Genomic DNA, 279,029 nt, shown 5'->3' with positions numbered 1-279,029 from the left:
AAAAAAAAAAAAAAAAAGTCTAAAGAGGGGGTAAAATGCTTCATTCATTCATTCAACAGTGATTTATATGATTACTATGTATATGGGACGCTCAGACAAAATCTCTGCTTTCAAGAAATTTGCATTTCAGAGTGGAGGACAGTCACATAAAGGTAAGTATAACACAAAGTGAAACATGAATTAGAGCTAATATTTACTGGGTGCTTACTAAGTGCCAGTCACTGTTATAAGTTCATGTTTTACTCACTCAATCCTCCCAAAAGTTTATGAGTTAGGTACCATTATTATCCACATTTCTCATATATCCACAGATGAGGAAACCAAGGCACGATGATTAATTCGCTCAAGTTTTCATAACTAGCAAGTGGCAGAGGCAGGATTAATACCCAGTGCCACAGGCCCCATTTTAGCACAAGGCTCTAGTATCTCTGATAATAAGGCCACACAGGGCCCTGAAATGAGACATCCAACTTATCCTGGGGTTCATGGTGGTTCGAGGAGGTTTCCTGAAGGACTAGAAATTAGCCAGGCAGAGAATGTGTGTGGGGAAGGCTGGTCATTCCAGGACGGGGTATGGTGTGGAGGCGATCAAGTCCTGGCAGGGCTTGGGCCCTGTAAGGAGGCTGCAGAAGCAAGCCAGGCCCAGCCTCGGAAAGAGTTTGGTTCCTATCCTAGAGGTAACTGGAGAGTTTAAGCAGAGGACTGAGTTGGCCACTCAGATATTTAGAAAGATCGTTCTGACAGCTGGGTGGATAGGAGGGGGGAGGAGGCTCTGAGTAATTCAGACTGGAAAAGGGCTGGGACAGAGGATAGGAGAGAAGAGAAATGTCGGAGGTGGAGTTTTCCAGATGGTGGTGATTTGGGGGGTGTTTTGTAAGAAGGAAGGGGCCCTGGTGGCGCAGTGGTTAAGCGTTTGTCTGCTAACTGAAATGTCGGTGGTCGGAACCCACCAGCAGCACGCGGATGAGAGACGTGGCAGTCGCCTACCGTAAAGATTATAGACTTGTAAATCCTATGAGGCAGTTCTGTTCTGACCTATAGGGTCGCTATGATTCGGAATCGACTCTCCCGCAATGGGTATGGTAAAAAGGAAAGGGGGCGCAATCTTGGAGGACACTCAGTTGCAAGCCCTAATTCAGGGGCGCGAGGGTAATCTGATCAAGTCAATTTTGGATGCGCACCCAGATTTTCTGGCGCCTGGTCCCGTGTGCTTTCATTTCTTCGCTCTCCCAACGACGATGCCAGCTGGAGGCCACCGGGGAACAGGCCTTTCCCGGCGCTCAAGGGAAGTGAGCGCCCCTCGGGCGGTGGCAGCGACGTGCAGTGCGCTATCCCGGGCACCAGAGGGCGCCCCCGAGCATGTTCGGGCCGCTCTGGCCCAGCTCGTTTCGGTGGCCGCGGAAGGTGACGTGGACACGGAAGTGGTAGTCGTCGCGGCTGCACCGGTGGGAGCGGGGCGCGGGACTCGGTGTGCGGTCGGCGGGCGGACGGGCTGCGGCGGCCTCGCACTGGCAGCGGCGGAGGTCGCAGGCGTTGTCGGTTGGGTGCGAGTTCGCTGAACAGACGAGCGGCTTCTCAGCCCCTTTTTCTTGCCGGTTAGAGTCCCGGAGCGGGGCCCGCTTAGCCGGCGTCACAATGACCAAGGCCAGTAGCAAGGGCGGGAGCCTCCGCGACAAGCTGGACGGCAACGAGCTAGACCTGAGCCTCAACAACCTCAACGAGGTCCCCGTCAAGGAGCTGGTCAGTACAGCCCCGCGAGTCCCGGGCGCCCACGCGCGCCTGGCGTTGGCCCCTGGGTGGGCCTCGTCCCTTCCCTTCCCATATTTTCCGCGTCTTTAAAACGAAGAGGGTGGTACTAGGTCCCCGGGAAGGCCGCGTCTGTCCCCAGTGTTCTAGTCGGGATGTACACGTGTCACTTTGGCGCAGTTCCAGGAGGGGGAGGGTTTGTCTGTCCAGCACTGGGCTTTTTACGGACCAGGAGCGAGTCTAACCCCATTTGGGGGGCTCCCACAGCACCCAGCTGTGTGCCCGGCCCACGGTAGGTTCCTCTGGAGCGGTTGCTAGATGTATTCGAGAATGAATGACCAAACAAATGAATGAATCGGTCTAGCAAGTAGGCCTCCTGGTACACTCGGGTGTGGCCCAGGACTGATCTTTTCTAGGAAGTCGGCAATCCCTGCTGGCTGCCCCATCCTTGAGCGGCGTCCCTTGAAGAGTGCAGATGTCACTGCTTGGTTGGCAAGGTCTCATCCAAACTGCTGAAATTGGCGGGAATCCTCCGAGGCTGCCGCTGCCCACCCCTACATCCAGCCTCACCCCACCCCTAGGAAACAGACCTGGAGTCCCAGGAATATTATACAACTGGGTCGATGCCAAAGTGAAGCCAAATCCCACATCCCCTGCCCTCTGCTCCCCGCCCTTGGATGACCCAGACTTTTCTCACTGCAATTGGATTTGTCTTCTGCACTTGGCTCAGTCTCCCCTCTACCGTGGCAGTGTTTTATGGTGTTTAGAAAGGGATTCCTGAGTTCAAATCCCAGCAGCATTGCTTAATAGCTGAGTGCCCTTGGCAAGCCTGTTGACCTTTACACCTAGGTTTCCTCCTTTATAAAATATGTGGGTAGTGTTTCCTGACTTACAGGGATGTTGTGAGGCTTGACTAAGATTGTACATATAATATGCTTGGCAGGTAGTGAATGCTGGTGCACATAGCTATCAGTATGGTGCTTCTCCCATGGTAACATGTCAAACTTGAAGTGATCAACTTCATTCTTGGCACTTTCTGACACTTGGAAAGTCCAGCTTGGCCTAGAGTCCTTAACTGAATGTTTGTCTCCTTCCCACTCCAGGAGAACGGCCACCCTTGTGTCAGCCTGGCCCTAGGATGGCTGTCTAAAACCTTGGGAAGTCCAGGCAGATGGACGGAGCAGCATTGCCCCTAGGGAGAAAGAAGTTCCGTTTTGCTGAGCCTCCCCAGCCCTGAGCACCACAGGGAGAAGGAGATGGGCCGTGAGGGCCTCATTTTCACTTTGGCACTCGCTCATTTAGTCGTTCATACAGTCATGATTCAGCCAGCACATGTATGGAGTGCCTGCTCTGAGGAAAGCCCTGAACTGGGGGACGTGGGAGTTGTAAAGCTGTAATGTAGGCAGTCCCTGCCGTGAAACCTAATAAGGGGGATGGTCCACACATACAGAATATTAAGTATGAAGTGGTAGGGGCTACTAGAGAAAATGTTTAAAGTGCTGGGGAGAATTTCTAAGAATCTAAGTTCCTTTCTTCCATGTTCCACAGCCTAAACCCCTGTCTGTCGCATCGTTCCCTAGATAGTTGTTGACTGACTCATTTCCCCCCTCTCCTATCCCCAGGAACATTATACAGTACTTTAGTGGCATCCTTTTTCTTTTTTTTATAAAAGGCCTTTCTTAATCTCGGGAACTTTCTCAGAAAAATGCTTCATTGGCAAATGTCGCTTAATCATTCCAGGTGTTAGTTTGACCTGTTTTTCTCATTATCTTTCCTAGGCTGCTCTCCCAAAGGCCACCATTCTGGATCTGTCCTGCAATAAACTCACTACTCTACCGGTAAGATTGGCAAGCAACTGTGACTCCTTCTGGAGCCCTGGGTGCTGCCTTTTCCTATTTGGGGTTTGTGTCAGAAGGCTTACATTCTGGGTAGGTTGTTCCTAAATCCAAGTGGAGGTGGGGTGAGGGGATTGGTCTCAGTGGGAAGAGTAGAGTGGGATCCCGCAGTGAGACACTGTGCCACAGAAAACCCAAGTCAATGGGATGCTAGCTGAGTCACTACTTGGGGTCATGCTATTTCTGCCTTATTTTATTCCTTTGAAAAATATATTACCTCCTTATTACATCGAGGGGACTAGAGATCATTTTGTACGTTGCTCTGCATTTCAGAGAGAAAGCTGTTAGTGAACAGTTTCATTATGCATCTTTTGAAGAGGAACAGGAAGGAATGTGTTTTTTTGGAACTACCTGGTCATTATCCTCCCAAGGAAGGACTTGAATTACTTGAGATTTGCTACTTTTTTCTTTGGCACACTCAGTTTCTGGCCAAATCCTTTTGATTTTGCTTGTATAGCTTCTCCCAGCTCTCCTTTTGCTCCACCTGCGTTGGTCTGGATTCATTCAGCCCCTCAGCCTCTCCTGGGTAGTGGCCAGTCTCTCCTCCACAGCAGTGCTCTGTCACCGTCACGCCCAAAGTGGGCCGTCAGTGTGGCCTTTCCCCTGGCTACTCTGGCCACCTCACTCCTTGCATGTACTCTGGGGTTGCTTCCTCCCAGGCTCTGGTGAAGGGACTGAGTCTCAGAAGTTGGCAGTTTCTTTACTGGCTCATTAGTCCACTCCCTTCTCAGTATCCTCCCGGGCCTCACTCACTGTTGATCATCAAGGACTGCTTCTGCCATTCAAAAAGTGTCTGAAATCCCACTTCTTCAAGGGAATATTTTGTATGTAATTAAAGGAGAGCGGTTCCCAGCCTCATGCCTGGTGTGCACCTTGCCAGGGGGCCATCCCCCCCCCACCAGCTGTGCGTCTCCATCTAAGTCTGTCCCTTGTCCGCGCCTCCCGTCTAACTCTGCAGTGCAGATCTGCTGGCGTTTGCAGGTCCCCAGGGAGCGTGAACAGTGCCTCATTAGCTGAGAGTGTACCATCACCTGCAGATGGGAACTTAGCAGAGGTTTAATGACAAGGGGGGTGTTTTGGTCTATGCCAACAAGAGCCAGGATATGGGTGGGATGGGCCCCAGGGCATTCAGTCAGTCAGTCAGTCAGAGAACATGCACTGAGCGCCTGTGCTGAGTACTGTGCTAGGTGCTGTGGATAACAAAGAAGACTGGGGACCCAAGGTGTGCCTGGTCTCTAGGAGAATGGAACCCACAGTATGTTTGGACAGATCCTTTGAAAGGTGACCACAGGGTGCTGTGGGACGTCAAAATGGGTCCCTAATCCCTAATCACTCCACTAAAAATGTAGAGGGTGGGTTGGTGGGAGAACAGAGGAGGAAGGAACAAGCACTAGTGCGTACTCTAGGCCACCGTGCTAGGCCCTTTTACATACAGCATCTTGTCAGTTACCACCAGGTGTGGACACTTGTATATGTTGAGTCATTCATTCAAGTGGCTGGTAAGAGGCAGAGTGAGGACTTAGGGGCCTCTGACTTGAAGGCTTCTGGGCTGTTCTACCAAAGTCAGCCCAAGGCTTAGGTGTTCTCTTTTTGGATCCTAGTCAGAGTTCTGTGGTCTCACACACCTAGTGAAGTTGGACCTGAGTAAAAACAAGCTGCAGCAGCTACCAGCAGACTTTGGCCGGCTGGTCAACCTCCAGCACCTGGATCTTCTCAACAACAGGCTGGTCACCCTGCCTGTCAGCTTTGCTCAGCTCAAGGTAACAATTCATGAACCAATGGTTCATGGCCAGGTGTGGCAAAGGGCTTAGGAACTGACGGGGCGTGGCTGTGAGAAAGGCTGCAGAAATACCACCTTGTTTGCAGTGCCCCAGGTGGTTATTCCCTGCAGCCGGAATACAGATGGGCTTTCTTCTTCCTCATTTTGTTCCACCCTGAGGGCTTGTATCTGTGAAGTCGGGCTTAACCAGCCTCTGTGCCCATCTCTTTAGAGCCTGAAGTGGCTGGACCTGAAGGATAACCCCCTGGATCCTGCCCTGGCCAAAGTGGCAGGTGATTGCCTGGATGAGAAGCAGTGCAAGCAGTGTGCAAACAAGGTAAGCCCAACACTCGCGGGTGTCTCCTTCACACGGTCCCCAGGGCCATCCTCTCCCTCGGCTTGTTTTTCCCTCCCAGGACACCTGTGACTGTGTGTTGATTAAAGCACTACAGTCTCAGTGAAAAATGTCCACTGTGAGCATGTCGAGTAAAGAGACCTTTGTTTCTGCATTTACTTCACAAGTTCTAGAACAACAGCCTTCTGCTCTATTGCAGGATCTTGCATGATCCAACACTGTACTGTGTTGACTGCTGTTTTAATGAGACAAGAGGGTTAGGAGCTGAGGCATTTCCGAGTCACAGTTAATGCAGGAATTTTGATAATAAAGCTGATCAGATTTATAGTTAATAGCTGTAAACAGACACATCCTGGGCAGATCCGACATGGGAGTGAGGCACTAAGGTCAGCATGGGAGGCACACATTGGCAGTGGCCAGCTACCCTGAAGATGTCTTAGATCTCTCAGGAGGAACATTACAGTACTGTACCCATCTCTCACTCCAACTGCAGTCATTCTCCCTCCATCTTTGGGATAGATTGCTGCTGCTTCAGCTGAGCACCAGATGACTTACTGGCTTTGTTTAGAGAGCATGTTGAACAAAATGGACTTTAAATGCTAGAATTAATGTAATGTAAGTGTGTATATGATGGCTTTCTACTATGAACGCCAAGAGTAGTGGCTTTCTTACCATTAGCTCAGGGCTTCTTCCGCCAAGTAGCTGAGGCGGCAGTCTAGCCTTAACTGGGAATGGTACAAGTAGTCAGTGAAACCCTGTTTTGAAAACTTGGTGCTTTAGAAGCGATGTCTATGCCGAAGATTAAATAGCTACCGTCGATCACTTTTCCTTTGTCCTACACATTTACATGCATCACTTAATAATCCTCATAAGCCTGGAAAGTAGGTATTACTCCCATTTCCCTGACGTGAGAAGCCCTTAGCATGCACATACCTTTCATTCACTCACTCATTCCTTCATTCAGCAAGTAATATGCTGAACCATAGGAAATTGCTGATACTCCAGTTTTTGACCTACAAAAATACTTTTTTGGATGCAATGCCTTTTGTACTTGAACCTGTCTTCCAGACAACGTTCCTGACAGCACTGTGCATTGTAATGTGGAACCAAAGCCATGGTCCCTGGCACCGAAGCCCCAAAGCCTTAGCTGTTTTCTCAGCCAGTCTTTAGGCATTTTAAAGGGTGGTTTAGGCCAGTCAGAATGAGATCGCTTGGGCCTAGGAGTTGTTTAGGTCTCACCAGCTCTGACCTCGTGGCCAAGTGCATTAGGCATAGTAACTGATTACCTTGGTGCACAGCAGAGCACTTTCTAAAAACAATTTGTAGTTCAACGGTATTCATCAAGTGCCTGTGTGCTGTGCACTGGATTGGGTCGATAAAAATCTACCCTTGAGGAGTTCATAGTTGAGGATAGTTTTCTCCCATTTCTGAAATGCCTGTGTTTTTAGGTAGTTAACTCCTGATGGTGGCAACTGTAGCAACAAGGTAAAAATGGACATTTCTTAAACACCCTAGCTCTTTAGCCAGCTACACACCCACTAAAACTAACTGAGTGGTTGTTGCGTATTTAATTTTAAAAAGTTCATAGTGAGACAGGGACTTTGCGTTGGGCTGCCTCCTGCCATCGTGCTTAACCTTCCTTCTGATCCTGCCACCCCTTGTTGAGTAGCTGTTTTTGTAGTAAGCTTGCCACCCTTCAGAGAGGTGCCAGCAGGTCAAGGCATACATAGGCTACTCAGGATAGAGCTCCTCGTGGCTGCAAACCAGGCTTTTGAGGGGAGCTGCTTTGCTGTCCTAAGTTAGACTTGTTCAGGTTCTCTTTTTAATTCCATAAAGAAGATAAAAAAATAGAGAACATATAATGCCAAGGATTATGTAAAAGTTATATTATTTAATTTTCACACCAGACCACAGCAGTATATCTTATCTCCATTTTCCAGGCGAGGGACCAGCTCAGAAAGATCAGATAACTTGCCAAGGTCACACACATGTTACAGTCAGGATTCTGTTGGGCTTCAGGCTTATACTCTGTCCCGTACAGCCGAGGAAAAAAGAGGCGTGCCCCTAACCATATCCATAGTGAGATCTTTATGGCTGTTTTAGTCAGAAATCCTCATGACTAAGCTGACAAGGACTTGGGGGCTTGGGGTGCCGAGTGCATTTGTGCAGTGTTTGGACCAAATGGCTCTTTCCCTCCTTTCTCTCTGCATGTATCATAGGCCCAGCTGGAGTTAAAAGCAGCTTAGTGTAGTGGAGCAAGCTCTGATCTAGGGACTTCGAAGCCCTGCCTTTGGGTCTTAGCACTGCTACTTTCTAGGCATGTGAAATGGACAAATCACCCTAACAGAGTCTTGGTATTCTTCCTTTTGAAATGAGAAAATCTGTCCAGTCATTCATCAAGCATGTTTTAAGTGCTTCCAATTAGCTAAACTATGAGCTTAGTCACTTGGGATACCTGCCCTTAAGGAATTTAGTCTTATGACTGAGACAGGTTAGTTGGGAGCAGGGGCCCTAAGGTATCCAAAGGAGGGGAGGTCAGAAAAGTACCTCGGAGGAAGTGCTCTCTGCCTGTCAGAAGGAGCTGCTGACAGGATTATATGAAAAAATGTGTGTAGGAGCGATTGTAAATGGTGGAACAATTCACAGTTGGCATTGTTTCCCAGACTTTCTTCTGACAGCTTTAGTGAACTGGGCTCCTGTGACTCTTCTCCGATAATGTTGGCCCAGCAAGTTAGGACACAAAGGTAGGGTTAACTCCATTAGCTCTGCATTGCCAAAGGGGCCTGTTTTCTAGCAAAGACTCCCCTGAGCAAACGTCAGCTGGGACAACTACTAGGCCGCATTTGAGTTATGATGATATGCACTTAGGACCGTCCGTGGTTGTTTTTTAACGTTTATCGTTAGTAATATATACTTCGTACAGTGTTGTAGTATGTAATTTGCTGATGCTATCATTCTCATGCCAACCCCCAAAGACAATAATGATCAGATTTATAAAGATACTGATAATAAAAGGCAATGATAATGCAAACTAAAAAAAGAGGTACCCGACTTACATGAGAACCGACTTAGGACAGAGTCATTGGAACAGAACTCTGCGTTAAGTCAGGGACTACCTGTTCTTTGAGTCCTTCAGAACCTTCCTCCCCCTTCGCAGGTGTTACAGCATATGAAGGCGGTACAGGCTGACCAGGAGCGCGAGAGGCAGCGGCGGCTGGAGGTTGAACGAGGTAGGTGGCCAACCCTCTTCTAGTCACCTTACAGGCTTTTCACCCAGCCAGCTGATCCTGATGCTTCAGGGGCTAGAATCTATAGAAGAGACTTGAAGAGCGCTGGGAAGCAGTGTGGTAGCAGACGTGCCGTCCTTCTCTGATGGACTGCTGCCTCTAGGCCTGGCTTGTATGCTGACCTCCAGTCATACCAGCTGCTTGGCTCTCATCTCCAGATGTTCATAAACCAAACCAAACTCGTTGCCATCAAGTTGGTTCCAATTCATAGCAACCCTAAAGGACCGAGTAGAACTACCCCACGGGTTTCCACGGCTGTAAATCTTTACAGAAGCAGACTGCCACATCTTTCTCCCATGGAGTGGCTGATGGGTTTGAACTGCTGACCCTCCGGTTAGCAATTGAGCACTTAACCACTGTGCCAACAGGGTTCCCTGGAAAGTTCATAGGCATCTCAAATTTAACATGGCCCCAACAGTTCCCTATACCCCTTCAGCACCCCCCACCTCAGTGTTCCCTCATAATAGGAAATCACCATCCATACAGGTATTCAAGCCTGAAATCTGAAAGGTGTTCAGTTCCTTTCTTCTGTTCCCATATCCAGTCTGTCAGCAAGTCCTCTATCTGAGCATTTCCACCTCCACTGGCACCGCTGTAGCTAAGCCTTCCTCCTGTGGACGAGTGTGGTGTCTCTAACATGATGTCCTGTCTCCACACACATCCATTCTCCACACAGTAGCTGGGAAGAACTTTTTAAAAACTTAAATAAATGATGATGCTGTTTGCTTAAAACACTAATAGCTTCCCACTGAACTTGGGATGAAATTTAAACTCAGTAACATGGCAGGCAAGTCTCCGTATGAGCTAAGGCTGCCTGCTTCTCTGGACTTGTTCCATGAATAAGGGAAACAGTGCCATAAACTTTAGCCACAGGAGTCTCTCTGCTGTTCCTTACACACACCAAGCAGTCTTGCTTTAGGGGCTTTGGTTCCAAGGTTTCTTGTCTCCTCAGATCTTCACTTGGCCGGCTTCTTGTAATCCCACGTTTCTTCTCAAATATCAGATTAACCTCAACCCTTTTGAAACTGTCCAGATTAGAATTATCAACCTGCCATCCTCCATCATATCCTCTCTTACTTTCACTTTGGCACATATCAACTGTCTTCTGTATTTGTTCACCCGTTTATCATCTGTCTCTCTCTAGAAAGTAAATGACTTAAGAGTAGTTTACCTAGCTTCTTCACTGCTGTATCTCAAACACTGAGAGCAATGCCTGGCACACAGTAGGCAGCCCACTGTCTGGTTGGCTGGCTTCTCAGCCCTCTCACTGTACAGTACTGAGTCAGGCAGTCCCTGAGGTCACAACACCTGAGCTACGAATGTCCTGTACACGTACATGGCTGCTGTGGCAAAAGACGCTACGCGTACTCTGAGCACGGCTGCTTTCACTTCTCGAGCACACGTGCTCTCTAGAAGCTGGGTGTAGTGTGTCCTTGGTATTCTTGGTGCTCAGCTGGAACTTGGCTCATGTTTATATAGGGACGCAGTGGAAAGCTACAGTACTCATACTTCGACTATTTAACTACCTTACGACTTGAATAGGCTTTTAAGCCCTAAAAGGACATCTAACCACCGTTTGTGGCATTCTGGCTTTGGAAAAATGTATTTCAGACTTGCAAATAACTAATGTGGAGATGCATTTTAAGAACCCAGTAATTTTTAAGTTGGGTACTACATGTAAGCATACGTGAGCTATTAAGTAAATTTCAATGTGCTACATATATTCCTGAGTGGAAATCTAGAGATTACTTTCTGACAAACTTGGTCTCACCTTTTCGGTGAAACGTGTAGAAAAACATTTCCATTCTCTCTACCCCGAAACTTCAGTGTGTGCTTTCTCTTCTTACTTGCTTGCCCTTGTCATGCCACATTCATTCTTAAGCTTGGGAAGCCAGGAATCCCATAGACTCAACACTTCCATTGTTTCTTCATATCTGAGTTCTACAAGGCTGTCAGTTGCCATGCCTTATGATTATTATCTGATTCTAGAGGAGCACTAGACTTACCAGCCCTGCCTTAGCCCCCGCTTGTTGTAGGTACTCTGATAGCTCCACTGCTGGAGCAGGAGCCCATTAGTAGGAATCCAGTCAGCAAACTCTGAGAGCAGCTTATTGTGTTTTAGGGAGGGCTTACTTCCTGGAGAGCAGAAAGACAGCTTCTTTCCTTTTAATTTTTCTTATGTGACCCATGGCGTAAGGGAAAAGAAGGCTGAATCCATTCTTTCAATCACTTGGGGAAGCAAACTGGAGGGTGTGTGGGAGAGAAGTCATTTCGGGTGTGTTTTGGTGTAGAGGTGGAGAAGAAGCGTGAAGCGAAGCAGCGAGCCAAGGAAGCTCAGGAACGGGAATTGCGGAAGCGGGAGAAGGCAGAAGAGAAGGAGCGTCGGAGAAAGGAGTACGATGCCCTCAAAGCTGCCAAGCGGGAGCAGGAGAAGAAACCTAAGAAGGAAACAAATCAGGCCCCGAGTAAGTTTTCTGATAAGCATTCCAGCAGCAATACAGTCAAGAGACTTACATTTTCAGGCATAGATGAGTAAACTTGCAAGCCTTAGTCAAAATAGGCTCTTAAAGCTTGGGAATAGCCTGGGAGGGTTTGAAGACCAGGCCCTGGGAGTTTGGGCACTGGAGATGGGGACTCCTAAGGAGCAAGTGGCTGACTGGTTTGTCCCAAGGCCAGACTTGTGTGCAGGTGTCCTGTCAGATGTGGCTCCGAGCAGTCCCAGAAGAGTGGCCACACTGTTTCTAAGGGTTAGGTTCTAAAATCACTGAGGAAGGCAGAGATCCCATGTGGTCAGATTACCCTTAACGTCCCTCACGCCAAGGATGGAGTGCACCGTGTGGGTTTTCAGTCTATGGAACAGTCTCTCGCTAAGGCTAGTGCCGCCTGTGGTTTTTTTTTGTGTTGGAACAAATCTATCTGCCTGAACACCAGAAGACTCACTTGGCTGCGTTTAAGAAACCATGTTGTATGAAAAACACAGTTTATGTCCAGTTATGAATATGTCCAGCTGGGTTTGCTTAAATCAAGTGCACGTAGTGATGTGGCTCCCTGTACAAGGGAGGATCGTATGCCCTCCGTGTCAAAAGGGACCGCTGAGGAGAGGCACCCGAAAGGGAAGGAGCTCTGCACAGAGGGTGGAGGCCTGAGTCCCCGGCCCTCCTCGCGCTTACCTCCACCAAGCTGCCTAACTTCACCTCCTTTTTGTTGCCTGTGTAAAGTGAGGACGTAGGTATGCCCACTTGAGGGTAGTGGTAAGGATTACATGAGAAAATCTTACGTGACAAGACCATGCAGTTCTTGGCATTGTGGACACTCAGGCAGGCTTTTAACATTTTTGCCTAAAAATCTCAAAATCAATTTTTCCTAATTTCAAACGTAATATATGTTCATTACAGAGAATTCTGAAGTTACGTAAGAAGGCTTATGTATTTCAGGAAACGGCAATCACCTGTAATTCCCCACTCCCAGCCATAATCACCTTTTTACAGGCATATTATAGTGACGTTCACAATAACATCCATACGGCTCGAGCCCATTTCTCCAAATTGGCAGCCTGATGCCTCCTGATAGGCCTCTCCCCTGTGCCCTGGAGAGGCCTGGATCGTCACTATGATAAGAGAGGAGAACTTGGGGGCCCTGGGGACTGTGTGGAGGAGCCCCAGTTTAGGATGTCCTCCCTTGGGATCTGAGGGAGAAGGTTTTTGTGTTTCAGCCTCAGGATAGCCAAGTTTTTAAGAGAGCAAGTATTCTTACAACAGATTCCTTTCAGGGCTTGGGAGTCTTGTTTGAGAAGAGGGGCGTAAGTGGATGTGCACCAAGGAGACTAGCACAGGTGAACATAATGCAGGTCTCCTCAAACAGACCTTTTTATGTCTCTGGCTTTGTCCCTCCAGAATCAAAGTCTGGCTCCCGCCCCCGCAAGCCACCACCCCGGAAACACACTCGGTCCTGGGCTGTGCTGAAGCTGCTGCTGCTGCTGCTGCTGTTCTGTGTGGCAGGCGGGCTGGTGGCCTGTCGGGTCACAGAGTTGCAGCAGCAGCCCCTCTGCACCAGCGTGAACGCCATATACGACAGCGCGCTCCAGGGTCTGCGCCGCCACGAGATCCTCCAGTGGGTCCTCCAGACCGATTCTCAGCAGTGAGCTTGACCTCGACACTTGCTGCCTCCCCAGCCTTGGAGCTTGGATTCCTATGGAATTGGGTTCTGCTGGACACAACCTCTTTTTAGCGTCAGACCTACCTGCCATCATCAAATGGCTGCCGACTGGTACTTGAGACCTCCTCTTTGTAGGACTTCTTTATTCCTTAGTCAGGGTTCCCTGCTGGAATAAGGAAAAATGGGAGGTTGGGGGAGTTACCTGCATGCCTAAAGGAATAGGCCTGGGGGTGGGGAGAGGAAAAACATAGCCTTTTCTAGTTATACAAAGCTGTGTAAAGGCAAGGTTCGTTTCTACTAAATGGTCAGCTGTCACTACATTTATACTTTTGTATGTCACAAACCCTTTCTTTCGCCCCACGTTGGGTACCTGGGCAGGTCAGGAGGCAATGCGTTACTGGGGACCAGGGGGCGTCATCATACTCAGAGCAAATCTGGCCTAAATTGGGGGGAAGGCCTGTGTGCCTGTTAAGGACCTCAGACATTTCTTAGGCATTTAGTGACCTCACAAAATCCCAGGCTGTGAAAGGGACTTCAAGACCATCCAGTCCAAAGTGACACTTTCAGGCAGGGAAACTGACTTGCCTACAGTCTCACAGCTACTTTGAGGCAGAACTGGTTTCTCACTCCAGTACCCTCTTATTCCTTGCCTTCATTTTTGCCTCCTTTATAACAACCTGAGAGAAGAGAACTCATCAGAATTGTGTCTCAGCCAAAGTCTGGAATCTTTCATGGTACACATCCGTGACTCACAAATAGAAATCTCATAGCCGTGAGGGTCTTGGGCAGCTCCTGTGGAGTCTTGCCACAATTTACGAGGCTTCCATAAAACAGGAATTTTAGAGCATTAACTCCCTGATTGCCAGTAACAAGGAGGCAGGTCCTTGCAAAGCCACATTGTCTATGACATCTCTATTAGTTGGTGTGACTAAATACCTCAGAGGCAGCCTAAAAACCCTGCTTCACAGGGACTGAGAATTGTCTGATTCTAGACGTATAACTATACCTACTCTATGAAGGGAAACAAGTGGCATCCTGGAGCTTAAAAGCGGGACGTTACTGTAACGACTAGCACAAACAAGGGCTGGGCTGACCAGTCTCTGCCAGATTAGGCATTTTCTTGCTCTGTGACCTCCTTTGCCTCTTCTTTTTCACAACAGCTGGATGAAGGGATCAGAAATGACCATGTCATGGTGCTCATTCACTGAAAGTTCCTGACCACCAACTACTTGCCTCTCCTAGAGAGAGCAGGCCCCTGTTACAGTTCACAGAGAAGGCAGGTCCAGCTTCTTAGCCCTAGTGGCCCGTTTGGGTAGGACTGCTACTCATGATTGTCCTGATACCAGAAGAACCAACTTTGTTCTTTTCTCTCCCAAGGATTGCTCTGCTGCCTAGGCCCATGCCTTACCAGAATCACTACACATTCCTTTAGTCTTTCTCCAAGCTCCAGAGCCATTGGTACAAATGCTTTATTGAAACTAAACCACATAGGACTAAGATAATACAGAAGTCGGCATAGTTACAATCCTGCTCCTTTGCTGGTTGAGGCAGCTCAGTGGGTGAGAGGAGGGCTGTGGTACACCCAGCCTAGTCAAGCCAACCCACAGACGTCAGTTCACAACTTCTAGATTTGATGCTGAGGTTCTTTTTGATTTCTACAACTATTAAATGTGTCTGAGCGCTCTGTCTTTGTTCCTCTGTGTTCTCACGGCTGGCTGGGGCATGGATAGGGGTGCTTCCTCATGGCTGTTGATTTTTGCTAGGAGAGGAACATTAAATGCTAGCAGGGGTAAATGCAAACATCCAGTTGGTCCCAAGCTGACGGACTTTCATGGATGGTTACTCCCAGGAAGGACTGCTGTGGGCCTGATCTAGGCTTGTGCTCCTGGAGGTGCTTCTGGCCTGCATTCAGTCATGTAGTTCTGGGTGGGTGAGGTGGAAATCTCCAGCTTTTCGTCCTTGTCCCTGAGGGCAGCAATCAGTCTGCACTGTCTAAAAGGAGATTTGGCTGCAAAGTTGTCATCTGGAGGTAGATACGCCTGGAGACCTCTGGTCCAACACGGCGGGAGGTGGATGTCACACCTACCCCGCGGCGAACCTGTATATCTGCAAGCAAATTCTGGCGTTCTTGCTCCGAAAGACACCGCCGGTAAGCCTGAAATTGTAAATGACCTCTTAGTGCCACACCACCCATGGTCAAACCTCATCCATGTGCAAGGAGGGCAGTAAGCAAAGGTTGGAGGGATAAGAGCCTGCCCTCCCTCCCTGGGTCAGCGCTAACAACTCTCTATCTCGGCAGACCCACCGCTGCTGCCTGACAGGGCATTCCTGGGCCCTCAGCAATGCTGTCTGTGACAACAGGGCTGAAGAATACCATGGGGCACTGGCGGTGACCTCTAGGGCAGCCAGCATACCTGAGCCAGGAGCTGGGGGGATGGATAGGCATTCACAATAGCACTGGCCATTTCCAGGCCGACTCGGTTCAGCTGCTGAATCTGTCTCCTCCAGACCAGGGCGAGGCCCCTGCCAGAGCAGTCGACCTTCACCCCTCCAGCCCAGTCACTCTCCAGGCAGAAGGAAAAACCAGTTTGATCTCGGAGCTTCCTGCAGACAGCAGACATGGGCAGCTATGAGTCACTCGTCACTCTCCTGCACCCATACCCTCAACTAGGAAAAGCCCTCCCTGACTTACCTAGAGTGAGGCAGATACAATGTTATATCTGACCTTTTATTGCCTCTGACAATTTGAGTACTCAGCTTGTTCCAAAGTACAATGCTAGTTGCTGATTGCCTTAAAAACCACATCTAGTCCTTTTCACTAGAAAAGAAGGTACTACAAAGCTCAGATTCTCTTGTTTGTGTTAAAATTGGGTTGTACTGACCAGAGAGACAGTGTGCTACAGGATTAAGCACAAGGGACTCGCACCAGACAGTCTGGAGTCTAGCTCTGGTTGTATCTTGCTGGAAACGTAGACAAGTCAATCTCTTCAGGTCTCAGTTCCTCAAGAATAAAATGAGGGAGTTGGATGGCATTCTCTCTGAGATGCCTTATTTTTAGTTGATTATGAACATTCTTTGAACTAAAAGGGCTAAAAATATGTTTTACTAGGGCTTATTACACTGTGATCTGACCTGTAAAGAATCCTGGTAACTTGGCTAATGGTAACCCAGTACCAGCCTGTAGAACACAGACTTACAGCTAATGGAAAATACTTAAAAAGGGATCGGGCTTTGGGCATTAAGGGGCTCTTCCCAAGAATTCCCAGCATGAGGTCAGCTTCTTCTGCCCCAAGCTTGACAGACCATGGGCGGACCACAGAGTTTAGAGGAAACGGACGTTTTCTCTGGCTTTCAGAACCACTGTAAAGGGCAAGGCCCAGCACTGGAGGCTGGACTTGCTCCCAGCACTCACTTGAAGGGTGCCTCGGCCACAGCCTTTGTGAATGCGCACGCAAAGTCGGCCAGCTCTTTCCAGCTCTGCAGAATTCCAACCTGGGCTTCTGTGTATAACTGCAGCTCCACCAATGCCTAGAAATCCAAAAGTAGGAATGGACTGAACAGTGGGGAGATGTTTCAATCACTGTTCACTGAGGCCACACCCCAGCCCCTTGGCTCCCTAACTGGCCCCTCTCTTGTACTCACTACCGAGGCAGAAAGTGTTCAACAGGCATTTCATTCTTCATCAGTAGCAAATCTGGTCAGATGACCAGTGGGTGTGCAGCTGGGCTCAGGCAACAGGAAGTTCTTACCTCTTCCAAGTCTACCCTGGTCACCAGAGGCATGGGCCCTGTGTTAGCCTCTGGCTGTCTCTGTTTCTTCTTCACCTTGGCCTGTTCTCTATTTGTCCCTCCCTGTTTCCTTCTCCGTGGAGGATTCTGAGCACTGCAGCAGGGGAGGAGATCAAAGAGAGACAGCAGTCCTGTCCTTAACTCAAGCAGAAGAGGAGTGAGGAGACTGGACCAGAGCATTCTACAGGGCTTGTCAGGCATGCTATCTTGTAGAATGACCCTGACCTGGGTCAGTGACCTGGCCCTGTTGGTCTATGAGCTGCCCCTTTTAACACTGAAGTCTCAAGAACAAACCCATACCTGAAGCACTTCTTTTGATCCACAATCACCAGGGACAGGGCTTTCCCTGTGGTCTTTGCAGCGATGTCTGTTACAAAGTTCCGAAGTGCCTCCTTCCCCTTCTTGGTGCTGTCCAGACCTCCCTGCATGAAGGGCAGAAACTGCATTAATACTTGCTACCTTGGAAGAGTCAGCCTTGGTTCCATGCCTCAGCCCCCACCCCTCTGGGCCTGCCCACCTGCTTTAAGTTGTTGATCATGGACACAACCGCTTCTGCCAGGAGCAGCACCAAGACCATTGGTTCCTCTGCCCAGTCCTCCCCTCCATCCTGCCAAAGGACCCGGAACACAGCAGAGGGGGTAGGTCAGCAGGTGCTGGGGATCTGTGAGTGACCCAGACCTAGATGAACGAGCTCACCCCCGTCAGCCCAGCCCACCATCCGTTATCCTTTTTCTTCTAGAACGAAGTCACGGTGGCAATAAATAACCTTTGGTCCTGCCCCTCCCCAGCCGTCAATTGTTCAGCCTTGGTGTACTGCATCTAATGGTGCTGAGTAAGAAAAGGAGATCAGCATGTTGAAATGTCCTAAGAATTGCCATTTTTTCTACACATTTTGAATAGGGATTGAAGTAAAAGCAAGCTCTTTCAAAGGATTTGGTACAAATAAGTAACCCTGGATTTGAAGGTTTTTGTGTGACAAAGACGAGAAACTTCAGTCTATGAGAGCACCTTCTCGTCACCATAGATACGGCATAATCAATCCTAAACCAGTGGAGCATTATGGAGTAATTCAGGAGCAGGGCTTTCTCAAAGTTTTCTGATTGGGTTCCTGTAAGCAAAAGCCAAGAACCATGACACAGCAAAAGTTAACGGTGAGAGAAGCCCTGGGTTCAGCCATTACAGTAAGCTGTGATGCTGAGTAAGGTTTTTAACTTCTCTCAGTTTCCCCACCTGTGTTGTGGGGCTAAGCATTGCTGCCACACCTACCTTACAGGACCACCATGACTGAAACACAACAGAAAACATGGAAGTGCCTTGAAAGGATTAGCTACCATGTGAACACAAAGGTTTGCTAATGCCTTCAAATTGAAAAGTGGAATGAGAAAGGCATGAAATCCAAGAGAGGAAAGGCTCTTCACATTTCATGTATAGACTCTTGAAAATGAGGGGTGGAGGATGCTGGATTCACAGAGGAGAGGAGTCAAAGGCACAGGAGCTGTAGTAACCTGGGGAGTGAGGGTAGGGGAAGGAGCACTTATTGTGTGCCTAATATGTGCTCAGTGCTGGGTTATCTCATTTAGTCCCCAAAACAGAGGGCACTGAAAGGGATGCAACAAGTTTCCTCATTTATACATGAGGCAACTGAGGCTCAAAGAGATGAAATAACTTGCTCAGGGTCATAGCTGAGAATCAGAGCTGAAGCTGAGATTGAAATGCAAGCCCAGCCAATCCCAAAGCCCAGTTAGAGAAATGGGGGTCCTGTGCAGATTACCTTCCCTTTGGCCACCCACCCGCTGGCTTCCAGGTGAGTGGCCAGTGAGGAGTCCCAGTAGGAGGTGGGAGGGACCAAGAGTGAATCAGGGTATCTTCTTCCCTGGCTTCCTCTCCATGGGATGGCCTAGGGTTTGCTACACCCTTCTACTGGAGGTTGAAGCTTCTCTTAAGGAATAACGACTCCCTCCCTTCACCACTTCAAGCTTCGGGATGGCAACAGTTATGCTGTGATTATCAACCAAGGGTGATTCCCCCCTCAAAGGATATTTGGCAATATCTGGACACATCTTTGATTGTCAGGACAGGGAGGGATGCTACTGGCATGTAGCGGTCAGAAGCCAGGGATGCTGCTAAACATCCTGCCAAGCAAGGTCAGCATGGTCTGAAATGTCAGCAGTACCAGAGGTTGATAAGCCCTGAGCTATGCCGTTATCACCCTGAGGCACCGCACTGTCCCTCGTTTCCTTGTACCCTGCCTATACCCTGGAAAACAGTCCCTTTATTAAATCCTCCTCAAATTATCCTAAGGTGAGTGTGCCATCTGTTTTCCTCCTGGGGCCTGACTGATAACATAGCCTTCAAAAGGAAAACCACACTTACCCTGGCACTCGCAGGGGAGGAGAGATGTAAGCCGGAAAACACCTACCTCAGACAGCCTAGCCCTTCTCCAGGTGATGCTGCAAGGCACAGCCTGGGCCTCAATCACGCAGCTGCACTCCATGGACTGCAGTGCCCCGAGGAGCTGGCCCCCGCCTTCCATCTGTAAGAGCACTGCAACAGATGGGACAGGGGCTGTCAGTGGATGGCCCGGAAAGCAGAAACTCAGCACAGGGTGAGGTAAGAGGCGAGGAGGACCTGGATCCAGGACAGCAACGATGTGCTTTAAGCATTCCTCTGGCCTCTGGGCTTTCAGCCTGTTTGCCTGCAAGGCCTTCTTCTTCCTCTCCTGTTGCCTCAGGGTGCTTTCCTTCTGGTTCACTTGTCCCTGATGCCCGTCTTTTGCCCGGGCCTTCTGACTGTGCCTGGTTCTTTTCTGAGGCATGGGGACCTCAGAATATGTTGTTACTGTCGAGCTGTTGTCCTGGACAGGGCAGGTAGATTGGTAGGCTGGAAGCTGACGGGATGGGTTGTCTAAGATAGGATCCTTGTTATTTGAAGCGCTCCTCTCTGAGGTATCATGGAGGGGAACACCAGGGATCTCTGGAAAGGGCTGTTTTTTCCAGTCACATAATGCTCCTTCATTATTGTGGTGATCTAAGACACTTTTAACTGGGGAACTAGAGTCCTCAGGGCTTGGCTGCTGCTTGCGGGTCAAAAATTTACACTTGAGCCTCTCAGCCAGGGGAATAAATTCCTCCTCACCCTCACTTCCACTGCTTAGCACCCTGACTGGCTCTGTTTGTGTGACAGTTTCCCATGTGTCCGAGACAGGTGGTAGATCTTTCATCCCTGGTGATGGAGGGCAGGAGGCCTTAGAATCTGAGGCATTAATCACTACAATCTTCCCCTCCCTCTGAGGCTGCCATCTCTTTGAGGAAGATGGTTTCGTTTTCAGAAAGGCAAATACTGGCAACTCCTCAGAATCACTCTCACTGGAATCCACTAAGAGTGATGTTTTCCCTAGAGCCATCGCTATGTGCTGTCAAGGTAATTACCTTAAAAAAAAAAAAAAAAAAAGAGATGAGACAAACTGTGGCATTCAATTTGATCCACTAAATGTGTTCTATGGCCAAGCCTTATGGAAATAAATCTGAGATACAGAGAAACAGAGAAATAGGATGTGGCCCCAACACATTTCAATCTGGAACTCAGAACAGCTATGTCTGTAGTCTGACAGGCCTTGTTATGTGCTGTCAAGTCAATCCTGACTCATGGCGACCCTTTGTGTCAGAGCAGCACTGCCCCACTGGGTCTTCTAGGCTGTAATCTTTTGGGAGTAGATCACCAGGTCTTTGCTCCTGCAGAGTGGCTGAGGGGTTTGAACTGCAGGCATTTCAGTTAGCAGCCGAGCACTTGGGCTCCTTAGTCTAACAGGAACCCTCCTCAAATCCCTTCTAGGACAAGGAGTGGGTATAAACAAAGTGGAGGTTACAATTACAAAATTTTAACGGAGGTACTAACAAGACTCAACACCACCCCCTTGTTGATTTCTGCATTTGAGATGGAGATACCAAGAGTCATTTTTTTCTTTTTAGTTGAGATAAAATTCACATACCATAAAATTCATCCTTTTAAAGTGTAGACTTCAGTGCTTTTTAGTATATTCACAAGGCTGTGCAACCATCACCACTATCTAATTCCAGAACATTTTCATCACCCCAAAAAGAAACCCTATGCCCATTAGCAGTTACTCCCCATTCCTCCCTTCCTCCAGCCCCTGGTAACCACTATTTTCGGTCTCTGTGGATTTGCCTGTTCTGGGCATTTCACATAAAGTGGAATCATATAATATATGGTCTTCTGGGACTAGCTACTTTCGCTTAGCATGATGTTTTCAAGGTTCATTCATGTCGGAGCCTGTATCAGTACTTCATTGTTTTTATGGTTGAATAATATTCCATTGTGTGGGTATACTACATTTTGTTTATCCTTTCACCAGTTGATGGACATTTGGCTTGTTTCCATTTTTTGGCTATTATGAGTAATGTTGCTATGAGTATTTGTGTACAAGTTTTTGTGTGGGCATGTTTTCTTGGGTATATGCCTAGCAGTGGAATTGCTGGGTTCTATGCAAGAGTTGGAAACCCCGGTGGCGTAGTGGTTAAGAGGTACAGCTGCTAACCAATATGTAAGCAGTTCAAATCCACCAGGCGCTCCTTGGAAACTACAGGGCAGTTCTACTTTGTCCTATAGGGTCGTTAGGAATCGGAGTTGACTGGACGGCAACAGTTTTTTTGGAGGGGGGTTTATGCAAGAGTCAGGAGTCTTGGTGGCACAATGGTTAAACGTTCTGCTGCTGACCCAGAAATCTGTGATTCGAACCCACCAGCTGTGGGATAAAAGACCTGTAAAGATTACAGCCTTGGAAACCCTATGGGGCAGTTCTACTCTGTCCTACAGGGTCGTTATGAGTGGGAATCAACTTGAAGGCACACGACATGCAAGTCATCTTGTAAACATTTACTAATACTATAGATGTGACCCCAGGTGAGCCATGTAACTTAATGAGCCGATTTCTTTTTCAGTAAAATCGGGAAAATAATATCTACTGCATAAGGTTACGACAATTAAATGAAACAACTCATCTACAGCGCTTAGTATAGTATCTGGCACACAGCAACTGCTCCATAAAGTAACCTAAATGACGAAGGAAGAAGCCTCATCTGTGCCCTCGCTGGGCCTCGGTTCACTCCTGCAAAACGAAGGAGTAGGGCAAGAGGGCACCTGCCGGGCACGCTCCGCGCCTCGTGCCAGCACCAGGCCGCAGGCGTCCGCAAGTATCATCCACATGCCCTGCAGGGACCCCTGACCGCCCTGTCACAAAGCCTTCCGTTACGGGGCCCAGTAAGGAAGCCCTGGCCAGGCCAGCGTAACACTGAGCGCTCACCTGCAACTCTTGGCGCTACCCGTTCCAGTGCGGCGCAGGACCCGGAAGTAATTCTCCTGGTAGCGGAAGCAGAAGTTTTGAGATCGGAAGCTTGTGTACAGCAAACATGGCGTTGGCGGTGGCGGCGCTGAGGGCGCGGACAGCTGGTAACGGATGCTGCAGGGGCGGTGTGCAGCCCGAGCCAGGAGGCCGGCGGGTGGGGGGGTGGAGGCCATTCCCCGCGGAGGACTCTGGCCGCGCCGGGTAGTGTGCCAGGCGCAGTGCCTTGAGCGCGAGGCTTGAGGGTCGGCTATCGCAGATCACGTGACACCGCTAGGGGCCGGTACGGGGGGGTATCAAGGAACACGTGACCTTGTGTCTCTTTTGGTGCATGCATTGCTTCCCTGGCGCTTGGTGACAAGCGTCTCTGGGTCTGTGTGGATCCTTTTATCTATCAAATAGGCTAATAATACACTGTAGCTCAAAAAGGAAATGCATTCATTCAACAGATTGAGGGCTTCTGTTGTTGGGGATCCGAACAGAACGTGAAGACAAGGTCCCTAAGCCTTGCACAGTTTTTTCTAGTGAGTGAGCCAATAAATAAGTAAATAAATAAAATTGTTGTAAATCGTGACAAGTGAAAGAAACAAAAAAATGAAAGTGTGTATCTTTTGAGATTGGGTGGTCAGGGAAGTTCTCTAAGGAGGTAATGTTTAAGTTAAGACCTAAAGGATGACAGGAGGCCTGGGTCTGTATAGCATGAGAGCCAGGAGAGTGACTTAATCCAGTTTTACATTTTGAGAATCAAATATCGGTATTGTGTGGAATTAAAGGGGATAGGAGTGGAGATGAGGAAACCAGATGGGAAACTTGTAGTAGCTCTAGAGATGATTTAGCCAAGATGGAAGAAAAATTAAAAACCCAAACCCAGTACAGGGGAGTCGATGCGGACTCATAGTGATCCTGTAGGTTGGAGTAGAGCTGTCCCATAGCATTCCCAAGGAACGGCTGGTGGATTCAAAGCGCAGACCTTTTGGTTAGCACCTGGGCCCTTACCCACTGTGCCACAGTGAACTCAGAGGGAAATGGATGTATTTGAGATCCGTTTTGAAGGTAGAATCAACAGAGCTTGCTCCTGAACTGGATATGGGAAGTGAGCAAAGAGATGGAATTTGCAGTGATTTTGTTTCCACTTGAGTAACTGGGTAGATGGTGGCACCATTTACTTTGAGGAGGATGGGGAGTAGGGTAAAGGTTTGTGAATGAGCTCATGTAGGTAAATCATAAGCCCGGTTTCTGAGTTTAGTAAGTGAGTGAATGAACGAATTAATAGGTGTTTAAAGGTAAGTAGGAAACCCTGGTGGCTAGTGGTTAAGTGCTATGGCTGCTAATCAAAAGGATGGCAGTTTGAATCCACCAGGCCCTCCTTAGAAACTCTGTGGGGCAGTTCTAACCTGTGCTATAGGGTCACTATGAGTTGGAATTGACTCGACAGCAGCGGGTTTTTGTTAAAGGTAAGTAGGCCCCAGTGCTGGGCGTTCAGCAAGTTTTCATTTATGGTCCTTTGCCCCAACTGAAAATGCTGCCGATGTAGTGGTTAAGTGTTAGGGCTGCTTACTAAAGGTCTGAAGTTCGAATCCGCCAGGCGCTCCTTGGAAGCTCTATGGGGCAGTTTGACCGTGTCATATAGAGTGGCTATGAGTCGGAATCAACTTGAAGCAGTGGGTTTGGTTTTTTGGCTTTGGTTTGCCCCAACTAGTCTCTGGTCCTGATTATGTTGTGTCTGGAGAACTGAAGGCAGGGACTGCCAGCCCTGCACTTGTCATACAGAAAGGGGTCCCATCTTGGTTAGTATGAATTTAAGTTCATTTTCCTTTTTAAAATAAATGCCATTGAGCACTTTGGAATGAGTATGGAGATATCATATTAACAAGGGCAGGCTGTTGGTTTTCTCAGTGGGACTTCTGTTTGATGGGCTTTGGGAAGAAACAGTCCAGCTTTCTGAAAATGACCAGGAGCCTGTGGGAGCTGCCCTCAGACAAGTTCCCCATTTTGTTTACAAGTACCTGGTATGTTGGTGTGCAGTGGATGGTGGATAGCTTAAAAAGGAGCCCACAATGAGTGAGGCCAAAGTAGCAGCCTCTTTCTGGGTGTCCTGCTGCTGGGCTCTGTGGTCTGGTCTTGAGGGCATAATGGTGAGTAAGGCTGAAGCAGGCTGCTCTGTGGTGTTCTCTTGCTGGCTTCTGCTATTTTTGTGGTGTTTATTTCATCTGTGCAGAACTGAATGCGTCAGGACCCAGGGCACATGGTGTTTATTTAATTTTTTCCATTTATATTTCAGTACCCCCCACACATACTTTACGCAGTGCTTATACCATAAGGAATGAGTTGTCCCCTTGGAGAAGGCCAGGGACTTCTAGACACTCCCTGAAAGTCAACACACTCAAGTGGCATTTCTGCTCCCCCGTCACATCTCCCTTACCTCCCCTCCCACCGCCTCCCCTTTCACCTCTCAGCTTAGTAAATAGCCCATTGAGGCCAAGAAAGAGCCTGATTGAGAGCCTGTCTGTCTGAACAATGTTTCTGCTACCTCTCTGTAGTTACAGCTCTGTTGAGCCCCCCTCAGGCTACAGCTCTTGCTGTCAGATATGCTTCCAAGAAGACAGGTGGAAGCTCTAAAAACCTTGGTGGAAAGTCATCTGGCAGACGCTATGGCATCAAGAAGATGGAAGGTGAGAGTATGTCTTGGCTTTTGTTTCCCAGCTGCACCTACCCTGCTGCTCCTGATGTTTCTTAGAAGAGCAGAGAGACCATGCAAGTGCCTGGGCCTGTACTCTCAGTTTAGCCCACCAGAGCGGAGCGTTTGTCTTTGGAGTAAAGGGGCAGATGAGACCTGAGGAGGAGTAGGGGGCCTTCGGGAGGGGTGGGTAGGTATGAACCTTGGCTTTGTGACTAGAGAAAAGGGGGTTGGAGGACAGGGGGTTGCTTGTGTTGGACCATGTGGAAGTTGTTTCTGGTCGGGGGTGGTATGCTGCATTTGAGCCAGGAAGGTGAGAACTGTCGTGTTTTCTTAGCAGTGTGTTGTGCTGTCCCAGTAACTGGGGACCAAGTCAGTGCACTTGTGGACTTTTCTTCCAGGTCACTATGTTCATGCTGGCAACATCCTGGCGACTCAGCGCCAGTTCCGCTGGCACCCAGGAGCCCACGTGAGTTGCTCTACGGTCTCCTTTTTTTTTTTTCTTTTCTAAGACTTCTCTGCCCTGAAGCATAATAATAACAGTGGCACTTGTTAGGCTCTTACCAAATGCCGGGCATTGTGCTGAGCCCTTTGTCTACATTATCTCATTTCATTCTTGCCCCATTTTTGTGAGATGTAGGTATCATCTCCCTTTACCCATGAGATGTCTGAGGCACAGCTGGATCTGCAGCAGTGTTTTGCTTGGTTAGTAGAGAGTAGGCTTAGTATAGAGTTCAGCTGGTTCTCCTTTCTAACCCCCAGTTCTTGGCAGTCAGGAGATGGCTAGTGATTTAAGATTATTTTTTGAATTATGAGAAACTAATTTCAATTTATTTATTTTTCCTTATTTCTAAGAATTCCTTCTTTGCATAAACTTGTTATTAGATGGTTTAAAGATAGCTTGAATTTAATAAAATATAATTTAGTGTGTGTGCACCAGAAATTTGGCCCACACTAGGGAGGGATTTCAGGTTCAGCATGTTGGGATTACTTTATGAAGCAGGTAAGTTCTTTGTTAAGACAGAACTCTGTTCTTTACATTATTTGAAATGCTAGTTTAGTTTCCTTTGTAATGAATTTGCCTACTCCCTTTTTTAGTGATTTTAGTAGGTTACAGAAAGGCTGGTTATAACCTGTAATTATTTCAAAGATGCTAAATTTTTGGTGAATTCAATGTAAATATAATAGCTTTATTTTCTAGAACTTGAGATATTGGAGTTAACTTCCTGGACTTGCTAAAATAACAACAATAATAAAATTAATGTTTTTGGAGCAAGATAGTATTCTAAGCTCTTTGTGATTATTAAATCATTTAATCCTGAAGGTGACCCTATTAAGTAGTTAATATTATCTCCATTTTGCAGATGAAAAGTCTAAGACATAGTGAAGTGAAGTAACTTGTCCAAGATCACGCAGTGATAATAGTAGGTCTGGGATTTGAATCAGACATCCTAGTTCTAGGACCAGAGAGTAGTGCGGACGGCCTAGGTAAAAATAGCATATCTCAAGTTCTAAGAAAAATAAAGCTAAAATACACACAGTTTAAAAAAAAACTATATATACACGTGGAGAGCCCTGGTGGCACAGTGGTTGAGAGCTACGGCTGCTAATCAAACAGGTTGGTAGTTCGAATCCACTAGTCGCTCCTTGGAAACCCTATGGGGCAGTTCTACTCTGTCCTATAGGGTCACTATGAGTTGGAATCCACTCAATGGCAATGGGTTTTATATATACATGCTCAGTTTATATATGTACACACACAGTTATTTAATCTCTCTACCTCATCTTATCTGTAAAATGGGATTGGAAATAGTACCTACCTTATGAGGTGAGAATTAAATCAGTTAACGTACATAAAAGTGCTTGGAACAGTGTTTACACATGTGAGTACCATATAAGTATTAAAATGTAAAAAATAACATTTTAATACTTACATAGTACATTAGCTAATATTAAATAAACCCTGGTGGCATTGCGGTTAAGAGTTCAGCTGCTAACCAAAAGGTCAGCCGTTCAAATCCACCAGGTGCTCCTTGGAACCTCTATGGAGCAGCTCTGTCCTATAGGGTTGCTATGAGTCAGAATCGACTTGACGGCCGTGGATTTGGTTTTAGTTCAGTAATATTATTGTTTATTAGCATATGCATTATTCATATGGCTTTGGTCTGTACTGTCCATTCAGACTAAACTTTATATATCGATACGTAGATCAGAATGTATACCAGACTAGTGTTTAATATGACGACTCCAGTAATGAGTGAAAACAGGCTCCCAGAGGCAGTAATTTGGGGCATCTTCTTGGGCCTATGTTGGGATCCTGGGTGTCTTGTGCTCAGCTGCAAAGACATGGCTCAGCCTCTCAGTTCTCTGGGACTAAGCAGCCACCAGGATTGACTGTTGGAGTTTTCTTTTCTCTTCTCTGTCATGGAATCAGTAAAGAAGCTAAAAGCAAAGAAGTGCTTTTAGCAGTAAAGGGAACCCAAGGTGGAGCTTTTGGAACCCTCCCCTTTGGCCCCAGAGCCTAGACCCTTGGGGAAGTCTGCCCAGAAGCCCTGGGATGGACCATCTGGCTGGCTGTCCAGCTGACCTGGTCTGTCTGTTGCAGGTGGGGCTGGGGAAGAAGAAATGCCTGTATGCCTTGGAAGAGGGGGTAGTCCGCTACACTAAGGAGGTCTACGTGCCCAGTCCCAGCAATGCAGAAGCCGTGGATCTGGTCACCAAGCTGCCCAAGGGTGCTGTGCTCTATAAGACTTTTGTCCACGTGGTTCCCACGAAGCCTGAGGGCACTTTCAAACTGGTAGCTATGCTTTGAGCTCCTGGTTGAGGCTGTTGGACAGAGACTGGATCCCAGGTACCAGGAGAGGGCGGTACCAGAAGAAGTCAAGGCTTGGGGATGACAACAAGGCCTCCCAGGGAAGAGCTCTGCTTGATGGTGACTCTGCAGGAGACTCTGTGAAGTGACTGGCTGGGAAACCCTTTGGGAGACCTAAGCTGAAGCCAGAAATAAAGTTAGTTGGAGTCATGAGTTTGTGCTATTTGGGGACACCTGGATGGAGCTGCTCACTGATGTGTTGGTCCTTACCCATGTTCTCTAGTGCATGTCAGGGGAGAAGCTCGAAGCGGGAAAGCAGGCCTGTCAGAGCGAGGGAGTAAGAGGGGGCTTTCTTTGGAGGAGGTGATTGTTTTGGCACCATTCCCCAGGGGGGAAGGAGGAAGAGCTTGTGCTGGAGGATGTGCTGCTACTTCCCCTCCTAGACCACACACAAGTCCAGGGGCCCAGCCCTGGGAAGACTGGGTGGGAGGAGGCCTGAAAAGGAAGTGACGGTCATGTTCCTCTCCTGGAGCCATATTCAGAGGAAGCTGGGCTGCAGCCCTGGAGATGGCCATATGGCAGACCCCTCCCTGCCTCTGGGAGTCCGGGGCAGGGAATAAGCCTGTAGAATGCAGGAGACCTTCCTGAGAGGCTTAGGCTCTATCTACTTTTGAAAACAGGTCCCTCTAAAGACGAGGCAGAATGGGTGACAAATGGGCTTCTTTCTACCCACTCAGAGAGACAAAGACACCACAGCCACATTTTCTCTGGTTCTTGATTTATCTCAAACCATCAACAGCAGCAAAGAATCTGGCTTTAAGAATACTCAGTAGGGGCCTAGAATGGGTTGGGGTCAGGCTTTCATTGTCAACTCAACCCAGGACCTTTAGAGGCTTGGCTTCAGAGCGGAAGGGCCAAGAGGAAGTCTCAGCTGGGGAGATAAGGTTGTGACTGGCCATTGGAGGTAGGCAATGTTGGTTGCAGCCTGAGAGAGGGGCTTTTGGAGTCCAGTGGGTTCCTTTCAAGGACTCTGATCTGCCATGGGTGCAGACACCCCAGGGATTGAGGGCGGAGAAGTCTCCCAATCCTGGAGGTCTGCTTTGAACTTTTCGCCATGTTCTCTCAGGGCATGACGCCAGATTACCCATCTGCAGATCTTTGACAAAGGTGACTGGGAGTTTGTTGAGGTTCCGTTTGCCGTCGTTCGAGTGGGGTCACAGGTACCAAGGCCCAGCTGGGCTGATCCTTAGGCAGAGGGAGACTCCACAGGCTCAGCATTGTCCTTGCCAGCCCCCTGGAGGTGTGGGAATAGGCAAGATGGAAATGGTGGTTCCCTTCTACACAGTGGTGTTGCCTTGAGCAGGGCAGGTGGCTGCTTCCTGGGTTGGGTAAGTTGAGCCATGGATGGACGGTGGTGCAGGCAGTGACCTTAGGGTCTCTTCATTGCTTGGTGGCAGCTGGGGGGGTGGGAGAACAAAGGCATTAGCCATTCCTTTGCCCTCCCCCATACACACATGCCCTTTATTTGGACTGCTGCTCTCTGTCTCCTGTCTTTCCTGGAAACAGATTGAGTCCTAGAGCTGTTGGCTCCATGGTACTTCTCTGTGGGGGCCCATCCTGAGCTGTAGGGCAGGCCTCCTCCTTAGGTTGGGCTTTGCCATCCTTCCCTCCATCCAAATAGATGAAGTGGATTGATGGAGACCTCCAGCCAAATTTGGGGGTGGTCCATCAGTGGCCTTTCCTTGACCTGACTCCAGAGGCTCTAATCGGACGCCGTGTGTAAAAGAGTGAAAGAACTCAGTTCTCCAGGGCACATCAAGTCACCTCTCGGCAGGCCCAGAGTCCAGAGCGCTGTATGATCAGCTTGTGAATCTGCTGCTGCTGGGCCTTCTTCCGAACGCGCTCATAGATGGGCAGGTCAGCTGGCTGCCACAGGGGCAGTTGGTAGCTGCTGGGCAGCCCCACAGAGAATACCTCGCAGCCCCGGGGATAGCCCTGTGACCAAAAAACACTAAGGAAGCCAGACAGGCATGTGCAGCCATTATCCAGCTTCCATTTCGATCCTCTCCACAAGAATGAGCCTAAGATCCGAGTACCACACTCCCTTCTCTCCTCCAGGAGGCCTCTCTAGGCCTCTTTGCATCCTTCCCCCTCCCCTGCATTGTGTTTACATAACCCTCCTAACCACATAAGGCCCCCTTGGCTGGCTCCAGGACCTCTGCACCCACTTCTTCCGCCATTTCCAGGTGGCAGCCCTAACTAAGGGTCTTCTCACCTGTATTCCCTGGGACTCTCATCTCCTTTCCACTGGCTGGACCTCAGTGGGGGACACCATGGTGCTGAAGTAGGGAGGGGGGCCATCCTAGGGATCGTGAAGAATGACTCAAGGTGAAGCTCAGGACTTAGGGTCAGCAAGCAAGAAAGCAGAGACCAAACCTTTGTTGTCGCCCCCGCCCCATCCCTTTAATCCTCTCTGCCTAGTCCAAGACACAAAGCTCAGAGCCTCAGCATTTCTGAAATTCACAGCATTTCTGAAATTCACTCGGCTGTAAAGAGATTCCACTCCTTTCTGGCTACTAGCTCATTCTCTCAGGATCCAGCAGCCAGCTCTGATGACCTTTGTGGGGAGAGTCAGAGAAAGCCTCCTCCTCCTGTCCCTACCCCTTCATCCCTGGTCTGGTGCCCAGAGCTGGGGGCCAGAGCCTAGAGAGGCTGCAGCTCAGAAGGTTGTTTTTGCTTTCTGTACCCCAACTCCATGTGGTGCCCAGTCCCTGGGGAGAGAACTGACAGTAGTGGAGTTGCCACCTCCCCCTCCCACAGAAGTGGGGCTCTTCCCCTGAGAGCTGGGGAGAGGGAGGGCCTCCAGCTGCTTGGAGAGCTGGGAAAAGACCATTGTCTTCACTGAGCTCCCCAACACAACAGTCCAGTTTTACAGTGGTCAGGGGCGGGGCTGGCCAGGATGTCATTAACCCTTTTCACACTGCTGCCATGGCCCCAAGGGAATCCAGGCTGGAAAATATGGAGTCCAGAGGCCCCGTCCACAGGGAACAATTCCTTCTCCTTGGCCAGAAAGCAGGTGTCTTTTTGGCAGGATTGGGGGGGTGGGGGACAGGGGAGCATGAGGCAAGGGATGTGTGAGGAAGGGAGGGGTGCTTACATATTGACCGGGGCTCTGGGAGAAATGGCAGGAGCGGAGGAGCTGGCAGCACTGGGGTCCCGCTGGTACAGCAGCAGCAGCAGCAGGACAGCCATGATGAACACCAGGGGCGACACTACCCTCCCCGCAAAGGCACAATCAGGGCTGCAGCCTGGACCTGCATGCACAGGCGCCTCTCTCCTCCCTAGACTGAATTCTGTTCCAAGAGTTGGTGGAGGAATGACCTGGCTGGGTCTAGTATCAGCTTGGCAAGCAGGGGAGACTGAGGTACAGGCAGCAGCAGGCTGAGCCCTGGGCTCTCTTCTTACTGCTGCATTAACTCTCTGTGGCAGATTTGTGAGGGAGAACAGAGGACCCTTATTCCATTCCTCCCGTCAGCCTAGGGAAGGAGTGATGTGTGGAAGGGAGATTTTACAGAGAAAGAAACTTAGGGAAGGGAAAAGACTTGTGGCGGGGGCACACCCCCCCTGGAAACAGTGGTTCTAGGAAGGCAGGAGAGGACCCAAGGGCCTGGTGCCCATCATACTCCTGCCATCATGGACTGTGGCATCAGAGAACTCAGCACCGACAGGGAAGGGACCTCAGGGGTCACAGGCCAACCACACAGCATTCTTCCTCAGGGCTCAGGGAGGGATGTTGCTCTAGGTGACCCTGTAGATGAGAGGCTGGGCTTCTGGCCTATGGTGAGGGGCCAAGGGTGCTTCTGCCCCAACCCTGGGACTCCACAGTAGGTACTCACCAGTGGCCACAACTATGCCTAGGAGGTGGTTGTCCATGGTGATGTCTGTATGCGAACAGCAGCAGCAGGGGGGGGTGCCAAGAAAGGGCATTGGCCTTGAGGAGCAACAGGGCCACAGGACTGGCCCCTTCTTGGGGGTCACACCTCAACCCAGGAACCGTGACCCAGAGGGGTAACTTCATTCAGAGCCAGGCAAATCTGTGAGCAGCTCTCAGCCTCTGCTGCCCCTGCTTGTTTTGGTCAATACTCAGCCATGACCTCAAGTCCCATAGATGGCCCTTCTCACTGCATGGGTTGCAGCCACCCGAGGGTCCGTCTACGACTTTCAGGAGAAGGGGTTGGTGGGATCAGGCTTGACTTCTGCTGAGCCTTAAGCACAGCCAGGAGAGCTCTAACTTGCCCAGGTCTCTGCACTTCTCCGTCCCAAATCCCTCTTGCCCGACTCTGCCCACCTTCACTTCCCATTGGCCCAGGTAACTGGGTTCAGGGAGCCAATTGGCTGTCCTCTGACCTTGGCTCCCACCTCTAATGGAGCGGTGGGGTCCATGGTTGCCCTGGAAACTGGGCACCCGGGCCACAAAATACAATAGCCTCTGTGCCCAGGCTCTCTCTCCCTCTCTCCAAAAGGATTATTGTGGGGGCCCCAGGGGCCCAGCCTGCCTGTGAAGGCCCCCCACCAGCTCTACCCCCATGTCCTGCTGGGCCCTGCCTGAATCCTGATCTTGACCCCAGGGGCCCAGCCAGGGAAGGATTTCAAAGAAGCCTCAAAAAACCTAAACCCTCAGGCTGCGCTAACTCTACAAAAAGATGGGGGTGGGGAACACTGCTGGGAACGCAGGCAGAGAAACGTCCTGAAGCTGCACTCCCACTTGCCTCAAGGACCTGAAGAGGGGAGAGGGCGGGCGAGGGCCCCCCCCGCCCCCCTGCACCCTCAAAACCTGCCCTCTGAACCTGTCAGAAGTGGAGCCGGCCCGCAGTGCTTCTGACTCAGTGGGACCAGACTTGCGGCCAGAGCAGCGGGGGTCAGCTGGAATTCAGCAGTTCTGAGCCTGCCCGCAAATTAGAATCACCCGGGGAGGTTTGGAAACAGACCAAGGCTGGGCTGCCTCTCAGACCAGTTCAATCAGAACCCTCAGTCAGGATCATGATCCACTGGCTAATAAGAATGTGAAGGCAAAATGATCACAGCAGTTAACAGTAATGAGTAACCAGGGCCTAGCTTAATATGCTAGGGAGTGGGAGCGGATGAACAGGGTACACATTCCACCTAAGTTCAAAAAACTCTTTAAAAATGTGCTAGCCTTACACAGCCTAGCTGTAGACTGGGTTCAGCCCACAGGCTGGTCTGTGATCCCTTGATCACAAAGCCTACATGTTCTAATGTTTACCGTCTGTGCCTGATTCGGGGTCCTGGTGGAGCAGTGGTTAAGCACTTGGCTGCTATCAAAAAGGTCAGCAGTTTGAATTCCACCAGCTGCTCCGTAGAAACCCTATGGGGCGGTTCTACTCTGTCCTAGAGGGTCACTATGAGTCGGAATCGACTCAATGGCAACAGGTTACAGTGCCTAACATGCTGAACCCAGTAATTGTTTTATTGACCTAAGAGTTGATGTATAAAAAAAAAAATTCTATAAAACCAGAGAACTTCAGACATTTCCTCAAATGTTGTGTGCCGTCGAGTTGATTCCAACTCATGGAGACCTTGTATGACAGAGTAGATCTGCTCCACAGGATTTCCCAGACTGTTGTAATCTTTACGGTAGCAGATCCAAGATTCTCCCATAGAGCAGCTGGGTGGGTGGGTTCGAACTGCTGACATTCAGTTAGCAGTTGAGCACTTAACCAGTGTGCCACCTGGGCTCTTTTTCCTCAAATGGGAACCAGAAAATAATCATCTTAGTCCCAGGACCCCAAAACCATTTCCTTTGAATTCTTGCTGTTAACCCCTTCCCGGCTACGTGCCCAGCCAGGCCCCTGTGAAAACAGAATGTGGTGAGTTGGGCTCCAGAGTCTACCTGCCTGGGTCTGAAGCACGCTTCCATCACCTACTCGCTAGACTTTGGGCTCAAGTCACTTCGCAGCTCTAAGCCTCAGCTTCCTGATCTGCTGAAGGAGAACAAAAGCACCCTGAAGGGCTGTAAGGGTTAAGAGAGATTCCAAGGGCACAGAAGGGCAGCGAAGTGGCTGGCGCCAGGAGAGCAGTCAAAAACCAAATGAAAACACCCAACCCTGTTATTGGTGGTCAGGGGTGCCCCCTCCTGGCAACTAGGAGAACTGGCCATGCGGCAGCCTGGGCAGGATGAGTCCCTTGTCCCACAAGCTGAGCTGAGCAGACTGGGTGATTTTAATGGTCTCAGGAAACCTTCGCCCTCACCCCGCGTTAAGGTATGCATGACTGATACAGAGCCCTTGCTGACACTCGGAGAGCCGGAGGGGGAGAAGGGCTCAGGAAAGAGAAGGAGCCTGGGCAAACCTTTCCAACATACCCTCCCAGGTCCTAGGGCCGTGGCCAGGGACCCAAGCCCCTGCTGCTTCCCATCCCTAATGGACAAGCCCCGATGGTAACCACCAGGCTGTGGCTGGGGGCACCTCAGCTCTTGAGGATGCCCCCTAAGTCAGGGCTGGGCAGGAACTGAGAGCAGGGAGAGCTGAGATCACAGGCTGGGGTGGCCCTGGCCCTGGCGACATTGGAGGCAGAGAAGCTGGCATTGGCCCCGGCCTGGTGGCAGAGAGCCAGTGCTGGGCTAGGGCTCTAAAGAACTGCGCTTGAGCCTCGGCTTTCCTGCTGGCCTGCTGGGTGGCAACAAGGATGTCTCCTAGCCTCTGTGGTACCATTTACTCCTCAGAAAGTGGGAGCTAGGTTAGATGAGTCCTTGGGCCCCTTCTGGTTCTTGGATAAATTCTAAACTATGTTCCCACTCAGCAGGAATGAGACCTCCACCTTATCCTGGCCGCCAAAGTCCCAGCTTCTAAGACTTCTAAGAGAAGGCCCAACAGTGATGGCGCCCCAACACCCGGGAGGGAAAACACAGAAGCTCAGCTTAGAGAGATAGAGATATATTTCTTCTGTTGCATATTTCAGACTTCACACTGAGCTTCAGGCACAATTCTCCTCCAGGTTCTTCTGAGACCCCTGACAGAGTGGTCTTCCCAGCTGCTCCCAAGGACTCACCCCACCAGGCTGGGAGCCCAGGCCCTGCTTGCAGTTCTAGGGCACCTGGGAGACTCCGCCTCTCCCTCAGTAGGGCCTGGTGTCCTGCCTTTCCCATCAAGGGGCAGTGTACACTGGAAAGCCCTAGAGCCAGCCCCACCCACTCCTCTAGGGTCCCCTGGCTGTGCGAGGAGGGGCTGTCCCGCCAGAGTCCAGCTCTGCAGAGCTCCCTAGTAACACCTGGGCTCCCAGCCTGGCAGGGCACTTGGCGAACCTGCTGCGTCTCCACCGTGAATACCACAGGCCCAGGCTGGGGGAGGGGACTCTGGAGACCGAGGAGGCCCAGCCCCATCCAGAGCAACAGCAGATGGGCTCATCAGGCCCCTGCTCCCCAGAGCCATGGCCCACTTCCTGGGCTGCTCAGAGCCCTATTGCACATCTTTTATTTCCAGTTCCTCCCCCCACCACCCATTTTCTTTTTTAAATAAAAAAATACAAACTAGAAGAGGAAGTGAGGAAGTGCCAGGCGTGGAATGCTGCAGCCCTTCTCCCCACGATCTCGCCAATCCTCTGGTCCTAGCAGAGCCATCGGCAGTAGTTAAGTACTGCGTCCGCCTTCCCTGCGGTACTGCGGGCTCCTGATGGCTGGAATGGGTGCTACCTGGGCTTGGTTCTTGCCTGTGGGAGGGAACATCCCTCCATTGTCTGTAAGGTGCAATTCCCCGGGTCCTCCGGGCGCTGGCTGGGGCCCTGCTACCTGAGTCGTCCGTCTGCTTTGATGGGCCCCAGCTCTGATTTGGGGTCGGGGGACAGAGAGCTCCAGCTGGTCAGTCTGCAGGGCTCCAGGGAGGGGCATATGGAGGGGCCCATGGCACACAGTCCAGCCACAGACCAGAAGCCACTCAGTTCCCCATCTGTCCAGGCTTCCAGTGCGGGGCCTGTGAGCTGTGCATGCCGCCGCGCGGCCTCCTCCGCAGGCTCTGGCTGGGGCAGGTTCAGGATGCTGCTCAGGCCCTGGAAACTCTGCTCCATGTACTCATTGTGGGGCGGGCCGGCGTGCAGCCAGCTGGCATCATCTAGGGGTGCAGAGCAGGCAGTGAGCATGCCCTGCCCAGCATGCGGGCCAGAGCCCCAGGCCAGGCCTGGGGACCACCCACTCCTGTCCCAACCCTACCACTGAATCCCATCTTGCTGAGTGATCCCGGGCTACTCCACAGAGCTTCCTGTGCCTTTGTTTTATAAAACCAAGACTATGATCCCTGAGCACCTAACCTCAGGATTAAATAAATCGGTGGGTTCAAGGCACTTTAGAAAATAAGGTCTCTTTCCTATAACGGACTGGTTGTCACCCATGCTTCTTCTCACCCATCTCCAGGGGCTCATCAGAAGCCTCATACCTGGCTCTCCAGCTCTGGGGTCCCGTCTGCTTCACCAGCCTTCTCTTCCACAAGTACCCCACTCCAACCCTGGCACCCTCCACCCCTGACTCCAGCCTGCCTCACCCTCTGTACCTCTCATGTATCAGACTCCTCCCATTTTGTTCCCTCAGCTCAGAATACCCTCCTCTGTCTATAAAAACCTGCTCAGTTCTTAAGGCTCAGCTCGGCTACCTGCCTGCTGTAGAGCTTGCCTCCGTTCTTCCCCCGTCTGGCACCTTCACTACTGTGTTGACTGAGTTCCAGGGGAATGCCCTGGATTGCCCCAAGCTGTGCCCGGTTGGAGTGACATGAATTGAGTCATACCACTAGCACCCCTGTCCTCTGGGCTACGCTTGCTCTGAACCAGTCTCTGTGAGAGGGTGCAGTGTGGGGAAGGAACAGCTATATGTTGAGCACCTACTGTGTACCAGCTACTAATACACTCCCAGGGGTTGTATCGGGCCCCCATTGCGGGAACCTGCCCGGCCTAACTATACCTCTGCTCAGAGTCTGCTCCTTCAGCCTCAGCCAAGTGGGTGGAGGGCCACGTGACCTACCCACCCAGCCAACTGGTGGACTGAGATGGCCAATCAGATTTGTCCTCCCAGGAATGAGGCACTTGGGAGCCGAGGCACTTGGGAGCCAAGGCCCAGCCCTGGTCAGCTCTGTTGCACGGAGAGGCCACGTATCGCGAAGCAGACAAAGTCCAAGAGGCAGAGCCTGAGGCCCATAGGCAGAGGCCAGGATGAGGGACGAGAGGGCCCAGGGACAGAGGGGGCACCTCTGGTTCCCAGTGCGACCTGTAGTCCTGCCCCTGGCTCTGGAAGAGAGGCTTGCAGTCTTCCAGAAATGTCTCCTTTTTCACTGGAGCTAGCTGAGTAGGTTTGTGTTACACGTACTCTGGTGATCTCTGATAGTGTTACTCCTACTTTATGAGTGATGAGACTGAGGCTCAGGAAGGCCAAGTGATTTGCCAAGGATAACACTCTTGTTAAATGGCAGAGCTATGTTCCAAACCTGGGTCTGCCTGACTCCAAGGTTTCCCCTTCTACCACACCATAGTGCTGGGCCCTGGGATGTGAGGGGACAGAAGGTCACAGGCCCTAGCCTTCCCTCTCTCTCCAACAGGGATGGGGGTCACCTGCCTAGCAAATTCTATTCTGTCTCGCTTCTGGGCATCATTTGGGAACTAGGTTGGTACCTTTCCTGAGAGGTAGTTTGCGGTTGAAGGTCAAAGGCAGCACGAGGAAGTGGGTCTCGCCCAGGGGCTCCCAGAACTGAAGCAGTCGGACGGTCCAGGCTCCTGGCCGCAGAGGCCGGCTCAGTGGGGGCTTGTACTGTGTGACCTCGGTCTCCATGTCTACCGTGATGTCATAAGACGTGGCTACCACATAGGTCGGGTCAATCCAGACCACGGTGGCTGTGAGGTTGGGGCCCCGGGCCCAGCGCTGTATGGCCACAGGCTCGTCCAGTGGCCCTATCAACCCCCCAAAGTTCCGGAACAGACGTTCTTTGGGGTCCCACTCGGTGCCAACCTGTAGGGAGGGAGGCAGCTGGGCAGGAGCCTGGGAAAAGTCCTCTCTATTCTGGTGTTGCCTCTAACTCACTGTGTGAGCTCAGGCCAGTCATTGTGTCTTTCTGGGTCTCAGTTTCCCCATCTGAAAAATGAAGGGGTCAGACTAGGAGAGCTCTAAGGTCTCCGCCTATTCTGATCTGCCCTGCAATGGTGGGGACCCTAAGGTCGAGAGGAGGTTTTCAGCTCTGCCAGAGACCATCCCCACATGAAGCTAAAGCCTCCAAGGAGCAGGACAAGGAGACCCTCAGAGTTTAACCTGATGGCCCAACCAGAATGTTCCAAGTCCCTCCAGAAGAAAATCCCTGTGGTTGAGAAGACAGGGCTTGCATTGTAGTGGTACCGACAATGCCCTCTACCCATACCAGCCATACTGGGAAAGCAAGGGTCTGTGAACCCACCCCATAAAGGCATAGCCAAGTCCTTACTGCTCCCTCCCGTGGTTTCTGTCCCTCTCTTCCCGCTACCCTGAGTCCTACTGGGGGTCAGGAAAAATCAAGGGGGAGGACCTGTCCCACCTCCAAACTCTGGAGCCGGCTCGCTTGGTCACTGCGCCCCACCAGCTTCAGCAACCCCTGGGGCATCAGCCACATCTCAAGTGTCTCTGCCAGCCCCTGGGCTGAGGGCTGCACCGCCTGCGTCACCAGGTAGCCCTGGAAATGGTCGTCATAGAAATACAGGTGCACACTGGACGGCAAGCCCCTGGGCTCAAACCTAAGAAGGTTCCAGCAGGGAGAAAGGGAGATGCCATCAGCATACCTAACTTGGCCTGGAGAACCAGGGAGGGGTTCTGGGGAGTCCCACCCCAGGTACTTCCTTTGCCCTAAATCTCATACCCACAGCATCTATCTGCCTGGGTCAAGCTTTTTTTAAGTTTGCGTTTTTCCCTGCCTCAGACAGGAGAATCCCTGTGGGCAGAGGCTGTCTCTTTCTGATTGGTCCCCCACATAGGGCCCCATAGCCTGAGGTATCAGAAGGGGGTCTCACCTGCAGAGTGTGGTGGCTGGAGGAGGTGCAGCGGTGGCAGCATGGCGCAGGCTGAGGCGGGCAAAGGCAGTGTAGGCGGTGAGCATGATGTCACTGAGCCCACTGGGGCCATCAGCCACATCATACGTGTTCTCCCAGTAGGCCTTGAGGGCTGGCGTGCCTGGGGGGTAGCTGCCATACAGGTGAAAATCTAGGATTTCCAGAACCTCCTGGTTCACAGTCGACTCAAACTTCCGGGCGAAGAAGGTGGGTCTAGAGACTTGCTGGAGTGAAAGAGGGTGAAGTCTTGCTGGAGTCTGGAGGGTGAAGGGGTCTGGAGATCCAGAAAGCATGGCGAGGAGGGTGACCCAGCTTCCGGGCCCCTCCCAGGACTGCCTAGAGATGAGGACTGGGCACCCCACTAGGGCTTTTCCTGCTGCCACGGTAGCTCACTGCCCAGGGCTATGGGCTGCTCGAGGTGAAGCCCCCCAGGTTCTCTGACTGGCCCGCCCTGGATCCTTTCCAACCCCGGGAAAGCTCATGGGGGAAGCTCACAGGGAAAGCTTGGGGTGAAGCGCTAGCAAGAGGCAGCCTCCCAGGCCATGGGGTAGGCACCTGCAGCCGCAGGAAGTCCGAGGGCTTGAAGTCGTTGGGGGAGCAGCCGCACCAGTCCACGATGTGCTTGTATTGGCACTTGCAGCCCAGCTTGCGATTCCAGTTTGTGACCCGCAGGTTGTTATCTATGAGGCTTTCGCAGGCCGGGCTGTTTTCCAGCACCGTGTGGAAGAAGGACTGCAGGCAGCCAGGGGAGGGTGAAGGGTAAGCTGTGGGCACCTCAGCAGGCACCCGCCCTAGCCTCCAGGCGTTCCTGCAGTCACCCACCTCAGCTGGGAGCAGTGTATACATGTAGAACTGGCGGAGCTGGGCTACCAGCGGGTCGTCCGTGTACACCACGTACTCCACAAAGTTGCGTGTCAGCACGAACCAGTCGGAGCCACCGTCCACCACAATGCCCGCTGGAATCTGCCGCTCACCCAGGCGCCACATATGTGAGTCACACTCGTGGAAAAGTCGGTCCAGGCCCTGTTTTTTGATGAACCTGTGGATGGCAGACAGGTCATGGCTGAAGGTCCCACAGGGTGAGGTCCAAGCTCTCTCATTGTGCCCAGGCATCACCACTCCTACGTCTGCGGTTGGTTGGAGCTCTACAACCCCGGGCCAGGGACAGGCGAGCTCCACCGAGCAGAAAGGGTTGTGACAAAACCCCAAGGCCAAGGCCTCCCCTATTCCCATCTCCACCCTCACCTAGAGTTGTCCCGGCCGTGCGACTTGAGGAAATTCTTGTCCCGGTTCTTGGACAGGAAAGCCACCAGCTCCTCATTGGTCCTGGAGAGGGTATGGTGGGCGGGGTGGGCAGCAGTGTGACGGGGAGGCGCTCAGACACATCGCAGAGCAGACTCTGTCCAGCACCCCTTCCCTTTGCCCCGTGGTCCCTTCCTTTCTCACTGAGAGCTGTCCTGGCCACGTGTCTCATGTTCAGCTGATGGTCAGGGGTGGTGGTGGGCACCTGAGGCCCCAACGAAAGCTAACCCCATTCTTCCTCCACCCTTGCTGTCTGATCCTGCACCCCCAGGGCCTCTTCCCCATCTCTTGTTGATGTCTATCCTCAGATCAGGGGGTCCTGGTGGTACAGTGGTTATGTGCTTGGTTGCTAATTGCAAGGTCAGCAGTTTGAATCCACCAGCGACTCCATGGGAGAACAGACCTGGCAATCAGCTCCGGTAAAGACTACAGCCTAGGAAACACTATGGAGCAGTTCTGTTCTGTTCTCATAGGGTTACTATGAGTCAGAATGACTCGATGGCACACAACACTCTCAGGGCATCCTTTACCAACCCTTCCCCTAAAGCCTGGTTGGGGCCAAGGGGGCCCTGTCTAGGCTGTGTGATCCCAAAATGAGGTATGGGAGACGTGAAGGAGTCCATCAGGGCCCTCCAAACCCAAGGTCCTCTCCATCCGAGGCCCTAGGCCCAAGTGACGGTCTCCTCCTATCCTGAGTGGTCAAGCACTGGCCCCTCACCTGGTTGGGTAATCGGTGGCACTGAGGTTGATGAAGAAGTCCCAGGCCCAGCCAGGGACCTCCAGAAGGTCTCGCATGCTCCTCAGGTACATCCTCAGCAGGCTGGCCCCGCCCCAAATGGTGACCATGCGCCAGGGCGTCACCTGCACGTTGTCATACTGCCGGGCCAGCTCTACCACCTCGCGGTGCAGGTAGTTGGAACGCTGGCGGGGAGGAAGGGGCCGCTCAGCAGCTGTGCCTGGACCCCCAGCATCGCAGTCCCCCTGACCCAGAGTACAGGTAATGTGCAATGAAGGCGGCACGGGGCAAGGCTCCAGCTCCTAACCCGCTGTGTGACCTTGTGCCAGCTCCTCTCCTACTCTGGGCCTCAGTTTCCCTATCTGCAAAATAAGGAGGCTGCCTGAGCCAGGTCAAAGGCCCTGTCTGTCTGTGACCTTCTGGGCCTCCACTCTGTTCACCTCAGGTCACTTGGCTTCCACCCTGCCACAGTACCTTGTCCACGTGGATATAGAAGAAGTGCTGCTTATGGTACACCGCCTTGAGGAGCCTCTTCAGCTGACGGATAGCACGGCCGTGAACCACCAGCATGTAGGCGATGCGCACTGGAGGGCTGTCCACGGGCCGCTGGGCCTGGATCTCATCCCACTGGATGCCAGGGCTCATCTTCCCTGAGAGCAGAGAACAGGTCACAGGGTGGGTTACATGGGAAGAAGGGCTGCCTGCCTCCTAAGAAAGGAAGAGCCCCAACCTAGAGCCTGACACTCCCAGGGCACAGCTTCACCTCTGCCACTCAGCACACTTAGTGTAAACTTGGGGAGGGGGTGGGCCTCTCTGGGCCGCTTCTTCCTGTGAGAATCCCTCCCATGTGTCTCCTGGGGCTCCACCTCTCCACCCCACGCCTAGGAAGGACCCGACCTCCGTGTTCCTCACCAGCCAGCTGGCAGTGCCGGGGCACAGCCTTGGGCATGAGGTTCCCGGCCTGGTGCAGGCACACCACGTTGGCGATCTCCTGCTGGCACTGTTTGGTGCTGGCCCGGGCCAGTGCAGACAGCGCATCCTTGCCTGTGATCTCACACTTGGGGGTGAAGCTGTTGTCTGTGGGCTGGGGGGCGCCCTCCACACTCCCTGTGTCTCCGTGTGGTGGGAAGCCAGCTGCCCCCACCAGTGCTTCCCCAGCTGCTGCCCCGCTCAAGTTCTGGCGGCCTGGGGCCTCTGGGGGTGGGGCAGGTGGGACTCGCCGGCTGGCTCTGTGCCGGCTGGTTACTGCCCGCACAACCTTGGCTACTGGCACACCCGGGCTCTCAGCACGGCCCCGCCAGCGCCCATGCCTTCGGCCCGCGCTGCCCCGCCGCCCTGCCGAACTGTCTGTGTCTTTGGAGCCCTCGCCAGGGTCGAGCGGCCGTGGCTTCCTCTGCCTTCCTTTCTGTAAAAGACAGACAGACACAGACCACTGGAGCAGTCACTCGCCTCCTGCTCCTTTAACTCCATCTTGGCCGAGGGCACCCTCACCTTTAGAAGCCTCCGCCCTCCTTTACCTGGAAGTTCTGTTCACCTGAACACTGCACAAACAGCGCTTCTACTGGGAAGACACTCTGACCAGCTGGTCCAGGCAGGGCCAGCCCCCGCATTGTGCCACCAGATCTCCACATCCCCCTTTACCTCACAAATCACAAGGCACTTCTTTTCTTGCGTTGGACTCCGAAACCACTTTCTTTTTCAGCAGATATTAAAGTGAGCCCCAGCCCCCCAGTCCTATTCTTCTGCCCCCCTTCCCTGCCTGACTGAATTCATCCTTCAAGATCCAGCTCCAAAGCCCGTCTGTTCCACTAGCAGACAGTGAGTTCCTCAAAGGCAGCCTATGTCAGTTCCACCTGCCCTGTGCCCAGCAGAGTACCTGGCACACAGGGGGCCTCTGGCTGCTGTCTGGAAGGGACGGAGGACAAAAGGTCCTGTGTGAATGCTGCAGACTGCAGACTCGAGTCACCAGGGCCCCAAGCCTAGCTCTGCCCTTACCAGCAGTTATCAACAATTACTGTTATCTGAGCTTATTTCCTCAGCTGTAAAATACAGTAGGGAAGAGTGAGTATAAAAAGAGCTAAAGCATGAGATAATGCAGCTAGAAAGAGCTGTCTAAACCAGCTGTCTGTCACTCCTCTCTGCCACTCCAAACTTGAAGGCCACGTCCCTAAGTCCTCTTCTAACTTGACCTTTCAGCAGGACCGCTGTACTGGATCACTTCCTCACTTGGCTTCCAGGATACCATGCTCTCCTGGCTTTCCCCTATCTTCAAGGCCACTCCTTAACAGTCTCCTCAGATGATTCTTTATCTTCCAAGTCTACCCTTGGGCCTTTCACAGTCCTACTTCTTTACTCCCTACGTGATCTCATTCATTTCCTTGGTTTTAAGCTCCATCTACATGCTTTTCACTCCCAAATTTATCTCTGGCCTGGATTGCTTCCTTGATCCTACTCATCTGTCTGCCTCCTGGACATCTGCTTTGGGAGTCTGATTGACCTCTCAACCCTGCAAAGGCCTGAAGTAACAACTCCAAAAGTAAACTCCTGCTCTCCTCCCCAAAGGGCTCCTGCTTCAGTCTTTCCCATCTCAGGCAAGGACAACTCCATCCTTGAACTTGGTCAGGCCAGAAACTTTTGGGCATCATCTTTGACCCTTCTCTTCCTCTCATACCCCACATCCAATCCATCAGCGAATCCTGTTGGTACTGCCTTCAAAATACCCCCATCACCACCACCCTTGTCTGGGATTCCCTGCTCTCCTTGGTCCTAATCTTGTTCCCCTTTGGCCTGTTCTCATAACTGTAACATTGTTCCTGTGAGCACTTATATCCCACCTCACCACTCCTCTGCTTGAAAATGCCAATGGCTTCCCATCTTAGGATAAAAGCCAAAGTCCTTTCACTAGCCTGCAAAGGCTAAGTGAGCTGTGTCCTTCTGACCCCTATCACCACCCCTCTCCTCTCTGACTTCATCTCCTAACTCTACTTCAGCCGCAACGGCCTTCTCAGTGTCCCTCATCCCACCTGCCACACTCCTGACTCAGGCCTTTGCAGGCGCTACTCCCTGTGCCTGGAAGGTCTCCCCACAGATCATTCCTTACCTCCTTCAATTCTTTGCTCGGGTGGCGTCTTCTCCGAAGGCCCACCCTGACCACTGGATTTGGAACTCCAGCCCTCCTCCATCTCCTGCTTCATTTTCCCCACAGCACGTATCACCTTATAACATCCTATCATTTATCGTTCATATTGTATTACTGTGTGCATCTCTCCTTGCAAGAATGTAAGCTCCATGAGGATGTAATCCCAGAGCCCAGGAGAGTATCTGGCAACAGTAAACACTCAATATTTGTTGAAGGAATGAATGATGAACATAAAGCTCTTGGCACAGGCTCAGCATTCAATAAACGCTGTTATCCTTATTACTATTACTGCATAAAAAAAAAAGTTGTTTTTTTTTTTTTTTTTCCTGCATAGGGAGTAGGAAATAGTCAAATGTTAAGTCAGGAAAGGGGTCCAAGGCCCTCAGATGTCTTGGGCTCCACTGGGTTGGGTTCTGCCTTTCCCTCACCTTCAGGGTCCTCCCCACCCCTCTCCAAACATGATAAGAACCTCATGCTGTCAGGCCAACAGCCACCTTTGGGCCAGGGCCCCACCCCTACACCCTAGCACCAATGTCCTCTATGTCCAGAAGCCCTACAGCTTCCTTATCTTTTGAAAAGTGCCCAAAAAGAGCTGGGGTATCCACCTTCATCTGAGAAGAGATGCCTTCTATACCCACACTGGGGAGAGCACCCTGGGCTGGGCAGCCCCCAGGAAAGGCTAATACAGCCCCGCTGAGCTGAGTTTGCATTCACCTGGCAACATCTGACCCGGCCACACAGCAGGCAGAGAAAGACAGTCCCAGGCCTACATGGATAGAGATGGTAGAAGAGCTGTGGGCTCTTTGGGGTGGAAGCAAGGATCAGCAAGTCAGGAAGCTGGTCAGGAGGGCAGAGTGCGGGGCATAGGGCCAGGCTGGCTGCGGTGGGGGACAGGATGTGGGAGGAGACAAGCATGTTGGTGCTCTGCCCTGCAGCAGGGAGTTGGCTGACCCTGAGAAGGACAATCCCAGAGGAGGCTGGGGGACCAGGAGGCAGCAGTGGGGAGTCAAGAGGGTCCCACCCCACCCCTCCCAGGCCTCAGTCCATATGGGCATCAGCAGGCCCCCATGGTTGTGCCCCTAGAAAGGCTGCCACCAGTAGTCCCTCAGGTCAAGGTTCCCTCTGATTCCTGAGGGTGGGGACTTGCCTCTGAGGCCCACCAAGGAGGCATTTAAAGTTCTCTGCCATTCTTGGCTCCGCAGCTCCCCTTCAGAATCCTCCTTTGAGCCACAGAGACTGAACACAAAAACATTACCTAAACCCCACCTTCTCTGGCCTTCTCAGACTGCGATTAAAACAAGTGGTGAGACAGCGCTGGTAAAAGCTTTGAAAACTATAAAGTGGCTCTCTGGATGGTAATGATCATTCCCCGGCATCCACTCTAGGCCCTCTACAGACGGGCAGAGTGTGCATCTTAAACACACATCTGATCACGTCGCTGCTAAAAACCCTTCGCTGCCTCGCACCACACACAGAATAATGAACCCAAGCCCCTTACCATGTATTTTGACCAGCCGTGCAGGATCTGCCCTAGACTACTTTAAGCTTATTTACCATACCCTCCTTTCCACTCCTCAAAGGAACCCAGCTAAGCCCATTCTCCTCAAGGCTTTTTGCTGGAACGCTCTGGCCCACCTCTTCCCAAGGCTGGCTGGCTTCTTCAGCTCACATGCCACTTCCTGGGAGAAGCCTTCCCTGACCACCTGATCTAAACTCCCTCCACCCTGTTCTTCTAGCAGAGCAGCCCCCATTCTCAATTTGGAATTATATATTTGAGGTTCCTTTTCACTGTCTATCTCTCCCTGTAGACTATCAGCTCCATGAGGGCAGGGACCACATTTATTGTCTACTTCTGTATCCCCGCTGTTAGCATAGTGCCTTGTATAAAGCAGGACTTAATAAATATTTGTTGAATGAATGAGTGAATGAATGAATGAATGAATCTCTATTATCTCTAGTCCCACTGGGCAATGATGGTGATGAGTCAGAATAACAGGTGTCATTTACTGAGGGCTTAGAATGTGCCAGGACCCCGGTGTGTGCTTCATAGTAATCTTTACAATCACCCAATGAGAGAGGTGCTATTCTTATCCTCGTCTGTAAGATGGGACACTGAAGACAGAGATTTGCCAGTGGTAACACAACTACTTAGGAGCAAGAGCTGGGATGGGATGCTGGAGCAGGCAGTCCAACTTTCACACTTACCTTCCTAATGTTAAGCGCCTGGCCACCCCAAGGTCTGCTGAGGTGGGTCCAACTACCGACAACTGCCTACATTGCATAACCTTTAGGTCATCCGGGGTCTCTTCCCACTGCAGTTCAGGAGTTCCCCTATCGCTTTCAGTCTAGGAAGCCAGAGGAGGGGTGGGGCAGAATCCTAAACACTCCACTGCCCCAGTGCTCCACCCCAGGCTGGACAATCTCTCAGCCCATCCAGCCCCACGAAGTTCAGGGCCAATTGTGTCTAAGAAACCTCTCAATGACGTGCCCCTTCCCAGAGTGGTCGCCAGCCTCTGCTCACATCATAGTCCAGGGCCAGAAGGCTCCCTGACTGCTCAGCAGACCATTCCATCTTAGGACATCCCTCCCATCTGCCAAAACAGTCTTCTTCTAAAAAACTATTTTTTTTTTTTTTTTTAATGAGCCCCAAATGATCTCCTCCTCCTTGCCGGTCCACAAAGAACCACCCCGCTCCCTTGGGATGTCAGAGCCAGCCTCCTCCGCCCCACCCTCAGCCTGCCCTGCAAAAGGCCAAGCACCCTCAGCTCCTTTTGAGTTATGGTCTTACATGACTGTTCCCACTTTCCTCACAATCCCAGCCTCTCGGTTCTCCCAAAAATAGGTGGGTCAGTTCTTCTCCTTGTCTCCATACCAGGCCTTCCACACTGCTGAGAAGCATGAAGGGGAAGTGGACATTGGGTTCTCTTGGCCTTTGCCCTACCAGGCAGAGAAGCCCAAGAGGACAGGCAAGCAGAGCCTCTGGAGGCTCAGAACCAAGAGGGAAGCCTGTCCCTGTGACACAGGGAACCGCTTTGGGCCACAGCTTGGAGCCCTGGTTTGACCTATTCTCCCTGCCCTTCCAGATGGGTCCAGACCCTACTAGACCCTTCCTGCCCACACTCAAGGAGGACGGGTCTGAACCTCCAGCTGAAACCACCATAGGCAAGAGTGAGGGAGGCCCTTCCCGCAGGGACTTTGGGGACGGAGCAGGATGGGGGTTGCACCCTCCAAGATGCTGGGCCTGGGGCTCTGCTAACCCTGCTGCCGCTGTGCCCATTCCCTTAGAGCCAGAGAGCCCCCTCTCAAATCCCTAATGTCCTGAGGCCAACTCACCAGCTTACCTCCTGTCACGTCCTCTTCTGAAGACCCACCTAGGTTCTTCAGACCCCTCTGGCTGAGGAAGCCACGCCTCGGGGACACTCCAGTTCTCTCCCTCATCGGTCACTCCCTGTTCCCTCAGTTCCTGGCACACACTTTGCCCCGGGCCCGAGTTCCACCCCCGGGTTCCACTTTCCCACCGGCCGCTGCTTCTCAGGTACAGCTGGTCCCTCAGCCCTGCTCTACCGCCCACAGCGCACACCCCCACCCCCTCCCAACTTCAGAAAGTTTGGCCCGGGTCTCCCCGCCCGGGAGCAGGCTCGGGCCCAGCCCCACTCCCCACGCCTGACCTTCACCGCTCCCGGAGCCAGAGACTCTCCCTGGACACGCTCCTCCCGCCTCCGCCCCCAGCCTGCCCTCGGCCCGGGCCTCCGGGTCATGCACCGCCCCTGCGGACAAGCCCCAGGCCCGCCGCTGGCTGGGGCGCCAGAGCCCCGATGCCCCGCTGCAGGCAGCCGCCCGCGCCCCGCACGCACGCGCCCGTGCCCCACGCCCCCGGCCGGGGCCGCCCGCAGCCCCGCCAGGACCCCGCGCGCCCCCGCGCCCGGCCTGCCCGCCTGCCCGCCCGGCCGACGGCGCACCTCGCCCGGCTCGTCCTCCTCCAGGCCGCTGAAGCTCCACACCACTAGGCCCTGCAGCAGCAGGATGGCCAACGCAGTGGCGATCGCTAGCTTGTAGCGCCGCACCAGCTTCTGCACCCGCGCGCTCGCCACCATCTTCCTGCCCGGGACGCGGGGCGCGCGCCCAGCCCTGCAACCCGGCCGCGGGCGCGCGCACGGTCGCGGGGCCGAGCCAGCACACCCCCCCCGCCCGGTCCGGAGAGGCTGGCCGGGCGCGCGCCGGGGCGGGGCCGGGGGCGGGGCCAGCGGGGCCAACGCCACGCCCCGAAGGCCAGGGTGGACCTTGGGCCTCAGAGCCGCCTGCAGGGGCCGCAGGTGGGCGTGGGGCGGAGAGCGTCCGGGGCAGTGTCCTTCTGGCCTCGGTCGGTGCCCCACCTTTCACCTCCTCTTGGACAACAAACCCCTTGTGCCAGGTTGCGGAGAAGTCTGCGGCCCGACCTCTCGCTCGCTGCCTGGGCTCGCGGGGATTCGGCCTCGCGCGGATAAACTCTAGACCCGAGGGTGCCTTAGAGCCCCCAGAAGAGCCGAGTTGGAATAGATTGTACAGGTGCCAGAGGCCTCTGCTTAAAAACTCTGGAAACCTCACCTACGGGGCAAAGTTTAACCCCCCCTTGACTGGCATCCGAGGCCCTCACGAAGCCTTATCGCCTCTCCCCTCTCGCTCTCATCCTAAGCATCCTCAGGCCTGTACTGGGGCAGTGGGTCTCAAACTCAAGCGTATGTCAGAATCACCTCCAGAACTTGCTAAAACCAATTGCTGGGCTCCACCCCCAGAATTATTGCTTGGGTAGATCCGACGAGGCCTGAGAATGACAATTTTCGTTGATGCTGCTGGTCGGGGGACCACACTAGACTTTTGCATACGCTGCTCTCTCTGCCAGGTCTTAGCAACAGCCTTCTCCTGCCTCCTGTCAATCGCGTCCTCCCCTGTGCTTCCCCAGCACTGTAAAATCAGCCCTGATCACACAGCCCGTCGTGATTTTTCTGGGATCATACCTTATTCACCTTTGAATCCTTGACCCGGCCCTTGACACCCTGCAATGTGCAGTAAAAGCCGGGGCCCTGATGGTGCAAACGGCTAAGCTCTCGGCTGCCGAGAGGTTGGTGGTTCAAATCCACCCTGCGGCTCCTCGGGAGAAAAGACCTGGCGATCTGTTTCTGTAAAGATTACAGCCTAGAAAATCCTATGGGGCAGTGTCATATGGGGTCGCTATGAGTTGAAATCTACTTAGATGGTACGCAGCAACAATGCTCAATAAATGCTGTGAAAGAAAGAGCGGTTGAAACCCAACTTCCTCTTTAGCCAGCAGGCTGGAACATATTTTGAGTGTCTGGCGTGCTCACGCCGCGCATCAGACAAGTCTAAACACGTGTGGCTCTCTGAGCCCGACAAGTCCGGGGAGAGAGGGAGGTAAGAGGTGGCAAGCCGGCATCCACCAAAGCACCGTGTACCCCCAGCCGGTGAGGCGAAACGTTTAAGAGAAGGAGGAAATAAAAATAGCAAAACCAAGACAGAAGATTTAAGATGAAAACTTTAAGAACCACACAGAGATCTGCAAAGAGAAATGGTTAAACAAACAAACAAAGGGTGTAACAGTTCGAAGGGGTTTCAAAGTTGCCGGGAGATTAGCTTGGTGCGGAAATTTTAAACTGTGATGAGATGCGGGAGACCCAGTCATTTGATGGCACATAGATGGAACCTCATGTAATCATCTCACGCTCCTTCGGCATTTGTAATCATTCCATTCCTCAGCGTTTGTTAAATGGGAGCATTATAAACAATGCTTCCAATGACAGTTTGGCTACTTAAGAGAACCTACACTTCAAGGATTTTGGAAAACATCAGTTGACATGGCAGCAATTGATATGCTAATTAATATCGATCTTGTGCACTCATTAAATCAGGTTCCCTAGAGACCTTTACTTGCCAATACTCTCCCCCACCCACAATGAAAATAGCTTTATTTTGCATAGATTATATAAATAATACATACTCATATAACATTTAAAACATAGAAAATATGTAAGTAAAAGTTGCTTTCAATCCCACCCCACTGAGCTCATCATTACCATTTTGGTGACCACTTTTCCTTTACCTCTTTATGGTACACATGTAAAAAATTTTGCATTACTAAAAGCGCATCATGCAGGTGGTTTTTAAATATAGAAACTTATTTGTAAGCACCCCCCTCCCCCCCCCACCGGTGTTAAAAGCCTGGCCTTCTTTCTCTTCCTTTCTTCCTTCTTTACACTCTGCTCCACAATTAACACACACGCTAATGCGGTTGTTTCTTCATTTTTCTAAATTTTATTTATTTTTGTGGTGGTTGTTCAGAATATGCACAAAACATACACCAATTCAACAGTTTCTACGTGTACAATTCAGTGACATTGATTACATTCTTCGAGTTGTACAACCATGCTCACCCTCCATTTTTGAGTTGTTCCTCCCACATTAACATAAGCTCATTGTTCCCTAAGGTTCCTAGCTCATCTTTCGAGTTGCTAAGTTCAGTATGATCCCACATAGGTAATCCTCACACTCAGGTTGTTGCTGTTGGTTTTTGTTTTTTTTTCAGGGGAGTCATTATATCTAGAAGATTGACTCATATTACACACACTTCTCTGCATCTTATTTTTCTCACTTAACTATAAATACATAGTAGAAACTCCCCAAGCTGGTACAGGTCTAATTCAGCCTTTTTAAAGGCTGCCTAAAAAAAACTTCTTTTTTTTTTTTTTTAAGAAGTTGTTTTTTTTTTAATACTCCATTCCCGGCTTCACTGGGCATTCATCCGGTTTTTGCCACTGCTACAGGCCTGTAATAACCATGCTTGTACGCGGGCGCTGATGCTTGTACCTATGCAGTGATGCTTTTATTTCCATGGTAGACTTTCCCAGGAATGGGATCACTGAGGAAAAGGGATTTTTAAATTGTTAATATATTTTGTCTGATTGCTTTCCCCCAATACTGTGACACTTCACAGTTCCAACAGCAAAGTATGAGAGTACGGTTTCCTGCATCCCTTCTAGCAACAGGTGTTACCACTGCTCTTTAGTTTTTCCTAATCTGATAGGGAGCAGTGATCTCACTGTCATTTTAATTTGCAGTTCTCTGCTGGGGAGGTCTTGAGACTGTCTCTCTTGTTTACACTGTATGTGAACAACACAAGTTGTTAAAACATTTGGGGTACAAACATGGTCACATCTCTTTCATTTTTCTATTTAGCCACCTGAGAACCTCTGGTCCTCTGATTCATCTTTGGTACTCTGAGTTGTCTAAAAGACCTGTGGTGTGGGGGTTAGCTATGCTGCTACCACCCCCAAGCAGGAGAGCACTGAGGGTGAGACATTTAGCTGGTATAAATGCATCTTATTGTCACATGGGGTGGCTATGGGAAGCTGGTCTGCAATTAGAAGTTACTCAGAGGGGATTTCACTGGTCTGGTCCACTGCTCTGCCCGGGCCACTAAGTGAAGACAAGGCACCCATTATTTAGACTCCGAGGGTTGCAGTTCTCAGTCATTCATTCCCAAACTGTATCAGCAAGTATGTTTCCATTGTGAGAAGTAGAAATTCCATCTCCAAGTGACCTAAACTTTAATGGGGGGAAGGCTGGAACGTTCATGCTTTGATATGCTCCTAATATACAACAACGAGAGCCAATGTTTTAAAAGACACTAATAAGGCGTAAAGGCGTAAAAAGCCCGTTGCTGTCAAGTCGATGCTACTCATCGTGGCCCTACAGGACAGAGTAGAACTGCCCCATAGGGTTTCCAAGGAGCGGTTGTTGGATTCGGACTGCTGAACTGCTGACCTTTTGGTTAACAGCCTTAGCTCTTAACTACTGTACCACCAGGGCACCAATAAAACATAGACAGGCTGAAAAAACAGGATAAACATCAGGCAAGAAAGGTAATGAGTAGGGCCAAAACAAAAGGCCTGTGGAGTTATGGGAGCTAAAATGTTCCTCATGGAATGGACAATGGGGCCAGACTCCATCACCCCAGGGACTGGGGTGAAGCTACCTCACTCATGAAAGGAAGCTGAAAAAATGACAGCCAACCTGTGTCAAAGAAAAAATTACACCAGACAATTGTAAACAGGCAAGGACAACTTTATTCAAAAAGATTATTGCAAGAAGGAGAGGAGGAGGATGACTGGAAGCGGGGACTGCATAGAGGAAGGGGGACTATGGCAATAAAACAGACCCAAGTCTAAGTTCAACTCCCTGAAGCAAAGTACTGCAAGGTTTTTAAAATGGCGCAGCCACTGTGGAAAGTGGAAAACAGCTTGGTGGTTCCTCAAAAAGTTAAACATAGAATTACCGTATGACCCAGCAATTCCGCTCCTATCTATATACCCAAAAGAATTGAAAACGGACTCAAGCAGCATTATTCACAGTAGCCAAAAAGCGGAAACAACCCAGGTATCTACCAACAAATGAATGGATAAGAAAAATATGGTAGATACATACAATGGACTATCATTTAGTCATAGAGAGAAATGAAGTTCTAATATATGGTACAACATACATTAGCCTTAAAAAATTTGTTGTTGTTAGCTGCCATCAAGTTGACTCCAACTCATGGTGACCCCATGTACAACAGAATGAAATGTCGCCTGATCCTGGACCATTTTCATAGTTATTGATGTGTTTGAGCCCATTGTTGCAGCCATTGTGTCAATCCATCTCATGGAGGGTGTCCCTGGCCTTGGCACATTATGCTGAGTGAAGTAAGTCACACATAAAAGGACAAATATTATATGATCCCACTTATATGAAATATCTAGAATAGGTAAATGCATAGAGACAAAAGTTAATTAGTGGCTACCGGGGGCTGGGAGTACCGGTGAATGAAGTTACTGCTTTAAGGGGTACTGAGCTTCTGTTTGGGGTGAGGAAAAGCTTTTAGAAATAGTGGCGATCCTTGTGCAACACAGTGAATGCAATTAATGTCACTGAATTGTACACTTAAAAATAGTTAAAATGGTGAATTTTTGGTTATATGTATTTTCCCACAATAAAATTTTTTTAATAAAAAAATCTCAAAAGGCAGATTTATTGCAGCAATAAGTCATTCAATTCAAATCTCTTTCTCTCTCCACTGTTCCCACTCTTTAAAGCAAGCAGCTTTGACAGTTTGCTTTATTTCCTTCCACAGCGTTCCCTGTGCTCATACAAATACACGCAGATGGAAACCCTCGAATAGGTTCTCCCTCAGTGTTTTACACAAACAGGATCGTACAGAAATTATTCAACTACTTGCTTTTTTTTTAAATCACCGTTTTATCATAGACATTCTTAAGGGTATAGATAAAGGTATATAAACCATTTATTATTGGACATTCAGGAAATGGCTAGTTGTTTTGCCACTACAAATCTTGCTGCAAAATCATCCAAGTTTGTATATCCTTATATACTGGTGTCTATATTTTTGTATGATAGATTTCCAAAAGTGAAATGGGTGTGTACATTTCGATTTTAATAGCAATTGCCAGAAGACTGCAAAAGGCACTAGCATTGAGAATACATGAAGTTTCTCCTTCCTTTAAACCTCTAAGTAGGTGACTCAAGCTGGAATTTTTCTCATATTTGAGTTTTTGCATCTGATTTTTTTTCCCCCAGTGTCCTGGCATACATCTTCAAATGATTTATTCAAGAAGAGTGCTGGAGAGGAATGATTTTTTAAACAACTTCCACATCTGTGACGATCTTTTGGTTGCCTTCATACATAAACAACAACCTAGCTTTTCCTTTAGATTTTTCTATCTGTGTATTTCAAACCACAGGTCACAACCCATTCAATACAATGGATTGTGACTACACTTTTAAAACCATAGCATAGTATAGACAAGAACAGAAAATATTAGAGGGCATTGAATGGAGTGAGGGTAATTATTGTATCACAAATGTCTGAAGATCTGGGTATGAGGGAGATTTCAATTTTCTTTTTATATCTTCCATGCTGTTCATAGCTGTTGTTTTTTAAACAAGATAAATGGGTTACAAAATGCTTTTTTTTTTTAATGTTTTTTAACGATGAGTTGAAGTAAAAAAAAAAAAAAAAAAGGACATACACTGCTTTGGACGTTGTAAGAAATCTGAGATCATTTTAATTTAGGCTCTTTGTTATTTTTTTCCCCATGTCCCTTTAAGATCCTTATTTTATTTATCACCACCATCCCAATTTCAACTTTTTTTTTTTAATTTTAAAGAAATATCCGCACGTGGTATTAAAAAAACAACAGAACAAAGGATATAAAAAGAAAAATAAAATCAATTCTCTCTCCAGAATTTCAGCCCTCCTTCAAAGGTCTGTGGGTGGGGAAGGGGCGTTTCCAGAAAACTAATTTTTTTTTTTTTTTTTGCTTTAAGAATTCCACCATAGTCTAAGCGTGGTCTTCTTTTCATTAACTTTGCTTGGAACTCCCAACACGGTCTGAGTTTCCAACTAAGCTCTTTCTTTACACCAAAAGAGTTTTCTCCCCCGGTCTCTTTGTAACTGCTTTCTCTACATCTGCTCTTTTCTCTTCAGCATTCTTGTAATTTCCAGGTTATAGCCCCTGCATCTCATGACCTGTCTCTTTCCTTTCATGTTTATTTTATTTTCTTCAGTGTCGGGTCTGCTATTTACAACCTACACTGTAATTTTCAACTTAGCTATTGTGGTTTCTCTCTCTCTGCCGTACTTCCTGCTCTCACGTTTCTCCTTTATAAGGATCTTTTCTGTTTTCAGAGATACAGTGCTCCTGGAATCTCACTGAGAATTTGAATCAGTTATTGAGATTATTGTAAAAAACGTGTGTTTTTGGTCATTTTTTCCCCCTAGAGAGGCAGCTTCCTCAGAGCCTCCAGGGGATGTTTATCTTTTGAGCCGCAGAGTTCCTTCCCACATTCTGTTAGCTGCCCTTTGCTTCATCCTCACAGAGGAAATGTAAGCGCGGCCAATATGGCTGTCGGGGTGGAATCTTTATTTCCCTTGATTCTTGTTTCCACGAGGTAGTGAGATTTGGGGTGTAGGGTGCTGACTTAGGGTACGGTTATGCTGGAAGGTTCTCTGTCGTTCTCTCTGTTTACCTTGCCACACCGCTCAGAGGAATGTAATATCTGATTCTTGAGTGTGGATCAGCCTGAGAGAGGATGTTTTCTGGGCTGCTCTTTGGCGCAAATTGTTTGTGCTCGGTGACTATGGAAATGCTGGTGGTTGGAACCTACCCAGTGGCACCACGGGAGAAAGGCAATCTAACTGCCTTAAGATTGTTGTTGTTAGCTGTCATAGAGTCGATTCCAACTCATGGCGACCCCACGTGTGCAGAGTAGAACTGCTTGATAGGGTTTTCAAGGCTGTGACCTCTCAGAAGCAGATCACCAGGCCTGTCTTCGTTCGATACCTATGACCTGACCTCTTGCCGTCAAGTTGGTTGCGAATCACAGCAACCCTACAGGACAGAGTAGAACTGCCCCACCAGGTTTCTAAGGAGCGGCTGGTGGATTTGAACTGCCGACCTTTTTGTTAGCACCTGGACTCTTAACCACTGCACCACCAGGCCTCCAGACGTCTATGGGTTTGTGCAAATCACCCTTTTGGCTAGTAGTCCAGCGCTTAACCTTTTGGCTAGTAGTCTAGTAGTTAAGCATGTGCACCACCGATTGGCTCCTCTGTAAGGTTACCAAAAAACAAAACAAAACCCATTGCCACCGAGTTGATTCCGACTCATAGCGACCCTATAGGACAGAGTAGAACTGCCCCATAGAGTTTCCAAGGAGAGCCTGGCGGATTCGAACTGCCGACCTCTATGGTTAGCAGCCGCAGCACTTAACCACTAGGCCACATTACAACCACTGCAAACATTAGGGACTGCAGTTCTATTCTGACACACATGGCGTCTCCATGAGTCGGAATCAACTTGAAGGCAATGGGTTTGGTCTCTGCCTGGCAATGAACAGCTTGGCCCTGCAGGGGGCAGTGTGTCCGAGCTGATCACAAAAAAAAAAAACTAATTTAGGGGTGAGAAACCCTGGTGGCATAGTGGTTAAGTGCTACAGCTGTTAACCAAGAGGTTGGCAGTTTGAATCCACCAGGCGCTCCTTGGAAACTGTACGGGGCAGTTCTACTCTGTCCTATAGGGTCACTATGAGTCTGAATCGACTGGATGGGAGTGGGTTTGTTTTTTTTTTAATTAGGATGCCTGCTTGTCTAAGGAGCTACAGACACATTCTCCAGTGAAAAACCTGACATTTTGATCTCCAGTTGCCTGATTCTTGTGACCTATTTCTCAAATGGCCTTGCGCTTAGGAAGGGAGAAAAGAGACATCATTTTGTGCATATCCAAGAACGACTTAGAGCCAAGAACGGACTGAACTACATGCAGGGGAAAGCCCTAAGAGTTCCAGCCTGAATCTTTCTCAGATGGACATTCAGGTTCAAACCAAAGGAATCAAGGGAAACTGACCAGAAACATAGCAGGGAATGAGCATTTCAGGCCCTGCGCCACCCAGAGGAGCAGCGGGAGGAACCCCCAGCCGGGCAGCCTGGCTGGGAGATTTAGTGCCACCTCCACGGATGAACTTTGAGAAAAGGAAAAAAAACTGGAGCATTATTATTTTCAAATTCTCAAGAAGATATACCAATTGCAAATAAGTTAATAAAGGATTTGAGGGGGATTCCTGGCAGAATGGTAACATGTTTCTGCTTCACGCAGCCACCAGCCGCACCAGGTAAACCTCTATGCTTCTCCCAGCTGTGCCCAGGTGTGATTGGCCAGGCATCCAGAGTGCACAGCACGGGGGTGTTCTAAAAGCAGTAGGTTTGTAGAAATGGGAGGCAAAGTTAGGGGTGCACTGTCACCCCACCATCCCTCCAGTCCCCCTGGCTTCCTGTCCTTGCTTGCTGAGGGAGGAAGACTCCTACTCGGTCCTGAACACCTGGCCCTGTCAGATGGGTGGTGGCTTGCCTTCTCTCTATGACTGCCTTCAGCTTGCCTCACAGCACAGCCTGGTGGAGCTTCCTCACGTTTCCTTGTCGTGAATGGCCTGTTTCCAGTGCTGTGGCAAGCCTTCCCCTCTTCTGATGGCCATGTCAGTGTTGTTTTGCTGGGACAGGAGAGAGGGGAGGCTGAAAACGATATTGAGAGACCAGCGTTTATGCCATCCTCCCGCCAGAAACTCCCAGCCAAGTCTTATTAACGTAATCACAATTATCATGTCCACTTGGGAATTTGAAAATAATACAACTCCAGTTTTTCCTATTCTAAACATCTACAGTCCAGGCTTTTGGGATCCCCTTGCCCCTAATTACTGTGATATGATTTTCTGATGATTAAAGGCTCTGAAGACAGAGGCTTCTGGATGAAAATAGTCTGGGGTTGAAGAGACATAGGCCTGGGTAACCTCTGAAACGCCCTCTAGCTGTTCCCTAATCAACAACTACTCATCTTTTAAATGAGGTTAGGGTCCTCCTAGGAGTCCCTGGGTGGCCCAAACGGTTAAGTGTCCGAAAGGTAGGTGGTTTGAACCCCACCAGAGGCGCCTCAGAAAAGAGGCCTGGCCATCTGCTTCTGAAAGGTCACAGCCTTGAAAACCCTACGGACCAGTTCTACTCTGCACACATGGGGTCACCATGAGTCAGAATCGATTCAACAACTAACAACAAGGTTCCCCTCTGTCTGCCCTCCCTCCAACCTTCCCCACTGGATCTTTCCTTGGCCCTGCCCCCTCCAGGCAGAACTGATCACGTGGTGCACCTCCCTGTGCACCCACCACCCCATCAGCGTGCACTCACACATTTGTTGAGCATTCCTTCCCTCTTGTTCTATTCTGATTTTTTAAAAGGTTTCCTCCCCCCCAGATTTCTGATGGTAAGACCACTTAGAGTCATCTTTTGTGTGCTTTTAACATTTTAAAAATTATCATAGAGAGGCTGAACAGTTATAAAGCCATTCCAGTTAATAAAAGCTCCCCAGGTGTTGGTGCACACGGAGGAGATAATGCAGGGGAAAAGTACTTCACAAGCTGGAAGCCTAGGCTGTGCAGTAATGGGGCGTCGCAGAGGCCTGAAGGCTTTTGGAAACCTGGATGGCTGGACCCCGCCCTTTGTAAGGTGGAAGCCGTTGTGGTGGACACTTGGATTAGCCTTTGCACCAAGGCTGGTTCTGATTCTGGGCCAAACACCAGTAGGGGAACATGCATTACAGAGATGACCAGCAAGTCCCCACTCATCCTTCCTGGGGAGGACCCTTGACTCACAGCCTGCCCTGTGCCAGGAGATGAAGTGGTCTGTTCCAAATGGTGATGAGTGTATGCTTGTGCAAAGCTGGACCTTGGTCTACAGACTCAGGGGCTTAGAATGGAGTTTGATTGTCTATGTCCTGTGGGGGCCTTGTGGAGGCAGAGGCTCTGAGGAAGCACACGCAGGCCTAAGCCTTTCTTGACCTTGACTGACTAAAAAGGAACTGGCCTGGATTTGGCAGAAGGTACCTCATGCACAGCCACCACCCGTCTGTCAGTGGAGGCTTGCATTTTGCTAGGATACTGAACAGGCTTCAGCGAAGCTTCTAGGCTAAGATGGACAAGGAAGAAAGGCCTAGTGATCTACTTCTGAAAATCAGCCAGTGAAAACCCTATGGACTGCAACGGTCTGATCCCCAATGATTATGGGGACAGCACAGGACTAGGCAGCGATTTGTATCATTGGGCACAGGGTTGCCATGAGTCAGGGGCTGACTAATAGCAACTATCAGCAACAACTTTTACTAGACCACTGGTTTCTCCTATATGGTAGTTTTCAACCTTAAATAACCAAGTCCTGATGGTGGGGAGGAGCCCTGATGGCATAGTGGTTAAGGGCTTGGCTGCAAACCATAAAGGCTGGCAGTTCAAATCCACCAGCTGTTCCTTGGAAACCCTGTGGGGCAGTTCTGCTCTGTCCTATAAAGCCGCTGTGAATTGGAATCAACTCAACGGCAATGGGTTTGGGTTTTTTTTTTTTTTTGGATGTTGGGGAATTATATCTGGATTGATCGGGGCAAAAGGCTAGATCACATCTCTGTAGGGAGTTGTAGGGTTTCCCTTGAGGAAGGTCAACAGTTGCACCGTCAGGCATACTGGGAAGAGCCAGATCCCATCATAAAATATCAGAGCCTGGGAGGTGGACCTCAAGCTGAGAGAAGGAAAGAACTTCCTCTCTCAGGGCTTAGTATTTATTGGACCAGGACTCCATGTAAAGAGGTGTCATGGATTGAATTGTGTCCCCCCAAAATATGTATTAACTTGGCTAGGCCATGATTCACAGTATTGTGTGGTTGTCCTCCATTTTGAGGTCTGATGTAATTTTCCTATGTGTTGTAAATCCTAATCTCTGCCTGTGGTTAATGAGTCAAGAGTAGGTTATATTAAAGAGGGTTAAGGTGGGATGTAAGGTGAGTTTCCTTGGGGTGTGGCCTGCATCACCTTTTATTTTACAAGATACAAAAGTGAGCAAAGAGATAGGGACCTCATGACACCAAGAAAGAAGCACCAGGAGCTGAGTGTGTCCTTTGGACTACAGGGGTCCCTGAGCTGAGAAGCTCCTAGACCAGGGGAAGATTGATGAGAAGGACCTTCCCCCAGAACCGACAGAGAGAGAAAGCCTTTCCCCAGGAGCTGGTGCCCTGAATTTGGACGTTTAACCTCCTAGACTGTGAAAGAATAAATTTCTGTTTGCTGAAGCCATCCACTTGAGGTATTTCTGTTATAGCAGCAATAGATAACTAAGACAGGAGAATACTCAACGTTCCACAGTCAGCGGATTTTAATTGAATGCCAACTGAATGCAAGGCACCGTTCTAAGCACTGGGATACAGTGCTAAACGGAAAAAAGTTGTTGCTGTCATAGGGTTTACAGTCTACCAAAGAGACAGAGACAATAAACAGCACAAATGAATAAATAAGCATAATTCAAATAGTGGTAGGTGCTATGGGGATCATAAAACAGGCTGAGGTGACAGAGAGAGGCTGGGTGGCTATTGTAGACGGTGTGCTCAGAGAAGGCCTCCTGGAGTGACATTAAGATAGGAACTAATGGCCAGTGCTAACTGAAAGACTGGAGGTTCGAGTCCACCCAGAAGTGCCTCGGAAGAAAGGTCTGGGGACCTACTTCCAAAAAACCAACCATTGAAAACCCTATGGAGCACAGTTCTACTCTGCCACTTGAGGGGTTGCCATGAGTCAGAGTCGACTTGATGACAACTAGATTTAAAAACCAGAAGAAGTCAATCAGGCAAAGGTGCTGGGGGTAAGCATCCCAGGACGAGCACGAGTCTCACGGCAGAGTGAGCTGGGCACAATCTTGGAACAGAAAGAAGCCTTGTGGGGCTGCAGACTGACAAGCTGGGGGGTGATAGGAAACGGGGTGACAGGGATGGTGGCAACGGCCAGATCAGGCCCCTGAGGGCATCCCAAGGAGGGAGGCCACTGTCCTGCCCCCACAGCAGGTGGCCAAGGAGACACACCTTCAGAAGCGCTGAAGGATGGGTCCAGGGTCATTCAGGAGCAGAAGAAAGTGTTTTTCCAACCTTTGCCTTATTTCTTGGTCCTCAAACTTTCAGTAAGGTCTTTAGTTGTTGGAAACTAACCAGTTGCAGTCAAGTCGATTTCAGCTCATGGTGGCCACATGTGTGTCAGAGTAGAACTGTGCTCCAGAGGGTTTTCAATGGCTGATTTTTCAGAAGCAGATCACCAGGACTTTCTTTCAAAGTGCCTCTGGGTGAGCTCGAACCTCAAATCTTTCAGTTAGTAGCCAAGTGCCTTAATTGTTTCCAGCATAATCCAGGGACTCCAGTTGGAACCTGTCCTCCTACTATTGTGGTGAACTTCAGAAAGGATCTGGTCCAGTGCCAAGGATTGAACAGGTTCAGCGTGAAAGGAGCTGGGCGTGGGGTAGGGCAGAGAGAGCAGTGGGTGGATGGAAGGCTTCAAGAGGCAACAAGGGGCACAGGGATGGCCTACAGGAATATGTTCACATTTCCCTGTGAATTCCAGAAATACCTGGGGGAAGGAGATCTGGGAAGACTGGACTTTTCCTAGTAAGTGGGATGGGTCCTGTGCCATCCTCACAATTGTTGCTATGCTTGAGCCCATTGTTGCAGCCACGGTGTCAATCCATCTTGTTGAGGGTCTTCCTCTTTTTCGCTGACCCTCTACTTTACCAAGTGTGATGTCCTTCTCCAGGGACCGATCTCTCCTGATAACATGTCCTAAGTATGTGAGACGTAGTCTCACCATCCTTGCTTCTAAGGAGCATTCTGGTTTATATTCAATATTCTTCACCAACACCACAATTCAAAGGCATCAATTCTTTTTCAGTCTTTTGTTTACATTGTCCAGCTTTCACATGCGTATGAGGTGATTGAAAACACCATGGCTTGGGTCAGGTGCACCTTAGTCCTCGAGGTGACTTCTTCGGTTTTTAACACTTTAAAGAGGTCTTTTGCAGCAGATTTGCCCAATGCAGTGCATCTTTTGATTTCTTGACTGCTGCTTCCATGGCTGTTGATTGTGGATCCAAGTAAAATGAAATCCTGACAGCCTCCATCTTATCATGATGTTGCTTATTGGACCAGTTGTGAGGATTTTTGTTTTCTTTATGTTGAGGTGTAATGCATACTGAAGGCTGTGGTCTTTGATCTTCATTAGTAAGTGCTTCAAGTCCTCTTCACTTCCAGCAAGCAAGGTTGTGTCATCTGCATATCGCAGGTTGTTAATGAATCTTCTTCCAATCCTGATGCCCCGTTCTTCTTCATATAGTCCATCTTCTCGGATTATTTGCTCGGCATACAGGTTGAACAGGTATGGTGAAAGGATACAACCCTGATGCACACCTTTCCTGGCTTTAAACCACACAGTATCCCCTTTTCATATTCAAATGACTTCCTCTTGATCCATGTACAGATTTCTCATGAGCACGATTAACCGTTCTGGAATTCCCATTCTCCACAATGTTATCCATAATTTGTTATGATCCACACAGTTGAATGCCTTAGCATAGTCAATAAAACACAGGTAAACATCTTTTTGGTATTCTCTGCTTTCAGCCAGGATCCATCTGACATCAGCAATGATATCCCTAGTTCTGCATCCTCTTCTAAATCCAGTTTGAATTTCTGGCAGTTCACTGTTGATTTACTGCTGCAGCCACTTTTGAATGATCTTCAGCAAAATTTTGTTTGCATGTGCTATTAATGATACTGTTCGATAATTTCCTCATTCAATTGGATCACCTTTCTTGGGAATAGGCAAAAATATAGACCTCTTCCAGTTGGTTGGCCAGGAAGCTATTTCTCAAATTTCTCGGCATAGATGAGTGAGCACTTCCAGTGCTGCATCTGTTTGTTGAAACATCTCAATTGGTACTTAGTCATCTAGTGCTGCTATAATAGAAATACTACAAGGGGATGGGTTTAATGTAGAGAAATTTATTTCTTCGCAGTAAAGTAGGCTAAAAGTCCAAATTCAGGGTGACAGCTTCAGGGGGAGGCTTTCTCTCTGTGTCGGCCCTCATCAGTCTTCCCCTGGACTAGGAGCTTCTCCACACAGAGACCCCAGGTACAAAGGACATGCTGTGCTCCCAGGACTGCTTTCTTGGTGGTATGAGGTCTCCCCTCTCTGCTTGCTTTCATTTCCTTTTCAACTCTTGAGAGATAAAAGGTGGTGTAGGACACACCCCAGGGAAACTCACTTTACATTGGATCAGGAATGTGACCTGGATAAGGGTGTTACAATCCCACCCGAATTCACTTTATCATAAAATTATAATCGCAAAATGGAAGACAACCACACAATACTGGGAATCATGGCCCAGCCAAATTGACATACACATTTCAGGGGGCACATAATTCATGGCAGTATTCCATCCGTTCCTGGAGCCTTGTTTTTTGCCAATGCCTTCAGTGTAGCTTGGACTTCTTCCTTCAGTACCATCAGTTCCCGATCATATGTTACCTCCTGAAATGAATGAATGTTGACTAATTCTTTTGGTATAGTGACTCTGTGTATTCCTTCCATCTTCTTTTGATGCTTCCTGTGTCTTTAAATATTTTCCCCATAGAATCCTTCAGTATTGCAACTTGAGGCTTGCGTTTTTTCTTCAGTTCTTTCAGCTTGAGAAATGCTGAGCGTGTTCTTCCCTTTTGGTTTTCTATCTCCAGGTCTTTGCACATGTCATTATAATACTTTGTCTTCTGAAGCCGTGCTTTGAATAGTTGACGTTTATTAGTGAAGAGACACAATTTTCTATAGACATCTTAACAAATGTGGTTTCCTCTGACAAACATTCTAGACACAGGTTACATGCCAACAGTCCTAGAAACTATCAAAACAAAACTTTCAATATTTTAAGAAAGTCATTTGCCTTTCTTAGCAAACAACTTAGGCAGAAACTCAACTTTTTGAACGCAAGGTACAACATAATAAGGGGTTTGTTTTAAACTTTATAGTAATAGCAATATAAATATATTCCAACCTTTTCGTTCTATGTCTGACTCATCCGTCATCAACTTTGGCTTTGATCCAGCTGCCCTTGGGAACTTTCTGAAATCAGTCCCCTGTTTTGGAAGTTTCTTCATTAAAAAGCATTCATCAGAGCTGAGTGTTCTGACTTCAGAGATACTTTTCTAGTCAGGTCAGGGTTAAAGAATTTGAGTTTATAATTCTGTTTTCTGCAAAAGTCAATAGATAATGTCTACAGTTGATGAACAAGGAGATTACAAAATAAGCATATTATCTAAGTACAAGATCGCCTTTGAAGAGTGATGTTGGGACCAGCGTGAGGAGGGAGACTCCTGCCCATTTTGCAGGCTCAGACTGGTGAGGCCAGGGTGTGCTGATAACATGACTGTGACAACAGTGTCCTCATATAGCTGGGATTCTTAGCTTAGCCCAAGCTGTAGAACCAGTAGACTAGGGACCCCATGAGCTTTATTTGTATGAAATGATACGCAGAGGGGCTTGGCCTTTATGCTGAAGGAGGAGGCAAGAGGATTCCTTTTATTTATTCTTTTTTTCCCATTCATTCTATAAAATTTATTTAATACCTATTATGTGCTAGGAATCCCTGGGTGGTCCAAATGGTTAACAAGCTCGGCTGCTAACCAAAAGGTTGAAGGTTCGAGTCTACTCAGAGACACCTCGGAAGAAAGGCCTGGTGGTCTACGTCTGAAAAATCAGCCATTGAATATCCTGTGGAGCATAGCTCTACCCTGACACACGTGGGGTTGCCACGAGTTCGAATCAACTCAACAGCAACTGGTTTATTATGTACTAGGCACTGTTCTGGGCACTAAAGATGTAACAGTGAATCAAAAAGACAAAAATTCTTGCCTTCATGGAGCTTACATTCTAGTTTTGTGTAGTAATACCAGGAAGGTAGGAAAACCCAGGAGAAGGAGGGATTAAGAAAGGAGGAGAAGGGAGGGAATGGAATGGCCAATGTCTCCTAGCTTAGGCTGAGGAACTGGCTTAGAACGTTGATGGAAAGAGATGTAGGGCCAGAAGCTGAAGGATGTGGGGAGACTCTGGGTACCCCACTGCCTCTTTGAAGTCCAGGTGACGAAGTGTGGCATGGACCTGTGGGGGCCACTCTCTCTCTGCTCTTCCACCTTCAGGTCTTCACAGACCATGGGGTGCTGTTATGGCCTGAGGTCTCACTAGCAAAGACCATGTGGCCCTGTGGAGTCAGAATTCTCAGTCGCTGCACAGCTCCAGAAGCAGACCCGTGCTGGGCTCCCTCTGAGGAGGCACATGGGCCATGGCTGGCTGAGGAGTAGGCTCAGACAGGGAGGCTGATCCTTGGGCACAGGGAGGCATCCTGTGTGAGACCCCAGGGACAGGTTGGCCAAGTGCCTGGGGATGCTATAGGTCAACACACAGAGCTTTTGGGGTTTGGGTGTTAGTGATAACAACCTCATTTGTATGCACAGGTTACTGAGACCCAGGACCAGAGGGACAGAGATGTGGGTGCCCCATCAAACCGACATTCTTTACATGCTTATTAAGAGGGTCTGGGGAGCAACAAGTGTTCTGTCAACAAAAACTGTGTGTATATTCCTTTATGCTAAAAATGAGGGATTTATTGCATGTGTTTGTTACATGGTCTTTTCTGAACCAGAAAATTTATTGGGAGGCCTGTTAAACTGTTTAAATACCAGACAATAAAATAAATCTCTCCTTCCGGGTAAGCAGTATTCCCCCTTGTGTGTTTTGGTTTCATAATTTCAACTGACTGCAGCTGCTGACTTCAGGGAACTGTTTCTGAGTTGCCTGCTGATTCTAGAACTGGTGCCACGGCCAGTGGCTGCAGCTTGGGTCTTACATTATGGGAAAAATACTCAACAGAAATAGTTTGTCAATGTCACCGAATTGTGCATGTAGAAACTATTGAATCGGTGTATGTTTTGCTGTGTATATTCTCAGCAACAACCACCACCGCAACAACAACACGATAAAATGAATTTAAAAAAAGTAGTTTGGGGTAGGTGAGGAACATTTTTAGACTCCTACCTAAGGGCGTTGCGCACTCTGACAGAAGAAGAGGTGATTTATGTCTTGCCTGTATGCAAGGAGTCACACGTGAAAACCTGAGTTAGTCGGCATCACATTTCTGGTTAATCCCAAGAATGCACCCCAGGTAACTACCATACTGACCTGCCTCTTAATTTGGCTCTACCAAGAGACATTTGAGTTATACTCAGAAATAATTAGTACCGGTTTAAACTAAAGGTGGGGGCATTGAAATTTCAGTGGTACAATTCTTGGCTTCCATGCCAGACACCTGAATTGAATTCTCGGCCGATACACCTCATGTGCAGCCACCACTTGTCTACCAGTGGAGGCTTGCGTGCTATGATGCCAAATAGCCTTCAGCGGAACTTCCGGACTAAGACAGACTAGGAAGAAAGTCCTGGCAATCTTCTTCTGAGACTCAGTCAATGAAAACCCTATGGATTACGACCGTCTGATCTGCAGCCAATCATGGGGATGGCACAGGACTGGGCAGCATTTTGTTCTGTTGTCACAGGGTTGCCATGACTTGGGGGCCACTTGCTCATCTGATTGGTTAACACGCTATAATCAATATAACCGACTAATGTAATGTTCTGTACAATGGCCGGAAGATCTTGGTTCATTTGAACGATAACATAAACAAGTGTGGGAGAGTTAATGGCCTCCGGACAAGATTGTAAATGTGTACTTTGACCATCCGTGCAATATGACAGTCCCGATCCTTCTTCTTGATAGGGATGGAAAAGAATGAACTTGCCAGATTCATGGCTGCATGCAGGTACCTGAGGCCTTTAAATCTGCTCTAGCAGAGACAGTATCCAGCACAGGAGTGGAAGCCACCAGTGGACTGAGTCTGCTTGGTGGTAGTCTACTGTCATCTCGCAGGATCTCTTTGGTTTTTGTAGGGGCCAGACTGGAGAATTAAATGGGGGAAATGATGTGAATCATCCTTTAAGTCTTTAAGGGTGACACTAATCTCTGCCATTACCCCCAGGATGCGGTATGATTTTTGACTGGGGTGAGTGGCTGTTTCAGAGGCCTCCACTTCACCTGCTCATATCCCATAGGCCAAAGATCCAACGCAAGGACTCGGTCAACTCTCAGCTATGTCTACTCCGATTATATATTAAGAGGCCAGAAAAACGACTACTAGCGCATCTATGGACCTAGAAGACCCACTGTAAAGTGGGTCATGGGCTAGAACTATAATTATTAGCTGGCCCCATATGCCTCCACTCTAACAAGGGGCCATGATGATGCTTCAGGTCCTTGGGTATTGTTGTCAACTTGGACTCTGCCCAATAGTTCTTGAAACGTCTGGGCAGTCATCTTTCCCCAGTGCATGTTTACCCAAGTAATTAACCAGGCTGTCTGTGGAAGGGCTGGGAGAAATTTACCCTAAACTTTTGCTAGGTGATATAGGTTGTAGGTCGTACCTTAGGTCGGAAACTGGGCAAAGGATTATGACTTTTTATTAAGGTTAGGCAATGCCCTTTTTAGCTGCCATCTGCCTTGCCTCTGGGAGACAATACCTATAAGGGAGTAAATGAAGCCGAATTGGAGAAGGCCAGCCACAATGCTATTGCATCAGAGAACCCAGATGACCCTACAGGGAGCTCTGGAACTGAAGTGGTCCTTCAGAGTTGTCTCAAATTTGGGGAAGGGAGTTGGCTTTTGTACTCCTGAACTAACCAGTCATTGGGAAGCCATGGAACTTTGGCCAGGACAATGCCCGGAGAAGGATTCAACTGTGAGCCATCAACAGCCAATCCTTCAAGCAGCTGGGGAAATGAATGCTCTCATCCTGACTGGAAGACAGGTAGCACACTCTAATATCCGCTACACTGAGGAAGAGGTTGACAGCAGAAGGCAGAGAGGAGAAGCAGAAAGATACCAGATTCCTGGTGACTTCTTCTGAGCTGCTGGATGAAACCTTGCCTGAAGCCACATTTCCTTTGTACTTTTCAGTTAAGCATACAAATTCTCCAATTTGTTTAAGCCATGTGAGTTGGGCTTTCTATCGCTTACAACATAAAGACTATCCATGAATCTAAATACAAACATTGATGTTTTATTATCTTTTTAAAAAGCAGACACTAAGATTAAATTTGTGAATTAGAAAATTTAATAGTAAAAAAAGGTTTCTGTATAAATTAATGATGATTTTTTCCCTTGGTCCACAGTGCTATCTGAATATGTAGTGGGAATTACTTATGGAAATATTTACAAGATTATATTGCAGTATAATTGGCGCTTATTTGGGCACTTCATTAATATTTAATTTTGCATCATTTCTTGAACTCATTTATTGGCACATTTTCAGCATTCCAGTGAGAGAGTTAACATAAATCACATTAATAATAAATAGCACGAGAGCTTCTTATATTTCTTTTCTGAGGTATCATTTAAAGACAATTTTCTATGACAGGGAATTTTAAGTGTACTACTAAAGATAAGACTTTTGTAATGTTTGCTTCAGCAACCAACAGGAAAAATACAATGTGATTTTAATTATATTCGTGTCTTGGATTTTGACACGGTGCTTTTGGTTAACAACTCTTGTGAAGTGTGCCTCTTCATAACGTGTTCTAGCCACTGTGACGAAACAGGCTTGCTCAGACAAGTAATTGAAGCCAAAATGAAGCTATAGAAGCAAGTTCATCGGTTGAAGCAAGAAGGTTCCTTGTGGGAACTGGGGAAGGACGTGTTGTCACAGAGCAAGGACCTAAATTCTTCAAGTGACAGGCATTTCTAGTGTCAGGCTGTCATGTCCCATCATCCACCTCCTGAAAAACCACTAAATTAACTCTTTGAATAAGTCATATTTGCCAATAAGTAGTTCAAAAGTTTTATGGGGAAGAGATAAAATAAGATACTACTGAAAGTTTACCTTTACATAAATACATGTCAATTGTTAAGAATTAACTTGCAAAATTTCAAAACAAATATATCTTAAAAAATTTGAAAACATTTATGGCAAAGCACGTGGATAGTAAAAACAAACATAAGGATGATTTCTTCACAGCGCTCCTGTAATGGTCAAGATTATCTGATTGCAGGTGGCAGAGATCCAGGTTAGAGGGCAATGGGGGATTAAAATAACCAACAATGTCTGTTTGTTATAAAGTAAGAAGGGAAATTTCTTCTCCCCTCCCCCACATCCCATTCCTACTTCCAAGAGGACACTAGAAGGCTGGGGTCGCTATTGTTTTTGTGTCCCCCTCAGCCTTTTTCTGGTAATAGCACCCCTTTCGTTTGTTACAAATGTACCTGACCCCACTCCTGTAGTGCTGGTGGGGTGCTGTCAATCACTGCTGTTGCAGGGACGGGGCACCTGACTTAGACTGGATCTAACTTAGCAGTACATCCTTGTGGACCCAATGATTGGTCCAAGAGGTGGACGTGTGAAAAATACTGCCCAATCAATGGCCTCCCCTCTGAAAGCTAAGGGTTAGTCCTGGTAAATGGGGCTTCTGGAGCAATGTGGCAGAAAGGGGTCTATGCAGGATTGTGGTTAGAAGATCAGAGAGGCCAAACCAGCAATGAGGCGAGGTCCAGGGGCGAGTCAGAACCAAGGAAGCTGGAGTTGGGGTGCTGAATCCTGCCCGGGACTGCCTGGGGAGGGTCGGAAGAGAGTCCCGGGACCCCCCGAAGAGACTGGGAAAAAGATGTGGTAGATGGAGAGTCTGAAGAGTTTGCTATGGAATGAACCTCCTCTTCAGCTTTCCCTGTGAAATATTCAGTAAAATCTACTTTGCTCACTAATGCTATTTGTGCAGATTGATTCTTCCTGGAGAATGCAAGATTAGGGCAACAACAGAGATTACGTACAAGCCTAGCTGATATCTCTATCAGCTAGGCTTGTACATAATAACCTCTAAGACTCAAGAACAAGAACCGCAAGCTCCTTCCTTAGCATTTTAAATCTTATCTATTTGAAAACCATGGCCATTGTTTAACATGGTTTTGGAAGTCCTATTTTCTTCAAAAAAAAAAAAAAAATTTTTTTTTTTTTTAGGAGGGTAGACTCAGTAGGCAGGTTTGGAAAGCCTCATCAAGCCCCATGCCTCTCTCTAGGGGATCCGCCTTTTTTTCTGTGCTTGAATCCCCCAGAGAGACCAGGTGAAAGGAACTAGTTGCCAAGATATTTTGGACATCATTGGGTGAAGTTATCACTCCACTGGTTCTATCATCTTTGACTTTTTCTACTTTTCCCATTCCCTTGGGAGCTAGAGGATACTATTTGGGTGGGAATAAATAAATCTTGAGCAGTTACTAATATCAAGTATTAGATGGGAGAGCCTGGTGTAGGTTAGAGGGGATTGAAGTAGTAGAGGGATTCCTGGGTGGGACAAACAGTTAACATGCTCTGTTGCTAACCAGAGGTTGGAAGTTCAAGTTCACCCAGAGTCACCTTGGAAGAAAGGCCTGGTGATCTACTTTGAAAAACCAGCCATCGAAAGCCCCTACAGAGCACGGTTCTACTCTGACGCACCCAGCTTGGAGTCGACTCAATGGCAACTGGTTAAAGTAGAAGAAAGGCCTGCCGTTTTCAGATCCCACTAAAGAATGACTCCAGACTGGGACCTGGAGTGTAAGAGTATTTGTGAACCTTCCTCTCTGCAACTTGGACCCAAAGGCAGAGGCAGATGACCCATAGCCTCATGGCCAGGCATGTTTATCTTGTCCTGACCAGGCCTCCAGAAGGAATAGCCTGGTGGTGTCCCAGCGTCTGGCACAGTTCTAAGCGCCAGAGTGCACAATGTTTGCTCAGTTAATTAAGACCCACTGTTTTTTTTTTAGTTTCTATCACGTGTCTATCCTGGAAGTCCACAAAACCCTTAGCCACATACGGGAAAACAGCCAAGTGCCTTGAGAGGCCCACTGGGTTCTGATGAGCAATCAAATGGCTGAGCCCAAAGCTACCGAATCAGGACTTTCCATGTTAGATGGAGACTGACTTATCCAATCAAATCCTCTCCCCTCAGTAAGGATGAGGGTGAGAAGCGAGACAAAAGTCCTTGCTGAAGAATGCTGTTAAAGACAGGGGAGAGGAAGAGACCAGAATGGCTGAGGTAGGCCCTAGCTTCTGCTTTCATATTCTGGCAGTGGCCACCTCTCCTCTCCCCATTACTTGAGTTTGTGACATTGCCACTGCACCTTGCAACCAGGAAGAGTAGAACCCATAGATTGCCTGGCCTCTCAGCCTGTCCTCAGAGGAGGACCTTGGCTTAGATCTCTGGCTCTGAGGGGTCACTGTGCTCTTTTCTAGATGAGCATCTACCATCTGTTGGATGATTCATGCCCGGCTGGAATACAAAGTTGGGGCTCAATTCAGGTTTTTGGACTTGAATTCATTCCAAAATCAGAGGTGTCAAATGTAGTGGCCTTGAAATTCTGGAATCATTTTAGAAAATGAGGACATTTGCCCTTGTACAATCTCTTGACGTGTCTCCTATTTTCATAAAATGTGAGGAAAGTCCTGAGAGTCCCCCTGAGACTACTCCTTCCCCATCTGGGATTGTGCCCCCCTGTGGACCAGAGCCTGTGGCACTGTCCTGAGCTACTGGTCACTCACTCTCCCCCTCCTTTTCATGGGCTGGCTGCTGGCTTTCTTCCCTCCTACCTGCCTTCCTTGCTTTTATTTTTCCCTCTGTTTTTGAACTTCAGGTGCAGAAATTTGAGTTTATAGCAGTTTATCACCACTAATCCATGCAAGGCCTCTCTCTTGTTCCAACACATATATTTGTTCTTTTTTATCCACACTCCCCTTTTCCATTTTCCACCCTCTCCCCACACCATAGGCAAATATCCTGTTATGTGAATCTTTTTATTTGTGTGTTTTACTCTTGTAAAAAGGGTATTGCTCTTTTGCATGTTGTGGTTTTTTGTATGCATAGATTTAAAATTTTCACAAATGGTATTGAGTTGTATAGCTCCTTCTGTTTCTTCCTTGTTCAGTTGAGTACCATGTGAGAGCCATCTATGTGACTCTGCGCATCTAAGCCATTGTTTCTAACTCTGCAAAGGCCTCCATGGCATGTGTAGTGGGGAGTCTCCAGTGGCCCTTAGATTCACTTTCCATTTTGCTCTGTTCTCTGCGAAGGTGAACTCAATGGACTGAATCAACATTGGGCTTCCAGTTGGGTTGGCCGTCAGATGGAGGGTGAGTTTGGGATGTTTATTCCACTTGACAGACTAGAGGGTAAAAGTGGCTGCATTCCTCTGCCAAAGGCCACAGCTCCTGTTCCTATAGCCTCAGGTGACCTCAGATAATTATGCCTCACCCTTGCCTGTAAGGGTAGAGGGAAGGTAACAGTGCCCTAAGGGTGCTGGTCAAGAGGTTCACAGGCCCTGGTTGGTAGCTCAACCCGCCCACACCTTGTAAATTATTCCATCATTACATGTGCTTCAGTTACCCCTCTGAGTCAGTCCTGACTAATGCTGAGTGTAAATACTACATTTGTTCCTCTTTGCTTACCCAGTAGAGAACTCCTATATTGCCTCCAACTTCCACCACCACAATTATCTCTGGGATTGTTGTTGTTGGTTGACATTGATTTGATTCTGACTCATGGCGAGTCCATGTGTGCAGAGTAGACCTCCACAGGGATCTTAAAGCCCTGACCTTTCAGAAGCAGATCACTATGCCTGTCTTCCGAGGTGCCTCTGGGTAGGTTTGTACTGCCAACCTTTTGGTTAGTAGTTGAGTGCTTAACCATTTGCACCACCTTGGGAATTCTGTCTCTGGAATAAATATCCTCATCCTTTGTTTTCAACAGGGGTCCTTTCCTTTCCAGTTTGAGGTACATTCCCCAAGCTCATGAAGCTGGGAGGAAATAGATTTGTGGCTCTTCCTTTCTTTCTAATCAGTTAACGTGGTGGTCCTCAACCAAGGGCAATTTTACCCCCAAGGACGTTTGGTGATATCTGGAGACATTTTTGGTTGTCACAACTGGGGGTTTGGGGACAGGGATATGTTACCGGCATCTAGTGGGTAAAGGCCAAGGTGCTGCTAAATAAATTTCCTCCAGTGCATAGGACAGTCTCCCACCACAAGGAATTATCTGGTCCAAAATGCCAACAGTGCAAAATCGGAGAAACTCTGAGTTAACATAGTTCCTCTTTGGATGTTAGACTTAATCCCTTGTTGAGCTTTGTATTTGTTCCATCGTGACGAGAAAATTTCTTTTGGATGCTTTTGAAGCTTTGACTAAAGCTCCAGGCCTCTCCCCACCCTCTCCCTCACTTCCCACAATGGAAGACGGTATATGATTTATTGCGATTTCTGGGAGGAGTCAGGAGAGCATTCTTAGCCGTTGCTGGTTCTACTTGGGAGCCTTGTGCTGGTGGGAAGTCCATGTTCTTAGTTCAGCTGAAGTTTGGGGGACTACCTTTAAAGTGCCTGGCTCTGTCCCTTTCTGGGGAACACCATGTTTATTCAGCACTGCCTAGGACTTGGGGAAGTCTGCCTGATCTGGGGTGCAGTATTGGTAAATCCGTTGTCGTTGCAGAAGGTATGAGCTTGGTGGGTGAGGGAGAACTAAGAGAAGGTGTCGTCATGGTTGGGTTGGAGGCCTTCAAGAACACCATAGTAAAAAAGTTGGTACAACCTTATTATCATTTATGGAAGAGGCCAAATGCCACATAAAAGTATATTAAAATGGAAGTGCCTTGTAGGACATTTTCTGTCAGTTTTCTTTGGACACTAAGATTTGTATACGTGTCTTTCAGCTTTACCTCAGATGGGTATCCCCCAACCAGGACACCATGTGCCCAAGGAAATGTTGGTGTGGCCCTGCACACTTTGCGGCCAGTGGAGAGGGGAAACCTGGATGTGGATGAGCTGAATAGAATCCATCCAGGACCAGCTGAACCGTGACTTTGGGTAATGACACCCCACTACAGTGTTTAGGGGACGATCATGGAGACACATCCTTTCAATTTCTAAGGGACCTGGCCCATCAAATTGAAGTTTTGAGCATTTTCTGCACACCTCTTTTGAGTTTGTCAGTGCTGAACCATTTTGACCAGCTTCTAGAATATGGGAGTCCCTGGGTGGTACAGGAAACCCTGGTGGTGTAGCGATTAAGAGCTACGGCTGCTAACCAAAAGGTTGGCAGTTTGAATCCACCAGGTGCTCCTTGGAAACCACATGGGGCAGTTCTACCCTGTCCTATGGGCTCGCTGTGAGTCAGAATCAACTCGGCGGCAATGGGTTGAGTGGTACAAGGAACCCTGGGGGTGTAGTGGTTAAGAGCTCAGCTGCTAACCAAAAGGTCAACAGTTCAAATCCACCAGCCACTCCTTGGAAACCCTATAGGATAGTTCTACTCTGTCCTAAAGAGTCTCTATGAGTTGGAATCAACTTGACGGCAACAAGTTTGGTTTTTGGTTTGGATGCTGCAAACGGTTAATGAGATTGGCTGCTAACCAAAAGGTTGGAGGTTCGAGTCCACTGACAGGGGCCTTGGAAGAAAGGCCTGGCAATCACCTTCTGAAAAATCAGCCACTGAAAATTCTGTAGAGCACAGTTCTACTCTGACACACATGGGGTTGCCACGAGTCAGAGTTGACTCAGTGACAGCTGGAACTGATTCTAGAATGTGTGTGTGCGTTGCGGGGGAGGGGGTGAGGATCAGGTAGGGAAAGGCATAATATGATAACTCCTACTTTCCAGAAGAAAGTGGAGTGGAAAATCAGTTAATTCTACAATATTCCTTTTAAAAATCTGTTAATTCAAGATCATATTTCCAGTCTTTTCCAATTAGAAATCACAGTGCGTGACTACATCTGTATTTTCTGCCAAGAAACCCATTCAACACACAGAAGAAATGATGCAAGTCCCAACTTTAATCGCTTGAAACCAATACAATATACACAAACTTGAACTGACACAGACCTGGACTCACACACTTCTTAGTTTGCGCTTCCAAAGTTTGCCCATGTGCTTATTTTCACAGTTCAGTTATTTATCTTAGAAAAATGCCAGAACCTTGGACAAATAAACCATATCTGAAGCTTGAAAAATGAATTCACTTACATGTTTCCCGTCTCTTAGCAGCCTCCTTCCCCAAGGACAACATTCTTTGCCAAATAAGTCTTGATTCCAACTTGGAAGGGGGAGATTTATCAACACATGCAGACGTGCAGAGAAATGCTTCTGGAGTCTCCAGTTTGTCACTTTAATGAGTCCAAGGTGCTTGCAGTGGCTTCCAGTCTCTACTTCAGTTGCTTCACCCCACACCTTCCCCCATTTTCAGTCCCAATTTTTAATTTGTCTCCAGTCCGGAGTCCAGTTGCCCTCTCCTCCAGGCAGGCAGCAAGTCCTGCTGCAAGGGGAAGCGACCACTCTTCATTCTTTGCCGGGATTCTGTCTGTATTGGGACTTTGTCCTTTGGCCTCCTAGGGGTCAGCCTCCTGCTGCCAGCTGCCACAGAGTCCTTCAGACACCACTCTTGCTTCTTCACAGCTACCACATCAGTGTTTGCCCAGCTCTATCCATACTCAGCTGGTTTCCTGCCATTTATTTTGGATCTGCACTTTATGTCGTTGTTAGTTGCTGTCCAGGTTGGCTCAACATATGGCGACCCCGTGTATGATGGAATGAACCCTTGCCCAGTCCTGCACCGTCGGCACGATCATTGGTATGCTCAAGTCCATTGTTGCTGCCACTGTGTTTGAGTGTCTTCCAACACAGAGGGCTTGTCCTCCAGGGCTGTTTTGGACAATATTCTGTTGTGATCCATAAGGTTTTCACTGGCTAATTTCTGGATGTAGATTGCCAGGCCTTCCTTCATAGTCTTAGTCTGGGAACTCTGCTGAAGCCTGTCCACCGTGGGTGACTCTTCTGGTATTTGAAATACCGGTGGCGTAGCTTTCAGTATCATAGTAACACTCAAATTCCTGTAAAAAGGCCAGACTTAATGGTCTGACTGAGACTGGAGGAACCCTTGAAGCCATGGCTCCTGGATGCTCTGTTAACCCAGAACTAACACCATTCCCGAAACCAACTCTTCAGACAAAGATTAGACTGGACTATAAAACATAAAATAGTACTCGTGAAGAGTGTGCTTCTTAGTTTAAGCAGATAGATGAGACCAAATGGGCAACTGCTGTCTGGAGGCAGGATGAGAAGGCAAGAAGGGACAGGAGCTGGTTGAATGGACATGGGAAACCCGGGGTAGAAAGCAGGAGTGTGCTGTCACATTATAGGAATTGCAACTAGTGTCACGTAGCAAATGTGTATAAATTTTGTATGAGAAATTAACTTGAGCTGTAAACTTTCACTGAAAGTATGGTTAAAAAAAAAAAAACTTCTAAAGTTTAAGGAATAATAAAGTTAAAATTAGACCACAATCTGGGGAAAATATCTGCCACTGACATGAGGGATAGAAGATACCATGTTCAACAAATATTTGAGGGCCTATCACTTGCCAGGCACTAGGTTAAGTTGGAGTAGCACTTTGTTATTAAGCAGTTTCTGTGTACACGCTCAGTAAATATGTGGGTGGATATGCCTGGCAGGGGTTCCAGCCCAAGGGAACCATATTGGTGGGACACATGGGAGGGCCTGAGAGAAGGACAATGTGGCTGGACCACTGAGAGCGAGGTGAGGGTTGGGACATAGACCAGGGTCAGGCCACACCAGGCCTTGTAGACAGTTTTTTTTGGATTCATACTAAAGTTAAGACTTTGTTGTAAGAGTCATGCGAAGCCACGAATGGATCTTAAACTGGGGCAACAAGATCAGATTTGCCTTTTCAAAAGCTCACTCTGGCTGCTAGATGGCAGAATGGATGAGATGGGGGTGAGAACAGGGAGACCTGTTAGTACAAAAGGCTATTGGATAAGGTCGGGCAAGAGACGATGGCGGCCATGTTGATAGGGAGAAGTGGCCAACCAAGAAACATATTTTAGGATAAACATGTCTAGGACTTGTGATACTCCTGGATTTCCAGGGCAGAGGTTGATGGGGGTGAAAAGGAAGGAGCCAGGAATGACTTCTAGATTTCAGCTTGAGTGATTGGAGAGGTGGAGGTGCCATCTATTAAGACAGAGAAGCCTTGGGTGTTGACAGGCGGTGGGAATGGTTTTCACAGAGGGTGGGAATGGAATTGAGATCTGAATGCTGTAGGCTTGAAATGCTGGAGAATTTCAAGTACTCGTTGATTCTGCAGGCCTGGAACACAGAAGGGAGGCCTGGGTTGGAAATAGAAATGAGGAGTCATCGGTGTGATATTGGCACCTGAGGTCACAGGAATGGGTCAGATTACCAACCGAGAAGAAAATAACATTAAAAAATTTTCTATAGGTATTTTTTGAGTAGCACAATTTCATTGCATTGTATTTTTTAAGAGTTAAAAGCATTAAAAGAAAGCATTTTAAATATGTTACAATCTTTGTTCTCTGTTTTGACACTTCTTCATTTTTGTATTGTAGTGAAGTACATATAATACAAAATTCACCATTTTAACCATTTTAAACTGTACAATTCAGTGACATTAAGTGCGTTCACAAATGTTGTGCAACCATCACCACTGTCTAGTTCCAGAATGTTCTCAGCATCTCAACAGAAACTCCGTACCATTAAACAGTCACTCCCCACTTCCCCCTCCACCCAACCGCTGGTAAGCACTAGCCTGCTTTCTGTCTTTATGAATCTGACTTTTCTGGACATTTCATGTAAATGGAATCAGATAGTATGTGGCCTTTATGTAAGTGGCTTCTTAGCATAACGTTGTCAAGATTCATCCATGTTGTAACATGTATCAGTACTTCATTCTGTTTTATAGCTGAGTAACATCACATTGTATGGAATTTCACATTTTGTTTATCGATTCATCAGTTGGTGGACTTTTGGGTTGTTTCTACCTTTTGGCTATTGTGAACAGTGTTGCTATGAACATGCTTGTGTAAGTTTTTGTTTGAATACCTGCTTTCAATTCTTTTGAGTATATACCTAGGAGTGGAATAAAATTTGATGTTTAGCATTTCCTCATTAAAAAAAAGAAAGAATGTATATAGATAGTAGAAAGTCTTGAAAATGAAGAGGATCTGGCCTGTCTTTGCCACTGAGACGCTGCCTCTGTGGTTCCCCAGCTCCTGGCATGGAACTTGCCTCCATCCTGACAAGCACTGGCTGTATTGTAATGATTTATTTCCTTCCTTCGAGGCTGTGAGCGCCTTGTGGCAGAGACTCTGTTTTCATTATTTCTGTGCCCCCGTGTCAGCACAAAACATGTAGTAGTTCTCAGTCCATGTTTAGAAAAGAAGTAAATTACTGTAAAACACTATCTCCCCGCCTCTAATTGCTGTTCATTGTAGCCTCTCTGGAAAGAGGTAGAAATGGTGTGGGAATGGGTGTGTTAGAAGCTGAACTAGCAGGAACACATCCACAACACAAACCAGGCCACCAACAAGGCAGCTACCATTGTCGAGTGCTTACTGCCTGCGTTGGAGAAACATAATTTTCCTATATTGTCTGAATTTCTTTACAGCGAGCATGTAGAACTTTATCACCAGGAAAAAACAACACCGCGATTTCCATTTGGGGAAATAAAAGCATCTTAACGCACCCTCCCAGGAAAACTGGAAGGCAGCGTGTTCTGAATCAGTGCTTCACACACTCTAAAGCACATACCACTTGCCTAGGGTTCTGTTAAAACGCAGAGCCATGAATCGTAGATTTCCGGTGGGGCCTGAGATTCTGCCTTTCTAACAAGCACCGGCCAGGTGACCCCAAAGCTGCTGGTCCAAGGACCACACTGGGAGTACCCAGGCTCTAAAGGGATCCTAGATTTAGAACCTGGAGCTCTGGGTTCGAATCCTGATTCGTCCCTAAGGTGTAGTTCAGCCTTGAGAATTACATTGGGCCTTGTTGGGTTTTTTTTTTTTTTTGTTGTTGTTGTTAGTTGCATCAAGTTGAGTCCAACTCACGGTAACACCATGTGTGCAGAGGAGAACCGCTCCATAGAGTTTTCAAGGCTGTGACGTTTCAGAAGCAGATTTCCAGGCTTGTCTTCCAAGGTGCCTCTGTGTGGATTCGAACTGCCAACCTTCCAGCTGGTAGTCCAGTGCTTAACTGTTTGTGTCACCCAGGGGCTCATTAGATCTTAGTTTCCTCATTTGTAGGAGGTGGGACTAGCTCTGCCTTCTTGTTAAAACTCCTTCCTTTGTCACTGAGGCCTGTCCGGGCCTGAAATCTGTCAGAAAACCAGCTTTTCCAGTCTCTCTACCTGCCTCTTGCTGTGAGGCGCACGGTGGCCTTCTAGACTCAGGGAAGGGGCCGCAATCCTGCTGTTCCTACCTCCCTGGTCTCCGTAGATAGGCTGCGCCCGGCCCTTCCACGTCCTCGCAGTCCCTCCTCCTTCCAGGTGATGGCAGCAGAGGACAAGGAGTCCTGGGGCGGGGGAGGGGGATGGTCTGCCAACTGAGGGTGACAGGTGGACATTTGTAAATGTTTTTAATGCCCTTTCAATCTGTTACAAGACAAACTGCCAACTCTGATTTGTATTTTTATTTATTTAGGGTTAGGTTCCAGCTTTTTTCCAAGAAGATAGGAAGCATTATACTAAGCGAGAGAACTCAGGATTAAAAAGAGAACAGAAATTTTTAAAAAAAAAAAGAGAGAGAGAGAGAGAGAGAGACTAGTATCCATGTGAAAATACTACCTGGCACCTAAGCTGAGCCTCACGTCTTGATTTTTTTTTTTTTTTTTAAACCAGGTGTCATGGATTGCGTTAACTTGGTTAGGCCATGATTCCCAGTATTGTGTGGTTGTCCTCCATTCTGTGATTGTAATTTTATGCTAAAGAGGATTAGGGTGGGATTGTAACATCACCCTTACTCAGGTCACCTCCCTGATCTAATGTAAAGGGAGTTTCCCTGGGGTGGGGCCTGCACCCCCTTTTATCTCTAAAGAGAGATAAAAGGAAAGGGAAGCAGGCAGAGAGTTGGGGACCTCACTCATAGCACCAAGAAAGCAGCACCAGGAGCAGAGCGTGTCCTTTGGACTTGAGGTCCCTGCACCTGAGAAGCTCCTTGACCATGGGAAGATTGAGGACAAGGACCTTCCTCTGGAGCCGACAGAGAGAGCAATCCTTCCCCTGGAGCTGACACATAAATTTGGACTTTCAGCCTACTTTACTGTGAGGAAATAAATTTCCCTTTGTTAAAGCCATCCACTTGTAATTCTGTTATAGCAGCACTGGATGACTAAGACACCAGTTGTAATCTAGGTTCCATAAAATACTATAAGAATGATAGGCAATCTTGGGCTCCCATGTTTTTGTTTTTTATTGTGGTAAATATATAAGCAGGGGTCTCTGGGTGGTACAAACAGTACGCTTGACTACTAGCCTGAGGGTTGGTGGTTTGAACTTACTAGAGGCGCCCTGGAAGACAGACCTGGCCATCTGCTTCTTAAAAGGTCACAGCCTTGAAAACCCTACAGAGGGAGTGGTTCTACTCTGACGCACATGGGGTTGCCATGAGACTCAACAGCAACAACAACATATAGATAACAAAACATCTGTCATTGCTACAATCTTCACATGTATAGTTTAGTGGCACTAAGTATGTTCATAATGTTTAAATTCAGTTTTGAGTTAGTTGCAAGGCAGTTAAGATCAAAGGGGAAGCACACTGCGGCATTTAGAGCCAGGAACAGAGGGAGTGGACATGCAAACCCCGTAGGAACGCCACTGGCCCTTGCCATTACAGTGCAGAAATAATGTAAAATGTTGGTGGTTTCTATGGGACAACGCCTCAGGTACTGCTCCTACTACCACGGCCTACCTTCATAATGAAGGAAATGCTCAATTTCAGCTGGAGGTTTGTGAAAATAAAGATGTAATGCTTTTGCCATTTAAGTTCCACCCATAGTCCATTGCTGTCAAGTCGATTCTGACTTATAGGGATCCTATATAGTTTTTTTTTTTATATATATAGAGAGAGAGAGAGAGTAAAACTGTTCCATAGAGTTTCCAAGGAGCGCCTAGTAGACTCAAATTGCCAACTTTTTGGTTAGCAGCCATAGTACCTAACCGCTATGCCACCAGGGTTTCCCATTTCAGTTCAGCCTCCCTCATCTCTATCTAGGAAACTACCGGGGATTCATGAACCTCCTGTTGAGAGCCTACCCTCTAGCCACATTGCAGAACTGCAGGCAGCTTTATGCAAACAGCCTGTCCTGACTACAGAAATTCAACTTTATGACTCCTGGCCTTCAAGGGGAGCCCTGGTGTCCCAGTGGTTAAGAGCTACGGCTGCTAACCAAAAGGTCAGCAGTTCAAATCCACCAGCCACTCCTTGGAAACCCTTTGGGGCAGCTCTACTCTGTCCTATAGGGTCCCTGTGAGTTGAAATCAACCTGACGGCAAAGACTTTGGTATTAATTTGGCCACCAAGGAGTTAAAATGTTTATACCTTAGTGAAGAAAACTGTGGACCAACAAGGCTTGGTTTTGGTTGGATCAGGAAGGTGGAAGAAACAAGGGGTTTTCATCACTGGGCAGGCATTTTGACATCTGTTGACAGGGTCTGGGTGGGCTGTCTAGACTTTGCTCATGGGAGGGGCCAGAGCTAGCCTGGGGTGTCCTGCTCTTGGTGGCCAAGATTGGAAAGGGCCAGAACATGGAGCCTGAGCTGGAGTCCTCCACGAGCCTTATGGGTCAAGTGTAGAGGGCCTGGTGGAACTGAAATCAAATAGGAGCTGAAAAGGAGGGAATGTCTTGAAAAGAAATAGTGGTCAGTCATTCAGGTTGTGTCCGGGGGCTCAGCTACCTGAGAGGAGGCACTGACTTAGGCTGCCTGAAAGAAAACCTGGTTGGAATGGGTCATTGTCTTTGGGGAATTCTGAGGGACTGCTAAGAATTCTTGGAGTCCCTGGGTGGTGCAAACAGTGAATGTGCTCAGCTGCTAGACAAAATGTCAGAGGTTTGAGTCCACCCAGAGGCACCTCGGAAGAAAGGCCTGGTGATCTACTTCTGAAAAATCAGCCACTGAAACCCTATGGAGCACAGTTCTGCTCTGACACACATGGGGTCGTCAGGAGTCGGAACTGACTCAACGGTTACTGGTTTGGGCTGAGAATTCTTGAAATTAATCCCATCTGATTTTAATGGCTCATTTATAGGATTCTAAAGGGCAAGTCTGCTGCAAAAGATCTCTTTAAAGTGTTAAAAAGCAAAGATGTCACCTTGAAGACTAAGGTGTGCCTGACCCAAGCCATGGTGTTTTCAATCGCCTCATATGCATGTGGAAGCTGGACAATGATAAGGAAGTCCAAAGAAGAACTGATGTTTTTGAATTATGGTGTTGGCGAAGAGTACTAATATACGTTGGACCACCAGAAGAATGAATAAATCTGTCCTGGAAGAAGCACAGCCAGAATGCTCCTTGGAAGGGAGGATGGCAAGACTTTGTTTCATGTACTTTGGACATGTTATCAGGAGGGGCGAGTCCCTGGAGAAGGACATTGTGCTTGGTAAATTAGACAGTCAGTGAAAAAGAGGAAGACCCTCAACGAGATGGATTGATACAGTGGCTGCAACGACAAGCTCAAACATAACAAAGATTGTGAGGATGGCGCAGGGCCAGATAGTGTTTTTTTCTGTTGCGCGTGGGGCCCTTGTGAGTCGGAACTGACTCAATGGCACCTAAGAACTAACAACAAAGGCTCCCCAAGGCTGTCTTCTGTGACTGAGACTCTGAGAAGTTACCCTGAAGAGTCTTGAAGGTTTCCAGGTAAAGGAGAATCAAGGAATGGGTCCATTTCAGAAGTGAGTGGTAGATATATGGAAAATAGCACATCCTGGGTTTTCTAGGGTAGTTACAATCTCAAAGATTCTCTGCCATTGTCAGATCATGTGTCCCAATTTTGAGTATGAGAAATCAAGTAACCATGCATATTGGTCAGGTTCATGCTTTAGAGATGTCTTCTGTAACAGGGGGTATTTTTGGCTGTTTAAAAACTTCTATTGCAAATGTAATTAATGCCACTGAATTGTGTACTTAAAAACAGATAAAACGGGAAACACTATGTTGTATCTCTTTTACAACAATAAAAAAAACAACTTTTTCAGGGTCTGTGAATTGGTTTGTTGGCCCAGAATCAGGTAGAAGTTTCTTTTAAAGAGATGATTACTCTTTGCATTGGAGTCCCTGGGCGGTGCAAAAAGTTAACGCCGCTGGCTGCTAACCAAAAGGTTGGGGGTTCAAGTTTACCTAGAGCTACCTTGGAAGAAAGGCCTGGTGACCTACTTCTGAAAAATCAGCCATTGAACCTATGGAGCTCAGGTATACTCTTACACAGATGTGGTTGTCAAGTGCTTTGATAAGCATGTTTGTTCATGGAAGACCAGGTCTCATTGGGAATGGACAGCCTTAGGTAAAACAGTATAACTGCTCTTCAGAGAGGGCTGTGAATTGGAGTGTGAGTTTTTTGAAGGGGACACAAGAAGAGGAAGAGAAACCTGGCTGCAGTCAGGGCCCAGGGACACATCAGGTGAGGTATCCCCAAAGTGGGAGGGAAACTGCAGCCTTGCTATCAGAGACGAATAAACATATATATGGTTTGTAACTCCCTGGGTAAGTTCTGCAGGAGATGGGGTTTGGGGCTGCCTAGAAGTTGCTCTCTACTTCTTCTGAATCCCACTGAAGTACCAACTGAATATGAGAGGCTCAGCGGGCACTAGTGGGTGCTGGGCTGGGAGATGTCAGTGACCACGGCTTCTCGGGTCCCCTGGGTTCCTGGAGAGTCAGCCAAGGGATTCTGCCTGTCCTGAGTGAAAACCTATCATGTCTTAGGCAGCTCTAAGAGGGGGCTCATCAAGCCACTTCTCCTTCAACCACTTCTTTCTGGAACTGCAGCATAATTGCCTTGCAGAGTTGCAAAGCCTGCCTTTAGCAAGCAAAGTCCCCTGCATCTAATGAACACTGTGCTCTGGGGACCAATTCTTGATTCTCCTTCTTCCTCTGTTATGAACACCATCTTGCTACACATTGTCCAGTCCAAGCTGTTGAATCATCTGTTTAGCAGTGACCAGTGTGAGGCAGGCCCACTCTGTTATTCCATATATTACATGGCCCAGGAGGCACCCAAACTCCCACAGACCTGCCAAGGCCCAGCACATTTCTCTGTTACCTTGAACCTTCAGGAAAAGTCAGAACATACAATAGCTTTGTCGGCAGTGCTTGGGGTGGGTGGAGGGGGAAGAGGAAGGAGGGCTCTGCCCAGGTAGGTTGAGTGGGCAGGTGAGAATGGCAGGACAGGAGCTAAGGAGGCTGGTAAGGACCTGTGCAACTGTGCAGAAAAGGGCATCTGGACTCCCCCTCAAGCCACCTTATTTTATATTAAAGGCAAGCATGATCCCAGAAGGCTGGAAGCCTCAGGGACCCACGGGTGGCAGACACTTGAGTCAGTCTCTGATCTCTCTTTAGCCTTGGTTAGGAGGATAATTATTGGCTCACTTTAATCTGAATCCTGCAAGAGAGTTCTGCAAAGACGCTCCAGGTGAAGACCTCCTTTGATCCTGTCTCCTTGTGTGAAAGCTCTGCCACAAATGGAGTGTGTCATCCTTTCAGTTTTCACCTCTAGTGAATCTGGCCTTGTTCTCCCAATTCTCAATTTCCTGGGCGAACCCTTAGGTCCCAGGTCCCCAGGTATGTTTTGATGGTTCTCTATTTTTAACCTTCTCTCTTGGTTGTATAGATAGGAGGAGAGACCCGACGGAGGATGCATTTTCCTCGAACGAAGGACTTTGGAAATCTCCCAGCAAGCTTTGGAAATGCCACTGCAGGAGGAGGAGCAGGAGCTGTGCAGGAAAACAGGGGGGCTAGCCTTGGGAAAAGGAGCCTTGCTGGCACAATGGTTAAGCACTCAGCTTAACCAAAAGATTGGAGGTTCGAACCCACCTAGCAGGAGAAAAGACCTGGTCATCTGCTCCTGTAAAGGAAAGTCCATGGGACAGTTCTACCCTAGGGTCCCTATGAGTCGGAATCAACTCCACAGCACACACCAGCAGCAAAAGACTCAGGGAAACCTGCGATTTAATTCTAGCTAGCCGCTCACTAGCCTGGCAAGCTTAGGGAAGTCCTGGCCTTTCTCAGAATCTATTCTTCATCTTTGAGTGAGAGAGTTAGCCTAGTAAGCTACTCTGGGCTCTTTGGGTTGCAAGTTACAGTAAACCAACTCAAATTAACTTGAGCAAAATGGGGAATGTGTTGGCTTTTGATCACCAAAGAGGAGTGGGGCAGCCAACAGGAGGCAGCTGGGCCACAGGAACAAACAGAACCAGGCATTTGAAAGCCATCAGAGCTTTCTGTCTCCTGCCTCCACTGTTTCTGAATGTTGCCTTTAGTCTTTCTCAGGCAACCAGGTTTCTCCACATGGTGGCTAACATGGCCACCAGTGACTCCAGGTTCTCTATCTAACAGCTTCAGCTTCTTAAGTAATCTAGAGATTGAGGAGACTTACTGAGTTTCATATCCAAAATGCTCAGAGAAGGGCTATGTTGGCCCAGTTGGGTCAGTGCCCGCTCCTGAACCAATCCAGCAGGGCAGAGCAACAGAGTCATATTGCCCAAAATGGCAGCCCCTAGTCCCACAACTGGGGGGGTGGGTTGTGGCACTGCAGGTGGAGAGGATTCCAAGAAAAGCCAGAGGGCTGTGCATCTAGGGAAAAAAAATGTGTGCAGTATATATAGCAAGTTCTGAAAGTTCTGCTATTGCTGTGCCAAGATACAAAATTGTCTTCTCAAGTCTTTAATCAAGGTCCTTAAAATCCTTTGTGTTGTGAAAATGTTGACAGGAAACTAAATTGAGTTTTGAATAAATTATTGGTCAAAACTCAATGAAACAATTGAATTTTTTTCAAACTGATTAAGTGAGAATATAAACCTGCCTCACAGGGGGACATCCAGGTGACTAAGAAGCTACAGTCTCCTGAGGCAGGAGTCCTTCCCCTCTTGTCCCTGCGTCTCTAGTGTGAGCAGGAGCCAGGGGCAAGTCATCCTCAGGCTTGAAGGAGGCGCAGATGCAGCAGGCCCTCTCTTCGTTCATCATTGCAGATTACCGCCCCTGCTGAGCTGAAACGTGAATGATGAAAAGGCGGCAGCCACGTGATGGTCAAGTGCAAAGACCTGGAGCCAGGCAACAGAGAAGAGGCCATTGTGGCCGGAAGGCAGGGAGAAAGGAGGGGAGAAGCGAGAGATGATGCTGAAGGGGAAGGGAGAGGCCACACCTCCTACAGGCCACCAAAGGCCACAGTCGCGGAGTTTATTCCAAGCGAGGGAGCGACTTGGCTTATTTATGCTTTAGGAAGAGCTCCCTGACTGCAATGTGTAAGATAGCCTGCAGGGGGCAGGACGGAGGCAAGAATGGAGGCTGGAAGCCAGTTGTTCAGGCAGCCCGGGCTAGAGATGAGGTTGGCTGGGTCTAGGGCTGCGACAGTGGAGATGGTGAGAAGAGGACATGTGTCTATTTTAGAGAAAGAGGTGGCAGGATGAGGCAGTGAGGGAAAGGGAAATGAGGAATCACTCACTAGTTTTTGCATAGACTTTACTTTTTAAAAATTTTTATTGTGCTTTAAGTGAAAATCTACAAATCGTCAGTCTCTCATACAAAAATTTATATACACCTTACTATTACTCTGTCCTATAAGGTCGCTATGAGTCGGAATCGACTCGACAGCAATGGGTTTTGGGTTATATGCTCCTAGTTGCTCTCCCCCTAATGAGACATCACACTCCTTCTTTCCACTCTATTTTCGTGTCCATTTGGCCGGCTTCCCATCCAGACAGGAGCTGCCCACATAATCTCAAGTGTCTACTTGATCCAAGACGCTCACTCCTTACCAATATCATTTTCTATCCCATAGTCCGGTCCAACCCCTTTCTGAAGAGTTGGTTTTGGGAATGGTTCCTGTCTTGGGTTAACAGAAGGTCTGTGGACCATGACCTCTAGGGTAGACTTTACTTTTGTGAGCAGTTTTAGGAGTACAGTAAAATTGTGCAGAAAGTAGAGAGTTCCCCTATACACCCTTGCCCCTGCACATTGTTTCTTTTAACATCTTGCATTGCTATGTACATTTGTTACGATGGATAAACCAACACTGATACACAGTTATTAACTAAAGTCTACAGTTTAATTGGGGTTCATTCTTTGTGTCCTACTGTCCTATGCACCTTTGTTTTTTGGCCTGAACATCTGAGTGAACACTGGTGTCATCTATTATGGGGCAACTTGGGGAGGAGTGGGTTTGGGGTGGGTGGGGAGAAATTAGTGCCTACTTTTGGCCATATTAAGTGTGCGATGCTCATTAGCCACCCAAGTGGAGGTTTTAGTCTAGAGTTCAGGGCAAAGTCTTGACCAGAGATGTAGATTTCAGAGTCATCAGATAATAAATGGTCTATAAGGCCACAACCCACTTAGTGAGATCCACTAAGGGAGTGAACAAAGATAAAGAGAAGAGAGGCGAAAACAGAACCCTGGGTCAATCATCATTTAGAGACATGACGGAGGAGGAGGGGAACGTGAAGGAGCCTGAGAAGGAGGCTCTGTGAGGAGGGGGAAATGGGGTGGGGGAGCGTAGAGTCAGAGAAGCCCAAAAAAGAAAGTTTTCCAAGAAGGAGGCAGTGGCCAAGCGTGTCAAATGAGTGGCTGGGTGAATGAGGTCAGAGAATTGACCTTTGGGCTCAGCAAGATGTCCATCATGGTGACCTGGACCCGAGCAATCTCATGTAATAAAGAGGACAAAGGCCTGATTAGAGCAGGATGGGGTGAGACTGGAGAAGGAGGAAGTAGAACAGCAAGAGAAGAGGGAATGAGGACAGCAGGGGAGGGGTTTTAAAAGATGAGTGATATGGCATACTTAGATGCAGGTGATACAGGTCCAAAAAAGGGGGAGAAATGGATGACGCAGGAAGAACTGCAGGGGTGGGATCCAGAGAAGGTGCAGGGGCGGGGGGAGGAATATAGCGCCTAGTTGGAGGTGTGGGATGTGGCTTCCACTGTGAGCAGAGGGAAGGAGGTGTCTGTGGGTACCAGTGGGTCAGGTGTGGAATGTGGGGGGAAGATGAGGTGGTTCTCATCTGATTATATCCATTTTTTTTTCCTCCAAAGTATGTGGTGGCATGGCCAGCTGAAATTGAGGTTGGTTGTTTGGAAGATTGGAGGAGAGTTGTTGTTGTTGTTAGTTGCCATCAAGTCAATTCTGACTCATGGCGACCCCGTGTGTGCAGAGTAAATTGCTCCATAGGGTTTTCAAGGCTGTGACCTTTCAGAAGCAGATCACCAGGCCTGTCTTCTGAGGCACCTCTGGATGTGTTCAAACCACCAACTTCGGCTAGCAGTTGAGCACTTAACTATTTGTGCCAAGCAGGGGCTCCTTGAAGAGAGTAGAAAACCCATTGCCATTGAGTTGATTCCAACTCATAGTGACTCTATAGGACAGAGTAGAACTGCCCCATATGGTTTCCAAGGCTATAATCTTCATGGAAGCAAACTGCCTTATCTTTCTCCCTTGGAACAGCTGGTGGGTTTGAACCACCGATCTTTTGCTTAGCAGCTGAGTGCTTAACCACTGTGCTGCCAGGGCTCCTTTTGAAGAGAGTAAACAAACAAACAAAAGAAAACCCATTGCCATCAAGCCGATTCGATTCCGACTCATAGTGACCCTATAGGACAGAGTAGAACTGTCCCACAGGGTTTCCAAGGAGCAGTTCATAAATTCAAACTGCTGACCTTTTGGATAGAAGTCAAGCTCTTAACCACTATGCCACCAGGGCCCCTTGAAGAGAGTAGAAAATACGAATCAGTCATTTCAAGGGTGGGGAAGAGAAGCTCCTAAAGGATAGTGGAGGAATTGAGGGCTGCTTGAGATGGGCAGTTTTGATTTTGAAGTGAGTCCAATCTCACAAATGTGTTGGTTCTTGAGCAATAGCTGGTTGGGTCCGACCAGAATTTGGGGTTTCACAGGCGAGTACAGTGAATGGAGAGAAGGAATAAAGGAGTCGAGGTAGACCTGGGGCAGTGATGATAGCGACGGATCAAGAAATCTAAAGTGGATAGGAAGTGACATGAGGGATGGTGGTACTGAAAGGGGGCTGAGATCAATGACTTGGAGGTCCCCATGAGCTCAGAGAATTGCTGGCATGGGGGTAATGTGAACTGGAAGAATAGGAGATGATGTTCAGAGAGTAGGGTTGTTTGAGGTTATCAGTGACGTCCATATGAGTGGGTGGCGAAGGTGGGGTGGAGGAAAAGGCTGTTAAAGTTGTTGTTGTTGGGTGCCATCAAGTTGATTTTGACTCATAGCGACCCCAGGTAACAGCAGAACTTTCCCATAGGGTTTTCTAGATTGCTGGGTCTTTGTGCCACAAAGCAGCTGGGTGGGTTTGAACCACCAACTTTTCATTTAGCAGCGGAGTACTTAACCACTGAACCACCAGGGCTCCTTGTTAGAGCTGAGGAGGGTAGCCTAATTATCCTATCTCCTTAGCCCTTCCTGACTTTGGAGTCAGAGTTGGGCTTAATCTCATTATTGTACAAATAGGGAAACTGAGGCCCAGAGATGTTGGATGCAGAAACTAAATAAAATGTAAGAAATTGAAATTCTGAATCTCAGTCCTGTGGTGAGGTAAGGTACTTGTTGAAGTCATCCCCCCTCCCCATTTCCTACATAGCAGCAGCTCCTTTCTCCTCCTCCCTCAGTCCCTGGAGCAAGTGCCCTGTCCCCTTCACTGCATCCTCCCCCTACCAACACCCTCCATAGCTTTTCCTACATTCCCCAGTCCTTTGGGAAATTCCCTGCAGATAGACCTTCAAGTCCACAGACTCAAAGGAGCAGCCCCTTGAGTGCTAATCAGGCTGTATGTTTCTTTCCGAATGTCTGGTGGTAGGTCTTCACATTTATTCATTGATTCACTTACTCATTCATTTAATCATGCATTCACTCATAAGTGAGTCCAACTTTCTTTACTTATTCATTGGGCCTGAACTGCTAAACCAACCCAAAGAGATGAATTCTCAGTCTCTGTGAAATTGCCCATCCATCTGACCAACCAAGCAGGCATTCATTCCTTGCTTCTGTCATTTAATACATGTCCTGCATAGGTTTGACACGCAGGCATCACGTTTCACACGTGTCTGGCAGGTGTGCATGCTGTTCCATGTTCATCACTCATCCATCCCCTGGGTTGCACATGTGTCGTGTGTGTCACATGCCTGGGTCTTTCTAGCCTCTTACTCATAGCAGGGCCAATAGTACATCAATTGCAGTGGACCAAAGTTCACAAAGTGAGTCTTCTTCTAAAGCTGCCTATAAAAAAAAAATTCCTGCTAAACAAATCTCTGTCTCTTTTTTATTGTGGTAAGTATGTATATTCAACAAATTGCCTTTTCAACATTCTTCACATGTACAATTCAGCGACTCTAGTTATTTTTATCGAATTGTTCAACCATCACCATTATCCATTTCCAGATTTTCCCATCACCCTTAACAGAAGCTCCGTGTAATCTAAGCAATCAGTCCCTCCCTCCTACCTGCCCCTGGTAACCACTGATGAACTTTGGTCTCTCTACAGTTGCCTATCCTAGATATGTCATATAAGAGGAGTCATACAATATCTGTCCTCTCTTTTAAATTTACGGGAAGCAATGCTTGCTTACTGTAAAAAATACTACGACAAAGGATATAAAGTAAAATCCTGCCTTATAAGTGGCCACCTCCATCCCCACATCTCACCCCCAGTGGCTTGGTTCATAGCTTTCTAGATCTTTTCTATACATTTGCAAAGGAAAAAATTATGTAAAATACAATATGTATGGTGGAATATACATTTCCCAATTCAGATCACAGGCTATTATTCTGCAACTTGCCTTTTCTCTGTCATGATAAATAATGGACATTGTGCCAAGTCAGCGCCTACAAATCCACATCTTTCTTTTTAAAAGCTGCAGAGCGCTCACAGTACGGATGCACCTGGTTCATTTAACCGACCCCATCAATGGACCTTTAGGGTGTTTTCAATTACCTCCTAGTGTCTCCCTCTCCCCATTACAATTCTCCTGTGGGCATCTCCCTGAGTACTTGTATGAGCTTTTCCAAAGGCTCATTCCTAGGAGTGGAATTGCTGGGTCATGTGCATTTTAAATTTTAACGAATACCCAGAGGCAGGCATAATGCCTGAGACATAGTAGGAGCTTTGTAAATATCTGTGACATGAATAGGTACTGCCAGATTGCCCTCCAGGAGGCTCATGCCATTTCTACTCCCACCAGTAGCAAACAGGACAGCCATAGAATCGGACATTTCTGCCCCCAGCTCCCAGCAAGACCAAGCTTTGGGATGACCACTTTCCTCCAGCCCCTCCGTTGCTGCAGGGGATGAGGATTTAAAGGTCCTAAGGTTGCCCATTCAAACCCACCAGCTGCTCCATGGGAGAAAGATGTGGCAGTCTGTTTCCGTAAAGATTACAGCCTTGGAAACCCTATGGGGCTGTTCTATTCTGTCCTATAGGGTTGCTATGAGTAGGAATCGACTAGACAGCAATAGGTTTTATGTCCTTTGTGAGGAACCCAGGTGGTACAATGGTTAAGCACTTGGCTGCTCTCTGAAAGTTGGTGATTCAAACCTAGCCAGCTGCTTCGTGGGAGAAAGACCTGGTGATCTGCTCCCATAGATTAAACAAACAAACAAACAAACAAAAAAACCCATTGCTGTTGAGTCAATTCCAGCTCATAGCAACCCTGTAGGACAGAGTAGAACTGGCCCATAGGGTTTCCAAGGCTATAATATTTACAGAGACAGACTGCCACATCTTTCTTCTGTGGAGTGGCTTGTGGGTTTGAACCACCAGCCTTTCAGTTAGCAGCCTACAGGATTGCTATGAATTGGAATTGCCTTGATGACAATGAGTTTGGTTCCCGTAAAGATTGTAGCCTAGAAAATCCTATGGGGCAGTTCTACTCTGTCATATTGGGTTGCTATGAGTCAAAATCAAGTTGATGGCATCTAACAACAGCATGTCATCTTTGATGAAAGGAAGGTAATGGCCAAGTCTCCAAGGCCTGCCAGTCACCATCACCCACTGGGACAGGTGTTTGCCTGCAACAGGAACAGGTTCTCTAGCTGGAGCTAGCCTGTGAGAGCAGCAGCAGCAATGGGTTCTCTAGCTGGAGCTAGCCATGTCTACACAAAGTGCCCCCTTAGCTTCCTTCTGCTCTCCCCCACCAGTCCCTGAGACAGAAGGAAAAACTTCCACTTACGCCTGTGTGCTCGGCTCATTCTCCTACTGCCAATTCTAGCATATCTTGTCAGTAACTCCTGCCCTCTCTTGCCAGAGAATCTCATTATCTGACAGCATACACCGCAAAGGTGAATTTCCCGCCATACTGCGCTTTTGTGTATTTAAAAAAAAAAAAAAAAACCAGTTGCCACTGAGTCGATTCCGATACATAGCGACCCCACGTGTGCAGAATAGAACTACACTCCAGAGGGTTTTCAAGCTTGTGAACTTCTGGAATCAGGTCATCAGGCCTTTCTTCTAAGGCATCTCGGGGTGGGTTTGAACCATCAATCTTTTAGTGAGTAGCCAGGTGTTTAACTCTTTTCACTACCCAGGGTTTCTTTGTGTATTTATCCACTTACAATTTTAAAATAATACCAAACCATTCATTGACTCAGCCATCCATCTAACCACCCATCAATCAATTCTCTCCCGCCCTTCCTTCTTTCCACTGAATCACCAATCCTTCTGTCATGGCTTGAATTGTGTCCTCCAAATATATGTGTCAACTTGGTTAGGCCATAATCCCCAGTATTCTGTGGTTGTCCTCCATTTTTTGATTGTAATTTTATGTTGAGAGGATTAGGGTGGGATTGTACACCGCCCTTACTCAGGTCACCTCCCTGATCCAATGTAAAGGGAGTTTCCCTGGGATGTCACCTATACCACATTTTATCTCTTAAGGGATAAAACGAAAGGGAAGCAACCAGAGTTGGGGACCTCAAACCACCCAGAAAGTAGCACCAGGAGCAGAGCGCATCCTTTGAACCTGGGGTCCCTGCACTTGAGAAGCTCCTCGACCAGGGGAAGACTGAGGCCAAGGACCTTCCCTCAGAGCTGGCAGAGAGAGAAAGCCTTTCCCCGGAGCCAACACTCTCAATTTGGACTTGTAACCTACTAGACTGTGAGAAAATAAATTTCTCTTTGTTAAAGCCATCCACTTGTGGTATTTCTGTTATGGCAGCACTAGCTGACTAAGATACCTTCCTTCCTTCCACATCCATCCATCTGCCCTTCTCACTTTTTTTGATTGTCTTCTTTGTGACAAGCGCTGGACCAGGCCCTGTGGGGGGTACAATGCCACCCTTCAAGGAGTTCCTCTGGCATATCCCCACCCTCAGGTGGGAGAGATCTGAATTCAGGAATCCCCTGTGTTGGGCTTCGGGTTGATTTGTTTCTCCCTCTTTGGGCGGTAGTGACTTCCTTGACTTGTCTTTTCCCCAGACACTCTGGATAGAGTGGCAGACTTCTCCATGGGCAACCAGGAAAGTGGGAAACTGTGTCTTGGGCCTCTTGCCCATGGTGCTCCCTGGCCCTCCGTGGAGGGTGCCCCCTCGTCTGGCACACCTCCAGGTTCACACCACTCTTGGCTGTCCTTAGCCTAGCAGAGTGGACACAGTCAAAAGCGGGCCCACTTGAACACTAGCAAGTAGCCATCTAAGATGTATCAATTGGTCTCAACCCACCTGGAGCAAAGGAGAATGAAGAACACCAAAGAAACAAGATAATTATGAACCCGAGAGGCAGAAAGGGCCACATAAATTAGAGACTACACCAGCCTGAGACCAGAAGAACTAGATGGTGTCCAGCTGCAATTGATGACTACCATGACAAAGAACACAACAGAGAATCCCTGAAGGAGCAGGAGAGCAGTGGGATGCAGACCTCAAATTCTCACAAAAAGACCAGACTTAATGGTCTGACTGAGACTAGAAGGACCCTGGAGGTTATGGTCCCCAGACCTTCTGTTAGCCCAAGACAGGAACCATTCCCAAAGCCAACTCTTCAGACAGGGCTTGGACTGGACTGTAAGATAGAAAATGACATTGGTGAGGAGTGAGTTTCTTGGCTCAAGTAGACACATGAGACTATGTGGGCAGCTCCTGTCTGGAGGGGAGATGAGAAGGCAGAGGGGGACAGAAGCTGGCTGAATGGACATGGAAATACAAGGTGGAGAGGAGTGTGCTATCTCATTAGACAGAGAGCAACTAGGTGTATATAAATTTTTATATGAGGGACTGACTTAATTTGTAAACATTCACTTAAAGCACAATAAAAAAAAAGTGGACCCAATCCACTCACCACCACCACCTACCCTAGAGAGGGAGGTCCTTCTGACCTGGAGAAGTCTGAGAGGGACCTGACCTTTTGCAGTGTGAGGGTTCTCAATGAGGGTCCTCAGAGAGAAGATGCTGGGCAGGAAACGCTATCCAGAGCTTCAGGGGGTTGACAAGCCGTGCAGCTCGGGTGAAGTGGGGGCAATCCGCTCGTGATTCAGGTTTTCCACCACTCCCTGGCCTCTGAAAATCTCTCATACTAATGGGGGTGGAGCCCCCTTAGGTACTGAGAGCACGCCCTTCTCAGAGCCTAGATAAGGGGCATCCTGTCTTCTGAAGACAGCGGGGCATCAGAGGAGCCTGGAGGTGGGGTTGGGAGTAATCCCATGCAGCATATGGTGACCTCAGGGGTGGGCACCCACTATACTTAGCCATTTGTGCCCAGCTCCAAGCCTGACCTGACGTGGGAACCAGGCTGAGCCCAGGGGGAGCACCTAGGCCTCCTGGGCTATGGGAGACATACGGGTGACTTTCCCATGCATACCCCTTTCTGCTTCTCCCTTCTGGGTCTATCTCCACCAGGAACCTCCACCAGGACAGCCACTGTCCTGGCATCTTTGGGCTGCCTGTGCCATCACCCCACCCCGAGCCCTGCCACCTGCCTGGGCCCTGATGCCCCAAGGATGATTGTTACTGGGAGAGTGATGGAGGAGGCCCCCATGCCAGCACCCCAGAGCAGTTCTACCTCCTATCCTAGGAGATTTGACCAGTATTGATGCTGTACCCTCTGCCTAGAGAGCAGGCCAGCATCACGGGGTTGCAGGGAGCAGAGCAAAGGCAAGGTACCAGGTGAAGGAGCCCACCTCCGCCTGACTTCAAGCTTGGTCCAGCTCAGGCCTCAGGCTCCTAAGCAGGTGTGAGGGCACACACTGGCCCAGGGGGTCTCTCTCACTCTGCATGACCCATGCCAGGCTTCCAGATCCAGCCCCCCGGGGCCTAATGCCTGGCAAAAACCCTCCTGCTCTACAACGGTGCATGCTCCTTTCTTCTTCAGTGGTTAACTCCCACAGAGTCCAAGGTGGCAGTGTCCCAGACCTTATCAGGCCTGGATGAGAAGGGCAGGACCTGCCACCTCCTCTCCTCCCTCCAGGAGATTCCAGGTCAGGCTGGGCAAGGTCTCCAGAGGCCCCACCCTGCAGATGCCCACCCCACCCACTCCGTCACCTTGACCTCCTCCCCACCCCCACATCCTGCAGCAGGTTCTTCCCAGTCTCTGTCCCTCCACCTTTCCTGGCTCCCCACAACTTCTCACCCAAATCACAATAAGAGAATCAGGGAGTCGGGCCCCAGGTCTCCCAGGGAAGGCAGTGGGAAGATGGGGTGGGATGCCCATAGACAGTTTATGGCCACCCTGTTTCCAGGCTCTTAAGCACTCAAGGAAGGAGAGGTCAAAGCTTGTGCAAAGACCCTCTCCCTGAGGGGGTCCTTGAATGTACAGTCCTCCAGGGACATTGTCAAAGTACCCCTGGAGGGTTCATCAATGGTGGGATTTGGGTGCGGTGACCTCCCTCCTCACACACCCATGGCAGGGCCTGGGCTCACTTCCCTGCTCACCGCCCAACACAGAGGCAGACTCATGGTAACAGTCAGCTGACATTTAGTGAGAATGTTTGTGCATGCATCAAGGCAGGTACAATGGGGCCTTCTCCATCCAAGTAGAATTGGGAGGTGGCTCAGAACACATCCAGGCCAATCTCCCACCAGTGAAAAGCGCCCTCTGGAACTTTTCAGGGCTGGGTGTCCCATTGAGACCATGTACCTCCAGCACTGGAATCTCTCTACCCCTCACGGCACCCTTTCCACTGTAGGACATCTCCAACTGTTGGCATTTTCTTCCTGGCACGCTGTACCTGGGGCAGTGGAGGGGGGGATGGAAAGGGGCATTGTCGTTCCAGCCCAGTCTTGAGGACAAGAGAGGCAGTTGGGTGGAACAGGGGCAGGAAGAGCAATAAGTTAAGCCCAAGAATGACCAGAGACATGGCAGGATGGCTGGGAGGCATTCCAGGGGTCCCAGGAGTCTGGCCCAGGAGGCATTGGGAGAAAACAGCTCAGAAAGCTGGGTTGTCGATGCCTCTCCGGACAGCAGGAGGTTCTTCAGGCCTCAAGCTGTAGGGAGGGGGTGGATCTGCAGGGAGCAGGCCCAAGACAGGCATCCGAATAATCTGCAGGGAAAAGAGAGAACTCAAGAGTCTTTTTAGGCCCCAGCACTGGCCACACCACCCAGGTTGGGGCTCTGGCATGTTTACCAGGGAGATGGTGACCCAATGCTGCCAGGGTCCTGAGGCCTAGGGTGAGTGAGGCCCCGCTCTGCCTTGTTCCTCTAAAAATGTGGATACTAGATGGGAGCACAGAGTGGGGATGAGGTCAGAGACACCCACCTCGCTGTAGGGAGGCGGGGGCTCAGAGGTGAGTGCCCTGGCCCGCTCTGGGGGGTCGCTGGAGGGCAGTGCTGAGGGCCCCTGGTGCTCCGTCGGAGGGCCGTGCTCTGCCTTTCTGCAGTTCCCACAGAAGTGCTTGGCCAGGCCACAGATGGACAGGAAGAGCAGGACCATGAGGAAGATGATGCTGAAGATCCTGGGGTGGGGAACTACCACCATCAGCCCAGGTCCCTGGGCCGCCCCCACCGTCCCTCCCTCCCTCCACCGGTACCCACCCCTTCAGCAGCATGTCCAGCCACGTTCTGTGTGGACTCCTGGCCTGGGCCCAGAGGAACTGGCCCTGGGCTCACCTCAAGGGGTTGGAGAAGATCTCATACTCTTGGCAACAGCTGTCCCCACAGCATTTGAATCCTTCAGGGCAGGTGCTGGGGGTGGAGAGGGAGGCAGAGAGGAGACTTTGGCACCAAGGTGGAGTGGCAGAAGGATCCTAGCCTCCCCAAAACATACCCATACATGCAAAGCACGAGTGCCCCTAGTGGCGGGGCGAGGGGCGGGGGGCAGGGAGTGGAGCCCCACGGAGCTCAACGGGAAGAACCTGGGACCAGGACTCAGGCTCACGTCACCACTGGCCTTGTGCACTCGGACAAGTTACTGCTCTTTACTGGGCCTTCCTTTTCTCATCTATAAAATGGGTACAATCAACGTCCTGTTGACCTCACTGGACAGATGTGGGGATTGAGTCCTGTCGTGAATACGACATCACTTATTTGACTCTTAGCAGTTGTAGAGAGGGGAGCTGTGCAGAGGGTCCAGGAACCAGCTTGCAAGTGCTCATGAAGGAAGAGATGGGAAAGGAGAAGGTGTTTGTTTTGGGAGCACCCATTGCTGAATTAACGGAAACACTTTTCTGCCCAGTGATAGCCCCCTCCCAACAGAGGGTGAGAGTCTCCCAAGTCACACAGCACATAGGGGTGACTGTAGAGCTGGGGACAAACGAGAGGCTCAGGCACTCACTGTGCTCTGGCTTCTTAATATTTCTACATTAGGATCAGGACAGGCTGTTTGCTCTCTCCCCCACCAACCCCACGGTGACCCTCAGAGAGGAGTTGGCCTAAGACTGTAGGACCAAGGGCTGGGATTTGGCTTCAGACCTGCTCACAAGTGTGAAGCTCCCCTTGGGTTGGTTGGTGGAAGGAGGGATGGGGTAGAATCTTCTTCTCTGGGAGGGGTGGGGGGGGGTGGGACATGGCTTCTGGCTAGAATGGGAGTGGCTGAGGATGATGGACGAGGTGTCTCTGGGCTCCCGCCAAGGCAGGGAGAATGTGATTTGGGCTGTCCTCTCCCCACCCGCCTATATCAGAAGTTACAGCCCAAACCCCAGACTTACAAGAAGAGACCACATTTGGCTGCAGCCTGAGGAAGAAAAGAGGCAGAGGTCAGGGGTCAGGGGGTCAGGGTCTCCTCCCAGATGCTGCATAGGTACCTCGCAGCAAGCAGGTATCCAACGGGACCTGCTCCCTTGCTCACAGCACCATGTTTCCCAGGTCAATAATTGGAGCCCCAGGCTATGCAGCTGGCCCCCAGCTGACACCTGGCCCCCAGATCTTCTTCCTCTCTCACCCCCACCCAATACACCACATTCTCTCATCCCCACCCTTCCAATCCACCTTTTCCTTTCCATGCCCCTGACGTGTCTGCGGTCCTCGACACCAGCAGCTCTCCTCACCCCACCCCAAGTCACTTCTGACGCTGGGCAAGAGGCCTCTACCTACAACTCAAATCTGATCTGATCACCTCACGACCTTGCTGAAAACCCCTTGCAGTGGCTCCCGGGGCTACAGACCCCCGATCCCCATTGCTGTAGAGTTGATTTAGACTCATAGCGACCCTATAGGGCAGAGTAGAACTGCCCTATAGGGTTTCCAAGGCTCTAATCTTTACGGAAGCAGACTGCCTCATCTTTCTCCCTCAGGGTGGCTGGTGGGTTTGAACCGCCATCCTTTAGGTTAGCAGCCAAGTGCTTAGCCACTGCACATCAGGGCTCATTGCAACCAGCCTTAGCCCCTGCATTAAAGGATTTAAATCTTTGATGCTCCAACATTCTGAGCTCAAGCCTTTAGAGCTCAGCCTGTACAGCAGGCCCTTGCCCTCTGCCCTAATTTCAGACACCTCCCCCCTGGAGCACCATTTGGTCCCATTTGATAATCCCCTGGGGAGTTCATACCACTGACCCCAGGCACAAGTTTTAAAAAGGCAGCAAGCCAACCACAGACAGGTTAATCTCACCCTGAAACCCCAGTAAAGACAGCTGCTCACAGTTCTCTTTCTCTTCCCCCTGTGGTTGCTCTGTGCCCTGCCGCACTCCCGTGTGGCCCTGCGTGGTGGTCATGCACCTCTCTGGGAACTGACTACAATAAGCCTGGTTCCTTGCCCCGGTGTCCCTGACTCCTCTTCCCAGTGTCACATCTCAATTACCATCCCACAAATCTGTGCCATCAGCCCCCCTCCCCTTCTCTTACCCTAGTCCAGCTCACCTTCTTTTTAAATTTGTATTTTATTTATAAAAACCTTTTTTTATTGTGGTGAAAAAATAAATAATAAAACATATGCCATCTCAAAAATTTCCACATGTACAATGCAGTAACACTGATGGTATGTTTCAAGTTATGCACGCATTCTCACTGTCCTTGTCCAAATCATTCCACCATTGACGTAAATATGGGGTCGCCATGAGTCAAAATTGACTTGAAGGCAACTAACAACAATAACAAGCATGAGCTCCCTTTTCCCCACCCTTCCACACCTGGTAACCCGTAATAATCTTTGGCTTCCATATATTTGCTTATTTCATAGAAGTGAGATCACACAACGTATGTCCTTTTGCAACTGACTTATTTCGCTCAGCATGATGTTTTCAAGGTTCATCCATGTGTGGCATGCGTCAGGATTTCATTTCTCTATGGAATGAATAAGGATTACGTGTAGTGTCAGGATGGTCCAGTGATTTAGGGCACCAGGCTCAAGGTTTCTCTTCCCGTGCTCAGGGTTTCTGGTCTCCAAATGGAGGCATGGGTTCAATCCCACTTACGACACGGTTTCGGAAACCCTGGTGGTGTAGTGGTTAAGAGCTAGAGCACCAGGCACTCCTTGGAAACCCTATGGGGCAGTTCCACTCTGTCCTATAGGGTCGCTATGAGTTGGATTCGACTGGACGGCAACAGGTTTTTTTTTTAATGGCTGAGTAGTATTCCATTGTATGGATATACCATACTCTGCTTATCCACGCATCCGTTGACAGACATTTCAGTTGTTTCCCTTGCTCGCCCTCTTGCACTCAGACGCACTGGGAGTTCCCTGAACACACCTGGCTGTTTCACACCTGTGTGCATAGGCAGGCCCTCTTCTGATCTGTTGAACACCATTCATCCCTCAGATCCCTGCCTGAGGGCTCCTTGCTCTGTGAAGCCGCCAGACTTTCCTCTCCTGAACCAGCTCCTCCTTTCCTTCCATCCTCTTATGCACTAGCTCTGCAAACCGTCCAGGGCATCGTTACAGAATTTAACTAATTAACAGTCATTTTGCGTAAGAGCCTCAGCTTCGAACATTCCTCCCCCAGGTATCTGCAAGGCAGGCTCCTTCATCTCCTTCTTGAACTACCCTATTTAAAATGACTTACTGTGCTTTATGTTTCTCCATAGCTCTTATCAACATCTAACATACCACATATTTTTACTTTATGTTGTTAATTGTCTGCCTCCCCAGTAGACTGTAAACTTCACCGGGGCAAGAATTTTTGTCTGTTGTATCACTGTTGAATACCCAACATTCAATAAATACATACTTGCAGAGGGAATGGAAGAGCATTCACTGATAATTAAAGTTAAGAGTACTGCTGAAGTTAAGACTACTTGAAGAGCATGAATGACGGCCAACAATAGTTGGGGTGATTCCCCTTTTCCATGCTCAGTCACAGGTCAAGTGCCTCCTTCTCACAAGGCTTGGCTAGTGGGGACAGTGGCAGGAATGAAGTCTGCAAGGTTGGTCCAGAGAGGGTGACAGCCTCCCAAGTCACACGGTACACAGGGTGACTGCAGAGGTGGGGACAAACCGAGGGGCCCAGGCACTCAGAGACACCCACCTTCAGATCCCAAAACTCCATCCCTCCTCCTTCTCTTGGCCCCCAACTGACAGATGACCAGTAATTAACAGGTTTTATAAATTAGTCCAAGTTCCTATTGAGGTCGGGGGAGGAGCTCTCAGATTCTCGCTCCATTTTAACCAGGGGGCAGTCTTGTCTGAGGAGTTCCTGGGTAGAATAAACAACTAAGCGCTGGGCTACTAACTGAAAGGTTGGTGGTTCAAATCCACCCAGAGGTGCCTTGGAAGAAAGACCTAGAGATCTGCTTCTGAAAAGGCAGCCCCTGCAAACTCTATGGAGCACAGTTCTACTCTGAAACACATGGGGTCGCCATGAGTTGGAATTGACACAATATGGCAACTGGTTTGTTTGTTTTGGGTTTGGTCTTATCTGGGGTGATTCAGAGCTTGAGTTTTATCAAGTGTCGGGGTGATCTTGGGCAACCTCAACTTACTAGCAGGTGACCTGGAGGCCCTTGCAGCACCTAGCCCACTGGGGTTGTTGGGAGAAATCAACCCAGGGATTCGCAGCCCACAGCCTGGCACTGATTGCCCAGTGATCGGGTAGGAACATTAAACTTTCTGCAGTGGGAGAAGGAGCACTGCTGGGACAGTGGTTAAGCACTCAGCTGCCAACGGAAAGGTTGGCTGTTTGAACCCACCCGTTGCTCCGTGGGAGAAAGATGTGGCAGTCTGCTTCCATAAAGATTTACAGCCTTGGGAACCCTATGTGGGTAGTTCTACTCCATCCTATAGGGTCACTATGAGTCAGAATCAATTCAAGGACAACGGGTTTGGTTTTTTGGTTTGGAGTAGGAGATGGTAACCTGGATCCAGGGGTGGACTTCAGGGTCAGAATCCCTCTGAAAGTGCAACAGAGCCATGTGACTACCCCACTCTCAGAAGGGCCAGGACTTCCCTCAGATTCTCAAACAGAAGTTAAAAATCAGTGTTCTAGACTCATCTCGTTTCCAAGATCATCTCCCATTCCAGAACTGGATGGATCTCCCTCGTCACTCTTAGATTGTTTTTTTTCGTGAGGAATGTGGCAGGGCAAGGAGGGAGTATCCAAACACTGCCTCCCGCCACAGTCCAGAAGCAGATTTCAGAGGTCACCTGAACCTTGGGGTCAGGCCCAACCCACCCACTACCGTCAAGTTGATTCCGACTCATAGCGGCCCTATAGGACAGGGTAGAACTGCCCTGTAGAGTTTCCGAGGAGCACCTGGAGGATTCGAACTGCCGACCTTTTGGTTAGCAGCCATAGCACTTAACCATTACACCACCAGGGTTTCCTGCCAGATCATATCCTACCCCGGGCAGGAATCCTACTTCCACTCCAACAGAAGGACAAAGGAGTGGCACAAGCAGAGAAGCAAGGTTACAGAGAGGGCTGGGACTTCCTCCAAGGTCACCCAGCACTGGAAGAACAGAGAGCTAGGGAGAAGGCTGGCCGAGACCTCCAGACCTCAGGTCCCCACTTTCTGACGCAGGTGGGAAGGGTAGCCAAGGACATGCCAAGACTAACATGGGGGTCAAAGTCCTCAACCACAGGGAGGAATTGGGTGCCCAGGTGGGTGGTGGGCAGGGACCAGACCAGACTCCCCAATCCCTCCAGGGTGGAAGGAACCCAGACATTCTCAGGGAGGCCCTCCACCGCCCCCACCTCTATGGCTAAAGAGAAAGGAAGTTGCCAATTGCATGCGGTCAGGAGGAAATCCTGACAATGGAAGGAGGTGACCCAGGCTCCAGAAGCAGGTCCCTGACCCAGAAGTGTAGGGCCCCAACAATTCATCAACCTTACCTGTCAAGTCCTTACCTGTTGGAGGCCTGCCAGAAGACTGAGCAGCAAGGTGGGTGGGAGGCATGCGACCCAGGGGTCCGACATGCTGACATGCGGGTCACAGAGCTTTGGTGTGTATGGGAAGGAAAGCAGAGGCGGGGCCGCGACCTCTCCCACTTCTCTCCACCTATGGGGCCCCGCCTCGGTGTGGGGCGGAGCTTTGCACCCAGAATAGGCTGAGCTTGAGACTCCGAGAGGAAGAGGAGGGGGAGGGCTCTTGGTTGGGTTTTGAGAATTAGAAGAGATTAACTGATAAAATTGTGGAATCAGTTGAAGACTGCTGAGCTACTCCTTCGTAACCCTCAGCTCTTGCCCTTAAGTGGTCCCAGTTTTAGGGAAGGGTTTGGCGCGTGGCAGGGGATGGAAGGTGTTACAGGCAGAGGGGGCTGGACCAACCAGCTGTTCCTTCTCCCCTGGACTTCTGGGGGGGAGGGTGGGGAGGTGGCAGAGGTGAATGGAGAAGGGAGGCCAAGGCCCTGGGGAGGATTGTGAGGGGACGTATTGAGGGTGTCACCCCTTGTTTTTCTAACCAAGAAGGAGGGGAGAGAGAGGGCGGCCCGGTTGATTTCAAGGTGCGCTGAGGTTTCCAGATATGGGAAAGGAGGACCAAGAACACAGCGTTGGAACATTTGTGCCCCTAGCTCAGCCCACCCCACTCGCAATCCTAAGGGGTGTGGGTACTTTTCCTCCATTTGACTGGTGGATAAATTAAGGCTGCGTGGTTCAGACTTGGCCCTCCCCACCCCAGCCCAGGTCCGCAGACGGGGCAGAGCGGCGGCGGCCAGGCGAGCTCGGGAGCCGGAGAGCCGGCCCATCCGGATTCCTGGAAAGACCCCGCGGAGACAGTTTCTACTGGGAAGGGCGGGATTCCGGCTCAGCGGCCGCGGCAGCGCCCCAGTCCTCGAGGCACACGGTGCTTACCAGATCCTGCCGGCAGGGGGCAGCATGGCTCAATGAGGGACTCCCCAGGGAGTTAGGAGCCTGTGCTGGAACCTGGGGCTGGGTGTCTCCGAGCTCCCGCCGGGGAGATGGCTAGACATAGGGGTGCTAGGCCGTCTAGGTGGGTGATAGGCTCAGGGCGAGAGCCAGACGCGCAGACATAGATGAGACGTGTGGAGACTCAGCCAGAGATGAGAGACGGAGCCCGGACCCCTGGGAGGGGGACGAAACGGGGATGCTCTGGCGGTAGTGGGTGGCGGGAGCGGGGACTGCTCCGGGCCTGGGGGAAGGGGAGGGCGCAACGGGAGGCTCAGTTCTGAGGCTGTTAAGGCGTCTCCTGCGATACCTCCTTCTGCATCTGACTTGGCCCCTGAAAAATAGCCCCAACTTTCTAATGTGAGACAAATGCGGTCTTTCTCGGCTTCTCTTCTTTTTCTGTCTCTCCTTCTCCCTGTCTTTCTCAGTTATGATATACTTAACCTCTCCATGTCTCTCCCCGTCTCTGTCTCCACAGAGTTCTCAGTTTCTGTGTCTGTTTTCCTGGCTGTTTCTCCTCTCTCTGTGAACTTGTTTCTGTCAGTCGTCCAGAAGTCTGTTTTCCTCCCCATTTTTCTCTTTCTCTGTTTCCATTTCCCTTGGCTCTAGCTTGGTCCTGGGTCTCCCATCTCCATGTCTGTTTCTCACTAACTCTCCTGGTCTCTTTCCCCCTCTCTTTCCCTGTCTGTTTCTCATTGCTTCTGGGTCCTTTTCGGCCCTAAAGGACAAATTCTTCTAGCCTCCTGATCCAAATGGAATTGGGGTCTGGCCACAGAGAATCCCCTCTCTTCACCGTTGCTGTCCCCCAAACCCTTATGTTGGTGACTCTGGGCTTTGGAGATGGGATTGGAGGTTGGGGGGCATCGCTTCCCTTCTCTGCTTACAATTGGCCCTGGACTCAGTCTGCCTGACTGCCAAGGGGACCTAGTCCAGAGAGTGCTGGGGACTTCTCCAACAGCACCCACACCGCCTCCTCTTCTGTGAAGTCATTGCTGATTTGGGCTTCCAGGGCCCTCCTGCCCCTGCCCAGGCCCCCCTGTACCAGCACCCCAGGGCCTGGAGTAACTCCTCCACACCTCCTGCCTCCCTGCCCAGGCTGAGCCCTGCAGGGGAGAGGGGACTGGGTGAGTTTAGGGGAGGGGTATATCCTGGGCAGTGAAGTGAGGGTGCTGATAAGTGCATGGGGAAGCTTGAGGGGCAGACATGCCTGGGAGGGCTGAGGAGGTGAAGGGACCAGGCAGGTACCAGCATCCTGAGGAGGGCCAGAGGACAGGAAGGAGGCTGGCATTGTTCCCCTCCAAGTCACTGGCATCCACCTGACCCAGATCTACAGTTGCCAGACAAAATATAGGATGGCCAATTAAATTTCAATTTCAGGTCAATGAATAATTTTTTTTTTTTTTTTAGTATAAGTATGTCCCATGCAATATCTGGGACATACCAGTACTGTCAGTTGCCGTTGAATCGATTCCAACTCATGAAAACCCCATGTGTGCAGAGTAGAACTGTGCTCCAAAGGGTTTTCAGTGTTGATTTTTTCAAAAGTAGATTGTCACACCTTTCTTCTGAGGCGCCTCTGGGTGCGTTCGAACTGATAACTTTTCAGCTAGTAGTTGAGTGCTTAACTGTTTGTGCCACCCAGGGACTCCATTTGGAACATATTATACTACAATTTATTTGTTTTCTCTTTGAACTTCAAATTTAATGGGTGTTCTGTATTTTTATTTGCTGAATCTGGCAGCCTTAACCACATCCCTAAAATGTCATAGGAAAAAATGCTTGAAAGCAGCTACTACACTGCCTGCCCCCACCCCCATGTCTTCCTAATGGAGAAAGTGAGGTCCCCAACACTTGGCTCATGGGGCAGAGTCCAAAGGACCCCTGAAACCTGCTTCTGGGTTCCCAGTTTTGTTCATGCCACCCAACTGCCCTTCTATGTTCCTTCTTGTAGGTGGGAAGGGAGTGGGAGCCTGGAGGAGGGTGGTTCCAGCTCAGGCCAAGAACACCAGACCCTGTTGTCAGCATCCATCATGGCTTCAGAGGCCCCAACATTCTTGATGGGTGAGGTCAGGTGGTACAATGGAGAGGGCAAAGAAGGGGCTGTTCTTGTCTAGGGGAAGGAGGGTGGGTGGCTCAAGTGGGTCCTGGATGGGGACACACATCTTCTGTTCAATTTTTAGTCTGGCAGTGGGAGACGGGAGGGAAGTGTGTGTGTGCGTGTGTGTGTGTGCGTGCATGCACGTGTGTACTCAGGCCTGCAGGGACTCAGGCAGGGAGACCCAGAGGCCTGCAGGCGGTGGGTCCTTCCAGATTCCATACTAAATTCCAGCTGGTGTTCCCCCAGAGCAGCAAAGTTGAAACGTCTTCGAACCCGCTCACTGCCCTCCCCAGGCCCATTCACTAAAGAAAGAACTGATTGTCCATGCATCAGCCAGGGTCTCCACTGGAAGGGCCTCGAGGTCATCTGGTCCACCCGCCTCCTTCTTAGGGAAGCCAACAGGAGCCCCAAGGGGTGGAGAAGGCCAAGTCACACAGAGTGTGAGGGGCAGGGGCAGGACCAGAACCATGCAGGTCTGGAGACCTCACACCAGCACAGTCTCAGAGGTGCCATGCACCTCAAAAGGCAAGAAGTCTGAGGGCTCAGGTTTTGGGGGGGAACTCTGAAACACTCAGCCCTGGGGAGCCCCTGCTCCAGATGGATGGAAGAGTATCTCACTGGGGGTTGGGGTGGGTGCCCTGGGTGAGGGGGTGGAGCCAGGCTGGGCTGTGTTGCATTCAGCACCCTCCCACCCCCATGCTGTGACGTGGACACAGATGCTAGCAATGAACCCTCTGCTCTAGCCCAGCTCTGCCTGTGGGAGCAGCATAGTGTCATGTTGGAATGTGTGCCATTTATTGCATAGTGCTGTGTGAGCTTAAACTAGAAACTAAGCTTCTCTGTGCCTCAGGTTCCTCATCTGTGAAATGAGGGTAAATGGTAGTACCTCCCACATCACATAGGGCTATTGTGAGGATTAAACAAGCTGCTCGAGGCTGCCATACAGTAACACTAAATAAATGTTAGCTATCTTCATTCCTGGAATAGGAAAAGGGCCCAAAGTTCCTTCCCTCCATCTCATATAGAGGCAGGGTGAGGTGCCAAAGAATTCAGTGTCTTGCTTTCCTCTGAGGACTGCCCTTGGCCGCTCTGAATGGGCTCCAGGAGTCTAGCTCCAAGTCCACGCGTGCCCTGCTCACTATCTCCCCCTGCTGGCCATTAAACGTTCTGGGTCCTGCCTAAAGGCCAGGTCCGAGAGGGCTGGGCCCCGTGACCAAGTTTGGGAGGCCAACCTGGCACTGACTACTCTTCTTAGAAGGGCCACAGGAGACCAGATGTGATGGGGGCTAGACTCTAGGTGGACCTGGGACTGGAGATTTGAGCAAGGGGTAGGGACAACTGTTAATCCCTGATACTCCTGATTTGACCCCCCACCCTTTCTATGCCCCCTTTGCCTGTGGGGCACTGCCTGCATCTGCCTCACAGAGCTGAGGGCTCATGCGGAGTAGGGACTGTGTGTGTCACAAGTGTCCCCTCACCTCATTTCCACTGCCACTGCATGGTGCAGCATAGCTCACCAGGATATCACAATGGCCTCCAGTGAGGCCTCTATCCTGGTCTTCCTACTGTCCCAGTTGGGATATGTCACCCTCTTGCTCCTAAATTCCAGAGCTTTCCCACTTCTGAATGAATAAAGTCTAATCTCAGGGTACCTCCATGGTCCTTCATAACCCAGCCCCCACCTGCTCTTCCAGTGTGCTGGCCATCTCCTCCCACCATGTTCTCCAGCCACACACCCTGCCCTTTCTGCTTCCATCCTGGAACACCCTTCCCCACTCCCTTCCTGGAAACCTAACAAATTCTTACCCATCTGTCATGGATTGAATTGTGTCCCCCCAAAAATATGTATCAACTTGTCTAGGCCATGATTCCTAGTATTGTGTGGTTGTCCTCCGTTTTGTGATTGTAATTTTATGTAGAGAAGATTAGGATGGGATTCTAACACCACCCATACTCAGGTCACCTTCCCGATCCAAGGTAAAGGGAGCTTCCCTGGGGTGTGGCCCGCACCACCTTTTCTCTCTCAAGAGATAAAAGGAAAGGGAAGCAAGCAGAGAGTTGGGGACCCCATACCACCAAGAAAGAAGCACCCGGAGCAGAGTGCATCCTTTGGACTCAGGGTCCCTGTGTGAAGAAGCTCCTAGTCCGGAGGAACATTGATGAGAAGGCCAACAGAGAGAGAATGTCTTCCCCTGGAGCTGATGTCCTGAATTTGGACTTTTAGCCTACTTTACTGTGAGGAAATAATTTTCTTTGTTAAAGCCATCCACTTGTAGTAATTCTGTTATGGCAGCATTAGATGACTAAGAAACCATCCTTCCAGGCTCAGGTCAAATACCACCTCCTCCAGAAAGCCTTCCTGGGCTTGAGTCTTCCTACAAGAAGTGATTGTCCTCTCTGCTCACCCCTACCCAGGCCTTTTCTCTGGACCTCCCTGATGGCTCTTGGCCCTCTTCCTGTGAAGATGTGTGTACATGTCCTAATGTTCCCACCAGGCTGCGGGGGTGGCCTAGTTCTGATTCAGCTTTCATTTCCCCATGGTGCTTTGTTCCAAGTAAATACTGGCTCTGTTGTCACTGAATTGAAGCTGGTTAGGGGCCACCCAGAGTCCGGGGCCAGCTTTCTCTAAAAGGATAGGGGATGAATTTCCAAAGTCCTAGGTAGGGGCTTTCTATTGCAAGAGTATCCTGAACTGACTGGGCTCCCCATCTCCACCAACTGTGGTTTGAAGAGTCCCCTATCTTGTTTCCCTCCCCACCTCCCCAGCACACTCAGGAGCTTGTGCACACACCCCAAGTGAGTAAGATGGCTTCCTACAGATTGAGCAACTCCTAAGAGGGATACTTGGCTTACTCTCCACCTTCTAGGATGAGACAGGATGCAGGTTAGGTCCCCAGTAGGAATTCTTGGTCTCATGGGACAAGGGCCTCAGTCTCCTTCCTGGCATTCCTTTGGAAATTGAAGCCCACAAGCCCTTCATTCATTCTCAGGGTGATAGGCCTAGGGGTGGAGGAGATGACTTCTGGAGTTGACCCCAGGTCTGGACCATCAGTCTGTGAGCCAGGATGGTGGAGGCCACCTGACAATTAACGGTGCAGGGATCTTATTATCCTAACGAGTGGGTTGGAGCAGCCTGACTAATGCTCACCTTCCCCGTGGCTTAACAGAGACAAAAACGGCATTTGGGAGCCGTTATCCTTCCAAAGCGTAGGTTTCCGGGGCACAGGCCAGGGGTGGGGAGAGAAACACCTCAAAGAGGTAGGATGGGGGGGATGGGGGGAGAGCTGGGGAAGATTTTGCTGATGAGATTTGGCTCTCTGGAGTGGGGTAGGCCCGAGCCACCACAACTCAGGAGGCAGAGGCTGAGCCTAGGCCAGGGCTAGGGACTTAAGAGCTCCCTGGCCCCTTGCTCTGGGACTCCTCCTCCCTGAGGCTCCCCTGGCCCTTCCCCCCTCTCAGCCCCACTCCCATCCCCACCCTCACTCTTCACTCTTTGAGAGGTCCCTGCAATCAGAGGGTTGGGATGAAAGGAATTTGGATTCCCAGGGACCCCCTGCCTTCTAGCTCTGTTTTTGGTGGGTCCTTACAAGAGGGACCTACCCCACCCTGTTTGTGGATTCCTTGATCGCAGATCCAGATGTTACGGGGATTATGGTTAGACTTCAGAAGAACTTCCCAGTCTCAAAGGTGCTGGAGGTGGCCAGTGGAAAGGGTAGCTCCTCTGTGGGTTGGGCATATTGAAAAAAAAAAATTGAAGTGAGGTCTAAATGGTCTGGGAGCTCAGGCTAAATAAAGCGGCGGGAGGGGGGAGTGGGCAGGACATCTGGAAGCTGATCACCTGGTAGGGGTGAGGCAAAGAATGGATGTGAGCCCGCACGGGCAGGGCAGAGCTCCTTTAAGCAGCCACATCATCTGGCTCCCAGCTGAGGCCAGACTTGGCTCCAGTGTGTGCATGCACTCCTGTGTACATGTGCACGTGTGTCTGTGTGTGTGTACACATGTATGTGCACATGTGCGTGCACACCACCCTAGCCTGGAGTTGGGGCTGGCCTCTGTGTCGATGTGGCAGCCCCCACTCAATTCCTGAAACCACCCAACTTCCTTATTTCCAGGCCAGCCTTTGAGGGGCTGGCTCCAGGATCCTCCTCACCCCAGTGGCCCTGTTAGCACCTCCTCCCTCCCTTGTTAGCGCCTCTCGGCCCCTCTTCCTCCTCAGGCCCCTGCTGTCCCTGGAGAGAGGTCCCATGGCTTGCAGCCCAGTTCTCGCCTGCCCAGACTCCGTTTCAGCTTCTATTTTCCTAAGCTTCCTTCTTCTTCCAGCCCCAAGCCCCCTGCCCACTTTAGTCCTTCCTTCGCCCAGGTGGAGAGGCCCTTTGCTGGACAAGCGGGTCTGGGGGTTGCTGTGAGTGCCCCCACAATATCGCACGCATTCTTCTTTCCCGCCTGTGGCTGAAAAGCTGAGGCACAGGCAACGTGAGTGTCCTCCCACCAGCCTCCCCTGCCTGGGGGGGCCAGGAGAGGACTGGGGCAAGTTTGGGAAGGTGCCCTGTGCTAGGGGCTAAGTCTTGATGCCAGCTCTGCCCATCTCCATGGCAAAGCTCCACCCTCTCACCTTGGTTTCCTCTCTGCAGCACTGAAGGGGTTGGATGAGAGGGATGGGGTTGGGGGTGGGTAGAACAGTCCTGGATTGCTCTGCCCTCCCTGAGCCTGGGCTGCCAAGTGGGACAGGGTGGTCCTGTGCCCAGAGGTAGGCAGTCCAGCTGCCAGGGACTGCAGGTTTCCTCTACCAAAAGGCCCCTTCCCTGTGGGCTTTGATGTGTCCACGAGGTTAGTGGAGGATGTTTGGCTTGAGGGCCCAGTGCCAGGATAAACTCCCTCTGCCTGCTGGGCCAAACCGCTGCCTCCTCCTGCCCAGCTTGTCTGCCTCCCTCAGCCCTGAGCTTCAGCTTCCCCTAAGGCTGCCCACTGAGATGGGCACTGAGTGGCCTGGGCTACTAGGGAGTGGCCCTGTGGGCAATAGATGCCCTGGCCCCCAAGGCTGGCACTGGAGTGCCTGCCTGCTAGGTGACCAGGGGCCTGGCCCCTGTGAGGGCCGAGAAGCTAGGCTCCAGCTGCTAAAAGGGAAGGGGGCAGAGTGGAGTCTAGGGGAGGGGTGTCGACGTGGAGCTGCCTGCACAGGCTTCAGCCCTTCCAGATGTGCCGGAGGCTCCAGATGTGGGATGACTCAGCCTGGAATGGGAAGGGGGAAGGGGGTGGCTTGAGCAGGGGGAATGTGAGGCTCTGAGTAACTGCCAGCTGCTGCTTCCCTTCCTCTAAAGCCCCCAGCCCCCTTGAACCCCAGGGGCAGATACAGTGGGAGCTGCCGGGAGCTGCCCAGATGTGTAGCCCTCAAGTCTCCCACTGTGTGAAGGGAAGAGAGAAGGAGACTCAGGGAGAGGGGCCCAGCTAGGAGTCGCTCAGAGACTACAGACAGAGGGGGAGGGCGGGGGCAGTGGGAGAGGGCCACGGAGGAGGAGGAGGGAAGGGAGGAGCCCAAGACTGAAAGGTTGTACTCCCCTTGGGGGTGCAGAGCTGGGAGGAAGGGTGTAAGAGTGCAGAGGATGCTGTGTGAGAGAAAGAGTAGGTTATACGTGGAGAAGAGCAGGGTTGGGTGAGTGCTGTACGGAATAAGCTGTTTGTGTGCTGGATGTTGGGAACTCGTGTGCTTTGGTGTTGGTGTGCTGGAGTACAGTCTATACGATAGAAAAAGAACATGGAGCCCCACCTGGTACTCACTCGGCTCTGGGGGGAGTGCTGTGATGGCATACACTTCATCAAAGCCACACATACCTTTGGATGCTCCTTTGGACCTGGGGAGTCAAGAGGCGTCCAGAAGCATCAGACCAGGGCCCCAAAGACCTGGGGCTTCCTCCAGGCTCCCACTTCGTGAACAACCTTGGGGAGACATCTAGTCTCCACTGAGATGCAGTTTCTTCCACTGGGCCACTGACCCAGATCTCTTCTTGCAGAGCAGCTAGGAGGCCGCTAGGCTCTGGGGGGTGGCTAGTGCCCTGTGAGCTGCAGTGCCAGGACTGGGTGTGCCTGGGCTGCACGCCTCCCCATCCACCCCCCACCAGGCTGCACCCTTCTTCATCCTCCCCCTCTCCTAGGCTGGACGCCACCCCATCCACATCTTCCAGAAAGCCCCCCCTCCACCTACCCCCTCCCCTAGGTTGTACCCCTCCCCTCCCTCCCATCCTGAGCTTTACCCCCCTCCATTCTCCCCCTTCTGGGGCTGTATGCCTCGCCATCCTCTCCCTCCCCTAGAGTATACCCCTCCCCATCCTCCCCCCTTCCTGGGCTTCGCCCCTCTCCATCCACCCCCTCCCCTAGGGTGTACCCTCCCCATACCTTCCCTCTCCTGGTCTGCACCTCTCTCCATTCTCCTCCTTCCTAGGCTGCACCCCACTCTACCTCCCCACCCACCGTGTCCACAGGGTTGCATCTCACCCCATCCACCCCCTCCCACGGGCTGCACCCCTCTCCACCGTCCTCCTCCCCAGCTCCCAGAGCTGCTGTCCTGGCCTCCTGTTTGGCCTCCAGGTAGGTCTGTTGGCTGGGCCACCAGCCGCTCCCTAAAGAGCCGCACCTGTGCCAGCTGCCCACGCCAAGGTAAATAGGGCTGTAAGTGTCTGGGCTGGTGCCTGCCCCAAGCTGGGCACTGCTTCTCCACATGGGGCTCGGCTCCCGGCTGTGGCTTGTGTTGTCTCCCTCAGCTAAATGACAGGTCTGAGGCCCCAGGCCCCATAAACAGTGTTTTCTGGGCAGGTGGGGGTCATGAGGGCCTGGTAAGCAGACGGATAATCAAGTTTAATCAGGAGACAATGTGATGTTGCCACCTCTATGGGGGGGCTGTGTGTGACTCAACTCCCCCAGCTGGAGGAGTCCTCGCCCCTCTCAAAGAGCACCTGCTGAATCCTCTATTACACACCCCCCCACATGCACACACATGCATCCCCGCCCCCCACCTCTCCTCCAAGTTCTCCTCACACAGTTTACTTGAAATGCAATGTGTTCCATCAGTGATGGCCTGGGATCTGCTCAGCTCCTCTGGCGCTGATCTATTCCCTCCTTTCACAGCCCAGGGATGAAGCCCAGAGAAGTTAAACCACGTTCCCTAAATCACCCACATGACGGATATGAACTCCTACGTGTACATGGGCGAGACTGGAACTTCTCTCCAGACACTGCGACACCCCCACCCCAGCCCGCCCAAACCCTGGGCCATCTTGGTCCCTCCCCCAGGGACTCAGGCTCTCCTAGCCTCTCCACCTCTTGCCCCTCCTCTGCCCTCTCCCTCTTGGCTCCTCTCCCCTTCTCTCATCCTGTGAGGCTGACTCCCAGGGAGAGGGGGTGCTTATCTCTCTGCTCTCCTTTTGGGCTTCCCTCTGGACTTTCAGGGCAGGGCCCTGTGCTGGAAGAAAAGAGAGAGGATGAGGCCCGGCCCAGCCCCCAAGAAGCCACCCCATCTGAGCGGGGGGCAGGTCTGCTGGGGGAGCTGAGCAGGCTCCCAGGGGGAGGGTAGTGTGGGGCAGAAGGGAGGGGGCATTGACAGGGGCCAGGCTGCCAGAGAAGGGAGGGAAAAGAGCGGGAGGAAGCCCTGTAAATTCCTGAGCTCTGGTAAGATGGGCGCAGGCATCTGGGCCCTCAGCCCACCCCGTCAGTCCGGAGGGGAGGAGGGGCAGGGGAAAGCCTTCCTCCTGGGCAGGCTCAGCAGGTGGGGCTGAGAATGGGGAGAGCGGCCAAAGGGCCAGTGGGCTGTGGGCAGACAGATGTCCAGGCCCCAGGGTGCCACATGGGTAGAGAGGAGCGTTACCAGGCATGGGGCCCTGGAAGCATCCCCTCCTCTGTCTTCGTCTGTCTCTCTGTTCCTGTCTCTGTCTCTATTGTCTCTGTCCATGATTCTCTGCTTGTTTGTGTGTGCACGTCTTTCTCTCTCTTACTCTTTTCTCCCTTTTTCTTCTCTTTGCCTTTTTCTTCCTCTCTGCTCTCTCTACTTGCTGAGGTGGGCAGCCCCAGTGTCTGGGGGCAGATTCCCAGAATGGATAGAGGCATTGCCCAGTGTGGCTCTTGGCCTAGACTCCTGGTCTCAGAATAGCCATGTCCAGCTCCCTCTCTCCCATGCCCAACTGGTTAGGCCTTCCCCGAGGACCCCCTGTGCCTGGGGTCCTCAGAGCCAGGTGGCATGGGAGGGGGCACCTGCCTTCAGAACTGCTTGACTGAGCTAGAGGGGTGAAGGCAAAGCTATTCCCCTGCCAGAAGGTGGCACTCTGGGAGACTGGAGTCTGGGCCCCATCCCTGGGTTACCAGATACCTGGGGTCCCCAGGACAGTCTAGACCAAATGCCATTACCCAGGTGTAAATGTAAACGGTGTCCTGAAGTGTCTTGGTTTAGACTATAAACTATATTCACTATGGCTGAATAGGACCCTAGAGAGTCTCACAGCCTCTCCACCCCACCTCCCAGGAAAGCCAAGTGACCTGTGTGAGCCTCCCCAAGGACAAGGGGGCTGGACAGCAAAGACGGGAGTTGGGCTGTATAAATAGACCATTCTGGGGGGAGGCCCCCCCAGCTTTGGGTAGGGTGGATCTGCTTGTTGGGGATGGAGGAAGGAGGACTGTGGTTGCCCCCAGGCAGCATGTAATTTGGGATTTATTTTGGGGCACTCTCACCAGTTCAGGGTGGGGCTGAGGTTAATTTAAGGGTTCAATGGGGGTAGGGGGATGGAGAGGAGGAGAGGGAAGCCCTCCTACTCTGGCCTGGCTGGTAAGGGGGCTCCTTCCTAAGATCCCTGATAACCTCTGGCCCTGGTCCCTCCTCAGAGCCACCCCCCAACCCCCTCTGCTCCTTCCTCCTTTAGCGACAGCAAGGCAGCAGGCTTCAGTCCCTCCACAGTCTGAGCTTCCTGTCCTAGGTCCCAGCTCTCCTTACACAGCTGGGCACCAGGAGCAGATGGTGGTTTAGGGGAAGCAGTGATGGCTGTGGTGGGGGCAATGGTCAGCAGGTGGCACTGACAGAGAGGGCCTGACTGTGAGGGTCTGTGGACTGGGGGAGGACAAGCATTCCCGGCTGATTTCTGAGACACCTCAGCTCTTGCCACCAGAAGCTCCTTTCTCTGTCCTTCCCTAGAGCTGCAGGGAACCCCGAGTCTGAGGGGGAGACTCAGGCCCTGTTCTCAGGCTAGCCCTAGTCTGAGAGGGGAGACTCAGCCCCTCTTCAGTGAATGGCCAGTCGTTGTATTCTTCACAGCACCCGTCACTCACTATCTTAAGTTTTTGTCTTTACTTGCTTAGTACTTTACAGTCTGTGTCTCTTCCTGGAAGTTAGCCTCTGCGATGTCACAGATCTTATTCTGTCTCTCACATTATCTTTAGCACCTGCCCACCACAGAATGAAGCTCAACAAACATTTGCCTAATGAATGAATGAACAAATGAATGAAAGGGGAAATGACACTTGATTTCCCAAACCCCTGATCAAGATAGCAGTCGAAAGATAAAGTCCCAAGTCTCTCCCTTGGCATTCACCTTGCAGCCTCCTTACCTCTCTGTCCCCATGCTGTGAGGCAGCCAGCTGCCCTGAGCTGGGGTTGCTACCCAAATGTCCAACCCCCTTTCCTACCTCCGCGGCTTTCCTTACAACATTCCCTCCTCCTGGAATTCCTTTTGCTTCCATCACTGCATAATAAAATGCCACCAGTCCTTCAAGGCCCTGTGCAGAACCACCTCTTCCATGAAGCCCACTCTGATCCCTCACCCAGATCTGAATCTCCATACCTCATTCTCCTGACCTCTCCTCTCACTCTGCTTGGGCGCAGGGGATCAATGCTTCCTTCTCCTTTAGGCCATAAGACCCTGGGGGCCAGGCTGCCTGGAGTTGTCTCGGAGCTTGAAACCCCACTAGGGCTCAACTGGAGGAAGCAATGAGCTGCTCAGGGGGTTGGGTAATGATGTGTGCTCCTCTCTGTGCCAGTTTCTGGGAGCTCTGGATGGGCCTGCAGTCATGTGGGGATTCTATCATGAGGGATATATGTCGTTGGTGGTACTGGTGATGGTGGAGCCAGGGAGAGCAACCAGGACCTGAATGGGGTGGAGGTGGCGTAAGATTTCCCTTAGAAAGATGCCAAGCCTTCTGGTCAAGAGAAAAAAGAGTGCAGAGAGAGAGAGAGTAAGGTGAAAGAGAGGGCAAGGAGAGGAGTTAGGGGCATTGAGGGGCAGGGGGAGAGGGAGGCTGAGGGCCAGAGACAGGAGCAGACTAAGGGACAGAGAGAGGGAGGCTGGAGGCAGAGGCGGGGGAGGTTAGGAGACAGAGAGAGGGGGAGATGGGGGACAAAGAAGGGGGAGAACTAGGGTGCAGAAGGGGAGGAGACGGAGGAAAAGGAGACAGAGGCGGAGGATCTGATGCAGGAGGATGAAGGCCAGAGAGGTGGAGCTTGAAGAATAGAAACTGGAGGAGGATGGGAGTGAGCTGCAGGAGAGTGCCAAGTTGGGGGTGCCTGGGGGGCTTGGAGAGCCTGGTGGTGCTTCCAGGCTGTAGCAGAGGAGTGGGCCCCTCCTGGTTAAACGGCTGAGTGCCTGGCACCTGGCCCTTCCCATCCTGCTTCCATCACCACTCTCCTCATCCAAATACAGCTTCCCAGTGCTCAGCTTGCCTACTGTTCAGGCCACAGGAGAGAAGGGAGGCCAAGGCAGATAGATGCATTCACTACTCCCCTGTAGGCCAAGCTCATTGAGAGAGCTGTCTGTCTTGCAGCCTTCATGTCCTTCCCTCATTCACCACTCCTCTGACACTGCCTTCCCCAAGGTCAACAAAGGCCTCCTGGTCCCTGCATCACAGTGAAGTCTCATCCTGCTTCCCTTTGGCAGGTCTGGGGCTATTGGCCATGCCTCCTTTCAGAAGACCTCCTTCCTAGGGAGATTCAGTGGTTCCTGACTCTCCCGGTTTCCCTCCTATCTCTCTGGCTACTCCTTCTCCACTTCCTTTGCAGTGTCTGCCTTCTCCATCCTCCTTGGGTTTGAAGCTGGTCTCTTCTCTCTACACCTTGTCCAGGGGACCTCTGCATATCCAGCCACCTCCTGGACATCTCCATTCAAATGCCTTCCAGGTCTAATCTATCAAACTCACCACTTTTAACTGAACCACCCAGCCAGAGGTTCAAACCAGAAACCCAGGAGTTGGTCTTAGCAGATCCCTGACCCTCATCCCCCACTGCCAATCTGTCACTAAGTCCTGTGGCTTCTGTCTTCTAAATCAATCTCAATCAGGGCAACTCTCTCCACTCCACTACCAGCAGTATGGTCCAGGCCACCATCACCTCCCAGCTGGACCTCTGCAGCAGCCTCCCAAATAGCCTCTCTGCCTCCATTCTGATCACATCCCAGCCCATCCCCCATGTCTCACCCAGAAGTCATCCTAAAGCACAAATTTAATTGTGTCATCCCACCCTACTCACCCTAACCACCCCTGCAGCTATCCACATCCTAGCTCACACTCTGGCTCACTCCCTACCTGCTTTGTTACTCCTGTTGGGTCTGTACTATGTTCTCTCACATTGCATAGCCTTTGCAGATGCTGTTCCCTCAGCCTAGAGCACTCTTCCTCTAGGTCTCCTCCCAGATGTCACTTACCCTGGAGGGTCTTCTGTTATGTTCCTCATGCCCATGATTGGGTCAGAAGGCCCCTTCCAGGTATTGCCATATCTTCATTTCTCCCACCAGCCACTTCACCACATTGAATTACACTTCACTGTTTATTTCTGGAAACTCACCAGAACCTATAGCCCATAACTAACCATAACAAGGCTGAGCGCAAAATAAGTGCCAGGAATCATTTGTTGATGGAGCATTTGTTGAGGGGAGCTTATAGGACAGGAAAGAAGAGGACACAGGGCTTTACTTCTAGGACTGGGCCTCTGAGCCAGTGGGGCAAGGGAGGTTCCGGGGCCTGGAGACAGAGCAGGAGGTTTTGCTTGGGGTTAGTTGGGGTTCTGGCCCCGGCTCAGAAATGAGGCTGCCTGTGCTAACAGTGGGCAGGGCAGAAGGGCAGTTCCCTGGGCAGTCCTTTCCTGGGCTGCTTGCTCACCTTCCCAGGAGGCACAGAGAACCGTGTAGGAGCTTCAGCTCAGGGTCCGGAGATGGGAGAAGACCTTTGTATCCCAGGATGGGCCAACACTGCCCATCAGCACCCACCAGCAACTTCAGCAACAGCCTGCTGTCCAAACTAGCTACAATCAGACCCAACTAGTACTGTACCCCAGTTCATGACCAGGCAGAGGAGGAGGCTGCTCCTCCCTGGATATCTTCCCAAGGGGACAATGCTAAGTGGACATCTTCTTTGTTTTTTCGCTTAAAATTTTCTAGGCATTTTATTTCCTACTCCACAATATATCATGTATGTTTTAATATCAAGATAATGCTTTAGAGAGTGTTGACATGTTGTGGGGTTGGCAACCAATGTCACAAAACGATATGTGTATGAATTGTTTAATGAGAAACTAGTAAACCTTCTTTGTAAACCTTCATCTGAAGTATAATAATTTTTTTAAAAAATGTTGGAAATCACTTACCATAAAAAAAGGACACTCTGAGAAGATGAGACAAGTTATCAGGCCTGAGCTATGAAAAGAGTACTAGACCAGGAGCTACAGGCCCAGGTCCCAGGCCCTGCCCCGCGCAGCCTGACCATGGCTAAATGCATCCATAGAATGAATAGGGTATCGACTTGTCTGTCATGCCTCAGCTTAAGACAGTGTCACCATTAAATGGGGCCATGGATGTGAAGACGTCATGATTCACCATGGAACTGTAGGTGCCAGTCTGGGTGCCTGGGAGCCTGTATCCACTTACAGGCCCCTCCAGAGACTGGAGAAGCAAAAGGGAGCAGCCAGGCTAGTGGTCCCGAGTCTGGCCACCACCTAGCTTCCCAAGAGCGGGCTGGGGGTCCAGGTAGCAGCACCCCCTCCAAGGCTCGGAGGAAAGGGTGACCTCACGCTCTGGCCCAGGCTGAGTGAGCGGGTAGGAGATGTAATTAAAATGCCAGAGGTTAGGAGGTGAAGTTACAACGGAAAGAATGAAGCTCCAGTGCTGCCGCCACCGGCAGCTTCTCCCAGCCGGCTCCCTCTGCCAAGCCCACATTTGATTTTTATTTCGGGAGCCGCCAGCACAGCACTTGGGAGGGAGCAGAGAAACCTCACTCCTGCTCTCCCTGCCACGTCTGGAGCTGAAACTCTCACAAGGGAGGGGACTCCTGGGATTCAGAGGAAGAGCTAAGAGGGTCTCCATCCAGGACCAGCCACCCTCAGAGATTAGGCTCAAGGGAAGGGCAGCATGTGGGGCAGGTGGCAGGACGGGGAGGCAAAGAATGGAGGCTATTCCCTGATGTCCTCCTTGGCCTTTGCCCCTCACCTCACTCATCAGAGGCTGAGAGAGAGAGAGAGAGAGGGGAAAAAAAAAAAAAAAAATACCTAGCCTCTTATCTGCCTCTGACTCTTGCCTCCCACTTTGACTCTGGGGATTTTCTGCACCCATTGACATGTGCATGTATGTGGAAGGGTTCTAACTCCAATCTTGTTCTCCATGATGTGCTGTGTGACCCTGGGGAAGTCACTACCTTCTCTGAACCTCCATTTCCTCATCATCTGTGAAATGCTAGGGTTGATGAGCAGCTTCAAGAGGCTCTTCCCCCAGGCCATATTCTCCTGGGCACTTTTCCCATCTTCCCCCTCTAGGGCCTGGGGAGATGGGGGCAGCTGCTGGCCCATCCCTCGAAGAGCACTGGGCATCACCCCCCTTCCTGCAGATGGGAGCCGCCAGCCAGCTCACATTTTCCTGCTCTGGGCTTTCTCCACTGCCCGTAATGCACTCCAGATGGTTTCTCCATCTGAAAGCCGAGGCAGCAGATTCCAGAGGGAAAGTGGTTGGGCTCCTCTATCCATCCGGGTGGGAGAGGGGGCCAGGCCCAGGGACTTAGGCGTCTGGAAAAACGGAGTGGAGGTGGTGCTAACTGCAAACAGGAGGGTGGATGGAGAGGAGCTCTCCCAAGGCCCCTCAATGCCGAATAAGGGGCTGGGGACAGTGGGAGAGACACAAGGCTGTGCTCTAGAGGCAGGGGCATGGACAAAAGGACCTCAGGGTTTCCCTCAAGGCTCTCCATCCCTCCTGGGAAGCCCTACCAAGGAGCTGCTCAGGGGCTCCCAGACTCTGTGTGCAGGGGTGAGGAGGCCTTCCAATGTTCCCAGTGTTGGGGATATAAGCCAGATACAACTGGGTTCAAATCCCACCTCCACCACTTACTGGCTGTGCAACTGTAAGCAAGTCATGTAGCTTCTTGGAGCCTCAGGTTTCTCACCTGTAAAATGAGGATGGCTCATGTGTACTTTGGGTGGCTATGAAGGTGACATGGGATAAGAGAAAAGGCTTCCCATGGCTTTGGGTGTTGAGGAAATGCCCAGCAGTTGCCTGGGGAGCCCTCCTAGCACATAGCTCACCATCCCCCTTAGGAAAACAAAGCCTGTCCGAGGTCTGACCCAGATTCCTCTTACTGCAGCTCCTGCTGGTTCTTTCAAGGACTCCCAGGGGGCTTTAAATTGACCTTCAGAGGCTGCTCTGGGGGCAAGCCCTGGGAGGAAGGGTGCCTTGGGCCTAAGACAGAGCCCAAGCCTGGGGCCTCCTCCCTTGCCCCAGCCTCCTCCACCGGCCCTGGGCCTGGACAGCCATGTAGAAGCAGAGCCTGGCCTGAGCGGGAGGGGCCTGGGAAGGGGGGCAGTGTCCCCCCAGCCAGACCCTGCCTGCCCCTCTGCTTCTCTGCCAGTACAGCCTCCCAGCCATGCTCACCCTCTCTGCCTCAGCTGTACCAAGGGGAGAGCTTGAGTTTTTCCAACAGTAGAGCCAAAAGCAAAATGAGAAACAAATCCAGCCCAAGGCTGCTGGTTCCCCTGCCTGTCCTCCTGGGAATGGAGGAAGGGGAGAGTGAGCCCCCCCCAACTCTTCCCTACCCCCACTCCTACCCTCCACCCAGGTCACGTCCTGCCCCAGGAGCCCCAGAGGCAAAAGGCTCAGCTGGGGAGGGGTGGAGAGAGGACCTTCAATCCCCATGCTTACCATGAAGCAGAAAGTCCAGGGCTCCTGATCTTGTTCCCTCCCTCCATTAACCCAAGAAAAGAACAGACAAAGGGTCTGCCTCCTCACTACCCTACTCCAAGTCTCTGGGCTGGGGCCTCAATCTCAGGAAGAAGAAGGGGCTGATTGGACAAGAGAAGCAAAGTTACTGCTCTCAGGTGGTCCCAGTCTAGAGACAGAGATCTCAGAGCACCCACCCACTTAACAAGCCCCCTTTCCCCATCAAGCCCCCTCTTAACTAAGTTCTCTCCCCCACTGAGCCTCCTCCCCCTACTGAGTCACCTGCTCTCACTGAACCATCCCTTCTCCTTCAATAAACCCCTCCCCTCACTGAGACTCCTCCCCCATCAAGCCCCTCTCCTGACTGAGTCCCTGTCCACCCCCTACCCCTCACTGCTTCTCATTCCTTCTCCATCCTCTTACATGGTCCCACAGGCTGCCTCTCTCAATAGTGACCTCACCTTCAGTCACTCCGGAGAAGTAGAAGCCACCACAGAGATGTAGGCAGCTTCCCACTTGGAACTCTAAACACATGGTGACCCTGGTCCCTTCCTCTCCTCATCCCTGCAAAAGGATGTCCCCTTGCCATCCAAAGCCCTCCATGTTCCCAGGCTCAGGGTCCTGCCCTTCTGCCCCGGCATCCACCAGCCCTTGTTCTGTCTGTGCTATCTACGTCTCCCACTCAATAGACTTCTTTTCCATTCACCCACAAATGCACACTAGTGTCCCTCACCCATAGGCCCCCAAAGTTGTCTTCTTGGCTCTGTCTCCTCCTCTTCCCAGCCACACTTCTTATAAGGGATGTCTCTACTTCATTTACTGCTTAATCTGCTCCAATCTGGCTTTCAGTTGAGACCCCAGAAAGGTCCACACCCAGGGAATAAAGGCAAACTGGAACTAGACCAACTCCAGTGCACCAAGAAGATTCACCTGTACTCCGACTGCCAGAATGAAATTAAATACTCTCCAGAAGAAGATGACATCAGCCAGAGCCTCCATAACCTGTCACATATAATGTTCATCACTCAATAAAAAGGCAGCTTTCTTGTCTTCCTCTTCATTCTTCTTTTCCTTCTGCTCCTCCCTCCCCTCCTCCTCCTCCTTCTTCTTCCCTCTCCTTTTCCTCTCTCCCCCTCTTCTTTCTTCCTATTCCCTTCCAGTTCCCTTCCTTTCATTAACAATTCAGTCCAGAAGCCATTAAAAGGGGCCAAGCAAGGTAGGTGTCCTCATGGTGTGGGATGAGGAGAGAAGCGGTGGTCCAGCACATGGTTTTGGAACTCAGGTGAGGTAAGGAGGGTATCCCCATAAGGGAGCAGCCAGAGCAGAGAGAGAAAGAGTGTGTGGAAGCCCAATAGTGCAGACAGATGATCTGGCATGAGTGTTAGTGCCCGAACAGGCAAAGAAGGGCATCCAAGGAGGAAGGAAGTCTGGTATGGGGTATTGAAGGCCAAGTGAGGTAAGGAGGGTATCCACTTGGGGGCCAGGTCAGCACCACCCATAAAGACAAATAAAATGGCAGCAAGGCCCAATATAATCAAGTTGCTAAAAATCTGTGACAATGAGAAAAGCTTAAAGGCAGCCAGAGGGGAAAATGTCACATTACATATAGAGGAACAAAGATAAGAATTTTCATAGATTTCTTATCAGAGACTATGCAAGCCAGAAGACAATGAGATACAATTTTTAAAGGGTGGGGGGAACTCAAAAAGCTATCATCCTAGCTCTCTATGTATTCCTTCCATCTTCTTTAGATGCTCTCTACATCATTCAATAGTTTGCTCATAAAATCCTTCAGTATTGCAACTGTAGGCTTGAATTTTTTCTTCAGTTCTTTCAGCTTGAGAAATGCTAAGCATGTTCTTCCCTTGTGGTTTTCTAACTCCAGGTCTTTGCCCATTGCATTATGATACTTTACTTTGTCTTTTCAAGCCACCCTTTGAAATCTCCTGTTCAACCCTTTTGCTTCATCATTTCTTCCACTGCTTTAGCTACTCTATGTTCAGAAGCAAGTTTCAGAGTCTCTTCTGACATCTATTTTGATCTTTTCTTTCTTTTCTGTCTTTTTAATGACCTTTTGCTTTCTTCATGTACGATGTCCTTGAAGTCATTCCACAACTCTTCTGGTCTTCCGTTATTAGTATTCAATGCCTCAAATCTATTCTTGAAATTGTCTCTAACTTCAAGTGGGGGTATATTCAACATTATGCATTGGCTCTTGTGGATTTGTTTTAATTTTCTTCAGCTGCAACTTGAACATGTGTATATGCAATCGATGGTCTATCCCACAGCCAGCCCCTGGCCCTGTTTTGACTGATGATATTGAGTTTCTCCATTGTCTCCTTCCACATATGTAGTTGATTTGAATCCTGTGTATTCCATCTGGCAAGGTCCAGGTGTACAGTCACCATTTATCTTGTTGAAAAAGGCATTTTCAATGAATAAGTTCTTGGTCTTACAGTCGCCTGTGTCTTTCTATCACCAAGAATATCCATATTTTCCAACTACTGATCCTTCTTTGTTTCCAACCTTTGCATCCCAATCGCCAGTGATTATTAATGCATTTTGATGGCATGTTTGATCAATTTCAGACTTCAGAAGTTGGTAAACATTTTCAATTTCTTCATCTTTGGCATTAGTGGTTGATGCTTAAATTTGAGTAATAGTCATATTAACTAGTCTTCCTTGTGGGCATATGGATATTATTCTATCACTGACAGCATTGTACTTCAGGAAGATGGAAGGAATACACAGAGCCACTGTTCCAAAAAGAATTGATTGATGTTCAACCATTTCAGGAAATAGCATATGATCAAAAACCAAAGGTATTTAAAGAAGAGGCTCAAGCTGCACTGAAGGTGTTGTTGAATCACAAGGCTCCAGGAATGGGCAGAATACCAACTGAGATGTTTCAACAAACAGATGCAATGCTCGAAGCACTTACTTGTCTATGCCAAGAAATTTGAAAGACAGCTATGTGGCCAAACAACTGGAAGAGATCCATATACGTGCCCATTCTGAAGAAAGGTGATCCAGTGGCGTGAGAAAATTATAGAACAATATCATTAATATCATATGCAAGTAAAATTTTGTTGAAGGGAATTCAAAAACAATTGCAGCAGTAGTACACCAACAGGGAACTGCCAGAAATTCAAGCATGATTCAGAAGAGGATGTGGAGCAAGGGATATTATTGCTGATATCAGATAGATCTTGGCTGAAAGCAGAAAAATACGAGAAAGATGTTTATCTGTGTTTTATTGACTACACAAAGCCATCCAACTGTGTGGATCGTAACAAATTATGGGTAATATTTTGAAGAACGGAAATTCCAGAACACTTACTTGTGCTCACAGGAAACCTGTACACAGACCAAGAGGCAGTTCTTCGAACAGAATAAGGGGATACTGCGTGGTTTAAAGTCAGAAAAAGTGTGTGTCGGGGTTGTATCCTTTCACCATACTTATTTGATCTGTATGCTGAGCACATAGTCGGAGAAGCCGGAGTATAGTTAGAAGAACAAGGCTTCAGGGTTGGAGAAAGACTGATTAACAAACTATGATATGCAGATGACACAACCTTGCTTGCTGAAAGTGCAGAGGACTTGAAGCACTTACTGATGAAGATCAAAGACCAGAGCCTTCGGTATGGATTACACCTCAACATACAGAAAACAAAAATTCTCACAACTGGACAAATAAGTAACATTTGATGAACACAGAAAATATTGAAATTGTCCAGGTTTTCATTTTACTTGGATCCACAATCAATGCCCCTGGAAGCAACAGTCAAGAAATAAATGACATCGCATTGGGCAAATCTGTTGCAAAAGACTTTTTTAAAGTGTTAAAAAGAAAGATGTCACTTTGAGGACTAAGGTGCACCTGACCCAAGCCATGGTATTTTCAATCACCTCATATGCATGTGAAGCTGAACAATGAATAAGGAAGACGCAAGAAGAAATAATGCATTTGAATTATGCGTTGGCAAAGAATATTTAATATATCATGGATTGCCAGAAAAACAAACACATCTGTCCTGGAAGAAGTACAGCTGGTATGCTCCTTAGAAGCGAGGATGGCAAGACTCTGTCTCACATGCTATGGACATGTTATGAGGAGGGGCCAGTCCCTGGAGAAGGACATCGTGTTTGGTAAACTAGAGGGTCAGGGAAAAAAAGGAAGGACTCAACGAGATGCATTAACACAGTGGCTGCAACCATAGGCTCCAACAGCAATGATTGTGAGGATGGTGCAGGACTGGCAGCGTAGGCTTCTGTTGTACATAGGGTCCCTGTGAGTCAGAACCAATTCAGCAGCACCTAACAACAACAGATCTCTATACCCAGCGAAAATATCTTTCAAAAATGAAGTTGAAATAAAGACATTTCTGAGGGAAAAAAAGTGACAGAACTCATTGTCAGTCAACCTGCACTGTAAGAAAGATTTAAAAAAAAGTTCTTCAGGCAGAAGGAAAATGATACCAGATGGAAACTTGAATCTACACAAAGGAATGAAAAGAACTTGACGTGGAAAAACTGCCCCATCGGGTTTCCAAGGCTGTAATCTTTACAGAAGCAGACTGCCACATCTTTCTCCCGTGGAGCAGTTCGTGGGTTCGAACCAGCAACCTTTTCCGTTAGCAGTCAAACGGTTAACCACCAGGCCACCAGGGGTCCTGGAAAATAGGCAGATAAATATAAAATATGTTTTTCTTGTTTTAAAATTTGTTAAAAGATAATTGATCCATCGGCAAATGAATGGCAAACAAAATGTGGTATATACATACAATGGAATATTTCTCAGGCATAAAGAGAAACGAAAGCCTGATGTATGCCACAACATTGATGAACCTTAAAAACGTCATGCTGGGTGAAATAAATCAGTCGCAAAATGATAAATACTGTATGATCTCACTCACAGGAAATAAGCAAATATATAGAAACAAAGATGATTAGCGGTTACCAGGGGCAGGAGTGGGGGGAGAGGGAGTTTTTGCTTAGGGAGCGTTGAGTTTATGTTAATGGTGGTGAAATAATTTAGAAAAGGATATCAATAATGGCGGCCTAACATGAAGAGTGTAATGAGTGTCACTGAATTATACATGTAGAAATCGTGAAATTGGTGAATGTTTTATTGTGCATATTTTCACCACAATGGAAAAAGAATGACAAAAAAAGATAATTAACTATTTAAAGCAAAAATGTAACACTGTATTGTGGGGATTATAACATATGTAGAAATGAAGCCTATGACAACAATACACAAAGTATGGCAGGGGGAAATGGAAATAATAATATTTTGTTTCTAGCTTTTTACACAAAGGTATATAATGCTATTTGGAGGTAAACATAAGTTAAAGATACATGTTGCAAACCCTAGAGCAGAGATCAGCCTACCTTTTCTGTCAACGGCTACGTAGTAAATATTTTAAGCTTTGCAGGCAATACAGTCTCTGTTGCAACTAATCAGTTCTGCTGTTGGAGCAGGAAGGCAGCCATTGGCAATAGGTAATTGAATAAGCATTATTATGTTCTGAAAAAACTATATTTGTGCACACTGAAATTTGAAACTCCTGTCATTTTTATATGTTACAAAATATTATTCTTCTTTTGAAATTTTTTCAACCATTTAAAAATGTAGAAATCATTCTTTAGAAATGTCCCAGGCAGAATTGCAAATAATTTATGTAGATACCCTGCCATCAAGATGGCAGAGCATAACCCCCCACTCCTTGCATGTGGGCTGCACCTGGGGACTTCCTTCCAAAGAGCACAGTATGGAAACAGGGAGAAAAGAGGAACTTTACAGTGGAGAAACCTGACAACCTGTCTCAGCCAGGTGATCAATGTCAGCATCAACAGTGATAATTCATGTTAATAGAATGTACCCTTGATACAATGTGATGAAAATGGCACTTTGTATCTACGATCTTTCTACAGTAAAAGCCATAACCTCAGACTAATCACAAGAAAAATCAGACAAATACAAATAGAGGAAAATTCTACAAAATACCTGACCAGTACTCCTCAAAATGGTCAAGGTCATCAAAACAAGAAAAGTCTAAGAAACTGTCATAGCCCAGAGAAACCAGAGGAAATGTAATGACTAGGTATAATATGGTATCCTGGATAGGATCCTGGAACAGAAATGAGACATGAAGTAAAAACTAAGGAAATCTGAATAAAGTATGGATTTCAGTTAAAAATACTATCTCAATACCAAAACCAAACCCATTGCTGTTGAGTGGTATCTTAGTCATTTAGTACTGCTATAACAGAAATACCACAGGTAGATGGCTTTAACAAAGAGAAATTTATTCTGTCATGGTCTAGGAGGCTGGAAGTCCGAATTCAGGGTGTCAGCTCCAGGGGAAGACCCTCCTTCTCCATCAGCTCTCGGGGAAGGTCCTTGTCATCAGTCTTCCCCGGGTGAGGAGTTTCTCAGCACAGGACCCCGGGTTCAAAGGACGTACTATTCTCCTGGCTCTTGTTTCTTGGTGGTATGAGGTTCCCATGTCTCTCTGCTCACTTCTGTCTTTTATATCTCAAAAGAGATTAACTTAAGACACAACCTAATCTTATAGAGTCCTGCCTCATTAATATAATTGCCACTAATCCCACCTCATTAACATCATAGAGGTAGGATTTATAACACTAGGAAAATCACATCAGATGACAAAATGGTAGACAATCACACAATACTGGGAATCATGGCCTAGCCAAGTTGACACACATTTTGGGGGGACACAATTTAATCCATAACAAGTGAATTCCAATTTATGCTGACCCCATGTGTTACAGAGTAGAACTACCCTGTAAGGTTTTCTTGGCTGCAATCTTTATAGGAGCAGATTGTCAGGACTTTCTTCTATGGTGCTGCTGGGTGAGTTCGAACTGCCAACTTTTAGGTTAGTAATCCATTGCCGTCGAGTTGGTTTTGACTCATAGTGACCTTATAGGACAGAGTAGAACTGCCCCACAGGGTTTCAAAGGCTATAATCTTTATGGAAGCAGACTGCCGCATATTTCACCCTTGTAGTGGCTGGTGGGCTCGAACCACTGACCTTTGGTTCACAATTGAGCGCTACGTACTGAACCACCAGGGTTCCTTTTTGGATTAGTAGCTGAGCACATACCATTTGCACTACCCAGGGACCTTTACTATATCAAAGTGGTTCCTTAATTGTAACAAATGTACTGTACTAATATGTTAATAATAGGGAAAACTGGATTCATGATATCTGAACACTCTATCATCTTCACAATTTTCTGTAAATCTAAAACTGTTTAATATATATATAGTAAACACTCTTAGCTTATGAGCCATAAAAAGAATAGTCAGCTGGACCATATTTGGCCTGTGGTTATAGCTTGGTAAGCAAACATTAAAAAAGAAAAAAAAATTAACTATTTTTTAAAAAAAATTTGCTTTAAGTGAAAGTTTACAAATCAAGTCAGTCTCTCATACAAAAACTTATACACACCTTGCTATGTTCTCCTAGTTGCTCTCCCCCTAATAAGACAGCACACTCCTCCTCTCCACCTGTATTCCCCGTGTCCGTTCAGCCAGCTCCTGTACCCCTCTGGCTTCTCATCTTGCCTCCAGACAGGAGCTGCCCACATAGTCTCAGGTGTCTATGTGAGCCAAGAAACTCGTTCCTCACCAATATCATTTTCTGTCTTATAGTCCAGTACAACCCCTCTATGAAGAGTTGGCTTCGGGAATGGTTCCAGTCTTAGGTTAACAGAGGGTCCGGGGACCATGACCTCCAGGGCCCCTCCAGTCTCATTCAGACCCTTAAGTCTGGTCTTTTTATGCAAATTCGAGATCTGCGTCCCACTGTTCTTCTGCTCCATTAGGGATTCACTGTTGTGTTCTCTTTCTGGGCTGTCATCTGTGGTTAGCCGGGCACCATCTAGTTCTTCCAGTCTCAGTCTGATGTAGTCTCTGGTTTATGTGGACCTTTCTGTCTCTTGGACACACCTTTACCTTATGTCTTAGGTGTTCTTCATTAGTCATTGCTCCAGCTGAGTTGAGACCGACTAATGCATCTTAGATGGCTGCTTGCTAGCGTTGAAGACCCCAGATGCCCCTTACCAAAGTGGGTCGCAGAATGTTTTCTTAATACATTTTCTTATGTCAACTGACCTAGATGTTCCCTGAAACCATGGTCCCCAGACCCCCATCCCTGCTACTCTGGCCTTCGAAGCATTTGGTTGTATTCAGGAAACTTCTTTGCTTTTAGCTTAATCCAGTTGTGCTGACCTCTCCGGTATCATGTGTTGTCTATCCCTTCACCCAAAATAGTTCTTGTCCACTATCTACTCGGTGAATACCCGTCTCCCTCCCTCCCCACCCTGGTAACCATCAAAGAATATTTTCTTCTGTGTTTAAACTTTTTCTTCAGCTCTTAGAATAGTGGTCTCATACAACATTTGCCCTTTTGCAACTGGCTAATTTCAGTCAGCATAATGCCTTCCAGATTCCTCCATGTTATGACATGTTTCACGGATTCATCATTGTTCTTACTAAAAAAAAAAAAAAAATTTTTTTTTTTTGCATAGTATTCCATTATGTGAATATACCATAATTTATTTATCCATTCATCCTTTCGTTGATGGGCATCTTGGTTGCTTCCATCTTTTTGCTGTGGTAAACAGTGTTGCAGTGAACATGGGTAACACTAAAAATTTTTGAAAGCACTATAGATAGTGAAGTATCAGTAGAGATAAAAGGAATAACTAAAAAGCAGGCTTGAAAAGAGGAAAAAGAAATAAAAAATACATGGAACTAATAGAAAACGAACAGCAAGATGGTGGATTTAAACCCAACCATACTGATAATTACATCAAATGTGAATGGTCTAAACACTACAGGACAGAGAATGTCACACAGGATAAAAAACAAGACCCAACTGTATGCTGCCTTTAGACTGACACCTAATGGTACCAAAGAAAGGGTGGAACCCAGAAAACAACAAAATCACATATTTGAAGAGCCATAAAATAATTGACAATCTAAACCAAGTGAAAATATCCTTTAAAAACTAAAGGTGATAAAGTTGTTTTAAGACCAATCAAAACTGAGAGAATTTTTCATCAGCAGACCTGTACTAAAAGCAGTCTTACAGGAAGTTTTTCAGGCAGAAGGAAAATGATCTCAGATGGAAGCATCATAATGTATGAAGGAATAAAAACCATTAGAAAAGGATAACATATGTGGGGTAGCTGGCCTCCAAGATGGTTCCCACTGACTCCTGCCTTCTGGTATTCATACCCTTGTGTAGTCTCCTTCAACAACGTGTTAGGGTTAGTCTGTGTAACCAACAGAATATGGCAAAAGGGACCCCTTCCAAGGCTAGTTCATAAAAGACACTGTAACTTCCTCCTTGCTCACTCTCTGTCTCTCAGTGCTCATTCTGGGGTAAGTCAACTGCCATATCATGAGAAAGGCCCATATAGTGAGAAACTGATGCCTCTAGGGAGAAGCTGAAGTCTTTTGATAACAGTGAAGTGACTCTGCTTGGAAGTGGATCCTTCAGAACTGTTTAGAGGGATTAGAAAATAAGAAAAGTCTAAAATCTAAGCTTCTGCCTTAAGGAATTATAAAAAGAAGAGCAAATTGAACCCAAATTAAGTAGAAGGAAGGAAATAATATACATAAGAGTGGAAATCGATGAAATAGAAAGCTTACGAACAATGTAGAAACAATACAAATAATAATAAAATCAAAAGCTGGTTCTTTGGAAAACTGAATAAAATTGATAAACCTCTAGCTAAACTGATTAAGAAAAATATTTGATTAGTATAAAAGATGGTAAGAAAGGAAAAAAATTAAAAAGCAGATGAACAACTAAAAAACAAGTAATAACATGGTAGGTTTCATCCCAAATATATAGTTGTGTTTACATTAAATATAAATGGGCCAAAGACAAAGATTGCCAGAACAGATCCAGAAAATAAACTTCACCTATTTACTGCTTATGAGAGACATACTTTAAATATAAGAACACAGAAATATTGAAAGTAAAATAATGGAAAAATGTATACCATATAAACACTAACCAAAAGATATAATATGTAAATACTGTTTTGTTCATATCAACAAAGTATGCTTTAGGACAAGAAATAATATTAGTAACAAATAGTGATCTTTCTTTACTTATAAAAGAGTCAAATTAACATAAAATCCTTAATGTCTCTATCTCTAACATAATGCCTTAAAATATATAAAGCAAAAATTTGTAGAACTTAAGGGAAAAAAAAGACAAATCCTCCATTTGGTTAGGGATTTTAACATAACTCTCAATAATCAATAGAACCAGCAGAAAAAAAAAATCGATAAGAATATAGAAAATTTAAACCAATCGGACCTAATTGACGTATATAAACCAAGTACCCAATAACATCAGAATACACATTCTTTTTCTGTACTTGGAATGATTGCCAAAATTGACCATATGCTGGGACCTAAAGCAAGACTCAACAAATATCAAAGAATGGAAATTATACAGACAACTGTATGATTCAACTAGAAATCAATTACTAAAGGATGACTTGAAAATCTCCGGATGTTTCAAATTAAGGAACCCGCTTCTAAATAATCCATTGTTCAACGAAGAAATCATGCTGGAAATTAGAAAATATTTAAAACGAAATGCATCAGAATTATGGGATACAGCTAAAACACTGCTTAGAGGGAAATTTATAGATATATATGCATATACCAGAAAAGAGGAAAGGCTGAAAATCAATTAACCATAAGAAAATAAACCCAAATAAAATAGAAGAAAGGAGATAATAAAGACCAAGAAAGAGAGAGGGTACTAATTATCATTATCAGGAATAAAAAAGGGGTATCACTATAAAGCCTACAGACAATTAAAATATTGTAAGAAGATATTATAATGATTGTATGCTGGTAACTTTGAAAAATTTGATGAAATTTTCTTGAAAAATTTCCTTGAAGAACACAACTTATAAAACCTTATGGAAGACAATACAGAGAATAGTCATGTATCTATTAGAAAAACTGTATCAAGAACTAAACATCTTCCCACAAAGAAAACTTCAAGTGCAGATGGCTTTGCTGGTGAATTCTTCCAAACTCGGAAGGAATAAGTAACACCCGTTTTACACAAACTCTTACAGCGGATAGAAAAAAATGAACACTTCCTAACTTTTTGGATGAGCGCAGCATAACCTTGATATTAAAACCTGACTAGGAAATTACAACAAAGGATCATTACAGAACAATTTCTATCAAAACACAGACACAAAATCCTAAATAAAATAATAGCAAATCAAATCCAGTGCTATATAAAAAGATGAATGCATCATGACAAATTTGAATTCATTTCAGGAATGTGAGCTTGGTTTCACATTTGAAAACCAATTATATAATTCACCACATTAAAAGTATAAAGAAGTAAAACCATATTTCAACAAATGTTTTTTAAAAAAAGCATTTGATAAAAATTCAACTGTTATTCATAACAAAATTCTTAGCAAGCTAGGAATAAAAGGGAATTTCCTTAATCTGATAATGGATATCAAGCAAAAACAGCTACAGCAAACTTCATATTTAATGGTAAAGTACTAAAAGCTCTTCCTTGAAATTAGAACAAATTGAGGATGTCTACCACCACCACTCTACTCAATATTGTATGGGAAGTCCCAGCCAGTGCAATAAGACAGGAAAAAAAAAAAAAAAGTAGAAGGTGTAAAGTTTGAAGAGGAAAAAAAAATGTGGCTATTAATAGATGATATGATTGCATATGTAGGAGATTTTTGAAAACCACAGATATGCTGTAAGAACTAATAAATTTAGCAAGGTTACTGCTAACAAGGTTACTTACTGCTATAAACAAAGTCAGTATACAAAAACAAATTGTATTTCTATAAACTGGCAGTAGGCAATGAGAAAATTAAAAAAAAAAAAAAAACTTGTTTCATTGACGTTAGTATTTAAAAACAAAAACCAAATACCAAGAAATAAATCTAACAAAATCTGTACATGCTTCTACACAGAATACCTGATGTGTCCGAACACCTTGACAGGGCATTTGGACCACTGGGGTCGAAATAATGGTAATTACACAGAAAACTAAATGAACATCATCAACAACAAAACGAGATAATTATTAACTCCAGGAGAACAAAAACCAAGTGATCATAGCTTGAAAGCTATTAACACAGCGCAGACACGAATAACAGTTATGTAGTCGTAATAAGGTAAACACTGAACACCGGCCTAACCAAAATTATCACCTAACCATCTTGGGAGGCTGGTGGGAATAGAAGTGTGACTGAGCGAGGAGTTGGGAAGAACTAAATCCTCATCTTCCATAGTGGAAAGTCAATAGGCAATGCCCAAAACTAAAAAATGAAGAATTGGCAACGTAAGCATGTTATTTAAAAATATGGAAAAACTCTTTAAAAAAACAACTAGTTGAGTTGAAAATCATTGGCTCTGGGGAGCAAGAAATAAGTATGAAGGGGTACCAGTACCAGTTACTATCAAGTCAACTCACAACAACCTCTTGTGTGTCAGAGTAGAACTGTGCTCCATGAGGTTTTCAGTGGCCGATTTTTCAGAAGTAGGTCAATCCTTTTTTCTGAGGTGCCTCTGGGTGGACTCAAACCATCAACTTTTAATTTAGCAGCCAAGTGCTTTAACTGCCCCACCCAGGAACTCCATAAAAGGGTAAGGACTGCTATTTTTCTTTACATGCCCTGTAGAATTCTTTGCCTCTTAGACCATGTACATCCATATTTTTGGTAAAAATAAGAACTAAAACAAACAAAGCAACTAAATGTAAAAAACAAAAGAATACAGAAAAATTTTAAAGAAAACAATGAAGAATAAGAAAAGAATATATTCAGGATTTGGGGGTTAGGCAAAGAATTCTTAAACAAGGCACACACACAAGTAACCATAAGAAAAAGATTAATAAACTGTATTTCATTAAAATTAAGAACTTCTGTTCACCAGAAGGTACCACTAAGTAAAAGGCAAGCCACGGAATGAAAGATATTTTAAATATCTGTATCTAACAAAATCCTTGTATTCAGAATATATAGAAAATATCCTACCAAACAATGAGAAAAAGACAATCTAATCAAAGATGTGGTGACACCCGTGTGAAATTGTTTACTATGAATTAGTAAGTAAACACAAGTAAACATGTGCATACCTTGCTTATTGGTTAATCCGCCCTTGCTTATAAGCACCAAAAAGGCATGTTGTAAATTTGTTCATAGCCACGTTATTCTGAATGGCAAAAGACTGAAGCTAACCCAAACGGCCACCAGCAACAGAATGGATAGAATGCAATACGTTAATTCAATGGAATGATGGGGACAAACCACAAGGGCATAAAGCCAGCTGGAAGAGGCTCTCACTGGCCGAATCTGGACAACTGGAACATCAAAATATAACAATCTTAATACTGATATAAATAAATGAGGGAAAGCTATTAAATGTAAAAGGAATGATGGAGTTAGGTAGTCACCATTTGGCAACCATCATAATAATAAAAAATTCCAGCCAAGAGACATTGATAGATGCTAAAATTAGTGAGTGCAACTTGGATGAGGAATGGGACTTTACATATCTCAAAGCATCTCAATAAAACTTAATAACAATGGGAAAAAGAGTAACTTTACAGTGGCTGAATCTGGTAGACGCCACCTTAGTCAAGTGATCAAAGTTAACATCCCCAGTAACGCGGCATTGAAATCATGCTCCACCTCGTAAAATGCATGGAGAACAAACACAGCATCGTTTCTGCTTCCTGGCCACCATGTTCCTACCCAAATGCATCACCTGAACCCAATCGTGAGGGGACATCCTCAAAAAAAAAAACAAATTGAGGGAAGCTACAAAATCACTGGCCTGGAATCTTCGGAACTTACAAGGCCATAGATATTGTATGATCGCACTAATACGAAGTACATAAAATAAGTGAGTATATAGAGATCAGAGTGTAACAGTTTTCCAGGGAAGACAGGGAGGTGGAGTGGGGGGATTATTGTTTAGGAAGCACTGAGTTTTTGTTTATGGGAATGCAAAGTTTGGTGATGGATACAGAACATGACTGATGGAATTGATCTCAACCGGATTGTATTTGCGGAAAAATGTTGGATTGGCAAATGTAGTGCTATCTATATTTTTATGACAATATAAAAAGAAACAACAGTTAGGTTCTACCATATCTGGAGGCACTATTAAGTGTACAAATTCTAGAAAATTCTTTTTAAAAAAAATTTACAGGTTCATGAATATCAGGGAAAGACTTAGGAGCCATCCCGGATTGAAAGAGGCTAAGGAGACACCCATGGAAGGGGCAGTCAAGAAATCAAATGACACATTGCATTGGGCAAATCTGCTGCAAAAGATCTCTTTAAAGTGTTAAAAAGCAAAGATGTCACCTTGAAGACTAAGGTGCACCTGACCCAAGCCATGGTGTTTCAATTGCCTTATAGGCATGCGAAAGCTGGACAATGAATAAGGAAGACCGAAGAAGAATTGATGCCTTTGAATTATTTATGAATATTAAATATACCATGGACTGCCAAAAGAACAAACGAATCTACCTTGGAAGAAGTACAGCCAGAATGCTCCTTAGAAGCAAGGATGGTGAGACTATGTCTCACATACTTTGGACATGTTATCAGGAGGGATCAGTCCCTGGAGAAGGACATCATGCTTGGTAAAGTATGGGGTCAGCACAAAAGAGGAAGACCCTCAATGAGATAGATTGACACAGTGGCTGCAACAATGAGCTCAAGCATAAAATCTTTTGTGAGAACGATGCAAGACCAGGCAGTGTTTCGTTCTGTTGTACATAGGGTTGCTATGAGTCGGAACCAACTCAACGGCACCTAACAACAACAACAAAGAGACACGGTGACTAATATGTCTGAGTTCAGTAATGTCACTGGATTGGATCTTTTTTCCTACCAAGGACGTTATTGGGATAAATGGTTAAACACGAATAAATTATAGTGAAGTGTCTATACTTTTTACGCGACTATTTAGGAGAATACCGTTATTTGAGGGATTTATACACGAAAGTATTCAGGGGTCAAATGCTTCAGGGAAAGAAGTTTTTTTGTGTGCGATCCTTAGAATGTTTCTGTAAAATTGAAATTATTCCTAAATAAAAAGGAAAAAAAATGGTGACCAAAAAATCTTATAAAAATTATGTGTGTGGGAAGAGTACATGTGTGTATATATGCTGGTAGCCAAGGGGTAGAGTATTTTGGACACCCATTGTTTCTGCCTGCCCCAGCATTCATTTTCCTTCCAGAAACAAAATCCAGATTTTATTTTGGAGCACTGCTCTTCGCTCCCCCACCCCCAACTCTTGGTCCATGTGGCTCTGGTGTGGCCACGTGCCCAAGTCAACCGGCATATTTCATTCTCTAGTCGCAGTCATTGGTTTAGAGAAGGGCACGTGACCTGAGTCAGTCCAATATAGGTCAACCCTGGGTTTTGTTTTTTTTTTTTTAATTGAAACTATTGTGAAAGAGACTGTTTTTGTCCTGGTTGCTTAGTTTTTAGACAATAAGCCTGGAGCTGCTTGAGACCCCCACATGGAGCCAGACTGTTTGGAAAAAATTGTTCCAGAGGAAAGCAAAAACAAGAGAGAGAGAAACTGAATCTTCTTGATACCATGTTAGCCCATAGTTCCAGCTGTGCCTGGGCTTTTTGGTTAAATAAGCCAAATAGATTTAATTTTTTGTTTAAACCACTTTGAGTGAGGCTGCTGGTACTCGCAACGGAAGGATTCATGACTAATATTAGGAAATTCCTAATCCAACTGGGCCGCAGCTCAGAGGGTGGGGGAGGGGTGCCGGGGTTGTAGCTGACAGCCAGATCTGTCAAGGCTCTGGGCATCAGTGTTCAGCGGCAGCCTTGGGGCCCTCAGAGACACTTGAAGCTGCTTTTGGAGACGTGGCAAGGGCAAGTGGCAGGGAGACAATGACTAAGCAGCGACATTGGACAAAGCTTGGATCCAGGCTAATCCCCAAGAAACCCACCTCACAACAGCTCGCTGCCCAGCCAGAGCCACAGTGGCCACACCCTTGGCACATCCCTGACCAGAGAGGCCTGCAGGCCTGGTTCTGATCCTCACTTCCATCCCTATAGCAACTGCCTTGCATTTCTTCATACTGTCTCTGTTTACAAAGCACAGGACATCCCTAGGAGGGGGCAGAGCTGACAGGATTGCCATATTACAGGAGCATAAATTAAGGCTCAGAGAGGAAAAGTGGTCTGCCCAAAGTAACAGCTATTCAGTGGCCGAGCCAGGACTAGGGGACAGGGGTCCCTTCTCCAAGCCCAAAGCTCTTTCCAGAGCTCCCTAAGCTGGGGGATGAGACATTTCCCTGGTGTGGGAGGTGTGGTGGAAGGCAGGATCCCTCTCCTATGGTTGTGGGACTGCCCTTGGGTGATTTGCCATGAGTTGGAATTGACTTGATGGCAACGGATTTGGTTTGGTTTCTTGAGTGACTGGTGAGGAGGCCAGGCTTTCGAGAGTGCATGAGCCCTCTGGAGAAGGAGAGGTGGGGACACTGACAGAGATCAGGGTGCTGACTGGGGTGGGACATGGGCGTGTCACAGCAGAATACTCATTCCCAGGGCAGGACTAAAGGGACAGCTCTGTGCCATGCACTGGACTGAGCCTTGGGGACACAGGAATTCAGGAAGGGTTAGGCTGGGCCCCACACCCAAGGAGCTCCCTGATCAGTGGAAAAGACAGGTACAGGAAACAGTAAACTAATAGCATTAACACTACTAATTAACTAATACATACTGTGTGGTTACTTACACCAGACTGCTCCAAGCGCTTTATGGGAGTCATCAAGTTCTCGTAATAACCCTGTGAAAAAGACCTATTATTACTCCCAGTTTAGAAGTGATGAAACTGAGGCACAGAAAAGGGAAGTAACATGCCCAAGGTCACACAGCTGGCTAAAAGAGGGAGTGGGGTTTGAACTGGAAGTTGAACCCAGAGCTCAGCCTCTCAAGAGCTCCACTATATGCTCTGCCCAGTATTCACTGAGCAGTCACAGCCACCAGGCACTATGCTAGGCTCCGGGTAAACGCTAAGGTAACAGATGTAGCCCCAGTCCTCCTAGAGCTGATCCGTTGGGGAATAGGGTAGGGATGGGCAGAGAAGCAGCCAGGCAGGGTGCCCACGTGGAGGACTCAGGTAGGGGTATTGCGAGTCCTGGGGGCGGATCAGGGACAGCTTCCCACGAGGTGGTGCCCAAGGTGAGACTTGAAGGCTGAGAAGGAGTCAGTTAAGGCAGAGGTTGGAGGTGGGGCAATGGATCACGGAGGAGGGTGTTCCAGGCAGAAAGGCCTCAAAGCGTGTTAGAACTCGCGTCCTGAAGTCCTGTAAGGTTGGGCATAGTTAAGGGGCACGAGGTGAACAGAAGCCGGCAGTAAGGCGGCTTTCCGGTGCGGAGAGGAGCTTGGGTTTCCCCTGAGGGCGGTGGGAGCCATGGGGCTGGCATCGCAGCTCCCTGGGGGGGCTGGACTCGGGCAGGTTGAAGGGAGCTGATCTGGGAGCCTGTGGGCGCCTATTTTCAGAAGTGAAAGCGTGAGACAAGAGGGCCTGGGGCCAGGTGGGACGATGTCTAGATTTTAGAGACACCGAGGAACACGAGTCAACAGAAGTGACTTGGGACAGTGACTGGTCTGACAGCGATGAACGTGGGGAGGGGGTCGGTGGGATGATCGAGGGGAATCGTCTGTGCGTTAGGATTCAAACCCGGGAAAAGCTGGTCTCTGGTCCTGAGTGGATTTGCGCAGGGGAGGGAAACGGACTTGTAGCCGTGACCGCGCGGTGCAAGGGTCAGCGCTAAGCCGGGCGTGCCCGGGGCAAGGGGCCCAGGAAAGGGTGCGCGGCCCCCCAGCCCCGCGAGAGCCAGCGCGGGCGGGACCCCCGCGGACCGGCCGTGAGGAGGGGCGGGCGGCCGCGTGTGAGCCGCTGGGGACACTCGCCCTGCACGTTAGCGGAGCCGGGAGCGAGGACCGCGGGGTGCTGGGGAGGCAGGGCCGGGCCGGCCGCCTGGGGAGCTTGGACTTTCCCCAGGGAGAGGGGGCCACTGCGCAAGGTGCAGAGGGGAGGAAAGAGAAAGACCAAGCTGGCTGACTTTTCGAGAATGAGTTGGGCGCGCGGGGGTGGGGGGTGGGGGGGTGGCAGGGAGAAGAACAGGGAGGAGGCTGAGGCAGGGATTCAGGCAGAGGTGAGGAATCTAGGTGAAGGGGAGAGCAGCTTAGATACAAACCCATTGAGAGATCTTAGAGGGAGAAGACCTCAGAGCCCATTGGCCATTCGTGGTGGGGGTTAAAAACCCAAGATTGGCTGTCAGAGCTGGGTTTGATTCTGATGTTGCCAACTCAGTAGCAATGCAACAAAGGGCAAGTTTCTTAACCTCTCTGATCCTTGGTTTCCTCATCTGTAAAGTGGAGCTAATAATTGCACATATCTTACAGGGCTGCTGTGAATATTGAGGTTACGCAAGCGCTGGACCTGGTACTCAGTAAGTCCTAAATAAACTGTTGTGGTGTTGTTAGTTGCTGTCTAATGGATTTCGGCTCCTGGTGACCCCATGTGTACAGAATAGAACTGTTGCTTAGGGTTTTCAAGGCTGTGACCTTTCGAAAGTAGATGGGCAGGCTTGTCTTCCAAGGTGCCTCTAGGTGGAGTTCTAACCACCAACCTTTTGGCAAGCGTCCAACATCTCAGGGACTCCTAAATAAATGGTAAAAAAAAAAAAAATGGTAGCTGTTATTATTCTGTAGTTTAGTTTGGGAGACATTGAAGTGTGTATGGGAGACCAAAAGTCTTTGGTGGGGCAGAAAAAAAATCATGGGTTTCTTTCCCAGCCCCTTCCTTCCAAGCTAGGTGGCTCTGGGGAGAAGTTCTCTGGGCTTCTGGGTCCTCTTCTGTAAATGGGAACACGGGTGCCTCTCTCACTGGACTTGGGGTACAGCAAATGGGACATTGTGTGTGCAAAAGCATGTGATCTGCTGTGCACACGGAAAAGGCTGAGATGTGGGGCCAGTGGACTTGCACAGTGTGGCTGCCCTAGACAAGAAGGGCTGCAGGATCTTCGGGTCCCTCTGGATTCCCTTTAGGGATTTTTTTTTTTTTTTTTTAAATCTAGTGTTGAATGCAGAATTCTTAAGCAGCAGGGACATGTTTCTCAAACTCTTAGATTCAGCTGTCCCTTAACGGGGATTGCACTTACATACTGACCACCAAATTTAAAGAAATTTAAAAGACCCCTGTATTTCTAAAATAATAAAAATGCAACTCTGTAAAAAGTAATGTGAAGAATAATTGTTTCACATCAGTGAGAGGGACAATACCCTGTGAACTTTCCCACCAGTGTATCTAGCCCCTGTGTGACAATAAGGAGCCATGAGGAGTTTTTACGTCCTGTTCGTTCCTTTTCTTACTCCTTATTTATACTAAATTAGAAAATCCTAAACCACAATTACAGGTTATTAGAAATGGCAGTAAATGTTTGGTAGCTCTGTGGGATAGTTCTGGATTCAGACCAAACAAGAATCCAGAAATCACAGAGCTATTTCTCACTGAAGACTACTTTCCGCTCTCTCAGACACTAGGTCAACAGGTACAAAGCTTCCAAAAGCTAGAAAAGTGAGCGTTTCACCTTGAGGGAGAGTGACAGAGGGAGCTATAATTCTCTCTTCGGTTGAATTTGACTCTGGAAAGAATTGTTTAAGTTCTGATGTAATATTTGGATGTGGTTTTAAAATACCCTTAATAATATGTCATTGATTCCTTTCTCCTGCTTATGACCAAAATCACCAAGTGCTGAGAAAGAATCAAACTCTCATGAAAGAACATTTCCACTGCAGTTTGGTTTTAAGAAATTCTAAGTTGATACTTAATAACAAAACGTTGTAATAGTTTGGTGATGCCTGGGCAATACAGATGTTGAGCATATTGCCATCTTAGCAGGCTAGTTAAGGCCTTAGCAGTGGTCTGGGGTGGTATTATTATCAACGAAAGGTAATGGTTTTATCTCATCTCTCTTTTCAAAACTCGTTTGTGAGAACAGTTTCCCTGCATAGGTAGACTATCTCAAGGTGGAAAGCTAGAAACTTGAACCTACTGCCCATATCTTTGCATTGTCGCTATAGTTGCTGTCAAGTCAGTTCCAACTCATGGTGACCCCTGTCCAAGAGAACAAAATGCTACCTGGTCCTGTGCCATCTTCATGATGATTGTTATGCTCAAGTCCATTGTTGCAGCCATGGTGCCTTCCAACCTAGGGGGCTCCTCTTCCAGCACTAAATTGGACAATATTCTGTTGTGATCCATTGGGTTTCCACTGGCTAATTTTTAGAATTAGATCTCCAGGCCTCTCTTCCTAATCTGTCTTAGTTTGGAAACTCCACTGGAACCTGTCCACCATGGGTGACCACGCTGGTGGCCTAATTTCCATCATAGCAATATGCAAGCCACCATAAATAATAAACTGACAAGCAAGTAGTGTCTTTGCATAGCATGGTGTAGACAAGTATGATCAGTGAATGGAACTGGATCCTAGTTACAGTTTTCACTATTTCCTTCGACTCTGTATCAGGTAGGGTTTACATTGAGCAATTCATTACAGAGACCTGCAAATAACAGTGGCTTAAACAAGATCATGGTTTATTTCTCTCTCATCTAACAGTCCAGAAGCAGGTGTTCAAGGCTGGAAAAGTGGTTCTTCTCCATGAGTTTGCCCATAGACCCAGAAGTCTTCTATCTTATTGTTCTGCTACCCTTAGTTCTTACCCTCATCTTTAGGATCCAAGGTGGCTCACCACTATGTGAAGTGCTAAGCAGTAGTTGGAGGAACGTGGGGGAGAAAAGGCATGCCGCCTCCCTCTAAGGACCTGAAAGTTATACTTCAGTTCACACCCCATTGGCTGGAACATAGTCACATGACCATACCTAGTTGAAAGGGAGTTGGGAAATGTCGTTTTTATTCTGGGTGGCCTTTTGTCCAGCTAAGAATTGGGAATACTGTTACTGTGATGGAGAAGGAGAGAAGGAGTATTGAGGGACAATAGCTGAAATTGTCAAAAAACGCTGAAGAAAATTTTGGAAAGAGATGTGAGGGACAATAGCTGAATTGCCAAAAAAAAAAAAAAAATGCTGAAGAAAGTTCAGGAAAGAGATGTGACTTGATTTTCAAACATGACCTCTTTCATCCCTAGAGTGATGCCCTTCCTGGCTGCAAATATAGCTGGTGCTCCCTCAGCAGCAGTTGCCAGACCACCTTTCCTGTTCCTATCATGATTCACAGAATAATCATGAAGCAAAGATGCTTTTTTCCTGATGCATGGGTTTTCAGTGATAGAACTGAAAGGTATGGAGCACTTTTCTCTCATATACAAGCCACAGTGCGTTTGGACACTGCACATCACCAATTTTAACCAGCTTCACACATGTGGGAGCCTTGGTGGCACAGTGGTTAAGAGCTTGGCTGCTAACCAAAAAGCTGGCAGTTCGAATCTACCAGCCACTCCTTGAAAACCCTATGGGGGCAGTTGTGCTCTGTCCTATAGGGTTGCTCTAAGTCGGAATCGACTCAACAGCAAGTGGTCACACATATGAGCCCGTATGCATTTCTGAAAAGAGAGATAAGATAAAGCCATTTCTTCATGTCATTGAGTATGCCACTTAAGATCATTCTTCTGGTTTTAAATAACTTGCCCAGATGGCAATGTGTTCAGTATCCATAATAGTCTAAATCTATCTTTAATGCTCCTTAGAAGTAAGGACGAAGCTGTGGTGGTATAGTGGTTAAGTACTATGGCTGCTAACCAAGAGGTCGGCGGTTCGAATCCACCAGGCGCTCCTTGGAAACTCTATGGGGCAGTTCTACTCTGCCCTGTAGGGTCACTATGAGTTGGAATCGACTTGACGGCACAGGGTTGGTTTTTTTTTTGAAAGTAAGGATGGTTAAGACTTCAGCTTGCTTACTTTAGGAAAGTAAGATCTTCAGGAAAGATCAATTGTTAGGAAAGGGTATCATGTTTGGTAAAGTAGAAAGTCAACAAAAATGAGGGAAACCCTCAAGGAGATGGGTTGACAATAGTAGCCTGAACCATGGACTCAACCATACCAGTGATCATGAAGATGGCTCTGGACTGGGCAATGACCTTATCTATATCACCATAAGTTGGAGACAACACCACGGCGACTGACAACAGCGACAACAATCCATAGAGGAAGCAAAAACTTACAATTTTTTTACGGTACATTTAAGATAACAGGATTTCTTGAAACCAAAATGCTTTCTTGTAACGTACGCCGTCGATACTAGGTGATGTCCAGCACTGTCACTTGATAAAAGGGAATTTATCACAAGCCAGCTCTGCATTCTGTCCGAGAGGAATGCACGTGATTAGTAACGTGGCTGTTTTACCAGCTTCTCAGCAGTGGTGTTACCAGGATCTGTGTTTTACCAAGAGGAATGCTATCTTAAATGCTGCCTTTTACTTTTGTTTTTCTTCCTGCCTTTAGGAAGAAAAAAAAAGTTCATCGATTTTGTCCTGGAAAGCCTTATTTTGCTTTTGTTCTGGTAGGGGGTGGGGGGTGGGGTGGAGAGAGAAAAAACACCAATGATTTACCAGGAGGTTATTTTTGCTTTGTTTGAAAATGAAGTGAAAGTCTTGCTGGCTTTGTGCCACTATTTGACAACGTTTTCTAACTCACAACGCACTGGGGATTAAGACAGAGCTGATCGCTGGTCCAGTGAAGTCCAAGTTCCGATACTCAACATCATACTATTTACACTTCTCTTCTTCAGCAGCACGTGTGAAACCATCAGACATGTCCCAGCTCTTAGAGATTTACACATTTTTGAACTAGATTCTTGCTCACTATTTACTTTCATAACGCTGTTCTCAATTGTAGTATTTGAGTGACTGTTTTAAACACTCCTTTAAAGTTTTAATGAACCACTTTTGAGTCATTGATTTATTTGGGTTGAGGATATTACCCATCCCAAGAATAATAATCAAAAACCCAGAAGTGATATGAAAATACATGACCTGAGACAAACGGCTTAGACAGAGCAACAGATGATAGGACTGTAGCACATGTACAACATGGAAAGATGGAACAATTATTAAGAACACAATGGGATTTCTGGGAAAATCATAATCAAGTCTCCATTTCAAATTCTTTAACAAAATAATTGAACCGTACATGTAAAATGGTTGAAGTGGCCAATGTTTACATATGTATCAATAAAAATTAAATTAAAAAAAAATTCACACACACAAAGTCTATTTTTAAATGGGGGAAAATAACAAAAAAAAATGACATTAGAACATTGTACAAAATACCTGACCAGGAAGAACACCAAAGACACAAGGTAATTATGAGCCCAAGAGACAGAAAAGGCCACATAAACCAGAGACTGCATCAGTCTGAGACCAGAAGAACTAGATGGTGCCCAGCTACAACCGATGACTGCCCTGACAGGGAACACAACAGAGAATCCCTGAAGGAGCAGTGGGATGGAAACTTCAAATTCTCCTAAAAAGACCAGACTTAATGGTCTGACTGAGACTAGAAGGACTCCAGGGGTCATGGTCCCCAGATCTTCTGTTCACCCAAGACAGGAACCATTCTCAAAGCCAACTCTTCAGACAGGGATTGGGCTGGAATATAAGACAGACAATGATACTGGTGAAGAGTGAGCTTCTTGGCTCAAGTAGACACATGAGATTATGTAGGCAGCTCCTGTCTGGAGGCGAGATGAGAAGGTGGAGGGGGACAGAAGCTGGCTGAATGAACACAGAAATACAGGGTGGTGAGAAGGAGAGTGCTGTCTCATTAGGGGGTGAGCAACTAGGAGTATACAGCAAGGTGTATATAAATTTTTGTAGGAGAGACTGACTTGATTTGTAAACTTTCACTTAAAGGACAATAAAAATTAAAAAAAAAAAAAAACTTGACCAGTAATTCTCAAAACTTTCAGGACTGAGAAACTGTCACTGACCTGAAGAGGCTAAGGAGACATGGCAACTAAGCCTAGCGTGGTATACTGGATGGGATCCTGCAGCAGAAAAAGGACATTAGTGGAAAAACTGATGAAATCCAAATAAAGCCTGTAGTTCAGTTAATAGTAATGTACCAATGTTGGCTTCTTAGTTCTGACAAATGTACCCTGGTGAGGTAGGATCAATGTTCGAGGAAGCTGGGTGAGGTGTGTATGGGAACATTCTGTGCTATTCTTATAACATTTCTGTAGGTCTAAAATCATTCCAAAATAAGGTTATTTGAAAAAGATACCATTAGGAAACCATCAGATGGTGTCATGGATTGAAGTGTGTCCCTCAAAAATGGCTGTCAACTTGGCTAGGCCACGATTCCCAGTGTTGTGTGATTGTCCACCATTTTGTCATCTGATTTGATTTTCCTATGTGTTGTAGATCCTATCTCTATGATGCTGATGAGGTGAGATGACAGGCAGTTGTGATGAGACAGGACTCAATCTACAAGATGAGGTTGTATCTTAAGTCAATCTCTTTTGAGATATAAAAGAGAGAAGCAAGCGGAGGGACGGGGACCTCATACCACCAAGAAAGAAGTACCAGGAGAAGAGTGCGCCCTTTGGACTCAGGGTCCCTGTGCTAAGAAGTTCCTAGTCCAACTTGAGACTATGTTGGCATCTCCTGCCTGGAGGTGAGATGAGAGGGTAGAGGGGGTCAGAAGCTGGAGAAATGGACATGAAAAGAGAGCATGGAGGGAGGGAGTGGGCTGTCTGCTTCTGTAGAGATTTACAGCCTTGGAAACCCTATGGGTCACTATGAATCAGAATCGACTCGATGGCAGTGGGTTTGATTTTTGGACAGAATGAGTATAAGACGTTCCTCAGGGGATTGCCAGTGAGGAAGAGCAAAATGTTGCTTAAAACATGATTGAGAACTATAATTCTTTCCAGCGTTGGTGGTTGGGGTCCTTCCAGAAGCTCCTTGGAAGATAGGCCTAGCAATCTACTTCCTAAAAATCAGGTGTTGAAAACTCTGTGGAGCATAGTTCTACTCTGGCACACATGGGGTCACCATGAGTCGGAATCGACTTGATGGCAATTGGTTGGTTGGAGCAATGTAAGGAAACCTGATCTGGCTGCTGGAGCACCTGGGTTCTCTCTCACCTCTAGGAGTGGGTCTTATGCAATGTCCTGGCCCTTCTGGGCCTTGGGTTCTCTGCCTACAAGACGGAGTTGTTGAGACTGACTTCCCAGAGTGGTCGTGAAGATCAAACGAGAGGACCTGTGTGGTGTGAGCTCACAATGGTTCCTTGGCAAATGGGAGGGAGACGGCACTGCACAAGAGCTTCCTGGCTACTGCTGGGCTGGTTGGTTTCCAGCTACACTACTCTGCGCTTCTGCCCTTGTGTGCACACAGATGGGCTGTGCACATGTGTGCAAATAACCTCTTTTTTTTTTTTATTCAGATTAGGTGGGAGGGACCCCTTGACATTACTTCCTCTGTCCTGGGTCTCTGATTTTCTGAGAGTAGCAGTTAAGCATGTGGGCGGGCCCTAGAACCAGGCTGCCTGGATTTGGATCTCAGCTTGGCCACTTCCTTCCTAGTTTGTGCCTTTGAGCAATTGATTTAACCTCTCCGTGCCTGCTTTTCCTACTCTGAAATTGGAGAGAATATTAGCACCCACCATGGAGAGCTTTGTGAGGATGACATTAGTTTAAAAGTGTGAAGTACTTAAAGCAGAGCCTGGTGCAGATGTTTATTGTTATTCCTGAGTTTGGCTGGGTCTGAGGGGTGTGCTCTGCCGCCCAGTTCCCACGCCTTTTCTGGCCAACAGATAGCTCATCCCCTGGAACGGTCCTTTCCAAGCTCTGACCAGTCACCCTTAGGCTGTAGTTCCTAGAAGGGAGCAGCCTGGAGCCACTGGCCAGGGCCTCCTGCTAAAACCATCACACTTAAAAAGAGGCCCCAGGATGTCATTCAGACCAATTTTTTTGAAAGTGAATGTTAACGATGTTCAGAAAAAAAGAAGTGAGGGACATTGTTTCTGCAGACTCCCAGTTGGGTGAAGAAGAGTTAGCCTTTCCCTGCTCTCTTCTTTCTCCCCCTGCCTTCCTCCCTCTGACTCAAAACCTCAGGAGCCAAGTGACCTGATCGGGGTGGTGGGAGTGGTCTTTGGTAGGGTCAGAGGTCTGTCACTCTGAAGTACAAATCTCATGTCCCACTGTTCCTCCTTGTCCTTAACCTGCTGATGACCAAAGGAGGGGAAGAACCAGGAGTAGGCAAATGCAAAGGAATGGAGAAAGGATGGCGGAGGTGTGACTGGAATGAAAGAAGAAATAAGGGGGCTGTCTGAGAGGGAAACAGAAATTGTGGGGGTCCGTTGCACCCAAACTAGGCAAAGGGGCTATGTTGTTGTTGTTAGGTGCCGTCGAGTCGGTTCCGACTCATAGTGACCCTATGCACAACAGAACGGAACACTGCCCGGTCCTGCACCATCCTTACAATTGTTGTTATGCTTGAGCTCATTGTTGCAGCCACTGTGTCCATCCACCTCGTTGAGGGTCTTCCTCTTTTCTGCTGACCCTGTACTCTGCCAAGCATGATGTCTTCTCCAGGGACTGATCCCTCCTGACAACATGTCCAAAGTATGTAAGATGCAGTCTCACCATCCTTGCTTCTAAGGAGCATTCTGGTTGTACTTCTTCTAAGATAGATTTGTTCGTTCTTTTGGCAGTCCGTGGAATATTCAGTATTCTTTGCCAACACCGCAATTCAAAGGCATCAACTCTTCTTCAGTCTTCCTTATTCATTGTCCAGCTTTCACGTGCATATGATGTGATTGAAAATACCATGGCTTGGGTCAGGCGCACCTTAGTCTTCAGGGTGACATCTTTGCTCTTCAACATTTCGAAGAGGTCCTTTGCAGCAGATTTGCCCAATGCAATGTGTCCTTTGATTTCTTGACTGCTGCTTCCATGGCTGTTGATTGTGGATCCAAGTAAAATGAAATCCTTGACAACTTCAATCTTTTCTACGTTTATCATGATGTTGCTCATTGGCCCAGTCGTGAGGATTTTTGTTTTCTTTATGTTGGGGTGTAATCCATACTGAAGGCTGTGGTCTTTGATCTTCATTAGTCAGTGCTTCAAGTCCCCTTTACTTTCAGCAAGCAAGGTTGTGTCATCTGCATAATGCAGGTCGTTAATGAGTCTTCCTCCAATCTTGATGCCCTGTTCTTCATATAGTCCAGCTTCTCATATTATTTGTTCAGCATACAGATTAAATAGGTATGGTGAAAGAATACAACCTTAATGCACAACTTTCCTGACTTTAAACCAATCAGTATCCCCTTGTTCTGTCTGAACAACTGCCTCTTGATCTATGTAAAGGTTCCTCGTGAGCACAATTAAGTGTTCTGGAATTCCCATTCTTCGCAGTGTTATCCATAGTTTGTTATGATGCACACAGTCAAATGCCTTTGCATAATCAATAAAACACAGGTAAACACCCTTCTGGTATTCTCTGCTTTCAGCCAGGATCCATCTGACATCAGCAATGATATCCCTGGTTCCACGTCCTCTTCTGAAACCGGCCTGAATTTCTGGAAGTTCCCTGTCAATATACTGCTGCAGCCATTTTTGAATGATCTTCAGCAGAATTTTGCTTGTGTGTGATATTAATGATATTGTTCTATAATTTCCACATTCTGAAGGATCACCTTTCTTAGGAATAGGCAGAAATATGGATCTCTTCCAATCAGTTGGCCAACAAGCTGTCTTCCATATTTCTTGGCATAGACGAGTGAGCACCTCCAGCGCTGCATCTGTTTGTTGAAACATCTCAATTGATATTCCATCAATTCCTGCATCCTTGTTTTTCGCCAATGCCTTCAGAGCAGCTTGGACTTCTTCCTTCAGTGGCATTGGTTCCTGATCATATGCCACCTCTTGAAATGGTTAAATATCGACTAATTCTTTTTGGTATAATGACTCTGTGTATTCCTTCCATCTTCTTTTGATGTTTCCTGCGTCGTTTAATATTTTTCCCATGGAATCCTTCACTATTGCAACTCGAGGCTTGAATATTTTCTTCAGTTCTTTCAGCTTGAGAAATGCCGAGCGTGTCCTTCCATTTTGGTTTTCCATCTCCAGCTCTTTGCACGTGTCATTATAATACTTTATTTTGTCTTCTCGAGAAGCCCTTTGAAATCTTCCATTCAGTTCTTTTACTTCATGAATTCTTCCTTTTGCCTGAGCTGCTCAATGCTCAAGAGCAAGTTTCAGAGTCTCCTCGGACATCCACCTTGGTCTTTTCTTTCTCTCCTGTCTTTTCAGTGACCTCTTGCTTTCTTCATGTATGACGTCCTTGATGTCATTCCACAACTTGTCTGTGGTCACTAGTGTTCAATGTGTCAAATCTATTCTTCAGGTGGTCTCTAAATTCAGGTGGGATATACTCAAGGTCATATTTTGGCTCTCATGGACTTGCTCTGATTTTCTTCAGTTTCAGCTTGAACTTGCGTATGAGCAATTGATGGTCTGTTCCACAGTCGGCCCCTGGCCTTGTTCTGACTGATGATATCGAGCTTTTCCGTCGTCTCTTTCCACAGATGTAGTCAATTTAATTTCTGTGTGTTCCATCTGGTGAGGTCCATGTGTATAGTCGCCGTTTATGTTGGTAAAAGAAGGTATTTGCAAAGAAGAAGTCTTTGGTCTTGCAAAATTCTATCATTTGATCTCCAGCATTGTTTCTATCACCAAGGCCATATTTTCCAACTACTGATCCTTCTTCTTTGTTTCCAACTTTCACATTCTAGTCGCCAGTCATTATCAATGCATCTTGATTGCATGTTCGATCAATTTCAGACTGCAGCAGCTGATAAAAATCTTCTATTTCTTCATCTTTGGCCCTAGTGGTTGGTGCGTAAATTTGAATAATAGCCGTATTAACTGGTCTTCCTTATAGGCATATGGATATTATCCTATCACTGACAGTGTTGTACTTCAGGATAGATCTTGCAACATTCTTTTTGACAGTGAATGCAACACCATTCTTCTTCGAGTTGTCATTCCCACCAAAGGGGCCATATACCTGTGCAAATGCAGGTGTGAAAGACTGTGTATATATAAGTGTGCAAATTAATGTGCATCTGTGTGTGTGTGCCCACATGTGTGCACGCATCAGTGGGGATGAGTAAATACGTGCATGAGCGTTCGTGGTTTATCTGTCTTCCTAGGAAGAGATGAATCGTCGATCAATCCCAATGGTAGGAACTTTTTCTGTCCATCCCCTCTAATCTACAGATGAGGAAACTGAGCCTCAGCTCTGGAAAGTAAAATGCCCAAAGTCACTAGGCAAGTCAGGTTTTAGACCCTTAGCCTCTAGAGTGCTAATCCAGGGCTCTTCCCATCCAGTTCTGGCAAGAGCTGGGGGGGTCTCAGAGGAGAGATATGTTTGGGGAGGAGAGGGTTGAGAACTTTTCCTAACTCCTGCCCTTCTCTCCATCTCCCCTCCTCCCCACAGCTGGCCCTGGGAGTTGGAGGGAAGAGGCAGGGCAGGGCCACTGAGGAGGGTCAGGAGAGGGTGGCAGGCGTCTCACAGGGTGCAGGGGCTCCATAGGAAATGTCCAGGCCCCTGGCCTCCCCCTTTTCTGCAAACGTGGACTCCCCACCCATCAGGGATGTGTCACCCTTGGAGGCAGCAGTGGCAGGGGTCCCTTTCCAGCTTTGCTGCCAGACCTAGCCATGAATGCAGGAGAGCCCTTCAGAAGGAGGCTTCAGAGGGTTCCCAACTTGGGAAAGTTGAGCCCTAACAAGGAGAGGGGAAGAGTCTGGACCATCAAAGTCCTGGCCCTCTCCTACCTGTCCTTCCTCAGTTTCCCCACATGGGGAATGGGAGAAAGGACTGGAAATTCTACTAATATCTGCAATTGGGAAAGTGGAGTCTGGGGAGGTGGTGCAATTCCTCTAAGCTGCTCCCTTGCTCCACTGGGGGAGCAGGGCCTCATCATGGTATGGCTTCCCTCCTTGTCCAGAGCCCCCTCCTGGGAGGGGCATTCTTGGCCCTTAGTTTGGGGGAGGAGGGGAAAGAGGGTCCAAGACTGGAGGAGGGGAACTGCTCCAGAGCAGACATTCCTGATGACTCACAGGCCTGGAACTCACAGGCCTTGAGAGGCAGTGAGACAGCCCCCTGTTCAGCTGGGGCAGCAGACCCAGGACCTGGGGGCAGGGAGGCAATGTGAAGGTGGGAGGTCTGAGGTAAGGCGTCCGGCCTGGAGACAGGGTTGGAGGGAAGGTCATGGAGAGGCGTCTGAGGGAGGGGACACCATGTGTCTCCCCTCTTCCATCCTAGCTATAAATTATACTCCCAATGCAGCAGGAAGGATTAAGGTTAGATCTTACAGAGAACCCCCCCAAACCTTCAGGTAACCCCCCCCTTCTCCAGAACAGTTTGAAAAGAGGAGATGTCCTGTTTCAACCCTTCCCTGGGTCTGGGAATAACAACCTCCTTCCCTGAGGAGTCAGGGGAATGTCTGCAATGACCTCCAGAGAACCCCCATTGCTTCTGGCCCACTCCACTGTCACGCTCCCCCCAGAACCTCAGTCCCTCCATTTACTGGTCCTTGTGCTTGAGGAGGGGAAGCAGAGGTCCAGAGTGGTGGGAGGTTTGGGGAACACACTGCTCCCTGAAGCCTGCCTGACCTGGCAGAGCTCTGGCCTCAAGGAAGGGCCTTTGTGTCTGCCCTTCCTCCCCCAGCAGAAGATGGAGCTCAACCTCAGTCTACGTGGCAGGCAAAGGGGGGCCTGCTGGGAATGAGGTCAGCGGGTTGGATGGGCCAGGCCACTGCTATGAAAGCATCTGGGCTGCAACAGTCTGGAAGGTCGGGCCACTCCCAGCCCTAGCCCGCCATTGCCCGCCCACCAAGACTTCTCTCCCAGCTCCAGCTCCTCCCCACAGCCCTCGCTCCGCCCAGGCCAGATGGTTCGCATCAAGCCTCTTCCATGTGGCGGTTCCACCCTGCCCACCAGGCTCCCCTCCCCCTCTGGCCACATGGCTCAGCAGAGAGTTGGGGAACAGCTTTCTTGCCCTGTTCCCCCAGGTGTGAACTGGTGTGAATTGAGGTCCCTGTGTCATACCAGCCCACCAACCCCCAACTGCTTCCATGGCTGCCTCCAGCTCCCCTCACCCCCAATATCCAGGATCTTGAAGTACAGCTGGGATCTTGCCTCTGGCTCCCTCAACCCCAGCTGTGTAACCTTAGGCAAGTCACTTCCCTTCTCTGGGCCTCCATTTTCTTACCTGTACAAGGAGGAGAGAGCAGGATGAATTCAAAGTTTCCTTCCAACTGAACATCTCTTGTTCTTTGATAGTCCCACCTTGGGACTCTACAGGGAAGCCTTAAGATTCTTCAACCCAACAGGTTGGACACCAACTTTGGAGGAGTCATCTGGTCTACCTCCTTGCCCACTCCCAAGCCTCATTTTCTTCTTGATCCCCAGATCCAGAAGTCCCACCCATTTTCCTTGAATCTCCCCTTTCCCAAGGGTCCCAGCCTTCTGACTGGAGTCCTTCTGCTATCACTCGGGTGACCTCTATGACATGAGGTCCTCTGAGCCAGTCTTCAGCAAAAGGGCTACAACCAGACCCTGCTCAAAAGCAGCCACTGGCTCCCTATGGCCACCAGATTGAGTATAAATTCATCTCCAGAATTCCAGCCTTCTAGAAGTTGCCCTAAGGAGCCCTAGTGATGCAATGATTAAGTGCTGAGCTGCTAACCGGTTGGTGGTTCAAACCCACCCAGCAGCTGTATGGGAGAAAGACCTGGCGATCTGCTCCTGTACAGCCAAGAAAAACCTATGGGGCAGTTCTACTCTGTTACATGGGTTCACTATGAGTCGAAAACCAACTCGATGGCACCTAACAACAACATGAGTTGGCCCAGCCCACCTTATCTTTCCAGCCTTATCTTCCACTTTCCCTTGCTTAAGGCCTTGCCTCTCTCTCTCTCTCTCCTCTCTTGTCCTCTGTCAGGCCTCCCAGGCTCAGTGGTGCCCTCCCCAAAACACCTTTCCTCCCATCTCCTTGCATTCAAATCTTGCCACCTGCCCTCCCAGGCCCAGCTCAATGGCAGCCTCCTGCATGAAGCCTGCTGGTATCCCCCTCTGGCATTCTGGTTACCTTTTGTGTCTTTCAGGAGGCTTCCATTTACTGAGCATGACATAGGCCATCAAGGTCAGTCTTGTTATTGCTCCGTTTCACAGACTGGGAAATCAAGGTTCAGAGAGATGAAGCAACTTACTCGAAATCACACAGCTAGTGCTGACGTGTCTGAGAGATGTTTTTGTGTTTATTTTCTCTTCCTTCATGGCATAGTGGTTAAGAGGTACAGCGGCTAACCAAAAGGTCAGAAATTCAAATCCACCAGGTGCTCCTTTGGAACTCTATGGGGAAGTTCTACTCTGTCCTTTAGGGTCACTTTGACAGCAGTGGATTTTTTCTTTTGTCCCACCTCATACGATCTCTAAGGACAGGGACTGTTCTCCTCATGGTGCCCAGCATGCAGCTGGCTCAAGGAGGCCTGCATCCCTTGAACAGAAGGCTCTTGAATCCACCCTCTTTGTTTTCATTTCCATCCACCTGCTCTCAGCTCACATCGACTCTCACCTGGGCTACTGTAGCAGTAGCTCCGCTGGTCCTCCACCTCCCCCTCTCCACAATGTTCCTTTAATACCTACCTCCTCCAGGACCATGGTGACCTTTCACAGCACAGATCAGACTGTGACCCTCTCCTGCTTCAGACCCATCACTAGAGCTGATAGCTCTACGGACAAAGTCTAAAACCGTTGATATGGCTCCTGATGCCTGCCAGGCCTTTGCTTTCTGTGCTCCAGCCACACTGGCCTTCTCTGGATTCCCTGGGCTTGCAGAACTTGCCATGTTCCCTCCCGCCCCACAGCCTTTGCACATGTGATGCCATCAAGCCCACCTCAACTCCCACCCTCCCACGTACCCTTTACCTTAGTTATCTCCTATTCATCCATCTACCCACTCAGGGAGGCCTTACTGGGCCCTCAGGACTGGGGCAGACCACCTATGATGCCAGTCTACTTGGAACTCTGCGTTCCTCTCCTTCACGAACTTTCTAGTTGTGAGTACATGTCCATGCTTGTGATTTCACTAATGGCTGTCTCCTTCACTGGACGTAAATTCCTCAAAGACAGGCACCAGGTCTGCTTTGTCCACTACTGGATCCCCAGTGCCCAGCCAAGTGCCTGACATATAAATATTGTTGAATAAATAAATCAGAAAGTGAATATGTCCTGTCTGTACAATGGGTAAGGGGGCTTTTGGTAAGAGGGTAGGGCCATGTTATCCATACAGGATCACTTTCTGTGTCCAAGGCAGACTTTGGCCAAAGGGGTGCTCCACGCAGGGCTGGCTCATGACCAGACTGGGATCCTCTACCCCCCTCACCCCCCTACCCATCCTCCTATTCCCAAAAGACTCCAGAATCCCAGGTTTGCCAGGAGAAAGAACTGATGGCTTGTTCAGAAAACGAAGACAGGAGACATCTGTGGCCCAGGCTTACCTGGGGAATAGGGTGAAGGAAGGAGAACAGGATTCGCACAGGTGCCTCTGCCTCACAGAGGTTTCCCCTCCTCCCCTCCCTTTTTTTTTTTGTAGTTCAGGCTTCAAAGGAAACTTCTGCATTTTTCTCCTGAACACTTCAACCAGACATCTGGCTGTGATGCAAGCCTCGGCCCCCATCTCCGCCTGCCTTCTGATGCTGCTGCAACTTTCTCCTCTGTGGACAGCATGCCGCATCAGGAGCCGGCCCAGAACGCCGCCCCCCAGGATGGATGGAGGCTGGAGGCAGAGATACCAGAGATACCGGAAGAGAATATGAGAGAAAAAGAGGGAGGGAGAAAAAGGAGTGTGTGGGTGGAGGGATAGGACAACAGACCAGAGGCAGAAGAGAGAAAGAAAGGCAAAGAAAAGAACTGAAAAAAGGAAGACAATTAAGTGAAGGAGAAGGTTGACGGGAGAGAGGATGGGGGGTGGCTGAGAAAGAGAAAAGATAAAAGAACAGAGAAGAGGAAGGAAGAAAAGAGGATGGGATAATAAAACGAGTACAGAATTGAACCAAACCAGAAAGGGGCAAATAAAAATTTACAAGATACTTTAATGGCAGCGAAGCCATTCTGCACGATACGATAATGGTGGATACATGACATTAAATGCCTGTCAAAAACCTTTGTATAGCACGAACGATGAACCCCAATGTAAACTATAGACTTTTATAGTAATGTATCAGCAATTGGTTCATCAATTTTAACGAATGTACCATGAGAAGCTGTGTGCAGGGGGCGAGGCAGCATATGGGAGCTCTGTATTTTCTGCGCAAGCTTTCTGTAATTGGTGGTTTGAATCTACCCAGAGGCCTCTTGGAAGAAATGCCTGGCGATCAACTTCTGAAAGGTCACAGCCACTGAAAACCCTATATACAGCTCTACTGTGAAACACATGGGGTGGCCATGAATTGAAATCTACTTGATGGCAACTTGTCTGGAGGTAAGATGAAGAGCCTGGCAGGTTCCTGCCTTGGAGAGCTTACCAACAGCAAAGACTGGGATCCCCAAGCCCACATCATCCCCCATTTCGTCTCTGTGAAGACCTGAGGGGGTGACTGGAGTGGGCTTGGGGGGCAGCGTTAGCATTGCAATGTTACCTGTGGGCCATGCACCAGCCTGTCTCTTTCCAGCCCATCCCAGCTCCTCTCTGGTTCCTCCTCTCCCAAGTTTCCCCTCTTGGGCGGAACTGGGGGTGGGTTCCAGAGATTGGGGCAGAGATCTGGCCAAGACTGGGAATCAAGCCTCATCTCCAAAAACCTGGACTCACGGCTAGCTCTAGGAGAGAATGAGGTAGTCAGGGCCTGGGTGAGGATACTTGAAGGCTGAGTTCACCTGGAAGGAAAGAAAAGGAGAAGGAAGAGCAAAAAAGGAAAAAGAGGCACCAGGGAAGGGGAAGCCGCAGAAAGAGGAGGCATACAGAAGAGAGAGAAGGGAGGCAGAGGGAGGAAAAAAGGAAAGGAGTAGAGTGGGGAAAAAAGTGGAAGGAAAGAAAGAAAAAGAGGAGGAAGGGAGGGAGGAGGAGGTTGCTACTCCCTCTCCTCTGACAATGAAACTCCTCTGAGGGCTTGTCTGCACTCTGACCCGATTTCCTCACCTCCCACTCACTCCTCAGCCCACTCCAGTCTGCCTTCTTTGATGCACTCCATCAAAACAGCTCACATGTCGTGGGGCACTGATCACCACCATGTTGCTAAGTCCACTGAACATGTTATTCCTTATCATACTTGTCCTCTCTGCAGGATATAACTCTCCCTCCTTCTAGAACAGTTTTTCCTTAGCATTCATGATACCCCCACCCCTCGCCTCCTCATCTGCCTACTTCTCTGGCCACTCTTGCCAGTCGCCTGGGCAGGTTCCTCCTCCTCTACAAGAAAAGTCAAACCAGCTACTCTTCAGTAGGTTCCCACTCACGGGGACCCCACGTGTGCAGAGCAGAGCTGTGCTCCATAGGGTTTTCAAGGCTGTGGCCTTTTGGAAGCAGATCACCAGCAGGCTTTTATTCCAAGGCCCCTCCGGGTGGGTTCGAACCACCAACCTTTCGGTTAGTAATTAAGCGTATGACCATTTGCACCACCCAGGGACCTCAACTCCTCCTTCTCTAAACCAAAACTAAACCCAATGTTGCCAAGTTGATTCCAACTCTTAGCGACCCTATAGAACAGAGTAGAACTGCCCCATAGCGTTTCCAAGGCTGTAAATCTTCATGGAAGCAGACTGCCACATCTTTCCCTCAAGGAGGGGCTGGTGAGTTTGGACTGCCGACCTTTCAGTCAGCAGCCAAGCCCTTAACCACTGCGCCACCAGGGCTCCTTCCTCCTCCTCTACCCATCCCTTAAACACTGAGGGTCCTCAAGGCGCAGTCCTAACCCCTCATCTCTCCTCACTCCCTACTTTCTCCACAGACAACTCCATCCACACCCACCCCTTCAGCTACCACCGTTCTGGGAATCCAACCAACATGTGTCTTTCCTCGGAACTCCAGACCCAGACACTCAGGGCTTCCTCTACATTTCCAATTAGATATCTCACAGGCATCTAACACTCTACATGGACAAAACTTAATTCATCATCTTCCTGCGAAGCCTAGAAAGGAAGGATGAAGGGAGGGAGGAAAATCTCAGAGGCTGAAGGACTTGGGTTGAGGCTGAGGTATAGCAAGAGCAGAGCTATGCCTATGCTGGAAGCTAAGGAGCCCTCGTACACAGACAAGCAACACTGAGGAAAGGAAAGGAGAGGGGAGCCTGCACACCTGGGATCTGTCCCCAGACTCTGTCCAGGGTCCCTCAAGAGGACACTGTGCAGGGTTCCATGATGAGGACAAGAGCCTCATGCTAGTGGTCTTGTCTTAGATCCACTTCTTTTTTCTCTTCTCAACCCCTCTCTTGGGTACTTGCTCTCCTTTCTTCAGCCTGGAGCCAGGTGCGGGGAGAGAGGAGGATTCTGGGGGGTCAGAGCAGTGAGGGAGGACAGGAGAACCTCAGCAGGAATGAGAGGGGCCAGAGCAGCTGACCTGGACGTGTGGGAGGGGCGTGCCCCGCCTACCCACCAGCTGGACCAGCACCTGGAGCCACCTCAGAAGTGCTCATCTCCCTTGACCCACATTATAGAGTCCAGACTGGGAGACTGAGGGGCTTGGAGCAGGGAAGCTAGGGAGCACAGGCCTGCCCCTTCCTTCTGGGGGCACTTGGGGGAATTTGGAGAGCGAGAGAGCTCAGAGCTCAGCACTTTCCTCTTTCTGTTTTTCTTCTTGAGGTTTTTTTTTCCTCAGTGCTGATGACTTTACCATTTCTTGGGTGTGGGGGTGTTGGGGCAGGGGGAGGAGATTTGGGCTTTTGCTCCCCCCATTCCAAGTGCCGGACAAAGCCTTACATTCCACAAGAAGCCAGAGCTTCAGAGTTTCCTAAAGATGAGGTGGCGTCTCCTCCCCTCTGAAGCCCAAGCTCCCCCCTCCCCTCCTCTTCTGTCTCCAGCCCTCAGTCCGGGCCAAGGAGGCCCAGCCAGGCTGGGAGGAGACCCCAAGCACATTCTTCCTCTCACTGTCATGCTGCAGAAATTAAAGACACATCTTTGGGCTGGGCACCCGCCAAGCATTTCAACTCAAAAAGTGGCAGAAGAGGCCCTAGGCCTCAGCTTGGTGCCACGTGTGAAGGGTGCTTGGGAACCGTCTGCCTGCAGCTCCTGGACCGAGGCCTGGAACTGGAAATTGGGATAGCACCTGTCACACACCACACACATGGAACCCCTCAATCCCAGAGGTCCTCAAACACCTCTCAGAACCCCAGGTTCATGACATAGTAACACCCAATCCACACCTCTGAAGTTTAATCTTTTCTTTAAGGTGGGTACAGGGGAGCCCTGGACAGGACTCATGTGGGAAGGGGGCTGCAGGCAGGAGCCCTTCTGGCTACAGAAGCTCAGCAAGCAGGGTCACATCAGCCTCTACACTGAGCTCTGTGACACCCTGCACCAGACAACCACCCCAAATGTCTGCTCCCTCTGAGGGCCAGGACCCTTATCCCCTGGTGAGAAGGGGGTGTCCCTTGGAACTGACCTACAGTGAAGGGAAGACTTTGGGTGGGTCCAGGAACTGCCATCTCAGCACCTCAGCCCCCCAGTCCTGCCCTGCTGTCGCTGGCACTAGGTGGGGGCAGATCCTGGGCCACAAGTTGCTGCCACATGGTCAGGATAATTGATGAAGGCCCGTCCCCCCATCACTGTCTCCAGCTCAGCCTCCCTGGAAACTCTATATTTTCCCTTTAATTATAGCCCCTGAAGTCTCCCTCCACTGCCCCACCCACCCCGCTCATCCTGGCTGCCCACGGCCAACGTGGCTCCCTCCCCTTCTGTTGCCTGGGTCTTTTTTTTCCCCCCTTTGCCTTCGTTGCACAAAACCAGCTGGGGGAGGGCGTGGAGGAGGGGGCAGGCAATGGAATCTTGGATGGTTTGGGGGAGGCGGGACTCCCATCGTCCACGTTTGCAGCTCTGGAGTGATCTGGGGGTGGGGGATAGTGCAAGAGGGAGTGGAGCCGATAGCGGCATGGCAGAGCAACCCCCATTGCCTCTGCTCATGGCCACAGATTTTGGCGGATGAGGGATCCGGATAGGTTGGGTTTGAAGATGGAGCACTGTTGGGAAATTAGGATATTGGGGAAAGGAGGACGCTGACTTCTGGAGGCATCTCCTCCCAATATCACCTGGTAAACCAACTCTCATTCCCAAAGCACTTTGTTGTTGTTGGGGTCTGCATTGTTTTCAGGATACAGTGATTCTCTCCAGGTTCCAGAGGCAGAGAGCAATGGTCTGGATTTTCAGGAAAAAGGTGGGGCAATGGGAAATGTCCCCTAAAATAAGGTCACTTGTCCCTCTCCCCTGCAGTTCTACCCCAGACTCCCAAGATCTCCCACACATTCCCAGCCTCGAGTCCAGGGACAACCAGAGAAGGGGTTTTATGCAGCTCCCGTGAAGGAGATCCAATGCCCTCCTCCCAAGTTCACTCTGGTTTGAATGTGCTGGTTGGGAGGGTCTTTAACCAGCCCCTGGCCACAAGACACTAACACAAGACCTCTTTCTAAGTCACCCTTAGAAACTCACAGCCCCCCCCCTACAAACTCACTCCCCAACTCCGGAGGGGAGAAGTTCCATCACCCCCACCTGTGCCCCATCACTCAACACCAAAGCTTCCTTCTGAAGGGCCCATCTCTTCAAATTTCCAATCCAGCACCTCAGCCTCCCCACACCATCTCCCAGTCTGGCCAGGGCTTGGGGGAGGACATTTGAGGCCGTCCAGGAACCTCAGGCATGGCAGAATGGCTATCCTCAAAATAAAAACCTCTTGCTAGCACCCCCCCACCCAGTATCTGATTCTTAGGGTCTATAAAGGAATCTAACCTGTTCCCTAAGTTTCCAGCTTCATCAGAAGACACCCCCAAACAGGGACATATTTTGAATTCCTTGGTTGTCCTGTTTGGGAGAAGTCACCAGCTGGCCTCTTTACACCCATCCCTAGCTCTTCCCAAAAATGTCTCCCATCTGTGTCAGGAGGGAGACGAGACAGAAGCATGGTGCTGGGAGGACCCTTCCCAATTACCCCCACCCTCCCACCTTTGGGGCTCCCCATCCAGTTCCTCAACTCCACTCCTCCAGATTGAGGTTCCACGGAGAAAGTCAAAGGGGCTCCCCTACCCACTTCTTAGCCCACATCACGCTGAGGACCCAGCTGCACCCCAGCGGCAGCATCTCTGGCCCAGGCTGGGCTGGGGGGCTGGGGAAGCAGAGCTGCGAAGGGGGGAGATGTGGGGTGGACTCCCTTCCCTTCCCTCCTCCTCCCCCTCTCTGTTCCAGCTCCCAAATTGGGGGCCGGGCCAGGCAGCCCTGATTGGCTGGGGGGCGGGCAGCCGGCTCCCCCTCTCCGAGGGGCAGGGTTCCTCCCTGCTCTTCATGGGGAGGGTATAAAAAGGGCCCGGGCCGGGCGTCGGAGCAGACGGGAGTTTCTCCTCGGGGTCTGAGCAGGAGGCACGCGGAGTGTGAGGCCACGCATGAGCGGACGCTAACCCCCTACCCCAGCCGCAAAGAGTCTACATGTCTAGGGTCTAGACATGTTCAGCTTTGTGGACATCCGGCTCCTGCTCCTCTTAGCGGCCACCGCCCTCCTCACGCACGGCCAAGAGGAGGGCCAAGACGAAGACAGTAAGTCCCAAACTTCTGGGAGTCCAGGGCTACTTGGTATCGCACCCTGCACAGGCCCCGGGGGTCCGCGACTTCATCTGAGACTCGGGATGCTCTGGAGACTCAGGAATGGGAGGGAGAGGGCGAGGGAGCCTTCCCCTGAGCCCGGAGAGAGAAGAGAGTTTACTTTGGGGTCGGAGTGGGGCTGACCGCCTCCCAGGATTGGGAGATGAGGATGGAGTGTAGCGTGAGTTGGCACAGGAGGGAGTCCCGAGCGCTCACTGTGCGGCGCAAAGGGGAAAGTAGGGGCCTGGGCGGTGGGTGGGGGGAAGGCATGTCGAAAACGGGGTGGGGGCGCCGAGCTGGGATTTGGAGCCCGAGATGTAAAAGCAATCAGGAAGGCTGTGGGATGATTCATATGGAAAGATTGTTTGCCCTCTCTGCAGGCTAGACAGTGTTCCTGGGGCCGCGGGGGTGCTGGGTCGGGGGGAGGGGGCGCAGAGAGTGGGCGGGCTGGAGGATGAGAAACTTTGGCTTGGAATTGGCAGGGTGAGGTCCTTGCGCCCCCTGCTGATGAATACTAAGCACTGCGCCTCCATGTCCCGCGCTTCCCGGCGCTGGGACTGGATCCGCAAGACCAGGGCTATTGCGGGGCTTGGACTCCATTTCTTGACCAGAGAGGAATAAAGCTGGGGATGGGGGAGCCCCTGCCTCCAAAAAAAAAGTAGCTAAAACCAAAATCAAACCCGTTGCTGCTGAGTCCGACTCGTAGTGACCGTCTAGGACAGAGCAGAACTGCCACCATTGTGTTTCCAAGGCTGTAAATCTTTACGAAAGCAGACTACCACATTTTTCTCCTGCCACATCTTTCTTATGCAGAGCGGCTGGTAGGTTCAACCGCCAATCTTTCGGTTACCAGCCGGCGCTTAACCACTGCGCCACCAGGCTCCTTTTTAAAGAAGTGGCTATTCTCGGAAAATTGGCTCCTCCCCGTTCCCATTGCTTTGCGTTGCCCGCCACCTAGCGGCCATCTGGGTAGATACTCGCGCGGTGGGCTTGGTTAATTTTATTACTATTGGCGGATTTTTCAGTTCTTTGGCTGAGAAGTAACCCAGAGGGACTGGCTGGCTTTGGGAAACGGGTTGGCTCCAGAGCTGGCTTTTGAGATGTATTAGCGCTGGAGGTTGGGATGTATCCTACTTTTGGGGTACATCTTCAAGTCTTGGGGCGGGATCCCACTTCAATCAGTCCCGCCCATCCATCTAGCCCCACCCATACCATCCTACCTGCCCAGGAATGGGGTGTGATGGGGGGCGGACCTCCCTCCTCCCTCGCACCCCCGTTTCTGTCTCCACCCAACCACGCCCCACTAGCTTGCCCTCTCTATGGGGCCCCTCCTGTTTTCCCTCTCACCCCTTGGCTTTTTATTTCCCTTGGCTTCAGCGCCAATGAGCTGAGGCTGGAATTGGAAGCAACCCTGGCCCAAAGCTTTGTTTAAATTCCTAAGAACTGGAAAGAGTTCTAGCTGCCCTGGCCCGGCGCCTCGGCGCTGTCACTGGCGCTGATGAGGAGCAGATGAGCTTTTAAGGATTTAGAAAAAAAAAAAAAAAAAGAGGAGGAGGCGGGAAGTGGAAAATCTAAGTGTGTCTCTAGGGCAGAAGGGCAGGAAGGGCTGGGTTGGGACTCCTGAAGCCCTGAAGTGGGGGGACTCGGGAGCTGCTGACCGCCCCCCCTTCCCTCCTGCCCCAGTCCCGTCAGTCACCTGCGTACAGAACGGCCTCAGGTACTATGACCGAGACGTGTGGAAACCCGAGCCCTGCCGGATCTGTGTCTGCGACAACGGCAACGTGTTGTGCGATGACGTGATGTGCGACGAAACCAAGGACTGTCCAGGCGCCAGAGTCCCCGAGGGCGAGTGCTGTCCTGTCTGCCCCAACAGCGACAGTAAGGCTCAGGCCTAGGGCTGTAGGAGGGGGCCTCTGCCGCCAAGAGCACCGTTAACAGCTTGCTCTAACCCGCCTCTCTTCTCCCCCTAGCGTCACCTACTGACCAAGAAACCACAGGAGTCGAGGTAATCCTCAGCCCTCGACTTTCGCCACCCTGGCCGTGACTCCTCATGGCCCTGGCTTCTCTAACCCGGCTTCTTTTGTTTCTTCTCCCCCAACTTCATAGGGACCCAAAGGAGACACTGGCCCCCGGGGCCCAAGGGTAAGCATTGCCAGCTCTCTGCTGTTGTGGGCTGGAGTTGGGTGTGGCTCTTGGCCAGCTCTCACCCCGGCTCCCCACCCTCTTCCCCTGCAGGGACCTGCCGGCCCCCCTGGACGAGATGGCATCCCTGGACAGCCTGGACTTCCCGGACCCCCTGGACCCCCTGGACCTCCTGGACCCCCTGGCCTTGGAGGAGTAAGTGGACAGTCAAGACACTCACCCGTGGAAAGCCTGTTTCTCCTCCATTTTTTCCCCCTTGCAGATGACATAACTTAATGTTTAGAAATAATTTCAACCTTACAGAAAAGCTGCAAGAATAGTTCAAAGAGCTGTCATATACAAGTCACATTTTGCTGCATTTGCTTGATCAGTCTCTTACTATACATACATATATTATCTTTTGTTTTTCTGAGCCATTCGAGAGTAAATTGCTGATATCATGCTCCTTTGATCCTAAATACTTCCGTGATACATCGTAAGAACAAGGACATTCTCTTACATAATCATAGAACAAGAATTACACTTAGGAGATTTAACGTTGATACAATATACAGTCCATATTTAAATTTCTCCAATGTCTCAACAATGCCCTTTATAGCAATTTATTTTCCTAATCCATCAACCAGTTCAGGATTTTGAACTGAACTTGATTTTCATATTTCTTTAGTTTCCTTTCATCTGGAACATTCCTTTGTCATTCACAGCACTGACATTTTTTAAAGCGTTCAGGCCCATTGTTTTGTAGACTGTCCTTCAGTGTGGGTTTGTCTGATGTGACCTCATGATTAGATTCAGGTGGTGGGTTTCTGCCAGAATATCTCCCAAGTGATATTGTCCTTCTCATTGCATCACATCAGGAGACATGATGTCAGTTTGTTTGATTATGGGTGATGTCTTCCACCTTTCAACTCACTCATGCACTCTCTCTCTCTCTTGTTTTTTCTAGAACTTTGCTCCCCAGCTGTCTTATGGCTATGATGAGAAATCAGCTGGAGGAATTTCCGTGCCTGGCCCCATGGTGAGCCACGCAGGGTGGCAGGGATAACAGAAGAGGAGTGGATGGGGATCCAGGGGGAATGGGCCAGTGTTGGGGGCGTATATATATTGGGAGATAAAGGCCACCTTTGGGACTTCAAAGTCCAGAGGAGACACAGAATAACTGAGTGCTCCCAACAGGAACTGTTGAGAAATAGCAAGACTGCACTCATGTTATGCTTTCTTACGGACATGTCACCATGGTCCCCTTTCTTTTCCTTCTATAGGGCCCCTCTGGTCCTCGTGGTCTTCCTGGGCCCCCTGGTGCACCTGTAAGTATCCAGGATGTCTATTTACAGCAATTTGGGCTTTGGGCTTTTGGAGGGAATACTGGAATGAAGATAGGGTAGACGCTCAGAGATCTCTTGGTGAGATGGGGAAAGGTTGACAGAGACTGGCTTTCTAAGCACACCCCTCTGTCCTTGTTCTCCAGGGTCCCCAAGGTTTCCAAGGTCCCCCTGGTGAGCCTGGCGAGCCTGGAGCCTCAGTAAGTACTGTCCGTGCAGATAAACATCCCGCTACAAGCGTGCGGCTTCTGCTATTGAAGGACCGACACTCATACCTGGGGTCTTCCACACCTCCTCTTTCCAATCCCAGCCTCTTTTTTCTTCCATACCCTGGTGCTTCTAACCTCCTCTCCTCCTATCTCCTCTAGGGTCCTATGGGTCCCCGTGGTCCCCCTGGCCCTCCTGGCAAGAACGGAGATGATGTAAGTAGCCTGAACGAGAAGATTCCATCTGACTCCCACCACCTCCATAGACTAGATCCCCAAAATCTCCATCCCAGTGCCCCCACCACCTTTGGGGGTGATACCCAGAGGAAGGAGGGCAAGTTATCCCTGATGCACAGGACTGCCTGGGGTCTTTGAATGGTGACCTTCACCCTGCAAGGGATGGTTTTCCCCATCTCCCCAATAGGGGAGATTGTTCTTCCCTTGTTCCCAGGTACCTGAAAACAATCCCCAGCCTACTCCCTAGGGCAAACAACTTCCGGGGGCTTAACGATCCTGGGCACCTCGTATCCATCTGGTGAGATTAAGATGCATGTGACAGAAATTCCTTCACAGGAACTCAAATCCCACCAAATAAGGGTTCACAATAGATTTAGGCTGAGCTGTAGGTTCAAAGAGAATATTCTGGGCCCCTAAGCCTGACCTTCAACCACCCCAAGAAGACTCAGGCTTTTCACACTTTTCCAGCCCAGGAAGTAATGGGCATGATGGCTTTTTCTCTCCCTCTCAGGGTGAAGCTGGAAAGCCTGGTCGTCCTGGTGAGCGTGGTCCTCCTGGGCCTCAGGTGAGTATGGTAGTGTGGCCAAAACCTGGACTTCACTGCATTTAGGCTTCAATGGGGAGCTGTGTCCACGGTGGTGTCTTCTAACAAACCTTCCTTTATTCTCCTTTACCTTTCTCCTCAGGGTGCTCGGGGATTGCCCGGAACAGCTGGCCTCCCTGGAATGAAGGGACACAGAGTGAGTCCTCTTTGATTCATCTAAGTTCCCAAAGTCTCAAGCATTCCACACTCCCAACCCCCTTCCCCAAGGGATTCTGGTATGCGTCATGGGTGGGTAGCAGCTGCAGAAGTCCCAAAGGATATACAATAGATATACAAAAAAACTTCCCTCCATTGGGAAAGGAGTCCCATTAAAAGAATTTGGTAAGATCTTGGACAAGTTTGGGTTTAGTCTAGCTCATAGACAGGGGGATGGTTGCCCCCCTGAGGCATCTTCTCAGGTCTGGGTGACTATCAAGAGGGTCCACAACTCCATGGGGTCTCACCTTGGTCCTTCTTCTTTATCTTAGGGTTTCAGTGGTTTGGATGGTGCCAAGGGAGATGCTGGTCCTGCTGGTCCCAAGGTGAGAACTTTTCTGGGTGTTGTGGCCCTCTACCTTCTCCCGGTACCACCATGAACAAATTCCTCACTCTCAACTTTCTGCTTTGTAGGGTGAGCCTGGTAGCCCTGGTGAAAATGGAGCTCCTGGTCAGATGGTGAGTATGTCCAGTTCTAGAGGGGAGGGAGGGAGCAGGGAGTTGGGACAAGATGGAGACTTCAGGGGAGTGGGAGTGTCCCCTATCTCATTTGGTTTCTCTTGGTTTTATGGTTAGGGCCCCCGTGGTCTGCCTGGTGAGAGAGGTCGCCCAGGAGCCCCTGGCCCTGCTGTGAGTACTCTTGGCCTCTTTGGGGGGTCCCTGGGCCCTTGGAAGGGGTTCCCCAGGAGCTGCAGGGACTGGCCAGGGCTCAGTGGACATAACTGGGGCTTCCTCTCCCTCCTATAGGGTGCTCGTGGCAATGATGGTGCTACTGGTGCTGCTGGACCCCCTGTGAGTATGGTGTGGGAGTGGGGAGGGGTCTCAATGTCAGCTTTTGGGGCTGATGGGGCAGCAGAGCCATGTTGTTCTGAACCCCAAGGCCTCTTGGGCCCCCAAGTATGACTTGCACCTGGCACCTTCCTTCTTGTTAATGTCTCCATTTCATCCACAGGGTCCCACTGGTCCCGCTGGTCCTCCTGGCTTCCCTGGAGCTGTTGGTGCCAAGGTGAGACCCTGCCCTCCCTCTGAGTACAGCTCCCACAGGCCAAGGGGTGATGTCTCCCTGCTCCCCAAACTAGAGGGACCCAGAGTGGCAAGAAAGAGGCCCATTCTCCAACACCTCTATTCTGGAATCTCCTCTCTGATCTTGGAGTCCTGATCATTGTCTCTTGGCCCTGGCCCTTCCATCCCTCCTCCATTCAGAGGTAGGTTGGGCTCCCCAGGGTTGCGCCTGACATGTCCTTTCTTCCCATCTAGGGTGAAGCTGGTCCCCAAGGAGCCCGAGGCTCTGAAGGTCCCCAGGGTGTGCGTGGTGAGCCTGGCCCCCCTGGCCCTGCTGGTGCTGCTGGCCCTGCTGTGAGTGTCTCCCCGTTAGCACCCCCTGTGTCACTCCCCACCCTCGAAGTCCTTGCCTATCACTCACCCTCCTTTCTTCGTGCTACAGGGAAACCCTGGTGCTGATGGACAGCCTGGTGCTAAAGGTGCCAACGTAAGTATCTTGCCAGGCCTTAGTCCTGCCTGAGATACCCACCTCCCACCTGACCCATGCCTTTTACTTCTGGGTCCTCAACTATCTGTTCTGCCTCCCACAGGGTGCTCCTGGTATTGCTGGTGCTCCTGGCTTCCCTGGTGCCCGAGGCCCTGCTGGACCCCAGGGTCCCAGCGGCGCTCCCGGTCCCAAGGGTAACAGCGTAAGTACTGCCCACTTGCTTCTGCCCCAGCCCTTGTAGTGGCTCCAGTGTGGCCCTCCTCCGGGCAACATGAAGATTCAGGCCACCTGAGAACCCAACTCTAAGCTCACTCTCTTCTTCTCCCCGCCCCCCGCCACAGGGTGAACCCGGTGCTCCTGGCAGCAAAGGTGACGCTGGCGCCAAGGGAGAGCCCGTAAGTCCCCTGCCACGCCTCCTGCAGCTCAGCCCATCCTGCCCTGGAAGCCCTTGAGGGGTGTCCAGGCAGGAGCAGGATCCCCGAGTCTGCTGAGGGAGCCCCCACCCAACCCCCAGGAGTCTTTCGTGCTAGAGACCCAGCCTTACCACAGGCCACCCTCCTCCCTGCCTCCCCCAGGGCCCTGTTGGTATTCAAGGACCCCCTGGCCCTGCTGGTGAAGAAGGAAAGCGAGGAGCCCGAGGTGAACCCGGACCCACTGGCCTGCCCGGGCCCCCTGGCGAGCGTGTAAGTACCCCCAGCCTGCCCCCTCCCACCTTCCCCACCTCCAGTGCCAACCTGGTGCCTGGGTATCTCTGAGCTCAATGGCCTCCTCTCTGTAGGGTGGACCTGGTAGCCGTGGTTTCCCTGGTGCGGATGGTGTTGCCGGTCCCAAGGTAACTTTTCTTCATGGCCAGGAGGCTGACCCAGCTACTTCCTGGGCATTACCTTCCTCTTCTGGATGTAGTCAACCCCGCCCCCCCACCACACACACACATACTTATCAGTGCTCCATGCTGGGGCTGCAGATTGCTTCTCTTCATACTTGGCCTCACCTTGACCTTCCCACTCCCACCCCCCCCAAAGCCCACCTGAACCAGCCCCCATCCCAAGAGGGACAAGGTGTGGGCCATGGTAGAGAGGCCCAGACTTAAGATCTCATTTGTTCCTGTGCCTATCTACCCCCCACCCCCAACCAGGGTCCCGCTGGTGAACGTGGTTCTCCTGGCCCTGCTGGTCCCAAAGGTTCTCCAGGTGAAGCTGGTCGTCCCGGTGAAGCTGGCCTGCCTGGTGCCAAGGTGAGGCCCCAGCCCTGCCGCTCAGCTCAGCGAGGACTCTGCCTCTGCTGTGGGGGTCCCAGATAGGTGCAGGGCCGCAGGGTCTGCCTTCGGGAGTGGTCCCCTCTTTCTCTTCCTCTCTCCTCCTTCCCCTCTTCTCCTGCCCCACTTATACCTCTCTGCTTCCCCCCTAGGGTCTGACTGGAAGCCCTGGCAGCCCTGGTCCTGATGGCAAAACTGGCCCCCCTGTAAGTATGACCTCCCCCGTGCCCCTTCCCTCTCTCCCACCCGCCTGCTCTTTGGCCTCACCACTGCTTTTGTGTTGCCATCTTCAGGGTCCCGCCGGTCAAGATGGTCGCCCCGGACCCCCAGGTCCCCCTGGTGCCCGTGGTCAGGCTGGTGTGATGGGATTCCCTGGACCTAAAGGTGCTGCTGTAAGTATTCATCAAGGAGCAATGCAGAGCCAGGGACAGACAGTGGCCTGGAAGCAAGTTCTGTCCCTTTTGGGGCCTCAGTTTACCTATCCATAAAATGAGGGATCCCTGCTCACTCTATTATCACAGTTCTCACTGGACATAGTACCATTGTTGCCCCCCCCACATACAGAGATAGGATGGGCCTTTTATGTTAATCACCCCAAAAAATCTTGATGGGGTTCTTGGTGGTATCAAAAGGGAATGGAAGCCCTTTTCAACTCAGATCAACTGCAGACATGAGGGGGGAAGGAAGGAGAGAGGGCGGAGGGAGAAGGAGCCTGAAAGGGCACCTGGTTTGGGGGAGAGGTTAAAGGACCTAGCCATGAAGCCAGCAAAGACATTTCCCCAGGGGGCCGAAGCTTGTCAATAAAGCTTTCAGAGCCTCTTGATAGGAAAGTCCCTTAAAAACTTCTACTCAAAGTAAACTGAAAGGACCTAGGAGGCCCTGGTTCCCACTTCAGCCTGCTCAACCCTCACTCCTCCCCACAGGGAGAGCCTGGCAAAGCTGGAGAGCGTGGTGTTCCCGGACCCCCTGGTGCAGTTGTAAGTATCTCTTTTTGGTCCCTCCCCTCCTCTACCCACTCTGCACAGGAGGGATGCAGGAGGCCTCAGCCCATCACCATCGTGTCAGGAGCCACCAGTGGGGTCTGCCCACCTGCGCCCCTCTTCCTCCAGCTCACCTGGCCTCATCACCCTAAGTTCTTTCTTTTTTACTGTCTCCCAACAGGGTGCTGCTGGCAAAGACGGAGAAGCTGGAGCTCAGGGACCCCCTGGCCCTGCTGTAAGTGCCCTTGACTGAGCATCCTGGGGTAGGGCACTGTGGGACTGGATAGGGGAGATACTCCCTGCCCCTTGTCTCCTCGGCCTTCCTTTGACTTCAGTCTTCTCCCCCATGATAGGGTCCTGCTGGTGAGAGAGGTGAACAAGGCCCTGCTGGCTCCCCTGGATTCCAGGTGAGGCCTCATGGCTGTCAGGTTGTGTGGGAGGCGTAGGGAACATCCCCTTTGCTCTCTTCCAGACTAAATCCTCTCTCTTCCCTGCCCCGTTTCCCACCTACAGGGTCTCCCTGGCCCAGCTGGTCCTCCTGGTGAAGCAGGCAAACCCGGTGAACAGGTAAGAGGTAGCTGCTGGCCAGAGGGGTGAGAATGTAGAAAATACAGAGGGGAAGACTGCCCTTCCTAGCTAATCAGATGACCATAAACTGGAGGTGGGAGGTTAGACACCGGGAAGGACTTCCTGTCATGAAGGGAGTTACATGGAGGGAAGCAGAGAGGTGCAACTCCACATGGGATAATCTGGAAGGGGCCAGGTGACTGCTAGTCTGGGTGACTTCTTTTTAGAGCTTCCAGAATTCTCTCTGTGACTTCTCAGGCCTCCTGGTTATAATTCTTGGCCCAAAGTTTGCAGGGGAGGAGGACTGTCATTGACATATCCCAAGGAGGAGTAGAGGGACTATTTAAGATAATCCCAAATAATCCCAATTTGGTGCTGAGAAGGGGCTAATCCTAGACCCTGAGGGCCAGCTCCAAGGAGGTGGACAGGAGTTCTTTCTAGTGGGGAGCCTGGTAGGCTTTGCTAACATCTGTTTCTCTCCCCCTCAGGGTGTTCCTGGAGACCTTGGTGCCCCCGGCCCCTCCGGAGCAAGAGTAAGTAGAGCCTGCCTCACTACTCCCCATCAAGATGCCCTGCGCTTGACCTTGTCTCTGGAGCAGCCATCACGTGCCCTGTCCTTCCTTTCCAGGGCGAGAGAGGTTTCCCTGGCGAGCGTGGTGTGCAGGGTCCTCCTGGTCCTGCAGGTCCCCGTGGGTCCAATGGTGCTCCTGGCAATGACGGTGCTAAGGTAAAAGCAGCGCAGGGAGGGGCTCCATCAGCAGTTCAGGGACCAGGGATGACTGGCTGTGACCAAAGCCATCTATATGGAGGAGGGACAAGACATCTATATGGGGGCGGGTGGGGACTCACAGATAGCCCCAAGCTCTGGGCCTTGAGTCTTCCCTCTTAGCTGGTGCCTGTCTTTGGCCTCAGAACCAAGCCTGGGAGACATCAAGAGGGGCTCAGGGCTGTGACCCACTCCTGGGACCTCAGACCTCACTCCAATCTTCTTGGTTGTCACCTAGGGTGATGCTGGTGCTCCTGGAGCCCCCGGTAGCCAAGGTGCCCCTGGCCTTCAGGGAATGCCTGGTGAACGTGGTGCAGCTGGTCTTCCAGGCCCCAAGGGTGACAGAGTAAGTTCAGCCCCCTCTACCCTGAGCCCTGCTTGGCTCCCATCTCTCTCCTGCCTTGGGCCTCTCAGCCTTTCTCCTTCTTTCTCTGGCCTGTTTGCTGATGAATCTTGTACCTGAGGTCACCTTCTATGTCCCCACCCCACCTTCTCTACTGTCAGAACGCCTCTCTCCCTGAGTTACCATGGCAATGAGAGGTGGGGCCAGCTCCTTGAAGGAGGCTCCCTTATCCATTCCCCACACAAGTCAGGGTCCTCTTAACCTGGGTTTCATCTGAATCTCCTTATAAGATCTTGAGTCCTCAGCATGCATCGGGGCAAGTCAGAGCTGGAAAGGGCGTTGGGAGGTCCCAGACTCAAGCAGGACACTATAGATGGCCTCCGGGCCCCATCTTGGAAGTCTCAGGCTTTTTTTTTTTTTGTCTTTAGGGTGATGCTGGTCCCAAAGGTGCTGATGGTTCTCCTGGCAAAGATGGCCCTCGTGGTCTGACTGGCCCCATTGGTCCCCCTGGCCCTGCTGGTGCCCCTGGTGACAAGGTGAGCCCCTCACACAAGCTTCCCCAGCAAACTCTTCAGGGAAGGCCAGTCTTGATGTCCTGAGCTGGTGGCCCAGGAAACTGGAGGGACTGGGAGGAGGAGGAGGTTCTCCTGGGGTCATTACCAGGAGTATTCGGCATAGGCCACCTGACCCTGAGGCTCTTGTCCTCCTTCTCAGGGTGAAGCTGGTCCCAGCGGCCCTGCTGGTCCCACTGGAGCTCGTGGTGCCCCCGTAAGTACAGAAGACCCCAGTTAAGGGCCCTTCTCTCCCTTCATGCTGGCCCTCTTGTGTCCCTTCTCTGCCTCCACCCTACCTTCCCCACTGTCACAGCGTCTCTCCAATTTGCCTCCTTCTCTTCCAGGGAGACCGTGGTGAGCCTGGTCCTCCCGGCCCTGCTGGCTTCGCCGGCCCCCCTGTGAGTACCAAAACCCCCATTCATTTTCTATCACCAACGGGGACCTGGGACCTTGAGTGACTGAGATGAGGACAGAAGCTTTGGCCTGAGTCAGGGAAGAGGTGTTGTCTTCCATTCAAGCATCTCCGTGTCTCTAGTTACTGCTTCTTCCCCAGCCCCAGAAAACCTTCCATCTCCCCATATCCTTCTCCTCTGCTTACCACACTCCCTCCTCCCCTAGGGTGCTGATGGCCAACCTGGTGCTAAAGGTGAACCTGGTGATGCTGGTGCTAAAGGCGATGCTGGTCCCCCTGGCCCTGCTGGACCCACTGGAGCCCCTGGCCCCATTGTGAGTATCTTACCTTCTATGCCATGAGCTGCTGTAGGCCCCGGCCCAGGACTGACTCAGCCTTGACATCTCTGTGCTTTCCTGCAGGGTAATGTTGGTGCTCCTGGACCCAAAGGTGCCCGTGGCAGTGCTGGTCCCCCTGTGAGTATCGCTACCTCTCTACTGAGCTGCTCCCCAAGCAGTACTGGGAGGTGGTGTGGCTGGACCAGGTGAGTTGGCTGTTCTCCTTCTGACTTTGTTCTCTTCTGCCAGGGTGCTACTGGTTTCCCTGGTGCTGCTGGCCGAGTCGGTCCCCCTGGCCCCTCTGTAAGTATCTGGGGTGGAGACTCCAGGGGGTCGGGGGGCAGGGGCTCTCAGGAAGGTGGTTAGCCATGGAGGCCTCAGTGGTGCTCCAGAACCCACTGGAGTCTGACTGCCCCCTTCTCCCCTCCAGGGAAATGCTGGACCCCCTGGCCCTCCTGGCCCTGCTGGCAAAGAAGGCGGCAAAGGTCCCCGTGGTGAGACTGGCCCTGCTGGACGTCCTGGTGAAGTTGGCCCCCCTGGTCCCCCCGGCCCTGCTGGCGAGAAAGGATCCCCTGGTGCTGACGGTCCTGCGGTAAGTGGGAACTCAGATCTCAGCAGCTCCTGAGGTGTCCGGGAGTGCCACGCTCCAGAGCCAGGGAGCAGATCTCTGTGCCACCTGCAAGGTGTCTCACCCCTTGTCTCCTCCCGCAGGGCGCCCCTGGTACTCCCGGACCTCAGGGTATTGGTGGACAGCGTGGTGTGGTCGGCCTGCCCGGTCAGAGAGGAGAAAGAGGCTTCCCTGGTCTTCCTGGCCCATCTGTGAGTACCCCCTAACCTTGGGGGACGCTGAGAAGAACCATCACAGGACTCGGAGGGCGCAGGCTGGGGGTGGAAGAGCCACGAGGAAGGATTTGGTAGAAATCACCTTGGGGGCTCTAGGGCCTTTCCCCACTCTATCTCTGGCCTGATTCTTTCTTTTCTTCTCCCTCAGGGCGAACCCGGCAAACAAGGTCCTTCTGGCTCAAGTGGTGAACGTGGTCCCCCTGGCCCCGCAGGCCCCCCTGGATTGGCTGGACCCCCTGGTGAATCTGGGCGTGAGGTGAGCAACCCCAGATATGCCCTTGGCATGGCCATTCGGCCTTGACCTGAGTCTGAGGGCTGACTCTCACCTCTCCCCCTTCTCTGCAGGGTGCTCCTGGTGCCGAAGGCTCCCCTGGACGAGATGGTTCTCCTGGCCCCAAGGTGAGACAGCTGTACTCCAGGCCAACAGCTCTGCCTATCCTCCCCTGGCCCGGCCTGGCCCCCTGAGCTGGGGTTGACCCGTATCCCCCTTCCCCTCCCAGGGTGACCGTGGTGAGACTGGACCCTCTGGACCCCCTGGTGCTCCTGGTGCTCCTGGTGCCCCTGGCCCCGTCGGCCCTGCTGGCAAGAGTGGGGATCGTGGTGAGACTGTAAGTGACTGGCTCCAGCTACCTGCTCCTGGTCAGGGAAGGGACTCTCCAGGGCTGGGGATGGTCGCCTGACCTTGAAAGACCCTTGGCCTTCCTGGAAAAGTTGAGCCACAGCTCAGCCTCGGGACTCCTGCTCTGCTTTCCCCAAGGAATGGGGATTGTCCTCATGTGCACATCCCAGCTCACATGAAGTCTGGCTGAAGGCAGGGGAGGGGGAACGGTGTCTGGGGGTCAGGAAAGAGATGGATGTGGTGGAAAAGGATGTGAGGAAGGGGCTCTGCCCCAGGAGCATCTCATCCTGTGGCTCTGCTGTGCCGCCCCAGCCTTGGCCTTCCTGACTAGGATCTAACGCTTCTCTGCCTTCCCCAGGGTCCCGCTGGTCCTGCTGGTCCTGCTGGTCCTGCTGGTGTCCGTGGCCCCGCTGTAAGTGCTCTGCTCTGGCCCCCATGCCCTCGAACCCTTGTCCCAGTGTGGACAGTACCTCACTCAGTGCTGATGGACCTTCCACCTGACAGCCTGTCTCTACTCTATTCTAGGGACCCCAAGGCCCCCGTGGTGACAAGGGTGAGACAGGTGAACAGGGCGACAGAGGCTTGAAGGGTCACCGTGGCTTCTCCGGTCTCCAGGGTCCCCCTGGCCCTCCTGTGAGTATGCTTAGCCCTTCCCAGCCCACCCACTGCCATTGAGTCTTCTCTTGTCATCTCCGCATGCTGTCCTGTGTGATGCTGGGGGTACACTGCCTCACTTTCCCCTCTGGATAGTCCTTCTGACTCCTCCTTAGTGAGGACTGGCATCTGAAGGTTTATGACCATTTCCAACTAGCTTCTGGAAGGGTGAGGGGTGGACAGAGAGAGCTCATGGGAGGGGTCTGAGCCTGTGGCCATCGTGTGGCTAGATTTCCAGGATAATGAGATTAGAGGGGAGAAGGTTGCCATTGCTGCGCCTCATCTCCCCAGCTCAGACCCCTGGCTGCTGACCCACGCTGGGCCTGAACTGCCTCTGTATCTATCCTTCAGGGCTCTCCTGGTGAACAAGGTCCCTCTGGAGCTTCTGGTCCTGCTGGTCCCCGAGTAAGTCATGTCTTCTGTCTTCTGTTCTTGGATCCCAACCCCAAGCTCACCTAGGGGCCCTTTGCCTGGGATACAGTTGTCCCTCACCTTTCTGGGGCAGGGAGTGGGGGAAGGGAAGAAGAGTCCTGAACGAGCAATCTCATCCAGCCCTCAACATCCCCCCACCCCATTCCTTCCTCCCACAAAATGTTTCCTGGCCCAGGGATGGGAATAAGCAGTGACTCATCTTGTGGGGAGAGACAGATACAGACTCCATGAGGCAGGAGCCAGGGCCAAGCAGAGAGAGGGGTGGCCTTCTCCACAAGAGCAGAGGCTGTGTTGTGCTTTCTGGAATGCTTTCTCCAACCATCTCCTTCTTTCATCTCCCCACAGGGTCCCCCTGGCTCTGCTGGTGCTCCTGGCAAAGATGGACTCAATGGCCTCCCAGGCCCCATTGGTCCCCCTGGTCCTCGTGGTCGTACTGGTGATGCTGGCCCTGTTGTACGTAGTCTCTGACTCCGTCTACCTCACAGCCCTGCAGCCTGAGAGAACTTGGACCCCAGTAATCCCCACTCTCCTCCCTCTCTGCACAGGGTCCCCCTGGCCCTCCCGGACCCCCTGGTCCCCCCGGCCCTCCCAGTGGTGCTTTCGACTTCAGCTTCTTGCCCCAGCCACCTCAAGAGAAGGCTCACGATGGTGGCCGCTACTACCGGGCCGATGATGCCAATGTGGTCCGTGACCGTGACCTCGAGGTAGACACCACCCTCAAGAGCCTGAGCCAGCAGATTGAGAACATCCGGAGCCCTGAAGGCAGCCGCAAGAACCCTGCCCGCACCTGCCGTGACCTCAAGATGTGCCACTCCGACTGGAAGAGCGGTGAGGGCCTACTCTATGTCCCCTTCCTCCTCCTCCTCCTGCCATGACAAGGCTGCCCTTATGTGCCCCACCTCCCCTGACTTCATCTTTCCCCACCCCACCGCAGGAGAGTACTGGATTGACCCCAACCAAGGCTGCAACCTAGACGCCATCAAAGTCTTCTGCAACATGGAGACAGGTGAGACCTGCGTGTACCCCACTCAGCCCAGCGTGGCCCAGAAGAACTGGTACATCAGCAAGAACCCCAAGGAAAAGAGGCACGTCTGGTATGGCGAGAGCATGACCGACGGATTCCAGGTGCGTGAGCAGGACTCTGGAGCTACTCTCCTGAGACGGGCTAGCCCAGTATTCAGAAGGGGCATGAGGGAAGATCCTGGGGTGGGCTAGACCTCTGCTAAGTGTGATACACAGAGCTGGGTTGTGGGTACTTGATACTGACTCAGACTCTGGCTGTCCGAGGACAAGTGATGCCCCCTCTTGACATGGGAGTTACTTGAGATGCTCTCTGAGGGTTCTGGGAGAGGAAGGCCAGGACTAGAAGCTCCTGTACAGTCAGTCACACCCTGCTCTCCACCATCCCAACTGCAGTTCGAATATGGCGGCGAAGGCTCCGACCCCGCCGATGTGGCCATCCAGCTGACCTTCCTGCGCCTGATGTCCACCGAGGCCTCCCAGAACATCACCTACCACTGCAAGAACAGTGTAGCCTACATGGATCAGCAGACCGGCAACCTCAAGAAGGCCCTGCTCCTCCAGGGCTCCAACGAGATCGAGATCCGGGCCGAGGGCAACAGCCGCTTCACCTACAGCGTCACCGAGGATGGATGCACGGTGAGTCCTCGGCAGGACCCAACTTCTCCAGGATTTGGGTTTCAGACAGACTGAACTCCCCTCACCTTATCACTCCCACTTGGTAACATCCCTCTCCCATGGTCTCCCCTTCACCCCAGAGTCACACCGGAACCTGGGGCAAGACGATCATCGAGTACAAAACCACCAAGACCTCCCGCCTGCCCATCATCGATGTGGCCCCCTTGGACGTTGGCGCCCCAGACCAGGAATTTGGCTTCGACATTGGCCCTGTCTGCTTCCTGTAAACTCCTACCACCCCAACCTGGCTCCCTCCCACCCAGCCCACTGCCCCCCAGCCCTGGAAACAGGCAAACAACCCAAACTGAATCCCCCAAAAAGGCAAAAATGGGAGACAATTTCACATGGACTTTGGAAAATATTTTTTTTCCTTTGCATTCATCTCTCAAACTTAGTTTTTAACATTGACCAACTGAACATGACCAAAAACCGAAAGCGCATTCAACCTTACCAAAAAAGAAAAAAAAGAATAAATAAATAACTTTTTAAAAAAAGGAAGCTTGGTCCACTTGCTTGAAGACCCATGTGGGGGTAAGTCCTTTTCTGCCCCTGGGGCTTATGATACCCCAACTCTGCCCTTTCTGCTCCTTTCTCCATCCCCCCTTGGGGCCTCCCCTCCACTGCTCCCCAAATCTAAGTCTCCCCAAAAGACACAGGAAATCATGCATTGTCTGCCCAGCAGCCAAAGACAATGCTGAAACATTCAAGTGGCTCCCACGCCCCCAGTCCACCCCCTCTCACCCAGCACCCCCAAACCCTGGGGGACCTGGGATTCTCGGACTGCCAAAGAAGCTTTGCCATCTGGCACCCCGGTGGCCCCGGAAACATGCCCCTCTTTGTTTTCGAGGGGGGCGTGCCGGGGGAGCCCCTGGCCTCTCACCAGGTTTGGAGGCTAGTCAGGCACCACAGGCGGAAACATCGGATTTGGGACAAACTTGTCAGTCCCCCGTGCAGCAGGGCTGGGTCAGAGATTGTTCTGTTCCTTGTGTAATTGTGTTGCTGAAAGACTACCTCGTTCTTGTCTTTATTGTGTCAACCGGGGCAACTGCGTGGGGGCAAGGATGGAAGGGGCTCCCCGTTTTCTATCAAAGGTGCTACATCTATGTGAGGGGCGGGTGGGGAGGAAATCACTGGTGCTATAGAAGTTGAGACGCCCCCCAGACCAGCAAATGTTCCTTTTTGTTCAAATTCTTTTATATTCTGCATTTTTCCTTTTTTTTTTTTTTTGGTGGATGTGAACTTATGTGAATTTCCTAAAGGTGCTATTTAACACGGGGGAGAGAGTGCTGCCAGCTCCAGCCAGCACCCGCTCACTTTCCACCCTCTCTTCTCCTGTCTCTCCTCGCCCCATCCTCTCTTTTCTAGAACCTTCTCTCCTGCGGCTTCATCCCATCCTCGTCACCTCTCTCTTACTCTGTTCTGTATCCTCTCTCTCGCTGGGTTTCAGAGCACAACTTTCCAAAGCACAAAGCAGTTTTTCCCCCTAGGGGTGGGAGGAAGCAAGAGACTCTGTACCTATTTTGTATGTGTATAATAATTTGAGATGTTTTTAATTATTTTGATTGCTGGAATAAAGCATGTGGAAATTACCCAAACCTATCTGCAGTGGCCTCCTAATTTCCTTCCTTGGAGTCGGGGAGGGAGAGGCATGGGAGGGGGCTTTGGGGTGGGTGGGCTCACCTTTTTCTTGCCCTTGGCCAGCCCCTAGTCCTCCTCCCCTGCTCTTCCAGTTCCCTGGCTAGCCCCTTCCCCTTACCGTAGGCCTTAACCCTTTCTCTTTCCTTTTTTATTTTTCCCTCTTGCAAACCTTGCATTTCTTCTCCTTTGTAATGCCCAGACAACCCACACATGGACAGCAGGACACACACTCACACGAAAACACACAGAGACACTTCCCCTCAGGTTCTGGGTTGCCCAAACATCGTGCCTGCCACCTGCCTCCCATCAGGTCAACTGTCTGGGCATGCTCCCCTGCTGTGGCTACTGGAGGGTTGCGGGCTGTGGGTGGGGAGATACAGAGGTAAGATTTTGTTGGAATTAAAAGGACTCCCTGGGGTAGGGAAGGCTCTGCTCATGGGGCACTGGAAGGTCCCCACTGGGTGAGAGATGTGGAACTGGCCAGAAGTGCCAGGGAGCCCCTCAGCAAGACTTCTCCCCTCCCTGGGCCCAGGGTTGGTGTACCAGGCAAAGATGGTTGGTCATCTGGCTTCTCCTTCCCCCTCCCCATCTCTGAGCTCCAGCCAACCAGGCAACAAGCCCTGAAGCATGAGAGGGTCTGTTGAGCCTGCCTGTGGCTGCAAGGAAATGGGGGGTGGGGGGGACACACCCTGCCCGTGTTTCTGGGCTCCCAGGTGTAAGGGGGTAAACCGTCCCTGAGAAAGCCTCAAGAGGGGCCTGGGAGAGCTGCAGTTAAGGTATGTACAGGCTGTGATCAGGACGGATGCGTGCCCCAGCCCTCTGATCATACACTGAGTCCCTCTTAGCTTTCTAAATCCCCAGAACACCAGAACCCTGGGTGTGGGGTGGCCCAGGGAGGTAATTTTATCCACTCCCTGACTCCTGCCCAGTCTTCATTCTTCACTTTTTAAAAAGTGCTTTCTTCCTCTCTTTCTTCCTTCTCCCACCCTCTGTCTGCCCCTTCCTGCCTGTTAGAGAACCTGAGGACCCCAAAGGGAAGGTGACTGGTTGGTGCCCCAATCTCAGGGAATGGGGACAGCAGTGTGTGGACAGTGGAAGGACAGAGGAGAGAACCTGAAGAGCCAGAAGCCTGGAGCAGACCAGGTACCTAGAGTCCCAGAGGCAGAGAGATGACAGCTGTCCACCCCGCTCACCCAAGGTCTCAGGGCCTGACCTCAAGGGAAAGAAACGTTGTGTCCCTCTCTCAGGTCTACAGAGCGATGGATAAGTCTGCTGATGCTAATCCATGGCTGTCATGAAGTATTCATGGGTATTCATTACAGCCTTTAATAATTCATCATTAGCACTTCTACCACAATTGGGACTGTAGAAAAGGAATTAGTCTAGCGAGGATAAGGAATTATGGCATGTAGATGAAGGTCTATTCATATGAAAATCACCCAGAGCTGTGTGATGCCCACTGATTGATCAATCAATCCTTGATCGATTGGCCATGCCTGACACAGAACCCAGGTAACCTCCATCTACCCTGGACCAGGACCCCTGGGATTCTTGGCTGTCTCGGCCTCATCCCCATCTGTTCCCACAGGAGATCCGGAAACATCCTGAGCCTGGCCACTACCCACCTTTCCCCCTCTTGCCTAACACCTATCCCACCAGCCAAAGAGGGTACCCGACATTCCCACATAGGCACCACACTTGCCCACTTCTCGGCCTTTCTTTATGTCTGTTCTCTGCCTGGAATGATACCTTTCATCTCTCCTTGCCCAACCCTCCACCCTCCAGGCCACGCTCAAAATGGCTTAACGTCCCTCCATTCTCCTGCCCAACGCAGGCTGAGCTTGAGTTTCCAAAGCACTTCATGCCTCTAAAATCAATCTCAGCCTGTATCTTGGAGATTGTTGCCATTTTGGCGTTGGCATGTTTTCGCTGTGTTACTCTCACCAGGCCAAGCAGAGTTCAGAGGATGAAGGCCAGGTCCTGCAATGCACAGAGTACACACAAACATATCGGTAAGACTAAGAGAGCGCGAGACAGAGTGGAGGCCCTTGCAGTGCGAAGCTGTGCGTGTCTTTGTGCACAGGTGTGAGCGAGTGTAAGAGGGCGAGCAAGTGAAAACTAAGTCTGGGTTGAGAGCAAACAGGGTGGAAGGCTCTATCTAGGCCAGCACTCTCCAATAGGCTCTCTGCAAGGATGAAAGTTGCGTATCTGTGCTGTCCAAGATGGTCACCACTAGCCACGTGTGGCCACTGAGCGCTTGAAATGTAGGTAGTGTGACTGAGGAGCTCAACTGTTAATTTTGACTTATTTTAATGTGGCTTGTGACTGCCATGTTGGGCAGCACAGTTCTAGGCAACGGGGTGAATGTGTGTCTTGCTACATATGTACAAATCTCCATGAGAGTGCATAAATGTGTGTGTGTGAGTGTGTATGTGCATGCACGTGAGTGGACACACGAGGTGGGCACCACATGTCAGGACTGTAGTGGTGGCAGCACACGGGCAGGCCTTGTGTGGCTGTGCCCCACTGTACATCTCCCTGTCAGTGTCACGTGGTATGGGGCCTGGTATGTGGTTTGAGTGTGTGTTCAGGACAGGAGGGGAAGGGGACAAAGGGACCATTGTACCACATTCCCAGCTCAAACCCTCCTTTCTGCTGACATCACAGCTGCCCTAAATATAGGTGCCTAGACTGGCTCCCCCAGACCCTCGCTGCCCCCTGCATGGTGGCAGAGTGCCTGCTGTTCCCAGCACTGCTCTGTTGGACTCATCTTTCTGTTCTCCCTAAAGAGATGGACCATGTTCCTATGGTTGATTTTTCAGTCAAATCCAGATGGAAAATTCTAGAAAAGGAGGAGGCTTCATATGGATTTTTAATTTTTGCTACTCTCCCAGAATCCTGGGCCCCTTTTGTGACCTGAAGCCATCTCCTGACAGGATCTTCCGTAGCCAAAATATGGTGGATTTCCCTCCTTTTCTTTTCTGCTTCTTAACCCTCAGCTTCCTAGATGCCTCCAAGACTTGCCTAGATGAAGCTGGGTAAGATTGAAGGGGGGGAGAGGTAGAGAGAGGGCTTCCTAACTTGGGGCGAGAAGGGAAGAGTGGACTGTGTGTGTAACAGGAATGAGTGTGAGGCTGCATGTGAGAGAGCGCGTGGCTGCTCACAAAGCCAGCACCTACCTAAGGAAGTCTAGGCCATGCATGTGAGTGTGTGAGGCTGTGTGAGCATGTGAGACTGTGAGCGAGTGAAGCTGTGTAAGTGAATGAGGTGTTTGAGTGTGTGAAGCTATATGAGTGAGGCTTTGTGAGTGTGTGAGGCTGTGTGTGAGTGATGTGGGTGTGAAGTTATGTGAGTGTGCAAGGCTGTGTATGTGAGGCTACGTGAACAAGTGAGGTGTGTGAGTGAGGCTATGTGATTGTGTGAAGTTGTATGAGTGTGTGAGGCTGTGTGAGTGAGTGAGGCTGTGTGAATGAGTGAAGCTGCATAAGAGGGTGAGGTATGTGAGGTTGTGTGAGCATGTGAAGCTGTGTGAGCACGTAAGGCTGTTAAGCAAGTGAGATATCTGAGTGAGGTGTGTCAGCATGTGAGGCTGTGTGAGCGTGTGAAGCTGTATAAGTGAATGAGGTGGGTCCAACCAAATGGCCCCTGTGTGGGCTTCTAGGTGGGTACCTGTGTGGATGACAGCATGTCTCTCTGCATGCCCACTCACCTATGAACAAATATTCAAGGGACCCTATGCATGTGACTGTGTACGTGTCGGGTGTGGTGGGGATTTGTATATTATGGGGCAGCTTCCCCACACCTGTGGCCGCAGAAGACAACAGTGAACTGCAAGGAGGTGTGGGTCCAGGTATTTGGGACATGTGTGCGCAGATGCATGAAAGAGCTCATGGGAGGTCTGAACAAGTGAGGATGAGGGGGGTGGAGAGCAGGAAGGAGTGTGGGAAAGTTTAAAAGAAGCTCGATGAGGGAGGGAACCACCGTTCTAAAGTCCCTGAATGAGTGGGAGCTCCTGCGCTGGTGGGAAGGCTGTGTCTGCGGCCCCTTCCTCTCTGTGCTCCAGAGGGTTCCAAAGTCAGACTGAGAGCATGTCAACAGGCAGCGGGGCAGAACCCTAGAAGAAGGAGTCCCCACCCTTGGAAGAAGGGTGACCTTTGCCTAAATTAGACCTTCATATGCACGGAGATTCCAACACTTTGCAGAAGATGCGAAAAACAACGCCTGGAGGGAGGTGAGTTTGGTGCACAGGGTGCTGAAGGTCAGCGGAGGGTGTTGAGGGGGGAGCTTTTGAAAGGGAAGGGGCGGAGAAAAGAGGATGAGAGTCATAGTGGGGACCACAGCACATTTAAAGGTGAGCCCACATATTCAAGTTCCAGGTAATTCACTGCATGGGGCTGACCCTTCTGCTCCCCACTCCTGCAGAGAACTCTGAGGCCTACCCAGAGGCCTGGTGTGAGCAGGTGTTCTGTGGGAAGTAAAGAAAAAGGGCTGCGTTCTGAGTTTGAATCAATCTGGGGTGAAAATAAAGTAATAGCCATGAAACCAGCACTGCCCAGTGTAGATAAAATGTGAGCCACGAAGGTAAGCTTTTGTTTTCTAGTAGCCACATTAAAATTAAAAAGAATGGGTGAAATTAATTCTCCTACTATCTTTTATTTGGAGTCCCTGAGTGGTGCAAGGTTAACGTGTTCAGCTGCTGAAAGCCCACCCAGAGGTGCCTTGGAAGAAAGGCCTGCTGATCTACGTCCAGAAAATCAGCCACTGAAAACGTTATGAAACTCTACTCTGACACACGTGGGGCCACCATGAGTCGAAACCGACGCATCGGCCACCAACAGCAACACCCCAGACTATTATCATTTCCTCCTTACACTTACAGCGCGTCTCCATTTGGACTAGGCACGTGGCCAGTCCTGCCGTACCGGACGGCACAGCGTTAGGCAGGGATCACCACCAAGGATGATGCAGATGTTAGCCTCCACCCCGGATTCACAGGGAGAGACTGGACTTTTCACAGGCAAAAGATGGAAATGGAGCCCATTCTACCTGGATCTTAGGGGCAGGGAAACTCCGAGGACTTCTGATCGGTGTGATTTTGCGAGTGCTTATATGTAATGACATCTCTATTCCTGGAAGCTACGTATCCGATTCTGACAGCACCCTCCAGGCAGTCTGCTTTTCTCACTCTCAGCTGGGTAAGCCAGCTGTTGTGCGGCAGAGCCATGACTGGACGCTGCTCTGACGGACACCAAACCCCAACACACTCAGGTGTACTGGCCCCGAGGGAGTTCTCTGTGAAACGGTGCATGCGTGTGCTCCTTCTTGTGGGAAGCTTCACGAAGAGAAAGAGTCCATCTGTGAGCTGAGGCCAGCTTTAGGCGGTGTCCTGCATCTGCAGGTCTGGTTGAGATCACCCCGGAACTGTTCAGAGAGTTAGACCACTCCTGAGGATTTGTTTAGCGTGAAGATGGAGGCCATACTCTGTGCCATGGGGTCAGTGCCCGGCTGTGGGCTGGAAAGTGGAGCAGAGTGTGAGAGTGAGTCTCAGGGTGGATGTTGTCGGGGCTATTGGTGGGAGGGGTAAGAGGGGGACACGACAGTTCCTACTATTTGTCCTGGGTTGTTGGCATCAGGGGAGGGTTGATTGCTGGGCGGAGTCTCACCAGTCAGAGTGAGGGGCTAAGTGCCCAGTGAGCAGAGCAGTTCTAAATGTCTGTGCCCTCCTGTGGGCGACTGCCAGGGCAACTGGGGCATATGCATGTGTGCCCAGGCACAGCTCCGTGTCTCTGCAGTCACGCCATCCTCCCAGCTACTTGTCTGGGCCACTTCCTCCCAGGCCAGCAGCCAGGCTCCCGTGTGCTCCTTGGAGCTGAGCAAGAAGGCACTGCCAAGTCCCCAAGGCCGGAGCTGGCCTTGAGTGTTCCCATTCCAGGCCAGCACAAGAAAAACACAAAGGGGGCTCGGGAACTGTCTGGCTGTGGGGAGCAGGAGCACAGAGCTGGAAGGAGAGGGCAGACCCCCCCTTAAGGCGCTGGGGTCAAAAAGGAGCCTCCCATCTGTGCAAACTCTGAGCACCTCCTGCTTTTGGTCTGATGATGGGTCCAGGGGGGAGGAGAAAAAAAGTAAAGGAGAAGTTAGAGGCCACTTGTTGTCAAAAAAGCCCTTTGGTTGGGGGGCTGGGCACTTAACCCACAAACTTTTATTGAGCACATACACTGTGCCTCCACCCACCTCAGTAAGTACTTACAGGATCAATGCTTGATTGATTGGTGGGGTGGGATGTCTAGCAGGGAGGGGGAGGATCAGATGATACTGGTAGAAGCTGAGGCAGTGGCCTTGCTCATCCCCTACCCAGGGAGGAGGACCCTCCTGAAGAACTCTGTGCAAACCAAGCAAGATGGCATCAGCCGTGCACTTGTCTGAACAGCTTTCCTGAGCACCTACTCTGTGCGGCACAGCGCTCCCTGTGGGCAGACAGAAATCCTGCCCTCCAAGAGCTTCTGTCCCAGTGAGCGAGGAGTGCTGGGATAGGCCGGACAGCGTGGGGCTGGAAGAAGGCACTGCTTTGACTGGGGTGATCAGTGTAGGACTCTCTGAGGAGGTGTCATTGGGCAGAGACTGGAACGGCTACAGTGAGGGGGAGTCGTGAGGATATCCACTGTCCCTCCTTATCTGGATCTGGCTTGTCCTTGAATCCAAGGGGTAAAATGTGAATTGGGCGTGGCCTCCAGGTGGCAGTGGGCAGGGACAGAGCTGGCCTGCTTTGGTTGTAGCTACGTGGGAACTAACTCAGGCCTCTTCATGGTCAGCTGAACTCTCTAGGGCTCCGTGGGGTTTGGGGGCAAGCTGGCAATACTCAGCCCAACAAGGGGTCTAGGCTCTGTGGTGTCCTCTGCACCTCTGCCCCGCCCCTGGAGGACCCCACCGCGGGGGCACTGTTGGTTCTGGGGGATTCAGGGTCCTGCACCCAGCCATCTTTCTGTCTTTCTGTATCTAGATTTGTTTCCCTCCCAACAGGACGTACAAAGGGGCTCTCTCTCAAGGGGATCTTGACAGGTTCAGAAACTGTCAACTAAATCTCCAGATAAGAGCCTGATCCCCTGCTTCCAGAACCCCTCAACATTCCAGAAGGCAGTGTGGAGGCAGACATGCCAGGTTCAAATCCAGGCTCTGCCACTTACTTGCCCTGTTAGCTTGGGTAAGTCACTTACTCTCCCTAGGCCTCAGTTTCCTTATCTGTAAAATGAGGATAATGAGCTTGTAATCCTTCGCTATCAATTTCATGCGAATCCAGGGCCGCCTAATAGCAGCTCCTTCTCTCTTTTCTCCAGAGTGTTTGAGAAAGCAGCAAAATGCCGAGTCCAAAGGGCAAGCTGACAGTCCCTGGCTGCCTCTGGGGGCTCCCAGAAGGTAGAAAGGGAAACAGAGGCAGTGAAGGCTGGAGGAGAAGACTGCTGAGAGGAAGGCGCTGGTAGAGACAGAGGAGCAGAGCAGCAGGTATTTTATTCTGTGGTCCTGACTCCAGACAGCCTCTCCCACCCCAACACCATCTCTCTGTTTGTTCTAAGCCTGGGTCCAGTTGGGCCAGGAGCTGGAATCAGCAGGTGGGATGTGACCATGTGGCCAGGGCTGGAAATGGACAGCAGGGGAAAGAGAGAGCGGGGGTCTGTGAGGGCCGGGCCCTGGCCCTCCTGCCTTCCCCACCCTGACTTCTGACCCCTAGTGCTTGGGGGCATGGCACTGACACTGCTGAGCTGAGAGGCAGGCAGGTCTGTGCCTCTCCCCCCAGGCCTCCGCCATACCTCACCACCTTCCCCAACCACTTTGTTCCCAGAAAGAGGAGGCTGGCACTACCCAGTTGGACCCACCTGGCCAGGCCCTCAGTGCTGGTCCAGGATGAGGGGCACCTGGGCGCTGTCCACACGAGGAGGCAGCCGTTCACCCGTGCGCACGTTGAACATGGGCAGGGTGGAGAGTGGCCGGGGCACCTCGCGGCTGGCTGCCATCTGCCGCAGCTCCTCCGTGTTCTCACGGATGGTGCCATGGTGGACCATCTGGATGCTGGGGGCAGGCAGGGCCATCCAAGATGTCAGCTCCCATAGCTTTGCACAGTGACCTGGGAGTCAGCTTCTCTGGGGCACAGCAGAGTCCCCCCACAGCCTCATCGGTGGGGGGTAGTGATTCACCGGCAGGCCTTGTCTGGGGCCCCCTTGGACTTGCACCTGTGGGCAGATGCCCCCCTCTAGCCACTCCCCGTACTACACCTCTGGGGTCCAGCCTGGCGCTGCCTCTGAGCCACTCTGCAGTCTTCCTCACCTACTATGTGGGGGAGACTCAAACACACCACAGGTGGGGGTGGGACAAACCAAAAGCTCCCTGGGGCCAGCTCAGTGCCCAGAGATTAAGGCACAGCCTCTGGAGGAGACAGCCTGGATTCAGAGCTGTGTGTCCTTGTTTAACCATTCTGTGCCTCAGTTTCCTCACCTGTAAAATGGGGATGACAATAGTACCCACCTCATAGGATTGTTGTGGGGATTAAATAAGAACATGCGGGCTTGGGGCATAGAGCAGTGCCTAGCATGTGGTAAGTGCTCACAAGCTTCTGAGACATGAACTGATATCCACGGTGAATATATGTCCCCAGATCGGAGTGTGCAGTTTGTGTTAGATGTTCTGACAACCCTCTGGGTCCCCTTGAAAAGCACTCAGCTCCCTCCCCCCATGCTTTCTCCAACCAGTGAGGACCCTCCCTCCTACCTCTGTGTTGGTCTAGCAACGCTACCTCCTCCTTCACCTTTTCACTCTTCTTATCCTTTGCTCAAGCTGCTCCCCCTTCCAGGAACACCCTCTCCCATCTCCTGCCAGGCCAAGACCATCTCTTTTTGGCTCCTTAGGCCTGTCTTCCACTCCCTTCAACCCCCTCCCAGCTCCACCCCAGGCTGCCCCCAGCGCTGACCTTCCACCTTGCTCTAGCCACAGTCTTGTCTCCCTGTCTTTGTTTCAGACCGGGGCTCCTTGAGGGTTGGGACCAGCCTCAATGGGCTGGAAATCCCAGCAGTACTGAGTGGAGTGACTGCCACACCCATCGGAAAGTCCTTCCTGAAGTCTAGCTCCAGTTTCTCCTCAGAACCCTTAGCCCTATTTTCATCTGATATTTTCATGGGCTTGCTTTGTGCTATCGTTGAACCAGCTCTAGTTCTTTCTGAGAGACAGGGTAGCAAAGTGGTTAAGCAGGAGGACTTGCTTTGGCTTGAATCTGGATTCCACTGTTTACTGGCTGTGTGACCTTGGGCAAATTACTTAACCTGTTTGTAACTCACTTTCCTGAAATATAGTTGTTGTTTGAATTAAATAGTTAATACAGGAAAAGCACTTACAATATCTCAGGTCGGCATGCAGCAAGTGGTAGCTATTATTACAGAGAGTTTTCAGTTGCTATATTATTATCATCAATGTTATTTTTTTCTAGCAAGCTCACCCAATGAATTTGGAAGATGTTTTCAAGCCCCTTTACACAAACCCACCCACACTTATGGGCCCAGCCTGGAGTTTCCCAGGCTACCAGACTGCCAGGTCAGGCAGACAATGGGGCAGAGACTTTTCATTAGAGTCAATAAGAACTGGTTTTCTTGCAGGAGTGGGCGCCCCAGGCAAAGCTGAAGCAACCCTACTTGCCCCTGGATTACTGATTAGATGAGGGAGGAGAGAGATCCCCACATGTGCCCAAGGCTCAGTTAGTGGACACACACCCCAGCTAGAGCCTGAGAGGTGAGACTGTAAGAAGGACTTGCTAGCCTCCCACCGAATGGACCACACTCCTCCTGGGGTGAGTGGGACCAGGCTGGTCTAGCCCAAAGGAGGTGGAGTCGCTGTCTAAGTCTGGGGAAGGGTCAAGATGAGCTCTTGAGTCTGGAATTTGGCAAGCTAGTTGTCCAAAACACAATTTTCCATTCCCGGGCAAGGGAAGACTGAGGGGGAAGGGTCTCGAGAGAGAAGTGTGTGGAGGCCAAGAGCAAGGCAGTCAGGTAGGTAATGCCCCCTGGTGGGGGAAGGGCCTTCATTAAGGGCCCCCTTCCCGACCCTCTCTTTTTTTCCCCCGACCCTCCAGCCCACATCTGGGTCTCATTACTTTGGCAACTCAGAGAGATGGAAAAAAGCTTCTGCGATGTTTTTCTAGAGCAGAAGCAGAAGGCAGAGCCACGGTGCCTCCCCCAACAATCCTTCCACATCAGCACTTGGGCAGACAAACGGGCAGGCATTCCTATACACACACACCACCGTAGGTGTGGCTGCTAGACCAGCCAGGAGGCCCCAAGTCCCACCCCCCACACCAACACGTGGGCCCCTCACACCCTGCCACTGGCACCTAGACTCACAGGTGAGGGTCGAGGGGACTGGGGGACTTTGTGCTGACTAAAATCTGATACAAACGAAAAATAGGCAGCAGAATCATAACTTGTGGCTAATCTGAAAAATGGCAGAGACCGAACAAGGGAAAAATCAGGATTTTGTAGAAACAAATCAACACAAAACGCAAACCGACAAGGGCTAATATTGCACATGGTAAAATTGGTTATGGATTCAAAATTAAGGGAGAAGCAAATTTTCCTTAGAAGACCCAAATCTACAAAACTGGCCCGGGAAAGCTGGACACGGTGGAAAACAACTGATCACAAGAGAACATCCTCAATGGCAGGAGATCTAATTGATCAAATTTGGCACAGGCCAAAAAAAAAAAAAAAAAAATTGAGGAATAAAATCCTCCAGGTAAAATTTACATAAAAATTGTTGTTCCTAAAGACCCTGGAGGTCATGGTCCCCAGACCTTCCGTTAGCCCGAGACAGGAACCATTCCCAAAACCAACTCTTCAGACAGGGATTGGACTGGACAATGGGATAGAAAATGATACTGGTGAGGAGGGAGCTTCTTGGATCAAGTAGACACATGAGACTATGTGGGCAGCTCCTGTCTGGATGAGATGAGATGGCAGAGGGGGACAGAAGCTGGATGAATGGACATGAAAATACAGGGTGGAGGGAAGGAGTGTGCTGTCTCATTAGGGGGAGAGCAACTAGGAGTATATAGCAAGCTGTATATAAATTTTTATATGAGAGACTGACTTGATTTGTAAACTTTCACTTAAAGCATAATAAAAATTAAAAAAAAAATCATTGCTCCCACTGGGGAAAAAAATCTATAAAATAAAAATGAAAACGGAAAAAAAAAAGGAAGCCTTTTAACCGTTTTGTATAGAAAGTTGATCAAGGAACTAAATTTAGTTCAATAGGTCAAGAAATTCTGTATCTATTCACTCTGAAAAATATATCCTCCAGAAAAATTCAGAACCTGTTGCTGTCACTGCTCCCTATAGTTTTCTTGGCTGTAATTCTTATGAAAGCAGACTGCCAGGCCTTTCTTCTGAGGTGCTGCTGGGTAGATTCGAACCGCCAACCTTTAGGTTGGTAGTGGAGCACAAACTATTTGTGCCACCCAGGGACCTGAAAATTCACAAATGCTGATATCATCCTGATTTTTAAAATGTTTATATTCCTCAACCCAGAGACTCAAACATCCAGTGGGTCAAGATAGTGGATGGAGTCAGCATGGTGGGTCTAAAACTGGGGGCTCAGAACACCCTCAGATAGGCTCCCACACTGCACATCCATGCATTCACACGTGTGCAAGGCCCCTGTGGATCTCCATATCTGGCCACAGCCACCCTACCCCTCCTCCCCAGGGTACCTGGGATGCCAGGTGCTCACGCAACCTGGCAACACCCACCTGCACCCCCTAGGAGGGAACAATGAGACCACTGTGACCCCTGCAGGATTCTGGTGGCCTCACAATATCCTCCTGAAGTCACCACAGAGACAAACTTACCGCCCTCTGCACCCTTGGCACAAGTCGGCTGAGGCCACCGTGGGTGATCATCCTTGCTCCTCTCTCTGACCATCCAGGGGAAGGAAAGTGCTGAGAGAACCAGGAACCGGGACACACCTCACCCACCCAAAGAGGAGCAACCCAATAGAGACTTCCAGCTGCCACCCTGGAGGTCCTCACATCCAGCTCCCTTCACCTACCCCAGGGAGAAATGCAGAAAGATACCTCGCGGCAGCCCTCAACTGTCCCCTTGGCCTCCAACACTGCCCTTGGAGGAAGCCGGCTGTCCAGTGTGTCCGGTATCCCTAACAAGAGTGACACTGGGAGCCGCGCCTTTCCCAAACCCCACCGGAGGCCCAGCATGTCCCGGGTGATCCTGGAAGCTGTGGCCGACAAGGGGGCACACCACCGCATGTCCCTGGCCGCTCTGAAGAAGGCTGTTACCACCACAGGCTACGATATGTCCCGCAACGCTTGGCGTTTCAAGCGAGTACTCAAGGGACTGGTGGACAATGGCATGCTTAAGCAGGTGACCGGCAAGGGGGTTTCAGGCTCCTTCCGCATTGGCAAGAAGCAGACCTCCAAGTCCAAGCTCAAGCTCAAAAACAGGCAGCCGCTGCGAAGGCGGCAGTCTGGGCAGCGCAGACCCGGGCAGCGGCAGCGGCCTGGACAGCGGCGGCCTGGGCAGCGGCGGGCTGGGCAGCGGCGGCCTGGGCAGCGGCGGCGGCCTGGGCAGCGGCGGCCTGGGCAGCACTGGTCACTACTGGGCTCCAGACGGGGGCACAAGCGCATCCACAGGGTGGCCAGATGCCGCCGCAATTAACAAGGCAGGCCAGGCAGGTGGGCAGGGGTGCCAGGCCCACTACAGGCTCAGTCCCGTGGGAATAAAAGGAGCCAAAATTATTTCATACCCGCCTCCTGGAATATTTGGGGCCCATGGGAGTGGGAAAGGAAGAAGAGTGGGGTGCAGAGGGAGGGTAAGGCCATGGGTGGGGGAAACCTAGGGCAAATTAAGGGCAAGATGGATTTTGGAAAGGCTGATGAGATGGAAAACACCCACAGACATCAGCTAGTGCTATCACCTCATCTAACAGGTGGAGAAACTGAGGCCAGAAAGGAGGTGTGCTTGGCCAGAGTCACAAAGTAATTATGTGGCAGAGCTGGCCTGGAACCCAGATGTCTGACTTATATTGAAGTGTGGGGCATGTGTGTGTGTGTGCGTGCGTGTGTGTTTGTGTGCGTGTGTTTGCTGGAAGCTTCTTAAGTTGGTTCTCAAACCCTTGTCCCCAGGTTGGCAACAGACCCCTGAAGCCTGGCCAGAGCCACTGCCCTGTCCCACATCAGACTCTTCCATTTATTCCAGAAAATAAGGCAAGGCCAGGATGGGTCAGACCCAGCACCCAGGCAGTCCAGGCTGGGGGCTCGGAGGTCAAAGGTGGCCCCAGCATCCCAGAGTAACAAAAGCGAGACTGGTTCAGGTTTTGTTACTGCTCAGGGGCTGGAGGATCCGGCTCTACAGTCTCCCACCCAGCCCCCCACTCTCCCTTACTCACTCAGAGGTGACCAGGTCTCTCTTCAGCCTGTGGAAAAGTGAGGGGAGAGGGTTAGCCAGCCCTAGGCTTTGGCCCTTTGCACTCCAGGGGCTCAGGTGTACGTGGAGGCGCTCGTGTGCGTACTGATGTCTCCTGGTACTCAGAGGAGGACTCAGAGCTCTCCTCTTCTGGTCGAGGACCCCGCTCCCTGAGGGGTCTGGGTCCCCATGCAGCACAGGGGCCACAGAGGTCCTCGAAGTCCTCCCTGCCCCCTTCACCCACACTCACCGTCCCTCCCGTCGACAGCACATGATGTAGGCCAGCAGCAGGGTGAGCAGCAGGGCCACCAGCAGGGGCACCAGGAGGGTGACCAGTGCGTCAGTCAGGAAGTCTCGGGCTGTGGCCTCAGTGGGTGGGCAGAAGAACGGGTCCTGCTCCAGGATCCCATCACCTGGGGTGGGCATCTCGTCCATGGGCTCTGGCACTGACTTATCCACCTGCTCAAGGAACCCAGGGCTGACCAGGAGGCTGGCTAGACAGAGGTCCCCCAGAGGACAGGAAAGGGGCCCTCTGCCTGCCTCCCCCAGCTCGTGTGACTCAGCAGGACAAGAACTGAACTAGCAGGTGGGAGAGACAAGTTCTAAGAGAGGCAGGACTGTATAATGGTTAGAGTAGAGCTCTAGTGTCAGACTGCCTGGGTTCAAACCCTGACTCAGACAAGTGCTTAGCTGGGTTTGCTCAACTCTAAGAACTCAGTTTCCTCATCCATAAACTTGGAATGACAATAGTGGCACCTATCTGCCATTGGTGGCTGTGAGGGTAATACATGTTATTGCTACGCCTAGCACATAGCAAGTGCTCAGGAATGTTCCCACTGCCAGTCCCTCCGGCTCTGTCAGGTTATAGGAACAGAGCTCACCAGCGGTTCCCAGCTAGGGAGTCAGGGTCTACAGGCCCTAGACTGTTGTTTTTGTGTGTCATTGAGTCAATGCCGACTCATGGCAGCCACACGTGACAGAATAGGACTGTCCCGTAGGATTTTCTTGCTGTAATCTTTACAGATGTAGCTCGCCAGGTCTTTCTCTCACCTAGGTATTGAGTGGGCGGGTTAGAACCACCAACCTTTTGGTTAGCAGCCAAGCACTTAACCATTGTGCGAGCAGGGCTCCTATAGGCAGTAGATACCTCGGCTCAGTATCCCAAAGAGCAAGGGCAACTGTCTTTGGTTCATACAAAATGAGGATGAGAGTTATTTGCTCCTTATCCTTGTAGCACAGTGGTCAAGCTCTTGGCTGCTGTCATGGATTGAATTGTGTCCCCCCAAAATATCTATCAGCTTAGCTGGGCCTTGAGTCCCAGTATTGTGTGATTGCCCAACATTTTATGTGATTTCTCTTATGTGTTGTAAATCCTATCACTATGATGAGATGGATTAGTGGCAGTTATATTGATGAGATATACAAGATTAGATAGTGCCTTAAGCCAGACTTTTTCAGATATAAGAGAGAAACAAGCAGAGAAACAGGGGGACCTCAAACCACCAAGAAGGCAGTGCCAGGAGCAGAGCGTGTACTTTGGACCTGAGGTTCCTGCACAGAGATGCTTCCAGACCAAGGGAAGACTGATGACGAGGACCTTCCTCCAGCGCTGACAGAGAAAGCCTTCCCGTGGAGCTGGTGCCCTGAATTCAGACTTCTAGCTTACTGGACTGTGAGAGAATAAACTTCTCTTTGTTAAAGCCATTGACTTGTGGTATTTCTGTTACAGCAGCACCAGATGACCAAGACAGCTGCTAACTGAAAGGACTGGCGATTGGAACCCACCAGGCACACCACAGGAGAAAGACGTGGCAGTCTGCTTCCATAAAGATTTACAGCCTCGGAAACTCCATGGGGCAGTTCTACTCTTTTAGGGTCGCTATTCCAACTCAACAGCAACAGGTTTTGTTTTTATTACAGGTGAGTTTGTTAGGTGACACCTTCGAAGAATGTAGACTGGGTTGTCACACAGAGGCCCTCGGGGTGACTGCCCTGTGCCAAGCGATTGATGGCTCTAGCCTTTGGTCAGGGCTGGCTTGCCAACTCCCAGCATTGGAGGCCAAGTCTGGATTGTGGACTCTGTCGCCCTCTTGTGGGAGGAGGTAGAACTTCAAGGTGTGTGTGTGTGTGTGTGTGTGTGTGTGTGTGCGCGCGTGCGTGCGTGCGTGTGTGTGTGTCTAAAACTGATATCACAGATGGGTAATCAGAGAAAGAGACAGGCACAGAGAGACGGGTGGGAAGGAGAGGAAGGGGGAGGACTCTGTTGGGGACCATGCTCCACTCCCACCCCTGGAGCCAGGGGCCCTCCTCACCAGGGACACATTGCACCAAGCAACACGGAAGTGGGGTGCCAAGGTGTCGTAGCAGGACAGAAGTGGAGGCTGGCCCTGGGCACAGCGGGCATGGCTGTCAGGGGACGCCACCATCTTCAGACAGGTGGAGAAGGGTGAGGCTGAGCCCACCTTGATGTACACCCTGAGCCCAGATAGAAGCCACTGTTAGTAAAGTGGGGGGAGTGGTTGCCCAGCCCTGGAGATGTAGGGGATTCAGGGCTCATCCTGAGATCAGAGTGCACAGGGCACACCATACTTCTAGGGAGCCTTGACCCTTAGATGGCTATCCTTAGATGGATGGATCCTTTATGCCCTCATGGGGCACTGGGAAGTACAGAGTTCAGGGTGACTACAGTTTGGGCCACAGAGGCCAAGAGGGAGACGAAGGGGCGGCTGGAGGGGAATGGACAGTATGTGAAGCTGGGAGGTGCAGATGGAACTGGTGAGGAGGTTCGAGGGTTAGGTAAGCCCCGCCTGGCACAGTGGTTAAGCACTTGGCTGCTAACCCAAAGGTCAGTGGTTTGAACTCACCAGCTGTTCTGGGGGAGAACGACTATGGCAGTGGATTTGGTTTTGGTTTGTAATTAGGGAGACCCCTGTGTTAAGCCCACAACCCAGATGAGAGGCAAGCTGTCTCCTCTTACAAGAAGTCCTCCTGGATTGCACACCTACCCTTCTTTGCGGCCCTCAATTGGAAGGGGCACACGGCCCCCACGGTCCAAGGCGGAGGTGATATTTATAAGCTGGAGCTCCCCCGGCTCCCAGAGCCCCCCCAGGGCTGTGAGGAAGCGGCCGGCAGGCATCGAGGGCAGCACCTCCTCCACGTCATGGCTCTGCACCAGGAACTCAGCCTGGTACGGCAGCAAGGGGCCTGGGAGGGCCAGGTGGGCGCCTCAGACTACACCCAGCCCCCAGCTCTGCCCCCCAGCCCCACTCCAACATCCTCCCTGCCTCCCTCACACCCCTTCCTGCCTCCCATTCCCCCTATCCAACACCCAACACATCACAGACCCTAACACAGCAGCCTTTATGGCTTGCCCAGGGTCACGCAGACTGTCAGCAAAGAAGCCAATAATAAAACTCCAGAATCTGGAATCTCAGCCAGGGCTTTTCCCTTAAAACCCCTTCAAGTGTCACCTCCTCCCTCAGAGTCCCCACTTTCCAGGATGCCCTGTTCCCACTACTCTCCAAGCCTCTCCCTTCCTCTCCCTTCCACAAGCCCTTTAGCCTCCACCTTCAGGAAATCCCCATCTGTGGGGTAGGGGCGGGACAGGGCTAGTAGTACCTTCCGGGTCCCCAATCATCAGCACCAGTCTCTGCCAGGTGGTCTCAAAGCTGTCCCGATTGTAGGCTACGACCTGGGGGCGGGGGAATAAGGAGATGGGGTTGAGGAGGAACATGGAACAGCTGGGGCCTGGCTGGAGAGGACTGGGACACCACACCAAATCAGAGGTATGTAAATTATATGTGGAGCTCCTGGGTGGTGCAAGCGGTCAATAGCTGATGTGTCGGGTGCTAACTGAAAGGTTAAAGGTTCAAGCCCACCCAGAGGTGCCTCGAAAGAAAGGCCTGGCAATCTACTTTTGAAAAAACCCTATGGAGCACAGTTCTACTCTGACACACATGAATTCACCATGAGTGGGAATTTACTTGATAACCAAAAACTTACTGTCACAGATTAGATTCCGACTCCTAGTGACCCTATAGGACAGAGTAGAACTGCCCCATAGGGTTTCCAAGGAGTGGTTGATTCGAACTGCTGAGCTTTTGGTTAGCAGCTGAGCTCTCTAACCACTACACCACCAGGGCTCCAGAACATGTGGAATGCTTCACGAATTTTCACGTCATCCTTGCTCAGGGGCCGTGCTAATTCTCTCTGTAGCGTTCCTGATAGCAACTGTTAAACGAGTATATGTAAATGAATGTGAGCAGGGACGGATTAACCTGTAAGCAAGGTAGGCACGGGCTTACATTAAGCAAAGTATGCACAGGTTTACTTGTGTTTACTTACTTCACTCATCTGTTTCATCACCCCATGTGAAATTGTGCACTACAGATTATTAAGTAAGCACGAGTAAGCCCTTGCAGACCTTGCTTACTGGGTAATCTGTCCATGAATTTAGCAAACACGCAATTCTCAGAGGCCACACCACCCCGTGATTTTCTGAGGGGGTGGATACAGCCCACTGGGGTACCTCGATGACCTGGCGGCCGCGATCTTCTGAGGTGGCAGTGCCATAGAGGAAGCCAGGGTGGTAGGGGCTACGCTGGGTGTAGCGGAGCCACCGCGGCAGGTCTGGGTGTCCCTGGAGGTGGGCATGATAGGTGATGCGGGTGGAAGGTGGGATAGCTGCTGGGGGAGAGGAGAGAAGGTTGGAGGAAGAACTGAAGCCTTCACCAGCCCCGGGCAGGCTTCCTGGTCAGGAGCACAGCTCAGCCCTGGACACCCACGGAGGCCAGCTCACCAACATGCTCAGGAAGGCGAAGGAAGGTGGCGTGATCCAAGGTGTGTACAAAGATGCGACCCACAAGAGGATGGAGGGTGGTCTGCTGGGCCTTGGTGCCTGCCAGCCCTGCCAGGAGACCTGTGGGGAGCCCAGAATCCCCCACGCAGGCCAGCCTCAGTCCTGGGCCAGGCGGTAAGCACCTCTTCCCCACCAAGCCCCTGGCATCCTTCACTAGCCCCAGGAGAAAGCAGGGTAGGGCTGGGGCAGGCCACAGCTGGGCTATCCACCTTAGTCAGTGCCAAGACCCACTTCAGGGGCTGGCTCCTTCATTTGGATTCATGGAAGAGGCCCCCTACCTTCCTACCGCTAATTTTAGGCCCCTGTTGAGGTCACAGTGGGCAGAGCCTGATGTTTGGCTGGAGGAGTGGGCATGCATGTGTGTTCGGAGACAACAACCCCACCCTGACTGTTGGGGAGGCTGGGAGGGGAGAGAGGGAAGACGGCACCTTGGAGGGGGAGGGTGGCCATTCTGGAACGCACACACCCCCTTCCTCCCCTTGTGTACAGGGAGGGGCAGGGCCTGGCCAATGGGGCTGAGCACCAGGACCTCATCAGAAGAGGACCCTGGGGCTGGCCCAGCAGCCCTCACCCTTGTGCCCAGGACCAAATTTAGCCTGGGCCTAAACAGAAGTGGCAGTGGCCCAGCCAGCTCATTAAAGGGCCCAGGACCCTCCGGGTCCTAGAACACCCAGCCCTCAGAGCTCCCAGTCCCCACTGCCCAGAGCCCGGCTCCCAGCCCCAGCTTCCTGGACCCCCAGCAGCAGGAACATGAACGCCCCAAAGCCCCTTCAGCCTCTGCCTCACCCACCCCAGTGGACCCTCCAAACTTCCATCTCACCACCCCTCAATCCCACCCCTTGCCCTGGGCCTCTCCTCTGACGAGGGCCCCAACTTGCCCACAAGGAGAAGAGTCCAGACCAGCACTGCCGCCATGGCTGCCCCGACCTGGCTGGGCCCCTGTGAGTGACAGGGACAAGAGCAGGGAAGGAAGGGGGGCAGAAGGGTGGAGGGGGAGGCGTCCTGAGCAGCTGGGTCCCTCCCCATCCCCACGCAGAGCAGGGATCAAATCTGGAGTGGGCACTGTCTTCATGGAACAATGTCCCTCCTGTCGCCTCCCCCCCCACCGCTCCGTGCCCAGAGTCTGTTTTCTAAAATGCCAACCTGATGACATCAGTCCCCCCTTAAAGTCATAATGGCTGCCATTTCCCAGTTCACCAGCTGCTGATGGCTACTGTTATAGACTGAATTGAGTCCCCCAGAAATGTGTCTTGTAGATCCTAGCCCCTATACCTGTGGTTAGAATCCCATTTGTTATGTTAATGAGGCTGCATTAGTGTAGGGTATGTCTTAAATCAATCTCTTTTGAGATATGAAAGCAGATTAAGCAAGCAAGTGGAGATGGGGGAAGGCAGATGCCATTCCACACAGAGATCATCAAAGAGCCACAGAACAGAAGCTGAAAAGAGCTGACAGACAGAGCCTTCCCCTAGAGCCGGTGCCCTAAATTCAGGACTTCTAGCCTCCTAAACTGTGGGGAAATAAATTTATTTGTCAAAACCATCCACTTTTAGTATTTCTGTTATAGCAGCACTAGACAACTAAAATACCTACCAAGGCTCTTTCTGTACCTGGCCATCCTATCTAGAGTCCTCTCTTTCACAGTCTTCCCCCACCCTCCCTAACCCCTACCCCAGGCTGCTGCCCAGTCGCACCCTGCTCCTCCCCAGCCCAGGGTGTTCTCTCCAGTCTACAGAACTTTGCAAAGCTTCCTTCGGCCTGGAGTTCCCTTCCTGCCCTCATCCAACTCCCATCCAACTGGCAAGCTTCTGCTTGCCTTTCAAGACTCAACACAGGTGCTCTTTCCTCTCTGAAGCCTGTCTGAGCAACAGAGCTGGGAGACCTTCAGCTTCCGTGCACATCCCTATTCCATCCCCAACCACATAGCATTGTGGGGGCTCTGAGCTCTTTGGAGACTAAACCAAAAACCCAACTGGCTGCCGTATACTGGATCCCGACTCACGGTGACCCCATGTTTCAGAGTAGAACTGCTCCCCATAGGGTTTCTGGTGGCTTTGATCTTTCAGAAGTAGATCATCAAGACTTTGTTTGGAGGCACTTCTGGGCAGACTGGAACCACCAACCTTTCAGCTAGTAGCCGAGCGCTTAACCGTTTGCACCACCCAGGGATTCCCGTTGGACACTAGGATCTTATTAGCTTTGTGGCCCTGGACCTGGTGCAGGGCCTGACATATAGTAGGTGTAGGAGGCTAGGTGACAGTTTCCTTAACAGCACACGAAGAAGCCCATTCATCGTGCCCTTATCCCCAGACTAAACATACCCAGCAGGTACCCCAGGACAGGACCAGCCAGGTGGAGACACATAAAGGGAGGAGGAGCCCTCTCTGGCTCAGAGGCACAGGGAGCAGTGCCTAAACATGCAGGTTTGGAGGCTGGCAGGCCTGGCTGAGTCCCACCTGGACCACTCGCTAGTGGTGTGGCCTGGAGCCAGTCACCCAACCTCTCTTGGCCTGCAAACAGGTGAGAGCAATACTCCCGTCTTGGAGTTACTGTGAGCAATCAACAAGGCAATGAATTCAGCACATGTTTACTGAGCACCTACTAAGTGCCAGGCACTGAGAGTACCAAACCAAAAAAGCCAAACCCTTTGTCGTCTAGTCAATTCCAACTCATAGCAACCCTATAGGACAGAGTAGAACTGCCCCATAGGGTTTCCAAGGAGCACCTGGTGGATTTGAACTGCCAACCTTTTGGTTAGCAGCCATAGCTCTAAACCACTACACCATCAGGATTTCCACTGAGGGTACAGCAAGGCGCAAACCCTTGCCCAGGCAGAGCCTGCCTGCTAGCGGGAATGACAGCTGACTGTTGCCTGCTATTGTGCTGAAGCTTTCCCATACAGTTACATATATTAACTCATCCCATCCCCACAGCAGTTCCACAAAGCAGGTGTTATTATCATGCCCATTCTACAGATGAGAAAACTGAGGCACAGAGGGATGTATAACTTATCAAGAGTCTCACTGCTAGTGAGTTGAATGCATGTAAAGCACTTTCTATGAACAAAGGATCATCAGATCACAGCTGTTGATGTGCTTGCTGGCAGGGCACCACTTCCCCTTCCTTTCTGCATCTGGGCCTGGAGTGAAGGAGGGTGTGCCCTTCTCTGCCCACTCAGAGCAGGCAGAGGGACACCCTCCCCAGGTACCCTGAGAGGGAGGCAGGGACTGACTCATGGATGCCGAGGGCTCACGCTTCTTGGTAGCTATGTGAACATCCCTCAAGGGCTGCAAGATAAAGGGTGCTGTCCACTTCAACCCTGAGCAAATGCCCCAGGCAAGGACATCTGGGACCTGCTTAAGGTCAAGCTTCAGGGGGAGGGTATTGGTCTGTGCGTTGAGGTGACTGGTGGGTAGGTTACTTAGTCCCTGTCCCTTCCTCTCTCTCCCCGCTTGACCATCCTACCCATCCCTGGAGAGCCACCAAATTCCAGAGTCAGCGTCCACGTAGCCTCTCAGGTGGTGTGGCGTTTACCCCAGAACCACCTTGTCATCCTGTCCTTCTCAGGGAGGACAAGAGGGAGGAATGTTCTGGAGGCAGAGGAAGAGTCAGAGGGCTCTGGGCCAGCTGCCCAGGCCTCAGCCCCTCAGCCGCTCAATGTGACTCCCCTCCCTTCCCCCTGCTTCCTCCCCTGCTATTTTTGGAGCCACCCACTCACACCCTCAGCTATCTTAAGGTGGCAGTGCCTGTACCCAGTTCTACCAGACCCACAGAGGCCTTCCTTACTGGCAAAGCTGCAACCACTTCCCCTGAGGGAGATCCTCTCGCCCACTTCAGGGGAACCAGAGGCTGTCCCAGGAGCCAGCTGGAAGCCCCAGGAAAGCCTCTCCAGGTTCCTGGCCTGCCAAGGAGCTCCTGTCTGGGTTGCAAACTGTATGTAACACTCAGCACTTACTGTCCTTTGGTGACTGGGGGGTGGGATGGGGAACACAGGGTTTTTTACCCCACCTTTTCTTTAAGCTTTTATTTTGGATATTTCAAAGTAAAACAAAAGTACACAGAATAATATAATGAGCCCTCCACGTATCAGTTAGCCAGGTTCATCAATTGTCAGCTCAAGGCTCATCTGGTTTCAGCTATACCCCTTCCAATTGTTCCTCCCTGCATTGATTTCATCGTTTGATATTTTAGTGTGTCTCTCTAAAAGATGTTGTTGTTAGGTGCCATTGAGTCGAGTTTGACTCAAAGCTACAGAGTAGAACTGCCTCATAGGGTTTTCGAGGCTGTAATCTTTATGGGAGCAGACGCCAGGCCTTTCTCCCGCAGAGCCACTGGGTGAGTTCTGACCACCAACCTCTTGGTTAGCAGATGGGCACTTAACCATTGCACCACCAGGTCTCTAAAAGATAATGACTCCTTTTTTTTTTAAACATAATCACAATTGTTATACCTAATCACATTATTGCATCTAAAATTTAATTATAATTTCTAAATACCAAATCTCCAATTGTCTCATAAGTATATAATTTGTTCTACAATTTATCTGTTTGATCAGGATCCAAATAAGGTGTACACGTTGTAACTGGTTGATAGACCTCTCTTCAATTTCTTTTAACCCCCGGGCCCCGCCCCACTCTCTTTCTGTACTCCCTGAGGAAACCAGGTCATATGTTCTGGAGAGTTTCCCACAGTCTGAATTTTGCTGATGGCATCTCCATGGTGTCCTTTCACCTGTTCCTCTGACCTGGACATTTTCCATAAATTGTTATTTCCTATACATTTTAGCTGGATCTAGCGGCCTGAGCAGGCTCAATTTTCTCTGGCAAGACCACTTCATAGGTGGTGGTAATGCATTTTCCATTAGGAGGCACATATGCTTCTAAACAGAGAAACTGACTCTCCCTTACTATTTGGCTTCCCAGAGGCACCGTTCATACAGGAATGGCAGGATAAAAGCTTGGTTCTCTTTATTTACCAGTTTTGAAATAATGAGTTGGTTCCCCAGCAGCCTCCAAAACGTGAGCAGTTTTTTTTTTTTTTTAAATTAATGGTATCATTATGACCCTGTGGCTTTAAACCTCTTTGCATGCTTCAATCCCTTGCAGCTAATGTCCTTCCTGGTGCTCAGGTTGTCCCATCTTTGGGAGTCGGTTGGCTCCTGTTGTAGTCCTTACCAGTTGGAGCATCCATGTGGGACCTTGAGTCAGGTCGGCATTTCTGTCTCGCTCAGCCTTGTCTCTGAAAGAGCTTCCCTTGTCCGAGCTTTTCTCCTGGTGCCCCAGTCCTGCCCTCAGCTCCTAACCGGGCTAGTCCTCCGGCTCCGCTTCGTTGCCATCAGCCTCTGTCTCCCCAGCTTTACGCCCAGTCTCTTCCCCGTCAAAGCCTCCGTTTATTGCCTCTGGTTCTTTGTCTCCGTCTTTCCTCAGCTCACTGAATATTTGCTGAGTGAATGAATGATTGAATGAACCCATCTCCCAACTCTGGTTCCATTTCACTCTCTATGAACCTGTCTCCCTAAGTCTCTTGATCTCTGGGGATCGTTTTTGTTCTTTATTTTCCTTTATCTGCACCTAAAACGGGAGATAATATGCTGTCATGAGGGACAAAGGAAAGGAATTCTTGTCATTGTGATCTGATTCTCGCTTCTGCCTCTCAGACTCCACCCACATTTTTCTCCCCCACCCCCTTCACCTCCCCAAGCACCCACAACAAAGGGCGCGATTTGACCAATCCGCCACGAGAGGGCGCCTTCGCTTGCTCCAGCCCGGGCCTGCGCCTGCGCACTATTGAGCCGGGGGGCGGAGCGCCCCGCCGCGTACAGGGGATGCGCGTCAGAAGTGCACGCACAGCGCCGCGGTCAGAGCCGGCGAGCGAGGAAAGGCTCCAAGGTTTGGAGCCCCTCCTCATCCTCCCCTTCCGGGTCTAGAGGATGTTCTCCCAAACGATTATAGGGAGGCGAACCCGCATAGAGGCAGGGGACTGAACATAATGATCTTTCCCCACCCCTGACGCACTCCACCCTTCTATATCCACCCTGACTTTCAAGGACATTTCCGTTTTTCCCCAGCTCACCTCCACCCACCCACCCCCCACGACATTTTAGGGCACCAGTTTGAGGGCATAAGTGTACCCTCTTTTTATTGGTGGACTTCAGCCCTCGAAGGGGTTCCTTTAGCTTTGGGACCGCTTGAAGCCGTCCATCGGAACATGATAATGCCAGAAACCATTCTTGGGCAAACTTTTTTAACTTACAGAATGAAAAACCGAGGGGAGGGGACCATTCAGAGGTTCCACAGGCTAGTGTTCTGCACAGCCCTTTCCACATAGACACTCCCTCTCTGGAAAGTGAGGGTAACAAGGATCAAATGAGATAATGGAAGCCAAAGTGCTTTGGAAACTGTAAAGCTCTGGAGAAAGTTAAGTGGTCTTTTATTTATTTATAACTCACAGTGCTTGGCAATACGGGGCCAGCCCACTGGCATAGCCTGAGAGCTGGGAGACGTCAAATTTAGAAGTCATGAATCAGTGGTAAAAAACAAACGAAACCCAGTGCTGTCGAGTCAATTCCAACTCATAGCGACCCTACTGGACAGAGTAGAACTGCCCCATAGAGTTTCCAAGGAGCGCCTGGCTGATTCGAACTGCCGACCCTTTGGTTAGCAGCCATAGCACTTAACCACTAAGCCACCAGGGTTTCCGAATCAATGGTAGAAGGATTAAAAACCGAAAAACCAAATCCATTGCCATCGAGTCTATTCGGACTCATAGTGACCCTATAAGACAGAGTAGAACTGGCCCGTAGAGTTTCTAAGGAACACCTGGTGGATTCAAACTGCTGACCTTTTGGTTAGCTGTAACTCTTAACCACTATGCCACTAGGGTTTCCAGAACGATTAGAAAGACACAAAAAAAACTCTTACATTCTTTGCAGATGATATGATTATTTATCTAGAAAATCCAAGCGCTTCTATAGGCATGTTAGAGTTATTAAGACAGCTCATCAAAGCTGCTGGCCAAGTTCAACACCCAAATACAAATAAAATAAGATACAAAATTCAACAGTGTTTCTATACACTAGCAATAATTTATTAGAAACCATAATATCTTTTTAAAAAGAAATCATCCACAATATAATTAAAATTGCACAGAACCTGGAAAAAAGCTTACAAAAGATGTTTCAAGACATTTATGCAGAAAACATTATTATAGGCTATAAAAGGAGTAAATAGATGTATCAGTTTATGGAGGAAAACCTTCAATGTCACAAAGATAATTCTCTCCATATTAATCTATCACTTCAGTGGAAGCCTAATAAATATCCCAACGGGATTTTTTTTGTGGAGTTAGGTAAACTGATTCTAAAATTCACATGGAATAGCAAAGGGCCAAAAAGAGTCTACACAATTCTGAAAAAGAATAAGGAGAGAATCTGCTCCTACCAGAGCAAGACGTATTTGAAAGCAATAGTAATTAAAATAATGTGGTATTGGTGCTGGGCTAAACAAAGACATCAATAGAATAGAGTACCTAGACACAGATCCAAGCATATGTGGGAATTTGATTTATAATGGTGGTGGCATTGCAACTCAGAGAGAGAGAACAGGCCATTCAATAAAAAGTGTTGTGACAATTTTTAATTGTGGTAAAAATATATATAACAAAACATGCCATTTCAACATTTTTTACATGTACATTTCAGTGGCATTAATTATATTATATATATTATACTCCCTGTTTCCAAAGGACAATTTGCTTTTCACATGAAAAATCTTCACACCATCCGTAAATATTTGGAATTAAATACCTAAAAGTTAAACATAAAACTTTCAAATAATTAGAAGAAAATGGAGGGGATCTCCGGGTGGGAAAGCATTTCTTAGACAACTCAAAAGATCAATCAATTTTACTATGTTAAAAAAAAAAGGCCTTCTGCTAGGCAAGTGACATCATAAACAAACTTAAAAGACAAGGGAAGGCCTGGAAGACAATGTCAGCAGTATATAAAACAGATAAAGAGTTAATATCCAGAATATGTCCCTGGGTTGTGCAAATGGTTAATGCATGTGGCTGACAACTGAAAGAAGAAAGATCTGGCAGTCTTCTTCCAAAAAATCAGCCACTGAAAATCCTGTGGAGCACAGTTCTGTTCTGACACACACGGGGTCACCATGAGTTGGAGGGTACTAGATGGCAACTGAAGAGGTCCAGGATATGCAAAGTCGTCTGACAAATCAATAAGATAGACCTTTTGAGTGCCAACTCAAGCAGCATTCTGTCTCATTCTTCCCTAATAGAACCCCGATTTTACTCAAGATTCAAAGATCTGAGCTTTGGGGATTGCTGGGCCTTCCCTGGAGTCCTGGTGGTGCAGTGGTTAAGAGCCACAGCTGCTAACCAAAAGGTAGGCAGTTCAAATCCACCAGCTGCTCCTTGGAAACCTCCTGAGGCAGTTCTACTTTGTCCTATGAATTGGAATCGACTCAGCATGGTTTTTTTTCTTTTTTTTTGGCCTTCCCCAGCTCCATCAGGTGAAGTGTGATTGGCCTAAATTCAGCATGGTAATTTGGTCCCTCTGGTCAGCTATTAAGAAACCCTGGTGGCATAGTGGTTAAGAGCTATGGCTGCTAACCAAAAGGTCAGCAGTTTGAATCCTCCAGACACTCCTTGTAAACTCCATGGGGCAGTTCTACTCTGTCCTATAGGGTCACCACTATGAGTTGGAATCAACAGCAACAGGTTTATTGTTTTTTTGTTTTTTGGTCAGCTATTTTTTTTTTTATTGTTTGAGGCATGGGCATGTATACATTTCTGGTCAGTGAGACCCAAAGGGAGGTATACTGGGGGGGGCAATGGGAAAGAGACACTAAGAAGAAAACATCCATCCACTTCCTTCTGGTACTGGACACTGTCTGCATGGGACACCTGGAACTAAGGCAGCCATCTTGGGACTGTGAGGAGACCAGTCTAAGAAGCCAGCCAACTTGATGAGGGAGGTCTTTGATGTCACAGTTGAGCCTCTGAATTAAACAACCCTGGCAGCCCTGGCGGTGCTGTGGTTAAGCACTGGGCTGTGAACTGAAAGGTCGGTGGTTCAAACGCATCAGACAAAAGATGTGGCAGTCTGCTTCCGTAAAGGTCACAGCCTTGGAAACCCTATGGGGCAATTCTACTCTGTCCTATAGGGTCACTATGAGTAAGAATGGACTTGATGGCAACGGGTGGTTTTGAGACTTTGGCTACGCGAGATAATAAAATTTCCTTTTTCCTTGAGGCACTTTTTTTTAACTTGCCACAAAGGCTACAATAGGGTAGCAAAGGATATGGGCAAAAGCAATTCACAGAGGAGGAAACCCAGATGGCCAATAAGCATGGTAAGATGTTCTACTGTATAGGCAGGGAATGTAGATTCAAATGAGATACGATTTCACATCCATCAGATTGGCAAAAATAAAAAGCCTGACAAGAGCAAATGTTGGCAAGGATATGGTCAAATAGGAAGACTTGTACACATGCTAGCGGTGAGAGCATACTTGGTTCAGCTGCTATAGAGAGCAGTTTGACAGTATTCGTCACGTTGAAAACATGCCTGCCCTGCAAACCTAGCTTCCTACTTCTAGGTATACACCCCAAAGATGGGTTCCCATCCATGCACCGGGAGACAAGTACCAGGGTGTTCATTGCAGCCCTGCTTATAATAGCAAAAAAAAAAAAGAACCTAAATGTCAATTAGTAGAGGAACTGATAAAAAAAACTGTGACATATTCACCTCACAAAATACTACACAGAAGTTAAAATGAACAAACGAAAGCCATATGTAGCAACATGGCTCCATGGTGAAAACCATGTTGAGTGAGTAAAAGTCAGACACAAAATGGCACACACGGTATGAGGGTGACTAAATCTTAAAAACACAGAAATCATTACTGTATGCTGTTTTGTGAATATCTAAATGTGTAAAAAATGTAAAATTTGAAAGGATGCATTCCAAACTGGTGAGAGTTGGAACTGAGGGCAATGGGACTGGGGAGAAAGATAAAAATAAAAGGGACTTCAGCTCAAGCTCTATAATTCTATTTCTTTTATATGAAAAATCCAGAAGTAAAAACGACAGAATGCTACTAGCATTTGTAATGTCCGTTTGTTACATGATTCTCTGAGCTTTTCTTATTAAAAAAAATCTTTTCAAGCTAAAAGTAAAAAATAAGTATGAATAAGAATTTTTTTCTTACGAAAGAAGAGTTCTCTGAAGTAAGGAGCCTTCGTGGCACAGTGGTTAAGCGCTCGCCTACGAACCGAAAGATTGGCAGTTCAAACCCACCGGAGATACAACTGACCTGAAGTGGCAGGATTTCTCATTCCCTTCCCCACCCTCAAGGTCACCTGAAGTTCAGGAGTTGAGTGTGGGAGATGTAAGAGCTGCCGTTACTGAGGCTGTACCTGTGCCAGGTGCCAAGCCTTCCTGGAGGATCCTGGTGGAGCCAGTCGGGATGGAAGCTGGCAAGGGCGGGAGGCTTGTTCCCCTGAGCCAGGGCAGGTGAGGTGGAGGCTGGCAGAAGAAGGTGACTCTAAGTGCCAGCTCCCTCCTCAGGCACCCACTGCACCGAGACCCAGAGGGCAGAGGAAAAATAGAAACTATCAAACACGGAAATGTATTAGCAGTTGGAGCAGACAGTTGAAAGAGTTCTCCAAATCTGCTCATGACAAAATATATTGCCCAATCTTTCCGGTTGGTTGTTTTTTTTTTCTTTGACCTCCCTGCATATCTTGGAGCTCCCACAGCTATGGCTGCTGTCTGCATTGCAAAATACATATTTACATGCCCTCTAAGCCAGCTAAATATAGGCTTTCTTTTAAAGCAATTGATGCTTTGGTGAAATCTTTTCTCTGTCCCACCCCCTCCCCCCCACAACACACACACACCCTGACTCCTTCTCTTCTCTTTCTTGAGGCTCCAAGATGTGTCTGAACTTCCCAAGTGGCTCTTGAGTGACTATGGACAGTAACAAAAAGAGAGAGGGACAGAGCAGAGGGACGCAGGCCCAGTTTCCCCAAGGGAGGAGTCCCTGCAGGGGCAAAGGGGAACTTGAGGCACCAAGAAGCAGGAGTGAAAGACCCCTTGGGAGGTGGAGAAGGGAGGTCACCTTCGCTCCAGGATGATCCCCAAAAGATTCGTGGAAGCTGCAGGCAGGGGGTGTTTATATTTAGAATTTCTTGTAATGGACCTTGGAAAGAAATGAGAGGTCCAAAGCCCCGTGATGCAAACAGGGGTATTGATTCTCAGCCACACCTGCCCACATGCGTGCCCACGTACACACACATCCATGCATACTTAGATACACATGCAACAGGCAACACTGCAAACTCCTAATTTGTACCAGGAGCTATTCTAAGTACTCTATGCATTTTATGCATTTTAGAGCCTATTTAATCCTCGGACAACTCTCTGAGGTTGGTATAATACCTCCATTTTACAGAGGAAAGAATTTGTCAAAGTCCAGCAGCTGGGAAGTGGCAGGTTGGGGATTCTCACAAAGGTAATCTGGCTTCAAAGCCCATGTTCTGTTTTGCTACACACACACACACACACACACACACACACAGAGTGGGGGAGACCTAGGATCACCCATCCTCAGGAGACTCACTAAGACATTCACATTTGAGCTTTGTCAGGAAACTGAGGCATACCAAAAAGCCAAACCCTTTGCCGTCAAGTCCTACTCATAGTGACCCTATAGGACAGACTAGAACTGCCCCATAGGGTTTCCAAGAAGCGCCTGGTGGGTTTGAACTGCTAACCTTTGGATTAGCAGCTGAACTCTTAACCACTACACCACCAGGGCTTCCGAACTGAGGCCTCGGGAGGAGAAGTGACTTGCCCAAGGTCACCCAGCTAATGGGTGGAGCAAGCACTCAAGGCAGGCCCTATGAGTCTCACAACTTTCCTCTTCTCCACTGGCTAAGTCACTTCCTTCTCCAGGTCTGTCTTCCTCATTACCCTGTGAAGAGAGTCAGTCAAAGGCCACTAAAGGCATCCTGGATTTGAGTTCTCCTGCATGTGAGTGTGTACTCACATGAACGCCTTTCTGGCATCTTAAGCTGATGCCCAGATCCCTGGCAGGGGAAGATGGATGGACGAAAGCCGTTGGGGCAGGGACCACTGATCACCACAGCACTGCCAAAGTGCAGGGCCTGGGCTCGCTTCTGCTCAGATGATCCCAGCCATAGAAATGCCACTTTCAGAGGCTGTCTCAAAGCTCCAGGGCTAGGAAGAGAAGCCAACCTTGGCACCCAGCCTGGGCCTGAGCCCTGGGTGCTGAGGGCTTGGAGCTTATCACAAATCAGGCCCCTCACTGCCTTTATCACCCGCCTCTGCAGTCACACCTGGTGTTTGAAACTAGCAAGCCTCCAGGCAGAGCACTAAAGGGAACCTCCCAGAGGGCCTCTATCAGGCCGGGGCAGGGGCGGGGGTGGGGCGTGGAAAAATAGGGAGGGGCTATACTGGGAGGAGGGCTGGGGGCAGTTCTTTGCCTATAGGAAGACTCAGGCTTTTTTGGCAAGGGCTGGTGGCACAGGCAGGCAGCCCTGGCGGCTGCAAGCAGTTTGAGCTGACTACTAACCTAAAGGTTGGTGGTCAGAACCCAACCAGTGGCTCGGGGCCGGTGCGGGGGCGGGGGGGGGGGTGGCGGGGAGCAAGGTGATTTTACTTCTGTAAAATTCAGCCAAGAAAATGCTATGAAGTAGTTATACTCTAACACATGGGGTGGCCATGAGTCGGAACTGACTCCACGGCACCAAGTTTGGTGGCACAGGTACCTCCTTCCCCACCCACCTTACCTGTCCACGTCACACAACAAGTGCTGGAGTCAGGATTTCAACCCTGGCAGTCTGGCTCCTGGGTCAGTCTTGGGTCTCACTCTGCCATCTGTCTGTGGGAAAAGGTAAGAAAGAACTTTCACCCAAACAGAGAAGACCACCAGGCAGCTTAGCCCTCAAGGCCTCCTCCATAAAGGACAATGTAAAGAGAAAGGACGGTTTAATTATCCTGGGGTGCTAAACTGGAGGAAATAGGTGAGGACTGCAGCATAAGAAATGAAAATTAGGTCTAAACCCTTCAGTTTGGATGGAAATCCTCCCAAATGAAGTTCCCCTCCCAGGAGATGAGATTACTGCCCCAGGCAGGTAGGGAGGAGATGGGGGAAGATGACACCCCATTCTCCACCTATCTCACAGGCCAGCCAGTTTGGTGTCTGACCCTGGGAAAGCGTTTAGCATCGCTCAGAAAAGCTTCTTGGGGAATTCTGGCTGGGGGTGTTGCTAAACTATGAAATAATCATCCTACTCCTTTGCCTCAGTCACCCAAGCTCTGGGCCAGCTCCACCCTCTTGCATCCCAAAGCATTTAAAGGGGTTTCATCCTTGGAAGCCTCAGGATCCAGGCTTCCCAGTACTTCCAATTCATTCCAAGCTGTTGCTGGAAATGTGTTTTTTGTTGTTGTTGGGGGGGGGGCGGGGGCCCAGAGTCTCTGGGCTTGTCTCTGAGAACCTTGGCAACTCCTCCCTCCCTCTGAAGGGCCAGGGGTGGGGTGGGGGGGGGAGGGTGGTTGCTTCTCCACCTGGCCAGAGGCATGGGCACAGACCCCTTGGGCTGGGAACAGTTACCATGACTCACCACAAAGGGTGTGGTAGATTCTGGGCAGAACACCCAGGGGCCTGTGCCCTCCTCCAACTCACTCGAGAGCTTCTGAGGACACTCTGCCCAACCCCCCAAATCCCAACTGGTTGAGATCTCTCTCCTCCCCCAACTTCCAGAGCGGGTTTGAAGGGCCATGGGAGGGGGTTTCCAGCCCCAACCTTGAGGTTGGAAACCTAAATCCCAAAGCTTGTTCCTATAAGAGGTCTTCTAAAAAGGGTTAAAAAGGAAGGGAGCCTGAGAGCTTCTTCACCCTGCCTATCCCGAAGTGCAAAATTGGGGAGGGGGCAGTTTCCTGGGCAGCCGAGCAAAGAAGAGGCAGATGACAATGGTAAGCCCGGGTTCATTTCCGGCTCTCCAGCTCAGAACCCAAGTCTTCCCTCCCCTTAGCACCAGCCTCAGGATCCAGCCCTGTGGTTCCTGGCCCCTCCCCATCCCAATATCCAGAGTTCCCAGGCGGCTTCCCGCACCCCACCCCCAATCCTGTACTGAGCTCCTTTGCACGTGCTAACGGGTTAATATCCCACAAAACCCACACACGCCCCTTCAGTGGTGGGGTGCTAAGAGTCCCTTCGCCAACCCTTCCAGACCAGGGGACAGAGAGTGGAAGATTGGGACGGGGAGGAAGAGGACGAAGAGGAAGAGGGCGGGGGAGAAGGCAAAGGCCGCAGGAAAGCCTGAGATGCAGGAAGCAGCTGGGGGGGCGGGAGGCTTTGTGCCTGAGTTGTTCTCTGGGTCCTAGGGTCCACTCCGTTCAGTCGTCTCTGGGATCTGGAGCAAAGCCGAGGCTCTGGGGTCTTGGTTTGGAGTGTACCTCTTCGCACACCTCCGTCCCCCGCCCGGGCAGCTGGGGAGGGGTGGAGGGCAGCCCTGGCCCCCTGTTGTGTGAGTGTTAGGGCGGGAGAGGGGTGTGGGCTGCGAGGGAACATCAAAATAGTTTTCTGGGTTGCCAGGACAGGGCATGTGTAGGTCACTGTGACCTCGTTGCCCCTCCCCCCCCCACCCCCACATGCACATAGTGGCCAGGACCCTCTAGATAAGAGACCCAAGTTAGAATTCTCGCTGGGTAAACCTTGGCCACAGGCCTCTAGAATTCCTCCTCCTCATCTCCCCCTTCCTGCTTGAGAGGCGAGAGTGCTCCTGTAGGGGTAGGAGGAAGGGGTTTGCGACCCCTCCGTTCCAGCCTGGGGTGCAGACAGGCTACCGGGACACCCTCTACAAACTTCCGAATGGCAAAGGGTAGCTTTCGGGATTTCCTGCCCTTCGGGTGATGGGGACCACCTTCTTTCTCCATTCCTTCTCCTTCTCCCTCCTAAGGCCAGCAACACTGTACCAAGGTTTCAGACATTACGGAGTGCATAAGATTCCCCAGGAGGAAAAGTGGCAAAATGCAGAATCCCGGGCCGCTCTCTGAGCTTCTGATTCACAAAGTTTGAGGGAGGGCCCAGAATCTGTGTTTTTACCAAGCCCCAGTGATTCTGATAATGACAGCTTTGAACAACACTAGCGAGCCTTAAGGACCTGGAAGAAAATGATCCTTTGCCCCTTCCTACCTATCCCCCTTCACGTTGGGGTGGAGAGGGGCCCCACTAAAACCACTGTGGTTGGTCTGCCCTACCCCCAATATTTAATGGGGGTGCGGTTATGTGGGTTGTGATAAACCGCAGCCAGAGGCTGGGATGGAAGAATCGCAGAGGATTGAGCAGGGCCTGGGGGCAGCGGAAGGCTTTCGGCGAGGGACCGGCAGGGGAGGGGATTTATTTGGGAGTAGGGGAAGGGGTGGGCTCACAGACTCTGGCCCCGGAAATCCGATCCCTCTAGGACCCAGAGGTGCCAGTCCCCCAGCGGCGGCGGCGAGAAGGGCAGCCGCTCGGTCTCCGGCAGCCGCCGCTCGGGCACAGCGAGAGAAAGACCGGAGCTCGGGGCGCGGGGGGGAGGGAGGGAGGGAGGGAGGCGCGGCGGCGGAGCGGCCCCGGCCGGCGGAGCAGCCATGGGCGCCGGGGTGCCCGGCCCCCGGAGAGCCGAGGCCCCCGGCAGGGGTGGGGGACGCCCGGGCTGCCAGCCCCGCTGACACCGCCTCGGAGGATGTGAGCCGGCGCCGCCGCCGCTGCTGCTTGGACAGGGCGCGCCGTCCCACCGGCCTGGCCGCCGCTTTTCTATTTTAGGTGGGGGCGACCGTACCAGGCCGCTTGGGCTTTTTAAGAGGGTCTGACTGTCTTTGGCAGCTTGATTTGGGAAGGCTACCCACACAGGACGCCCGGGGATTTTTTCCTTTTTTTTTTTTTTTTCCTTAAACAGGGTTAACTGTTTTTGGCAGCTTGGTTTTTGGGGGAGCCTAGAAAAGGCCTCTCAGGGTTTCTTTTCGGGGGGAGGGGGACAGTGGTCCCGACTTGGCCACCCGCCTGTTGGCGGGGGAGAACGGGGAGCAGGGGGATGCGAACCCGGCTCCCCCCACCATGATGAAGACAGAGCCGCGGGGGCCCGGGGGTCCCCTCCGGAGCGCCTCCCCGCACCGTAGCGCCTACGAGGCGGGCATCCAGGCGCTGAAGCCGCCCGACGCGCCCGGGCCGGACGAGGCACCCAAGGCAGCCCACCACAAGAAATATGGCTCCAACGTCCACCGCATCAAAAGTATGTTCCTGCAGATGGGCACGACGGCCGGGCCGCCGGGCGAGGCGGGCGGCGGCGCGGGCCCGACCGAGGCCCCGCGGGCGCCCGAGCGCGGCGTTCGCCTGTCGCTGCCGCGGGCCAGCAGCCTGAACGAGAACGTGGACCACAGCGCCCTGCTCAAGCTGGGCACCAGCGTGTCGGAGCGCGTGAGCCGCTTCGACTCTAAGCCAGCGCCCTCGGCGCAGCCGGCGCCGCCGCCACATCCGCCCTCCCGGCTGCAGGAGACGCGGAAGCTGTTCGAACGGAGCGTCCCCGCGGCCGCGGGCGGCGACAAGGAGGCCGCGGCGCGGCGGCTGCTGAGGCAGGAGCGCGCCGGCCTGCAGGATCGGAAGCTGGACGTAGTGGTGCGCTTCAACGGCAGTACCGAGGCGCTGGACAAGCTGGACGCCGACGCTGTGTCGCCGACGGTCAGCCAGCTCAGCGCCGTCTTTGAGAAGGCCGACCTGAGGACCGGCCTCCACCGTGGGCCCGGGCCCCCCAGGGCCGCGGCCGCCGGGGCTCCGCAGGTCAACTCGAAGCTGGTCAGTAAGCGTTCCCGGGTGTTCCAGCCACCGCCGCCACCGCCCGCCCCGTCGGGGGATGCTCCGGCCGAGAAGGAGCGCGGCCCCGGAGGGCAGCAGCCCCCGCAACACCGAGTCGCCCCCGCCCGGCCGCCCCCCAAGCCCCGGGAGGTGCGCAAGATTAAGCCGGTGGAGGTGGAGGAGAGCGGGGAGTCGGAGGCCGAGGCGGCGCCCGGGGAAGTGATCCAGGCCGAGGTGACGGTCCATGCGGCCCTGGAGAATGGGAGCACCGTGGCAACCACAGCCAGCCCCGCGCCCGAGGAGCAGAAGGCCCAAGCGGCCCCCGACGAGGCGCCGGCGTCGGCGGCTGTGGCTGTGGCTGTGACAGATAAGGGGGTCGGCAATGGCCGGGCCCCAGACTTGGCCCCTGAGGAGGCGGATGAGTCCAAGAAGGAGGACTTCTCCGAAGCCGACTTGGTGGACGTGAGCGCTTACAGCGGGCTTGGGGAGGACTCTGGGGGCAGTGCCCTGGAGGAAGAGGACGTAGAGGACGAGGAGGATGGGGAGCCCCCCTACGAGCCCGAGTCGGGATGTGTGGAGATCCCGGGGCTCTCGGAGGAAGAGGACCCGGCCCCGAGCCGGAAGATCCATTTCAGCACGGCGCCCATCCAAGTGAGTGAGCGCCCCCAACCCCCGGCCACCCCTGCGCCGCCCCTGCCACGTGCGCGCCGACGCCCCCACCCGGCCGGCCTGGTTTGGCAGGCTGAGTCAGCCCCTGCCACCCAGCCCCCTTCCCAGAAGTTGCCACCCTGAGGGGGGCGTGGGGGAGTTCCAGCTGTTTGTCAGAGGGGGATGATTTCCAGGCCTGGGAAGGGGGTGGCCTGCCCCGACCTGCCCTCAGGTGCCCCACCCGTCCTGCCCTATGCGGGTGCTGAGACACCTGCTTTGCCTTTTCTCCCAGACCTTCCTTCCTCCAGGGGCAGAGGCTTGGCTGGTGGAAAGGCATACGTGTGTCCTCAGGAGAACCCTCCCCCCCCCCGACATTTGTCCTACCCTACTCTGGGCGCGAGGGGGCCGGGGGAGCTTGGAAACACTCCTTCGTTTCCCCCACAGACAGGAGCTGGATAGGGTGAGGGGGGCTGAACAGAGGCAGGAGAGAGAAGGAAGGGGAGCTGGGAACTTCCCAGAACGAATGAAGGGGCAGGACACTGCAGCCCTTCCTCCATCGTGCCTGTAGCCCCCACCCCAACTTTGCAGAAGTGAAAGGGGGAAGCAGGTCTGTCAGGGTGCACTGAACTGGGACCGTGTGACTGGGGGTGGGGGAAAGGCTTAGGCTGGGACTCAGTCACCTGGGGGTCAGTGCTATTTCAAGCTACCAAGGTCCAGTTCCACAGGGAGGGGCACTTTGTGTGACCTGCTAAAGGGACTAGGCCATCTCTAGGGTGTGAAAGAGGAGGAGGTGGGGAAGAGGATGGGGTGGGGAGTCCCATACAGGTCTGAGGGCACCCAGCAGTGGCTGGCATGCCTTTGGTCGTGGCTTCTCAACAGGACAAACTCCCCTGGCCTTGGCTAAGGCAGGCCTTGAGTGTTCTTGCCACATTCCCTGGGTGTCCTGAAGGAGGAGTTGAGCTGCCTGCCCCTTTTGAGCTCCTGTTGGCTCCCAGCACCACTATTGGTGATTGGTTTGTGGGCTGTGCCAGTGCTTGGAGATCTTCAGAACAGCACCAAGGGGGAGGAGTGTGTGCAACATTCCCTGGGGAGAACTAAGAACCCCGGCCACCCCCACCCTGCGCTCTCCACTCTTGGCTGGCATACGCAGCCTAGAGGGCTCTTTCTCACTACTCAGGCTCTGCTTTGCCCAGCCTCAAGCCGGCCAGTGGGGGTATCCAAGCCCCTGGACTTTCCTCAGCCCCCTGCTGAGGCTTTATACCCCACCCAATGACACCTTCCACCCCCACATCTGTTTTCTTGTAGTTTCCATAACTACTTGTGGACACTAAAGAAAGCTCACCTGCTCTAGAGAATCAGCCTCAGTCCTTCTGTCACTCCCCCACCCCACCCTCAGCAAGAGGCCTGGAAGGTTAAAAGTGGAAGGCCACTCCCCTCTCAGACCAGCCCCTTCCCTAGGCTGGGATCTGGAGTTCTTTCCCCGTCTGTCTCCTTCTTCCTCTAATCTGGGATCCTGGAGGGTTTGGGGGATTCCAGTGTTTCTTGGGACACTGAGGAAGTCAGGAAGCCCCCTCCCCACCCCCTCCCCCACAACCATTTCTTGACCCGTCTGATCTCCTCAGAGATGGAGTTTGATCTTTCAGTCCTGAGCCTCTGTCTATATCTGACACGTTATCCTGATTTTTTGGTAAAAAATAGCACATGATTTGGAGCAGTGCTTCCTGACTCCCAGGTGACACTGATGCTCGCCAGAGCATGAGAGCCCCTGGTATGTGATGGGGACTGAGTGTGCCTGACTTTTGACCTTACTGGGGGTTTCCTGCTCCCCATCCTGGGGCTGTGGCTCCCAGTTTTCCTTCTCCCTCCCCCGTCACCCTGCATTGATACTGAGTCCAGGGTCTGTGCCCCACAGATGACCCAATTATTGCCTTTATGGAGCTTCTGCTCAGGGCTGAGAGCCCAATTCTAGATTGTCACCTGGGGAGGTGGGATTAGGCTGAGAGCCCCCGATAGGCTGGGCGCATCATGGTGGGGTAATAGGGGCCCCTGATAGGCCGGGTACCCTGAGGAGGGATGAGTGATGGTCTGTGTCCCCTGAGCCTGAGGCCCTGGGTTCCTGCAGGGAGTAGGATTTGAAGGGTGAGCAGGATTTGATAGGCAGGCTGGAGAGTGTTTTGGAGGTCATGGCGTGTGTCTTTGTGTCTGTGTATGGTAGGGGATTTGGTTAGCCCAGGAGACTAGAAAGACTGAGAAATGAAGGGACCCTTTCAGCTGGAGCAGAGGACAAGGCTCGGGAAACTCAGATGTAAAAGTGGGCCAGAGCCAGTTAGCAGGTCCAGGCTCACAGAGGCCTGTCCCGGGCCTGGGGCACATACGTGTCAGGGACAAAGTCACCAGGTGACCCAGCTGTCGGAACCCAGCGGGGTACAGTCTCATCCTGCCTTACCACTGGCTAGTCTGGGTGACCTTGGACAACAGACCTGGCATCTCTGGACTAGGTGCAAATGGGCAGTCCCTTTCTACAGGGGCTTTGGGGGCAGGCAGGCCAGAGACCACTGGCCACTGGCCACGTGTCAGGAGAGCTCATGGATTGACAATAAGCTTTAAGGGCCAGAGGCAGAGTTGCTCTGATGCTGTGAAATCGAGGGCATTGAGCTAAGTGACCACATAGGCCCTTCCCAGCCATGCTTCTAATCCCAGGGGAGGGTAGCGGGGAGGACAAACAGAGGCTGGGACACCGAGTGTTCCTGCTGACAGGGGTGCCCGTGGGCTTGCTCTTAGAGGAGAGGGGGCCCTGGGCAGGGGCCTGGAGGGCGACAATGCCCCACTAAGGAGCCTGGTGCCTCCATACGGCTCAGGCCCCAGCCATCTGATGGAGCTGCTCCCCACTCCTCACCCCCATTTGGCTCCAACTGGTACCAGCCTGTCGCTGCAGGCAGTGAAGCACGAACACATCATGGTGCCCTAAATGGTGCTCATTAACCTCCCACGGGGGCACCCCTGCCTGGGCCCAGAATTAGGCACTCCCACAGTGCCCCTGCCTTACCCTCTCTAATTCAGGGGAGGATGGGAATTCCCCTTTTTGCTGCATGAGATACAGGAACTGGGAGACAGCAGAGGGGTGGGGTACAGGGGGCAACCGTGGGGCCTGGGTCTGCTGTGGACAGTGTCGGGGAGGCTGCATCTCTCTGACCTCCTTGCTCTCCCCAGGGCCCTGGTCCTAGGACCTTTGTCTGGGCCACCTGGTGCATGGGGGGCTGGGGTAGGGGTGGGCATAGCCCAGGGAGATGGAGGCCTGGGCCTACAGGGAAGGTTTTAGGGGCCTGGTGTTCTCCCTCGATTCTGCTGCCTGAAGGACACAGGCCGTGGAGGGCCTGCCCTTCTCCCTGAGGGTAGAGTTGCTCCTTCCTGCCCCCCTACCCTACCCCCAACATCTGACTTCAGGGCTGGGCCCCCGGATGCCTCTATGCCTCTTTCATCCCTGTCCCATGGCCCCTCTCCACGTCTAACACACGCTCCATCTCTTTCCCCATCTGGCATCCTCAGCATCTTCTCCGTCCTTTATTCCTCCTCGTCTGCCCCTCTTCTCCTGCTCAGCCTGTTCCTTCCTCTCTCCTGCTGTTGGCTGCCGCTGCCTGTGTCTGTATGTCCTCCTCACTTCCATCAGGCTCTCTGGGCTCTCTTCTCTCACGTTCTCTCTGCCATGCTCTGCCGGTCTCTTTCTGGCCTGGGTGTTGGCTCCTGAGTCTCACCATTTCTCCAGGATTGCCCTATCTCTCTGTTTACACGGGCCATACTCTTGTTGGTCAGGGATCAGAAGAGAATAACAGTGTAGATCAGGCAAGGCTGGCTCCCTTTCTCTCTTGCCCCCGTCTCCGGAATTAGAAAGGCCTTCACTGAGGCCCAGAGGCAGCAGCGAGTGGCCCAGGATCACAGAGCTGGGGTCATCACGGGGCTGGGTGGGGTAGGCGGGGAGGAGGCTATGGGGCTGGTGGCTTGGCCTGCCCTCCCAGGCCTCTCTGAGAAGCCCCCCCCACACAGGTGTTCAGCACCTACTCCAACGAGGACTATGATCGTCGCAACGAGGATGTGGACCCTATGGCGGCCTCTGCTGAGTATGAGCTGGAGAAGCGGGTGGAGAGGTTGGAGCTGTTCCCTGTGGAGCTGGAGAAAGGTGAGAGGCCAGGGGCCAGGCTGGTGGGCACAGATGGGGTTGACTCAGGCCTCCTCTCTGGCACCAGCTTCACCCTGTGCCCTTGGGGCTCTCACAGTGATTTATGGCTTCTACCTCTGGCATGGCCCTTTGTCAATCTTCCCCTTCCCTTGTTAGTGCCCCACAGCCACACATGGTCTCCAGTCCAGCACAAGCACGCACCTGCCATCAACCCTGTCATGGAACATTCTTTGCTCATTCAGTTAACAAGCATCTTTGGAGTTCTGATGTGCCGTGTCCTGGGCTATGTCCTGGAGATACAATGATGGGCAAAAATAAGCATGTCTTCTGCCCTCAGGGAGACTGCTGGGGAAGGCAGACACTGATTAAACAGTCCAGGATAACTACATCCTTACTCACTCTTACAGGTGCTGGGAGGGAAGGCAGGGCTGCTATAAAGACATTTAACGAGAGACCTGACCAGACTGGGTGTGGGCATTTCCCAGAAAGTAATTTTGAGTTGAGATCTAAAGAAGAGGAATTAGAAGGATATGTAGGCTAGAGGAGCAGAGAGACCTGTGTGGAGGAAGCTGCATTTAGCAGTGCCCCATAGAAGAAGTCGTGGGATTGTCTGGAGCCTGACAGCAAGGAGAAGAAAGGTGTGTAAACGAAACCTCCTGGACCATGTGAAGGACACTGTCTTTTTTCTAAGATTGACTGGAAGCCATTGGGAAGTGTGGCCGCTGCCCTATCCCCATCACGGCCATGTAGCCCACCATGGCCACCCATCTCCATCACAACCATGTAGCAGCCCACCACCCCATCACGGCCACCCCATCTGCATCATGACCACATAGCCCATCACCCCCATCACAGCCTCCCCATCTCAATCATGACCACACAGCCCTACCACACCTATCAGAACCACCACCCCCTTACCAGTCACAGCCACAGAGCTTCCCACCCTCCCATCACAACCACTGCTACCCCTTTCCCATCATGGCCACTTCATCCCCATCACAACCACACAGCTCACCACCCCCATCATGGCCACACAGTCCACCAACTCCATCCCAATCCCACACCCTCAGCAGAAGGGTTTTCTAGAAAGATCACTCAGGCTATGTGTGGGGAGTGGGTAGAGGGCACAAGTAGATGGAGAGATATCACTGTGGCGTGGATGAGATGATGGCAGTGTGGGAAGTGGAGGGACTTGAGAGAGATTCAGAGGTAGAATCAACAGGGTCTGGTGGTTATTTGGCTCAGAGGTAGGGGCTGTGAGTGGGAGGGAGGAATCCAGGTGATGCCCAGGCCTGGCAGCTGTTGTGGGTGGTGATGCCATCCTCAGTGAGGGAGCGGTAGACAAATCTATTTGTGGGGGAAGACTGAATTTGGATGTCAGAGGCCCATGAAATGGCCAGGCAGGGGCAGGTGTGTATAAGGGAGTAGGAGAGACAAAATCGGGAGGTCTTTGGTCATCGAAGCTGAGTATGGATGAGAGTGCATAGGCTGGGAAAAGAGAAAAAGGCTTAGGACTAAGGCCCTTCACAGCCACCACCACCCCATCCACATCACAGCCACACGGCCCACCACCCCCATCAACCACATAGCCCACCAGCCCCATCATGGCCACATAGCCCACCACCCCCATCATGGGTACCACCACCCCATCCCCATCATGGCCACACAGCCCACCACCCCCATCATGGCTACCACCACCCCATCCCCATCATGGCCACACAGCCCACCACCCCCATCATGGCTACCACTACCCCATCCCCATCACAACCACACAGCCCACCACCCCCATCATGGCCACCACCACCCCATCCCCATCACAGCCACACAGCCCGCTGACTCCTTCCCAAACCCACACCCTCGCCTGTATATACAACAGTTTCTGGCCCCTGCCATCCTCATCAGACCCTGCTGCCTATCAGTTATTTCAGTGGGACAAAGGGCAGGGAGTGACTCAAGAGCCATCCTAGTTGACGTGGTAAAGGGAATGAACAGAACCTTGTCCCTTCCCCTGAGTGTGGGGGCTACTTCCTGTTGTAGGATTGTGCCCTGGAGTGAGGGGTGTGGGATGGAGGATCTCTCACTCCATCCTCTGCAAGCCTGAGTCTGGAGCTCCCCGACCACTGTCCCCCCACCCCCACTCCTGGTATCTGACCATCACTCTGCTCCACAGACTCTGAGGGCCTGGGCATCAGCATCATCGGCATGGGGGCTGGGGCCGACATGGGTCTGGAGAAGCTGGGCATCTTTGTCAAGACTGTGACCGAGGGCGGTGCGGCCCACCGGGATGGCAGGTACCACCTTCCGCTGCCTCGCCCCCTCCCTTTCCGACACCCTTCTCCTCCCCCCACCAGCTGTCATCTGTGGGCTGTGCCGCTGAACCTGGGGATGGGCCATCACCTAGGAGACTTCTGTGCATGGAGTTCAGATATTCATGGAGCACTACTATGTCAGGTGCTGTTCTAGCCCTGGGGATAGAGCAGTGAAGGAAAGATGGAAACCCCTGCCTTCATGCTTCTCGCACTTTAGAAGAGCGTGGATGATAGGACGGGTGTAAAGATGCCGTGTGGGGCTGTGGAGGCTGCATGCCTGGTGGAGAACAGCTGAGCATTCTTTTTTTCATTTAGCAAACATTCAGTCCCTGACTCAGTGTGCCGACACTAGGCCTGGGGAGTCAGCGGTGAGGGCCCTGCCCTGGGGGAAGCGTGCAGTGTAGTGAAGCAGACAGACATTAAACAAGGGGACACAGAAAACGGCGACATAGAGGAAAAGTGCAGGGCGTATAACAGGAGGACTTGGCCTATTTGGGCATCAGGGAAGGCTTCCTGGAGGCAGTGACCTTTGAACTGAGATGTGAAGTATGAGCAGGAGTGAGTTTGGCCACACTGGGGGCCGCTCCCATTTCCCTCCCTATATGGAGAGCAGTAGGTTCTAGGAGGGGAGCCAGAAGCAGGCAGGTATGACTGGAGCAGAAAGAGCAAGGAGATCCAGGTGTTCGATGTGGCTAGAAAAGCTCTGAGATGGGGCCGCTCTTGTGGGCGTGCCTGTGTGTGCATGTGTTTAGTACCTGTGGCCGGAAGAAGGTGAGTACTGTGAGTCAGAGCAGCAGGGAGGGCAAGCTGGAGTCCTATGCAGCCCAGTGACTTTCTGTTGGTTCTACTATGTGAATTGTGTATGTGTAGGGGGGAGGGTATGAAGAGACAAGGCTTTAGGGCATCCCCCAGGGTTGTTGTGAGTTGAAGGTTGACATCGGGGTACCTAGTGGTGGTACCATTCGAACCCAGACCCCCTGCACGTGACAGAGGTAAGCGAGTCTCTGTGAGGTCTGGACGGCTTTAGGGTCATGTTTAGGTCGTGTTTGGGGTCATGTTGCAAGAGGTGGTGTTGCCTCATTTGGGGAGCTTCTGCCTGTTGTGGCCCAGGTAGCATGGGTGGCGGTAAGAAAAGGGAAAGGTGACAGACAGTCATGCCCTTCACTTACTCCCCACAGAGCCCTCGATTTGAACTTCCCAGAACCTTTCCCATTGTTGCCTGCTGGCGGTTTGGGGAGCGTGTGTACCTGTTATAACTTTGTGCACGTGACGTTGTGTTCTACGTGGGAATATGGGGCGTGTGGGGTGCCCTGTTTACAATAGGCCATTTCCTCCATTTCTCAGGGGAGCACTTCAAGAAGTTTGGTGCTCCGAGGTAGGTGGGAGTGGAGGAAGGAAATGGTCAAGGGTACCCCCACCCTTCTTCAGCCTCCTCAGCTGGCCACACTGGGGGCTGCCCCCATTTCCCTCCCTATATGGAGAGCAAGGGCTTCAGGTATTATAGCTGGGGTATGAACCTATATATATATATTTTTTATGAACCTGTATTAGGGTGAGGTGACCCCATGAGACACCGCATGTGAACGTGAGAGCGTGTGTGGCACGCACCTCAGGAATTTGGGAGGATGTGTGTGGACTCAGGTCTTTGTGGAAATGTATGTGTATGAGGGCTGTGTGTCATGGGTGTGCATGGGCAGAGATGAGCTCTGTGGCTGTCATACTGCTCTGTTGGATGTGATGGAGGAGGGCACAAGGTAACTGTGACAGGAAGTGTACCTGCCACCACTCCTGGTCTAGGATGCCTGTGTCCACTTCCCTTGCCCGGGTCTCACTGCCCACACAGGTGTGCTCTGGCCTCATGCATTTTATGTAGATGGACAAAGCACTACCCTCTGGGAACCATGCCTCATGTTTCTGATGGGAGGGGTGCTACCTCTAGCCCAGCACCACAGTTTCCCCTGTGACCTCTTAATCACTGTTACCTCCCTTAGGATCCAGGTGAATGATCTCCTGGTGGAGGTGGATGGAACAAGTCTGGTAGGAGTGACTCAGAGCTTTGCAGCCTCTGTGCTCCGGAACACCAAGGGCCGAGTGCGGTGAGGCTGGAGGCGGGTGGGGAGAGGGAGCAAGCAGGAGGCTCAGCCCCCAGGGACCATTCGGGCCATCTGCCCACATCCAGTCAAGGTTCTGGGTGACCCAACTCATGGAGAGGAGGTTCCGCTGACTCCTTACCTGAAGGAATTGCCGTCCCATGATCCTTTGCCCCAGGCCTGCCTTTCCATCCAAGTGGTTTCCCACCGCTGCTGGCCACTAGCCCTGTAGCATCAAGGCAGGCCCGATATCTACCGCCCCCTCTAAACAGCCCACTTGGGCTATTCTGTGTATGATGAAAATGTTTCTCTTTTCCTCCTACCCGTCCCTGGCTCATTTGGTGAAGAACTGAGATATGCAGGGAGATTGCCATCCACATTGGGGGGTCCCTTCACCCAGAACTTCATCCCTCCCTCCTCACCAACCCTGCGAAGTCCTGGACTCTTTCCTCCCTAGGCCTGCAAACTGAGAGAGGTGGATTAGAAGCTCCCAGTGTCTGTTCCCTCTCTCCCATAACATTCAGGGATCACCCCCTGCCCCCTCCAAGAGGGGCAGTGCCCCCAGGAAAGGGTGGTGAAGAGAAACAGGATGTGGGTGGCCACGGGGAGGAGGGGCTGGTGCCTGGAAGCTCTACTGTTGCCTCTGCATCCTAATCTTCAGTCACCATCATCCTGCCCCTTCCTGAAGCTCAGAGGCTTGGAACTTACCCAAGACACACCGCCACAGCCCAACCCTGCTGAGATGGGTCATCTCCACCATTCCCTTGCGTGGTGGGGGAACGAGCTCCCCATACTGGATGCTCCTGAATTATGTCCTCCACAGCCCAACCTGAAGTTTAGCTGACATCCTCTTTCCCTGAAACTGGCCAGGAGGGCTGGTGGGCCTGCCTCCCTTCCCTGAGAAGGAAACCCAATATGGGGCCCTGGCTCCCCCATTCATTATTAACACTCTGCAGCCTCTGGACTCAGCCCTCTCATTTCACCTCCCCTGGGAGGGCCTGGGTTTGGGGGAGCAGCAACCGGGAGGGTGGTGGCACTACCCAGCTGAGGGCAGGAGGCGGGGGATGACTCTGGTGCCCTTGCAGGTTTATGATTGGCCGGGAGCGGCCGGGAGAGCAGAGTGAAGTGGCACAGCTAATTCAACAGACCCTGGAACAGGAGCGATGGCAGCGGGAGATAATGGAGCAGAGATACGCCCAGTATGGGGAGGATGACGAGGAGGTAGGGGCTCTGGGCCTGGCTGGACGTATGATTGCCCCCTGGTGGCTAGATGAGGCATTGCAGTCACCTTCTGCCAGTCTCTCAGACAGTGTGGTGTTGTTTGTTAGGTGCCCTGGAGTCAGTTCTGACTCATAGTGACCCTGTGTACAACAGAGCAAAACACTGCCCGATCCTGTGCCATCCTCACAATCATTGCTACATTCGAGCCTATTGTTGCGGCCACTGTATCAATCCATCTCGTTGAGGGTCATCCTCTTTCACTGATGTCCTTCTCCAGGGACTGGTCCCTCCTGATAACATGTCCAAAGTACGTGAGACAAAGTCTCACCATCCTCGCTTCTAAGGAACATTCTAGCTGTACTTCTTCCAAGACAGATTTGTTTATTTTGGCAGTCCATGATATAGTCAATATTCTTTGCCAGCATCATAATTCAAGGGCATCAGTTCTTTTTTGGGTCTTCCTTATTCTTTGTCCAGCCTTCACATGCATATGAGGCAACTAAAAACACCATGGCTTGAATCAGGTGCACCTTAGTCCTCAAGGTGACAACTTTGCTTTTTAACACTTTAAAGAAGTCTTTTGCAGCAGATTTGTCGAACGTAATACGTTGTTTGATTTCTTGACTGCTGCTTCCGTGGGCTTTGATTGTGGACCCAAGTAAAATTAAATCCTTGACGACTTCAATATTATCTCCATTTATCATGATTTTGGTTCTTGGTTCAATTGTGAGGATTTTTGTTTTCTTCATGAGGTATAATCCATACTGAAGGCTGTAGTCTTTGATCTTCATCAGTAAGTGCTTCAAGTAAGTCCTCTTCGCTGTTAGCAAATGAAGGCAGTATAAAGAAACCCAAAGCGCCTTTCCCTTACCTGAGGGAACCCCCAGTGTGAGGGAGGAGATGCAGACCCTTCCCTCAAAGAAGCTCTAGTCTGTTGGAGCAGTCACATTGTCTTTTTCTGAGAACCTCACTGGTCCTACAAGGAGAATACAGTTCCCTCAGAATGTCCCTACTCTGAGGGGGAAAGCACAGCTCTGGACCTCAGGGAACCTAATCTGAGGAGACAGCAGCTCCAGACCTCAGAGGAGCCCTAGTGTGAGGGGAGAAGTGAAGGCTGTTTCTTCAGGGTTCCCCAGTCCTGTGTGGAAAACTACTCCTGCCTTCAGGGAACTCCCCAGGCTCTTGGGGGAAGAATCAAACCATGGCTGTGGTGGAGGCCCTAGGCCCATGGGGGAGGCACGAACCGCACCCCTGGGTAGCTCCTGGTCTGACGAGGGCAGACTGCTGCTGGTCTAGGCCTGGTCATGAGGGTGGGAGGAGGCCAGCGTGGGCCAGGCCCATAGCCTTCTGTCTTCCTTCACAGACGGGAGAGTATGCCACTGATGAGGATGAGGAGCTGAGCCCCACATTCCCAGGTGGCGAGATGGCCATTGAGGTGTTCGAGCTAGCAGAGAACGAAGATGCACTGTCACCTGTGGACATGGAGCCTGAGAAGCTGGTGCACAAGTTCAAGGAGGTGGGATGAGGGGGCTTCCTGGGAGGTAGAGGGCGAGAGCAGACCAGCCTCTCGTCCCACACTACTGTTTACACCAGCCGGAGCTGAGCACCTGCCCTTCTGTCCTCATAGCTCCAGATCAAGCATGCTGTAACTGAGGCAGAGATCCAGCAGCTGAAAAGAAAGGTGAGGGTGTGTGTGTGTGTTGGGGAATGGGGTCTGAGGGCTGAGGATAGGACCCCCCGATGCCTCACACCTGCACACACTGGTAGTCTTACACCACCCATTGGCATATACTGAACAGGCCACTCTGAGGCAACGGAATGCAGGGTTAGGAGCTCAAGCTCCGGACCCATCTGCTCTGCCACTCACTGGCTGCTCTGGGCCTCAGTCTCCTCATCTATAAAATGGGGTAGTAATAGTACCAACACCAGAGGATGGTTGTAAGGATGAAATGAGGCGGTACACGTAAAGTACTTAGCACAGTGAGCTATTAGCTATACTACTGAAGTCACAGTGAGTCACACTCTAGATGTCTACATGTTCATACAGCCCCACAGATGTTCTCTATGTACAGGCCCAACAATAAATACCAGCTAGCCAGAGATGCACATGCTGGCACATGTTAGCCTGGATCCCAGCACACAGTATACACACTCACCCAGAACCTACTCCTCTCCAAAGGTGTAATCATGTGACATGACTCACAGGTGCATCAACCTGGACCCTGGACCCCCTCTGCAACAAGTCTGCTGTGAGACACACAGGCATGACCATCGTTCAGACTGCCTGGTCTCAGGAAGAGTGTCACAGGACATGCACATTGTCACCCGGGCAAGCAACACAGATGTGCTCACATTGACACCACCAGGTGGTGATATACATGTGACTTACATAAACACATATATGCCATGCACAGACACCCACACAAGGTTATTAGGTGCCAGCAGGCTCACAGGCATGTAGATATACAGACTTCATGTTAAAAATTTGAATTGGACCTCCGCTGGGGTCTGGACACTGGACACAGGGCTTCCAGAGTGGTGGGGAGAGACAGGCTGAGAGTACACAGGACCATCCGGATACAGTGCCCCCAGGTGCATGCGAGTGTACGTGCCGCATGTAGGTATACACCCACCATACATGTACAGAGAGGAGAGTGAGGCTGAGCTTTGGAAGGAGAGCAGGTTAGACAACTGAGGCAGAAGGAAGGGTGTTCCTGGCAGGAATTCGAGCTTGAGCTTGGAGGCTAGATTTGGGGCAGTGAGGAGGCCTACCAAACTGTGGCAGACATTCCTGTAGGGGAGACATGGAAGGCAGGGCTGGACTGCCGGGGGCTGTGGATTGAAGGGTCCTCACTGTTTCTGAGGACGCTGGCCTTGGCCCTGCGGACAGAGTGGGCTGTGCGGTCATATGGGAGTTTTTAGAAGGTCACTGCCTGGGAAGCAGAGAGGGCATGAGGGTGGGCAAGACTTGGAGGGTGGGCAAGCCAGTTAGAGGCCCGGGCAGTGTCCTGGCAGGGGTGGCCCTGGACGGCCCAGACAGGGCATGTTGGAGCTGCATTTCAGAGGTCATCTTGACAGGCTGCGTTCTTGGGTATATGCAGAGCATGAAAGGGAGGGGCAAGTCCGAGGTTATTTCATGCCATCAATCTGTAAATATCTGTTGGGAACCTTCTAGGTGCCTTACACTGGTCCAGATACTGTGATGGGCAAAAGCAGACTTCTTCCCTGCCCTCGTGCAGTTTACAGTCTGTGCACACCAGTGGCTGTGTTGTTACAAACGGGAACGGGGCTTTGTAGAGAGGACAGGGTTACTGAGCTCCTAGAGCCAAGAAGGAACCCAATGCAGCCAGGGTGGGGGCAGGGCTGTGCTGGGGAAGATCTGAGCAGAAAGCTGAAGGATGAGCTAGTGGGCAATGACTAGGCAAGGGACACAGTAGATGGGGTGTTCCGGGCAGGGAACAGCATGTTTAAAGGCCCTGTGGCAAATCTGAAGGTCTGTAGGAAGGCCTTTGTGGCTGGGGTATGGACAGCAAGGGGTTTTGCAGCAAACAAATCTGGAAGGGCAGGCAGGGGCTTGAGGCTGAGTGCTGCTGGGGTGGCTGTGAGATGGTGGTGATGCCTTTTAACAGAGGTGAGCAAGTCAGGAAAGGAAGCTTAGGTTTGTGGGGGCGGGGGGGGTCCAGTTTGGGACATGGTGCCTATGAGGAGCTAGAGGATAAGGCTGGAGCGGGAGTGAGGTTGGGCTGCAGCTCAGGATTTGTTCAGGGTGCACAGAGGTGGTATAGGAGGTAGGATCCCACCCCAGGGCAGTGAGTACAGAGAACAGAGGACCCAGGACTGCATTGTTGGGGTAGGAAACACTGCACTGGGGTGCCTGGGAACTGGGAGAAGAACCAGGATTGTTCAGGAAGCCACAGGAGCCAGGACTGGTCAGAGAGGGGACAGAGAGCAGTGGTGACCCTCAGCTGCCTATTCTTTCTACCATCTGACTGTAGCCCTTGTGAGCTTGGCAAGATGGGTATCACTCCCATTTTACAGATGAGAGGATTGAGGTTTAAGACAGCTTGCCTTGCCCCAAGTCACAGAGCTAGTCACGGGCTTCTTGCCTCCCTGGGAGTGGGGTGCAGTGTCAGTGACCCGAGCTTGGAGTTCCGAGCCTGAGGTCCCATCTCTTCCCTCTCTGGGCCTCAGTCCTCAGGCTCAGCCATGGAGAGTTAGTAGTTGGGGTGCTCTATATCCATGGGAATCCCCCAGACCCTGGCCCCAGTGCCATGATAAGGGGTGTCCCTTGGCTTCCTTTGGCCCCCACCAACCCAGGGCTGCTCCTTCCTCTCTCAGCTGCAGAGCCTCGAGCAGGAGAAGGGGCGGTGGCGGGTGGAGAAGGCCCAGCTGGAGCAGAGCGTGGAGGAGAACAAGGAGCGCATGGAGAAGCTGGAGGGCTACTGGGGGGAGGCCCAGAGCCTGTGCCAGGCTGTGGATGAGCACCTGCGGGAGACCCAGGCCCAGTACCAGGCCCTGGAGCGCAAGTACAGCAAGGCCAAGCGCCTCATCAAGGACTACCAGCAGAAGTACGTGGCCATGGGGTGGGGTGGGGGCCTGGGGGCCTAGGGAGGATTGAAAGGCCTTTGGTGGCAGCGCCTCTCCACCCCTAACCAAATAGGGAGGCAAGGAGCAAGGAAGCTGGAAGACGCCATGGTGGGGGTACCCGGGCCTGGAATGACTTGGGCACCAGAGCCAGCAAAGGGCCCGGTCCCAGCAGCTTTGGGGAGACCTGGAGCCTCCCAACCCGAGACTAAAGAAAGGGACAGAGCTGCCCAGGTGGAAGCTGAGGGCAGGGCCAAGGACCTGGAGAATCCCAGGACAGAGGCCAGACACCCTACCCACTGTCTGTCTCCAGGGAGATCGAGTTCCTGAAAAAGGAGACCGCCCAGCGTCGGGTTCTGGAGGAGTCAGAGCTGGCTAGGAAGGAGGAGATGGACAAGCTCCTGGACAAGGTAGGCCAGGGGTCCCCTGGGGGCAGGGCCCTATGGAAGGAGCAGCAGGTAAGCCCCATCTAGCACCCACCTTGTGGGTCCTAGAGGGAGAGGGGAGGAGCCATGCTGCTGGCTTAGAGCTCAGGGTCATGTCACCACCAGGGGGGCAGAAGGGGTAGACCCTGTGTCCATCTCAGGGCTGAGTCCCTTCCTCTCTTGTTTTCCAGATCTCAGAACTGGAAGGAAACCTGCAAACACTGAGGAACTCCAATTCTACTTAACAGGAACATTCCCTGACTGGACAATAATCAAGACTTTCCCATTGTCCTCCCTCCCCTGTCCTCAATACTCTCCCCTGCCCTCTACCAGCCTGGGGACAGGTGCCCCAACTTCCCCACCCCTCCACCCACCTCCCCCCAGCTTCAGGGACCAGAGGGCTCACACCACAGGCCCCCTTAAGGTGGTTTGGGCAGACAGAGGTGGCTGAAGGCGTGGCCTCCTTCCTGCCCCATGGGGCTGAGACACAGAGGCTGTGGGGTGCCAAGGGCTGGCCTGGGTGGTGGATAGACACAAAGACCTGCAGACCAAACTGCCAGACTTTACAACCTCCAGCCTTTGTCTCTGGACTGGCATGGGGCTGGGGGCTCTCCCAGCATCTCAACAACTGGAGGCTGCTCCCTGCCCACTGGGCCTCTTGAGACTCTACCTTCTTGGCCGTCCCCCTCCCTGCCATCGTTGTGCTGTCTCTATTGCATTCTGACTCTCCTGCTTGGGGGGGTTGCCTCAACACCTGCTGCTGTCTTTGTCCCCCTCCCGGGAGGGGTGGAGTCCACCCCAGAGCCCAGAGGCTGGTTCTGGCCCTGCACTGATTTCTCACTTACTCTTTGGGAAAAGGACAGTGAGAGTAGGAAAAAGGGAGAGTCCAGGACACCTGGTCCCCAGCTCCCCCTCTCCTGGGGCTGCAGCTCCCGGTTTCTCCTTGTGCCTCCCCTCGCCCAGGTGCCAAATAGCCATAACCTCCTCCTGAAACTGTTCTGTGGCCTCTCTGAGGTCCAGGTTCCCTGGCCAGGTCTGGGAATGCCAGGGAGGAGCGGGGGTCAGTGTAGGGGGCCTGGCTGCAGAGACCCTGGTCTTAGGCAAGCAGAACATTTCTCCCCTGAGAGCCAGGCCCTGCCTTGCCAAGAGAGTCACCTGGAAGCCTTGTACTAACATGGCAGGGATTCAGCCTCACCCACGCCCATCCCACCGTTTGCCAGTGTTTGACTGGAGGGCAAAATTTTACTACTCGTCTTTTTGGAGACCAGGGCTGTCCTTGGCAGCCTGCTTTCTAAGTGAAATCGACTCCGTTTCCCCACTTGAACCCCAAATTGGGGCTTGGACCAAGGGAGGTGAGACCCCCCCCCCGCCCCAGGTCCCCTCCCTTTTCAGAATCCATCTCTCATTTGCCCCATCCTCCGGCCCCTAGCCTGGGTTTTTGTTCATTTTTTTAAAAGCAGACAACCCCATCTGATCTGTATTGACTTCCCCTGTCCCCTGTAAATAGACCATGCCATCGATCAGTATTTCTTGGGCTTCCCCCGCGCCTTCTTGCCCCAGACGTGCTCCCCACCCCTGAAGAGCTGGCTGTCTCAGTGCAGGCCCGGCCCCTGCACTTCACCTCCTCCATCCCGGCAGATGGGGGGCGGAGCCAGGAGGGCGGGGCCGCGGGCGCTTCCGGTCTCGGGGGCCAGCGGCTGGCCATGCCCCGCCTTTCGAGGGGCTGTGTCACTGTATATAATATATATATATATGTATGTATTGTTCCCTGGTTTTGTACGGACCATGCCCTCTGTCAGGTCGTCCCCATAAAAGCAGCCCCCAGAGTCCCAGTGCCTGGTCTCCTGATTCGCTGAAGGGGGGAAGGGTCAGGGATGCCAGACCGTGCCCCGCGGTCTCCCTTGCACCATTGCTGTTTATAGCCCTAAGCATCTTTCTACACAGTTCCTCTGTTCCCGGTTCCAGCAAATTCCCTCTGCCACCATTCCCCCCTTTATCACCTATGCTTCTTATGTAGTTTTGGGGATGTAGGGCTGGGGCTTCTAGAGTTTCGCCTGCCTATCGCATTCCCCTTTTTCTCTTTTTTTGGGCCTCTGAAGGAATTCACAGGATGGGTTGGATATATTAAGGTGAATCCTAAGTCCAGTAAAGTGATGGAGATACCCAGCCCCTACTTAATGAAGCACCGTGTATGAGGTACCTGAAGGATCACAGGTTTCCTGGAGGTGGCAGCTAGGGGTGGAAAGTGGCATGGGGGACAGTGTTGTCTCCGGGGTCCTTGAGAGAATCTCTTCTATTTGCCCCTCTCCGTGGACCTGAGGGTCCTTTAACAGTCCTAATCCCCTGTTTTATGCTAGCAGGTCTGGTTGCTGACTTATTGCCTCTAATACTAATAGGTCTGGGAGTCCAGATGCCAGGGTGTTAGGGAATAGGCTTTGGTGAAGTGCCAGAAAGAGGTGAGAGCTAGTGGGGGTTTTGGCCAGTCCCAGAACCACCTTTCCTTGCCCTGGGTGCTGTGTATTTGTGAGAGAAAACAAGCTTGAAGGCACTTAGGTTCAGTAGACTTGTCCCCAGGGAAACTCTTCGCCTTCCCCTCTCTTTGCCGTAAAGAACGCAAGTTCCAACATCAGGGTCCTTAAAAGTCATCTTGATGAATCCCTGACAGTATCCAAGATGAGTGGCTTCTGTCAGAATTGCCACTGATAGCTCACTGTCTCCTGAGGCAGCCACTCCCTTTGGGGTGGTTTTGTTACACAAGTCTAATGTTGAGCCAAATTCTGGCTCCCTGTAACTTCCACCCAAAAATCCTAGTTCTACACCTCAGGGCTATGTATAAGACCATTCCAGTTCTGCCACCCTACTGAGGGTCTTCCAGAATCCTGGGAATGGTGATCATACCTCTCAAGGCATCTTCTTCAAGTGGATCATCCTTGGAACACTCTGGGAGCCCTGGGAATGCTGAAGACAGACCAGGTGGCTGAATCCCAAGATCTGAGACTACCAAACCACAAGGTCACAGGTCATGGCTACAGAATTAGGTCATTGAACTCCAGGACCAAAGATGAAGAGTTGTCAGTCCTGTTTCAGAAACCTAGCCAAGAAGTCTAAGACATGAATTTGCTGGACCCTCCTGGATGAGAAGACATGGGGATTGTGATGACAGCTTCTGCTGGTCTGACTGAAGCTAAGCATCCAGGGTGGGGCCCTGCTGACCCCATCTGTCCTGTCTATTAGGTAAAGAGCCTGACTAGGAAATCTGTTGTGGGTACATTGTATGTCCCAAAAGATAGGCCAAGGAGGATCCTATGTTTAAGTCTGAGTGTGTTGTGTGGCTGGGGGGTGCTTTGTGCGGCTTTGCTGTGAGTTTTTCAGGCCTGAGATATGACTCCCTGTGATATAGGTCCAGTCTGGGGCTGTGTCGGTGGCTTTGGGCAGTCCTGGTGTCACTGTGCAGCCTTGTCACCTGCCTAGCTCTTGGGAGCAAGTTGCCACCCCAACACTTACCGTGGGGGAGGGGAATCAGATGAAGGGAGTTTCCTTAACTTCCAGGTGATTAGGTGTCACTAGGAACAGGGGTCCTCCCAAATCCTATAGTCTAGCAGAACCCTCCCACAGACACAGCCTGCCAGCACTAACCCTACCCTACATCTCCCCAATCCTTTGGAATCTATAGGGGCTTTATAACCAGTCCCTGCACTCTAGCCCATTATCCAGATCTCATCAGATGCCTGTATACCATATCCTCATGCACAGTGATAAATCCTTAAAGACCCCAGACACAGCTCCCACAGCCCATCACCCAGGGACGCTACCCCTCCCCAGATCGCCACAATCCAGCCAGCACCCTATAGCCGCCAAAAGATTCTGAAGACACCCAGAAACCTCAAAACTCCCACAGATGTCCTTGGATACCCTCAGCCCCCAAAGGGTATTAATTTTGTCCTCATCCACAGCCTTGGTTGCACAATGGTTAAGCACTCAGATGCTAAATGAAAGTCGGAGGTTTAAAATCCACCAGCAGCTCCGCAGGAGAAAAGACCTGGCAATCTGCTCCTGTAAAGATTACAGCCTAAAACCCTATGGAGCAGTTCTAATCCGTCCTTTAGGGTCTCTATGAGTTGGAATTGACTCGATGGCACACAACATCCATAAGGCCATCCTGGCTCAAGATGCCACCTCCCATAGCCTCTCAGAGGCATCAACTGCAGAAACTTCCATGGGTTCTCAGGGATCCTCTATCCCTAGACTCCACTCCTCTCCCCTGAGCTCTGGACCCCCTTAACCAACTTCACCACTTGCTCTTCAACAAGCCACTTCACTCTTCCAGATCTCCATTTTCCGTGCTTAAAATAGGGGTAATAGAAACACCTGTCTCACAGGTTTATTGTGAGGATGGCATTAAATAATCCAAGAAAAGTGCTTAGTACAGAGCCTGGCACATCCTAAACCCTCACCTTATGGTACCTAGTTGTTGATGATTACCTTAGCTCCCCTGGCTGGCTAGCCACTACCTCCTGCTCACCAGGTCCAAGTCTGATCTCATCCACCTCCACCTCCAACCTACTCCACCTCCAGGGTTCTCTCCTTCAGGCCAAGACAGGCAATCATGCCTAGTCAGTCCCCAGGTCCTGTCTCCTCTCCTCCTTCTACAATCTGAGTAGTTCTCAGCCTGATCTTTAATCTTTATGCTGACTACCATCATCTCTCAACAGTCTCACGAGGGGCCTCCCTACTTTCAGGTGGCACTCTCCAGTCCCTTCTCCACAGAGCAGCCCAGGGGTTCTTCCTAAAATGCAAATTTGTTCCCCTCTCTCTCTTTTTTTTTTTTTTTTTTAATGGCTTTTAGGATAAAGTGCAAGCCCTGCCGGCGCCCACCTCCCCAGCCTCACGTCACCTTCCCCTCCTCCCCACGCATATCAAGCCCCATCGGCACCCTCTACCTACCCAGACCTGTAGGAGAAGCCAATACCTCACCTCCAGGAATCCTCCCCGACCACCCTCCACCCCAGGCCCGGCCAGGCGCCCTCCAGTGGGCTCTCCCGGCGGGAGGAGTCTCTGTGAACCAACGCTCCTAGCTCCCGCGTTTACGAAGGCCTCTCCAGTCGTCTGTGCCTGTGACTAGACCGCTAGCCCCGACGGCCTGGCCCGGGCGGATTCTGTTCACCGCGGCCCCCTCAGATCTGGACACACATGACCGCTCCGGAGCTGTGTGCGGAATGCACGCATCAGAAGCCCCGACAGGCCGGGCAGAGGAGGCGGAAGCCCCGTGGCTCCCCAGCCGGCCTCCGCCCCCGCCCGGCTCCCGGCCACTCCGGCTCCCCAGGCCCGGCCGCGAGAGAGCGCGGGGCTGCCCCGCCCTCCGCCGTCCTCCCGCCGCCGCTCCTCCTCCAGCCTGCCCGCCCGGCCGCTCTTTGTCTCCTGGGCGCCGGGCCTCCCCGCCACGCGCCCCCGCGCCGCCCCTTCCCCGGGGACCCCCGCGGACCCCCAGCTGACGCTGCGCTGCGCCGACCGGTCTGTCACGCGGGGCCCGCGTCCGGCGTGCGGGCGGGCAGGGCGGGGGCGCGCTCTCTGGCTGGCGCGCACACACACTCGCACACACATCCACGCGCACACACACACGGAGCATCCTTCCGTCAGGTCTCCCGGTCCAGCCCCGCCCGCCGCCTGCTTCCCGCAAGCCTCTCCCTCTCTCCCGATACCAGCCCCCCATCCCTCGGGCCCCGGGCCCCTGCCGGTCGACCCCCACCCACACCTGGGATGGAGCAGAGCGAGCCCGCCCGGAGCCCCCCGCGGCCGGGGTGACGGCCCCCGCGTCTCTCCCGCCCGGGCCCCCGCCTCGAGCACCATGGGCCTGAGGGGTTCCCGAGGCGCTGGCTGCTGAAGATGCCCGATGCTGGAGGTGAGGGGCCGGGAGCCCGGGGACTCGAGGGTGGGCGGGGACGCCGGGCTGGGGGCTCGCGGGAGGACCCCGAGTAAGGTAGATTGGCCAAAGCGACAAGAATCTTTCTCTCCTATCCCGAGGGGGGCCGTACGGGACTGGGGTGCTGGGCTGGCAGGGGAGGGGGCAGAGATAGGATTTGTGCCCCTAATCCCCTCCCGCCCGCAGCCCGGAGAAATTAATAAAAAACTGGAGTGGGGGAAGGGGAGAGGGCTTAACTCCTTGCTCGGTGGGGAGTTGGATTGATGGATTGGAGAGAAACTCCGTCACCCAGGGGTAGGGGTCCTAGGAGCAGAGTAGGTGCCCTGTCCTCCATCCCCACCCCGTCTCCAGCAGGGGTCTGAGGTGGCCTAGAGACCCTCCGGGTGCCCCAGCCCGGGGCCAGTGAGACACTGGGCCTTATGGGGTAGGGAGTACTGCCTTTTCTAGCTGCACAATTTGCCTCCCTCCACCCCAAGCTTGCTCTCCGGTCCATGCCTTCCCGGCTTTTCTCAGTTGGACTTCTCTTTACGTCTCTTTTTTCCCTTCCAGGGCCCCTTTCCTCTGCCTGCCCCGCTGGGGGCCCACCCCTCTCCTGCAGTGAATTCTCCATTCTACTTCCCACCCTATCCTTGGGCCTCATCCAGGGCTGCTGGAATCCTCTATTCCTACTACTGCTTTCCCTGTCCCACTCTCTATCTTCTATTTCTCAGCAGCCCTATGGGCTGCCCTGTGGACTCTCTGCTTTTCCGTTGGTCTCTGGCCATTCTTCATCTTCACTCTCTCCCCACTCCCTCCCCAGAACTTGAGGTTGCTTTATTTCTCTTTCTCCCTCCCCTTGGTCCTAGGAAGCTTTGAGCGCGCCTGCCTCCCTTTCTCCCAGAGAAGAGTCAAAGGTCACAGATGCACCTCTCTCCATAGTTAGAAGCTTTGGGGGGAGGGAGTGGCCTGGTAGCACCTGAGCCCAGATTGCGTCCAGAGGTGACAGGTTCATTTCCACTCTTGTGGCTGTTACCTGGTAGTGACTGTGTGTGTATAGAAGCTGGAGGAGGGTTGGTGTCTAAATTTCCAGGGCTCAGTTTTGGAAGTGGGAGATTGGGTGGGAGGGGCCTGGTGATCTGGAGAGCCTGCTTCTTCTTCTCCAGAGTGCCCCATCAGACATTGTAGAGATGGTCTCCCATACATAGCCCCAGGGGGTTAGTTGTCAAAGGGAGGGAAAGAAAGCAGTGTGTGTCTAATCAGGATGGATTGGAGGGGATGTGACCTGGAAGCCCCAGCCCACCCCAGCCTGAAAGATGGCTCCATCCACAAGAGTGACTTACCTGGACTGGGGCCTTGAATAAAGGGCACATGGAATCACCATTCTCTGGAAGTCTGAAAGGGGGCACAGCCTCTGCCCTCATGGAACCTGCATTCTGATGGGAGAGGCACTTCCTATCTTCAGAGAGTCCCTAGTCTGATGGGGAATACACGGCCCCCTCCTCAGTGAGCTCCCTTTGATGTGGGGAAGATATGACTCATTTAGGGAATCAGTGAAGTATAAAAAATTCCCCACTTTCCAGGGGTTGGGGAAGGGTGAATTTAGAAATTATGTAGACAAATGGGAGGAGGAAGTGCTGTCTAAGACAGCTTTCTGGAGGAGGTGGCAGCTGGGTCCTAGTCAGGTGAGGCTTTGTGATTGGATGGGGGAATTTGGTTCATTCTTAGGGGCAGCCCCCCATCCCGTTTGGCCTCCGGACAGGGAGGATGTTCTGAAACTTCTTGGTTGCTAATCCTTACCACCCACCACTCACAGAGTTCAAGAATGGCAAAAGTGTTCCTGAGGGGTTTGGCCCATGTCCCTCCTGGCCCCTTCCCAAACTTTATTTCCTGTTTTCAGCTTCAGCCCCAGGCATCCATGGAGTCTGGGGTAGGGGGAGGACGTGGCTTTGATGTTTCTTCCAGTCCTAGCCAGTGTGGACCGCCTCCCTTCCCTCTACCCTTACACCCCTTCCCTCAGCAGTGTCCTTTCCTTGAGAGCACCCCAAAACACCGAAGACCATCACCCAGGATAGGGCTGTGGGGTAGGAGACCAGAGTCCAGGCTGAGTTCTGCCTCTCGTCTTCCGTATCTCAGTCTCCTCATCTGTAACGTGTGGTCACTAAGAATCCGAAGCCTGGCCAGCTCACGGTGAGATGATGTTTAATGTAATAACAGAAGAGGAGAGTTCTCATCAGCCTCCCTGCCATCTGCCTCTTCACTGGATAAGTCCCCAGCAGGCGTGTGGTCCAGATTTTCTACACCTGTCAAATGTACAGTCTAGCCTTGTGCCCTAAACCGTCAGTGGCCCCTGAACTTCCTCACTCTCCCTCATCCAGCATTCTTCTGCCCTTCTGACAAGGCTTGATTCAGGGCTACTAGAATCCTACATCTGCTAGGGGACTACCCAAATTGCTCAGTTGCATATATCCTGCTTTCCTACCTGCCCTCCTTTCTTGCTTCCCACAAAAACAAAAAACCCTACCTATCCATACTTCTTCCCAGAACATACTTGATGCATCATCGAGATTTGGCTGTCCACTGTTGTACTGTGAGTACTCCTCATATCCTTCTGAGGATTCATCTGTGAATCTGTCAAGAACAGTGAGAGCTGTGAGTTTGTCTACAAAAGTGAGCCTGCTGATAGTGCCAGCTTCCTGAACAGCTCGTGTTCAGAGAGGCAGGTGGTGATGCCATCAGTGATGGAGAGGGGGCAGGACTGGATGATGGATGGAATAGATAGATGGATGGATGGGTAGTTAGATGGATGGATGGCTAGCTGGATGGATGAATGGACACATAGATGGATGGATAGATAGGTAGGTAGATGGGTGGGAGAGCCTGGGGTTCTCCTTCTGATTTTGTCGTTAGCTTGCTATGTGATCTTGAGCCAGTCACTCCCCCCTCTCTGGGCCTGTTTCTTCATTGAAAAATGAAGGGATGATGTAATAATCTCCAAGATCTCTCCCAGATTTGATGTGCAATTTATGACAACTAAGATCTTTTAGGGAATGCTAATGATGGAAACCCTGGTGGCGTAGTGGTTAAGAGTGTGACTGCTAACCAAGAGGTCGGCAGTTTGAATCCACCAGATGCTCCTTGGAAACCCTATGGGGCCGTTCTACCCTGTCCTATGGGGTCACTATGAGTTGGAATTGACTCGACAGCAATAGGTTTTGTTTTGTTTTTTTTTTTTAAATGGATTTTAATGATGGAAAGACCCAAGATAGTGAAGGGGAGAAACTTAGTGACCTATGTGAAGGTACACAGTACATTAGCTTGAACCACGACCACAAGACTCAGCCTGTGTCTATACCCTGGATTCGTGGGTTTGCATCTGTCCCTACCCTTCTGCTTCTGCCTCCTGCCCCAACCCCCACAACCTGGGACATGGTACAGGTGACCTGTCTTCCAGAGGACCTGAGGGAAAATTCTAGGGAAGGTAAGGGGTCAGCTGGCCAGGGGCAGAGGGCCATTGACAGCTCCTCTGCCTTGACCAACATGAATCTCTTACTTAGGGTCTCTTTTTTCTCTTTCTCTTCCCTTATCCTCTCCAGCTCTCTTGAGTCATGGCTTCTTCAAAGCTTCGAGAACCTGTGGATGAGGTTTTTGGTAAGTTCTGTTCAACTCTAGATCTCTAGCCAACAGACACAATTATAGAGCATTTTTTTCCGAGGCCACCCAGCCTTGGGCAGAGGGCAGCCGGGAGGGTTCCTGGGGGCGTTGAGTGTGTGTGTGTGTTGTGGCCTTATGCCTGATTCTTCGTCACTGCTATCTTAGTGGACATGTCAAGTACAACAACAGCAATAATGTAAGGGTCCCCATTTATTATTCGTCTTATGCCAGGCACTAGTGAAGCACCCACATCTCACATGTGCTGTATCATTTAATCTTCACAATAATGCTAAGCAGTGTGCCAATTTTACAGACAAGGAACCTAGGGCAGGGTGCTGAAGTGATTTGCCTTTTTTTTTTTATATATAATTTTTATTGTGCTTTAAGTGAAAGTTTACAAATCAAGTCAGTCTCTCACACAAAAACCCATATACACCTTGCTACACACTCCCAATTACTCTCCCCCATAATGAGACAGCCCACTCTCTCCCTCCACTCTGTCTTTTTGTGTGCATTTCACCAGCTTCTAACCCCCTCTACCCTTTCATCTCCCCTCCAGGAGATGGAGGAGATGCCAACATAGTCTCAAGTGTCCACGTGATCCAAAAAAGCTCACTCCTCACCAGCATCCCTCTCCAGCCCATTGTCCAGTTCAATCCATGTCTGAAGAGTTGGCTTCGGGAATGGTTCCTATCCTGGGCCAACAGAAGGTCTGGGGGCCATGACCACTGGGGCCCTTCTAGTCTCAGTCAGACCATTAAGTCTGGTATTATAAGAATTTGGGGTCTGCATCCCACTGGTGTCCTGCTCCCTCAGGGGTTCTCTGTTGTGTTCCCTGTCAGGGCAGTCATCGGTTGTAGCCAGGCACCATCTAGTTCTTCTGGTCTCAGGATGATGTAATCTCTGGTTCATGTGGCCCTTTCTGTCTCTTGGGTTTGTAATCACCTTGTGTCCTTGGTGTTCTTCATTCTCCTTTGATCCAGGTGGGTTTAGACCAATTGATGCATCTTAGATGGCTGCTTGCTAGCGTTTAAGACCGCAGACGTAAAGTGACTTGCTTTTAAGATCACACGGCAAGTTAGTGGCAGAGCTGGAACTAGAACTCAAGTCTGCTTTACTCCCTGCTCCTAGTTGCTGTGTTATATACACTTGTGTACCCAGCACAGATGACACGCATTACCTCCAAGTTGCATAAGTACATGGGACATCACTGCGTATGCGCGTGCACTGAAATCAAATGCAGGACACACACACAGCTTCAGTACCCCAGACCTCCACCCTCATACTAGTGCACATGTCCACATCCTCAGGTTCACACACCAGCCTGCCGCACCATCATTTACCCCCTGCAGTCTATCAGTTGTGTGGATTGGAGAAAGAGACCGCCCACCTTAGGGCAGCATTCCCAGCATGCTCTGGGGCAAAAAGGCTGTTTCCCAGCTGAACTTGGGTGGAGGAGACAGTGAGGAAAGAAACATGGAGGAACATGGAGGGAGAAGTAGAAACAGGAGAAAGAGCCGCCTGAATCTGTAACACTGCACAGTCTTTGAGGGCTCTCACATCTCTGCGTACAGCCCCGAGTGGGGAACACTTCTCCTCCCTGCCTTCTCTCCATCTCACCCTTGTTTCCCTTTGTGCCCCCCTCGCCACCTCTTTCTCCCCTGCCTCTGCCACATGCCCAGGCAATGCCAGGAATGGCTGCTTCTTGGCTGCTGGGGGATGCAGCCTCCCTAGGGTCTCTGGAGTGGAGAATTTGCTTCTGAGACTCTCCCAGACTCCAGCTGTCTGGGCCTCAGACTCAGAGTCTCTCTGTCTCCACCCAGGCCCAGCCTAACCCCTGGCCTGACTGGCATGAGCTCCCCTCCCCAGCCTTTTCTGCCTCCACTGCCCCCCACTCAGACCCATCCTGTTTTCCCCCTGCTTGGACCCGCTGAGGTGGCTTGGCCCAGCCTTGCCTTCTTCCTGATTTGAAAGACTATTAAATACTCATGACCTCCCACTGTCCAGGGCAGAACCATCTCCCTCAGGGAGGTGAGAGAAAGAGGGAGTGCTGGTGTACACACAAGGAAGGGGTGGAAGGAGTAGGGCAAGGGGGCCTGCTGGAGCAAGAAACCCTAGGAAAGCCTGGTTCTACCTTGCCTCAAAATCCCTGACCCCCTTAGAAGTCTCTTTGCTCCCCAGACCCTCCCACATAAGATGAGCATGGTCCTGATGTGGCCCAGAGTGCACAGCAAAGGGCCCCCCTCCCCGGCCCAGGTTGACTGGGCATCAGCTGAGGGTGGGCCCGAGGGCTAGAAGATGCCCAGCAGTCCCTGGGACTGGGAGCCAGGAGACCTGGATTCTGTCCTTAACTCCCTCTGCTTTGCACCCTTGGCCACACTTTCCTCTCTGAGCCTCAGTTTCCCCATCCACAAAATGAGGTGGTTGGACTTGATCTCAAAAGTCATTCCTATCTCTGCCTGAGACACAGTGTAGGGTACGGGTGGTTATAAATCCAGCTCTAGAGTCAGACTGCCTGCTTTTAACCCTGGCCTTGCTCTTTGTTGGCTGCTCTGGGGATGCCTGGAGTACTGTCCTCATAGGGTTGTGGGAAGGTTTAAATGAGTTAATAATTGTAAAGCACTTAGAATGGTGCCTGGGCACAAGAAGCACTCAGTAAGTATTAAAAGAAAAAAAAAAGTATTAGCTATTGTTATTCCGTGGTTCCGTCCTCAATCCTTGCTGCTTCATGGCAGTTCCCAGATAATCTGTGCCAGAGGACTGAGGACAGAGGGCTCCCTCCCCCAGCTCAACCCTAGGGTCTGGAAGCATCAGAGGGGCAGGAGAAGTAGCCAAGAGACCAGGAGAGTGGTGTTAAATCTGAGTCCAAGATAGTAGTTGTTTTGACAATACCTGTCCCCTCCTCCAAGCCACCACCGGTCCTTGCTGGACAACTACAGACTCCTGTCTCCATCCTCCCGCTTCAACCAAGCCATTCCCCTCTCCTTGCAGATGGCACTGGCCCCCTGGTGCTCCTCAGGCACTCCAAGCCCAAGCCTGCAGCATTCCCTTTACTTGAAAAGCTCTTTCTTATCCTTTCTGCAACCTCAGCTCTGTATTGTCAACCTTTAAAGTAGCTAGCCCCCTACTCTGGAACCCTCGTAGCACAGTGGTTAAGAGCTCAGCTGTTAACCAAAAGGTCAGCAGTTCAAATCTACTAGCTGCTCCTTAGAAACTCTTTGGGGCAGTTCTATTCTGTCCTATAGGGTGGCTGAGTCAAAATCGACTGGACGGCAACGGGTCTGTTTTTTTTTTTTTTTAGCCTCCCAATCACGCCTTATCTCTTTCACCCACTCAACAAATATTTATTGAGTTCCTAATATGAGACAGCATTGAACAAGCCAGGCAAAGTCGCTGCCCTCAAGAAGCTTGAATTCTAGTGCAGGGGCAGGCAGGGGGACAGATAATAAAAGCATACATAAATAAACAAGGAAGATATGAGGTGATGGGGAGTGCCCTGCAGAAGATTAAAATGTGGGACATGATGGAACGTGGGCTTGTGTTTATAAATGGTGCGTCATCTGTACCTGCAAGTCCATTTCTGCCAAAGTATGTATGCTCTGGTCCCTGGAAGTGTGGCTTTGGTTCAATTCGTCTAACCCCGACTGAGCACCTCCCCTCTTCGAGGCACTGCACCAGGCTCTTGGGATTCACAGCGGAGAGTGAAGGGCGTCACCCTCAGCCGCAGGCAGATTGCATGGAATATGGTCATCCCTGACCATAGAATAGTGCTGGGGCCTGAAGAAGGCGAGGAGGAGGTGATGTATTAGAGGTGATTAGCCGGACAAAGAAGGGGCAAAGAGTGCTGGAGCAGCGAGCAGCATGAGCAATGGAATGGAGGTGGGAAATAAGAGATGGAGGCAAGTCTGTAGGGATCGGTGTAAGCAATTCAGTACTGCTTGCACTAACACCATTGATAGGCAATGCTTGCTGAGCATTTACTAAGTCACAGGTATTATGGTGAAGCACTTTATGTGGATTATCTTATTTAATGCACACATCAACCTTATAAGGAAGATACTGTTATTATGAGCCCATTTTACAGATGAGGAAGCTGATCTGTCCAGGGTCACTCAGCCAGCAAGTGGCAGAACTGGATTCAGCACCAGCATTCTGGCTCCAGAGCCTATGCTCTTAAGCACTGTGCCTTATAGGAGCATGGTGGGCGGAGGAGGGGTCTGTGGAAAACAGGAAGGCCTGGCTGGAGCCCCCTTAGGCCTTGAGTGACGAGCTAAGGAGCTTGGACTTTATATTGTCAACTTTGGGCTTTCCCAGAGGGTTTCAAGGGCAGGAGATAAGTGGCATAGTCAGAAATGTGCTTTACAGAGTTTCTGTTAGCTGTATGGAAGATGCGAGAGGGTGCCAGACTGGAGGCAGAAAGCACAGGTTGAAGACAGGCTGTGTTCTGGGTTGGCAGGATGGGGCTGGGGACAGCTGATGAAGGCCCGAGCTAAGGCAATTCAGTCGGGAGGGTGAGGAGGGGCCAGGTTTCAGGGATGTGAGGAGGGTGAGTCAACAGAACTTCATTCTCTCATTAATATTTGCTAAGCACGTACCATGGCACAGTGGTTAAGAGTTCGGTTGCTACCTATAAGTTTAGCAGTTTGAATCCAGCAGCCACTCCTGGGAAGCTTTAGGGGGCAGTTCTACTCTGACCTACAGGGTCGCTATGAGTCGGAATCAACTCAAGGGCAACAGGTATTTTTTGTTTTTTGATTTTGTTTTAAGCACCTACTCTATGTCAAGCACCATTCCCTGCCTATGTTAGAGCACTGAGCAAAATAAGGAAAAGCTATCCTCATGGAGCTGACATTCTAATGAATGGAGAGAGATGCTAACTCAATAAGTGAAACATACAGGATGCCAGAGAACGATGAATGCTTTAGAGAAAAGCAGGAGGGGCGGGGATTATGGAATGTGTATGTGTGTGGAGTAATTATAAATAAGGTGGTTAAGGAAGGCCTCAATGAGAGGGAGCATTTAAGCAAAGACCTGAGGGAGGTGAGGGCTGCAGAAATCTGTAGCAAGAGCCTTGCAAGAGGAGAGATTAAGTGCCAAGGCCCTGAGGTGGGAGCAGGCCTGGCATATGTGAGGAAGAGTTAGGAGGCCAGGGTGGTTGAAGTGGAGGGAGCAAGAAGGAGGGAAGTACAAGTTCAGAGAGGTAAGGAGTCCAGGCTAAGCGAGTCTGGAAGGCCACTGGGAGAACTTTGGCTCTTACTCTGTGTGAGATGGAAGTCACCGGAGGGTTCTGAGCAGAGGAGCTGACGATCTGACATGTTTTATCAGGGTCACTCTGGCTGCTGTGTTGAAAATAGGCTGTGAACAGGAAAGGGAGGAGGAGGAGGGAAGGCCAGCTAGAAGGCCTTTGTAATAATCCGGGCAAGAGATGATGGTGACCTACACCAGGTAGGCTGTGAGAAGTTCTCCCTCTCCCTTTCCCCTTCATCTACTCCTCTTTCTCTCTGTATGTACGTATGTATGTCTGTGTGTGTATACACACACACATAAACAATATCTTATTGTGAAAAATCTCAAACATACCCAGAAGTAGAGAGAACAGCACAACAACCCCATGTACCCATCGCCCAACCTCAACAATGATCAATGCATGGCTGGTTTTGTTTCATCCCCCCGGCCACTCCCCAACCCCACTGCCCTGGATTATTTTTGAACCTGATCCAAAGCATCACATCACTTCACCATAAATATTTCAGTATGTCTAGATATATTTCAAAGGTAGAGCTAACAGAAATTGTGAATGGTTCGGTTTGTAGGGTGGGAGGGAAAGAGGAAACAAGGATGGATCCAGGGATTGGTTCTGAGCAACTGGAAGGATGGAGCTACCACTCATTGAGATGGGAGGAGCTTCTGGAAGCTGAGGAAGGGGGCAGAGGAAGGTGACCAGGAATTCAGTTTTGACGTGTAAATTGAAGATGCAGGTTGGATATCCAAGTGGAGATTACCAATTGAATCCTGGGCTGAGGGGGGAGGGTAGCTGGGAGCCATCTGACTGAGGTGATTGGGTGGATGAAGAGGCCTTTCACCAAGCCAGGGAACAGAGAAATGGGTTTGAGGCAAGGTGATGGGTCCATTGTGATGGGTTGAGTTTGAGGTGCCTGAGGGCCTTTGATGTGGCAAGCTCCCTGGTTGATGCCTGGGTGCCAGGGCCTGGAATGCAGGAGAGGGGGTCAGGACTAGAAATAGACAGGTGGTGCAAACGGTTAAGTGCTCAGCTGGTAACCAAAAGGTTGGAAGTTCCAGTCTACCCAGAGTTACCTCCCAAGAAGGGCCTGGCGATCTGCTTTCAAAAGGTCAGAGCTATGAAAACTCTATGGAGTGCAGTTCTACCCTGAGACACATGGAGTAGCCGTGAGTCGAAATCGACTTGACAGCAACTGTTTTTGTTTTTTTACTGGTTAGTTGGGCCAGGAGAGCAACTAGGGTGGTTTAGGGGGTGTCTGCAGACGAGAGAGAAGCAGGCAAGGCAGGGTGGATGAGTGTTGGGATGGGGGTCCCCGAGACCATCGGGGGTGGGGTGGGGGAAAAAAGTCTTGACTCATCCTGAGGGCTGGGAAAAACCTTTTGCATCTGGAGTCCCCAGGACCAAGCTCTGGTCTGCTACGGAGTGGGGGCTTCATTCCAGTGGATGAGAAGGGAAACTATGAGCAGTAAGGGTTTCTAGGGACGATCATGGGGGTTTGCCTACTCTTCCCCCAGTCTTCTCCGTGTCCTCCCATCCAGGACCAAGCCTGGCCCATGAGCCCAGGCTGGGGGAGACATGCTTCAGGGGGCTGTGGGTCTCCATCAGCAACTGCTTTTCTTCCTAGCACTGCCACTGGCTCGAGGATGCCTTTGCTCCCGTCCAACGGCGAGCTGTCTAGGTGTTCAGCAGTGGCGTCTCTGAGTGTGACCCTGACCCTGAGCATGACACAGGAAGCCAGTGTCCATAGCAGATCTCTGGACAGGCAACTCAGCCCAAAAGGGAACAACCCAGTCTCAGGAGCCAGACTAAAAAGCCCAAAAGCCAAACCCGTAGCTGCCTAGTCAATTCCAACTGATAGTGACCCTATAGTAGAGTAGAACTACCTCATAGCGTTTCCGAGACTGTAATCTTTACAGAAGCAGATTGCCATGTCTGTCTCCCACGGAGCAGCTGGTGGGTTCGAACCACCAACCTTTTGATTCCTAGCCAAGTGCATAACCACTGTGCCACCAGGGCTCCTTGGAGCCATACTGCCCAGGCTCAAATCCTGAACCGTTGCTAGCTGGTGGCTTTGGCCAAGTGACTTAACCTCTCTGAGTCTCAGTTTCCTCAGCTGTGAAATGTGCTTAATAGCCATGCCTACCCCCACTAGGCTGTTTTGAAGAGTAGGTGAGGTGCTGTATCTAAAGCAGTGGTCACATTGCCTGGCACACAGAAGGTACTTCCCTCCAGCCTCACCCCAGCCTTCCCTCCAGCTGTCCTGGAACTGCTGCTGCCTGCTTCCCCCTTCCCAGCGTTGTGTACACCAGTCTCACCACCTGGCTGCCCATCTCCACCTCATCTCTTGTAAACTTCCACCCAGACCTTAAGACCCAGCTTTGGTGTTTCCTCCTCCAACCCATTCAAACAGGGTTGTGCTGTCCACCTTTACACTTCCTCTGGGCCTCCATGAGGTTTTGTCACACTGCGCTATATGGATGTGCTGACATGTCTGGCTCCCTGGAGACTGTGAGGGACACTGGTTTTCATCTGTCTGTACTCTCAGTGCCCAGCATGGGGCTGGCACTCAAACGCTTGGTGAATGTCTGGGATGTGAGTGTAAGGGACCCTAGGTGAGCCTCTGGACTGCCCTCTTCATGTATCTGGTCTCTGTCCCCTTACTCCGGTTCACAGACCTGGACTTGGCTGTGCCAGAGACCGTCAGACTGGACAGCAGTTTACACAAGGCCCGGGCCCAACTGCTGGCCAAGGGCCGGAGACACCGGCCCTCCCGTTCGAGGCTTCGGGACAGTGCCAGCTCTGCCGAGGATGGTGAAGGCTCTGATGGGCCTGGAGGCAAGGTTGGGGCAACTCACCGGAACACACAAACACCCACCCATCCTTCTTGCCCCTGGGTAATCCCTCTAAACCTGTCCTCCAGGGAAACCACATCCCCGGACTTCTGCCATAAAGATGCTAATAACTATTAGCTGTCTGTCACTTCTAGCTCATATCATCCTTTTAATGAAGGTATTATTATCCCCATCTTAAAGATGAGGAAACTAAGGCTTTGAGAGGTTCAGCAACAAAGTCCCACAGTGAGTGAGTGAGTGAGGCTGGATTCAACCCCAGCCTGTGTAGCTCAAAGCCTCGTTTCCCACCTCTTAACTGTCCTAGCCAATGGTTGACCCCTGAGCACAAGGACACCCTCCCACGCTCCACCCCCCCCCCACTCCCACCCAGGACCCAGGGGTTGGGCTTCCCGCCCTGGTGGCTCCTGAGGAGTTTAAGGGGGTGAAGCCGGCTCCTGGACCTTCCAGGAAATGGGGAGGAGAATTCACAGACAGCGGCTACGCCCTCCTTCAGGTGACCGACGGCTGCGGGAGTCCCCTGCACCGGCTGCGCTCGCCCTTGCACTCGGGCCCGGGGTCCCCGGCGGGGGGTTCTTTCTGCCTGGAGCCTCCGGGGCTGCGGCGCAGCCTGGACGAGGATGAGCCGCCACCCTCACCGCTCACGCGCTACCGGCCCCTGCACAACACCGCCTCACACGAGGGCCTGGCCGCCGCCTCCAGCTCGCCGCCGCGCTCCGCGCCCTCCTCTGACAGCTCGCCCAGTTTTGTGCGCCGCCACCCGCGCGCTGAGCCGCACAGCGAAGGTGAGCAATGGGCGGCGCGGCGCCCCCTGCTGGTGCACACTGGGGCAGCAGCGGCCTCGCCTGTCCCCGCGGGTACCGAAGTGCTGGGCTGGACCACGGTGGCTTGGGTGGGAGGTGGGGGAGTAAACACCAAGGTTCAGTCATTCAACAAATATTCACCGAGCACCGCCTATTATGTGCCAGACAGTGTTGGGCTCTGGGACACACCAGTGAGCATACAAATGTACTCCTTGTCCTCCTGGGACTTGTCGTTTGGGGGACAAACAATAAAATAGTTCCTTATGATTTAGGGGGAGTCCCTGGGCAGTGCAAATGGTTAAGCGCTGGACTACTAACCAAAAGGTTGGTGGTTCAAACCCACCCAGAGGCACCCTCGGAAGACCAGCCTGGCAATCTGCTTCTGAAAGGTCACAGCCTGGAAAACCCTATGAAGCAGTTCTACCTTGCACACCGTGGGTCACCACGAGTCAGATGGCACTGGGATCAACTAACAACAACAAGAACAACAACATGGTTTAGGGAGGAAACAGTCAAGCAATCCTCTAACTAGACGCCTAGTTACAAACTGCATTAAGTGCTATGAGGGAAATGTGCAGGGCGGTGGGTGGTGGGAGAGCCTATATCAGGCATCTAACCTAGCTGGGGGCTTCCTGGAAGGCTTCTCCGAGGAAGTAACACTTGAGCCAGGATTGGAAAGCCAGTTAGAAACTGGCCAGGATAAAATGGCCAATAAAATAGTAGTGGTCTCTACCTTTTCACAGCGCTTCATGCTTTGTGAAAAGCTTTCCCAGTTCAGTTGCCACTGAGTTGATTGCGACTCATGGCAACCCTATAGGACAGAGCAGAATTGCCCCGTAGCAGACTGCCACATCTTTTTCCCACAGAGTGGCTGGTGGGTTCAAACCGCTGATCTTTTGGTTAGCAGCCAAGTGCTTAACCACTGGGCCACCAAGGCTCCGGTGACCCCACTGGGCCCCATGAAATAGGCAGGTGTTATTATCCCCATATTTGAGATGGAGGTAGCTCAGAGAAGTAGAGTGACTTGTCCCAGGTTCCACAGCCAGTAAAGGGTGCCTAATGCTAAGTCTAGAGAATTTCCAGCACAACATAGTAGAAGCTACAGGAGACAGGCCATCACACTGGCTATTTTCTCACCTCTCTTCCCCAAAGATGACAGCCGGGATGCCAGCCCGCCTGAGCCTGCCAGCCCTACCATCGGCCTGGATAAGAAGACTCGCCGAAAATTCCTGGACCTGGGGTGAGTGGAGGAGCCAGCTTGGAGCTGTCAGGGTTAGGGGTAGCCCAGTAAGCAGCACTGCCCCACTTTCCCCTGCCCTTCCCACAGGGTCACCCTACGCCGAGCATCCACTGGCAAGAGCAGGAAGGAGAAGGGCAGCAACCGCCTGTCCATGGGCAGCAGGTAGGAGAAACCCACAGTGCCCACACATGGTGCCAGCCCATAGCTTCCTGTGGGTTCCTGGCCCTTCCCTCTGTGCCCACACCCATGTTGGGTGCTCTCTCTGCAGGGAGTCGGTGGAGGGCTCTGGCAGGACTGGGGGCTCCCCATTCCTGCCCTTCTCCTGGTTCACAGACAGTGGCAAGGGCTCAGCATCCTCCGGCAGCACCACCTCCCCCACCTGCTCCCCCAAACACGAGGGCTTCAGCCCCAAGAAGTCAGCTTCTCAGGTGAGTCTATGGCTTTCTTGCCTCCAAACTGGCCCCAGACTCAGGTGACATGAGGGCTCAGGCTGGGATTCAGGGATTTCTGGAGTCCATTTGTTCGCCCACTGAGCCATTCAGTGATTCGCTGATTTGTCCATTCTCTGAGTTTATTCATCCGCTCATTCACTCATTCAGATTCTCCATAGTTCACTCACTGATTTATTCATTGTCTCATCCATTTAACACATACCACTAAAGACTACCTGTGTTAGGAACTGGGCCACCTGTGTGTGTGTGGTAGGGGCAAGGCTTGGGGGAAGCAGGGATGAATATGATCCCAACCTAGAGCTCAAAAAGCTCACAACTTTGTGGGGGAAGTGAGAGCGATTAACGGAAGCAACAGTGTCTGCTTATGTTCACAAAGCTCTTTAGTTTACAGAGCCCCAAACACGTTTTTCTTCACTCTCACGATAGCTCAGTGAGCTGGGCAGGGCAGGCACACTCGTGCCCATTGTACAGATGAGGAAATGAAAGCTCAGAGAGAAAGGACTCACACAGATTTAGCTGTAGGCTCTATGAGCCCCAAGCCCAGTGCCCCTTCTATGGTTCTGTTCCTTATGTGCTGCTGGGGCAGAGGACACCAGAATGCTGGGAATTCAGAGGACAGCCCTTTCCAACTTGAGACTTCCTTCTTTCCTCCCTTCCTGCACACCCTTCTCCATCCCTTCCTTTCTTCCTTCCCTGGAGCTACCATGATGAACAATTACACAGCCCAAACCCTCACAGAGCTCACAGTTCAGTGAGGACAAAGACCTCTACTCAGGCAGTTACCCTAGGGTGCTAGAGGACATGGTGAGGAGGCACATAGCAGGGATACCTGACTCAGCCTGCTGGAAGCATTGTAGGCTGCTTGCAGGAAAGACACCTAGCCTTAGACTTCTTCCCTTCCTTGCAACAATTATGCCTGGCTCATTTCTAGCCCCACATCCTCCAGACAGCTGCCTGCTCTCCCAGAGGCCACAGGTCCTGATGTCTCACATGAGCAACTTGTCCTGTGCACCTGCCCAGGTCCTGGCCCATGCACAGGGGAGGCTGAGCAACTCTGGTGTCTAGTTTAGGACTTCGACTGCATCAGATGGGAGCAGTGAGTTGAAAGGACTCCCTTGGCTTGAGGTGAGCTCCCTCCTCAGCTGTACGCACCCCTCCCTGTGCAGGAATCCACCCTGAGTGATGACTCCACACCCCCTAGCAGCAGCCCCAAGATCCCAAGTGGCCCCCGGCAAGAGGCCAAGTGCTCCTATCCCTATCACACACTGTCCCAGTCTTCAGATGAGGTAAGCAAGGCCGGCCGTAGTGCCAGCTGGCTCCCTGACCTCTGACTGTGCAGGCCGCAGGCCACAGGCCAAGGCTTCGTTCCTCACTCCCCTTGGTCTCTGCCCAGTTCCTGGACGAACCCCTCCCCACTGTCCACCACTGGACCAGTCAGCAAGTGGGCCAGTGGCTGCACAGCCTCAACCTGGAGCAGTATGCCGCTGAGTTTGCTGCACGGCAGGTGGATGGACCGCAGCTACTGCAGCTGGATGGAAGCAAACTGAAGGTAGGTCAGAGTGGAAGGGCCATGACACAGCCTGAACCTGAGGCTCTCCTCATCCTGACCTTTGACCTTGAGCTCAGCCTCCTGGGCTGACCTTTTCACTCTCTGTAAGACCACTGCCCTGACCTCTGACCTCCAGGCAAGGTCCTTGGCCTAGTCTTTGTACTCCAGCATTGGTCCTCAGTCTGATCTGAAACTCAAGCCCAATTCTTTGATTTGGTCTTTAAGCTGTAGCCCACGTCTCTAGGCCGACCTTGACCTCTAAGACTTGTCACTGACCCTTGACCCAGATGAGTCTCCTGATGTCTTGGGAAGCCATGCCTTTTCATGGGTCATCGCTATCTGATTATCAGTCTCAGAAGCTGTCGGCAGTGGTGGCGATGGGGCCTCAACCATGGCCTAGCTGTGTGACCTTGAGCAAGTCACTCCCCACCTCTGGGCTTCGGGGAGTTGGGCAGGGTCATCCAAAGGGTGAAATCCTGGAGAGATGGGAACTAGGAACTGGGGACCGAAGGGCATGGTACCCTCAACTCTCCCAGCCACTCCCATTCCAAATTCTGACCCATTGGAGAGTGACAGTTTGGGAGGTAGAGGTTATACTCAGGGAGGTTCTGACAGGGCTCCAAAGAGAGACGAACCGGGGCAAAAAGAACCAGGCGCTTGGATTGGCCTGGGCCGAGGATGGTTCTGGGACTCCTTCCCTCACCCTGGGATTCCTCCCCCAGAGCCTGGGGCTCAGCAACTCGCATGACCGGGCACTAGTGAAGCGGAAGTTGAAGGAGCTGGCAGCGGCTGCCGAGAAGGAGCGCAAGGCCCAGGAGAAGGCTGCACGGCAGCGAGAGAAGCTCCGGCGCAGAGAGCTGGAGGCCAAGAAGAGCTAGGGGAGGCGGGGGCAGGCGCTGGCACACAGGCACGGCCGCCGCCAGGCTCAGCAAGCACAGGCCTCAATGGGGAGGCTGGGCCTGGGCGCCAAGTTTGGGATGGCCCGAACCTACGCTTTCAGGGGACACACGTCCTCTCCCACCGTGTCTGGACCTGGAGCCCCCAGGAAGGGAGAGCCCAGGGAGAAGGGCCAGTAATAAATTCTGTTTCAAGGACTTGTTTGGCACAGAGTTCCTGGGCGAGATGGCAGATAAGGGAAGAAGGCAGAGGGGCCAGGGCTGAAGCAACTCTGGGAGCCCAGAACAGTCTGGGTCAGGCTGACCCTCTGCCCTCAGGCCATGGTGGGGCTGGGGGCCGGAAGTGAGCTGGGATACCTGCCTGTCTTCCTTCCAGAGGCCCCGAGAGGGGCGAGGGTCTCAGGGCTCAGAAAGGTAGGACTGAGCCTCTCCACAGGAGCAGGCACACAGAGCTGTTCCTCTCAGCTTGCCACAGTAGCTGTGGGTTGGGAAGCACTGTGCTGCTCCGCAGGGAGGCCAGTGGGCACCGCGGCAAGTCACACTCAGGGTAGACTCCCAGCCAAACTCCTCGGCAGGAGAGCAGAGGAGGCAGCATGGGGATAAGCTTGACCTTTGTAAGGATATTAGAAAAGAAGATGAAAAACCCCTTCTCTTCCCTTCCTTGTCCTGTGGGTCCCAATGGCTGAGGTGACATCCATATAGATCTGCCCCTCCAGGGGCCCCTTCAAGGCCTGGCCTTTGACCTACTCCCCAAGCTGGGGCCCATTTCTCCTCCTGCTGCTCCCTCAGAGGGTACCTGAGCCCTCTATGGGGGCAGAGCAATCCTGGGAGCTGGTGGAGAGGGCACCGAACCACCACTGCCTAGGTGGTACAGAAGGTGGATGGATCCCACCCCAGCCAGACAGGGGCAAAACCTGGGAGGTACCCTGGAAGCCACTGGATTGGAAGGGTTATCAGCCCTCCCCCATCTGCCTGGTCCCTGTCAGGGCCTTAGTGGGCCCCAGAACTGGTCGCTCTGCAGGCTCTGGTTCCATTGGCTACTGGGAGGGTGAGGCCAGCCCTGTGAATGGGGGTGATGGGCCGGCTCCATCCAGTCTGTCACAGCAGTCCTGGGGACGGGCATCAGTCCTGTCCTTGTTAGGGAATGTTTGGGAGGAACAGGTCTGGTGCTGACCAGCAGTTAGCCCAGCTTTTGGGCCCCTGGCCAGAGTTATCAATCAAGTCAGGGGCCTATGACTGGAACCCCCCCCACCTCCTCCCATGTGCCTGGAGGGGTGGATAGGTACCAGTGCATGCTGACTCCCCTCATTCCTGCGGAGGGGTGCGGGCGAGCTCCTCTATCCCTAAGAGCCTGCCTCCTCAGGCCCAGAGGCTGTGGCTTAAGGGCCACCCCGATATACCCAGGGCCCTGTCCCTGGGACTCAGCCCTTTCCTCTTCTGCCACCTGTGCTGGAAGAGGGGCTTCTGGGGGAGACTGAGATATGGGGACATTGGCACCATCTGGGGCTGCTGAGGGCTGGAGGGGCTGGGAGAGGTTGGAAGGCACCTGTGTCCCTGAAGGTGTCAGACGCTATAATGGGGGCCCACCTGCATGTGAACGCGGAGGCGATTCTCAGTTTATTTCAATAAACACGTATGATGTGCCAGTGACCTTTCTGTCTGCCCCTCTTGGGGGGTTGGCTGGCTCATGGAGAACTGGGCTGTGCAGAGGGTGGGTGATGCATCTGTCCCTGGCTGCTGGGCTGTCAGGCATTCTGAATGAATGGCATTGGCTGGTGTTTTACTTGTGATCCACACTGAGTTGGGCAGGATGCCCGAGTGTGTCGTTTGTTGGTCCCAAGGTGCCTCAGTGTGCATGTGGGTGTGTGTGGCCCGCCCCACGGAAAAGCAGCCAGGCGACAGTCTCATTCAGTTTCCTCTTTACTGTGGATGTCACTGTTACCATCATAGCCACTGGGAGAAGCACACACCTTTAACCCCATGTGCTAGGGGCAGGGGGTCATTCAGGGTTATAAAACTAGCTCTGTACATAGAACATTCTAGGGAGAAAGCCACCCCAAGCACGTGTGCACCTAGGCACAGCAGGAGTTGGGGTCTGGAGCTCAGGCGGGACCTTGTGTGGACAGGTGGGTGTGTGCACGTGGGGACGCGGAGGAAGGTCTGGGGAAGGGGGAGAACACTGCTAAGGCCACTGCAGGGCCTCGTGTAGGTCGGCTGGACAGGCAACTTCCCAGGCTCCCCAAGTTCTTCCACTTTAGGGCCCTGGGAGAGAGACCCTTCCCTCCTTTGCAACCTTGACCTTAAAGCTTAGAGTGGAGGGAGAGGCTGCAGGACCAGGTCCCCAAAGGGGCGTCCCTAGGCCCAACTCCCTTCCCCACCCACTACCCCAGATCTGGGGTACCCAGTCCCTTCTAACACAATGGGCCAGGACCAGGACTAGGGGATTAAGGCAAGCAGGGGCATCCACATGAAAGGTCAGGGCTTGTAGGGCAGTGAGGGGACCCAGGACCCCTGGAAAAAGTGACAGTCTGGTCTCAGAGAGGACTGCCAGAGAAAAGTATCTCTGGGATACCCCATCAAGGTGGAGATGTTCCCCAACTCTCAGGCTTCACCCACAGAGATTGGACACCAGGGAGACCAGGTAGAGATCTCCATGGAGACAGAGATTGGCACTTAGGGGCCACTACAGACCAGTCTCTGCAGTGATAGAGGCAGAACCTGGTCATCAGGGAAAACCCCCACCCCAGGCCTTGGGGAGACAAAGGGTCACCATGGTGGCCAGTCCTAGAGACAGTAGTCCATCCTCTCAGGTGCAGATGAGCTGGGGCCCCTAGCTGGCACGATAGGTGGATGTGTTCTTGGGCTCTGTGCTGGGCACACACCAGTCACCGGCCTCCTGGATGGTCTGGTAGTGGCGCCAGGCCGACTTGTTGTAGACAGGCAGGCGCTCCACCGAGTCCGTGGACAGGGCCTGGAGCGCATCATGGTCAGCCTCCCCCACCTCCCTGCACCTTGCCCGTTCCCACCACAGCACCCCTTCCCCAAGGTGGGCTGTGATGGACACTGACCGTGGCCAACTTGTCCCACCCCATGTCTGAATCAGCCCAGCCCATATGCCAGACTGGAGAGACAAGGACCCCAGGCCCTGAGAGACCCAGGAAAGACTGTCCCTCTGTGTCCTACCCTTGCCCATTCAAGAAAGCTGCCCACTGAAAGGGGAGGGGAAGGGGAAGGATGCTGTGCTGTATGACCTTGAGGAAGGTCACCAACCCTGAACCTCAGTCTTCCCATCTGAGCATGACGAGCTGGATAACAAGATCTCTGTGGTTCTCCCGCCTCCCAGGTCCAACATGTCAAGGTCCAACATGTCAAGGGACCCAGAACAGGGTCTTAATCCTGGGCTGTAGACTCCCTGAAATTGTGTGCCCAGCTGTGTGTATGTCGGGGAGTGACACAGGTTGAGGAACTACAGCTGAGCTCAGGTTCTCAGAGTCCAGGACCAAGAAGGGCTTGGAGGGACAGATGTCAAACCTAATGGCCGGGGCAAACCCCTCACCCAAGCTGCTCCACAGACAGGGCCTCACCTTGAGATAGATGACAGCGTCGGTCCCAAAGCCCTCCATGGAGAAGAGCTGCAGGTCGCCCTGGAAGTATTTGGCGTAGAGGCGGGAAATGGGGAGCCCATAACCAAAGCCAGCCTGCAAGGGGGCAGGAGGGGAGTGGGGTGATGAGGTGGCAGGCATTTGGCTTCCTGGGGACTGTAGGGACTGGTGTGGGGAGTGAGGGGGGCATGGATGTAGGGTGAAGGGTGCTCAGCTATGGTCACGCAGGGCGGGATTCTGGAGCTGGGGCACAAAGGGGACATGAGAAAGAGAAAGCTTTGAGGCAGTAGCGGGGTGTGTGTGGGATGAAGGAAATCAGTCGGGTGGAGGGAGGAAGGCTGAGGAGGCACAGGGAGGGGACAGTATGTGTGGGGACAGTATGTGGGTCAGGGAGAGGAGCCCTGCTTAGGTAGCCAGAAGCCCTGGGTACCAGTCCAGACAGGTCATGGGGCTCCTCTGAGCCTCGAGTTCCCAATCTCTAAAACGGGATGATAAACTCTCCCCTGGGAATTGACAGGGAGGTGTTGGTAAACTGAACAACGTCCAGAGAAAGGCAGTTAATGCAGTGGAGGAAACACATAGGGGAGAGGGAGAATAGGGAAGGTGACAGACAGACACTCGACAGACAGCTGGATGAGTGCAGGCTGGGGAGAGATGGGAGGCGCAGGAATGGGGGGGCCCAGAGACTTGGGGCAGGCAGGGAGACAAGTGCCACCACATGGAGTCACAGAAGAATGAGAGGCCATGGGAGGTAGGGAAGTGAGAAATGGGGCAGGGTGACAATTTGATGAGAAGAGATGAAAGGAGAGACAAGCATCTTCCCGAGAGGCAGAAGGCGGGCTGGAGTTATGCCATCTCACCAGCGGGGTTCCCCCAGTGCCAGGCTGGGGGGTGGGTGCTGTGGAGTACATGTAGCTGAAGAGTCGCTCGATCTTCCTCAAGGGGACACCCCCACCTCGGTCACTCATCTGGGGGAGATGGGACATGTCAGGTGCTCTCCACAGCTGCGTTTTCCACACAGCTCCACCGCCTGGCACCTCTGACCACCTCATGGTCATCCCTACCCCCAGGATCTGCCCTGAGCCCCCCATACAGGAGATGAGACCCTAGCTCCTGGCAGGTGGGAAGCCCCCGCCCCCATTGCTCCCTGGTCCCCAGAGTCAAGGGCCACATACTTTGATGGACAGATCTTCCTCTCCCAAGGCCAACATGACCTTGATGGGGGGCAGAACGAGGCTGGATTCGTGGCTTTCCACTGTTGCTCGCATGGCATTCTATAGAGGGAACGAGGTAAGAGATGAGTGAGAGAAGTCTAGTCTTAACCCCCAGGGTCCCCAAAGGACCATCCCTCAGTCTCCTCACCTTGAAGAGCTCAAAAAGCATGTGGTAGAGGTGGGAGGGGACATAGACCATGTGAATTGGCTGCCTGGGGTTGGATGCTGTAGGAAAGTCAAGACCGAAGAACAGGAAATTGTCAAGAGATCACCATTCAATGTTCATTCACCCAGTATCTAGAATCCAACGCACAACCACCCACTCATTGTCCATCCATCTGCTCGTCCATTTATCCAATATTCATTCACCCATCTATCCACTCATTCAATGCCCATCTATCTGTCCATCCCATATCCATCCATCATACAATGTCCGTCCATCCATCCATCCATCAGGTGTATACCCAGAACTGTGTGCTAGACACTGGGCTGGACCCTGGGGACACTTGATTACACTGATTTGTCACTGCCCCGCCAGTCTCTGGCACCCACATAATTATAAGACAGTACAACAGAGAAGCAGACCTGGAGCAGGGAAGATGCCTAGCTACCTTGTCCTGGAGGTCCAAGAAGGCTTTCTGGAGAAGCTGGGCTAGAACAGGGCCTTAAGGGAAGATTAGGATGTGAACAAGGTGACTTCTAGGTACAGAGGCATGAAACACCTCAGGTACACAGGCATGGAGGTGGCTGAGGAGCAGGTGGGGGAGGGATAGGGTAGAGATAACTTCCAGGCCCCTGCTTCTCTCCCCTATACAGCTAGGTACCTCCCTTCTCATCAGCAAATCTTGATACTTCTGCCTTTAAGATAATTACCAAATCTGCCCCTTGCTCTCCATCCCTGACGCCTTTACATCCCCTTACTTGGATTTCCTACAATGACCTCCTAACTGGTCCACTTGGGTCCTTTCCTCCTCCTTCAACCTCTAACTAGAATGTCAGACTCTCTTGTCACCCTGCTTCACATCCTCCAATGGCTTCCCACCATGCTCAAAACCCCTACTCCTGTCCGTGGCCCCTGCACACCCCTGCCTCTCTCTCCAACTCATCGCCCTCAACCTCCCAGCCCCATCACACTGGTCCTTCAGTGTCGCCTCCTCAGTGAGGCCTTCCTTGGCTGCACTATCCAATCTAGGACCCCTGTAGCCACCCTCTCACATTCATTCGTTCCTTCTCCTCCTGGTTCAGGAACTCCTCCCTCCCCAATTTTAACTGAGCACATAGCTGCCTAGCTATTTTCTAAATTCCCAGCCTCCCTTGCAGCTACATGTAGCCAGGTGGCTTATGGAAGTGAGGTGTCCACCCCCTAGGCCCTCCCTTCCATATCCTTCCCTCTTCCTCCAGGGGGGAACTCAGACATGGCGGTGGGTAGCCAGCTTTGACCATGCCAGCCCAGGGGCTGGAGGGAGGTATATGTCTCTCTTAATTAAGCCACTATTATTAGATTCTGGGAAAGCAGCCAAACTGACATGCCATCTAATATACCACCCTGCCCCACCATGCTCTGTGTCACTGTTTTATTTTCTGTCACTGATTATGATCCGACATTATCTTCTTTATCTATTTGTTCATTGGGGTCCCACTCCCCAACTGCCCCAGGGCCAAGAATGTAAGCTTCATGAGAACAGGGACCTGGCTTGTCTTGTTTATGCTTAGTAAACGTTTATCAAGGGAATTAATAATAATAACACACTGCTTTATAAAAGCTCTGCTTCTCCCTTGTCCAGAAAACAGTCTACGTTCCTGATTCCCCAACCTCACCTCCCTCCCCCATCCCCAGCCCTGGAGAGAGAGAGAGAGAGGTGTGCATGCGCCTGCCCTCACCATTGATCTCCTGGATCTCCAGGTCAGGTGAGGCCATGTAATACTTGTCACACAGGAGCTTGGCCATGTCGTAGGCATCTGGGAGAAGACAGGGGCCATTCAGGGGAGGGGCACAGCCCACCCAGCAGGCAGTCCTCCTGGCATTGCCACTGGGCATCGCATCACCAATGTTAATGCCACAGGGATGTGGCCCCACCCACTGGGGAATGGGTCACCCTCTGGGCCCCCAGGGCTCCCTGTGGGCCAGGCACAGTGGGGATGGCTCACCTTTCACGACCTCAGAGACATTGCAGTTGGGGTCGATGCTGCCGATGTGTTTGGGGTGGGCTGGGTTTGTGCTGCCATCAAAGATCAGAGCTGTGGACGAGAAGGTGCTGCTGGCAGGCTACAGAGCAGTCCCCAGCATCCCCTCTTCCCCCAGGGCTCTCCAGCCCCCTGCCTTTATTTCTGTGCCTCTGTGGGCTCTGATCCTCCAGATGCACACCGACCCCCCCTTCACTTTTACACCTTCGGAGGCCTGAAGCCTTCTTCCAGAAGTCTCTCCTCCTATCGTGTCTTGCACTAAAACACACCTAGAGTCCACATTAAATTTCTTTTGCTACAACATTTAGAAAAAATTTTTACTATCCTGCTTTTGAAATTATTTGAGCCTGATGAATTCATTTGATTTGCGATTGGCTACGCTTTCTCAACAATCATAGTAAATACTGGAAATATGGAACTCTAAACAACAAACGGTTCTGGAATGGAATGAGAGTTTCTATGAATACTGAATTTCACACTTTTCAAAAAGGTGACATAAGGTGACATAATTTTCCATTTTGTAAACATTTAAATATTGATTAATTTCCAAGTTGCGGTTTTCTCTTTATATTTTGGAGTCAGTGCCTTTTTTTAGGTTTTGAACAGCCCCAGGTCCCCGAGCGTCCCCGGTGCCTGATGACACGCCCGCCCGGTGGCCCAGCCCGGGTGACCCTGCACCTCCCCAGCAGGCAGCACCCCCTCACTGTGCTGGTTGATGAGCATGCGGATGGAGATGCGGCTGAGGTAGAAGCGGTCCAGGAAGTACTGGACGTTCTGGTTGGAGACGGGGTCATCGCCATAGGTGTCCTTGTACTCAAGCACGCCCTGCGCCATGGTGGGCACCACGTCATTGTGCCGGTTCCGGATGGTGATCAGGGCTTCAGTGAACCTGTGGGAAAGGGGAGATGTCTGCTCCTCCCCAGCCCTTGGGGACACCCCTCGGACTCCTGCCCACAGCATCTTTACCCACTCTTCCGCCCAGACCCAATCAATACACAATACCCTCCCCTCTCTTCCCAGAATCCCACCCTGCATCACCCAGTTGCCTGCCTCACAGCCTCCCTGCTCAAAAGCCAAGAGCTCTCAGTTCCTCAGAACAGGGCTCCCCAAGGGCAAGGCCTGTATCTCTCCCATCAGGCTCAGCGCACACTGAGGGGAGAGGCTGTCTCCCCCAAGACTAGGTCTCTCCCAAGAATGGAATCTATGTCTCTTCCATCAAACTTTGGGTTCCCTAAAGCTGTCTGTCTTCCCCCTCAGACTGGATGTCCCTCAGGGCAGGGGCTATTCTGTCCTGCTGGCATTTTTACCCTCAAATCCCTTCCCTCAGGGCTGTGACCCCAGACGCCCTTTGCTTGCACCTGCCCTCCTACCCCAACCTCACTCACTGGCTCAGGGTGTGGTGGTCCTCAGGGTCCTTGTCCAGGAACTCCATGATGTCCAAGAGACTCTGGACATACCTGTGTTTGGGGACAAGACGGAACATCCATCTCAGCTCTGGGCTGGGCCAGGTGCCCTTCTCACCTCACTCGGCCGCACCTCACTCTTGTCCTGACCCTTCTGTGGGCACCACACAGCTGTACTGGTTGATAAGCTGTGTCACAGTTCTTGTCAATCCGTTTCATTTGTGTATGAGCCTCCCTGACAACACAGTAAGTTATGTAAGAAAACTTCTAATTTATTGGCCTCCCTTATAGTGCCTTTGCTTTTTGGAATCCTAGAAATCATAGTAAATTCCCTGGGTGGTGCAACTGGTTTATGTGCTCAGTTGCTAACCGAAAGGCTGGTGGTTTCGGTCCACTCGGGACAAAGACTTGGTGATCGCTTCCAAAAAATCACCTACTGAAAACCCTATGGAGCGCTGTTCTGCTTTGACACGCATGGGGTCGCCATGAGTCAGAACTGAGTCTACAGCAACTGGTCTTATAGCCCCAGTAGGTAAGAGGGCAGAACAGCAGCTCCATTTTACAGTCTCTTCAAATGAGGTGTGAAGTAGTCCCACAGCCGGTAAGTGGTGTAATTAGGAGGCAGAAATCTCTGGTGCTCTTGCCACTCTCTGATGCTGTGACTACTCAAGAGTCTTACGTCTCTGCCTCTGCTCTTCCCTCTCTTGCTTTATACAGCAGACGGTGAAAGAACTAGGCTTGGAGCTGGCTCAGCCCACTTCCATTTCTGGCTCAACCACTTCTAACTGTGTGGCCCTGGAGAAGTCATGGAACCTCTCTAGGCCCTGGTTCAGGAAAATAAATGAGGGTTATTATTATTATTTTTTTAATATTTATTTTATTTTTCCCTCAGGTGTCTGTCAGTTTTTCGTACTTTGGGGGCTTGTGTGTTGCAGTGATGCTGGAAGCTATGCCACTGGTATTCAGATACCAGCAGGGTCACCCACGGAGGACAGGTTTCAGCTGAGCTTCCAGACTAAGACAGACCAGGAAGAAGGAACCGGCAGTCTACTTCCGAAAAGCATTAGCCAGTGAAAACCTTATGAATAGCAGCAGAACACTGTCTGATATAGTGCTGGAAGATGAGCCCCCCAGGGTGGAAGGTACTCAAAAGATGACTGGGGAAGAGCTGCCCCCTCAAAGTAGTGTCAACCTTAATGACGTGGATGGAGTAAAGCTTCCAGGACCTTCATTTGCTGATGTGGCACAACTCAACATGAGAAGAAACAGCTGCAAACATCCATTAATAATAAAAAAATAGGAACCTGGAATGTACAAAGTATGAATCAAGGAAAATTAGAAATTGTCAAAAATGAAATGGAACGCATAAACATCGATATCCTAGGCATTAGTGAACTGAAATGGACTGGTATTGGCCATTTTGAATCAGACAATCATATAGTCTACTATGCTGGGAATGACAGCTCGAAGAGGAACGGTGTTGCATTCATTGTCAAAAAGAACATTTCAAGATCTATCCTGAAGTACAACACTGTCAGTGATAGGATAATATCCATACGCCTACAAGGAAGACCAGTTAATACGACTATTATTCAAATTTACACACCAACCACTAGGGCCAAAGATGAAGAAATAGAAGATTTTTATCAGCTGCTGCAGTCTGAAATTGATCAAACATGCAATCAAGATGCATTGATAATGACTGGCGATTGGAATGCGAAAGTTGGAAACAAAGAAGAAAGATCAGTAGTTGGAAAATATGGCCTTGGTGATAGAAACAATGCTGGAGATCGAATGATAGAATTTTGCAAGACCAATTGACTTTTTCATCGCAAATACCTTCTTTCACCAACATAAACGGCGACTATACACATGGACCTCACCAGATGGAACGCACAGAAATCAAATTGACTACACCTGTGGAAAGAGACGACGGAAAAGCTCAATATCATCAGTCAGAACAAGGCAGGGGCCGACTGTGGAACAGACCATCAATTGTTCATATGCAAGTTCAAGCTGAAACTGAAGAAAATCAGAGCAAGTCCATGAGAGCCAAAATATGACCTTGAGTACATCCCACCTGAATTTAGAGACCATCTGAAGAATAGATTTGATGCATTGAACACTAGTGACCGCAGACCAGACGAGTTGTGGAATGACATCAACGACATTATCCATGAAGAAAGCAAGGGGTCACTGAAAAGATAGGAAAGAAAGAAAAGACCAAGATGGATGTCCGAGGAGACTCTGAAACTTGCTCCTGAGTGTCGAGCAGCTAAAGCAAAAGGAAGAATTCATGAAGTAAAAGAACTGAACAGAAGATTTCAAAGGGCCTCTCGAGAAGACAAAGTAAAGTATTATAATGACATGTGCAAAGAGCTGGAGGTGGAAAACCAAAAGGGAAGAACGCGCTCAGCGTTTCTCAAGCTGAAAGAACTGAAGAAAAAATTCAAGCCTCGAGTTGCAATAGTGAAGGATTCCATGGGGAAAATATTAAATGATGCAGGAAGCATCAAAAGAAGATGGAAGGAATACACAGAGTCATTACACCAAAAATAATTAGTTGATATTGAACCATTTCAAGAGGTGGCATATGATCAGGAACCGATGGTACTGAAGGAAGAAGTCCAAGCTGCTCTGAAGGCATTGGCAAAAAACAAGGCTCCAGGAATTGACGGAATATCAATTGAGATGTTTAAACAAACAGATGCAGCGCTGGAGGTGCTCACTCGTCTATGCCAAGAAATATGGAAGACAGCTTCCTGGCCAACTGACTGGAAGAGATCCATATTTCTGCCTATTCCCAAGAAAGGTGATCCAACCGAATGTGGAAATTATAGAACAATATCGTTAATATCACACGTAAGCAAAATTTTGCTGAAGATCATTCAAAAACGGCTGCAGCAGTTTATCAACAGGGAACTGTCAGAAATTCAGGCTGGTTTCAGAAGAGGACGTGGAACCAGGGATATCATTGCTGATGTCAGATGGATCCTGGCTGAAAGCAGAGAATACCAGGAGGATGTTCACCTGTGTTTTATTGATTATGCAAAGGCATTCGACTGTGTGGCTCATAACAAACTATGGATAACACTGCGAAGAATGGGAATTCCAAAACACTTAATTGTGCTCATAAGCAACCTTTACATGGATCAAGATGCAGTTGTTCGGGCAGAACAAGGGGATACTGATTGGTTTAAAGTCAGCAAAGGTGTGTGTCAGGGTTGTATTCTTTCACCATACCTATTTAATCTGTATGCTGAACAAATAATACGAGATGCTGGACTGTATGAAGAAGAATGGGGCATCAGGATTGGAGGAAGGCTCATTAACAACCTGCGTTATGCAGATGACACAACCCTGCTTGCTGAAAGTGAAGACGACTTGAAGCACTTACTAATGAAGATCAAAGACCACAGCCTTCAGTATGGATTACACCTCAACATAAAGAAAACAAAAATCCTCACAACTGGACCTATAAGCGACATCATGATAAACGGAGAAAAGATTGAAGTTGTCAAGGATTTCATCTTACTTGGATCCACAATCAACAGCCATGGAAGCAGCAGTCAAGAAACCAAAAGACACATTGCATTGGGCAAATCTGCTGCAAAGGACCTCTTCAAAGTGTTGAAGAGCAAAGATGTCACCCTGAAGACTAAGGTGTGCCTGACCCAAGCCATGGTATTTTCAATCGCATCATATGCATGTGAAAGCTGGACGATAAATAAGGAAGACCGAAGAAGAGTTGACGCTTTGAATTGTGGTGTTGGCGAAAAATATTGAATATACCATAGACTGCCAAAAGAACGAACAAATCTGTCTTGGAAGAAGTGCGGCCAGAATGCTCCTTAGAGGCAAGGGTGGCGAGAGTGCATCTTACATACTTTGGACATGTTGTCAGGAGGGATAAGTCCCTGGAGAAGGACATCACGCTGTGCAGAGTACAGGGTCAGCGGAAAAGAGGAAGACCCTCAACAAGGTAGACTAACATAGTGGCTGCAACAATGAGCTCAAGCATAACAACGATTGTAAGGATGGTGCAGGACTGGGCAGTGACTCGTTCTGTTGTACATAGGGTCGCTATGAGTCAGAGCCAACTTGACAGCACCTAACAACAACATTTTATTTTTGGTGAAAATATACACAGCAGATCATATGCCCATTCAACAATTTCTACATGTACCGCCCCAATGACATTGGTTACATTCTTAACATTGTGTCACCATTCTCATTCTCTCTCCCCATATTATTTCATCACCATTGTCCCTTAAACTACTCATCAATGCTTTAGAGTTACTGTTGTCAATTTGATCTGAAGTAGTTAATTCCTTAAAAGAGCTCAACGCCCAGGGTAAACATTCCTTACTAATTCAGCTAAACTGTTGTTTAGTTTGAAGATGACTTCAGGGGATAGTTTTGGTTCAAGGTTTCAAACATTTTCTCAGAGCAACAGATTCAGGGATTCCTCCAGCCTCAATGAGTCCAGCAAGTCTGGATTCTATGTGAAATTTGAAATTGTTTCACATTTCCCCACTTTTTCTCAGGACTCATCCATCGAGTCCTTGATCAAAACATTCAGTAATGGTAGCCGGCACCATCCAGTTCTTCTGGTCTCATGACAAAGCAGGAAGTAGTTCATGCAAGCAATTAGACCTACAGTCCAGTTCCTTCTCCAATTTCTGGGTCTCCTTCTTCCCCTGTTGCTCCAGGCAAATAGAGATCAATTGTTGTATCTCGGATGATCACTTGCACGCTTTTAAAGCCCCAGGCACTACTCACTGAACGTGGGGATTATGATCCCTTAAGGTTGTGTGTCAACTGGGCTGGGCCATGATTCTCATTGGTTTGGCAGTTACGATATAGTTTGGCAGTCCTATGATGATACGATCACCTCCATGATGAGATTTGATATAATGTGATCACCTCCATGATGGGATCTGCTGTGAGTAGCTAGTCAGTTGAAAGGGAGTTTCCTTGGGGGTGTGGCCTGCATCCAACATACCTGAACTTAATGGCAAGGCTCGTGGGCTTTTCCTCACCCTGGATCCTGCAGCTGGCTCCTGTTCATCTGACCTCTGGTTCTTGGGACTTCAACTAGCAGCTTATCCACCATCCTGCCTGCCAGTCTTAGGATTTGTTGGTCTCTGCAGCCTCTGAGCCAGGAGAAGCCTCCAGTCTGACTCATGGACTTGAGACTTTCCAGCCTCTACAACTGCATGAGCCATTTCCTTGACATAAATCTCTCTCTGTATATATTTATATGCTTTACTGTTTTGCTTCTCTAGACAAAGATGGGGTAGAACAGAAACTCTAAAAACAGCTGTTAGGACAACTGGCTGAACAGTCCCATGAAGCCATGATCTTAAGCCTTTGAACCAAGAGAACTAATCCCATAAGGAGTTTGGTTGTACCTAAGTAGTTTCAGCAACTGCGTCCTTTTTTTTTTTCTACTGCTTTTTGGTGAGGATGAAATGTGATGGTTAACACAGTACCTATCACATAGTGAGTGCTCTCTAAGTGCTTGATCTTGTTCTAAATAGTGGCTCCCACGTTGCGGACAGCTGAGTACGTCCTCTGAGTCCCCAGGCAGTACACTCTCCACTGCTTGTACTGGGAGCAGGCTCTAAATCACACCGTGCTTTAATCTGCCATGCCCTGGGAAGCGGCATCACAGCTTGCTGATGGCAGGAGTGGGGTCTGTCTCAGCCCCAGTACTCCCTCCTTGCCCTCCCCACCCAGGGCCCAGCATAGCTCCTGACACACAGGAGATAAGGCGTCCTAGTCGGTGAAGTGGCGGCGGGCGAGGCCTAGGCAGCAGAAAAGAACATCTTCCTCCCCAGAGTCCAGCCTACAAGTCAGAAGAGCCAGCCCTCCCCCGCCCACCCCCAGTCCCCCCAGGACAATCAGCATGGCACTTCTAGGCCCTCACCTCAATCTCCCAGGAGAATAACGACAACCAACACTTACCAAGTGATCATTAATGCCCACCTGTGCTCAGAGTCCCACATCTCTCTCATCTCATCTCTCAACAGCCTTGATAAGCATGTAATATTTCCCCCTTTTTGCAGACAAGGAAACTGGTCCACAGAGGTCACGTGATATGCCCAAGGCCACACAGTAAGGAGCAACTCTGGGATTGAAACCTAGGTCTGTCTGACTCCAAGTCTCCGCCACATGGCTCAATGTCTACCCTCGTCCTAACAGCGATGGTGCTGTTGACATCAATGGTGACAGAAGCTTGCATTGACCGGGTACCGACTCTAGGCCAGGACTCTGCTCTGTGCTTACCTGCTCCCTGTACGTTAACCTCCACAATAACCCTGTGAGGTGGGTGCTACTGCTGGCCCATTTTACAGATGGGAAAGTTGATATGTGGAGCTGGGATTCTCTATCCCAGGCCTGTGTGACTCCAAATCCTTTGTTCCCTGACAATGCCTGGGATAAAGCTTCATGCTGATATGCTTCTTGGAGGGAGAGATGACTGGGGGAGAGAACCTGCAAATGTGCAATGTTAGCGGGCAGGTAGAAAGAGGAAGGAGAGATAGGCTGGAGAGTGGGGGCCCTAGAACCCGTTTCCAAGGGAGCTAGGGGCGAGGAGGGAGGGGGTCAGGCCTAGAAGGCTGCCTGTGCTTGGCCAGAGGCCTGTGGGAGGGGCAAGGTCAGAGTCCCAGCATCCGGCACCACCCCTGCATGGCACCACCCCTGTATGGCTGCCCAGTGAACCCTAGAGGGCAGAGATTAGGCCTGGTCACAAGGCACTGAAGTGGAGCAAAGTCACTAGGATGGATCTCAACAATGGGCAGAGCCTGCCAACGTGGGTATCCCGGACAGCGGCCAGCCCCAGGCCTTTCTCCTTCTATGAAGCAGAGTTTGGAATCCCTGTCCTGGATCCCCAAAGGCGAGTGGTCCTGAGTGTACTCTTGGGAGGGAGAGAGGACAGAATGAGAGGGACTTTCCCAAAGGACCCTTGGCCCTGACCCCACCCTGAAGCCCCCAGGAACCTGGCACACCAGCTCTCGCCCTTGGATCAGATCTTGGTCCTAAAGGCAGAGACACTGGGAATGGTGCAATGCTGGGTCCCAGGCTACGCTCCCCCCCCTCCCCTCCGCCACCTCCCAGAGTGAGACAGAGAACTGAGCTTAGCTCTGGGAGGCCTGGAAGCCCAGTGTAGTGCAGACTCATCCCTTCCAGGTTTATGGCCTCAGCTAGGCTGAGCAGGCAGTGGGGCCTACATAAAGCTCTAGGGAGGCCTGAGGTCCCTGGGCCTGCTGGGCTCTGCAGCAAACAAGGCCACCCACCACTCCCCTGGTCAAATCTGGAGCTTCCTCTCTCTAGTCCCAGGTTGTGTGGAACCCACCTAGACTCTTCTTCTGGGGCTCTCCTGTCTGACAGACAGCCCCTGTTTTCTAGCCAGTCCAGAGCCCCGGATTGAGGAGGCAGGAGGGGTGAGATGGGGAGAAGCAGAAGAATAGATGGATATGGTAACCAGTGTGGGTGGTAGGAAGGAGGGTGTGCGCAGGCATGTGTGGGAGCAGAAGTGTGTCTGGTGAGTGGGGGACTGTTTGTGCCTGTGGATGTTGGCGCCTGTCAATGCTGTGTGTGTGTGTATGTGTGTTTGTGCACGCACGCACCCCTGCCAGTATCTGCAGCGGCTGTAAGGAAGGGGCGTGAACAAGCTGATGGCCATAAGAGGGGGGTGGCTCGATACACTGGGGAGAGGTGGCAGATGTGACTGGGGAGGGGAGGCAGGCAGGGCACGGGTCTTCAGCCAGGCAAATTTGGGTTCCGCTGCTGGCTCTGCCCTAAGAAGCCACTCTAAGAGACGGTGCCTATCTGAAAAATGGGGTTCGCAGCAGTAAGCACTTCGTGGGACTGTGGTAAAGACTGAAGAGGATGATATGGAGTCCACGTTCAATAAGTAGTCATTCCTACTTCGCTTCTATTACGATTGTGGAAAGAATGGCTGAGGGAGTCAATAAGATGGTGGACCTAAAGCCCTGGCGCCGTGCTGGCACGGGGGTGTGGTGGAGCCACTGCGCTGTGGTGGTTATTCTTCTCAAGGGCAATGACTGGTTCCTGAGGGGCGGGAGTGGGGTTCCCATAGGCTGAGTTTGGGCTCCACACACCTGGCCAAGAGGCAGCAAAGGAGGTTCATGAAGTGACAGCCATATCGTCTCCTACCCCCTCCCCTACCGCTCCCACAAAGCCTCTCTTAGTGACAGGACTGACTCACTGTCATTTGATTCTACTCTGCAACTCTTGTGTAACCCTCCATTTTCTGGAATCAAATCTCCACTGACTCCACAGGATTCCTCAGGCTGGCTTTCTCTCCTGACGAGTAAAGATGGCCCCTTCTGCGCTCCAGCAACACGGGCTGTCAAACCCGTTTCTGTCAAGTGTACCCTACTCTCCTACTGACTTGCGCTGTGACCTGAGAGGTGAGTCCTCATACAGAGGAGACCCCACGGGGAAGGAAACCATGGCTAGCTCCCAGCAGGCTAGGCATTAGCCTGGCTTGGTGGTTATTCTCTGCTCTACAGACGTCAGAAACCTCCGCCTCAGCTCCTAGGGCCACAGCAGTTTGCCCCACCCTAGGAGAGATCTGACTGCATGTCACTGCCTGAGAACACAGCATTCTTCCTTTCTCTTCGAGAATGCAGTCTCCAGAGCAGGCTGCCTGGATCCAAATCTTGGCTCCGCCACTTTCTCAACCAGCTGCTGTGGAGTTGATTCTGACTCATGGCGACCCCATATGTGTCAAAGAAGAACTGTGCTCCAAAGGGCTTCCAATGGCTAGTTTTTTTGGAAGTAGATCACCAGGCCTTTCTTCCAAGGCACCTCTGGGTAGACTCAAGCCTCCAACCTTTTGGTTAGCAGTCAGACACGTTAACTGTTTCCACCAGTCTACCTGAGTGATTTTATACAGACAAGCTACTTAACCTCTATGGGCTTCATTTTCCTCATCTCTACAATAGAGAGAATAACAAGGCCTACTTTATGACGTTGTTGTGAAGATTACAAGTGTTGATACGTGTAAACACTTAGACAAGTTCCTGACACACAGCAGGCCCTCAAGGTGTGTTTGTTGTTGTCATCATCACTGTTATTACCAGGTTGCCCAACAGAACCTCCATATTAACAGAATAATAGCATCATTGGCTTGGGGGTGCTGCTATCCAGGAGCCTGGGGACACTGCTGCCCTTACAGAGTTCCACACCCCTTCACATTCAGCGGTGGCATTTGACCTTTAGAGAAAGAATTGGTCCCCATTTTACAGATGAGGAATCTTAGGCTCAGAAAGGCCGTATGGCTTGCCAAGAACTGGTGCAAAAGGTTAACGCACTCAGCTGCTAACTGGTTGGAGGTTCAAGTCCGCCCAGAGGCACCTTGGATGAAAGGCCTGGTGACTTACTTCTGAAAAATCAGTCATTGAAAACCCCATGGAGCACAGTTCTACTTTGACACACATGGGGCTGTCATGAGTTGTAGTTGACTCAGTGGTAATTTGGTAGCAGAAAGGCTCAAAACGAAACATGCTGATGCCAAGCTCAGGGCTTTTCACACTTCCAGTGGTCCCACTCTACCAAGTCTGTCCGGTTGAAATAATGTATCAGGTTTATCTGTTGTTGTTGTTGTTGTTAGGTGTCGTCAAGTCGGTTCTGACTCATATCGACCCTGTGTACAGTACAACAGAATGAAACCCTGCCCGGTCCTGTGCCATCCTCACAGTCATTGTTATGCTCGAGCCCACTGCTGCAGCCACGGTGTCAATCCATCTCTTTGAGGGTCTTCCTCTTTTTCACTGACCCTCTATCAAGCATGATGTCCTTCTCCAAGGACTGGGCCCTCCTGATAACATGTCCAAAGTGTGTGAGACGAAGTCTCACCATCCTTGCTTCTAATGAGCATTCAGTTTGTACTTCCTCCAAGATAGATTTGTTCGTTCTTCTGGCAGTCCATGGTATATTCAATATTCTTTGCCAACACCATAATTCAAAGGCATCAATTCTTCTTCTGTCTTTCTTATTCATTGTCCAGCTTTCATATGCATATGAGGTGACTGAAAACACCACGGCTTGGGTCAGGCTACTTTAGTCCTCAAGAGGACATCTTTGCTTTTTAACACTTAAAAGAGATCTTTTGCAGCAGATTTGCCCAGTGCGTTTGATTTCTTGACTGCTGCTTCCACAGGCATTGATTGTGGATCCAAGTAAAATGAAATTGCTTACAACTTCAATATTTTCTCTGTTTATTTAGAACCAGGAATTCTAACTGGCCTACAGTGACTCTTGCCTAGTACCTTTGCCCAGCTGAGTGAAAACTCCATTAGCTATTATACATACTAACTATTAACTATTACACGGGTTAACTATCACCACTGCTAACAATAGCATTTACACAGGACCTTTCTTTTTCCTAAGGGAGGTTATGCTTTTTACTCAACAGACTCTGAGGCTAGTGGCCCTGTTGTCAGGCCCCCTGATGAGGCGCCTCTTGCCTCTTGTGCAGACCATGCCCATTTCCACCACCTCCATCATCCAAGGTGGCAGGAGTTTCTCCCGTAGACGGCCACCACGTGCCTGTCAGGAAGTCCTTCCTGGCCTCCAACCTTAGTCTCTCTTGCTGTAGCTAATGCCCATTCTGTCTCTTTAGTGCATTAGAACACTCATTATTTAGCAGTCTTTGGCCTGCTCTTCTCAAAGCTAAAACATCCTCTAGGGAAGTGTTCTCTCTTGTCTAACTTCACTTCCTCCTGCTGTTGCCTGATACCACTTCCAAGCTTTGAGGGAAGACTAAGTCAGGCCAAGCCTCAAACGTGTAACTGATTTTCAGGAAGGGACTCTGTGGAGGCCCTGGGGGAGTCATGGGAGGTCAGTAGCCAGGAGCTCCCCACACCTACCCTTGGCTCTCCGAGGAACACAGTGTCCAGGGAGGGGCCTGAGAAGCCCTGTCCTGGAGTCAGAGACCAGCCAGAGAGGCGGCCAGGTAGGTCAGCCGGACAGAACCGGAGGAGGGCTGGGGAGAACAGATGGCACCTTCTGTTTCCTCCCTGTGACTTCCACACCACCCTGTGGCGGGAACTGCTGCTGGCTCAGAGGTCCTAGAACTCTGAGAGGCAGGGCCCAGCAAGGGGTGACCTGGTTGGGCTTCATGAATGTGAAGCTCAGCCCTCTGTCCCCCCACCCCATCTTTACCGCTTGTACTAATAGCACTATACCCACAAAGTACGTTCTCGGACACCCTAGCAGGCCCTTTCCTGCCTCCACACCTTTGCATACACTGTTCCTTTGGCCTGGATTGCCCTTCCCTTCCTTCTCAGTCTGTGGCGCACGTAGGGCCCTTTGTGCCTTTGTGCCCATTTCAACTCCCCCGCAATTTCTGATTCCAGTAACCTACCATGTGCCTGGCCTTGTGTGTGAAACACTTCATCTCATTTAATTAGAAGGAGTCATTTATATGCACGCCCATGCATAGACAAAATGCTAGAAGGGCACCAAAAAAATCTTCAGAAACCTTAACAGTATCTGGTTATGGGGTGGAGGCATTTTCTTCTAGCTACATTACTGTGTTTTTTCCAAATGTCAAAGTGAACATGTTATACTCCTACAATGAGAAAACAACTCCAACCAATGTTATTTTTAAATAATATTCTAATTCTTAATTTAAAGAAAACTAACTCTCTAGCAGCTCACTGCTCCTACCGCTCTCTACGTGGCACCTAGTCCCCCCGCCTTGCTGAGAAGTTCTGTGTTCCCTGTGAGATCACGGGCTCCCCAAAGGCAGCTGCTGCTGTTTTCTGAGATCAAGCACAACGCTGGGCTCAAACGTTTCAGTGCACAGTCCTGAATCCAAAACGAAACCACACACACACCATATCACAAGTCTAGAAAACCTAGCAGAAGATTTCTACACGAGTGCTGCTCAAGACCAATGAGTATTACCCATTTCCATGCTCAGTCATGGAGCAAACCCATGTTGCTGCTTCATGTGACCGGCCACTGGCTAATGTCATCCTGTTACTTAACTCTGAACAGTTTCTTAAGTGAACTCTACTGAGAATCTCCCTCTGCTGCTGCTACATGCAAGAAACTTTGGTCTTTGCCCTTCAAGGCTATTTGGGGTGGGTTCTACATGATCCCTGTGCCTATTTGAGTGTCTTCCAACATCTAAAACAGTCTGATTTATAGCCTGGATGGTATAATTTGTTCATCTGACACGTCTTATTTCTCTGTTTTCCAAAAAGTAAACCCAGATAAATATTCAACAAAGGCAAAGCCTAACATAGCACATGCTGGGCTTCCAGGGCCAGGGCTGTGGCTAATGCTGACATCAGTCTGATTTGGAATTTTAGCTGTGAAAACCACGATGTCCCAGGACTTGGGCCAACTATGATTTACCCAAACTACGGATCCTGGGTTTCTGGAGAAAGGAGGATGGTGAATATAAGGCTGTCCCGTAGACACTGGAGGGTAGGAGCTGGATCTTAGTCCCTGCTCTGGCCTAGGACTCCCACATGACCTTGGGCAATTCCCTGGCCCCCCTGAGCCCCTGTGCCTCTGCTCTGCCCCCACCCCGTCAAGGCTGCTGGGAGCATGGAGCCTCCATCCCTGAGCCCAGGGACACCTGGCAATGGAGTGGGAGGGTGCAGGGCCCTGGCCAGGGGTCTCACCAGCTCTGGACCAGCTGCACCGAGGGTGTGCTCAGCACCCGGTCAGGAAGCAAGTTGATCTCCTTCATGATGTTAGCCAGGCGCACCGGCAGCTCCTGCCTGAGGAAGGTAAAAGAGGTCTTCTCACAGGCATTGCTGGACCCTGGGGGAAGGAGAGAGGGGTGAGCCCAAGAACTTCAAACTAGAAGAGCCAGAGGACAGGTCAGTCAGGCTCTTCGTGTACTGAGGGCTCAGAGAGGAAGCAGCCTGACCAAGAGCACAGAGCAACACAGGTCTCCTCCCCTGCATGCTCAAACCTCCATACACCATGCCTAACCTTCCAGGGGGCTGCATCCTCTCCCCACCTCCAGGTGAACCTTTAACCATGGGGGACAGGGCCACCCATCCCTGGGCCCACTTGGAGCGGCCTCTGGCCTAAGTCACCTCAGTCTTCTCTTTTCTTCTGGACATTCACTTTGGGGGATTGATCCAGGTGGGCAGAGCAGTCTGGGAAATCTATCCCTACCCAGGGTGGGGGACTAAACCGGGACCACTGCGGTTGCAGGGTCCCAGTGTGGTCTCTTCCAGGCTGCTCCTGATGCCCACTGCAGAGTGGCACCCTGCATTAATGCCTGCCTGTAAGGCAAACAGGGCCCAAGGACAGCAGCCCCAAACCGAGGCCTGTCTTTAAGAAGAGGGCTTGGAAGTCTGAATAAGGCCATGGCCTAGAGTCAGGAGACCTGGGTTCTAGTCCAGGCTCTCCTTCCAACTCTGTCACTCAGAGTGTGTCACCATCTTTCTGAAGGTCTGTTTCTCCCACTATACTACGAACAGACTGAACTCTACTGTGGGCCCCTCCCAGCAGCAACATTTTCTAATTGGGGCCCAGTCTGGGCTGGACAGTTGCTGGGGCTAGTGGTGGGCCCAAGAAGCTTTCCCATACTGGGGAAGCTCAAGATTCAAAAGCCCAGGAGGTGGGCAAACAAGTCTGGGGCAACAGGTGCCCTTGTGTTCTGACTGCCCCCTCCCCGCCCCTTCCTGTCAGTGACGCAGCTGTAACCTGAGCCAGGCACTATCTTCTCAACTCTTCAGAGACCTGGGCCAAGAGAAGCCAAAACCCATTGCTACTGAATAGATTTAACTCACAGGGACTCTGTAGGACAGAGCAGAACTGCCCCATAGGGTTTCCAAGACTGTAAATCTTTACAGAAGACTGCCACATCTTTCTCCCCGGAGTACCTCATAGGTTCGAACTGCTGACCTTTAAGTTAACAGACAAGCACTTTAACCACAGCACCCCCAGGGCTCCTTCAGAGACCTGGGCACCCCCTCCCAACCTCCAGCTGGCACCATGGAAATACTGTGTGGACAGACAGAGCCTACACAATGCCTGCTTCAACTGGCAGGTTGGTACCGCCTTGCTCCTGCCCCACAGCTACCCCCAGATGCTGGTGGTGGGTGATTCTGGCCCAAGAACCCAGAAGCAGCCAAGGGTGGGTACAAGCGACCTGACTTCACCTTATGGTGCTAGGGCCCTGCCAAGCTAGGGACAGGGTGCCAGGCTGGGGCAGATTTGATCTTCAAGTGTCCTTGCCCACCAGGACGGTTGGGAGCCACATCCTTCATCCTTCATTGGGTTTACTGGTCAGGAGCTCCCTCTCTGGTTGGCATCTTCTTCTGAGAGAGCCCCCTTCTCCAACTGCTCCCTGCTTTTCTCTCAGTCTATCCAGGAATGTCTAACCTTTCCATGCCCAGCCCAGGTCTCCTCCTTCCAGATGGCTACCCCTCCCCAACTCTTCCTTGTTACTTCCACTAGCACCCCCCATTTCCTCTCTATCCCCATTCTTAGAGTCATCATAATGCCACATTAACCCTTTAGTGCTAGAATGTCACCTTACTCCCTTCCTACCCTAATGGCCCCCCCTCCCCTGTCCCTTACTCCCCAAGACCCCTCACAAAGCCCAGGAAGAAACCTTGGACCCATCGTTCTCAGTGCCCTCCCCCCTCCCCCTTCCCATTAGTAGTTCAGTTCACAGTCTCTTTTCAGCTGGGGCGCCCCTAACCCTTTCAGGCCTCGGTCTTCCCTTTCCTCCCCGTTAACCTTTTCCTGCCTGTACCCTTCCTAGCAACCCTCCTCCGTCACTCAGGGCCTCTCTTCTCCTCGTTAATCCTTCATTGTCTAGACCCCTCCAATCACCCCAAATCATCCCCCGGCTGCCCCTCTCGGTGCCCCGGTGCCAGCTGCCTCCCGCCTCTCCGTACCGAAGTCCAGAAACTGCTTCATGGACAGCGGGGATGGGGAGAACTTGCTGAAGTGCTCAATGTACTTGGGCGCCCCTGCCAGGGAGGCATTCTTCAGCAGTGCCCGGACCCAGCGCATGGCGGCGGCCGCGGCTCGGGTTCCGACTCTGTCACAGCACGCGTAGCTGTCGCGCTCGGCTCGGCCCAGCCCGGTCCAGCCTGCCTCAGCAACCCGGTTCGGCCGCCAGCTTCCCCTGGCCCGGCGGGGGCCTCTGAACCCCAGCCAATCGGCTCGTTGTGGCGCCCCGACGTCGCCAATGGCCATGTGCAAACAACTACGGGAGAACCAGTAACATTCCGCTCCGGCACGTGGCTTCCCTCTGGGCCCGCCTGCTTAACCCCGTCCCAGCCCGCGGCGGCCTGTTGTTTTCGGAGGGCGGCGCGGCCAGTCCGCCTCTGATCTTTAACTCCTCCCTTTCCTTCTAGGGTCGGAGGCTGGGTTAACTCCTTTCTTCCCAGAGGTCCTTCGAGCCTTTTAATTTCTTTCCCCTCCAATTTCCTCCCTTTCCCTTGCTCCCTCCCCAAATCTCCACCAATTGTCGGCTCATTTTAACCCTTTCTTTCTCTGAATTGTCCAGGTAGCTTCCAACTAAACTTTCTTCGCAAAGGTGCTTGTTTCACCTGTCCTGATCTCTCCCTACTTTCCCTGAGGGGGTCTTGTGGGTCCCTAGTCTCTCCCCAACCCTCCAGCAATCAGTCTTCTTGGACAGTTTCCATGACGGTGACCCAGACGATGATTATTTGCAAAATTCTGAACCGGGATGCGAGCCTACATTAATCCCTCATATAGACATACGGCCCTCCCACTTCCACAAAGATCCAAGCGCCTCCTCCAGTTGAAAAACACCGAGTCAAAGCCCTAACAGCTAGCGTCTACGTGTGCCGTTTTCAAAACATTTTCATTATTATCTAGCTCATTTGACCGAACAGGAATCCTTGGACATCTAGCTGAGAAAGCGACTCTCTTCGCACTGGGATTCCTTAAAAAGAGGTACCGGGAGATGATTCGTGCTGGGGCCGAAGGGGAAGCCTGTGTTGGTCCCGGCCTCCCTGGGTCCTCCTTTCCCAGCAGCCCCGCCTCTCTGTAAGGAACATACAGGGCCCTCTTGAGGTCCAACGTGGTATATCCTGTACTGGGCCAAGGGGTCAACACTTTGATAGCATCTTTCCTGGGTTCAGTCTTCTGCCCGCACTTACCAAATGCCAAAGGCTGGAGGTTCGAGTCCACCTGAAGGTGCCTCGGAAGAAAGGCCTGGTGATTTACTGCCCCAAAATTAGCCATTGAAATCCTATGGAGCATAGTTCTACTCTGACATTCATGGGGTCGCCATGATTAGGACTCGACCCCACAGCAATTGGTTTTTAATGTGTGCTAGGCTTTTTCCTGGGAACAGGAAACACAGGCAGGATTAGAACATGGTCTTTCTCCTCAAGCGCTCAGTTTGGGAGATACCTGCTGTTGCGGATTGAATTGTGTCTCCTAAAAATAAAAAGAAACGTGTTGTAAATTCTAACCTCTATGCCTGTGGTTATAATCTCATTTGGCAATGGGTTGTCTTTGTTATGTTAATAGGATAGGTTAGTCTAAAATCATTCTCTTTTGAAATATAAAAGAGATTAAAAGCAAGCTAGCAGAGACTGGGGAAGAGAGATCCCAGGCCACATGAAGATTGCCCAGGAGCAGAAGCTCAGAAGAGACAAGGACCTGCCTCCAGAGCCAACAGAGAAAGAAAACCTCCCCCTAGATCCAACATGCTGAATTCAGACTTCTAGCCTCCTAAACGGTGAGAAAATAAATTTGTTTGTTAAAGCCATCCACTTGTGGTATTTCCATTATAGAAGCATCAGATAACTAAGACAGCTGCATAAGTAAGTAACTAGGTACAACAGAGTATGGTGAGAGCTAACACAGAGTTGTACGCACAAGGCTTCACAATGGAAGACACTCTTAGCTGAATGGATAATAACTTATGAGCCAGGCACTGTTTGCATACATTATCTCATTTAATTCTCAAGACAGTGCTATTGTACTGTTATTATCCCCATTTTATAGATGCGGAGACTGAGGCTCAGGCTTCATTCAGAAGTGACTGTAAAGAACAGGACTTGTGGGAAACAGTTTGGTGGTTCCTCAAAAAGTTAAACATAGAATTGCCATATGATCCAATGATCCCAACTGTGATCTTTAAGGTGATGTGTCAGTTTGGCTGGGCCATGATTCTCAGTGGTTTGGCAGTTATGATGTAGTTTGGCAGTTGTATAATGATGTATAATCACCTCCATGATGAAATCTTATGTAGTGTGATCTCTTCATGGTGGGATCTACTGTGAGTAGCCAATCAGTTGAAAGGGAGTTTCCTTGGGGCTGTGGCCTGCATCCAATATAGATGGACTTTCTGGCAAGGCTCTTAGGCTTTTGCTCGCTCTGGATCCTGCAGCTGGCTCCTGTTCACCTGACATCCGGTTCTTCGGACTTGAGCTAGCAGCTTGCCTGCCGATCTTGGGGTTCGTCAGCTTCTGTGGTTTCGATCTTGGGTTCACCAGCCCCTATAGCTATGTGAGTCAGGAGAAACCTCTAGCCTGACCCATGGACTTGGGATTTCCAGCCTCTCCAACTTCATGAGCCACTTACTTGATATAAAGCCCTCTCTCTATCTATGTACAGACAGATGCTTCACTGGTTTTGCTTCTCTAGAGAGCCCAGCATAAGACGCTGAGAGTGGTTCTAGAGAAACAAAATTGTAAGGATGAGTTTTCTAAATTGATTCTCAAGTCTGGTTAGTCTTAAAGACATTGATGACCCTGCTTCCGGTAGTAAAGAGGGCACTGCTAATCCATGGCGTGAGGTGGCAAGAGAAATAGGCAAAATATCACCACCAATAGATCACATATTGGTGAGAGGCGAGGCTCAGGGTCATCACATGCTTGTAGCTCTCTACAATTTTGTCATAATGAGAAGTATAAGGAAGCTCGTTGGTTGGTCCTACTTTCTCTAGACAAAGTAGTAAAAGAAAGGGATGAGCTCAGGGGCTCAGAGTCGAAGCTCAAGCGCTGCATAAACGACCTCAAAGTTTCCACTTGTGTCTTGAAAGAAAACTTTATTTCCTGTAGAATAGAGCTGATATTGCCGAAAACTAAGCCCAGAATTTTATTGTAAAAGTGGCTTAATTACAACACCAACTGAATTCCCAACCTCAAGTGATGTCTGAAGTTAAGGTGAGGGCATTGATTGGTCAGAAATGGGATGCTGAAAGTTGGGATGGGGACATATGGGCAGATAATCAGGAAGCTGGGGACCCTGAGCCCCTAAATTTGGTTGAATCACTCCTGCTAACAGAACTAGCCCTCCCACTCCCATTTGAAGCAATTACTCCATCTTTATCCGATAAGCCACCTTCTCTGGTAAAACCATTAACCTCTCCACCGCCATTTGTTGAGATTAACCCAGCTACATCGGAAGAGACTTTGTCTGAGTCATTGCCTGGGGTGTTGCCTGAGGCAGATGCCTTACAAGACAATGCTGAATGTTCCCAAAACATATCCCCACCATCCATTTTGGCTTCTAGGCTAAATTCCCAGGGAACCCCAAAAGGTGAAGTACAAAGTGTGACCCAGGAGGAGGTACGCAACACTCCAAAAAAACTGCTTGACTTTTCTAATGGGTACAAACAGAAACCTAGGGAATATGAGTGGGAATGGCTATTAAGGGTGTGGGATAATGGTGCAAGGAAGATAAGGATGGATCAGCCTGAATTTACTGATATGGGTCCACTAAGTACAGATACTTCGTTAAATGTTTCAACTCAAGAGGTTAGGAAAGGATCTAATAGTTTATTTGGTTGCGTTACTGAAGCGTGGATTATGCTGTGGCCTACACTAAATCAAGCTGAAGTACCAAACCTGCCTTGGCATACTATAGAAGAAGGAATCCACAGGATTAGGAAAATTGGCATGCTAGAGTGGATTTATCAGGTTAGACCCACAGACCCACACATGGAGTGCACAGAGGATACATCTTTTACCACAATGGTGAGGAACAAATTTGTGAAGGGGAGCCCCAGCATCCTCAAAGACTGCTGTGATTGCTATTTTATGTAAGTCAGATTTGACAGTGGGAATTGCCCTAGCTGAGTTAAAACACCTAACTACAATGGGGCTGATTAGACCTTGTGGTGGTTGGGGCCAAGTGGTGGCGCTCAATCAACAAAGACAAGGTTGGCATGGTTACCGTAATGGACCATGGAGCCAAAGCAGTAATCAGAATAGCCTGGCTCCTATGGACTTCTGGAGTGGGCTACTTGGTCATGGTGTCCCTAAGTGTGAAATAGGTAGGAAATCTTCGAAATATTTACTTGATCCGTACAAACAAATGAATTCTAGGTCAAGCGAACAGCAGTCTAATTCGAATTGTCAGAATAGAGAGTCACGGCTCTTTAATCAATTCCCAGACTTGAGCAAGTTTGAAGACCCAAAACCCCTTAAATGAAGGGGGGGCCAGGTTCCCTTGAGGAAGGACCCCACTACACTGCTAAAAATTTGTACTGTTAATCTTTCTTCCAGCCTTTTCCAAAGGGATCTATGGCCTTTTACGAGAATTACTGTTCGTTGGGGAAAAGGAAATAGACTTTTCAGGGATTACTGGATACTAGCTCTCAACGGACA

At 50.7% G+C, this 279,029-nt stretch overlaps 11 protein-coding genes and 1 non-coding gene across 30 annotated transcripts; 6 read left to right on the top strand and 6 right to left on the bottom strand.

Moving 5' to 3' along the window:
- The first annotated feature begins 1,455 nt into the window (after window positions 1-1,455).
- Window positions 1,456-13,521, top strand: LRRC59 (leucine rich repeat containing 59). The gene is made up of 7 exons (XM_003414636.4): window positions 1,456-1,740; window positions 3,525-3,584; window positions 5,243-5,401; window positions 5,633-5,737; window positions 8,913-8,985; window positions 11,334-11,507; window positions 12,936-13,521. Exons 1-7 carry the CDS (start codon window positions 1,636-1,638, stop codon window positions 13,181-13,183), a joined length of 924 nt encoding a protein of 307 aa, XP_003414684.1. The 5' UTR covers window positions 1,456-1,635; the 3' UTR covers window positions 13,184-13,521.
- A 1,121-nt stretch (window positions 13,522-14,642) lies between these two features.
- EME1 (essential meiotic structure-specific endonuclease 1) lies at window positions 14,643-22,488 on the bottom strand. Of its 5 annotated transcripts, XM_064271218.1 has the most exons (9): window positions 22,306-22,468; window positions 19,614-20,413; window positions 19,405-19,529; window positions 17,503-17,592; window positions 17,286-17,407; window positions 16,947-17,079; window positions 16,610-16,725; window positions 15,612-15,801; window positions 14,643-15,352 (listed from the first exon to the last, which is right to left on the bottom strand). In XM_064271218.1, exons 2-9 carry the CDS (start codon window positions 20,386-20,388, stop codon window positions 15,176-15,178), a joined length of 1,728 nt encoding a protein of 575 aa, XP_064127288.1. In that variant the 5' UTR covers window positions 20,389-20,413; window positions 22,306-22,468; the 3' UTR covers window positions 14,643-15,175. The 5 variants fall into 5 exon arrangements, with proteins under 5 accessions (XP_064127288.1, XP_064127287.1, XP_064127290.1 ...); XM_064271217.1 differs by having other exon boundaries at window positions 19,405-20,413; window positions 22,306-22,479; XM_064271220.1 differs by lacking the exon at window positions 15,612-15,801 and having other exon boundaries at window positions 19,405-20,413; window positions 22,306-22,488.
- MRPL27 (mitochondrial ribosomal protein L27) lies at window positions 22,352-28,046 on the top strand. The gene is made up of 4 exons (XM_003414639.4): window positions 22,352-22,451; window positions 24,885-25,016; window positions 25,423-25,490; window positions 27,627-28,046. The coding sequence occupies exons 1-4, from the start codon at window positions 22,412-22,414 to the stop codon at window positions 27,831-27,833; spliced, it is 447 nt and encodes a 148-aa protein (XP_003414687.1). The 5' UTR covers window positions 22,352-22,411; the 3' UTR covers window positions 27,834-28,046.
- A 6,724-nt stretch (window positions 28,047-34,770) lies between these two features.
- On the bottom strand, window positions 34,771-48,213 carry XYLT2 (xylosyltransferase 2). Of its 2 annotated transcripts, XM_003414640.4 has the most exons (11): window positions 48,034-48,212; window positions 41,848-42,340; window positions 41,410-41,585; window positions 40,918-41,120; window positions 40,143-40,223; window positions 39,720-39,936; window positions 39,453-39,629; window positions 38,859-39,121; window positions 38,390-38,585; window positions 37,500-37,833; window positions 34,771-35,956 (listed from the first exon to the last, which is right to left on the bottom strand). In XM_003414640.4, the coding sequence occupies exons 1-11, from the start codon at window positions 48,166-48,168 to the stop codon at window positions 35,634-35,636; spliced, it is 2,598 nt and encodes an 865-aa protein (XP_003414688.1). In that variant the 5' UTR covers window positions 48,169-48,212; the 3' UTR covers window positions 34,771-35,633. The 2 variants fall into 2 exon arrangements, with proteins under 2 accessions (XP_003414688.1, XP_023409361.1); XM_023553593.2 differs by lacking the exon at window positions 34,771-35,956 and having other exon boundaries at window positions 37,775-37,956; window positions 48,034-48,213.
- A 47,396-nt stretch (window positions 48,214-95,609) lies between these two features.
- Window positions 95,610-102,583, bottom strand: TMEM92 (transmembrane protein 92). 2 transcript variants are annotated; one of them, XM_064271215.1, is made up of 5 exons: window positions 102,353-102,582; window positions 97,784-97,809; window positions 96,747-96,821; window positions 96,397-96,592; window positions 95,610-96,180 (listed from the first exon to the last, which is right to left on the bottom strand). In XM_064271215.1, exons 1-5 carry the CDS (start codon window positions 102,419-102,421, stop codon window positions 96,067-96,069), a joined length of 480 nt encoding a protein of 159 aa, XP_064127285.1. In that variant the 5' UTR covers window positions 102,422-102,582; the 3' UTR covers window positions 95,610-96,066. The 2 variants fall into 2 exon arrangements, with proteins under 2 accessions (XP_064127285.1, XP_064127286.1); XM_064271216.1 differs by lacking the exon at window positions 97,784-97,809 and having other exon boundaries at window positions 102,353-102,583.
- Window positions 102,584-160,244: 57,661 nt separating this feature from the next.
- Window positions 160,245-176,649, top strand: COL1A1 (collagen type I alpha 1 chain). The gene is made up of 51 exons (XM_064271214.1): window positions 160,245-160,471; window positions 162,200-162,394; window positions 162,487-162,521; window positions 162,623-162,658; window positions 162,752-162,853; window positions 163,605-163,676; window positions 163,921-163,965; window positions 164,127-164,180; window positions 164,349-164,402; window positions 164,935-164,988; window positions 165,110-165,163; window positions 165,495-165,548; window positions 165,637-165,681; window positions 165,799-165,852; window positions 165,970-166,014; window positions 166,175-166,228; window positions 166,480-166,578; window positions 166,667-166,711; window positions 166,815-166,913; window positions 167,053-167,106; window positions 167,287-167,394; window positions 167,490-167,543; window positions 167,847-167,945; window positions 168,119-168,172; window positions 168,260-168,358; window positions 168,890-168,943; window positions 169,128-169,181; window positions 169,300-169,353; window positions 169,460-169,513; window positions 170,002-170,046; window positions 170,142-170,240; window positions 170,518-170,625; window positions 171,051-171,158; window positions 171,337-171,390; window positions 171,521-171,574; window positions 171,795-171,902; window positions 171,990-172,043; window positions 172,155-172,208; window positions 172,336-172,497; window positions 172,617-172,724; window positions 172,897-173,004; window positions 173,094-173,147; window positions 173,249-173,356; window positions 173,726-173,779; window positions 173,893-174,000; window positions 174,373-174,426; window positions 174,799-174,906; window positions 174,999-175,281; window positions 175,388-175,578; window positions 175,870-176,112; window positions 176,232-176,649. Exons 1-51 carry the CDS (start codon window positions 160,381-160,383, stop codon window positions 176,376-176,378), a joined length of 4,383 nt encoding a protein of 1,460 aa, XP_064127284.1. The 5' UTR covers window positions 160,245-160,380; the 3' UTR covers window positions 176,379-176,649.
- Window positions 176,650-184,179: 7,530 nt separating this feature from the next.
- Window positions 184,180-215,201, bottom strand: SGCA (sarcoglycan alpha). 13 transcript variants are annotated; one of them, XM_064271199.1, is made up of 16 exons: window positions 214,011-215,201; window positions 208,933-209,024; window positions 208,170-208,360; window positions 207,019-207,320; window positions 206,536-206,644; window positions 206,328-206,383; window positions 196,977-197,037; window positions 196,039-196,158; window positions 195,769-195,926; window positions 194,859-194,931; window positions 194,246-194,444; window positions 193,553-193,715; window positions 191,491-191,699; window positions 191,224-191,250; window positions 185,658-185,850; window positions 184,181-185,418 (listed from the first exon to the last, which is right to left on the bottom strand). In XM_064271199.1, the coding sequence occupies exons 3-15, from the start codon at window positions 208,186-208,188 to the stop codon at window positions 185,670-185,672; spliced, it is 1,677 nt and encodes a 558-aa protein (XP_064127269.1). In that variant the 5' UTR covers window positions 208,189-208,360; window positions 208,933-209,024; window positions 214,011-215,201; the 3' UTR covers window positions 184,181-185,418; window positions 185,658-185,669. The 13 variants fall into 13 exon arrangements, with proteins under 13 accessions (XP_064127271.1, XP_064127272.1, XP_064127269.1 ...); XM_064271200.1 differs by having other exon boundaries at window positions 195,769-195,923; XM_064271201.1 differs by lacking the exons at window positions 196,977-197,037; window positions 207,019-207,320 and having other exon boundaries at window positions 184,180-185,418; window positions 191,491-191,702; window positions 206,479-206,644; window positions 214,011-215,200.
- LOC135228136 (histone H1.9-like) lies at window positions 187,604-190,493 on the top strand. The gene has a single exon (XM_064271876.1). It carries the CDS (start codon window positions 189,882-189,884, stop codon window positions 190,491-190,493), a length of 612 nt encoding a protein of 203 aa, XP_064127946.1. The 5' UTR covers window positions 187,604-189,881.
- LOC111751817 (U6 spliceosomal RNA) lies at window positions 195,387-195,490 on the bottom strand. The gene has a single exon (XR_002786898.1). It is a non-coding gene; the product is annotated as a U6 spliceosomal RNA (small nuclear RNA).
- PPP1R9B (protein phosphatase 1 regulatory subunit 9B) lies at window positions 211,834-230,258 on the top strand. Its single transcript, XM_064271198.1, has 10 exons — window positions 211,834-213,629; window positions 217,668-217,800; window positions 219,971-220,091; window positions 222,101-222,205; window positions 223,285-223,420; window positions 224,784-224,936; window positions 225,048-225,101; window positions 227,759-227,988; window positions 228,318-228,414; window positions 228,621-230,258. The coding sequence occupies exons 1-10, from the start codon at window positions 212,244-212,246 to the stop codon at window positions 228,672-228,674; spliced, it is 2,469 nt and encodes an 822-aa protein (XP_064127268.1). The 5' UTR covers window positions 211,834-212,243; the 3' UTR covers window positions 228,675-230,258.
- Window positions 230,259-233,964: 3,706 nt separating this feature from the next.
- On the top strand, window positions 233,965-251,208 carry SAMD14 (sterile alpha motif domain containing 14). The gene is made up of 10 exons (XM_010594343.3): window positions 233,965-234,328; window positions 237,922-237,976; window positions 245,895-246,061; window positions 246,567-246,855; window positions 248,026-248,113; window positions 248,201-248,275; window positions 248,382-248,541; window positions 249,732-249,851; window positions 249,959-250,114; window positions 250,837-251,208. Exons 2-10 carry the CDS (start codon window positions 237,934-237,936, stop codon window positions 250,990-250,992), a joined length of 1,254 nt encoding a protein of 417 aa, XP_010592645.1. The 5' UTR covers window positions 233,965-234,328; window positions 237,922-237,933; the 3' UTR covers window positions 250,993-251,208.
- Window positions 251,209-252,912: 1,704 nt separating this feature from the next.
- On the bottom strand, window positions 252,913-274,585 carry PDK2 (pyruvate dehydrogenase kinase 2). Its single transcript, XM_064271212.1, has 11 exons — window positions 274,329-274,585; window positions 272,088-272,229; window positions 259,396-259,467; window positions 258,715-258,899; window positions 257,975-258,064; window positions 257,708-257,785; window positions 255,975-256,051; window positions 255,788-255,886; window positions 255,473-255,580; window positions 254,595-254,708; window positions 252,913-253,981 (listed from the first exon to the last, which is right to left on the bottom strand). The coding sequence occupies exons 1-11, from the start codon at window positions 274,444-274,446 to the stop codon at window positions 253,841-253,843; spliced, it is 1,224 nt and encodes a 407-aa protein (XP_064127282.1). The 5' UTR covers window positions 274,447-274,585; the 3' UTR covers window positions 252,913-253,840.
- Window positions 274,586-279,029: the final 4,444 nt, after the last annotated feature.

This window comes from Loxodonta africana, chromosome 18, assembly GCF_030014295.1.
Source record: "Loxodonta africana isolate mLoxAfr1 chromosome 18, mLoxAfr1.hap2, whole genome shotgun sequence".
NCBI lineage: Eukaryota > Metazoa > Chordata > Mammalia > Proboscidea > Elephantidae > Loxodonta > Loxodonta africana.
This window is presented reverse-complemented; position numbering and strand designations above follow the sequence as displayed.

Bases quoted from the DNA above. Each gene is read 5' to 3' on its own strand.
- COL1A1 (XM_064271214.1), top strand. From the start codon at position 160,381: ATGTTCAGCTTTGTGGACATCCGGCTCCTGCTCCTCTTAGCGGCCACC. The intron at 172,498-172,616 runs GTAAGTGGGAAC...CTCCTCCCGCAG, and splicing joins CTGGTGCTGACGGTCCTGCG to GGCGCCCCTGGTACTCCCGG. The intron at 176,113-176,231 runs GTGAGTCCTCGG...CCTTCACCCCAG, and splicing joins TCACCGAGGATGGATGCACG to AGTCACACCGGAACCTGGGG.
- PDK2 (XM_064271212.1), bottom strand. From the start codon at position 274,446: ATGCGCTGGGTCCGGGCACTGCTGAAGAATGCCTCCCTGGCAGGGGCG. The intron at 258,065-258,714 runs GTGAGGGGGTGC...TCTCGTCCACAG, and splicing joins CATGCTCATCAACCAGCACA to CTCTGATCTTTGATGGCAGC. The intron at 257,786-257,974 runs GTGAGCCATCCC...GTCTTCTCCCAG, and splicing joins TGTCTCTGAGGTCGTGAAAG to ATGCCTACGACATGGCCAAG.
- EME1 (XM_064271217.1), bottom strand. From the start codon at position 20,388: ATGGCTCTAGGGAAAACATCACTCTTAGTGGATTCCAGTGAGAGTGAT. The intron at 17,593-19,404 runs GTAGGTGTTTTC...GTCCTTTGGCAG, and splicing joins GAAGGGCTAGGCTGTCTGAG to GATGGAGGGGAGGACTGGGC. The intron at 15,802-16,609 runs GTGAGTGCTGGG...TGCTGTCTGCAG, and splicing joins GTGGCCGAGGCACCCTTCAA to GAAGCTCCGAGATCAAACTG.
- MRPL27 (XM_003414639.4), top strand. From the start codon at position 22,412: ATGGCGTTGGCGGTGGCGGCGCTGAGGGCGCGGACAGCTG. The intron at 25,017-25,422 runs GTGAGAGTATGT...CTTTTCTTCCAG, and splicing joins TGGCATCAAGAAGATGGAAG to GTCACTATGTTCATGCTGGC. The intron at 25,491-27,626 runs GTGAGTTGCTCT...TGTCTGTTGCAG, and splicing joins GCTGGCACCCAGGAGCCCAC to GTGGGGCTGGGGAAGAAGAA.
- SGCA (XM_064271199.1), bottom strand. The intron at 193,716-194,245 runs GTAGGTGTGCAA...ATCTGGGCTCAG, and splicing joins ATTGAGGGCCGCAAAGAAGG to GGTGTACATCAAGGTGGGCT. The intron at 185,851-191,223 runs GTGAGTAAGGGA...GCCTGCCCCCAG, and splicing joins AGAGACCTGGTCACCTCTGA to CATCCAGATGGTCCACCATG.
- LOC135228136 (XM_064271876.1), top strand. From the start codon at position 189,882: ATGCAGAAAGATACCTCGCGGCAGCCCTCAACTGTCCCCTTGGCCTCC.
- TMEM92 (XM_064271215.1), bottom strand. From the start codon at position 102,421: ATGTCGGACCCCTGGGTCGCATGCCTCCCACCCACCTTGCTGCTCAGT. The intron at 96,822-97,783 runs GTAAGTCTGGGG...CTCCACCCCCAG, and splicing joins GCCAAATGTGGTCTCTTCTT to CACCTGCCCTGAAGGATTCA. The intron at 96,181-96,396 runs GTGGGTGTCTCT...TTTTCCCTGCAG, and splicing joins CCCCGCCTCCCTACAGCGAG to ATTATTCGGATGCCTGTCTT.
- SAMD14 (XM_010594343.3), top strand. From the start codon at position 237,934: ATGGCTTCTTCAAAGCTTCGAGAACCTGTGGATGAGGTTTTTG. The intron at 248,542-249,731 runs GTGAGTCTATGG...CTCCCTGTGCAG, and splicing joins CCAAGAAGTCAGCTTCTCAG to GAATCCACCCTGAGTGATGA. The intron at 249,852-249,958 runs GTAAGCAAGGCC...GTCTCTGCCCAG, and splicing joins TGTCCCAGTCTTCAGATGAG to TTCCTGGACGAACCCCTCCC.
- XYLT2 (XM_003414640.4), bottom strand. From the start codon at position 48,168: ATGGTGGCGAGCGCGCGGGTGCAGAAGCTGGTGCGGCGCTACAAGCTA. The intron at 41,586-41,847 runs GTGAGGAACACG...CTCTGCTCTCAG, and splicing joins CCGGCACTGCCAGCTGGCTG to GGAAGATGAGCCCTGGCATC. The intron at 39,937-40,142 runs GTGAGGGTGGAG...TGCCATCCACAG, and splicing joins CACGGCCGGGACAACTCTAG to GTTCATCAAAAAACAGGGCC.
- LRRC59 (XM_003414636.4), top strand. From the start codon at position 1,636: ATGACCAAGGCCAGTAGCAAGGGCGGGAGCCTCCGCGACAAGCTGGAC. The intron at 3,585-5,242 runs GTAAGATTGGCA...TTTGGATCCTAG, and splicing joins ATAAACTCACTACTCTACCG to TCAGAGTTCTGTGGTCTCAC. The intron at 8,986-11,333 runs GTAGGTGGCCAA...GTTTTGGTGTAG, and splicing joins GCGGCTGGAGGTTGAACGAG to AGGTGGAGAAGAAGCGTGAA.
- PPP1R9B (XM_064271198.1), top strand. From the start codon at position 212,244: ATGATGAAGACAGAGCCGCGGGGGCCCGGGGGTCCCCTCCGGAGCGCC. The intron at 223,421-224,783 runs GTAGGGGCTCTG...CTTCCTTCACAG, and splicing joins ATGGGGAGGATGACGAGGAG to ACGGGAGAGTATGCCACTGA. The intron at 228,415-228,620 runs GTAGGCCAGGGG...CTTGTTTTCCAG, and splicing joins TGGACAAGCTCCTGGACAAG to ATCTCAGAACTGGAAGGAAA.